Raw genomic sequence first — 288358 nt, 5'->3', positions numbered from 1 at the left:
TTTCTGATTCTGACACCATTCTAGTTGATTTTATGGCTAGAAGTAAAGCCAGCTTCCAAGACATCCACTTAAGGTCTACTTATTTAACAGGCTCAAAAGAAGGTGCAAGAATAGCTAGCTGTCAATACAAGATTTAAGTCCCTCTATAGTATGCCTATATGGTGGTTGTATGTTTAAAACAACCTGCACAAATGTCTTTCATTCCGGAATGATAGCAAACCTCTTCTGAAAGTGGATACCTGCACCTTCAAATAACCAAGCCAGAGACCTAACAAGAAGCCAGTCTATAGGAAAGAAAAATAACTCTAGACAATGAAAAAGAAGAATGCTAAACGCTCTCCATTTTACACCAATAAATATAAATTTTTCCAGACTAATTGTATGCAGAAACCTTCTTTCTGGCTTGAATCACAGTTTGAATTACGGCGTTCTCAAACCTTTTTTTTTTTTCTTTAAAATCTTTGCTTTAAGAGCCATGCCATTACATTTAGTTTCTGAATTTCCTGCTAGACAATTGGCTCCTACAACAAAAGATCCTGACACAGAGGAAGTCTAATACCCAGAAGTACTGCCATTTTCATTATATCTGTGTACCAAACTCATCTTGGCCACCACTACTAATACAGGTATTACTGGATTCTTTTCCTTTTTTATTTTCCTTAGAACCTGCAGAAGCATCCGTATCGGCGGAAATATGTATGCCATTTGAAATTTCCATGGAACTGCCTCTGCATCTATTAGGAATGCTAACAATTCCCTGGTTCTGCAACAGCACCTGTCCATCTTGTTGAGGCCATCAAATCTATCTCTGGTTGTCTTCATCTCACAACCAGACAGTGGAAAACCTCTGGGAATAGAGACCATTTCCCTGGAAGAATAGTCTACCTTTCATATCTTTATCCATGGAATAAAAATTGCTGATGTTGCTGGGACCTGCTTCTGCCAAAGACATGATTTCAACAGTTTCTTACATTGCCAAGGATCTTCTTGTTCCTCCCTGGTGATTTATGTATGCTACAGCTGTAGCATTGCCTGTCTGAATTCTTTTTGGTTTCCCTAGAAGATTTAATTTGTTCAAAACAGCTCTTCACTTCAGCACATTTTTGGTTGGGAAGCCTTGTATCCTTCTTGGACACAGTCCCCAAAAATGGTGGTTAGCCATGACCACCCACCATCCCTGAAGACTGGTAGCCATCACTATCCAGTCCAGGGAAAGGAAACCTTTGATCAGATCTGCCACATGAGTGACTGTCTTGACAGAGTAATTAATTATTTTGGTAACTGATGGGTGGACCCCTACCCAACTCTCTAGAATGTTTAATTGGAACATTCAGTAATGGAATCTTGCATATTGAATAGTTTTGAATGAAAATACTATATTCCCTAACCGCTTCATGCAAAAGAGAACCAATTGACTTCAGAGTCCCAAAATCCTTTTGACTAACTTTTAAAATTGGAGACCCTCATAGCAGAAGCTATAGACAATACAAAAGAACTAACCCAGGCTGGTTCCTCCACTGGCCACGCTGAAGTATCTATCACCTGATGTGGAACTTCGTCCCAAGCAATAAATTAAGCATGTGTGTCCTCACCTGCTAATTTAGCTTGACAACAAACAAAAATTATAAGAACTCAACTTCCGTCCTCCAGACTCAGCTTTAGAAGTATTTCCCTTATCGAAAATACACAACAGTATTTATACTGATGTATCACACTGCATATATAGTTTTGTTTTTTTACAATAACATCTGAGTAAACATAGGTTAACTGTCTGGTATGGATCTAGAATCTCAACATATTGAGTCACTGAGGAGAGAGAGGGAAGAGAAGAGCTTTGCAGTTGTGATCAGCAGATCCTCTCTTCAGCTGCTGGACTGAATCATGTGCCCATCCTTCCTTGCCGTTTTGCATCCCTGCTCAGCCAGATGCAGTACCCTTTATGCTAAACATAGGCACTGAGAACATCTAGTTAGGTAGGGTGGACTGGTCAAGGACCACTTCCTAGTTGTAGCTAGACGTCATCTGTAATGGCCGCCAGCTCCATCCTGATATTGCACCTACCATCTCCCAGGCAGCATGCTGCAGAGTTACCAGTGTGGCTGCCGGGAATTCCTCCACTCTTACATTTCCCCCCTCCACATAACCCCCATGAGTGTTTACAGTTCTACTGAAAGGCCACCCCACCACTCATCCACACACCAGACTCCAGCCACCAGATTCTGTCAGGGAGCCAGATGCTCTTTGTTTTCAGGTACAGAGATGGTTCCAAGCCGCAACACACAGTGACCAAGCCACACATCACAGGGGTGAAGATGGGGAGAAAAAAAAGTGAAGGGTAGAGCAAAAAAACAACCACCATACAAACAGTGCCTAAAGTGGTCCTGGAGAGGTGGTGAAACGTATTTTTCCTGCCCCCCTCCCCCCTTTAAATTTGCGCCCTGCCTCTCACGCTCTCAAAAAAAACAGTGCGTAACCACAAAAAAGGGGTGTGGTCTCACAAGAAACGGGTGTGTCTTCAAAGTGCCCCTTACACACAAAAGGCCCACCACAACAGTAGCGCTTCTTGCACACAATTCCTGTGACAGTAGTAGCACCCCTTACACACAATGGCCACCACAGCAGTAACACCACCAGTAATATTGGGGTATTGCCGTCGCCCCTTATAACCGTGGAGCCCTTTGAAGAGCTAGCACTGCGTACAGAGATAAGCGACAGTGTGATGGCAGCACAGACTGACATCCATTTTATTTAAGACACTGCAGCCAGAGGATGGGGAATGGAGGAGGTGAGCCACCTAGTCACAGGTGCCTTTAGTGCCGCCCACTCATCACATCTACTCATATGGTGTGCGCAGCAGTATCGGCGAACAGCGGGGCAGACAAGGAGAATAAACCAGCTTCCTGACTGATGCGGCCGGACAAGATGGCAGACAGAGTTGTAACGCTTTACACCTCCAATTACAGGTGACAGAATGCAGTTCCGCCACACTTTAACCGCTGGACAAATAAAAAAAAAACCAAACATATACAAAGCTAACTCAGTGCTGAAACTGCTCCTTACAGCAATGAATGAAAACTGAGGAAGGGGTTAGAGGGGGAAGAGCTTCTATACTAAAAAGTTAGCTCATTAAGTGCTGGCACCTCAATACCTCACTAAGGCCATGGTATGAAGTGTCTCCCAGATGAAGGAAAGAGAAACAGGACTGATGTTATCAAAAGGTCAGATTAGATGGGCCAAGTGGTTATATGCCATCAAGTTCTATGTTTCTTTGTTTACAGGATTATACCCAAGAAAAATGCAGAAGACCAAAATATATGAGAAAGCAGAAATACTCCACTAACAAGTAAAGATGCCGATGGGCACCAATTGTGAGGAACTAATTAGCAGTTGGCTTTGATTAATCTAAAGCAAATTAAATAAAATGGTCTCCATAGAAAGAAACAATATCACTATTACAAGGACCTAACTTGCTCACCTTTCTACATTCTTAAGAATATCCTGAACTTCTGATAGGCCATTTTCCCCAAAGTATACAACAGTTAGGTACGTCCTCTTATCTTGTTGAATACACACATCCCTAGAATAAAACAGGAAAGCATGTTAATACATCCACCTACGGTATATATCCCTGTCTCACTTTCTGCGCTAGGTTTGATGCAAAAAACTGTGTCGCTAAACAGTTCAAAAAATATCTGTCTGGCTGGTGCAATTCAAACAGGAATTAATATATTATTACACATTACAGCTGTGTTGTTTGTGCAACCACCACTAGGTGCCCGCTGACAGCAATTCAATTGTATTGCTGTATGGGACGCATATGCTGCTGGTGCCAACAAAACAGTTCAGAGTACACGATTATTTTGAAAGTGCAAAGACTTCAGAAAATTTCAGAGAAAATAAAAGGATAAAAACATAGTTCAAATCACCTTTTCAGAATAGAACAATGCCGCTCCTGATATAATTTCATCATCCAAGCCATGTGGCTGCCTTACGGGAATGACCCTGAATTACCTACACACACACATTTATCCTTCCAGCACTGCTCCTTGTCACACACTCCCACCATTGGGATTTAATCCTTTCAATACCAGAAGGGATTGTTTGTGGCCCATGTAGTATGATTAGCTCAGGGTTTCCCTGCCAGACCAGCAGGGTCATTTAATGACTTGCTTCATTCTGTTTGAAGCCTAAGATCTGGTATTTACCATTATACAGTACTGGGCAGTTTTACGGACTATGGGTGGTATCCTATTTGCCATGGTAAAATATCAGGTGCAACAAACAGACGTTTTTCCTGATGTTCATTTTTTTTTTACAAGCTATCCCATTAGATCACTTGTAAAAAAAAAATACCCTAGACCACCCTTCCCACAGTCTAATCCTAACCATCATGTCTCGCAGTCTAAACCACATCTTGTGGCTCAGTTGGCATTGTGACTGTTGGGAACCTGACTTTATCCCTTACAGCTGGCATTCCCAGCCACACTAACAGTGCAGGTTTTAGTGATATCCAGGCTTCAGCACAGGTCACTGAATTCGTGGCTCAGTTATTTTGATTCAACCATCTGTGCTGCAGCCTGGATATCACTAAAACCTGCACTGTTGGTGTGCCTTGAGGACCGTGGTTGGGAATGCCTGCCCTACAGTGTTATCAACCTGTTTTTAGCGTTTGCTTAAGACTTAGGTAGCCTAAGCCAGTTAATTTGATTTAATTCTAATTAAAAACAAACAAAAAAAAAACAAACAACACACACAAACTGAGAGACCTAACCAACTATTATACTTTATCTTAATTTGATGTTGGACACCTTATATCTGTGTGTAACAGTTTCTGAATCTGTATACAAAGTGCTACTTTGTAGCAGCAGCAGTTTTTTCCCAATACAAGTACTATTCTGCTCCGTATACAGACTCCGTCACACACAATGTACAAGATTCATATATCAAAGTAACCAGCACAGTCTCCTCACACATCCTAGTCACACTGCACTAGAATTAATTTCACAAAAAAAAAAAAAGAAAAGCCCAATACTAACAGAGTTTTATGGGGCCTGACAAGGTCACTCATAGCAGGCATCTCTCGCTGTGTGGCATATTGAGGACACATCAGTATAGGGCACTAGTCACCAATTACTGCTACAGAGAACAGTGCGGCAGATGTATTAAGCCTGAAGATGGCATAAGGAAGTGATAAACCAGCGATAAGTGCAAGGTGATAAACGCACCAGCCAATTAGCTCCTAACTGTTAATTTACCTATTGAAGCTGATTGGCTGGTGTGTTATCACCTTGCACTTATCACTGGTTTATCACTTCCTTATGCCTTCTCCAGGTTAATACATCTGCCCCAGTGTCTGAGGTTTTTCACAGGATCACTGAGGAAGTGGAGACCTTCTGTTTTCATAGATATCAAGAGTAAAATAAAAGGAAGTCACACAGCAACATAGTTTAACTTTCATAATGTCAATCTGTGGCCATACTGTAGGTGCATAGTAAAAGGACAGTAATGGCGGGATGTACGATTTATTTATTTATTATTTATTAACATTTTCTTATCTAGCGCAGCACACTCCGTTGCGCTTTACGATGTACCAAGCAATTGTGGCACATCCTGCCACTTACCGCATTGATGCTAATCGCATGTGTACCAACATATGCAATTAGTATCGCAAAGGGCAGCTCTTTCGATACGAGCTGCCCTTTTCGATGGCCACAGGTCCCTGAGCTTCTGGTTTATGACCCGGGAGTCCATCTGCGCATGTGCAGAAAGATGCAGAAGATACTGGGAGGTTTCTGATTAGATCCCCCTAACTGTGTGGATGCGGAAAGAAGCCCATAGGCTTACCCTAACGCATCGGAAACCTGGCGTCCGGGTCTTGGTACATACAAGAACTGCTGTAAAACCCCGAAAACAGTTCCCAACCTGTATCTGCAAGCAGTGAAAATATGGAGTTAGCAGTGGCATTTGGTACCTAAAAGTTCTCAGGAACAGTTGTAAAATATACCAAATACAAAACTTAAAACTGAGACATCATATGATATTTACAAAGTATAAGGGAAAGCTCTACATGAAAATACAGCGACTATATACAAAAGCACTACTTTTCATATATTTTCTTTTCCCATCTTCTCTAGGTTTTTCCTTTAGGCAAAAGACTGGACGATTCTCTGCATGTAAACTGCATCAGGAAAGATATCCTGAAATATTAATGGTTAATAAAATTGTACAAATCTCATCACAGACTGCATGCTTACTTGTAGTTCTGCACGAACTGTGCAAAGGCTTCCGTTCTGCCAGACAGTGGGACAATGAAGTTAACAACTGTCCTGGAGCGGTCTTGTGTTTCCACCTTGACTTTCATGAGTGGCCCAAATGGTCGGAATAAAGTGATATGATGATAATTTCCAGACTCTGGCTTCTTGTAGAACAGCTCATAATGAGACCCCTTGTCCCTCTCCGTTCGATAATAACCTAATTATTAAGATTTAAAAAAAAAAAAAAAAAAAAAAAAAAAAGCAAAATAAAAACATGAACAGTACCTTATTTCTTACATTTCAAACTTTACATTTAGCAAATAGCTTGCATTGTCATGTATTAACCCCTCCGAATCAAAGTTTGAAAATACACTTTTAAAGAGAACAATGGGATGATAGGATGATTGGACCTTTCTGGTCACATTGTCAAAGCTTAAACAGATAAAATTGTGAGAGATTAAAGTACTACCCAATCAGCTTCTGCCTTACATGTTACAGGCTGTGTTTGAAAAATGACAGGAGCTGATTCGTTGTTACTTTTCTCTCACAAATTTCTCTCTCTCAAAGCTTTCATAAACACCCCTCCCCACACACACACACTTATTATAAATAACCCGTTAATTATCTTGTACATATGTTTTTACTTGTTAAGCAAACTAGTTATGGCATCACCACCAACCACAAGTTAAACAGGAAATTTCAAGCACAGCACATACGTTTTTCTGCCCTCATACCTTCAACAAAATCAGATTCACTGAACAACAGTTTATCAGATCCTCTGTTCTCCTGTTCCTCATCGTCGTCATCAGGATTATTAATTACCTCCAGGCCAGCTTCTATAACTTCTACCAACTCATCTCTCCTGTCTTTTCTAATGGGTTTTTCCTCTGGGTGGCGTGTCAGCCCCATCTCCAACTGGTAAACCTTCATGGAATTAAAACTTTCAAAGGGAATGACTGCATATTCGCTAGGGAGTTTTGCACCCACCACAACTTCAGCCTTGTCAATCTGTGAGTGCAGAAATTCAAGTAGGTCATTAGGAGCCTGCTCTTTGGTTTCTTGGTGCCCAGCACCATTGGCAACTGTAAGTTTCTTCTCATGCGCCAATCTGAGCTTATCACTCATTTCCTGGAGCTCTTGCTTGAGCTGGGCAATCTGGCGCTTTAGGCTTGTTGCGCGACTTTTGTAATGCTCCTCTTGTTCCTGAAGAAGAGCCTGGTAGTACTCTTTGCTGTACATATCTCCGCCAATCCCAGGAAGAGAACCATTTCCTTCAGGTGGAGGTGCACACTCCAAAAAATATGAGAGCAGCATTAAACTGAAAACCAGAGCAAGCCCTACTAATAACCAACGGATCCTGCCTTGGAGATACAACCCTCTCCTGGGCATTCTCTTGGAAAATGGAGGTTGTTTTGTGCATGAAGACAACTTAACCACTTAATAAATGGAGGCTATCCTTCCTGCTCCATCTGTTGTGCCTCATGTCATTTATAGCAGATACGCATTTTTCCAACTGATTATCAGTGCTCAGTACACCCCATATTGTCCAGTTATTACGAAACTGTATACTCAATAAAAATGACACGTCACAAGTTTTAAGTCAGTCATAAGCAGCATTATCTGGAGTTTGTTTGATACACGTTGCTAATCTCTTCAATTTATTATCCGGAATCAGGTAACATCAGTATCCCGGAACTTCAACATGTGCTTAAATTATGTGCTTCTTCATTCAAAGAACTTCAAGATTTAATTCCTGTGGAAGAAACAGTTTAACATTAATCAAGGGGCAACTAATTCCAGTAAAAGGTTCACATTTTACGAGTTCTACATAATTTTAATAAAGCAGTTTTATTTATTATAGATTGTAGACAAGCAGTAGGTGGACAGCGTTGTGTTGAACTAGACATGCCGGCATGCTACTACTGCACTGTACACAGACTGATAGGTCTGCTGTACAACTTTAAACATAGTATATTTAAGCAGCTAATGCGGACACAATCACACTGCTATACAGTGCAGTTGAAGCATGCCGGCGGGATGGTTCAATATAAAGCTGTCCTACTGCTTGTCAACATTTTAAATATTGAATATCTATACCAAACCTATACTATTAGGCACATTATACCTATAATATATGATCTATACAATTCACACCACCACCATAATTAGGGGAGTATGCAAGTAGTCGCGGCTAATGTATTTGCCCCAGGCTATACAACTGTCCTCGAAAAGCCGGCACATTCCGCAGCTCATTGGGATTTTGTTTTGCCTGCCGGATTTTCTGAGATGCATAAACACGTTTCACTAAACCTGTGTTTTTGTGTAAGAATGGATTTTTTGTCATTTTTTTTCGGGCATCCTAGTAGGACTGACCGAAAAATGTATCAATGAAAATAAGCGCCTTTTTTTTGTGCTGGATGATTTTTTGACAATAATTTGATACCGCCATAAGTATTCATTCTAGCACCCTGCACCTGTCACAACCCATGCAGTTCCTTACTCCTGCTCTGGTGCTTCAAGTACACCCTGGTCACTATCTCAGCACTGAAATACAGACCAGATGTGCTAGAAGCAACAGAGCACAGCACAACATCCCAGGCATGAAAGAACTGCATGGGTTGTGACAGGTGCAGGGTGCTAGAATGAACACTACAACACTTGCATAACAAAAACGTTGATGCAAACACAACCATGGCAACTATAGCAGTCCTTTGGATAATCATGACAGAGTTGAGAGACACATTTATTTTAGTAGGTTGTCGCAACCATACATGTGAAGTCAGAACTCTGCATCCATACTGCTAGCCCCACACAAGATCTCCAGAAAGCCCAGGGACTCTGGGCTATTCTATATAATAGGTGGAATTGAGGATGTAAACACCAACTGACCAGTACATTAGTGTTCCACTTAAAGGAAGTAAGTCTTAGTATAGCTTTGCCTGGCACTCGTTATGGGCTCCCAGCGGTCAGATGACAGATAACCCAACATGGAGAATGCCAACATAGGACAAATTATTTAACCCTTCCCTCAACCCGCCGAGGGTCTCTGCTACGGCTTCCAACCCCCCTTTCCTAGTGACTAACCATAACCTTCACCCTCACGGCCCTAACACTAACAGTGACCCAAATACTTAGCTTCGGTATGTCAGGTGTCACATGACCGCCAGCATCCAGACTGCAGAGATGCTAAACGCATGCCCTTTGCCTGCACAGGTGATGTTTTCCAGAACATTTTACAATCCCTGCTACTTTACACAGAGGGCAACAGTTTGGGCATACTTTTATAAAATATTACCTTTCTCTACAGAAATCAGTACGTGTTGTAAATTAATAGGGTGCTAAGCACAGGCTGTCATTTGCAAACAAAGTAAAAATGAAAGCACGAGAATGATAAAACATTGTCAACTGCCAAATATAAAATGCATTCAATTAAATCATAATTAAGTTTGAGACTATGCCCCTCCAGGTTGGATAAGGTGTGGAACTAAAGACAAGTTCATCCGGAGTAGGAATACAATATCATTGGGCGTACCCCCACTCCTAGGAACCTTGGATCTCTCAGCATTTAATTTCCATGCTATTAACACAAAGTCATCTGTGGCTGTCATCACTGGCTGAGGATTGATTTCAATTTGAAAGCGAGAAGAATGAGCAGTTTTATGACTCTAAGGACTTCCATTGATGAAAAGAATAAAAAAAGAAAAGAGTAGAGTAGGGGGGTGGGAAGTGTCTACAATTAGCCATTAAAAGTCTTCAAACCCTGAGGCGCTTAAATGTAACAAAACACTTCTATTTATTATCGCCTATTTAGCAAATATGTAAAACACACTACAAGGAGGATTTACACATACACACATAACCGACGATTTTTCCTTTCAAAAGTATTAACATTGTTTTTTAAAATGTATTTTAATAAAGTTGAAAAAGTATTTTTTTTTTAAATATTCAATGGATCTCCTCGTCAAAAACGGGAAAACAGGGTGGGACAGCGCAGTTGCATGAAATCTGACCATGCCAGTTCAGTAGATACACTAGTGAAAGGGTAAAGTTTCTTTGTAAATCCTAAAGGTTCCCCTGTTCAATTATCTCCCTCTGTAAACATAGTCACAGAGCTATGCACAAATGAAGAAATAATAAAAATAATAAATAAATTATATAATATATATATATATATATATATATATATATATATATATATATATATATATATATATATATATATATATATATATATATATATATATATATATACACACAAACAGCAAGAGTTAGCAAATACATTTTCGGTGCATAATTCATAAGACAAGTGATGTAAGGTCTGCCCACAAATCTGTAGCCCTTGGAAAAAGTGAAAAACCTCTCCCAGACTTGAAAAACAAAAATGATGATATTGTTACACAGCGTTTTCCAAATCCCACATTCATAAAGTGTTAGGTCATGGTCTCCACAGATGGCTTGGGGGGTAAGAACATGGCATGAATACAAAATTATAGCAAGACATGCAGTACTGCAAGTTATGCAAACCCAAAGAATCACATGGGCCACAATGAAAATCACAGAAACTCCAGAAGAATAAAAGTCACACACACTAGGCTGAATGATGCTCAACAGAAATCTACATAAAACCACACCACCCACCTGTAAAGACATACAATTGTCCTTGCACAACAGACCATTAACGATAATGCTCTACACAGGAGCTGTCCAATAGCAGGACAAATAAAAAAATAATGCTGCGTTCCGTGGAGACACCTGCCCCCACAGCATGCAACATTACACACACTCACAAACAAAATACAAATCGAGCTGACTGGGACTATCTTCCAACAGAAGTATGATTGGGAAGTACACCTCACGCATACAAAAATCAATGGAAGCTACCCACCAAGGAAAAACATTGCATGCCATTGTGGACGGCATAATAGTTAACCATTATACTTCCGCAGTAGATACCAGTAGAAGACTTATTCCACTGATGCCGCTTCCAGCAATGCTGGAAAATTCCCGGATCTTATCTCCATGACCCTAGTCAGGTGCAGGATTGTGGACCTGGGGCTTAGCCCCGGGTTTTCTTTTCCCAGTTTGATGTACATTCACATGCAAATACCCAGGATATACAGATATGACTTCATACATCTTGGCACGCCAGGTCATGTGATAATATTCTAGTATCTGTTTTAACAAAATGTAGCTTAAATGCAGCTCAATGCCAGTAGGACGCAAGAGGAGACTGTGCGAATTAACTTAATATATGACACATGTACATCTGTGTGCGACTGAGGGGTAGATGTATGAAGCAGTGGGAAAATAAAGAGTGGAGAATTGTGCCAGTGGAAAAAAGTTACCCATGGCAACCAATCAGCTTTTAAGTAACATTTATCAAATGCATTCTATAAAACTATAAATAGCAACTGATTGGTTTACATGGGCAAGCTCTCCACTGGTTCACTTCTCAGCTCTTTTCACTGCTTCATGCATATGCCACACTGGGGTCGATTCAATTCGGCAACAGATGAATAGCGCCAGGAATTAGCTCCCGACGCTATTCAATTCAGCTCCAGTTAAGTCGGCGATGGCCCATTCTCGACGACTAAACAGGTTGTTTTGTCGGGAGAACGGGCATTCTCCGACTTAACTCCCCGGCACGAAGCAGATTCCCGACAGAATCAGCCTCGCGCCGGCCGCACTTTTGACGGGTTTCTTCTCTCATCCCCTGGGGATGAGAGAAGAATTCCCGACAATTGAGGGTCACTCGTTGCTGTATTGAATAGCGCCGGGAGTTTATTCAACTGTCAGTGAATTGAATAGACCCCACTGTCTCTGAATATGTATATGAAGTGCTACAATGTAGCAATCGCAGCTTTTTTTCCCAATACAAGTTCTGTTCAGCTCCGTATAAAGTTTGTCACACGCACAATATAAAAGGGTCATATCAAATTACTCAGCACAGTCTCCTCATGTCCCAGCATTTTCTGCAAACAATAAAAAAACGCCCAGCATTAGCAGAGTTGAACGTAACCTTGTGGCTCACTCACGCCAGGCAGCTAGTGCTGCATGACGTATTGAGGTTGGATGTATGAGGACACATCTGTAATAGGGATGTTTGCCATTTTTATTCACTAGAAGACGCTTCTGTTGGTACTGTGGGTAAATAAGCAGTCCCAATGTGTGTACTGTGGCTGCCACTTTTTTTTTAAATTGCTTTCTATGTATTATGCTACTTACACATATTTGTAGCCAAAAACAACACTTTAGGCCCTTACACACTGGGCGATTTTGAGCTGAAAGCAGCTCACGTTTGGTGTTTTTAGCTGCTTTCAGCTCAAAACCATACAGTGTGTATGCCCCGGCGAAGAGCGCTGATGCTCGCTCCCGTTTCATCTGCGGCGGCCGCCGTTCATCTGCTGGTATTACCAGATGAATGGCGGTGTGAACGGCTTTCCATAGCGTCCCGCTATGGAAAGCCGTTCACCCCTGCTAACATCGCTGGGCAGGGGGAAAATCACACAGGGGCAGATGTATTAACCTGTAGAAGGCATAATATGTAAATTAACAGTTAGGATCTGATTGGCTGGTGCCTTTATCACCTGCACATATCACTGGTTTATCACTGCCTTATGCCTTCTACAGGTTAATACATCTGCCCGTCAGTGTGTATGCACAGTTACATTAACAATTACAGTAGTTCATGTTGTAGCTTAAATAGTAGACTTGAGATCATTTAGAAACTGGATTTTCTAGATTAAATCTCTATAAATATCCTTACAAACACGGATGTCAAAAATCTCAAATTTCTAATGTCACTATAGAACTTTAAAATTATAATATATATATATATATATATATATATATATATATATATATATATTATAATACACACACATATATATATATATATATATATATATAATACACACATATATATATATATATATATATATATATATATATAATACACACATATACATACATACATATATATATATATATATATATATATATACACACATACATACATTATATATATATATATATATATATATATATATATATATATATATATATATATATATATATATATATATATATATATATATATATATATATAGACAAAAGTCCGGCACTCACGCTTTGTAGTAGGAACAACGGGTCCGGTGCCTAACCTCTCTAGATGAGCATATGTACAAGGACGTATGGTGGCACTCAGAAAGAACGACAGCAGAGGCAACGCTGGTGCGGTCAACGTTTCAGGGATGGTTCCCTTTTATCAAGACACAACCAGCAACCTGTGATACAAAACATTTAAATACATACCTGGTACCTAGCAGGACTCCAATCGCGCGGCTCCGGCCGTCCCTCCCGCCGAACAATGACGTCATCAGTGCACGACTGCACAGAGATACCACGTCAGGCGGGTAGGGTGTGCGGCCACACGCACGTCGGGGCATTGCTAGGCAACCAGCAACAACAGGAAATGCAGACAGACTGAAATCAACAATTAAACATACAACAACGTGAAAAATGACAGACAGTTAAAAAACACACCTAAATAAGTGTGTCAATGTACCCAGCAGTAGTGCTTAGTATCGCAGGCAGGCTAAATACTGTAAACATATGATAATACAATATAGATCATTAAACCATCACAGAAAAAGAATATACCATGGAGCAGTCATCCTGAGTATAGACTGCTATGCACCCCACAGACTAGAAAATGGTACAGTGGCCTGACCAACTAATAGGACGAACCATGAAGAGGTCTAGGAACAAAAAATAGGTGGTGATGTTCAGCAATAACCAGTGTAATGTAATAATTTATATACTGGCGATGTACTACTCAAAAACGAAAGTGCTAGCCTACAGTGCATATGAAGCACATATTAGGGGGAAGAAAGAGCAAACTGAATATGATTTAAAGGAAACAATTGAAGCTGAGGGCTTCATTAAGGCCCTGCGGGTGGACCGTTTGGAGAGTGTGGATCCACCAGGCTTCTTTTCTCAACAGCACCTGACCTCTATCACCACCTCTATAACTGGGTGGAACGTGATCGATCATCTTATAACGTATGGAAGACAGGCTGTGATTGGAATTTTTAAAGTGTCGTGCCACTGGGAGATCACTGCCTCTCCCTTCCAGCGCTGCTCGTATACTAGACCTGTGTAAGGCAATTCTCTCTTTGAACTGTCTAATACTTTTGCCGACATATAACAGCCCACACGGGCATTTAATGTAATAAATTATAAATTTACTACTACATGTCAGTGTAAACTTGATATTAAAAGGTTTACCTGATCTGGGATGATTAAAAGTACTACCAGATTCTAGGCAACTACAGGTGGTGCACCCTGTGCATCTATAGTTACCCGGTTTACGCGTCAAGAAGTGTGGCACGTTTACTTGACCAAAATTAGAGATGTCATTATGGACTACTATGTCTTTTATATTGCGACCACGTTTGTATGCTGCCATAAGTGTAGTATCTTTGAAACAAGGGAGTTCCTTGTCTCTTGCGATCACTGGCCAAATGCCTTTGGCTTGACCCTGTAATTTCTTACTGGCTGTCGTATAATCTTGAGTCCAAATCATTCTATTACATTCCCTAGTTGGATTTTTACGGACTAAAGTGTCAGGTCTAGGAGTGTTTAAAGCTTTTGACATCGCCAGCTTGAGAGAATCCAAAGAATACCCTCTAGCTGTGAATTTAGCAGCCATATTTTGCATCTGGATTTTAGCATCTGCCTCATCGCTGCAGATCCGTCTAATTCTCAGAAACTGAGAAAATGGAAGACTCCATTTCATGGGTTCTGGATGATGGCTGTTGGCCCTCAGCAAGGTGTTCCGGTCAGTGGGTTTGTAATACATACTGGTGACAATGTTACAATCAATATCTATAGAGATGGCTACATCTAGATAGTGTACCATGTCGTAGCTGCTATCAAAGGTGAATTTGATTGCTGAATCCATTTGGTTCACCTGAACCATCATTTCTTCAAATTCCTGTGGGGTACCTGACCAAATCATCAGAATATCGTCGATATAACGACGAAATAAGACAATATGTTGAGAGAATGTCACATGCTCGAAAAATAACTGCTTCTCAATTTCGCTCATAAAGATATTCGCGAAACTGGGTGCCACACATGATCCCATGGCGCACCCAGTTCGCTGGCGAAATATTTTCTTGTCAAACAAGAAATAATTGCGATCTAGGGTTAAAGCAAGCAATTTAACAAAGAAATTTATGTCAGGACCTGAATATTCAACACTGGATTCTAGAAACTCTTGTATAACTGCTAAACCCCTATCGTGGGGGATGCTAGTGTATAGATTAACTACATCAATTGTACATAGTAAATACCGAGCTGGAAGAGGTGAAACAGCTTGCAATGTTCGAATTAGAGAAGAAGTGTCAGTAAGACATAAAGATAATCCCAATATTAAGGGTTGTAAATAAAAATCAAGATATCTGGATAAATTATAATAAAGCGAATCCCTGGCAGCGATGATGGGGCGTCCAGGAGGATTGACTGCATCCTTATGTAATTTGGGGATCGTATAGAAGATGGGGGTCTTAGGCCAGATGACACTTAGAGCATCTTTGGTGGCCGCTGATATAACATTTGCAGAAACTGCTGATTGTAGAATTTGATCAAGTTCCATTTTGTACTGCACAGTGGGATCCTCAGAGAGGATTTCATAAACAGCTGTGTTGTTCAATTGTCGGTAGGCTTCATCCTTGTAGCTGGTTAAATCTTGCACTACAATCCCGCCACCTTTGTCCGCCGGGCGAATCGTGATGTCATCATATTTACCTAAATTGCTGAGTGCCACCTGCTCATTTTTAGAGAGATTATACGGTCCTTTATATGTCTGTGGAGTAGCTTCATTGATGTATGTTGCCAGGCAACTGGAAAAACTTTTAATACTTTTATTCTGTGAGGATGGATTGAAGAGTGACTTCTTGTAGATGGGGGTTTTCTCAGAGGTAGGAGTGTTCCCTTGAAAGAATTCTTTGAGTTTGATGCGTCGGTTTAATTTGAACAAGTCCACCTTATTATTGAAGACATCTGGGGTACAGGTAGGGACAAAGGACAAGCCTTTGTTCAACACATTAACTTCATCAGTGGTCAGTGGTCTAGAAGACAAATTGAATACTAGACTTTCTTTCGTGACGTTTTTGGCGGCTTCCCTCCTGTTTTGGCCGCCCCGACGGGTCCTGGCTCTTTTGTGCGCTCGTTTTTTGAGCGAGTTTTTATTCCAGAATTGGATTTCTTTGAGGATGATGCCGTAGCACATTCTGTGTCACTTGATGAAATAGCTGTACTCGATTGGTCCGTCTCCAACGGAAATTTCCTTGGTGGTCGACGCTGTCTAGAATTTCTTTGTGATCTTTGACCTTTGTTGTATACCCAACTGTAGACCTGATTCAGGTCGTAATCACGGTTCACTGTTGTGCGTTTAGCTTTCTTGAAGGCAATTAAATCAGATTGGTATTTATCAATTTGTACAGATAATTTCTCCTGCCAATCAAGCGGTGCTTCAGATTGAATCTTAGGCAGGTGAATACTTTCAAAGGCCTCGATTTTATCTTTAGTGATATCTAGTTCTCTTCTAGATTCAGCTACCACCAAAAGGATTAAATCAAAGGAACAACGATTGAGCACTGCGGCCCATTTGCGGCAGAACTCCGGATTATGGCGTCCGATTGTCGGAGTGTTCCTGATGCGAAAGCCTCTAGGAATACGCTTATCTCTAAAATAATCTGAGAGTGTCACACCGTGTAACAAAAAGTCCACTTCCTTCTTTTTTAATTTAATTAATTGTGAAATCAAAGCATCAACAGATTCCTCACTGGTTGCTGTTAATGCCGAAGATGGAAAAAGAATCAATTCTGCCTCTGTGTCAGTGTGTGTGAGGGTATCCCCCTCCGGTAACACAGGAATACAAAAGCCTGGTACATCTTCCAATGCAGACATATCAAATCACCACATGTGTAAGAAACTATATACAGTGTAAGTCCCACATTCACTGTGTCTGATTAACAACGACTTATTAGATAAGCAGCAGGTGCCTTGACTGGCAGAAACACTGAATGCAACTGCCAAAAATATATGTAGACAAAAGTCCGGCACTCACGCTTTGTAGTAGGAACAACGGGTCCGGTGCCTAACCTCTCTAGATGAGCATATGTACAAGGACGTATGGTGGCACTCAGAAAGAACGACAGCAGAGGCAACGCTGGTGCGGTCAACGTTTCAGGGATGGTTCCCTTTTATCAAGACACAACCAGCAACCTGTGATACAAAACATTTAAATACATACCTGGTACCTAGCAGGACTCCAATCGCGCGGCTCCGGCCGTCCCTCCCTCCCGCCTAACAATGACGTCATCAGTGCACGACTGCACAGAGATACCACGTCAGGCGGGTAGGGTGTGCGGCCACACGCACGTCGGGGTATTGCTAGGCAACCAGCAACAACAGGAAATGCAGACAGACTGAAATCAACAATTAAACATACAACAACGTGAAAAATGACAGACAGTTAAAAAACACACCTAAATAAGTGTGTCAATGTACCCAGCAGTAGTTCTTGACGCGTAAACCGGGTAACTATAGATGCACAGGGTGCACCACCTGTAGTTGCCTAGAACCTGGTAGTACTTTTAATCATCCCAGATCAGGTAAACCTTTTAATATCAAGTTTACACTGACATGTAGTAGTAAATTTATCATTTATTACATTAAATGCCCGTGTGGGCTGTTATATGTCGGCAAAAGTATTAGACAGTTCAAAGAGAGAATTGCCTTACACAGGTCTAGTATACGAGCAGCGCTGGAAGGGAGAGGCAGTGATCTCCCAGTGGCACGACACTTTAAAAATTCCAATCACAGCCTGTCTTCCATACGTTATAAGATGATCGATCACGTTCCACCCAGTTATAGAGGTGGTGATAGAGGTCAGGTGCTGTTGAGAAAAGAAGCCTGGTGGATCCGCACTCTCCAAACGGTCCACCCGCAGGGCCTTAATGAAGCCCTCAGCTTCAATTGTTTCCTTTAAATCATATTCAGTTTGCTCTTTCTTCCCCCTAATATGTGCTTCATATGCACTGTAGGCTAGCACTTTCGTTTTTGAGTAGTACATCGCCAGTATATAAATTATTACATTACACTGGTTATTGCTGAACATCACCACCTATTTTTTGTTCCTAGACCTCTTCATGGTTCGTCCTATTAGTTGGTCAGGCCACTGTACCATTTTCTAGTCTGTGGGGTGCATAGCAGTCTATACTCAGGATGACTGCTCCATGGTATATTCTTTTTCTGTGATGGTTTAATGATCTATATTGTATTATCATATGTTTACAGTATTTAGCCTGCCTGCGATACTAAGCACTACTGCTGGGTACATTGACACACTTATTTAGGTGTGTTTTTTAACTGTCTGTCATTTTTCACGTTGTTGTATGTTTAATTGTTGATTTCAGTCTGTCTGCATTTCCTGTTGTTGCTGGTTGCCTAGCAATGCCCCGACGTGCGTGTGGCCGCACACCCTACCCGCCTGACGTGGTATCTCTGTGCAGTCGTGCACTGATGACGTCATTGTTCGGCGGGAGGGAGGGACGGCCGGAGCCGCGCGATTGGAGTCCTGCTAGGTACCAGGTATGTATTTAAAGGTTTTGTATCACAGGTTGCTGGTTGTGTCTTGATAAAAGGGAACCATCCCTGAAACGTTGACCGCACCAGCGTTGCCTCTGCTGTCGTTCTTTCTGAGTGCCACCATACGTCCATGTATGTATGTATGTATGTATGTATGTATGTATGTATGTATGTATGTATGTATGTATGTATGTATGTATGTATGTATGTATGTATGTATGTATATATATATATATATATATATATATATATACATATACATATACATATACATACATACATATTATACATATATATTATACATATATATTATACATATATTTTATACATATATTTTATACATATATTTTATACATATATTTTATACATATATTTTATACATATATTTTATACATATATTTTATACATATATTTTATACATATATTTTATACATACATACATATATATATATATATATATACATATACACACACACACACATATATATATATACACACACACATACATATATACACACATATACATATATACACACACATATACATATATACACACACGCATACATGTCACGCACTCAATTGTTCGCAAGTGTCTTAATTGGTGCACCACATTATACTTACACACTTGGTGATATTGTGGACTTATGGCCACTCCATACAGGACCGATGTCCCGATCCGACAGCCACATCGAGGGGTTGGGAATATTAAACATGTTTAAAAATTACAGATTCCCTGATTCCAATCAAAAACAGTCAGGAGTGGCAAACAGGGCATTTTCCTAACGAATCGCTGATTGGTGAATCTGGACAGTGGGTCGCGGAATCGAGATTGCTGATGTATACTCACAAGGCAGAAGTCAACACAGATTGCGGTTTGTTGCAGGATAACAGAGCTTGGGCAATAGAGCATAAATAAGGTTTAGGTTTTATACTTTGTGGTCAGTGGTTAAGAGACCGCATAGCAGATTGTGAAAGTGATGCTATGTTCTATAGTGTGCACAAAGTCTAAGACTAGTGGATCCCAAACTTGGTCCTCAAGGCACCCTAAAATTCCAGGTTTTAAAAGGATATCCATGCTTAAGCACAGTCTGATATAACCACTTGGGCTCGAGCATGGATATCATTAAAACCTGGACTGTTAGGGTGCCTTGAGGACAGCGTTTGGGAACCTTGAGTGAGACTGTTTATATAATTTGTCTTTATTAAATCTCAGAATCTCACCACCTCATCATTCCTCTCATGGGGCAGTGCAGACAAGCTCATATAGGAAAATATGAAGCTAACCATAGACATTTCTCCCTAACCGGATACATAAAAAAGGAAATATTATACCGAATAAAAGGGCGTAAACCATTAACAGAGTAAGTCCAACATGGCAATGTAACTTGGACATCTTAGAACGTGGCACACATTGGGGTCGATTCTATTCGGCAACTAATGAATAGCGCCGGGAATTAGCTCCCGACGCTATTCAATTCAGCAACTAATTACCTGCAATTGTCGGGAATTCTTCTCTCATCCCCGGGGGATGAGAAGAGAAACCCGACAAAAGTGCTGCCTCGCGGCCGGCGCGAGGCTGATTCTGTCGGGAATCAGCCTCGCGCCGGGGAGTTAAGTCGGAGAATGCCCGTTCTCCCGACAATTCAACCTGTTTTGTCGGCGAGAACGGGCCATCGCCGACGTAACTAGTTGCTGAATTGAATAGCGTCGGGAGCTAATTCCCGGCGCTATTCATTAGTTGCCGAATAGAATCGACCCCATTGTACCAGGACTTTTGACATTTATTGATGCCAGGTACAAGCTGTCTGGTTTCCTTACCAATATGAATCATTTCAGAAGAGCCGGTCACCAATTCGTATGGAGAACCAGAAATACCATACAGGGATGCAGTGAATACATACTAATAAAGCATAGAACATGCCTTTCCACACAATTACATAGGTAAAACAAACACAGCTAAGTGCAACACTGCCTAATTTTTATAAAGTGGTGAACATTTAAATTAACGTACTGGGGTTACACTGTAGTTCAGTGGTTCCCAAACTGTGTGCCTAGGCACCCTGAGGTGCCACAGAACACTTGCAGGGGTGACTTGGATTGGTGGTCCAGGACCAATCAAAATTATTTCTGGTCAATGTAATAGGCAAAACCAGTGCTGGTGGCTGCTAATCATAACATATGTGGAGAAACAGAAGCAGATCTTGTTCCTAACCACATAATGGAACCCAAATATGACATATAAACAATTTAATATTTATTTCAAAATTTCTCGCTACTAATTTTGTGGCCTAGGGGTGCTGTGAATAAAATTCTGATACTCTAGGGGGCCGTGACTCCAAAAAGTTTGGGAACCACTGCTGTAGTTGAATGACAGATGCTGTCAGCTTGTGGGAAGAAACTCAGATACACTGACTTTCACCATCTGATAAATGGAATTCTGCAACTCACATCTATGCAGTCACTAAATGGTTAAACAAAGAAAAGATTTGCACCAGAGAAATTCAGCATTCAACTGTAATCCTCTTGGTAGCAGAGAAAGGATACACATACGTGGCCTGAATCCTATAAAAGTGAGCAGAACCATCTGTTTGTAATTACTGGCCTCATTTAACTATACAGTGGAAGGGGTGGGAATCTGAAGAGAACTCCTGGACCCATAGGAAGTGAGAGCTGAATTCCTCCTCCCTACAGGCAGAAGGAAAAAAGGGAAGATTGACAGTGTCTGTATGGAGAGCATATTATCCCAGAAGACATGGTTTGTGCAGTTACAGCACACAGGGTGGGATGGGCATGTGGAAAACTAGTTAGTGAGGAAAATTAAAGGCTGGCAGCATCAAGCTTTTAACCCGTTCAGAGCAAGGGCATTTATCTGCTTCACTTCAGATGATTAATTAGAACCCCACAGTGCTCTTGCTGCATTCAATGTTAGCATTAAACACTATGTTGAGCTATGTTCCTGCTGAAACCTATGCTTTCATAACACCTTAGTCGACAGCATGAAACACGAATGATAACTGTACCATAGTGGACACTTGGCCTGATTAGTCCAGACCTGGAGCAGTAGCAGATTCCATAAACAATCATCCCCAATCAGGAAGGTTATCTATTTATACACCTCTCTTTAGGTAAATCACCCATCTCTCCCTGATATTAAATTGTTACGAATGGAATAGTTTCCTAAGAATACAGGGAGAAATGAATCCCTCATGCTGTACATGAGGATCACTTCTGCAGTAAAATGGCTAAGGAGACCAAATAAAATGGCAATGAGAGCAGCCAGCACAGCACCACTGAATCTGCAGAGGAGTCTGACAAGGGTGGATCATCCAGAGTCTCATTATTGACAGCTGTCAAATGCCCCTATAACATGAGACTTCTATACAGGTTTCTAGAACAATGTAAAGGCTAGTCCGGCTGATCCAGGGGTCCTAAAATAAACTGTATTACGACCTAAAGACAAAAAGGAAAAAAACAAAAAAAAACACACACACACACACACACACACACACACACACCCCCCCCCCCCCCCCCCCCCCCTGTAGAAGCCCAGAACCACCCTATAAATGCAGTTTCTCTCTTCCTTTGTTTTACAACTGCATCCCAGGCTATTTGCCAACTGTAACATATTAACAAACACTGTGTAAAGTAAACTACCCTAAAGCTTCAACCATATTATTCATAAACCACAACGGAAAGCCAAAGTAAATTATTAAGAGTCAATATACATGTGTTCTAGTAACAAGCTATAGGTCAATATGCATGTGTTCTAGTAACAAGCTATAGGTCACAATCAAAATTAATGAGAACTGTAGCAACCAAAAGTTAAGGCGTCCAGATAGTAAAGACACTCAAATAAAAAAGTAAAATTTCATTACAAAAGTGGTCTCACGTAGTGTCCTAGTGGGACAGAACCTTGGCTGCTTTTCCAGTGGAGACAGACACTTGACTAAAAATCTTTAAGAGATTAATTGCAGATGAATCATGCAATATATTAGTTATACAACACCAATAAAAATCACAGCATATTGTATAAAACAGTGTGTGGAAATAAAGCTGCCAGGGGGTTTTCCACCCTCGCTCTCTGAAGTCACTTTTGTACTAGCTTGATTTATTGTGCCCACATAAATGCAATCTGTTTAGTTTAGCTGATCTATGGCTAGATTTGGGTAAACATTAAACCCTAGACAACTAACCCAGGGAACTTGCAGCACATTGGGGTGGGGTTTTTGTTTTGTTTTTACCTCCCCAGCAGAAATGGAAAACACTAGCACAAAAAAAATTAAAATAATAAGTGCTTATCAGATTAGCTGGAATAGTTATAAAGCAATAAACCTGTTGGGTTACTGGTAGTCTCTAAGTACATGTTGTAAAAGGCCCATTTACCTTTATCACTCACACCGCTCAGGCACTTCCTATCCTAGCTCTGGGTTCTGATCAGGTCACTTGCTCAGTGGTACATGCGGAGATCCCCACCGCCTGGTTTCTTTCTATAGCTCCCTCCACTCCTGTAACTTAACTCTACAGAAAACTAGGAAAAAAGTGCTGTGAGAAGCATTTCTCCTCAGACACAGACCATGACCACAGAGACCAGTGCAGGGAAAAGGGATTAACCCATTTTTGTGTTGCATGCCCTGTGCCAGTGGTGAAATAGCAGAGGATGCAATCACAAGGTAAGGCATCGCTCCTTAACCAGGCCCGTACCACTTTCCCACTGGTTAGAAGAAGGTACAAACGCCGGGGGAAGGAACACATTTTCAAATTTGTCAGGCAGCTGCAAAGTTGCAGGTACATCTCCTAAATTACCAAAATACCAAACACTTTGCCATCCTGATTCTAGGATGAAAGGACATAGGAAGGATGGATGTGTGGTCCTATGTACCCTCCAAGTGTATACTTTCATGTCCTCACTACATAGCAGGGAGAGATTTACCCCATTGCATATACTGCTGAAGTGGAGGAACAGGAAAAAGGTACACCATACAGCTGGAGAAAGGTCAGGTGCTTCAGAAGAACTACATATAAAAGTACTCAAAAAGTTCTTAAGTGATAAAAAAAAAAACAGCTCTGTATGGTGCCAAAGATTGATCCTAATATATACCAGATTGTGACCAGATGTTGACTGAGATGAATGAAAAGGGATCCGGTCTGAAGATCGACAGTGTTTAGGTCGACAATGTTTAGGTCGACCACTATAGGTCGACAGTCACTAGGTCGACATGGATGGAAGGTCGACAGGGTTTCTAGGTCGACATGTGCTAGGTCAGCAGGTCTAAGGGTCGACATGAGTTTCACATTTTTTTTTCCTTTTTTGGATTTTTTCATACTTAACGATCCACGTGGACTACGATTGGAACGGTAAAGTGTGCCGAGCAAATCGGTAGCGGAGCGAAGGCACCATGCCCGAAGCATGGCGAGCGAAGCGAGCCATGCGAGGGGACGCGGTGCACTAATTTGGGATCTCGGTCACTTTACGAAGAAAACGGCACCAAAAATAAATAAATCCTCATGTCGACCTTTAGACCTAGCACATGTCGACCTAGAAACCCTGTCGACCTAGTGACTGTCTACCTATAGTGGTCGACCTAGATACTGTCGATAAAACGAACCACACCCGAATGAAAAATCCAGTCCAGTTATAACTGCATTCATCAAATGAGGCGATCATGGTCCAATGGATCAGACTGTGTGGCCAGAGTTCACAATATCCAGTTATTTCCAATCACACACACAATCTGCCTGCCAAGTAGCCAGACCTGCTCGTGCACCTTTTGTCGCCATGTAAGGGTCAAACTCTGCATTTAAACATGCATTTTCCTTTTGCTGTAAGACTCTGAAACCAAACTTTTAACCATGTCCTGTCTCTGCATTAAATGATACATTAAAATGTGTCATGTCTTTGAAAAATACAACATCAAGGCCACGACTGAAATGTTTTTTTGGGGCGCCCATCAGAGCAATTCAACTGTTGCTCTTATCAGGCGCCCACTGCTTTATACTCAAATATTCCAGGTTTATCCGTGAATAGCAGCTGATACAATCTAATTCCCATATGGGTGCCTAAACCACAGACTTTTCGCACATTTCTTCTCGCTGCCTCAGAAGACAGAACATTCATAAAACATTTAAAATGCCCCCTAAGAAAATTGACATTTTTAACTTATTGAAATTAATCATTAGTGTAGAACAGTGGTTTCCAAATTGGGTGCCACAGGTTGGTGGTCCAGGAGCAAATTAAACTGTTTATGATCCATGCAAAAGGCAAAACCAGGGGTTGTGGACAAGCAGAAGCACAACCCTGTCCACCGCTACATAACTAGACCCAAGGAAATGTTTTTTTTCCTGCATTTCTCAATAAGAAGCTTTTGACCTAGCAGTGCCGTGAAAAAAAAAGCTGAGGCTATGATTCAAGACATTTTGGGAACCACTGCTGTAGTAGGTAGAAATTCCAGTAACAAAATGCTGGCAATCATTTAGGGCCAATGTACATAAAGTTGACAGTTTCATGGTGTCACTTACTTCAGGCATGGTTCCCCAAGACTGGTGTATAGTGAAAGTAGTGCAGATAATCAAAAAGGGAAGTAAATCTGTACTAAGTAATTATAGACCAGTAAGTCTCACATCTATAGTGGGGAAAGTATTGGAAGGTATTTTAAGAGCTATAACACAGGAGTCCCTTGAAGCCAATAAGGTTATTAATAGGAACCAACGTGGATTTGTGAAGGATAGATCATGTCAAACTAACGAAGTAGGCTTTTATGAAACAGTTACTGCAAACCTATATCAGGGTAAAGAGGCAGATTTAATTCTTTTTAGATGTTGCTAAAGCTTCCGATACAGTACCGCACATGAGACTTATCTATAAATTGCGAGAACTGGGGCCAAGAAGCACAATATGCACTTAGGATAGAGATTGGTTGTATTACAAGGAGCAGTGATTGGTGGTAAATGAAACTTTTTCAAAATGGATTGAAGTACTAAGTGGTGTGCCACAAGGGTGCACTACGGCTGGCCGGCGGTCGGGCTCCCGGCGACCAGCATCCCGGCGCCGGGAGCCCGACCGCCGGCTTACCGACAGCTTGGCGAGCGCAAATGAGCCCCTTGCGGGCTCGCCGCGCTACACTATTTTATTCTCCCTCTATGGGGGTCGTGGACCCCCACGAGGGAAAATAATTGTCGGTATGCCGGCTGTCGGGCTCCCGACGCCGGTATACTGAGCGCCGGGAGCCCGACCGCCGGCAAACAGAAGACCACCCGTGCCACAAGGGTCTGTACTTGGGTGGTCATTCCAAGTTGATCGCTCGCTAGCAGTTTTTAGCAGCCATGCAAACGCTATGCCGCCGCCCACTGGGTGTATATATTAGCTTAGCAGAAGTGCAAACTAAAGTATCGCAGAGCGGCTACAAAGTTTTTTTGTGCAGTTTCTGAGTAGCTCTAAACCTACTCAGCGCTTGCGATCACTTCAGACTGTTTAGTTCCTGTTTTGACGTCACAAACACACCCTGTGTTTGCCCAGCCACGCCTGCGTTTTTCCGAACACTCCCTGAAACCGGTCAGTTGACACCCAGAAACGCCCACTTCATGTCAATCACTGTGCGGCCAGCAGTGCGACTTAAATGCTTTGCTAGACCCTGTGCGAAACTACATAGTTCGTTGTACTAGTACGTCACGTGTGCGCATTGCGCCGAATACGCAGAAGTGCCTTTTTCGCCTCATCGCTGCACAGCGAACGAAAGCAGCTAGCGATCAACTCGGAATGACCACCTTGGACCACTATTGTGCAACATTTTCATAAATGATCTAGAAGTAGGTCTAGAGAGCATGGTGTATTTTCTGCAGACGATACCAAACTGTGTAAGATTACAAATTCGGAGGGTGATGCGGAGTCTCTTCAGAACGACATTTAAACTTCAGGCATAGGCAGCAAAATGGAGAATGAGGTTCAATATAGACAAAATGTACGGTAATGCACTTCAGTAGCATGTACAATAATACTACCTACATACTAAATGGGGAAAAACTAGGGGATTCTGTACTGGAAAAAGATTTAGGTATTCACATAGATAAACTTAGCAGTAGTACCCAAAGTAGGAATGCAGCAAAGGCAAACAAGGTATTAACATGTATAAAGCGGGGAACTGATGTAAGGGATGAGAGAGTGTTATACTCCCATTACATAAATCACTAGTGAGGCCACATCTTGAATACTGTGCACAATTATGGGCACCATACTACAAAAAGGATATCCTGGAACTAGAAAAAAGGTACAGAGACGGGCGACCAAATTGATTAAGGGGACGGAGACGCTGCTTGCTTGGCCAGGCATATTTACACTGGAAAAAAGGAGGATTAAGGGGGTACACGATTAACATTTACAAATATATAAGGGGACAATAAACAGAGCTAGTGGGGGATTTGTTCTTGGTAAAATCAACACCCGCTTAGGTTAGCGGAGAGGAGATTTCGCGCACAGAGACGGAAAGGTTTCTTCACAGTGAGGACAATACGTATTTGGAATTCACTGCCTGAGAGAGTAGTAATGGCGGACTCAGTCACTGCTTTTAAGAATGGGCTAGATAAGTTCCTATCAGATAAGGAAATACAGGGTTATGGTGGGTAATTCATGCACAATACTAAAAAAAAAAAAAATATTAATAGACATAACAGCTAAACACTCACCACAGCTAAAAGTTAAGGTGTGTACACACGGTGAGATGTTTTCTTTCGATTTTGACTATATAGTCAAAATCTCAAGAAAACTTAGTGCAGATCGCAAGGTGAAAGTCACCTTGCGATCCCGCCAGGTCGGCATCGCAAGAAAAGATAGACTGTGCAGGCAAGTCAATACTTGCTAGATCGGGGTACTATGGTCTTAAAAATATAACAGTGTAGGAGATCACTAACACGTTGAACTCGATGGACAACCTCAGAAACTATTTTAGACTATGTTACAAACATTCTCGTTGTGCAGCGAACAAGCTCCCACCAGTCCATATTATAATTCACGCTCTTAATAGCTGCAAAGAATTTACTAGAGTTTTGAGGAACACCTTGCTGTCCAGCTGATGAATCAAAGCACATACATAATACAGTCCTGAACTTTGCGTCATACAATACCCATTATGTCACCTTTACTAGATTCATTTATAATGCCTCAGATAATAATGGGTTAAAACATGCAGAAAGAGGCACTGTGTTATACAGCCTAGCGCTGTATACTGAGTTACTGAAAGTAGGACATAACCTCTTTAGTGAGTGCTATAGGTGTTATATCTCATTAAATGGGGCCCTAAGTGCTTAGCATAAATGTGATTTTGCAGGAGCATCTTCGTTCATGTATGCAATTAGCCATAGAATATTGTTTGTCCCAAAACTGACACTGAAGAACCATACGATTTCCTTGAACTATTTTCAGTATTCTATTATACCCCATCTGGGAACATTGCTCGGCTGCTAGTGTAACATGCAGGTCCCATTACTAAAAGCTGTAATTTTACACCTAGATACCACATGTCCCGGGGTGCCCACTGCACAGCAAAGAGCCCTACTGCCCGAAACACACAGGAACCATTCTTTATCCGTACTGAAATTCAAGGGGTAGCGTCTCATCTTCACAACAGTGGTGCCAATGTAAATAAATAGGTATTACGCTTCCCACTCGGCCATCTAACGTTTCAATACCAGATTATATTCTTTAATAAAAACTCTTGGATCAAATAAAGCATAAAATATGCAGGCCAAAAAAAAAAAGGGTGCACCTTACCCTTGTATGTACAGTGTATGTGACACCATAACCTACAGTATGTGGGCCATTATCAATGATGTCAAAATCTGACCTCAAGCTTACAAAATCCACAACTAAACAATTACAGTGTGTTTTGATAAATGTTAAATCAAAATTAAAAAAAAGCTAATTATGGCATAAATCTTTACACCTTATGTGTAACACATACATACACACATTACATAGAAATGCCTCCATTTATAAATTGGTGACATTGATGTAATAATCTCAGGAGCTGACGTTGCAATGATATCCTGGGGTCTCTTAAAACATATACGCTAGGCCACATAGGTCAGTAAGCATTGCACAAGATGTGGCCATCACTGAAACTCATCATCTGTCAGTGACACCCATAGAACCTGCAGTAGAGGCCTGAACCATGCCAGTGGTCAGCGCACACTGGGCCTAATTCAGAGTTGATCGCAGCAGCAAATTTGTTAGCCATCGGCAAAACCATGTGCACAGAGGGGGGGGGGGGGGGGGGGGGAGGCAGCTTTAACATATGCAGAGTTAGATTTGGGTGGGGTGTGTTCAAACTGAAATCCAAATTGCAGTGTAAAAATAAAGCAGCTAGTATTTACCCTGCTCAGAAACAATATAACCCACCCAAATCTAACTCTCTCTGCAAATGTTACATGAGCCCCCCTGCAGTGCACATGAGCCCTCATTCCGAGTTGATTGCTCGCAAGCTATTTTTTGCGGAGCAGCAATCAGATAGTCGCCACCGACGGGGGAGTGCATTTTCGCTTTGCAAGTGTGCGATCGCATGTACAGCCGAGCGGGACGTAAATGTTTTTAGCAGTTTCTGAGTAGGTCTGAACTTACTCCGCCCTTGCGATTACTTCATCCTGTCCGGTCCCGGTATTGACGTCAAACACCCGCCCTGCAAATGCTTGGACACGCCTGCGTTTTCCCTACCACTCCCAGAAAACGGTCAGTTGACACCCATAAACGCCTTCTTCCTGTCAATCTCCTTGCGATCAGTTGTGTGAATGGATTTGTCGCTAGAGGTATTGCACAGTACCTGTATGACGCGCGTGCGCATTGCAGTGCATGCACAGTAGTAACCTGATCACTGCGCTGCAAAAAACAGCAGCGAGCAATCAACTCGGAATGAGGGCCCTGGTTTTGCCCAACTGCTAACAAATTTGCTGTTGCGATCAACTCTGAATTACCCCAACTGTTCTTACATACAGCAGAGTCACGTAGTAGCTTCTATATATACACGGCCTGTATCCTGGTAGGCAGATAAAGGATTTGCACATTGTACAATATTGTCGTGGCTCCAAACAGCGATGTCACTGCATAGCAAGCTTAGAATATTTTGGAGCTGCTACTTCCAAGGTATAGTATGAGCAGAGTCATAAATCTATAATAAAAGGGCTCCCAAGTTCGCTGCTACTAGTTTGTTCCATCGAACATCCATTTCCAGGAGCCGAAGCTGAGGACCCTGGATATCACCCTACCGTCTTCTCCTTAATACTGGGTAACATGAAGGTAGGTCTGAAACCATGTACTTCTGCACACTACTGAATAATAATCTGAAGTGTGTGGCCATTCTGAACTCACAAGTAACCTAAACAAAAAAACTGGGTTAACAGTATATAGGGTTGGCCCAGCCCCGTACAAGCAAGAGAAAGTTAATAAGTATATAAAACAAAGTATCAATTTGCCATTTCATCTACTCATTATTACTCCAATTTATTGTTATTGCTTAAGATACACAAATGATTAATGTAATTGACCTTTCATCTTAAACCGGGTACACACTAGATCAGAGGTTCTCAAACTCGGTCCTCAGGACCCCACACAGTGCATGTTTTGCAGGTAACCCAGTAGGTGCACAGGTGTATTAATTACTCACTGACACATTGTAAAAGGTCCACAGGTGGAGCTAATTATTTCACTTGTGATTCTGTGAGGAGACCTGCCAAACATGCACTGTGTGGGGTCCTGAGGACCAAGTTTGAGAACCTATGCACTAGATGATATGCTCCATGGGGTCGATTCTATTCGGCAACTAATGAATAGCGCCGGGAATTAGCTCCCGACGCTATTCAATTCAGCAACTAATTACCTGCAATTGTCGGGAATTCTTCTCTCATCCCCGGGGGATGAGAAGAGAAACCCGACAAAAGTGCTGCCTTGCGGCCGGCGCGAGGCTGATTCTGTCGGGAATCAGCCTCGCGCCGGGGAGTTAAGTCGGAGAATGCCCGTTCTCCCGACAATTCAACCTGTTTTGTCGGCGAGAACGGGCCATCGCCGACGTAACTAGTTGCTGAATTGAATAGCGTCGGGAGCTAATTCCCGGCGCTATTCATTAGTTGCCGAATAGAATCGACCCCAATGAGAGATATCGCCAGTGCTTGCCTTTGTACTCTCAGGTAAACGACAGACATAGTGAATACACACTGGACGACATCGTTCAGTGACGTCATCCTGCCCACATGAGGTTTTGTTTGTGTAGTTTTCTGCGTAATGTGACCGGGAACCCCAATTAGTGCACAGTGTTTGTGCGCCATGCTTCAGGCAGGTTGCCGTACCCAATCGTAGTCCACGTGGATCATAAAGTATGACAAAGGAAAAAAAAAAAAAAAAAAAACTCAGTGTCGAACTTTTTCCCCATGTTGACCTAAGTGCTGTCGACCTAAAGACCAGATATCGTTCCTGACCATCGTCAGATTGACCTGCATGTTCAGGCAATAGGAGACACTGTTAATGACCCGCGGGAACGCACATCGTTGACAATATTGTGCGTACACACTGGACGATTATTGTAACAAGGTGTCGTTATTGTCCAGTGTTTATGGGGCTTTAGGGATGGGAAGTTACAGACAAATAGCCACATTACAGTTAGGAGTAAACACAACAGGAACATGCAGTTTTGCATCCTGGCTAAAAATAAAAACTGTTGGGAGTTTGAAACGTGTGGATAGACGGGTCTATGTACTAAGCCTTGGAGAGAGAAAGTGGAATAAGAGTGTACCAGCCAATTAGCTCCTAACTGCCATGTTACGGCTTTGTTTGAAAAATGGCAGTTAGTAGCCGATTGGCTGGTACTTTATCTCCTTCCGATTTATCTTTCCAACCAGCCCATTATTTGTACTGAGCATTCGAGAGAGATAATCTTTAGGGGTGTGGCCAGATTTAAGGGTCACAGAGGACTAGAGCTGGAAAACTATACTAGGTGCTGTAGATTGAGCAGTCCCCCATAAACGCAGTTATTCATCTTTAACAAAAGCATCCAACCAGTAACTAGCTTTTTATCAGTCTACAGCAATTAAAATAACACGTAACCTGCACATAGATGTAGGTCTTCCCCATTATTTTTTTTATAAGGCAAAGGAGAGAATCCCACTTATATACACTAGACCAGCGCTTCCTCAACTGCAGCCCTCAGGGAGTTCGGGCACCGCAGGTTTTCCCACACTCCTTGATGGTGCACACTCAGGTGTAATCATTTCTGGCTGACATTTTAAAATATCCACATGTGGTAGCAATTATTTCACTCCAGATTGTAGGTACACAATATACAATTATCTGGCAGATAATCTGCCAGATCTAGCTGGTTGGAATGAAAATCTGGTAATGCATGTCCATTTTGCAGTTTTTGGGAGCAAATGGTCGATTGCCATTTGCTCTCATCCATTACCAAATTTTCATGCCAACCAGCTAAATCTATACAATTATCTGGCAGATAATCTGCTAGTGTGTACCTAGGCTTATGGGTGCCCATACACTTGAGATAACCGATGCTAACCTTTGATTTCTCTCACAGATCCGGTCAAAATCGAAGTGTTGTATGCACATTTTAGGTACCTTGCGACGCGATGCGCGGGCACGCCGGTGAAATCTCGCGTCTCAAGATAGTATGTGCTGCACTTAATATTTATCGAATCGCAGTGCGATTGCAGCGATATATCGCACTGCGATACGCGATGGGCACCCGCAGGGGAGCAGACGGAGGCCGATTCCACTCGGTGGTGACATGCCCATCACGTGATTACCATGCGATCTATCGCATAGTAATCACGTTGGCAGTTCAGGTGCGATGAAATCTCACCTGAACTGCCGGTGCGATGCCCCGCGATGTCACGTCGGGGAGCATTGCACAAGACAGATCTGGAAAACATGAACTGTTGGTGCTCCCTGAGGACAGGAATTGGGACACACTGGCCTTAACCAGTCTCCTATTTGCAACACATCTGTTCTTTTCATTATAATGCAAGCTAGGGATGAATACACACTTCTTGCCACTAGTAACAGTTGAATTCCATACATCCTACTTGGTTACATGTATTTGCACACATGCACAAATACATACATACACGTCGCAGTACACCCTTTTGTTTTAAAAACTGTGCAGGAAACCTTAATACTCCAGTGAGGTGGGCTATCTTTTAGGATATGTACTGAACATGGGCGCCATCTTGAATCTAGGTCAGTTTTCCCATTTTCTGCACAGATTTTGAAACAAAAGGGTGTACTGCGACTTTTCAATAACCCTGCTCTTCCCACTATACAACTCAGTCTGTGGCTTCTTGCTGCCTCCATTTCTCTCCTTACATCATGTCATTGCCCCTGCAAAATGATCAATTTATTTGCATTTCTTATATAGCGCAGCACATTATGCATCTCCTGATATACTCTGTGCTGCTGGGGGACCCTGCTACTTCCACCATATTGTGTGTGGGTCCGTGCTACCTCCATTCCCCTCCTCACATCATGTCACTGCCACATGAAGCCCTGTCGTCACTGACATATCATGTATGTCCTGATATAGTATGAACTGCTAGCCCACCCCTAGGGGTGCTAGGGGTGTTACCCCCACAGTGTTTGTTGCCAGATTGTAAGTCATAGGTGTAAATTGCACCAGGCATTCCAGAGTTATGCAGTCTGCTGAAATAATCTGTGCTGCCTCACCCCTAGGGGTGCTAGGGGTGTCTAATCCACACAGTATTTGTCATATGTGTAGCAAGTTTGGTGTAAATTGGTCCAGGCATTCTGGGAGTTATGCTGGAACATACATACAGTACATACGCACATCCATTTTTGGCGATTTCCGTGGATAGGCAGCGACATTTGTAAAAACCGGTTCTTCGAAGCACCTGGGACCTAAGGAGAAGCTACCTGCCAAGTTTCAAGATTGTAGTGCGTGTGGTTTAAGAAATTGGGTATGGCGGCATATCTTAGCTGGGATGCTGGCAGCAAAATGCCGGCAGAGGGGCGCACGCAAGAAGCCCCTTGCAGGCTCGGTGTCAGTCTATGGGTGTCGTGGAATAGTCCCTGCTAGTCATCATGCCGACTGTCCGGATTCTCAGGGGGCAGGATCACATAACTACATCATGCATGCATGCATGCATATTGCGTGCGTGTGTTATCTATTAGCCAAAATGCTTGGGATCAGGAGCATTTTAGAGAACGGATTATTCCATATTTCTGAATATTCTCGTCACCCCAGTATAGTGCCAGTTACATATAATGCCTCCCAGTATAGTGCCTGATACACAATGCCCCCAATACACCTCCATCCCCTTGTGCAGCATGCCCCAGAGGCTTACATTAGCATGATGCTCTTACGTGAGCACGCTGCTTCAGGGGTCAGGGCTGCAGCTTTAAGGGCTCTGGCACTCTGTCAGGGTGCCAGTGGGCGGTGCAGGCAGCGGGGCAACATCACCGTAGGCAGAATGCCGGGGCGCAGTTCTGACCTGTTGCGACCGGTCAATGGCCTGCAAAAAGACCCCTGGCCTTCGGCCACAAAATTATGCAGCAGGGGCCGCATGTGGCCCGCAAGTTTGACAACCCTGTACTAGATGAAACATTAACATAGGTTGGTATATGGCACAAGTAACAAGATGACTTCAATAGCTGCCATACTCACTGCAAGAAAGAAAAAAAAAAGGGAAGGGGGGAGGGAGGGGTTCTAATACAACTGAAGTTTTATTAAAGAGATTCAAGCTTATTTGCCCTCATTAGTTCAACTTTTAAAGACAGAAACAATACACATTCTTACATAAATAAGAAGCCATTATAAACCATTATGTCCAACTAGAGCACGAACTTAGCGAACACCATGCCCGATGTATAATACGTCCACTGTTCTCATAACAACGACGCACTGACAGCTGCACCTGTCACACTTGCCTTTCTAATCCCAAGAATGTCCAATACGAACTGCAAACACTAATATACAAAGCTATGAAGATTTTTTTGTTATAATATGCATTTAGGGTGAAATGCAAATATCATGATAGCTACTGGTTCCCCCTCAAAGTAACCTCAAATTATTTTGATGCTATTTTTCATTTCATGGGTTGGACCCTAATAATGATATGGCAATCATCACCGACAAGCATCTAATTTTGTTCGTAAAAATAAGAATTTACTTACCGATAATTCTATTTCTCGTAGTCCGTAGTGGATGCTGGGGACTCCGTCAGGACCATGGGGAATAGCGGCTCCGCAGGAGACAGGGCACAAAAATAAAGCTTTAGGATTAGGTGGTGTGTACTGGCTCCTCCCCCTATGACCCTCCTCCAAGCCTCAGTTAGGATACTGTGCCCGGACGAGCGTACACAATAAGGAAGGATATTGAATCCCGGGTAAGACTCATACCAGCCACACCAATCACACCGTATAACTTGTGATCTGAACCCAGTTAACAGTATGACAAACGTAGGAGCCTCTGAACAGACGGCTCACAACAAGAACAACCCGAATTTGTTTGTAACAATAACTATGTACAAGTATTGCAGACAATCCGCACTTGGGATGGGCGCCCAGCACCCACTACGGACTACGAGAAATAGAATTATCGGTAAGTAAATTCTTATTTTCTCTAACGTCCTAAGTGGATGCTGGGGACTCCGTCAGGACCATGGGGATTATACCAAAGCTCCCAAACGGGCGGGAGAGTGCGGATGACTCTGCAGCACCGAATGAGAGAACTCAAGGTCCTCCTCAGCCAGGGTATCAAATTTGTAGAATTTTGTAAACGTGTTTGCCCCTGACCAAGTAGCAGCTCGGCAGAGTTGCAATGCCGAGACCCCCCGGGCAGCCGCCCAGGATGAGCCCACTTTCCTTGTGGAATGGGCCTTGACAGATTTAGGTTGTGGCAAGCCTGCCACAGAATGTGCAAGTTGAATTGTGCTACAAATCCAACGAGCAATCGTCTGCTTAGAAGCAGGAGCACCCATCTTGTTGGGTGCATACAATATAAACAGTGAGTCAGACTTTCTGACTCCCGCCGTTCTTGAAATATATATTTTCAATGCCCGGACCACGTCCAACAACTTGGAATCCTCCAAATCGTTAGTAGCCGCAGGCACCACAATAGGCTGGTTCAGGTGAAACGCTGACACCACCTTAGGCAGAAAATGAGGACGCGTCCGCAGTTCTGCCCTGTCCGTATGGAAAATCAGATATGGGCTCTTATATGATAAAGCCGCCAATTCTGATACTCTCCTGGCTGAAGCCAGGGCCAGTAGCATGGTTACTTTCCATGTAAGATACTTCAACTCCACCGATTTGAGCGGCTCAAACCAATGGGATTTGAGAAAATCCAAGACTACATTAAGATCCCACGGTGCCACTGGGGGCACAACCGGGGGCTGTATATGTAGTACTCCTTTTACAAAAGTCTGGACTTCAGGAACTGAAGCCAATTCTTTCTGGAAGAAAATCGACAGGGCCGAAATTTGAACCTTAATGGACCCCAATTTGAGGCCCATAGACAATCCTGTTTGCAGGAAATGTAGGAATCGACCCAGTTGAAATTCCTCCGTGGGGGCCTTCCTGGCCTCACACCACGCAACATATTTCCTCCAAATGCGGTGATAATGTTGTGCAGTCACCTCCTTCCTGGCTTTTACCAGTGTAGGAATGACCTCTTCCGGAATGCCTTTTTCCCTTAGAATTCGGCGTTCAACCGCCATGCCGTCAAACGCAGCCGCGGTAAGTCTTGGAATAGACACGGTCCCTGCTGAAGCAGGTCCCGTCTTAGAGGTAGAGGCCACGGATCCTCCGTGAGCATCTCTTGAAGTTTCGGGTACCAAGTTCTTCTTGGCCAATCCGGAGCCACTAGTATCGTTCTTACTCCCTTTTGCCGTATAATTCTCAGTACTTTTGGTATGAGAGGCAGAGGAGGGAACACATACACTGACTGGAACACCCACGGTGTTACCAGAGCGTCCACAGCTATTGCCTGAGGGTCTCTTGACCTGGCGCAATACCTGTCCAGTTTCTTGTTGAGGCGGGACGCCATCATATCCACCATTGGTTTTTCCCAACGGTTCACAATCATGTGGAAGACTTCTGGATGAAGTCCCCACTCTCCCGGGTGTAGATCGTGTCTGCTGAGGAAGTCTGCTTCCCAGTTGTCCACTCCCGGAATGAATACTGCTGACAGTGCTATCACATGATCTTCCGCCCAGCGAAGAATCCTTGCAGCTTCTGCCATTGCTGTCCTGCTTCTTGTGCCGCCCTGTCTGTTTACGTGGGCGACTGCCGTGATGTTGTCCGACTGGATCAACACCGGCTGACCCTGAAGCAGGGGTTTTGCCAGACTTAGAGCATTGTAAATCGCTCTTAGCTCCAGTATATTTATGTGAAGAGACATCTCCAGGCTTGACCATACTCCCTGGAAGTTTCTTCCCTGTGTGACCGCTCCCCAGCCTCTCAGACTGGCATCCGTGGTCACCAGGACCCAGTCCTGTATGCCGAATCTGCGGCCCTCTAACAGATGAGCACTCTGCAACCACCACAGAAGAGACACCCTTGTCCGTGGCGATAAGGTTATCCGCTGATGCATCTGCAGATGTGATCCGGACCATTTGTCCAGCAGATCCCACTGAAAAGTTCGTGCGTGGAATCTGCCGAATGGAATCGCTTCGTAAGAAGCCACCATCTTTCCCAGGACTCTTGTGCATTGATGCACAGACACTTTCCCTGGTTTCAGGAGGTTCCTGACAAGTTCGGATAACTCCCTGGCTTTCTCCTCCGGAAGAAACACCTTTTTCTGAACCGTGTCCAGAATCATTCCCAGGAACAGCAGACGTGTCGTCGGGGTCAACTGAGATTTTGGAAAATTCAGAATCCACCCGTGTTGTTGCAGCACTAGTCGGGTTAGTGCTACTCCGTCCTCCAGCTGTTCTCTGGACCTTGCCCTTATCAGGAGATCGTCCAAGTAAGGGATAATTAATACGCCTCTTCTTCGCAGAAGAATCATCATTTCGGCCATTACCTTGGTAAAGACCCGAGGTGCCGTGGACAATCCAAACGGCAGCGTCTGAAACTGATAATGACAGTTTTGCACCACGAACCTGAGGTACCCTTGATGTGAAGGGCAAATTGGGACATGCAGGTAAGCATCCTTTATGTCCAGGGACACCATAAAGTCCCCTTCTTCCAGATTCGCTATCACTGCTCTGAGTGACTCCATCTTGAACTTGATTTTTTGTATGTACAGGTTCAAAGATTTCAGATTTAGAATAGGTCTTACCGAGCCGTCCGGCTTCGGTACCACAAATAGCGTGGAGTAATACCCCTTTCCCTGTTGTAGGAGGGGTACCTTGACTATCACCTGCTGAGAAAACAGCTTGTGAATGGCTTCCAATACCGTCGCCCTGTCTGAGGGAGACGTTGGCAAAGCAGACTTTAGGAACCTGCGAGGGGGAGACTTCTCGAATTCCAACCTGTAACCCTGAGATACTACCTGCAGGATCCAGGGGTCCACCTGTGAGCAAGCCCACTGTGCGCTGAAATTCTTGAGTCGACCCCCCACCGCTCCTGAGTCCGCTTGTAAGGCCCCAGCGTCATGCTGAGGGCTTTGCAGAACCCTGAGAGGGCTTCTGTTCCTGGGCAGGGGCTGCTTGCTGCCCTCTCTTACCCCTTCCTCTGCCCCGAGGCAGATATGACTGTCCTTTTGTTCTTATAGGACCGAAAGGACTGCGGCTGAAAAGACGGTGTCTTTTTCTGTTGGGAGGGGGTCTGAGGTAAAAAGGTGGATTTTCCGGCAGTTGCCGTGGCCGCCAGATCCGATAGACCGACGCCAAATAATTCCTCCCCTTTATACGGCAATACTTCCATATGTCGTTTGGAATCCGCATCACCTGACCACTGTCGCGTCCATAAACTCCTTCTGGCAGATATGGACATCGCATTTACTCTCGATGCCAGAGTGCAAATATCTCTCTGAGCATCTCGCATATAAAGGAAAGCATCCTTTAATTGCTCTATAGTCAATAAAATACTGTCCCTATCCAGGGTATCAATATTTTCAGTCAGGGAATCCAACCAGACGACCCCAGCACTGCACATCCAGGCTGAGGCGATGGCTGGTCGCAGTATAACACCAGTATGTGTGTATATACTTTTTAGGGTAGTTTCCAGTCTCCTATCAGCTGGATCCCTGAGGGCGGCCGTATCAGGAGACTGTAACGCCACTTGTTTTGATAAGCGTGTGAGCGCCTTATCCACCCTAGGGGGTGTTTCCCAGCGCGCCCTAACCTCTGGCGGGAAAGGGTATAATGCTAATAACTTTTTTGAAATTAGCACTTTTCTATCTGGGTTAACCCACGCTTCATCACATACATCATTTAATTCCTCTGATTCAGGAAAAACTACAGGTAGTTTTTTCACCCCCCACATAATACCCCTTTTTGTGGTACTTGCAGTATCAGAGATATGCAAAGCCTCCTTCATTGCCGTGATCATATAACGTGTGGCCCTACTTGAAAATACGTTTGTTTCATCACCGTCGACACTAGATTCAGTGTCTGTGTCTGGGTCTGTGTCGACCGACTGAGGTAAAGGGCGCTTTACAGCCCCTGACGGTGTCTGAGACGCCTGGGCAGGTACTAACTGGTTTGCCGGCCGTCTCATGTCGTCAACTGATTTTTGTAATGTGCTGACATTATCACGTAATTCCATAAACAAAGCCATCCATTCCGGTGTCGACTCCCTGGGGGGTGACATCACCATTATCGGCAATTGCTCTGCCTCCACACTAACATCGTCCTCATACATGTCGACACACATGTACCGACACACAGCAGACACACAGGGAATGCTCTTATCGAAGACAGGACCCCAGTAGTCCTTTGGGGAGACAGAGGGAGAGTTTGCCAGCACACACCCAAGCGCTATAATATATATGGGAACAACCTTATATAAGTGTTGTTCCTTATAGCAGCTTAAATATATCAAAATATCGCCTAAAAAATGCCCCCCCTCTCTGTTTTACCCTGTTTCTGTAGTGCAGTGCAGGGGAGAGTCCTGGGAGCCTTCCTCACAGCGGAGCTGAGCAGGAAAATGGCGCTGTGTGCTGAGGAGAATAAGCCCCGCCCCCTATTTCGGCGGGCTTTTCTCCCGGAGTTTTAGATATCTGGCATGGGTTAAATACATACATATAGCCTCAATGGCTGTATGTGATGTATTCTTTTGCCATAAAGGTATTAAATATTGCTGCCCAGGGCGCCCCCAGCAGCGCCCTGCACCCTCCGTGACCGCTTGGTGTGAAGTGTGTGACAACAATGGCGCACAGCTGCAGTGCTGTGCGCTACCTTCATGAAGACTGAAGAGCCTTCTGCCGCCTGTTTCCGGACCTTCAATCTTCAGCATCTGTAAGGGGGGTCGGCGGCGCGGCTCCGGGACGAACCCCAGGGTGAGACCTGTGTTCCGACTCCCTCTGGAGCTAATGGTGTCCAGTAGCCTAAGAATCCAATCCATCCTGCACGCAGGTGAGTTCACTTCTCTCCCCTAAGTCCCTCGATGCAGTGAGCCTGTTGCCAGCAGGACTCACTTAAAATAAAAAACCTAAAAACTTTTTCTAAGCAGCTCTTTAGGAGAGCCACCTAGATTGCACCCTGCTCGGACGGGCACAAAAACCTAACTGAGGCTTGGAGGAGGGTCATAGGGGGAGGAGCCAGTACACACCACCTAATCCTAAAGCTTTATTTTTGTGCCCTGTCTCCTGCGGAGCCGCTATTCCCCATGGTCCTGACGGAGTCCCCAGCATCCACTTAGGACGTTAGAGAAAATGCATATGCATTCCCAGTTAGGGCGGATACTGAGCTCAAAGCAAATCAAGCTGAGCAGGACATCATGTGTGTTTGGTACTACTCATGCTCCCATGTACCCAAGTCAGGGCTGGTGCAACGTCTCGCTGCGCCCAAGGCAAAACTACAACCTAGCGCCCCCTAACCCCACCTCTCAGAGGGGAGATGCAGGTGGCCACTAGGTGGGCTGGGGTGAACTGTATCATTATACATATACAGAGAAGAGGGACACCACTCAAAGGGGAAGATTCAAATGTTTGAAAAGTCAGTTGGGAGTCTGTTTTTTCCTATCTAATAGACAGGAAAAAACAGACACCCAACCGACTTTTCAGACATTTGAATCTCCCCCAAAGACTTTTGAAGTGAAAAAGCATATTGTAAACAAAGGGGGTAATTCACAGTTGATCGTAGCAACAAATTTGTTAGCACTTGGGCAAAACCATGTGCACTGCAGGTGTTGCAGATATAACATTTGCAGAGAGAGTTAGATTTGCGTGGGTTATATTGTTTCTGTGCAGGGTAAATACTGGCTGCTTTATTTTTACACTGCTATTTAGATTTCAGTTTCAAAACACCCAAGTGAAATCTTACTCTCTCTGCACATGTCAAATCTGACCCCCCACCCTCCCCCTGCAGTGCACATGGTTTTGCCCAACTGCTAACAACGTTGCTGCTGCGATCAACTCGGAATTAGGCCCACAGTACATATGGAGGAGTCGGGGTCAGTAACAAACTTACAGATGTGGGCATGGAACACAATAAGGCGCATACAAATATGTATGTGTGTGTGTATATGCCTGTATACGAGAGGCAGTAAATTGACAGCCGGTCGGGATCCCGGCTGTCAGGATACCTGTGCCAGAATCCCAACACAAGGTGAAATATTGGTGGCCAGAATCCCGACTGCCATCTGGTATCCCTCCATGCCACAACCCGAGTGGGAAGCCAGGACTGAAGCATGGCGAGCAGACACGCTGCGCTCGCTGCTGGGATTCCATACTCATTCCATATTTAAACATGGAATTTAATATCTACACCAGAATCCATATGCAAAAACTGATTTGCCTGAGCCAGGAGGCGGGGATATAGTGACGGGCCAGTTGCCTTCTGGGAGGCCGAAAGCTTTGCAGGGGTGCCTTGGGTTGGTGGTCAAGGAACAAATCAAATGATTTATTTTTAAAGTGATTGGCAGTCACTAGCACTGGTTTTGCCTATCAATAAACATGCGAGACAATCAGAAGCACAACTGTACATCAGAACATAACCTATGGATGACAGGAAAACACAATCTACTTCATTTAATATTTTCTTCCAAATAGATCAATAATAAACATTTATCCTAGGGGTGCCGTGATAATGATGCTTATACTCCAGGGCGCCGTGATTCAAGAAAGTTTGAGAACCACTGCCATAAGTGCAATCAAAGTTAGCAGAAAACTATGGGTCAAGGACAGAAAATCAGCGATAGACTAGCAGTAGATTAGAGACACACCCATAGCAGAGTAATGGCTAAAAACAAGCATAGGCTTACTGGGGGGTGGGGGCTCCTGTTCTCATGTACAGTACACTGTATATACTGTGCAGTCACAGCACGCTGTACAAAGCATAGCAAGGCAAAATTATTATGCAGAGCTACTGGACCCAACTGCAAACAGAAAAGGAAGCTACAGCCAGTGTTATTGCCGTAATCACCCACAACAAAAGTACCTTCTTGTAAACTGGGCGTTTCATATTGCAGAGCCAGAGCTGTATTTTCACACTCACGCTCTATTAGGAGCATCTGTGTTTGTACAAGAACCGACTGTGTACACAGACTGCTATTTTACAGTGGTCTAGAAAGACAGCACAAGGAGACCCGTGTTATGTCTTAAGAATCTGCAAAACAAATATTGTAGTCTGGGAGCTTCTCCTGCAGCAAAGAACATTTGTAGCTGCAGTGGACACTGTACTATATTTACTAGGCTATAAAATAGATCTCCATCGATCACCGCTTCGACCATTCATTATAATGCCAATTTAATCTTCCATTAATGGCAAAATGTTAGAAACATGGAATGTTAAACACAACCTTGTGGGATTCTGTATGGACGTGTAACATGCAGTTTCCAATCTTATGTATCCAAGCTCAGGGGGATAAAAGCATGGTGTTGTCAAGTTCTCTTACAAAGAGGTGTGTTTATATACTGTAGGTTAAGTAATGCTCTATCATGTTAATATGCATTCAGTAATTGTAATATTACTATGTACCCATGTAAATTGCTAACATTTGCATAGACTTGTAACAAATACTCAATTGATGGAATTCAAATGAATTTATCAAACCCATTGTTAGAGAGATAGTATATCTGCTCTAAGAAGTACTTATCCTATCTACAATCAGTTCTCGATGTCTACACCTTGATCATTTGCAAAGGATCATAACCTTTTTTCTACAGACTGCCTATTTACATACTGTACACAATTCCATATCTAATCCACTAAAGTCAGTGCCAGACAATCTGTTATAGATAATGAGCATGTCAAGCATTAGAACTAATTTCTTTATGTCTGATGTACTGAACAATAAACACGAACAAAGTAAACCTGTCTACATTCCATTTAGTAGTCTGTATGTACCTACAATGCCCACGTGTTTTACTCAGTGCTATAATATACATACACACAGTATACTGTACATACACTACATACACACCCTACTGTATACATGTAGCTCCCCCCCCCCCCCCAAATAAAAAAAACTTTTACTGAGTTTTTCCAAGGCAGATTTGAGGTGAATACATGCTTTTGCAAATCTTATGAGTTTCATTTTTGTTCCCCATTTTAACTATGCAATGGATTGGATATGGAATGTGCAATAGGTGTGACTGACCATAGAGATTAGTCATGTCTGCTAAAGAAAAGGTCAGTAAAGTGTATTATGGCCTGTCTGTACCTCAGTCAGGAGTGATTTACAAACCCACTCCCGCCGTTAGTTATCAGCAGCAAAAACTACTGGAACATAATAAAGCAGGGTGACCAGTAACCTGAAGTTATAGTAGCATAAGGGTGTACATTGCTGGGAATTGGTACCATTACCTCAAATTTTGTGTTCTAAACATATGGAAACTCAGAGAGACTGGTCTCCTTAATACAAGGCCAAATCCACATAGTATGGAAAATAGAGATGGACATTATATTGTAAAAGCATTACTGATTTTAGTAATAACTAAAACATGTTGTTTAAATGGGATGTAGTTAAAATACCAGCTGTCTTGATACTGTTGGACGGAACCTCAACCACCCCAGGTCCCCACCGAGTGGGAATATAGCCTGTGGTGACTGAAGTGAGCCACCGCCCCCAAAGTGTGGCGAGCTAAAGGGGGGTACTCACGAAGCGATCGCTGCTTAAAATCTAAGCAATCGGACTAGATTGCTTAGCTTTTAAGCAGCGATCACTCCGTGTGTACCCCTCACAGCGATAGCGATGCGCAGACCCGCGCATCGCTATCGCTGGTGCTAGATTGGCCTGCAAGCAAATCTAGCAGGTCGCTCACTTCGCCCGCTGGGTGAAATGAGTGGCCCCCCCCCGTCTCCCCCCGCACGCTCAGCACACATCTCTCCCTACATCTGCCGGTGAGTATTGGCCTTAAGTCAATGCCTAGCTGCCATGATTCCGCTGCCTGCATACTGACAGCCAGCATCCCGTCTGCCGGTAAAACATACAGATTCATTTAAATATCTCATTGTTTCACATATTATGCATTGGTCAGAGGTGTTATTGTCAGGTGTATGACAACCCTTGTATGTGTTTAAAGATTATCCATTCATGTTTTACTAAGATATTACGCAGTTTGTTTACATGTTTGATATATACTTTACCATCAGCATTCTCTGCACAAATCCTGAAAATATATTGTGGCCTCTGTGATATAGGACTCTAGTTAGCTACACAACACTGTAAATGCCTTCCCCACGATTTGGAACCGTTTGTATATTTACCACAATATGCCCCGACTAGACTCGGGGGTCTATTTACTAAGCCTTGGATGGAAATAAAGTCGCTGGAGATAAAGTACCAGCCAATCAACTTCTAGCTGTCATTTTTCAAACACAGCCTGTGGCATGGCAGTTAGGAGCAGATTGGCTGGTTCTTTATTTATAGAGACTATGGGGTATATGCAATAGCGGGCGAATTCGCGGCAATTATCGCCGTTTTTTCAATTCGACCAAATTCGCCAGGTGAATTCCGGAAGGTGGCTTCCGGAATTCACCATATGCAATGAAAAACGGATTCGCCAGAGTCGCGGGCGAAAATCGGCCGATTTGGCGGATTTTGCCGCGATTTTAAAAACCGGGAAAAACCGGGGAAAAACCCGAAAAAAAAATGGCGTGGGGTCCCCCCTCCAAAGCATAACCAGCCTCGGGCTCATCGAGCTGGTCCTGGTTCTAAAAATGCAGGGGAAAAATCGGCCAGGGATCCCCCGTATTTTTAAAACCAGCACCGGGCTCTGCGCCTGATGCTGGTGCCAAAAATACGGGGGACAAAAAGAGTAGGGGTCCCCCGTATTTTTAACACCAGCATCGGGCTCCACTAGCTGGACAGATAATGCCACAGCCGGGGGTCACTTTTATGCCGTGCCCTGCGGCCGTGGCATCAAATATCCAACTAGTCACCCCTGGCCGGGGTACCCTGGGGGAGTGGGGACCCCTTCAATCAAGGGGTCCCCCCCCCCCAGCCACCCAAGGGCCAGGGGTGAAGCCCGAGGCTGTCCCCCCCCCATCCAATGGGCTGCGGATGGGGGGGCCGATAGCCTTTGTGATAAAAAAAAAGATATTGTTTTTTCCATTAGTACTACAAGTCCCAGCAAGCCTCCCCCGCAAGCTGGTACTTGGAGAACCACAAGTACCAGCATGCGGGAGAAAAACGGGCCCGCTGGTACCTGTAGTACTACTGGGAAAAAAATACCCAAATAAAAACAGGACACACACCGTCGACAGTAAAACTTTATTTCATACGCCGACACACACATACTTACCTGTGTTGACACGCCGACTGCAACGATCTCAGACGATCCGAGGGTACCTGTCAAAAAATTATACTCACCTTCCAGAGGTCCAGGTCCAGAGGTAAATCCACGTACTTTGTAAAAAAACAAACCGAACACGATCCACCGGACTAATGAAAGGGGTCCAATGTTTTCACATTAGACTCCTTTCCCCGAATGCCGGGACATCACGTGACTCCTGTCACTGATGTCCCTTCAGCCAATCAGGAAGCGCTACTGCCGTGGCGCTCACCTGATTGGCTGGACGCCGTCTGTACTCTGACAGCGCCTCGCAAAGCCGCTCCATTACTTTCAATGGTGGGAACTTTGCGGCTAGCGGTGGGGTCACCCGCCGGTCAGCCGCTGACCGGCGGGTGACCTCACCGCTAGCCGCTAAGTTCCCACCATTGAATATAATGGAGGGAGCTGTGCGATGCGCTGTCACAGCGATCAGCCAATCAGGTGAGCGCAACGAAGTTGCGCTTCCTGATTGGCTTAGAGACCTGTCAGTGACAGCTGTCACTGACAGGTCTCAATCGTGGAAAGGTGTCCCATGTGTCAGCATGGGACCCCTTTCAGTCCGTTCTGGAGCGGGTATTTGCGTTTTCTTTTTTTGCCAAGTACGTGGATTTATCTCTGGACCCTGAGGTGAGTATATTGAACTTTGCTTTTCAGGTATCCGTGGATTCTACATGGAGAAGAGGACCGATGTCGGCGTGTGAACATAGGTAAGTATGTGTGTGTCGGTAGTGTGAAATAAAGTTTTACTGTCGACGGTGTGTGTGTCCTGTTTTTATTTGGGTATTTTTTTCCCAGTAGTACTACATGTACCAGCGGGCCCGCTTTTCTCCCGCATGCTGGTACTTGTGGTTCTCCAAGTACCAGCTTGCGGGGGAGGCTTGCTGGGACTTGTAGTACTAATGGAAAAAACAATATCTTTTTTTTATCACAAAGGCTATCAGCCCCCCCATCCGCAGCCCATTGGATGGGGGGGGACAGCCTCGGGCTTCACCCCTGGCCCTTGGGTGGCTGGGGGGGGGGGGGGACCCCTTGATTGAAGGGGTCCCCACTCCCCCAGGGTACCCCGGCCAGGGGTGACTAGTTGGATATTTGATGCCACGGCCGCAGGGCACGGCATAAAAGTGACCCCCGGCTGTGGCATTATCTGTCCAGCTAGTGGAGCCCGATGCTGGTGTTAAAAATACGGGGGACCCCTACTCTTTTTGTCCCCCGTATTTTTGGCACCCGCACCAGGCGCAGAGCCCGGTGCTGGTTTTAAAAATACGGGGGATCCCCTGTCAATTTTTTCCCCGCATTTTTAGAACCAGGACCAGCTCAATGAGCCCGAGGCTGGTTATGCTTTGGAGGGGGGACCCCACGCCATTTTTTTTTCTGATTTTACCGTTCCAGCAATAAAAAAAAATAAAAAAAAAAAATAATATTTTAAAAAATATATAAATAATATTTGTGCCTCCCCCCCAAAAAAAAAAAAGTACCTAATCCCTTCTAATATAAATAGATCTGCTATTCCCCCAAAAAAAAACCACCAAAAAAAACATGTTTAAAATTTTTTTATTTGTTTTCACCCTCCAAAGTGTGGCGGATTGAAAATGACGAATTTGCTGTCTAAAAGCACTGCTGTCGAATTTCCAAACTTGAATTGAATATGCTTTGGTCGAATTGCAGCACTTGTATCATTGCAGAAAAGTCGAATTTGCAAAAAGTCGAATTTCAAAAAGTCGAATTTTGAAAGTCCGTTTTTTGGTCGGAAAGCACTGCATTGCATAGGCGAATTTTTTTTTTTGGTCGAAAATGACCCGAAATTCGCCAATTTCGGGAATTCGACCACAATTGCATATACCCCTTTATCTTCATCCAAGGCTTAGTGAATAGATCCCTCAGTCTATTACTGTAGCCCCAGCACATAGCACCTTGCTCCCCTGAGGTGTTGCTCACTCCCTAGGCACTCTCTCTTTAATACACAAAAACCATTCTAAGCATTTTTATGGTTGACAGTGTTCTCTTTGGCTTTAGGACTATCCCTTTGACTTTTTTAGTTGCCCCTAAAGGCCAGTACTGACGGGAGACACGTGTGCTGAGCGATCTTGGCACAGTCTGCTCAGCACACATCTCCCCCCCCTCTCCCACTCAGTACAGCGCGATGTGTGCCGAGCGATAGGAAAAGGTGCGCTCATTTCACCCCGCGATTGAGCAGGCCAATAGAGACGCGCAGGGCTGCGCATCGCTATCGCTGTGGGGGGTACACACGGAGACATCAGTGCTTAACTTCTACGCAATCTTAGAATCTGAGCACTGACCTCTCCGTGTGTACTCCCCTTAACTATGGTTAATGGTGACCCATATCTCCTTTGTTATTGGATGTTCCTAGTAACCTGTTTAATAGAATTTGAAGTCTGGGACTTAAATTCACCCAAGAAAATATATGGTTGACCATTTGTTTGTCTCAATAGTTACTGCCTCGGTCTTCCTCTGCTGTCAAAAACAACTTTAATAAAAAAACAAATAAAAAAAAAAAGGGGAAGGATTGTCACCACTTGAAATTCCAGCTGTCAAAAGTCCTGCACGGAGAATGTGAGAAACAACCACCTAGAGATAGGGTGTGAATATAATGTTCTTCCCTATATCCATACTACACATTGAAATTATGAACAAATTCCCACAATTCACTATGACATGTTGCATGCAGTTTCCAAATTCTGCTTTTCTTCTTCATCCAGTTGTCATTTTAAACAAAAACAAAAAAAAAAAAACAAAAAAAAAAAAAAAGAAGGAGTAAGTCGTGTTTGTTTCACCATGTTAAAAAAAATAAAAAAAAAATAATGGGTGATGGACAATGCAGACTATATAAAAGTGTCCCATGCAGTATGCCTTCACTTTTGTACTCAGCCCTCCACTAGGGAAGCCAATCCTGGGCCATTTTTTAAATCCCGGGTATCGGGATTGAAAAAATGGCCAATCCCGGGATTGTTTTTTTAATTCTGTGGCTGCCCCCTCGCCCACATTACTAACCGTATACCGAGGGCGGGCGGGCATCTCTTCCTGCACTCCCTCAGTGCACGGCTGACAGCGCAGCGTGACCTCACGCTGCACCAGGGGAGCCGGAAGTAGGAAGCCGTGCAGTGCGAGCGTCCTGTTGACGCTTAACACTGATCCCTCAATCCCTGGGATTGGACCTTCCAATCCCAGGATTGAATTCCGACAGTTTTTGGCCCTAAATCCCAGGAGCCCGCCGATTCCGGGATTGGCCACCATACCCTCCACCTGCCTCACCCAGCACACTAGAGGAAGTCCGCTATAAGAAAATCCTTTTGCTCTCGGGAGTGATGCTTCGATCCACACCTTCAAAGCCAGTCTGCCCAAGTCCGGGTAGACACAAGGGCCCTGAACGAGGTGGTCTGGGCGTTGAGGAAGTAGAAGGGGACGCTCGATCGATAGGCAGGTCTGAGAACCAATGCCATCTGGGCCACGCTGGAGCAACTAGAAGTAGTATTCCTCCTTCTTGCTTGAACTTCCATATTACCTTGGGCAGGAGTGACACTGCAGAGAACACGTATGGCATACGAAAGTTCCATGGAATTGCCAGTGCGTCCACGAATGCTGCTTGAGGATCCCTTGCTCCTAAGACCGGAACCTTGTGATTGTGTCTGGTAGGCCCCACTAGGAGTTGAAAGACTTCAGGATGAAGACTCCACTCTCCGGCGTGCACGACCCGACGACTAAGGAAGTCTGCTTCCCAGTTGAGGACTCCCGGAATTAACACTGCCGATATGGCAGGCAGATAGCGTTCCACCCATTGGAGGATTTTTTACACTTCCCTCATGGCCATACAGTTTTGCATGCCGCCCTGATGAATTATGTACGCCACCGTGGTGGCGTTGTCAGACTGTACTTGAACAGGCCTGTTCTGTACCAGAGGCAGGGCCAGTGTCAACGCATTGAACACTGCCTGCAATTCCAGAATGTTTATCGGGAGAAGAGATTCCTCCCTGGTCCACCGACCCGGGAGAGGGGCTCCAACACCGCGCCCCAACCTCTCAGACTGGCGTCCGTTGTCAGGAGGACCCAGTTGGAGACCCAAAAGGGACGGCCCCTGCTCAGCGGTTTGTCCTTTAGCCACCAGCTCAGTGACGACGAACCACCAGAGTCAAGAAGATCATTAGAGACCTGATCCGGTGAAGCAGGCCGTCCCACTGGGATTAACCTCTGCAGAGGGTGGGAATGAAATTGAGCGTCATGTACCATGCCGAATGCCGACACCATGAGGCCTAGTACTTGCATTGCCGAGTGTATCGACACTCTTGGACGAAAGAGGAAGCATTTGGTTCTGTCCTGAAGTTTCAGGACCTTCTCCGGAGACCAGAACAATCGTTTGTTGTGTGTGTCCAACAATGCCCCCAGGTGCACCATGCTCTAAGCAGGGACCAACGAGGACTTCTTCCAGTTGATTAGCCACCCGTGGGCTTGTAGGAATTGGACAGTCAGTTCCAGATGACTGAGGAGACCCTCTGGGGAGTTCTCCAGGATCAATAAATCGTCCAGATACTGCATGATCCCGACACCCTGACGGCGGAGAAGACTGCCATGATCTTGGTGAAGATCCGAGGAGCTGTGGTCAATCAGGTAGGCAAAGCCTGGAATTGATAATGTAGGTTTCCAATAGCAAACTGCAGATATTGCTGATGCGACATGGCAATAGGAATGTGCAGGTAAGCATCCTGTATATCCAGGGATACCATATAGTCCTTGGGTTCCATGGCCAGTACAATGGAACGCAGAGTTTCCATACAGAATCTCACAAATCTGTTCAAAGATTTGATGTGGAGTATAGGCCGGGAGGACCCATTTGGTTTATGGACTACAAACCGGGTCTAATAGTAGCCCCTGCCTCTTTGAGACAGAGGTACCGGCACAATCACTCCAGTATCTAGGAGGGATTGTACAACCAAGTGTAAAGTCTGCTTTCAGCAGATCCAAATGGATAACCGTCGAGCAGAACTGGTGAGGGGGGACGTCTCTTGAAAGATCACGTACCCATGAGAGAAAACTTCCGGCACCCAGGTGTCTGAAGTGGTCTTTAACCAGGCCTGGGTGAACTGCAGAAGTCAGCCTCCCAACCTGGGGTCCCCCAGGGGGAGGACTGCCCCGTCATGCCGCAGGCTTGTCCTGTTTGGAAGCAGGCTCACGGGCGGCCCAAGAATGCTTAGACTTGGGTTTGGTGGTTTTGGAAGTACGAGCCTGTCTCAGATACACCTGACCCTTTGCTTTACCTGGAGTGCGAAAGGAACGTTAAGTGGTACTCTTAGCTTTTGGAGCAGAAGGATTAGTACTTGAGAGAAATGCAGTCTTAGCTGTTGCCAAGACAATCACGATCTTGTTCGGACCCTCTCCAAATAGTATGTCTCCCTTAAAAGGGAGAAGCTCCAAGGTCTTTTTGGAGTCCAGGACCTTCGACACAAAATCCGGCGAGCCAGGATAGACGTAGTAGACACCTTGGCCACCATTACGCCTGCATCAGAGGCCGCCTCCTGAATATAGCGAGAGGCTGTGGTAATATATGACAGATATTGTCTGCCAGTGACAGAAAAATTTAGAGGCAGCTCCTCTTTTATTGCCTGAACCCAGGCTTCAAAAGCTTATGCAGCCCAAGAGGCTGCCATAGTGGGTCTATGCACAGCACCGGTAAGTGTGTAAATAGACTTCAGGCATCCCTTCACACACTTATCCTTCGGTTCCTTCAGTGAGGCTACGGTGGTGACAGGCAGAGTAGAAGATACCACTAGACGGGCGACACGAGAGTCCACCGGCGGCGGCATTTCCCACTTGTTACTCAACTCTGCAGGGATAGGGTAACATCTTTTTGAACAGGGAAAAAATTCTTCACTGAAGATGACCAGGATTCCTGATGTATGTCAATTAAAAGATCAGAATGCGGTAAAACTACCTTAGCAACCTTCTGACGTTTAAATTTATCAGGTTTCTTAGACGTAGCGGGGGTCTCATTATCATCATCAATCTGGAGAATCAGCTTGATAGCCTCCACTAGGTCAGGAACATTAACTTGAGTTGTAGATTACTCATCAGAAGCAACTGTATCAGTGTCTGACAGATCAGTATAATCCCCACCCTCATCTGACGAATCATCCGAAACACTAGTGGATTGTGAGGAAGAAATGTCCCGTTTAGATGATCCCTTGGCCCCAGCAGGGCGAGGGGTAGGTTTTTGTCTAACCAAAGACTGATTAAATTGTTGTAACTGAGTAGACAGAGGAGCCGCCCAAGGCGGGTTGACTACAGGGACAATATGTGGCTGCAATGGCACAGGAGGTCCCACAGGGGGCGTAAACCTCATTACAAGCGTAGACAGCAGATTTGTAAAGGCAGCCAAAAGGTGGGTTTTGATTTGCCACAGGTACTGAAAACTGACTGGAAGGTGCAGGGCACGCAGTACCTGAACCCTCAGCTGAAACCTTTTCCTCAGACAAATCCGTAGCGCCAGCACTGCATGCTGCAGGAGCATCTGCGGATTTCCCACCCTGTGTAGTAGACATTATTAGAAATGTAGCCTTAGAGCGAGTACAATATAGCCAGACAAACAATACCTGCAAAAAAAACCTGTGTTATGTGATAGCAAATGCAAAGCACAAAACAGAGGATTTAAGCGGTGTGAGGTGACTGAAACACACAGCGAAAAATACAAAACAGTATATCCTGTGGAACACTATATTTGAAATGAGACCCTGACGCACTTAGTCCCCCAGGGTACAGAACAACGAGATTTATGGTAAGAACTTACCTTTGTTAAATCTCTTTCTGCGAGGTACGCTGGGCTCCGACATTGGGGTGTAGAGTAGGATCTTGATCTGAGGCACCAACAGGCTCAAAGCTTTGACTGTTCCCAGAATGCACAGCGCCACCTCCTCTATAACCCTGCCTTCCTGCACAGGAGCTTAGTTTTTAGTTAACCAGCCCAACGCAGTAGCAGGAAAAGAGAAGACAACGGTTAGTAGCCACATACACCACACTCTCACGACAAGAGAAGTGTCAGCGGCTAATGCCATACCAACCCAAAGAAGCTAAGTGCGTCAGGGTGGGCGCCTTGTGGAGCCCAGTGTACCTCGCAGAAAGATTAAAGATTAAGACAAAGGTAAAGTTCTTACCATAAATTTTGTTTTCTGCTGCGGGGTACACTAGGCTCCACAAGGATAGACATTGGGGATGTCCTAAAGCAGTTCCTTATGGGAGGGGACGCACTGTAGCGGGCACAAGAACCCAGCGTCCAAAGGAAGCATCCTGGGAAGCGGCAGTATCGAAGGCATAGAACCTTATGAACGTGTTCACGGAGGACCACGTAGCCGCCTTGCACAATTGTTCAAGGGTCTCACCACGGCGGGCCGCCCAAGAAGGTCCAACAGACAGAGTAGAATGGGCCGTAATGTGAGTAGGAGCTGACAGACCAGCCTTCACATAAGCATGTGCAATCACCATTCTAATCTATCTGGCCAAAGTCTGCTTGTGAGCAGGCCAGCCACATTTGCGAAATCCAAACAGTACAAAGAGAATCAGATTTCTTAATAGAAGCAGTTCTCTTCACATAGATACGAAGAGCCCGTACCACATCCAAAGACCTCTTTGGGAGACAGATCAGGAGAAACAAGTGCCGGAACCACAATCTCCTGATTAAGGTGGAACGAGGAAACCACCTTAGGTAAATAATAAGATTTTACTTACCGATAAATCTATTTCTCGGAGTCCGTAGTGGATGCTGGGGTTCCTGAAAGGACCATGGGGAATAGCGGCTCCGCAGGAGACAGGGCACAAAAAGTAAAGCTTTTCCAGATCAGGTGGTGTGCACTGGCTCCTCCCCCTATGACCCTCCTCCAGACTCCAGTTAGGTACTGTGCCCGGACGAGCGTACACAATAAGGGAGGATTTTGAATCCCGGGTAAGACTCATACCAGCCACACCAATCACACCGTACAACTTGTGATCTAAACCCAGTTAACAGTATGATAACAGCGGAGCCTCTGAAAGATGGCTTCCTTCAACAATAACCCGAATTAGTTAACAATAACTATGTACAATTATTGCAGATAATCCGCACTTGGGATGGGCGCCCAGCATCCACTACGGACTCCGAGAAATAGATTTATCGGTAAGTAAAATCTTATTTTCTCTATCGTCCTAGTGGATGCTGGGGTTCCTGAAAGGACCATGGGGATTATACCAAAGCTCCCAAACGGGCGGGAGAGTGCGGATGACTCTGCAGCACCGAATGAGAGAACTCCAGGTCCTCCTTAGCCAGAGTATCAAATTTGTAAAATTTTACAAACGTGTTCTCCCCTGACCACGTAGCTGCTCGGCAGAGTTGTAATGCCGAGACCCCTCGGGCAGCCGCCCAAGATGAGCCCACCTTCCTTGTGGAGTGGGCCTTTACAGATTTAGGCTGTGGCAGGCCTGCCACAGAATGTGCAAGTTGGATTGTGCTACAGATCCAACGAGCAATCGTCTGCTTAGACGCAGGAGCACCCATCTTGTTGGGTGCATACAATATAAACAACGAGTCAGATTTTCTGACTCCAGCTGTCCTTGCAATATATATTTTTAATGCTCTGACAACGTCCAGTAACTTGGAGTCCTCCAAGTCACTTGTAGCCGCAGGCACTACAATAGGCTGGTTCAGATGAAATGCTGACACCACCTTAGGGAGAAAATGCGGACGAGTCCGCAGTTCTGCCCTGTCCGAATGGAAAATCAGATATGGGCTTTTGTAAGATAAAGCTGCCAGTTCTGACACTCTCCTGGCCGAAGCCAGGGCTAGAAGCATGGTCACTTTCCATGTGAGATATTTCAAATCCACCTTTTTTAGTGGTTCAAACCAATGAGATTTTAGGAAGTCCAAAACCACATTGAGATCCCACGGTGCCACTGGAGGCACCACAGGAGGCTGTATATGCAGCACTCCCTTAACAAAGGTCTGGACTTCAGGGACTGAAGCCAATTCTTTTTGAAAGAAAATCGACAGGGCCGAAATTTGAACCTTAATAGATCCCAATTTGAGACCCATAGACAATCCTGATTGCAGGAAATGTAGGAATCGACCCAGTTGAAATTCCTCCGTCGGAGCACTCCGATCTTCGCACCACGCAACATATTTTCGCCAAATTCGGTGATAATGTTGCACGGTTACTTCCTTCCTTGCTTTAATCAAAGTAGGAATGACTTCTTCCGGCATGCCTTTTTCCTTTAGGATCCGGCGTTCAAACGCCATGCCGTCAAACGCAGCCGCGGTAAGTCTTGAAACAGACAGGGACCCTGCTGAAGCAAGTCCCTCCTTAGAGGTAGAGGCCACGGATCTTCCGTGATCATCTCTTGAAGTTCCGGGTACCAAGTCCTTCTTGGCCAATCCGGAACCACTAGTATCGTTCTCACGCCTCTTTGCCGTATAATTCTCAATACTTTTGGTATGAGAGGCAGAGGAGGAAACACATACACCGACTGGTACACCCAAGGCGTTACCAGCGCGTCCACAGCTATTGCCTGCGGATCTCTTGACCTGGCGCAATACCTGTCCAGTTTTTTGTTGAGGCGAGACGCCATCATGTCCACCATTGGTCTTTCCCAACGGGTTACCAGCATGTGGAAGACTTCTGGATGAAGTCCCCACTCTCCCGGGTGAAGATCGTGTCTGCTGAGGAAGTCTGCTTCCCAGTTGTCCACTCCCGGGATGAACACTGCTGACAGTGCTATCACATGATTCTCTGCCCAGCGAAGAATCCTTGCAGCTTCTGCCATTGCACTCCTGCTTCTTGTGCCGCCCTGTCTGTTCACATGGGCGACTGCCGTGATGTTGTCCGACTGGATCAACACCGGTTTTCCTTGAAGCAGAGGTTCTGCCTGGCTTAGAGCATTGTATATTGCTCTTAGTTCCAGAATGTTTATGTGAAGAGACGTTTCCAGGCTCGTCCATACTCCCTGGAAGTTTCTTCCTTGTGTGACTGCTCCCCAGCCTCTCAGGCTGGCGTCCGTGGTCACCAGGATCCAATCCTGTATGCCGAATCTGCGGCCCTCCAATAGATGAGGACTCTGCAACCACCACAGAAGAGACACCCTTGTCCTTGGAGACAGGGTTATCCGTAGGTGCATCTGAAGATGCGACCCTGACCATTTGTCCAACAGATCCCTTTGGAAAATTCTTGCGTGGAATCTGCCGAATGGAATTGCTTCGTAAGAAGCCACCATTTTTCCCAGGACTCTTGTGCATTGATGTACAGACACCTTTCCTGGTTTTAGGAGGTTCCTGACAAGCTCGGATAACTCCTTGGCTTTTTCCTCCGGGAGAAAAACCTTTTTCTGAACCGTGTCCAGAATCATCCCTAGGAACAGCAGACGAGTTGTCGGCATTAACTGGGATTTTGGAATATTCAGAATCCACCCGTGCTGTTTTAGCACTTCTTGAGACAGTGCTAATCCCATCTCTAGCTGTTCTCTGGACCTTGCCCTTATTAGGAGATCGTCCAAGTATGGGATAATTAATACGCCTTTTCTTCGAAGAAGAATCATCTCGGCCATTACCTTTGTAAAGACCCGAGGTGCCGTGGACAATCCGAACGGCAGCGTCTGAAACTGATAGTGACAGTTTTGTACAACGAACCTGAGGTACCCCTGGTGTGAGGGGTAAATTGGAACGTGGAGATACGCATCCTTGATGTCCAAGGATACCATAAAGTCCCCCTCTTCCAGGTTCGCTATCACTGCTCTGAGTGACTCCATCTTGAACTTCTTTATGTACAGGTTCAAGGACTTCAGATTTAGAATAGGCCTTACCGAGCCATCCGGCTTCGGTACCACAAAAAGAGTGGAATAATACCCCTTCCCTTGTTGCAGAAGAGGTACCTTGACTATCACCTGCTGAGAGTACAGCTTGTGAATGGCTTCCAAAACCGTCTCCCTTTCGGAGGGGGACGTTGGTAAAGCAGACTTCAGGAAACGGCGAGGTGGATCTGTCTCTAATTCCAACCTGTACCCCTGAGATATTATCTGCAGGATCCAGGGATCTACTTGCGAGTGAGCCCACTGCGCGCTGTAATTTTTGAGACGACCCCCCACCGTCCCCGAGTCCGCTTGAGAAGCCCCAGCGTCATGCTGAGGCTTTTGTAGAAGCCGGGGAGGGCTTCTGATCCTGGGAAGGAGCTGCCTGTTGCTGTCTCTTCCCTCGACCTCTGCCTCGTGGCAGATATGAATAGCCCTTTGCTCTCTTATTTTTAAAGGAACGAAAGGGCTGCGGTTGAAAGGTCGGTGCCTTTTTCTGTTGGGGAGTGACTTGAGGTAGAAAGGTGGATTTCCCGGCTGTAGCCGTGGCCACCAAATCTGATAGACCGACTCCAAATAACTCCTCCCCTTTATACTGCAAAACTTCCATATGCCGTTTTGAATCCGCATCGCCTGTCCACTGTCGCGTCCATAAAGCTCTTCTGGCCGAAATGGACATAGCACTTACCCGTGATGCCAGTGTGCAGATATCCCTCTGTGCATCACGCATATAAAGAAATGCATCCTTTATTTGTTCTAACGACAGTAAAATATTGTCCCTGTCCAGGGTATCAATATTTTCAATCAGGGACTCTGACCAAACTACCCCAGCACTGCACATCCAGGCAGTCGCTATAGCTGGTCGTAGTATAACACCTGCATGTGTGTATATACTTTTTTGGATATTTTCCATCCTCCTATCTGATGGATCTTTAAGTGCGGCCGTCTCAGGAGAGGGTAACGCCACTTGTTTAGATAAGCGTGTTAGCGCCTTGTCCACCCTAGGAGGTGTTTCCCAGCGCTCCCTAACCTCTGGCGGGAAAGGGTATAATGCCAGTAATTTCTTTGAAATTATCAGCTTTTTATCAGGGGCAACCCACGCTTCATTACACACGTCATTTAGTTCTTCTGATTCAGGAAAAACTATAGGTAGTTTTTTCACACCCCACATAATACCCTGTTTAGTGGTACCTGTAGTATCAGCTAAATGTAACGCCTCCTTCATTGCCAAAATCATATAACGTGTGGCCCTACTGGAAAATACGGTTGATTCGTCACCGTCACCACTGGAGTCATCGCCTGTGTCTGGGTCTGTGTCGACCGACTGAGGCAAAGGGCGTTTCACAGCCCCTGACGGTGTTTGAGTCGCCTGGACAGGCACTAATTGATTGTCCGGCCGTCTCATGTCGTCAAACGACTGCTTTAGCGTGTTGACACTATCCCGTAGTTCCATAAATAAAGGCATCCATTCTGGTGTCGACTCCCTAGGGGGTGACATCCTCATATTTGGCAATTGCTCCGCCTCCACGCCAATATCGTCCTCATACATGTCGACACACACGTACCGACACACAGCAGACACACAGGGAATGCTCCTAACGAAGACAGGACCCACTAGCCCTTTGGGGAGACAGAGGGAGAGTTTGCCAGCACACACCAAAAGCGCTATATAGATTTTATATATATATATATATATATATATATATATATATATATATATATATATATATATATATATATATATATATATATATATATATATATATATATATATATATATATATATCTATCTATCTATCAGGGATAGCCTTATAATAAGTGCTCCCTTATAGCTGCTTTGTTATATCAAAATATCGCCATAAATTTGCCCCCCCTCTCTGTTTTACCCTGTTTCTGTAGTGCAGTGCAGGGGAGAGACTTGGGAGCCGTCCTGACCAGCGGAGCTGTGAGAGGAAATGGCGCCGTGTGCTGAGGAGATAGGCCCCGCCCCTTTTCTGGCGGGCTCGTCTCCCGCTATTTAGAGAAATCAGGCAGGGGTTAAATATCTCCATATAGCCTCTGGGGGCTATATGTGAGGTATTTTTAGCCTTTATATAGGTTACATTTGCCTCCCAGGGCGCCCCCCTCCCAGCGCCCTGCACCCTCAGTGACTGCCGTGTGAAGTGTGCTGAGAGGAAAATGGCGCACAGCTGCAGTGCTGTGCGCTACCTTTAGAAGACTGCAGGAGTCTTCAGCCGCCGATTCTGGACCTCTTCTGACTTCAGCATCTGCAAGGGGGCCGGCGGCGCGGCTCCGGTGACCATCCAGGCTGTACCTGTGATCGTCCCTCTGGAGCTTGATGTCCAGTAGCCAAGAAGCCAATCCATCCTGCACGCAGGTGAGTTGACTCCTTCTCCCCTCAGTCCCTCGCTGCAGTGATCCTGTTGCCAGCAGGAATCACTGTAAAATAAAAAAACCTAGCTAAACTTTTTCTAAGCAGCTCTTTAGGAGAGCCACCTAGATTGCACCCTTCTCGGCCGGGCACAAAAATCTAACTGGAGTCTGGAGGAGGGTCATAGGGGGAGGAGCCAGTGCACACCACCTGATCTGGAAAAGCTTTACTTTTTGTGCCCCGTCTCCTGCGGAGCCGCTATTCCCCATGGTCCTTTCAGGAACCCCAGCATCCACTAGGACGATAGAGAAATATAGTCCTAAGAACCGCCCGGTCACGGTGAAATATCAGATATGGGGAGCCACAGGACAAGGCACCCAAATCCGACACTCTTCTAGCTGAAGCAATAGCCAGCAGAAACACCACCTTAAGGGAAAGCCACTTAAGGTCAGCTGTACCAAGAGGTTCAAACGGAGACTTTTGTAATGCCTCCGAAACCACCGACAAGTCCCAAGGAGCCACAGGAGGGACATAGGGAGGTTGGATACTTAACACACCCCGAGTAAAAAGGTATGAACATCAGGTAAGGTCGCAATTTTTCTCTGAAACCACACCGACAAGGCAGAAATATGAACCTTAAGGGAGGCCAGACGCAGGCCTAAGTCCAGGCCCTGCTGAAGAAAAGCCAACAACTTGGCCGTATTCAGAGTCATAATTGTTAGATGCGCACCAGACAAAGTAAGAATGCCAGACCATATAGTAGATCCGAGCAGAAGCCGGTTTCCGGGTCCGCAACATAGTTTGAATGACCGCCTCAGAAAACCCCTTAGCCCTCAAGATGGAAGCTTCAAGAGCCACACCGTCAAAGACAGCCGAGCTAGGCCCTGGTAGACACAGGGGCCCCGAACGAGAAGGTCTGGGCGTTGAGGAAGTAGAATTGGATGCTCCGACGATAGACCCTGCAGGTCTGAGAACCAGTGCCGTCTGGGCCATGCCGGAGCTATGAGGAGCAGAATCCCTCTCTTTCTTGCTTGAACTTCCGAATTACCCTGGGCAGTAGTGACACCGGAGGGAACACGTATGGGACCCGAAACCTCCACGGCACCGCCAGCGCATCCACGAATGCTGCTTGAGGATTCTTGTCCTTGCTCCAAAGACTGGAACCTTGTGATTGTGTCGAGACGCCATCAGATCTACGTCTGGAAGGTCCCACCTTTCCACTAGGAGTCGAAACACTGCTGGATGGAGGCCCCACTCGCCGGCATGTACGTCCTGACGACTGAGAAAGTCCGCTTCCCAATTCAGGACTCCCGGAATGAAGATTGCCGATATGGCCGGTAGATGGCATTCCACCCAATGTAGAATCCGTTAGACTTCCTTCATTGCCAGACGGCTTTGAGTGCCGCCTTGATGATTTATGCAAGCCACTGTGGTGGCGTTGTCCGACTGCACTTGAACAGAATGGTTCTGAATTAAATGCTGGGCTAGGGTCAATGCATTGAAGACCGCCCGCAATTCCAGAATGTTGATCGAGAGGAGGGACTCTTCCTTGGTCCACCGACCCTGAAGGGAGTGTTGCTCCAGCACCGTGCCCCAACCTCTTAGACTGGCATCTGTCGTCAACAGAACCCAGTTGGATATCGAGAAGGGACGGCCTCTGCACAATTGTTGGTCTTGCAGCCACCAGAGCAGCGACAGACGGACCTCCGGAGTCAATGCGATCATTTGAGACCTGATCCGGTGAGGCAGGCCGTCCCACTTGGCTAGAATCAGCCTCTGGAGGGGGCGAGAATGGAATTGAGCATACTCCACCATGTCGAAAGCTGACACCATGAGGCCCAGCACCTGCATCGCCGAATATTTCGACACTTGCGGACAAAAAAGGAAGCAACGAATCCTGTCCTGAAGTTTCAAGACTTTCTCCTGAGACAAGTACAACCTCTGGTTGTGAGTGTCCAATAGCGCTCCCAGATACACCATGCACTGAGCAGGGACCAGGGAGGATTTCTTCCAGTTGATGAGCCACCCGTGGGATTGTAGAAACCGGACCATCATATCCAGATGACGTAGGAGAAGTTCTGGGGAATTTGCCAGGATGAACAAGTCGTCCAGATACGGCAGTATCCTGACCCCTTGACGGCGGAGTACCACGGTCATGACCTTGGTGAAGACTCGCGGAGCCGTTGTTAAACCAAAAGGTAACGCCCGAAACTGGTAATGGAGGTTGCCAATCGCAAACCTCAGGTATTGCTGATGTGACGCTGCTATAGGAATATGCAGGTAAGCATCCTGTATATCCAGGGAGACCATGTAGTCCCCAGGTTCCAAGGCCAGAACTATAGAGCGAAGGGTTTCCATACGGAACTTGGAAACCTTCACAAACCTGTTCAATGCCTTGGAGGTTGAGAATGGGCTGGGAGGACCCATTCGGTTTCGGGACTAGAAACAACGGAGAAGAGTACCCCCGGCCCCTCTGCGCAAGAGGCACCTGTACTACGACTCCTGTATCCAGCAGGGTCTGTACCACCTAAAGTAAAGTGTGTTTGCCTTTGTCTGGTCCAACGGGACATCTGTCTGGCAAAATCGATGAGGGTGTCTGTTTTTGAAGGCTATGGCGTAGCCTCGAGTGACGACTTCCCGTACCCAGGCATCTGAAGTGGTATTCAACCATTCCTGGGTATACCCTAGAAGCCGGCCCCCCACCCTGGGATCCCCCAAGGGGAAGCCCATCCCGTCATGCGGCAGGCTTATTGGCCTTGGAAGATGGCTGATGGGCCGCCCAAGCTCTTTTGGGCTTTGGCAGTACGTGCCTGCTTGTTGTATGCCTGACCTTTTGCTTTAGCTGAAGGACGAAAGGAAGTACCTTTAGCCTTCGACACAGAAGGAGCGGTACTTGGCAGACAGGCAGTTTTGGCATTAACCAAGTCAGCCACTATCTTATTTAAGTCCTCCCCAAACAGAATATCTCCCTTGAAAGGGAGTACTTCCAGGGTTTTTCTAGAGTCTAGATCCACAGACCAGGATCTCAGCCACAATATCCGGCGAGCCAGGACTGACGTAGTAGAGGCCTTGGCTGCTAGGATACCGGCATCAGAAGCCGGCTCTTTAATATAGCAAGAAGCAAATCCATGGACATAAGTTTTTGAAACCTTTATGATCCCTTCCCACTTCAAGAAATAACTTCTATACCCTCCAACATTTTAAACATAAAAACCGGTACAAATGCAGAGAGGGGAGCGTGGCCACAGGTAAAAAGGGGGGGGGGGCTGCAAGTTAGGAGAGCCAAGAATCAGTACAGACCATACAAAAAAAAAAAAAAAAAAAAAGTACTGTACCTGCTATAAAAAAAAAAAAAAAAAAAAAAAAAAAAAAAAAAAGGTACAGTTGGAGGGTATGAATTTCTAGCAGCTGGGTCAGCAAGACACATGTAGCCTGAACAATATTTATCCTGACTAAAAATATAGAATAGAAGCAGCTGTAAAAATAAGTGTTATCTGGCTTTTTTTTGTCAATGAGTGGACTGCAGTGCCCTAGTAAAACTTAACCTCCCCTGTGCAGCACATCTGTGCAAAATTACACCACCTATGTAAGTTTATAAGTCCCAAAACCTACATTTTAAAAGGGGCTCATTTATTAGCAATCAATGGACTATTGGGGGTGTGTGTGTGTGTGTGTGTGTGTGTGTGTGTGTGTGTGTGTGTGTGTGTGTGTGTGTGTGTGTGGGGGGGGGGGGGTGGGGGGGGTGGGGGGTGGGGGGGAGATTCAGTATTGTTGACACCCAAACGGCATTTACTGGAGCAATGCAATTGTTCCCCCCCATAAGGCACGAGTGTGTGCCCAGAAAGTACCAGGTGAGAGCTAAAACAGTTTAAAGTACTGGTCTGGGCACCCAAACTCTCATTTTGATGCCCAAAGTGCAGACTTATCGCACATTTCTGCTCGCCACCTCAGGAGGCCATGAGAAGAATTGTGTACTCCTGTTGCTATTAGCCTCCGCATGGAGCAAAATTTAATTGCTCCATTGGTTGCCCCTTAGCATTTATCTGGCTAAAGACTGGCTGTGCAAGCATGCATCTGGTTGTGGTAGTTAAATGCACTTTTTGACTGAAATGATGTTAAAGGACAAATATTTTAACACAGGAAAAAAGCATAATACACGCACAACCAGACATAATAAAGTGTGTTAATGAAAGCTGTAACCCAGGCTCCAAAATTCCTCAATTATTCAGATAGAGACGTATACTGTAGGCCTCCTAAAACATGCTGGAACACACAACATGCTAGGCACCTTTATTGCAGGATAAACACACAACTAATACAGGCACATTACACATTTACATTATTCTACAATCACCTACTCTAGCAAAGAACAAATCCCTGTATTTTAAAACTGAAAGCGGATAGTATAAAGGGCATCACCTGCAGCTCAAACAGATTCAACTCAGGAGGAGAGACAAGGGGTTGGGAGTACAGAGCAGTGAAGTGGACTATATCAACCAATCAGCTCTGAGATAGCCTTTATCAGGCGCATTCTATAAAATTATGGGTAGAAGGGTATTGGTTGCTAGGGGCAACCTCTCCACAGCTTGATACATCAACATCCAAGGTAATCACTGCTTTGTACAATCTATCAAGTAGTGCAGTGCACTGTCTCCTCATGTGTTCCCCTAATCTTTCTGCAGCTGGATGGAAAAACCATAACGCCATCTAAGCATTACACTTCCAGTGAAGGCTGGTCTGAAGTTTGCAGGAGGCCCATATTTTCTGACATAATGAAGGGTATGTACATATTAATAAATTGCAGCAGTGCTTAATATCCTGTATCACAGCATACAGCAGCGCTGCTGGAGAGTGATAATATATAGACCCCAAAGAGAAAGTGGAGTGCAATATGTATCACCAATTTATCCTTGACCTGTCACCTGCATATAAGGAAAGAATTTTGTGTGCTTTCCCAGTATACAGACCATCCGTGCTTGAATGAGAATCATTAGACCAGACATACGGTATATACATGAGGTTCTAGTCCTCATCAAATCAACTTGCTAAATTACATGAAACAGCCAAGAATAGCTCCACCTTGTGTGATACATCAATTTTAAACATTAATCTCACGCCATCCAGAACATTAGTACCCCACGGCTCCCTTTTCAATAAACAAAATCACAGGTTAGTGGATTATGAGAATCGAATTGTCGGGCTCAATCACTTCTGATTTAACTGAAGTTGGATTTCAGTCAAAATGTTACCACTCATACCAGGCTGTACACAGCGGTGTTACACCTGCAATTACTGTACTAACATAGCCAATAATGGGCTCATTGATTTCAACCAAGTATGTAGGCATTGTGATGGTTTTCCCAACAAGTTCCAGAGAATTGGCCCAAATGCCAGCTGAATTATGGCAGTATGAGAGTTGTGGGCTTATTAATAGGTTGTAATGGTAAAGTGGTTTTGTCAAGGTGATCTGGGATTTGTAGTGCCTCTCAGCAATACATTGCAGGACCTATTGAATCAAGGAGTCCGGTAAGGTACATGATCTTACTTATCATCAGAGTATCTATCACCCAAAACCCAAATCTGGGGCTATCCACTAAAATTTAATTTATTTATTTTAAAACACAACGGATCATAAGCACAGAGTAGCAAATTTCTATGGCCTTTTCTGTTACTTTCTGATAAGAAAATACAAACGTAAAGACATAGAGATATCCATCCTCTTTTTTTGTATGTAGGGGAGGAGGCCCAACATATTTTTGCAGCTGCACCCCTTCCTAATCCCCTTGTAAACCAGGCTCCATCAGCTGTGAGTACTCAGCACCAGCCACTGTAGTATACAACCAGAGCACTATATCTATGAACTGCAGCGTAATATTTGTTGCTACCTTTGCGTTAGTAAATAATGTATCTATGGAGTATAAGACCTTAATAATGATGCACATTAGTACATACACCAGCTACTGAGATCTATGGAGAGGATGTGGCTGTGCAGAGATGACACAGGGCGCTGACGTATGTACCCAGCTGCAGTCTTTGCACACAACTAGCATTACCCAGGTGTGTGATCACTAACAACATCTTACCTGGGGGCACAGCGCCTCCTCACCAGGCGGGCTGCGGGCAGTGTGTGTCCGGTACGCGGCGTCCTGGGTGCTGTGCTCTGTGCGACTCCCACTCATCGGCCGCGCTGTATGCACTGTGTGTGCGGCTACACACTGACTGCTGCGAGACCTGTACAGCGCCAACACTTCCTGTGACTGAGGAAATGAGACAGGACAGAGGAGGAGACAGCAAGAGACCGCCCACAGCTGCCATGAGACATCCTGCACACAGCCTATAGCTAGATGAGACTGACTGAGGCCGCCCATTGCCACACTAACAGCTTCAACACCTTGACACATTATTAAGCTCACTGTCAGACTCAGACACCATAGTTCCAGCTGGAAGTACAATGAAAGTAACAATCGGCCACTTGCTGACAGATGGGCAGAATGAGGAGAATCTCCAATACGCAATGCTTCATGTTAGCAATGCTTTCTGCAGCCTAACCCAGCTGCAAAATCAAATATTAATAATAATAATAATAATAAAATTATTATTATTATTATTATTATTATTATTATGCAACAGTATTTTAGAAGGCACACATTTTTTATTATTGTCATGATTATTATTATTAGCCATTACTAAGGCACCACAAAGGTCTGCAGCCCAGTGCAAAGGGGGAGAAGAACAAAGCAACAGCGAATGACACTAAGGACAACACATCAACTAATTAATGTACTTAGGAGGTCATTCCGGGTTGATCGTAGCGGTGCTATATTTAGCACATCTACGGTCATCTTCCCTGACATGCGGAGGGACGCCCAGCACAGGGCTAGTCCGCCCCACGTCAGTGCGGCCCCCCCTCCTCCCCTGCAGAAGTGCAAAAGCATTGCACAGCGGTAATGCCTTTGCACTTCAAAAGTAGCTCCCGACCAGCGCAGCTTTAGCGTGCTGGCCGGGAGCTACTCATTGCTCCCCGGCCTGCAGCAGCTGCGTGTGACATCACGCAGACGCTGCGGCCCGCCCCCCATTCGATCCAGCCACACCTGCGTTGGCCGGACCACACCCACGTAACGGTGGCCTAACGACGCCGTTCCGCCCAGCAACCGCCTCTGCCTGTCATTCAGGCAGAGGCGATCGCAGCCCTGCTACTTCGGCCGTCTGGCATGCGTCGGCGCACTACGGCGCCTGCACAGTAGGGACCCGTTCGATCGGATGCGTTATAAAGCAGCAAGCGAACGGGTCAGAATGACCCCGCTAGGACCCTATTCAGTGAGGCCACCCAGCATGGTGATCGGCGGCCAGTTAGGCTGCGTATGCAGGTGGTCGACCACAATTTTTCGGGTTGCAGTGGTCGTGCATGATGTCATGCGGGCACCCCCAAAAATGATCCAGCCACGGCTGCGTTGGTCAGCCCACTCCCCCACAACAATCAATCACCACGGCTGTCAATCAGGGATGCGATCGCATAGTGACTCCTCGTACGTTCGTACTGCCATCGCTTTGCATGTGCAGACGTCCGGAAAGCGGCCATCTTCGTTCATTCAGCAGTAGCGACGGCTGCTGAATGAGGGCCTTAGTACTGAGGACAAGCTGGAAGCAGTCTCGTCTCATGGGCACAACAAATGGCATGAGATGTTGTAGGGGACAGACTAAGGAGAAGGTGCCAAATGGGTGGTGCGCAGAAGAGGGATTGGCAGGAAAAAAAAAGAGATCCCTGGCCGTGAGAGCTTGCAATCTAGAGCAGTGCTTCTAAATCAATTTCTGCCTGGTACTCACTGGCCAATTTGCGTTATTTGTAACCACACACACACACACACACACACACACACACACACACACACACTATTTGCAAAGCAATACAATTATACTGAATATAGTTGCTATTAGATCAATGTTTAGGTGCTAACATATATCATAACAGTAAATGTGCTATAAACATGTTACAAGAATGTCATTAATTGTACTGTACATACTGTGTTCATGTCTCGTATATTGCAATCTATGTAACATTTTAAACTGTCAATAAAACTATAGCTGGCATCTGCTTTTTTTAAAGGGAATAGGTTATATTTTGTTAGCTGCATCTGAAGGTGTATACACACAGTGCTTTATTACCTTGTGATTTTGACTATATAGTCAAAATCGCAAGGAAAGTTAGGACATATTGCACCGTGTGTACACAGCTTGTGATACCGATGCGCGGTCCCGCGAGGTCGGTATCGCAAGGTTAGATAGACTGTGCAGGCAAGTCAATTTTGACTAGTACTAAAGTATAGTCATAATCACACATAGCCAATATTGCACTCAAACTCGAAGATAGCCAAAATCTCACAGTGCGTATGCACCTTGACTGTGATGCATGGAGCAGAAGTTCCATAGGACACTGCTTTCCCTATGTGTCTAATTATCACCTGGATACCTTAACCCCACCCTGACATAACAGTGAGCACGTCCACTGGTGCCAAGCTGGGGGTAGCGGGTACTAATTACCAGGGCCTAAGTTTGCTGGAGGGGGTCTGTCGGGGGCCCAGGTCCTTTCCCTACCCCCCATAATGTAATTACTTTCATCCATGAAGCAGATTCCTCCATCACAGCCGGTGCCATTTTCTCAATAATATGGAAGATGGCGCAGCACATTGAGAGCAAAGACTCTGGAGAGTCTTTGCTTACTACTGCACATGTGCCATCTTTCCAAATATCACCAGGAACATGGCGTTGGCCGAGTAGGGGTACCTAGGAGCAAGCAAGGTAGGAAGCAGTTGCCTTCTCCCCCCTCCCCCCAACCCCCCGATTTGAATGGTGTCGCCCTGCAATTAATATTTTTACATTTCCTTTATTTCTAGACCACACCCCCATGCCCGTGTGGCTCATTATAGCCCTGAGTACCCCAGGATGAGAACCACTAATCTAGAGAGGGACAGTCACAAAAAAAGGCTGACACAGCCTGGGGGGGTGGGGTTGATGAAAGAGATCTCAAGCCATGGAGAGAGATAAAAGTGGAGATATGGGAGAGATGTGTGCTCAGCAAACCGCTCAGCACACATCTCTCCCGCCACTCAGCACAGCGCGACGTGTGCTGCGTGTGCGGGGGGATACGGGGGGGTGGGGGTGGTGCTCATTTCACGACCTGCTAGATTGAGCAGGCCAACCTAGCACCAGTGACAGCGATGTGCGGGGCTGCGCACCGCTATCGCTGTGGGGGCTACACACGGAGCGATCATGCTTAAAATCTAAGCAATCTAGTTAGATTAGATTTTAAGCAGCGATCGCTCCATGAGTACCCCCCTTAACTGTAATTTTACAGGCTGTGTTAGAAAAATGACAGTTATTTTGATACATCTGCACCTGGGTGAGCACTATGAATTTTTAGGGAACATACGAAGCCTTGGATTCTGGTGGATAGTGCCAGAGTCAGAGTTATCAAGTTGGTGGTGCGGCTCACATGAAGTCTAAAGGGGCATACACACTAGACCAGTGCCTACCGGTAGCTTGCCGTAATATTTTCAGTAGCTCACAGAGCGCACAGACTTGGGCAGTCACTGGCACTCCTCCTCCCTTCATTTTTAATATGGTGCCGGCCGTCAGCCAATCAGAGCTCGTGGACCGGCAGTGGCGGCACCCGATTGGCTGCCAGACCGCGCGTTTTGATTGGCTCACTTACCGGCACCGTATTTTAAATGCCTGCCGCCGCCGGAGACTCTGTCACCCTCACCGCAGCCGCTCTCCGTACTTCACATGAGAGGCGCGTGCTGCAGCAGGAGGAGGAGCACCGGCGGCTGTAGAAGAAGCCAGCAAGGGTTAGCACTGTGTGGGGCACTGTATTGGACACTGCGCGGGGCATTTTATCTGGCGCTGTGGGGGGGAATTATATCTGGCACTGCTGGGGGGCATTATTTGTGTATCTGGCACTGCTGGGAGGCATTATTTGTATATCTGGCACTGCTGAGGGGCATTATTTGTTTATCTGGCACTACGCGGGTGGGGGTATTACTTGTAGTTGTGAGGCCACACCCACTTTTGAGTCCACACCCACTTTCGCAGAAACGCACGTGCATTGGGGAGAGGGGGTAGCTCCTTCAGAGGTTTTATTTTCCGAAAATAGCTCACACCCCAATTAAGGTTGGAGACCACTGCTCTAGACGATTTAAGTGGACAATATGCACAATAAAGATATTCTCGTGTATATCATCACATGTGTATGAACGATAACGATGGGCGCTCCTGCAGGCGATTATCGTTTATCTTTATCAACTGAACATGCATGCCAATTTAGGCTAAATATTTCATGACTGCATGTTCAGGGATGGGAGGGGTGATGTCACTGAACAATATCGTTCACTCTATATCATTCAGTGCGTATACGCTTTATCTTTCATTCTGCATCTGGGAACATTTCAAGGGAAATCTTTATCTTTATTAGATCAAAATCGTCTAGTGTGTACCAGCGTAATCGTCTAGTGAGACAGAACAGTGAAAAGGTAATCTGTGAAAAGGTGACGTGGTAATCGTTAACAAAGGGGAGAGATCAGGAAGGTGTATAGATGGAGACACGGAGGGGGGGGGGGGGGTGAGAGTGACAGGGGGCTATATTGATGATGTTACAGGAATCAGTCCACCTAGGAATTATCCACCATAAGGTTTCCATACAAAAAAGTAAACTTGGAGCTCTTTGTATTCATTCAGTAACTCATTGTATTCATGGATTTGTGTGTATTGTGTGTTCAGAGACCAGAGCGGTGACATGCCCCTCTCTGCTTGTTTTAAATTAGCCCATCATTGTCTTGTGCTCTTCCTTCAGATAAGACTCTGTATGAAGTCATTTGGAATGAGTTATATGCAATAAAACTAGAAGTAAATCACTCTGTATATATAAGTGTCTATCAAGCCTGGAGGTAATTCTCCTCCCAGAAATTGTGTCATATAGGACTTTTTGACACCAAAATCTTTCTGAAGTTGTTGTTGCGCAGAAAGACTGGACATATAGAAATAGGTGATGGTATCGGAAGCAGGGCCGTCTTAACAGCAGTTTGGGCCCCTGGGCACAGAAATGCACCGGGCCCCCTACCCGTCCTCCAGCGGTAGGGGTGGGGGTCAATGGCAGCTTTGATGTCCAACAGGCGGTAGGGAATGTTCTATCTTCCGCTCAGCATGTAGGACCTGGAGCAGTAATTTCTGCTAATTACTACTTTACTGCACAGATGGGGTCAGAGGGAGAACACTAAACTGTATAATGGGGCATTGGGCTCAATGAAGGTGCCCTGGTACATGACTTTCAGGGTGGTAGGGGGTGTTTAATACATAGTGGAGTGGTGGATAGTGGAGTGGGATTAATATTCATAATTTTCTGGTGAGAGTGCAGCTTGCTTGACAGCACATATCCCAAGTTCCTGAAAATATATTTCTTCCCTTTGAATGGTATAAAGAAAACTAGAGAGTCCCATTTTTCAGGAGGTACAGAGAATTGGGGAACAGAGTTCAGGAGCCAGAGCAATCCACCAACGAAAATGTAAAACTGCATACCAGGCGTGTGGAGCTGGAGTAGGGACCAGCTGCTTGAAGGCTGATATCTCTGGTTCTGGGCATAGCAGAAACAAGCTGTCAGTGTCCACCAAAAGGAGAGAGGCCCAGCATTTGGAGTATATACTCAGAAAAACTCTAAGTAATACAGAACCTGAGATATCTGGCTCTGAAGAGCAATTAACAGGCTTGGATGGGGTCCACTGCTTTGAAGTAGGATATCTCCGGTTCCCCAGGGCCGATTTTCAAAAATCTGGTACCAATGGAAAGAGGGGACCCTCAGCTATCATCCAAGGGCCCTTATACTCCTGAGCCCATACGAAAAGACGGCCCTGATCGGAAGCAGGTCTCCCCAGAGAAGTGCTGACACTGAAATACTGGAGAGGCAGAGAAGTAAGGCATGCACATGTGAAGTACACACATGTGATTCCTGCATGTAACCAGAGCAGCACGGTTCTTTAACCACATGTGGGTAATGCATATTACTAGTGTATCTTATTTGTGGGATTCATTTTAGTGTGTGTTGTGTATTCAAGAATTCTAATTCTATAATATAGTAACATTATGACCACCAGCTAATAGCCAGAGTAACAGCTTCACAGCAGGGTTCATTAAATTGTCATTTTAGACACAGGTCTGGTAGCCCCCAGGCAGAGCCGGCGGAACCCGCTCAGCGAAGGGATGCTGTGCAGGTAGGCGCCAGGCAGCAGAGGCGCCTTCACTGCTCTGCATCCCTTCACTGTGCGCTGTTGTTGCCGGCTGCCGCTGCGCCTATCACTGTACAAGCAGCGGCAGCCGGCAGCCTGGATCGCGGATCTTCTGTCCCCCTACTCCAGCCCCGCCGCTGATGTCACCTCCTCCCGTCCCGTGTCAGCGCTGTGACGCTTGTAAGGGGAGGTGTGTGGGCGGGACCAGCAAAGGACGGCTTCGGGAGCAGAGAGCTGCAGTCACTGCGGACTGCAGTACCGCCAGGAGCCACTAGATGCCCCCATCCCTATGGACGGAGCCATCTCATCACCTGTCAGGAGTTTTCTTTTTATGACTGACCGACCGACCGACCGACCGACCGTCCGACCATCCGATATCTATCTATGTGTCTGTCTATTATCTATCTATCTAATGTTTAAAAGGGGGGCGCTGTCTGCCGTAATGTGTAAAAAGGGGACGCTGTCTGCCGTAATGTGTAAAAAGGGGACGCTGACTGCCGTAATGTGTAAAAAGGGGCCGCGGTCTACCTAATGTGTAAAAAGGGGACGCTGTCTGCCGTAATGTGTAAAAAGGGGCCGCGGTCTACCTAATGTGTAAAAAGGGGACGCGGTCTGCCGTAATGTGTAAAAAGGGGGACTGTCTGCCGTAATGTGATAAAAAGGGGACGCTGACTGCCGTAATGTGTAAAAAGGGGACGCTGTCTGCCGTAATGTGTAAAAAGGGGACACTGTCTGCCGTAATGTGTAAAAAGGGGATGTTATCTGCCGTAATGTGTAAAAAGGGGTCGCGGTCTACCTAATGTGTAAAAAGGGGACGCTGTCTGACGTAATATGTAGAAAGGGGGACGCTGTCAGCCGTAATGTGTAAAAAGGGGGACTGGCTGCCGTAATGGGTAAAAGGGGCTCTACCTGGTGTAGTGAGCGCTACTGTGTGGCGTAATTTGAATAATGGAGACTACCGTAATATGAATTGGTATTATTTTGTGGCCACACCCCTTCCCCATGAAGCCACACCCCTATATTTTTTCTTATTATGTGTGATTGTCTGTCTGTCTATCTATCTATCTATCATCTATCTATGTGTCTGTCTATTATCTATCTATGTGTCTGCCTATTATCTATCTATCTCATATCTGTGGGGGAGTGTATTTTAGCATAGCAGGGCTGTGATAACTTGTGCAGCCCTGCTATGCTAAAAAAGTTTAAAGCAAAACAAGACCAGACCTGCAGCTACTCACCAGTGCGACTGATCCAGCAATGATGTTCCCGGCTGTGACGTCAGACATCCGCCCTCCATGCGTTGGACCCACCACGCCTGCAAAACGGTGAGTAACTGCCACGGATCGCCTCTTGCCTGTCCGTCTTCTTGCGATCGCCGATGCGATCACATTTCTCGCTGGCGGCGTCGCTTACCGGCGATGGCATGCGCAATGCGTCTGGCGTGCAAGCGCAGTTCCGACCCGCTCGCACCACAGCGAAGAACCGCTGTGTGCGAACGGGTCGGAATGACCCCCAATGTGCGGTGTAATGTGAACAAGATTGTGCTACTTTCTACAGTAATTTGAATTGGTACTATTGCGTGGCCACACCCCACCCCACCCCACCCGCTTCTTGCGGCGTGCGACTTCGGTGCGCACTGTCCCTTTATTAAGTATGGGAGGGAGGGCGCAAATTTATAGTTTGCAGGGAGGCGCTGAACACCCTTGCACTGGCCCTGCCCCCAGGTTCATTTTGTGAGCTGCTCCACTGTGGTGTGTGAGGGCTAACCGGCACACTTTCATAGCCGACATTCACCTCTCACATCAATGGCACATGGTGCTCCACAATTTCCACAATCGGTTATTCGCAATGGTGCCATTTGTCCAGTCACAATACATCTTCACCACAGCAGCATGCGAACAGTATCAGAAATACTGCCACCCTTGGCCCGAAAGCCAATAATCATCCCTTACTGCAACTCAGATAAATTTCCCCTTTTACCCATGACAGCAACGAGTGATATGTGTGCAGACAGGGCCGTCTTTTCGTATGGGCTCAATGGGCTCTTGCCCAAGGGCCCCAGGAGTAAAAGGGCCCTAGGCTTATAGCTGAGGGTCCCCTCTTTCCAGGGGTACCAGATTTTTGAAAATCGGCCTTGGGGAACCAGAGATATCTGACTTCAAAGCAGTGGTCCCTATCCAAGCCTGTTAATTGCTCTTCCCAGCCAGATATCTCAGGTTCTGTCTGACTTAGAGTTTTTCTGAGGGTATTTTCCAAAAGATTGGACTCTCCCCTTTCGGTGGACTCTCGCAGCTTGTCTCTACTATGCCCAGAACCAGAGATATCAGCCTTCAAGCAGCTGGTCCCTGCTCCAGCTACACATGCCTAATGTGCAGTTTTATATTTTTGATGGTGGATTGCTCTGGCTTCTGAAATCTGATGCCCAAGTCCCTAGTATCTCCTGAAATGTGGGACTTTCTAGTTTTTTTTTTTTTTAAATCCCATTAAAGCTAAGAAATCTATTTCCAGGAACTGGAGATATCTGCAGACAAGCAAGATGCCCTCCCACCTTAAAATTATGAATTATAAGCCCACACTACTATTGACCCCTCCCCTACGCATTAAACACCCCCTACCACCCTGGAAGTCATGTACCAGGGCCCCTTATTTCAGCCCAATGTCCACTTCTAAAGTTTAGTGTTCTCCTTCCCGCCCCATCTGTGCAGTAAAGGAGTAATTAGCAGAAATTACTGCTCCAGGTTCTACATGCTGAGCAAAAGATAGAACACCCCCTACCGCCCGCGGGACATCAAAGCTGCCGCTGAATGCACCCTCCACCCCTACCACTGATGGGTGGGTAGGGGGCCCAGTGCATTGCTGTGCCTAGGGGCCCACACTGCTGTTAAGATGGCTCTGTGTGCAGACAGCCTATTGCACTCCTTACATACCCACCAAGCCAGAACACGATACATGACATACTTCATATGCTACGCGCTGCCAACTGGTAGTGGTAGTGGTGGTGGTGGTGTGTGTATATTGTCCTTCAAAGCAATCAAACTAGTAAAACCAGGAGAAAGAGGGGGTGACATATTGAATAAATTATCCAAGAGAAATGTTTTGGATTTTCGAGCTCCAAACCATGTCGCCCCTTGGATTTAATGAAACTTTTGAAATTGTCCCTTTTTTATTGTCATCATGATCTTCAGTACCAAACATACTGGTGCATTTCTGAACAATTTTTTTAGTATTTCTTATTAATTTTTGGTACTATTCATTATTAAATATTAGCATGTTTCACCTCTCACGGATTCTCTCTTATACAGATATAATGGCTACTATATTAACACTACTTTTGATATAATTTTTATATTTGCATGTAGCACTCTTTCACCTTTACACCATACACTGACATAAGAGAAAGGTGACTATCCCCATGTTAAGTTATCTTAACCATGTATGATTATTTTAATTGCAGTTATTTAATTGAGAGACATTTTCCATGTGCACTTTGGGCATTTGAAGATCTGTGTAAAAAGGCCATTAAATATACTTTTAGACTTGGAAAAAAAAGTACTAGCAAACCTCCAAAACCTGACTCCAAAAGAGACGTTGCGTGTGATCTTGAGCTTCAACATTGCTTCCTCTATACCCGGAAGCGATGGTGCGTTCCACCGTGCGCTCCAAGGCAGGTATACACATCTACCTGTTGAAATGTGTTGTTTTTATGTATAAACCTCCAACAGAGGTTTATCATTAGTAATACATGAGTTTTTAAAGCCTTATTAAATCCCTAAAGGATGTCTTTCATTACACCAAACGTTTTACACAGGAAGTGATGTCACTAATGATCCAGCCATGTGCTGGATTTCAATTATGTGTGTTGGTATAAATATAGCTCTTCAGTTCCATTGCCCTTATGCCCATGATGAAGTCAAATCACTGACGAAACGCGTTGGACTGCTGTACCTGAACCTCTTTATGGACAGATAAGCTTTTTAAATTTTTTCATCTTGTACATTTGCATTTTTACCACTGTTTCAAGAAATATTGGAGACAGGATGTATCCGATATTTTATGTGGACAGATGAGCTAAAATTTATCTTTTATCTTGTTTTTTTTTTTAATTTAATGTGTACAACTAGTTCTTTGAGCAACAATGGAATAAAAACCGTACATGCTATGTTATATTTGATCTATTTCTTCTATGTTATACCCATAATGGTCATATGACCGAAGAAAGACTGTATCAGATAAGTAGTGTCCATTCATCAATTTTGGTTTTCACACCATATACTTGAGACACTAGAAGGCGCCCTTTTCTCTTCACTTCCTAAATAAATAAATAAATTATATATATATATATATATATATATATATATACACACACACACATACACACATATATATGCATACGTACACACACGATTTCCTTTTGCAGTCTTTGCACTAAAGTCACTTTGCAGTTCAAAGCCTCTGAGTGCTGCCTCGTTTTTTTTGTTTATATATAGCTCAGGCGCGCACAGCCAATCAGGAGCGCACTCGAGATACAATGTAGCGCATGGGCGCTCCATTATATCCAATGGTGGGAACTTTGCGGTCAGCGGTCGACCACAAGAGTGACCCTACATAACCTCGCGGTCTACCGCTGACCGCAAAGTTCCCACCATTGGATACAATGGAGCGCCTATGCGCTACATTGTATCTCGAGTGCGCCGCCTGATTGACAGATCTAAATCAGGAGATTGCCATGACGTGGAACTCCCTGATTGGCTGAAGGGACCCTCTTTGACAGCAGTCACGGGGAGTCCCGCCCGTCGGGGAAAGAGGTCCCATGTGTAAACATGAGACCCCTTTCAGTGCGTGGTCCGTGTTTTGCGTTTTTCTATTTTGCCAAGTACATGGATTACAAACAAGAAGAGTACCAATCTACACAGGATTGTTGTGAGTATAATTTTATTTACAGGTACCCCGTGGATTCTACGTGGAGAAGGGGACCGACTCGTCGTGTCAACATAGGTAAGTATGTATGTATGTTGGTGTGCATGTATGTAATAAAGTTGTACTGTCACGGGGGGGGGGGGGGGGGGGGTGGGTGTGTGTGTGTGTGTGTGTGTGTGTGTGTGTGTGTACTGTTTTTATTTGGGTATTTCTTTTGTAGTAGAACTACAGGTACCAGCGGGCCCGTTTCCCCCCGCATGCTGGTACTTGTGGTTCTCCAAGTACCAGCTTGCGGGGGAGGCTTGCTGGGACTTGTAGTTCTTCTACAAAAAACAATATTCTTTCATTTTACACTCTGGCTATCAGCCCCCCATCCGCCGCCCTTGGATGGGGGGGGGACAGCCTCGGGCTTCACCCCTGGCCCTTGGGTGGCTGGAAGGGGGGGACCCCTTGATTTAAGGGGTTCCCACTCCTCCAGGGTACCCCGGCCAGGGGTGACTAGTTGGGGATTTAATGCCACGGCCGCAGGGACCAGTATAAAAGTGTCCCCCGGCTGTGGCATTACCTCTCTGACTAGTGGAGCCCGATGCTGGTGTGAAAAATACGGGGGACCCCTACGTCTTTTATCCCCCGTATTTTTTGCACCAGGACCGGACGCAGAGCCCGGTGCTGGTTGTTAAAATATGGGGGATCACCTGTCAATCCCCCCCCCCCCCCCCCCCCCCCGTATTTTTACAACCAGGACCAGCTCAAAGAGCCCAAGGCTGGTTATGCTTAGGAGGGGGGACCCCACGCATTTTTTTCTGGGTTTTTAAAACACTTTTGTGCCGTCCATGAAGTCGAATCCAGGACGCACACTATCGTCAATTGGTCCGTTTTTCGACAGCGGGACTGTCGAATCCGTTTTTTATTGAATATGTCGAATTGGGTCCCGGCGGGAGGGGTGTCTGACTGTTGAATTGTGTCGAATTTAAAAACGGTCGAATTCCAGCCGGAATTCGACCGCAATTGCATATACCCCTATATACTTATTAAGACTCAAAACTAAGGAAAGAGTACACAGTTTGCTGAAGTTTCCCAATCTCTGCCATTACAGTAGAGGTTTTAAGGATATCCATGCTTGAGTGTAGATGGTTAAATCAAATTGACTGAGGTACTAATTAAGACACCTCTGCTCAAGCATGGATAGCCTTAAAACCTGGACTGTAATAGCAGAGTTTGGGAAACACTGCAGTAGGGTAATCATGCCATACATCTCAAAAAGAATAAGGGAGGTCATTCCGAGTTGTTCGCTCGCAAGCGGATTTTAGCAGATTTGCTCATGCTAAGCCGCCGCCTACTGGGAGTGAATCTTAGCATCTTAAAATTGCGAACGATGTATTCGCAATATTGCGATTACACAACTCGTAGCAGTTTCTGAGTAGCTTCAGACTTACTCGGCATCTGCGATCAGTTCAGTGCTTGTCGTTCCTGGTTTGACGTCACAAACACACCCAGCGTTCGCCCAGACACTCCTCCGTTCCTCCGGCCACTCCTGCGTTTTTTCCGGAAACGGTAGCGTTTTTTCCCACACGCCCATAAAACGGCCTGTTTCCGCCCAGTAACACCCATTTCCTGTCAATCACATTACGATCGCCAGAACGATGAAAAAGCCGTGAGTAAAATTCCTAACTACATAGCAAATTTACTTGGCGCAGTCGCAGTGCGGACATTGCGCATGCGCATTAAGCGGAAAATCGCTGCGATGCGAAGATTTTTACCGAGCGAACAACTCGGAATGAGAGCCAATAAGTGTATGATGACAGGAAAAGGGATTAATACAGTGGTTCTAAATCTGTGTGCAGTGTCACCCTGGGGTGCCTCGGGGCACATACAGGGGTGCCCTGGGTTGACCATAAATTATATAAATTATTTATGGTCAATGTAATAGACAATACCAGTGCTGGTGGCTGCCAATCATAAAATATTTGAACAAACAGAAGTGAATACTGCCCTCACCACATAACACACCCCAAGGATAAAAAATAACACAATTTACTTAATTTAATGTTTTTCTGAATTTCACAATAAGAAACATTTGGTTTAAGGATACTGTGACAAAAAATTTGATCCACTAGGGTGTCATGATTCAAAAAAGTGTGGGAACCACTGGATTTCTGTGTACTATAAGTGGTACAAGTAAAAGGAATTGATAGATGGCTAAATCAGACAGCAGTTGAAGCAGTTACAAAGCAGGAGTTGGAAATGGAATTAACTAGGAAACATTTAGACATTTTTGGAAACCATTGCATACCTGTCAACGTTTTAAAGCTGGGAAGAGGGATACTGGTGCATGCCCCTGAAATAAAAGGGGGTGGTCTTGTGGGAAGTGCAGTGATCGCAAGCCACACCCCTGTTTTCGCTGTTGTGGGGGGGCATGCCTAGTGCTGTGAGCTGATGGCATGCCCCTTGTCCCTCTCTGCAGCTGGTGAATGGGTCTCCCAACTTGACCCCCACCGCAAGACACTGCAACCCACGGATGGGACAGTCCCAGAAAAAACAGAACTGTCCTGCCAAAATTGGGACAGTTGGGAGGTATGCATTGTACACAATAGTAAGTGGAAGTGGCAGAGGGGGCGTGAACTAAAGCTGGACATACATTATACAATTATGTGGCAGATTATCTCCCAGATCTGGCTGGTTGGAATGAAAATCTGGTGATGGATGAGAGCAAATTACAATTGACCATTTGCTCCCAAACAGGGCCATCTTAACAGCAGTGTAGGCCCATGGGCACAGCAATGCACTGAGCCCCCTACCAATCCTCCAGCGGTAGGGGGTGCTATCAGCGGCAGCTTTCATGTCCCACAGGGGGTAAGGGGTGTTCTGTGGACCTGGAGCAGTAATTTCTGCTACAGATGGAGTGGGAGGGAGTACAGTAAACTGTGGAAGGGGGCATTGGGCTGAATGAAGGAGCCCTATTACATGACTTCCAGGGTGGTAGGGGTTGTTTAATATGTAGGGGAGGAGCTTAAATATTCATAATTTTCTGGTGGGAGGGCAGCTTGCTTGACTGCAGATATCTCAAGTACCTGAAACTATATTTCTTTGCTTTCAATGAGGTAAAACACAAGAGAGTCCAACCTTTCAGGAGGTACTGGAGACTTGGGGATCAGAGTTCAGGAGCCACAACAATCCACTAATGAATATATAAAACTGCATATTAGGTGTTTGGAGCAGGAGCAGGAGCAGGGACCAGCTACTTGAAGGCTGATATCTCTGGTTTTGGGCATAGTAGAGACAAGCGGCCAGTGTCCACCAAAAGGGGAGAGTCCAGTCTTTTTGAGTATACCCTACTCTAGGGTCAGACAGAACCTGAGATATCTGGCTGGGAAGAACAATGAACAGGCTTGGATGGGGTCCACTGCTTTGGAGTCAGATATCTCCGGTTCCCAAGAACCGATTTTTAAAATCTGGTAAAACGGCCCTGCTCCCAAACACTGGAAAATTGACATAACCTGTCATTCAGACAAATTGTTTCAATCCGTGATTTAACCAATTTTTATGAATAACAGTTTTTGTCCATATTCCAGTGTTTAGGAGCAAATGGTTGATTGTCATTTGCGCTCGTCCATCACTAGATTTTCATTAAAAAAAGCCAGATCTGGGAGATGATCTGCCACATAATTGTATAATGTATGCCAAGCTTTAGGATAAACAGGAAAATAAGTCAGGTCCTAAGAAAGACCATCAAAAATAAAAGCAAAAACCTTGTCATAAAGCAGATTTATGATATATGTGTTATAAACAGTTCATTACAGCATCTATGCAGTGAATGAGACAAAACATAACAGGAATTCAACAGGAATATGTTGGATGTTGTCGTCTTATAGCTGTGTTTCCAGTTATAATTATTTACACGTCTTGTTGAACCCCTTCCCCCTGCATAACTGTACTATAAATATTAGCATATGCACTACAGCTTGACCTGTGTACTATAGACAAATTAAACTTGTGTGGGCTGTAGCGACATGACTGGATGGGTTCCTTGTTGACCACTAACCATAAAGGTCTGAAAACAAATTCTTATATTAATAGTGAAAGGTCAGTGGGCCGCAGTAACTACAGATAGTGCACGTCTTCACAACAATAACCAGGGGCGGATTGGGAACAAAAAGCGGCCCTGGAAAAATTTGTACTAGTGGCCCCACATGGGCAGCACCAGAGGTGTAAGGTCTAGCCTTGGGCCATGGCAGCAGCACCCTCCCCCCAAGACTTTCCAGATAGTGGGGATGTCCAGCATCAAGGGGAAGTTAAAAGGAAATAAAATTAAATGTTATGAGCACATTATATGATACACCTTTAGAATTTAGGAAACCATATAATTCTTTAGAAGGATATATTTTCTTGCTTATTAAAACCAACCATATCCCAATCACTATCCACTCAATCTTATATGTCAGCCAAGCAGGCAGACAGAGCATACAGTAGATCATCTGCAATCACAGGCTAAGTGGCAAAGTCATTTTCATATATGCAAATTGTTTGGCATCTTATTCATTATGTCTATAAATAGGACCACATGTCCTCAAACAAAACAGGCCCCACGGGTGCGTCGGCCCACCGGGAATCTTCCCTGTAGACCCTGTGGCCAATCCACCTCTGTCAGTAACTGTACCTGGTGCAGAGCTGGTATTGATGGATAATTTCCACTACATTAGTAGAAGAAAAAAGCAAAATAAAAATGTATAAAGATCAACTATACAAATAGATTCTACTGTGTATAGCAGCAGGGCCGGTTCTAGCCCGTGCGGCGCCCCGGGCAAAAATAGGGGCGTGGCTTCATACAGGGGCGTGGTCAGTTACGCCCCCTGAAGAGTTGTGCCCCCACTTGTGCCACCTGTAGAGTAGCGCCGCTTAAAAAAAAAATCCCAAAAAATAAAAAATAATTAATACTTACTATCCCCGCTCCTTATTCCCAACCACTGCTGACCTCCGCCGCGCCGTGCCGCTCTTCGGATCTATGGGAGAGATGTCATGACGTCTCTCCCATAGCACAGCATAGACACTAGAGGTATTATGACCCCTAGCATCTATGTGCCAGTCCCACAATGCTGTGCGGAGCGCGATGACGTCATCGCGCACCGCACAGCAAAGGTCCTCTACACGAAGGGAAACTAGACGGGTAGCGTCTACCCATCTATTTTCCTTCACAGCGCCGCACAGCACCGGGGGGCACTGACCAACACTAGCGGATCTTGCCATGGCACGGCGCCCTTTGGAAGGCGGCACCCCGGGCAAAAGTCCCGTGTGCCCGTCGCAAGATCCGCTACTGTATAGCAGGCCTGGCCAACCTGTGGCTCACAAATCCCAGCATGCCCTGTCACAGTTTTGTTATTAGGGAATGCTAAAACTGTGGCTGGGCATGCTAGGACTTGTAGTTTCACAACAGCTGGAGAGCCACAGGTTGGCCAGGCCTGGTGTATAGTGTCCAAAATGGGCCTTCTACTATGGGAGAGCTTTATCGAGCCATGAAACCAACTAGCTCATAACTTATTTTCTCTATCGTCCTAGTGGATGCTGGGGTTCCTGAAAGGACCATGGGGAATAGCGGCTCCGCAGGAGACAGGGCACAAAAAGTAAAGCTTTACGATCAGGTGGTGTGTACTGGCTCCTCCCCCTATGACCCTCCTCCAAGCCTCAGTTAGATTTTTGTGCCCGGCCGAGAAGGGTGCAATCTAGGTGGCTCTCCTAAAGAGCTGCTTAGAAAAGTTTAGCTTAGGTTTTTTATTTTACAGTGAGTCCTGCTGGCAACAGGATCACTGCAACGAGGGACTTAGGGGAGAAGAAGTGAACTCACCTGCGTGCAGGATGGATTGGCTTCTTGGCTACTGGACATCAGCTCCAGAGGGACGATCACAGGTACAGCCTGGATGGTCACCGGAGCCTTGCCGCCGGCCCCCTTGCAGATGCTGAAGTAAGAAGAGGTCCAGAATCGGCGGCAGAAGACTCCTCAGTCTTCTAAAGGTAGCGCACAGCACTGCAGCTGTGCGCCATTTTCCTCTCAGCACACTTCACACGGCAGTCACTGAGGGTGCAGGGCGCTGGGAGGGGGGCGCCCTGGGAGGCAAATGAAAACCTATTTTGGCTAAAAATACCTCACATATAGCCTCCGGAGGCTATATGGAGATATTTAACCCCTGCCAGAATCCGTTAAGAGCGGGAGACGAGGCCGCCGAAAAAGGGGCGGGGCCTATCTCCTCAGCACACAGCGCCATTTTCCCTCACAGAAAGGCTGGAGGGAAGGCTCCCAGGCTCTCCCCTGCACTGCACTACAGAAACAGGGTTAAAACAGAGAGGGGGGGCACTAATTTGGCGTTAGAAATATATAATAAAGATGCTATAAGGGAAAACACTTATATAAGGTTGTCCCTATATAATTATAGCGTTTTTGGTGTGTGCTGGCAAACTCTCCCTCTGTCTCTCCAAAGGGCTAGTGGGTCCTGTCCTCTATCAGAGCATTCCCTGTGTGTGTGCTGTGTGTCGGTACGTGTGTGTCGACATGTATGAGGACGATGTTGGTGAGGAGGCGGAGCAATTGCCTGTAATGGTGATGTCACTCTCTAGGGAGTCGACACCGGAATGGATGGCTTATTTAGGGAATTACGTGATAATGTCAACACGCTGCAAGGTCGGTTGACGACATGAGACGGCCGACAAACAATTAGTACCGGTCCAGACGTCTCAAAAACACCGTCAGGGGTTTTAAAACGCCCGTTTACTTTAGTCGGTCGACACAGACACAGACAGGGACACTGAATCCAGTGTCGACGGTGAATAAACAAACGTATTCCTTATTAGGGCCACACGTTAAAGGCAATGAAGGAGGTGTTACATATTTCTGATACTACAAGTACCACAAAAGAGGGTATTATGTGGGATGTGAAAAAACTACCGTAGTTTTTCCTGAATCAGATAAATTAAATAAAGTGTGTGATGATGCGTGGGTTCCCCCCGATAGAAAATTAGGGGCGGTATACCCTTTCCCGCCAGAAGTTAGGGCGCGTTGGGAAACACCCCTTAGGGTGGCTAAGGCGCTCACACGCTTATCAAAACAAGTGGCGGTACCGTCTATAGATAGGGCCGTCCTCAAGGACCAGCTGACAGGAGGCTGGAAAATATCATAAAAAGTATATACACACATACTGGTGTTATACTGCGACCAGCGATCGCCTCAGCCTGGATGTGCAGAGCTGGGGTGGCTTGGTCGGATTCCCTGACTAAAAATATTGATACCCTTGACAGGGACAGTATTTTATTGACTATAGAGCATTTAAAGGATGCATTTCTATATATGCGAGATGCACAGAGGGATATTTGCACTCTGGCATCAAGAGTAAATGCGATGTCCATATCTGCCAGAAGATGTTATGGACACGACAGTGGTCAGGTGATGCAGATTCCAAACGGCACAAAGGTGTATTGCCGTATAAAGGAAGAGGAGTTATTTGGGGTCGGTCCATCGGACCTGGTGGCCACGGCAACTGCTGGAAAATCCACCGTTTTTACCCTAAGTCACATCTCTGCAGAAAAAGACACCGTCTTTTCAGCCTCAGTCCTTTCGTCCCTATAAGATCATATCTGCCCAGGGATAGAGGAAAGGGAAGAAGACTGCAGCAGGCAGCCCATTCCCAGGAACAGAAGCGTTCCACCGCTTCTGACAAGTTCTCAGCATGGCGCTGAGACCGTACAGGACCCCTGGATCCTACAAGTAGTATCCCAGGGGTACAGATTGGAATGTCGAGACGTTTCCCCTTCGCAGGCTCCTGAAGTCTGCTTTACCAAGGTCTCCCTCCGACAAGGAGGCAGTATGGGAAAAAATTCACAAGCTGTATTCCCAGCAGGTGATAATTAAATTACCTCTCCTACTACAAGAAAAGGGGTATTATTCCACACTATATTGTGGTACTGAAGCCAGAAGGCTAGGTGAGACTTATTCTAAAAATTTTTTGAACACTTACAAAGGTTCAAATCAAGATGGAGTCACTCAGAGCAGTGATAACGAACCAGGAAGAAGGGGACTATATAGTGTCCCGGGACATCAGGGATGCTTACCTCTATGTCCCAAATTTGCCCTTCTCACTAAGGGTACCTCAGGTTCGTGGTGCAGAACTGTCACTATCAGTTTCAGACGCTGCCGTTTGGATTGTCCACGGCACCCCGGGTCTTTACCAAGGTAATGGCCGAAATGATGATTCTTCTTCGAAGAAAAGGCGTCTTAATTATCCCTTACTTGGACGATCTCCTGATAAGGGCATAGTCCAGGGAACAGTTGGAGGTCGGAGTAGCACTATCTCGGATACTGCTACAACAGCACGGGTGGATTCTAAATATTCCAAAATCGCAGCTGATCCCGACGACACGTCTGCTGTGCCTAGGGATGATTCTGGACACAGTCCAGAAAAAGGTGTTTCTCCCGGAAGAGAAAGCCAGGGAGTTATCCGAGCTAGTCAGGAACCTCCTAAAAACAGTGCATCATTGCACAAGGGTCCTGGTAAAAATGGTGGCTTCCTACGAAGCAATTCCATTCGGCAGATTTCACGCAAGAACTTTTCAGTGGGATCTGCTGGACAAATGGTCCGGATCGCATCTTCAGATGCATCAGCGGATAACCCTATATCCAAGGACAAGGGTGTCTCTCCTGTGGTGGTTATAGAGTGCTCATCTTCTAGAGGGCCGCAGATTCGGCATTCAGGATTGGATGCTGGTGACCACGGAGCCCAGCCCGAGAGGCTGGGGAGCAGTCACACAAGGAAAAAATTTCCAGGGAGTGTGATCAAGTCTGGAGACTTTTCTCCACATAAATATACTGGAGCTAAGGGTAAATTTATAATGCTCTAAGCTTAGCAAGACCTCTGCTTCAAGGTCAGCCGGTATTGATCCAGTGGGAAAAACATCACGGCAGTCGCCCACGTAAACAGACAGGGCGACACAAGAAGCAGGAGGGCAATGGCAAAAACTGCAAGGACTTTTCGCTGGGCGGAAAATCATGTGATAGCACTGTCAGCAGTGTTTCATCCCGGGAATGGAAACTGGGAAGCAGACTTCCTCAGCAGGCACGACCTCAACCCGGGAGAGTGGAAACTTCATCGGGAAGTTTTTTCCACATGATTGTAAACCGTTGGGAAATACCAAAGGTGGACATGATGGCGTCCCGTCTGAACAAAAAACGGGACAGGTATTGCGCCAGGTCAAGAGACCCTCAGGCAATAGCTGTGGACGTTCTGGTAACACCGTGGGTGTACCAGTCGGTGTATGTGTTCCCTCCTCTGCTTCTCATACCTAAGGTGCTGAGAATTATAAGACGTAGAGGAGTAAGAACTATACTCATGGCTCCGGATTGGCCAAGAAGGACTTGGTACCCGGAACTTCAAGAGATGCTTACAGAGGTCTTATGGCCTCTGCTGCTAAGAAGGGATTTGCTTCAGCAAGTACCATGTCTGTTCCAAGACTTACCGCAGCTGCGTTTGTCGGCATGGCGGTGGAACGCCGGATCCTAAGGGAAAAAGGCATTCCGGAAGAGGTCATTCCTACCCTGGTCAAAGCCAGAAAGGAGGTGACCGCACAACATTATCACCACATGTGGCGAAAATATGTTGCGTGGTGTGAGGCCAGGATGGCCCCACAAAGAAATTTCAACTCGGTCGTTTCCTGCATTTCCTGCAAACAGGAGGGTCTATGGGCCGCAAATTGGGGTCCATTAAGGTTCAAATTTCGGCCCTGTCGATTTTCTTCCAGAAAGAATTGGCTTCAGTTCCTGAAGTCCAGAAGTTTGTCAAGGGAGTATTGCATATACAACCCCCTTTTGTGCCTCCAGTGGCACTGTGGGATCTCAACGTAGTTCTGGGATTCCTCAAATCACATTGGTTTAAAACCAGTCAAATCTGTGGATTTGAAGCATCTCACATGAAAAGTGACCATGCTCTTGGCCCTGGCCTGGACCAGGCGAGTGTCAAATTGGTGGTTTTTTCTCAAAAAAGCCCATATCTGTTTGTCCATTCGGACAGGGCAGAGCTGCGGACTCGTCCCCAGTTCTCTCCCTAAGGTGGTGTCAGTGTTTCACCTGAACCAGCTTATTGTGGTGCCTTGCACCTACTAGGGACTTGGAGGACTCCAAGTTGCTAGATGTTGTCAGGGCCCTGAAAATATGTTCCAGGACGGCTGGAGTCAGGAAAACTGACTTGCTGTTATCCTGTATGCACCCAACAAACTGGGTGCTCTTGCTTCTAAGCAGACTATTGCTAGTTGGATGTGTAATACAATTCAGCTTGCACATTCTGTGGCAGGCCTGCCACAGCCAAAATATGTAAATGCCCATTCCACAAGGAAGGTGGGCTCATCTTGGGCGGCTGCCCGAGGGGTCTCGGCTTTACAACTTTGCCGAGCGGTTATTTAGTCAGGGGCAAACACGTTTGTAAAATCCTACAAATTTGATACCCTGGCTAAGGAGGACCTGGAGTTCTCTCATTCGGTGCTGCAGAGTCATCCGCACTCTCCCGCCCGTTTGGGAGCTTTGGTATTATCCCCATGGTCCTTTCAGGAACCCCAGCATCCACTAGGACGATAGAGAAAATAAGAATTTACTTACCGATAATTCTATTTCTCGGAGTCCGTAGTGGATGCTGGGCGCCCATCCCAAGTGCGGATTGTCTGCAATACTTGTACATAGTTACAAAAATCGGGTTATTATTGTTGTGAGCCATCTTTTCAGAGGCTCCGCTGTTATCATACTGTTAACTGGGTTCAGATCACAGGTTGTACAGTGTGATTGGTGTGGCTGGTATGAGTCTTACCCGGGATTCAAAATCCTTCCTTATTGTGTACGCTCGTCCGGGCACAGTACCTAACTGAGGCTTGGAGGAGGGTCATAGGGGGAGGAGCCAGTACACACCACCTGATCGTAAAGCTTTACTTTTTGTGCCCTGTCTCCTGCGGAGCCGCTATTCCCCATGGTCCTTTCAGGAACCCCAGCATCCACTACGGACTCAGAGAAATAGAATTATCGGTAAGTAAATTCTTATTTTTCCAACAGCCTGTAACGAGTAAGCAGCTGGTTGGTGCTCGCTCTCTCCAAGGTTTGATACATCTCTCCCACAGAGTGATAAAATGTGCCACCTGTTAAGGGGCATACACATGGTGCAATTTTGACTCTCTGTGATTTTTGCTATGGTCAGTTTAGACGACACAATGTACTAGATTGTACACTTTATAGTCAAAATGAACCCACTTGTACAGTCTGTTTTAATTGTGATGCTGACCCCGATGGAGCGCACACCGGCATCGCAAACTGTATACACACGGTGCGATATGCACTATGTTTACTATTGATATGGACTATATAGTCCATATCTGTAGTTAAATCGCACTGTGTGTATGCTCCATTACACAGATTAAATTGTATTACACACACTATTTTTTAATGGCTTCTAATACCCCTTTCAGACATATGACCCGGGAATTACCCTGCTCAACTCCCGGGATTTTCTCTCCAACAAAAACCCGGGTTTTACTTCAGGCCCCCTTTCACACTACACCACAGGCCAGTGACGTGCGCTGAGGTCAGGGGCTGGGGAGGCACTGCAACTACCCCCCCCCCCCCCGCGCAAAAAAAAATAATGCAGTTCCCCCCCCCACCGCTAAAACCAGCACCAGGCAGAACCAGCTGGGGGGGGTAATGCCATAGCAGGGCAGACACTCAGTGTGGGGTCCCCCTGCCATGCCATTATACACCCCCCAGCCAGTCAGCCCAGTGTTGGCATTCCTCGGAAAGTGGGGCCCCCAAAAAATGAAAATGGGGTCCCCCCCTCCCGAGCAATAACCAGCACTGGGCTGATAGCCCAGTGCTATGCCCTGCAGCCCTGGTGGCGGTGGGTGCGGGGTTCATTGTATGCTCTGTTCTTTACAGGTGGCCTACAGGTCCCAGCAAGCCTGCCCCAGCATGCTGGCACTTGGAGAACCACAAGTGCCAGCATGCCCGGACATAAATGGCCTGTTGGCACCTGCAGTCCACCTGTAAAGAATAGTAATATTGTTCTTTACAGGTGACCTACAGGTCCCAGCAAGCCTGCCCCAGCATGCTGGCACTTGGAGAACCACAAGTGCCAGCATGCCCGGACATAAATGGCCTGTTGGCACCTGCAGTCCACCTGTAAAGAATAGTAATATTGTTCTTTACAGGTGACCTACAGGTCCCAGCAAGCCTGCCCCAGCATGCTGGCACTTGGAGAACCACAAGTGCCAGCATGCCCGGACATAAAGGGCCCGCTGGCACCCGTAGTCCACCTGTAAAGAAAATATAAAAAAAAAAACACAACACATACTTTAAAAAAAAACTTTATTAAACAGGGTCTTCACCTGGGGGCGGCGGCCTTTAAGCTCTTTTGCGTGGCCGCCGCCTTCTCAGGGCTTCTGGCGTCTGCACCTGGGGGGGCGCCACCTCCCCAGGGCTTCTGGCGTCTTCCTCCGGCGTCTTCACCTGGGAGGCGGCGGCCTGTAAGCTCTTTTGCATGGCCGCCGCCTTCCCAGGACTTCCAGCATCTTCACCTGGTGGGCGGCGGCTGCTAAGCTCTTTTGCATAGCCGCCGCCCATCCAGGACTTCCGGCGTCTTCGGTCTTCAGGAGCTCTTCTCAGCTCCTCCTCCGCCGTCGGACTGACAGCCGCTACCTCGCGCTGTCTTATATAAGTCAGCGGAGGGGGCGGGGCGATGACGCGGCGAGCCATGATTGGCTCGCGGCGGCCATCTTGAATTTCAAAAATGACGCTGAGGCGCCATTTTTGAAATGGGTACCGCTTCCGCTGCCAAACTCTGCTGAACTGTAGGTAATGCCGCGTCCCGCCGCCGCTACCGTCGACCGCATCACCGCCGCCAGCACCTCCGCCGCCCGGCCCGCCGCATCCCGCACCTCCGCCGCCCGCACCTCCGCCGCCACCGAGGCCCACACAGTGATTGACAGCGGATCCAGTGACGGATCCGCTGGCCAATCACTGTGGCCTCACTGACAGGGGACGTGCTTTCATAGGTTGAAAGCACGTCCCTGTAGGAAAGCGGCACCTCTAATGGTGCCGCTTTCCCATACAATTTCAATGGGCTTTTCCTGCCCATTGTTAGGCCCCACCCGCACCCGCACCCCGCTCCCATATCTTTTATCAATCGGTACGAGAGGCACCACGATCGGTGCCTCCCAAACTGATTTAATCATGAGTAAAATAATAAAGAAGATACTTATGTGTCATAAGTATCTTCTTTGTATTATTTTACTCATTAATGACAGGGGAGGCACTGCCTCCCCTGCCTCCCCTGACTGCACGTCCCTGCCACAGGCCCGGGAAATTCCCGGGTTGGCCCCTTTCAGACATAAGCTGGTTTTTCCAGTTTTGAGGGCAGTATCATCATTTAAAGGTGACAATTTGCAGGCACACAATAATGAGGTCATGCAAAGGGGAGAGCAGGCGATAAATGGACTGGGTGTGGTGCCCATAATGCATTGCTGGATTCATGGCTGACAAGCATTTGTGTAGCATGGAGAGTTTGTTTGCTGTGGTGGAGTTGCTGTGTTACACAGCAAATGATGCTCTCATGAAGATGCTCACAGGGGGGCAGATGTATTAACCTGGAGAAAGCATAAGGAAGTGATAAACCAGTGATGAGTGCAAGGTGATAAACGCACCAGCCAATCAGCTCCAATATGTAAATGAACAGTTAGGAGCTGGTTGGCTGGTGCGTTTATCACCTTGCACATATCACTGCTTTATCACCTCCTTATGCCGTCTCCAGGTTAATACATCTGCCCCCCTCTTCTTAATTGCACAGACTGAGCTGAAAAGGAGAAGGGAGATATTTTTGGAGGAGAGAGAGACCAACTGCTGACATTATTTACGCTTGAGGAGGGCCTTGATCATGACCAGCGTCTCGTCCATATTGCGGATAACCGGAGGGTCATCTCGCACACTGTGGGCTCGAGATCGCAGACATGGTGAGGTCTTTTGGGCTACGGTGGCGGCATATACAGAGAACCAGTGGAAAGCACATTTTAGGATGTCGCATGCAGGGGTTAAAGTGAGCCGGAACTGCGTTCCGTCAGTTCCACTTGGAGACGGAACGCAGTTCCGCCTCCTCTAGCTCACCTAACCCGGCGATGTGTCCCCGTCGCTGCAGGGAGATGACGGGCGCCCGCGGCGCCCGTCTTCCCGCACAGCGGCAGCCGGAGGCAGGAGCTCAGTACTGAGCTCCGCCTTCCGGCTCAGTCAGTGCGCGCTATGGGAGAGACGTCATGACGTCTCTCTCATAGTGCAGAGGAGCGGGCGACGAGAGGACTGCAGCGGCCGGACACGGAGCGGGGCTTGGTAAGTATGGTGTGTGCTGTGTTTTTTTTAGTTTTTTTATTTGTGTAGCAGCTGGGGGACAAACTACTGAGAGGTCATTACTACGGGGGCATTATTACTGGGGGGGCAAACTACTGAGGGGCATCTATTGGGGTCATTACTACTGGGGGGCATTTACTGGGGGACATTACTACTGGGAGCAAACTACAGGGGGCAAACTACAGAAGGGCATTACTACTGGGGGACAGACTACTGAGGGGCAGTACTACTGGGGGACATTACTACAAGGGGGCAAACTACAGGAGGGCATTACTACTGGGGGGCATCTACTGGGGGGCATTTACTGGGGGGCATTACTACTGGGGGACATTACTACAGGAGGGTATTACTACTGGGGGGCATTACTACTGGTGGGCAAACTACAGAGGGGCATCTACTGGGGTCATTACTACTGGGGGGCATTTACTGGGGGACATTACTACTGGGAGCAAACTACAGGGGGCAAACTACAGAAGGGCATTACTACTGGGGGACAGACTACTGAGGGGCAGTACTACTGGGGGACATTACTACAAGGGGGCAAACTACAGGAGGGCATTACTACTGGGGGGCAAGCTACTGAGGGGCATCTACTGGGGGGCATTACTACTGGGGGACATTACTACAGAAGGGCATTACTACTGGGGGACAGACTACTGAGGGGCAGTACTACTGGGGGACATTACTACAAGGGGGCAAACTACAGGAGGGCATTACTACTGAGGGGCATCTACTGGGGGGCATTAACTGGGGGGCATTACTACTGGGGGACATTACTACAGAAGGGCATTACTACTGGGGGACAGACTACTGAGGGGCAGTACTACTGGGGGACATTACTACAAGGGGGCAAACTACAGGAGGGCATTACTACAGAGGGGCATCTACTGGGGGGCATTTACTGGGGGGCATTACTACTGGGGGACATTACTACAGGAGGGTATTACTACTGGGGGGGCATTACTACTGGGGGGCAAACTACAGAGGGGCATCTACTGGGGGCATTACTACTGGGGGCATTACTACTGGGAGACATTACTACTGGGTGCAAACTACAGGAGGGCATTACTACTTGGGGCATAACTACAGTGGCATTACTACTGGGGGCGTAACTACAGGGGTTAAACTACTGGGGGCATTACTACTTGGAGGCATTACTACTGGGGGCTAAACTACAAGGGGGCATAACTACAGGGGCTAAACGACTGGGGGCATTACCATTAAGGACATTACTACTGGGGGCACTAATGAGGGCATTGTAAAGGGGGCACTTCATAAGGTGCATCAATCCTGGGGTCATAAGGGGCACTGCTATTGCGAGCATTGCATAAGGGGCACCACTACTATGGGCTCTATATAAGGGGCGCTACCACTGTGGGCATTGTATAAGAGGTGCTACTGCTGTAGGCATTATGTGTATTATGGGGTGCTACTACTGTGGGCGTTATTACTATTGTGTAACACGCCCCTTTTTTGAGACCACACCCCTTTTTGCGGCGCGCGCCTACGTCGCGCGCAATACCTTTGTTGAATTGCCACCGTGGGAAGGGGGGTGAGTTCCACCACCTCTCTAGGACCACTTTAAGCACTGGTCGCATGGCACCTTTAATTACCTCCTGGGACTCCTCACCCCGGCACTTACCAGGACCACCCGCTGGAGACAGCCCATTTCCCCAAGCAGGAGATTAGCGATCGCTTTGTGGTGGAATGCCACCCCTGGCGAGTACCGCACCATCTCCTGCTTGTTTGGTGTCGGGATCTCCACCGTGTACGTTTTTGTTCGTGAGGTGACCAAGACAATACTGGACACCTTGTATCACCGGTTTATTGCCCTACCCCAGGGGCAGCGACTGGCTGAGACTGTGTCTGTGTTTTTTTCGTCGCGGTTACCCACAGTGTGCCGGAGCAATTGATGGTACCTACATCCCTATAATAGCTCCCCCAGACAGCCCAGCTGACTACCACAACAGGAAGTGGTGGTATTTGATTATTCTACAAGCGGTCGTTGACCATAGATATTGGTAAGTCACTTTCATATTTTTAATTTGGATGGATACTATATGTGTATATTTGTAACAATATAATATCTGTATTTCCCAGCTTTACTGATGTCTTTATTGGCTGGCCTGGTCGTGCACATGACGCTTGTGTGCTAGCCAATTCGGATCTGTTCAAGATTGCGGAGAAGAGACAAAATGGGTGGCTGTTTCCTCGTGAGGTAAACATATGTACTAGTCTGATTAGCTTTTATGACAAATATATGCATATAATATTTAGTAAAACTATTTTCTTTTGTAGACGCCAAAGTTTGTGGACGGTGTGGAGGTACCCATTCATATAATTGGGGATGCCGCTTACCCATTACAGAGGTGGCTTATGAAAGGATTCAGCCAACTGGTTCAGTTTTCACCGGAAAAGATCCACTACACCCATACCCTCAGCTCTGCCCGAATGGTGGTGGAGAACACATTTGGAAGGCTGAAGGGACGATGGCGCTATTAAATCGCAATGATGTAGACATTCACTTTGTGACCGATGTTGTTGCTGCTTGCTGCGTCCTACTTAACATCTGTGAGATGCAGAGGGACCAATACCTCTCAGAGTGGGATGTCTTGGAGGAACCTGTTGGGAATGATCCTGCTCCCCTAACCACCCTCTCTTCTGGCCAAAGTACTCAGAGTTCCACAGAATTAATACGAACCAGGATTGTTAATAATTTTAATTCCATGTTAGGAACACAGTAATTTATATATATATATATATATATATATATATATATATATATATGTATAGACACACATACATACACGCACCAATTAATTTCAGACCATTTTTTCTTTTCCAAAATTGTTTATTCTAGAAAGAATAAGAGTTCTTTTGTTCAAGTTGTAAAACGTGCGTGCTCATCTGTTACATCTTTAATGAGATCCTCCGAATTCTGAGGACATATAGGTTACATATATGGTACAGTACAGAACATTTTTAGGAGTGACAGGTGCATTACACCCACTTTAGCCATAACATAAAAGTGCTGCGGTATTGCAGTGCTAAATAGTAGTTTTGCCGAAGGGCATGGTGTATCACAAGGCTCATCAACCTTTGCCCTGCAGCTGTTATGGAACTACAGTTCCCAGCATGTCCATCCACATTTTAGATCTTAGCCCATGCTAAACGGTGGCAGAAAATGCCATAACAGCTGCAGGGCAAGGGTTGAAGACCCCTGTTGTACAGGGGAAAAAAAGTGGTGCGGTATTGCAGTGCAAAATACAAACGAGACAATCATAAGAACGAGGTATATGATATACTCATAATTATGAGCGTATGCGCAATCCCTGAATTTTTTACAACAAACACACATTTTAAACATACGCATTTCACAAACACCACGTTAACCAAAAATAAAGTTATGGGCACAATACCCGCCCAATAAACAGAGAATAAACATTTATGTGCACAGTATAAATGATAGAATTTGGTACTGTGGTTTATTGCTGGGAGTACATTCCTCTGGAGTTGTATTAGGTAATGAATCTCCAAATACTGGACCTCTCTATCTATTCTTCAATGTATTCGAGGTCGAAATAAAGGAGGTTGGAAACTGTGCTTGCTGCGTATACTGGTGAGTATCTCCAATAGTGGTGGGAGACTGGGCTTGCTGCATATACTGGGATGTAGCCCTAAAAGAGGTGGGAGACTGGGCGTGCTGCGTATACTGGGGAGTCGCCCCAAAAGAGGTGGGAGACTGGTCTTGCTGCATAAACTGGGATGTAGACCCTAAATATGGGGGAGACTGGCCTTGCTGGGCATACCGTGTTTTTGGACCAAATGCGGTGTAAGAATGCGATTGTTGGCCAGAATGAGTGTTTATAAATTGTGCTGCAGAGGTCATTTTGGAAACAAGCTGACCTAGGAATTCACGGTTCTCGCTGCTGATCTTATCCTGCATAGCTACCATTTGCGTTAGCAAATTCCTCTGCAGTTCATGTTCATTGTCCATATATTTTTGCAATCTTGCATCCTCTTGACTCTGCCAATCTGAATCCATCTCACGTAGTTGGCCGCACAGGATATTTGTCATGGCTTTTGTAGCTACCTCTATTTTGGTCTTCTTTTTCCTACGAGGCGGGACTGTGTAAACTGAAAAACAAGAAGTGTAAGTTGGACAAATAGATTTATAAAAAATATGACATCTGTGCTTGCGGTTACCATACGCTAGCACAATCTGAACGCAGCAACAGGTACAGTTTAATAATAACACCCTATTACATCACATAATATAGTCATTACTGTTAGTATACTACATAAAACTATTGTCATATACTATATGTTAAATATGTCTCTGACAATGATAATGCAGGAAACTTACTGTTTGAGCGTAGGGTAGGCTTGTCTCCCTGGGTCTGTGGTAGGGAATCGTCCCCCTTGCTCTGCGACGATGCTTTCACATCTGTGGCCTTGTTTAGATCTATGATGACGGTGACATCCGAATCAACATCTGGATCATCATCAAATAGGCTCTGCGATGATGCCGGGCTCTGCTGGCTGCACTCTGGAGACGATGGAGCCGCGGCTGATGGTATAGCAGACAGCGTGCCAGCATCACTAGATGAGGATAGGGCAACAGGATTGCTAAGTGCTGCATGGCCAAACACGTTGCTGCACAGTTCATATAAGGGCCACTCCATCCTTCCCATACCACTGCGATTTCGATTGTGGTCATGGACCTTGGTATATTGTTTCTTAAGGGACTTTAGTTTGTTAAGAACTTGCTGTTGTGTCTTCGCAATACCTCAGCTGGACAGGATCTTTGCAATGTTGCCATAGATCATGGCATCCTTAACAGTGCCGGTTACTTGTGATTTTATTTCCTCCTCACCCCTCACATGTAGTAGCTCCTGGACCTCCTCCTCCTTCCAGTGAGCCATTATGAACAAAATGGCAGTCTCTTCACTGGCACCCTCTGGCATACTTCTCTGCACACTTCTGCAAACTTCTCTGCACAGCTCTGTGTTACTCTGGCACTGGCACACATACATGCACAGCTCTGTGTACCTTCTGCACTCTGGCACTGCCACACTTCACAGCAAAGCGCTCTGTTTCCTCCCATGCTGCTGTGGCGTCTGTTCCCCTCCGTCTGCCGCTGATGAGGTCACCAGCAGGCATCAGGTGGCCCTTTCTGACCATTGAAAACCTTTTTCATGCAGCCAGAGAGCAAATTCCCGGGTCGCGCCTTTCAGACTTAACCCGGGAAGCCAACCAGGGAAGAAAGAGCCGGAAAAATCCCAGGTCAATTGCAGGGTTGGCGACCCGGATCACATTCCCGGGTCAGTGCCTTTCAGACCTACCAAATTCCCAGATTGATGCGCGTTCATGTGCAATCACGGGAATTTAGAGCATGTCTGAAAGGGGTATAAGTACATAAGATCTATGGGGAGAAAAAGTCAACACGCTGTCTGCTAAACTCCTGGTCTGTTGACATCTGAGCAGATTGAAATGATAAAAAAAGAATATATAATATACTGCAAAACATGGATTCTTGACATGTCTGCATACATTTTCTGAAATACAGGTTGAGTCTCCCTTATCCAAAATGCTTGGGACCAGAGGTATTTTGGAAATGGGATTTTTCCGTATTTTGGAATAATTGCCTACCATAATGAGATATCATGGTGATGGGACCTAAATCTAAGCACAGAATGCATTTATGTTACATATACACCTTATACACACAGCCTGAAGGTCATTTTAGCCAATATTTTTTATAACTTTGTGCATTAAACAAAGTGTGTGTACATTCACAAAATTCATTTGTTTCATATACACCTTATACACACAGCCTGAAGGACATTTAATACAATATTTTAATAACTGTGTATTAAACAACGTTTTTGTACATTGAGCCATCAGAAAACAAATGTTTCACTATCTCACTCTCACTCAAAAAAGTCCGTATTTCGGAATATTCCGTATTTCGGAATATTTGGATATGGGATACTCAACCTGTACTATAATACAGAAAAGATTGTTATACACAAATAAATAATGTTGGTGTTAAACCGCATTTTATAGCATTGAAAGTGATGGTAAACACACACGCACACTATTCAAACTGTATGCACAAACAAGACCAAACGCTTTTGATGTTGCCTTTAAAACAGGAAAACTCTTCCTAACATACAGTACACTGGAGGGGAGATAATCAGGGTCCACCTTTTATAATGTGCAGAATTGTTATTTAAGCTCTCAGTGTTTATTAAAATAAACTCAGTATTTTACCGATATTCTGCTTGGCATCATGTCTGTACACACGGAGATGTCCTCTGGTGGAATCATTTCACAGGATTTTGAGAGGAAGGAGTCCAGGCTAGTCAGTAGCTTATTTACCACTATGTAACCAAAGCAGCTGCTTAGGGCCCCTGTAGGTCCCAGGGGGCCTATCAACAGTGCTAAATCATGGAGCCTGGAGGGCATTTCTAATTTTCGGCAGGCTGCAAGCTCCGCCGAAAATGTCTGAGCGCTGGGCAGACTAAATACTCTTGGCAGACTGTCAGTGATTAGGCAGCTGCCGGTTCCATCGCTCGCTTGTGTCCTATCCAGTGTGTTGTGTGTGTGGCGTTAGGACGCATGCCACATGACGTCATACGCACGGAGAGAGGAACCAGACTGGGACGCATCCAGAGAAGATTGAAGAGGTGAGGCATGTGTTCTGGCGCATCAGTTGCCTGCGCCTAGTGTCTGAGGTGTGAGTTTAAGTACACTAGTAACACCACAATCTGCCTTCTACAATCGGGGGTATATAAATTGACTGGGCAGGGTCCTGCCTGTTACAATCGGGGGGAGCCCACACTGAGGATTGTTTGAGGAAGGGGGGCCCGAGTCAGTGTCTTGGTCAGGACCCTATGAGGTCTAAATCCGCTTCTAAGGCTAGTCTGTAGTCGTGACAGTAGCCCGGATGCAGTGAATCTGCAAAAATATACTAATGATGCAGCCTGTGGGATTTGTACGGAGATGACCAAGGACTGCTTCTCTGATCCACTGCTTGTGTACAAAGACGTATCATTGGACCATTGCAAGTAAGCTGCCGGAACCTTTACAATTGCGTATGGTGACACAGCCCCAAAATGGCTGCGACTAGTGGTGCCTCCAGGCTGCAGTCCAACATTCAAATAGAGGAGCCACACCAACTGCCAGGGAGTCCCAGCCAGTGACATTTGGCAGCATTTAGAGCAGCAGTTGGTGTGTCTCCCCTGTTTGAAGTTTTGACTGTACTACAGCCCCATCTCTGGAGGCGCAATACCTGCGTTTTATTCACCATTTTATTTACCTTCCACAAACGATCCCGGCCAATCACTCAATCTGCATATGAATTTCTATTGCGATCGCCATTGCAAGACCATTAGGATGCATGCACAGTACAACAATAATCGCTCAGCTCTGCAAGCAATGGCATTGCAAACACTTTTTATCCACCTCTGAATCAGGCGCAGTGTGAGGACATCACAGTCTACAAATTTGTGGAAAACTAGGAGCATCTGCTGTTCATGTGTGTGGGAAAGTGAGTGGTGTCTATGCAGTAAGTGCTTCTCTCAGGTAGCACCAACAAGACATTTTATAGTCATAGGCAGTTTTTTTTTTATTATTTCTTCGAAAAAACAGTTATATGTACACTGTAATAATTATATCTTCTTGGTACCTTTGTTTTTAGGCAATTTGAGCGTCATTGTAGGGGAGATGTATCAAACCTTCACAAGAGATAATGGGGGTCATTCCGAGTTGATCACACGTAGCAACTTTTTGCTGCCCGTGCGATCAACTAGACACCGCCTATGAGGGAGTGTATTTCTGCATAGCAGGGCTGCAAACGCTTGTGCAGTCCTGTAAAACAAGACCAGGGTAAGAGTTACTTACCCTGCGCGATCGATCCAGGGATGCAGGTCCCGGAATTGACGTCAGACATCCGCTCTCTAAACGCCTGGACACGCCTGCGTTGGACTCACCACTTCCAGAAAACTGTGCGTATCCGCCCCAGAACGCCTCCCCGCTGCCTTCTTGCGATCGCGCTAGCGATCACTTCCTTCTTTTTTCTGGTCGTTGCCCGGCGACGGCTGTCGCTGGGCAATGACGCGTGTGCACATTGCGGCCGCCGCACAGTCCCGACCGGTTCGCACCGCTGCGACAACCAGCAGCGTGTGAACGGGTCGGAATGACCCCCAATGTGCGGAAGTTGTCATTCTCTAGCACAGTTTAAAAAATGATAGGAAAAAGCTGATTGGTTACTATAGGCAACTTTATCCACTCTTGCTCCTTTCTTTAACATTTTCTTCCTCCTTTGTACTTTATCTGTTTTTGTTTTATTGTTGTAGCTGTGACCAGATCCCTGGTGCTTATTGGTGTTTCCATAATTGGTGGAGTATCACTGAAGTTTGAGGTAATGAATCTCCCGGTCTATAGCAGTGTTGTGTGCCACCGATTAGGGTACAGAACCTTTGAAAAAAATCCAGTGCATTACAGGGGTGTCAACCAAAGAAACCCAGAGAGTGTGTGTTTGGCTTATTGTTTATTTGCAATTGTGTATAATTGTGACTCCTGCATTTTGTACATAGGAATACTAAATATACTTTCTAAAAAAATAATGAGATTCTAGCAAGGGTGTATTAACGCCCAAGAGGGCCCCGTGTGCAGCTCAAGATTCCTTTGCCCTCAGCTGCACATCTTACCTTGTGCCGGCAAGCTGGTCTCTCCTCCTCAGTGGTGCCATCTTCCTAGTGATATTCTGGAAAAAAGCTCAATCACAGTGCAAGAGCCATTGCCTTCACAGTGTGGCACCATCTTCCTGAAAATGTCACTGGGAAGATGGCGCCACGGACGAGGAGAGACCTGCTTTCTGGTGCACAAGAAAGGAATAACTAGATAAATAATAGTCCAGGGGGGGCTTCCGCACTGCACACCCTGCAGCCAGATTCTGATTTTTAGAATAAGTAGTAAGATTAACATACTTACCATCCCCAGTTGAAATTGTTGGAGGCATACATGGGAGTCTATATCAGAGGGTGGAAGAAGCTGGGGTTATAATGCTGAAGATAAAAAGGGACCAGTGGTCACTCACAGCACACATTAAAAATGCCATGTCTGTTACTGCAGTAATAAATCTAATTGCATTGAAACAAAGTTTTGTAGCACAATGAACCGGACTGATGTACAGTGCAATGGCACAATGGAGATTATCATCAATTTTTTATATTACATAAAGACCTGCGGCAGGATGTAATGGAGTCTGAGATAGCCGGAGGTGCAGGATGCTGGCCGATCTCTGATTTTTTTTTTTAAAGGGACAAACACTTACAAGGCATGGTTTTGCCAGCATATACAGTAAAAATGGAGCATTTTATAAACCATATTTTTATATTAATTATTTATTTTTATTAAAATCACCAATCATTGGCCACTGGATTTGATACTCACAGATTTGGGGTATCCTGTTTATCCTGTCACTATGTTTAAACCCCAAGTTTCATGCTCAGTCTTTAAAACAAGGACAATAATTAACCAACTTGGATTTTATTTTTTTGCTCCCACCCTCCATCTTACCTAATTTCACACCCCACCCACTGATACAAAGCACAGATGCCATCATTTTAGTTTAGTATAATGACAGGCGATTTCTATCCATGCAAGGCCTGCACCATTATGTAACCTATTAAAGGATCTCAGACACAAAGTTGCATTACCTCATAGGTCATATGAACATACGGGTGTACTATGAATGGGCGGCGGGATCCCAACAGCCGGAATGCCAGCAGCGGGGTGAGCGCAAAAGAGCCCCTTGCGGGCTCGGTTATTCTCCCTCCAGGGGTGTCCTGGACACCCCAAGAGGGAGAATAGTTGTCGGTATACCGGCGGGCGGGATCCCGGCGCCAGTATGCTGAGCACATACTGTAGTTGCCATCTGTCCTTGACATCCAGGCAAAGTCCTAACTTTTGTCCCTACAAAGAGTGTCTATATATCCAAATTGGCCAACAATGTTTTAGAACTTCATATTTATTGGATAAGAATGCAAAAAATAGGTTAATCAATTCAAGAAAATTGGCTTCCAAGCCCATAGCATAGGACATAGCTGCTGAGCCAGCATCTAGATATGTTATGTTCCCCTGGAAACTATTTTAAAATGCTGGCAACTGTGACAGAGTAGACCAATGAAGAGTGCTGATACACTGATATTTGTCTGAATGAAAAAAACTGCAGAGACGCTATGCAGCTAGTCATACTGTCATGGTTAGTGATTGTGTTCCAAATTACTCTCCAGCAAATATTTCAGGATAATAATCTCTGCCCGATTTCATCATTGTTTTACTACTTTCAGTCTGGATCTGGATCAGTTTATTTTCTCTCAGTCCATGACGCATGATTCACCAATTTGATAACACGGTTTCTTAGGCAAAACAATCGTAAGTGTATATTTGATGGAGTTGATGGCTAAAGTCTTGCAGAGCGTTAGATATAAACTAACAAAACAATTGCACTATTTGTCATAGTAAGGGGTCAGCTTTTTAATCAGGTAGCAGTATGGACTTAAAACTTGGTGTGATGGACAAATACTGGAGGTAGCTTTACTGCATCTGATATTTAAGAAAGTAAGAGGAATGCAGTAAAATATCTGCCCAGTGCCACAAATACTTAGTATGGGACTTTTAATATGTACAAGTCATAAACGTGTTGCAGGAGAAAATGAAATAATAGGATTTTGGTACCTACCGGTAAATCCTTTTCTCTTAGTCCGTAGAGGATGCTGGGGACTCCAAAAGGACCATGGGGTAAAGACGGATCCGCAGGAGCTTGGGCACACTATGAAGACTTAAACTGGGTGTGAACCGGGTCCTCCCTCTATGCCCCTCATCCAGACCTCAGTTAGAAAACTGTGCCCAGGAGAGATGGACATTTCGAGAAAAGAATTTATTGTTATAAACACGGTGAGTGTCATACCAGCTCACACCTCAAATCCACCGCAGAGCGTGGCATTCAGTAGAATACCAGCCAACGGCATGAACAAAACCCAGCCAGATGATGAGAGAATATGTAACACAAATCGTGTGTCCACATAAGCAAAAATAAGACCCCGCATACCATGGCATGAACAACTGTATCAACCGCCTGATAGAAAAAAACACCACCAGGGTGTAACCAAAAGCAATAGCTGCAGACACAGTACGCACTGGGACGGGCGCCCAGCATCCTCTACGGACTAAGAGAAAAGGATTTACCGGTAGGAACCAAAATCCTATGTTCTCATACGTCCTAGAGGATGCTGGGGACTCCAAAAGGACCATGGGGTTTATACCAAAGCTCCAAAACGGGCGGGAGAGTGCGGACGATTCTGCAGCACCGAATGAGCAACAAAGGTCCCCAAAAAACAGGGCATCAAACTTGCAGAGCATAGCAAAAGCGTTTGGTCCCGACCCAGAATCCGCTCGGCAAAGTTGAACCGCCGAAACTCCTCGAGCATCAGCCCAAGAAGAGCCCATCTTTCCACTAGAATGGGCCTCCACCGACTTCGGTAACAGCAATCCAGCCATAGAACGAACATGCCAAACCGCATCACAGATTCAGCGTGAAACAGACTGCAGAACGCAGCCTCCCAAACCATGTTGGGAACAAACCAGACAAACAGAGCCTCTGTTTCTCCAAACTGAGCCAAAATTGGCGACCTACATACTCAAAACCCTGGCTAGAACGAGGGAATTTGAATCGGCAAATGCCTAATTAACCACCGGCATCAAAAAAGGCAGATTTTTGCGAAACTCAGAAACCACTCTTGGTAGAACTACCAAGCGAGAACTCAGTTCCTCTCTATCCACCTGAAAGACCAAACAAGGCACTCGTGAGACAAAACCACCACTTCCGACACCCGCCTTGCGGACGTCAAAGCCAATAGCATGACCACCTTCCAAGAGAGAAATCTTGTAAAGAAACTTATTAGGCTTGCATCCACACCGGCTAGTAAAGCATGGAGAAGCGCGACCTAGCTGAAATTCTGCCATAGGAGCCTTCCTGGTTACGCCCAAGCCAGATAACTACTCCAACTACGGTGGTAACGCTTTACCGATAGTTCTCTCCTAGCCTGAAGAATTGAGGAAACGACCTCACTGGGAACACCCGTTCGGCTTAGGATATGGCATTCAATCGCCCCACCGTCAGACGCAGCCACGGTAAGTCATGCTACACGCTGTGATCTTGTTGTAACATAACCTCACGTAGAGGAAGAGGGCAGTAATCGTCTATGAGTAAACCGTGAAAAACTAGATAGCCAACCCTCGCTGGCTAGACTGGATTCAAGAGGATCACCGGTACCTTTGAATCTCTTACGCTTACCATCGTCCGAAAAAGAAAACGGAGAGGCCACATAGACCGACTAAAAACACCCACGGTGTCACGAGTATGGCCCCTGATATATCTTGAGTGTCCCTTGACCTGGAACAATCTCCCCGAGGCCTCTCGTTGAGACGAGACGCCAACATGTCCAATTGCTACACTCCTCAAAGGCTTGGCACATCTGGGAAAACTTCGATGACTGAATTTTTCCAGTTGGATATCGCATCAGCAGAGGAAATCTATTTCACCGCCATCCACCTCCGGAACGAAGACTGCTAACATAGCGTTTCCCAGACTTCCCACTCAACTGCAAACTGTGCATCTTCCGCCATTGCCGCTTTGCTCCTCGTTCCGCCATAGCGGATCCCTTACGCCCCTGCTGACAAGTTGTCTGGCAGAACCAACACTGGCAGAACACGAAGAATACGGTTGTCAAAAATAACTCTTAATTCAAGAAAGCTTATAACAGACAAGCTTCCCAACTTGACCTTATCCTCTGGAAATACGTCTCATGCAAAGGACCGCTCCCCAGCGTCGGAGATCTGTATGCACGGACACCAGGATCTAACCTTGGATCCCGAATCTTCATTCCTCTAGAAGGAGAGAACCGAGCCGACCCCACAGGAGCGATGTCCTGGCCGATAGGATTATATCCCGGTGCATGCGCATGTGAGACCCAGAACACACTTCCAACTGGTCCCTTGAACACCACTCTGGTATTAGACCTGCTCAACGAAGAAAAACCTCTTAGGCCGCACCCATCTGTTTTATTAATAGAACATATTGATGAGGTGTCACCTCAAAGCCGATCCACCTCTGGATCCTCAGACCTCTTTCCACAGGAAAAACGCAGAACCTTAACCGGTCAGTATCTACTCCGAAAGCCACTTTCGACCACTGCATCGTTGGGAACAACAGTCAATCCCTGTGCCGAAGAACAAGCAGAGAGAGACAATGACTTGCCCCTTTATACAGGGACAATCAGACAATGTCCTGAACCTGACGCACCTCTGTATGGCGTCGCGTACTACCTCCCCCACCAGAGGGGAACAGCAAGATCTATTAAAAAAACCAGTAAGGGGAAACAACCGTAAGTCAGAATGTTCCCGTTTGGATTCTATAAATAATTCACAGGTCCTAGTCTATTCTTGGACTAACTGAAAATTAGTATCCGAGTGCTCACCGGAGTGAGGACCAGCCCGATAGACACAGCGACCAGTGATGGATGTAGTGGAACAGAAAACGACATCCACTTCTGCTACCCTAACAAGGCAGCAGAACACTTACCTTTTCACCTTCCACTGTCTGCACAGAAAAGGAAACAAAAAAACAGTATCGAATCGGTTAAAACGACTGCATCCCACAAAAGAATGCATCACCAACCGTTGCGAAGGAGGCTAACTCACGAAGCTAGACCTACCAGAGGTATCCGCCGAGATTGACTGACCATAGGCCACACCAAACAGCTGCATACCTCCCACCAGCATCTCCCGGAGACATCCTCCGCATTTTTCCGGTCACACCTCCTGCTGTAATGTTACACGGTAGAATAAACATAGGCAAGCCTACCCACTCTGGGTGGGACAATCTTGTCGGATGCCTACCCGAACACCACACTCCCTCAAGTGTATACAGTGCGAATACGGTCAAAGTATAGGAATAAAATTTCACTTAGCTGCCTGTGTATGATCCCTTGCGACCAGGCTCTGCGTCGACCAGGAGTTGACTGTCATGATTTTCTCTCCGCGTTGTGAAGAGAAGAATATTTGGACTCCTTGAGAGGATCGAAACCAACTCTTCCCGGCCAATCTAAAGCTTAATCAACAGAGCGATCAGCACATGACAAGAATACCATTATTTCAGCATTCATGGATATACATCATGTAATACACAATAAAACACATATATCCCAACCATGCATATATAACCTATATCTACATATATATACATATAGATATAACCTATACGCAAGTGGATTGTCCCGACCTGTCAGGTCTCTAGCGACAGTAATGTGTTGCGAATGTGTATGACCATGCACGGACATGCCCCCGATGTGGCTCTACCAGGAACGGTATGGTCGACAGAAACTTAGTAAATGTCGACAGCAAGGAATAGTAAGTGGCAAAAAATACTAATAACCACGGAACCCCCGAGGGATCTGAGGGAAGCAGACAAATACAATTTTGATAACACTCCCCCCACATATACCTATAAATATACATATATATACAGGTACAAGGCAAAACCGTTGATGCCGACCGGGCATCCATAAACAACTGTATCTCCCCTATCGTGTTTACTGTTTAAGCACACAAACACACATTTGCTAATACTTCATTTCCCGAATCAAGTACCGCCATGCGCCGACGAAGCCGACAATTATCCTCACAACAGCTTATGACAAAGCCCTCACACCTGCAGACATATGTCGACTAACCAATAGTGGGTACAACAGGGAAACAGTGAATTTATGTAACAAAAGAGCGATTATGCGTCCATTATCACCCATAACGCTATATGACAACCATATAGCATTAAAACACTGTGCCCCCCCCCCCCCCCCCGACGGGGATCTAAGGAAAATGGCGCTGACTCTATGAGGGCTAAGCTCCGCCCCTTCCTGGCGCGCTTAAGCCCGCTCAAACACATATACATAACCGTAAAATTGAACTGGGGCTTATATACAGGGATTAACCCCCTGTATATACCCCTATATGTACAAAACGCAGCCCGGGGCGTCCGCGCCCCGCACCCTCGGAGATAGTTGGTGTGTGGGAGCGAGTGGAGCGCAGCGCGTATGCTGCGGTGCCCTGGCGGGGTGAAGACACCCGGTGTCCGGTGCCCGGGATGATTCCCTAAATGCTGCCCAGGGCGCTCCCACTCCAGCACCCTGCACCCATGGAGCCAGCGGCGGTGGGGAAATGGCGCCCCGTGCTCTACAACACGCTGGCGGGGGTCCGGGACACGGAGCCCCGGCACCGCCAGCTGAACTATACACCATCCACTGTAAAATGCTGCCCAGGGCGCTCCCCCCCAGCGCCCTGCACCCGCGAGAGCCGGGGAAGAAATGGCGCATAGTGCGCTACAACATGCTGGCGGGCGTCCGGGACGTGGAGCCCCGGCACCGCCAGAGTGTCACAGTAAATAATGACCACTCCAGGGCTCCATCCCAGTATTGTAACTATAAAATGTCTGCCCAGGGCGCTCCCCCCCTTGCGCCCTGCACCCGTGGGAGCCGGCGGCGGGGAAGTCAAGGCACGCAGCGCGCAGGTATATGCCGGCGGGGGAATGATACACGGTGCCCCGGCACCGAAATGCTTTTAAGCCAGCCTTAGGAAGAAATCAGCAACCTGCTGCGCAGGGTGCTCCCCCCCCCCAGCGCCCTGCACCCTGTGAGTGCCATTGGTGTGTGGGAGCATGGAGCGCAGCGCGACCGCTGTACCTCCGTTACTGAAGTCCTCTGCCGTCACTGAAGTCTTCTGTTCTTCTCATACTCACCCGACTTCTTTCTTCTGGCTTCTGTGAGGGGGGCGACGGCGTGGCTCCGGGAACAAGCAGCTAGGCGCACCAAGTGATCGAACCCTCTGGAGCTAATGGTGTCCAGTAGCCGAGAAGCAGAGCCTTTGAACTAAGAAGAAGTAGGTCCTGCTTCTCTCCCCTCACTCCCACGCTGCAGGGAGCCTGTAGCCAGCAGGTCTCCCTGAAAATAAGAAACCTAACATAAAGTCTTTCCAGAGAAACTCAGGAGAGCTCCCCTAGTGTGTGTCCCATCACTCCTGGGCACAAAGTCTAACTGAGGTCTGGAGGAGGGGCATAGAGGGAGAAGCCGGTTCACACCCAGTTTAAGTCTTTATAGTGTTCCCAAGCTCCTGCGGATCCGTCTATACCCCATGGTCCTTTTGGAGTCCCCAGCATCCTCTAGGACGTATGAGAAAATTACAGATATTTATGAGTGAACTTTACATCGCTCAGCATGACATTAAAACCACTGACTGGTGAAGTGAATAACATTGATTATCTTGTTACAATGACACCTGTCAAGGGGTGGGATATATTATTCAGCAAGTGAACAGTCTGTTCTTGAAGTTGATGTGTTGGAACTTGGAAACAGGAAAAATGGGCTACACGACTGGGTCAGAGTATCTCTGACCATGGTATGCAGCAGTTAGTACCTACCAAAAGAGGTAATGTTTAAGGAAGGACAACCGGAGAACTGGCTTTCGCCACTTCTCCAGTTGTGGTCATGGGCGCCCAAGGCTCACTGATGCAAGTGGGGAGCGAAGACTAGTCCATCTGGTCTGATTCCACATGAGAGCAGCTATAGCATAAATTGCTGAAAAAGATAATGCCGGCTATGATAGGTGTCAGAACACACAGTGCATCACAGCTTGATGCATATGGAGCTGCGTTGCTGCAGACCTGTCAGTGTCCATACTGACTCCTGTCCACTACTAATACTGCTTACAATGGGAATGTGAGTGCCAGAAATGGAGAAATTAATGTGGGTGACGTGATCTGATGAATCCATTTTCTTTTACATCTTGTATACAGACGGGCACATGTGCTTTGTTTACCTGGGGAAGAGATGGCACCAGTATACACTAAGGGAAGAAGTGAAGTCGGCAGAGACAGTGTAATGCTCTGGGCAATGTTCTGCTGGGAAAACCTGAGTCCTGACATTCATGTGGATGATACTTTGACATGTGCCACCTACAGTACCTAGACATTGTTACAGATTAAGCACACCCCTTTATGTCAACTGTATTCCCTGATGGCAGTGGCCTCTTCTGCACGATAAGGTGCTCTGCCACACTGTTCAGGAATGGTTTGAGGAGCATGGCAAAGAATTCAAGGTGTAGGCTTGGCCTCCAATTCCCCAGATCTCAATCCGATTGGAAAAAAAAAGTCCAAGTCATGGAAGCCCCACCTCGCAACTTACAGGACATAAAAGGGTCTGCTGCAAATGACTTGATGAAAGATATCACAGAACACCTTCAGAGGTCTTCTGAAGTCCATGCCTTGATGGGTCAGAGTTATTTTGGGACCTACACAGTATTAGCCAGGTGCTTTTAATGTTATGGCTGACAAATATAACTGTATTAGACAATTGGCTATGACGTGACGGCTCAAATACAACCCATCTATGAGGCAAGATAAGAACTGTAGGAATGTAAATATTTTTGAATACATCAAACTACACTTGAATTCGAGTTTCTCCAGTTAAGGTTGCTCCTTTTTACCTCAGGCAACATCATTGAACAGACAGCAGCTCACAACACATTAGCATACTTTCAAATTAGTTTACATGAATCATACAAAACACAACTTGATGATGACAATAAAATTAAGTTTAGTGAAGAAAAATAAATATAATATTAAGTAACTATAAAAGCACAACATAACATCTTTCTTTGGTACAGTTCTCTAATGGCATAGTTATTTATTTCCATTGTAATACAGCTCCTAAGTGGCATGGTTCATGGTAGAGCAGGTAAATGATAACATTTTATACTGTGCAGCGTGTTATGTGACAGTCTGACAACCATGGTTAAGAGAGGAGCGAAACACACCTGAACCTATTTATGAAAGCCCCTCACATATAAGACACAAAACCACATATACTGTAGGCTCAGGCTTGGCAGAACTTGTCAAACGTTAGCAAAGCTAAACAAATATTACAGCATTAGGAGACTCACTAGTATTTATAAAATGATGATGACAATGAACTCTATATAAGGCATCTTTCAACAGGCCATCGTGATAGACCGTCAATCCCCAAACACTTCATGTATTAAACTGAAATAATATCCAAAATATACACTTTTCTGTACTTAAAAAAATACATATAAAAGGAATATAAAACTGGGAACTCAACAATTTGAGGGGGGGGGGGGGGGGGGGGAAGGGGAGAAGGGGAACAAATCAAATATTTGGCTTTCCTAGCAAATTAAATTATCTGTGTTTTTTATTCAACATAATTGTTTTGATTCAACATCTCTCCTTTAAGACACCATATTCTGAACCAAATCCTTGTTTTTAGTAGTCAGCAACGTGTTCCGCCGCAGTGCACCTGTTAACCGCACTGAGCGTGTTTGTGTGTATGGAAATCTGTGCTATAGTATAATGGAGGTATGTTGTAAGTAGTAATAAAAATCAAAATATTTCCTGGAAACTTGCCGGAATGAGGTAAAACAGTCTTCTTTTCAAGATGTCGTAATACAATTTTCCAGGTTTACAAGTTGGGTACGGTCTTAATCCATATAGGGGAAGATTTATCAAAGAGTGAAGAGAGATAAAGTACCAACCAATCAGCTCCTGTCTGTCGTATTTTAAAACATAGCCTGTGACATGGCAGAAGCTGATTGGTACTTTATTTCTCTCCAACTTATCTCTCTCCAGGCTTTGCTGCATCTCCCCTATAGTTTCCAGAATAAAGTAAGATTTAGAAGTTTCACTTGCCAGTATGTACTTTTACATCAAAATTTCACAAACTGGTGAGAGTCAGTTCACTATTTTTCATTGAATATTGTACGTCTAAATGCTAATTTGTTATCTCCATATGCAACATGTACATACATATACACTTTTTTCTCTATAGTTATCCAGTAAACAAGGCTGGGGATATTCCACAGACCATGTTGTTGACACACACAAAAAAAAATGAAAACAATAATAATAATAAAAAAAAACTATCATTAAAGAGACAACATACATCTTAAAAATATTTTTGTTTTAAATTAATAGGATTAAAAATAAAAAAACTTGAGCTTGTTTTCACAGCAACACATACATAAGTGTACTGAATACAGACTATTGTGCAACAACAGCATATATAAAAAGGTTCTACTGAGTTTGGTTTACAGATTTGATATGTCTTGGAAAAACAAAAGAAGAAGACACAGCCCCACTTCTGCTGCTGCTGAAGGGGAGAACAACATACTATATATATATATTCAAGCGACTTGTGCAGCCCTCTCCAGCAGCCTTAGAGGTAGGTCAAGCCAAAAAAAGTTGGCGCTACTGACACACAAAAGCAACGTTGGTTTGACCAATTTTCACTGGCACAAAGAACCAGCCAACGGACTTTCCATTTATTCTTTGTGTGTTGTGTTTTTTTAAACTATTTTCTTCCCCAATCGCAATTTTTTTGTTACCTTCTAGGGGAAATAAAATTGATATTTAGCTATCAAACTTGTCCATAAATTTTGCCGATGCGGGTGGAATCATCCAATTAGAATAAACACAGTCATTGGCATATCTTGAAAAAACAGACTTATTGGCATCAAATCTCGGGATTGGAACGGGGCTCTCTTCAGGCCAGTTCGGATAAGACATGCCTAAAAATGAAAAGACATAATTTGTTCTGCACTGAAGAACCCAAAAAAAAATATATAGTAAAAAGCTTCACGTGCAGACAGTAAGGCCCTTGGCAAAACTCCCTTTATTGAGAAAAAAAAGACAAGCCGTTGGTGTTGTGACAGAGACACATAACAAAAATAATGCAGAAGAATAGCCACTAACTCAAGTGAACATTAAGAAGGGTGCTATGTAAGGGGGATATGTTTCAAAGCTTGCAGAGAAAGAAAGTGGAGAGAGACAAAGTACCAACCAATCAGCTCCTACAGTAACTGGGATTTTTCAAGAACAGTAAAGTGGCAGTTGGTAGGTACTTTATCGCCCTCTCCAAGCTTTGATCTCTTCCTTAGTTTCTATATAGCCACTTGAGTGCTAAAAACTTCCTTCCCAGTACCTTGAAACTGGGAAGTAATGATCTACTAGTACTGAAGGTAAAGCAACAGGCGTGCTACATGATCATGTCATATCAGATATAGATTTTTAGTAATAAATTGAGACAAGTCTCCCTTTTACTATATGTGTACTGATAATGTGCCTCCACTATATTATATTTGTAGGTTAACCTATAGTACTCAATGCAGGAAAATAGAGGCAATATGAACTACAATGAGATACGTGCAATGCTATTCATTTGCAATTCTATCGCGTTCGTTTTATTACATTTCACTTTAGTTCATTGAGATTTTCTTTCATCATGAATTCTTTAGCAGCAATGTTTCAAATTTAAATAAATTTGGTTTTAAAGTAAAAAAATATGACTCCTGGAGTTTCTAATGCAGTTTCCATAACAACAACAACGGCTAATGTCTGTGCGACAAGAAGAGTCTGTAAAACAGGAAGATAACCAGGATATACTAAGAGGAAGTCCACCACGTCAATTTTGCAAATTAAGACTGAGGTTTGTTGATGTTAAAGAGGCCAATGCATTTTAGTTTAGTAAAATCCAAGGTAAATCAATATTAATATTTTTTTTCCAGCATTGGTCAGACTGTTCCCCTTAATTTGTATACATTTGGAAACACAGAATAATGGAAAATCCCAAGTCTGATTCTTTCACTGTTGAAAATCAGAGACAAGAAAAAAAAATAAGGAGTTTTGGCAAGAACTATGCTTACTGTCTCAGGTCACCAACACAACAAGACATTTATACCAGAGACATATCAAGAGACAACACAAAAGAAACAATTATTCACAAAGCAAAAGTAACCTTCTTGTGTGTCATTGTCACAATAATAGTCTATATAGGCCAAAGACGCCCAACGTTGGCTCTCCACCATCAGTTGTTACAACTCCTCATCAGCAAATATAGCATGATCAACTAATGGACTGCAGATGGAGAGCAAGGTTTGATGAAGAGAATATGTGTTTCCATAAGACTGGATTAGCATAGCATGTAGAAGATCGTTTTACATTGTAATTTCATATGGAGAAAAGATGCCCCCATTAGTTTACAACTGGAAATAAAACAAGCTATTCTATTGCACTTGACATTGCAGTAGACACATTGAATCTACAGCCCGCTTCCTCCTCGTCAGCTACAGACATTGGCCCTCATTCCGAGTTGATCGCTCGCAAGGCGATTTTAGCAGAGTTACACACGCTAAGAACATGGGGAGAAGAATTGGCTGCGCTTGTAATGTGGCCAAAAAAAAACCAACCTGGTTAATGGAGAGCTGACAAACACAAAAATGATAATAAAAATTGTTTATTTAAAATATAAATATACCAATGAAATTAGCACAATATCCTGAAATATTGATTATATAGGTGTACTCTGAGCTGACCCTAAATATCAAACAACAAGTAGCAGCATTGATACAATTATTAGATGATTATGAGAGAAAGTTATAACAATAATGTAACAAACATGTGGCTTCTCACTGAGATCAATCATTCACAGAATTCATGAGATTAATATTATCTAGGAGTACAGAGGCAGCATGTACTCCGAGAAATAGGAGAGTCCCAACAGCAAATGGTTTAGCTTGAGGAAAAATGATTAGCTTATCTCTTAAGGGCTATTTGTACCGGGCGTCCCCGGTAAGATCCAGTAATGCCCTTTTGATGGATAAATGATTCTAGCAGACTGCCCTAATGGGAGCTATTCCCGTATGCTGGGAAATAGCTCTGCTTTAACCGGCTTTATTTCCAGGGATCTCCCGTGAGCTGGTAGAAATCCTTTAAAGTGCCCACTTACGTGCAGTTAGGAGTAACAGGTCCCTTGCCGTTAATTGCTTAATTAGCAGAGCAGAAAGTACTTGCCGTGCAGCGAAGTTTTTCCAGAATGGGCAGGTGTGAAGAGATGAATGAGCACACTGGAGCTGAAGTGTCCGTGCTCGGCAACCGCCGCTGGCAGCAGGGGAAAGCCGCTCAGTGAGAAGCGTTTCGTCACGATTACGTGACTTTTTCAAAGGAATATATTCCTTTGAAAAAGTCACGTAATCGTGACGAAACGCGTTAGGCTCCTCCCACCATCCCTCTGATTGCTGACCCATTGAACTCCGGCATTTCAAGCATCCACTACGGACGGCTCCGATCAGCGCTTCTCACTGAGCGGCTTTCCCCTGCTGCCAGCGGCGGTTGCCGAGCACGGACACTTCAGCTCCAGTGTGCTCATTCATCTCTTCACACCTGCCCATTCTGGAAAAACTTCGCTGCACGGCAAGTACTTTCTGCTCTGCTAATTAAGCAATTAACGGCAAGGGACCTGTTACTCCTAACTGCACGTAAGTGGGCACTTTAAAGGATTTCTACCAGCTCACGGGAGATCCCTGGAAATAAAGCCGGTTAAAGCAGAGCTATTTCCCAGCATACGGGAATAGCTCCCATTAGGGCAGTCTGCTAGAATCATTTATCCATCAAAAGGGCATTACTGGATCTTACCGGGGACGCCCGGTACAAATAGCCCTTAAGAGATAAGCTAATCATTTTTCCTCAAGCTAAACCATTTGCTGTTGGGACTCTCCTATTTCTCGGAGTACATGCTGCCTCTGTACTCCTAGATAATATTAATCTCATGAATTCTGTGAATGATTGATCTCAGTGAGAAGCCACATGTTTGTTACATTATTGTTATAACTTTCTCTCATAATCATCTAATAATTGTATCAATGCTGCTACTTGTTGTTTGATATTTAGGGTCAGCTCAGAGTACACCTATATAATCAATATTTCAGGATATTGTGCTAATTTCATTGGTATATTTATATTTTAAATAAACAATTTTTATTATCATTTTTGTGTTTGTCAGCTCTCCATTAACCAGGTTGGTTTTTTTTTGGCCACATTACAAGCGCAGCCAATTCTTCTCCCCATGTTCTCAGTAATCAATTAAGCATATACACAATGCTTTTTTGGCAGCGCTCGTGATGTTGCTTTAAAAACTATCCGATTAGGCGCTTCTAGCAGATTTTGTGTAGTTTTACACACGCTAAGCCTCCGTCTACTGGGAGTGAATCTTAGCTTCTTAAAATTGCGACCGATGTATTCGCAATATTGCGATTACAAACTACTTAGCAGTTTCTGAGTAGCTTCAGACTTACTCGGCATCTGCGATCAGTTCAGTGCTTGTCGTTCCTGGGTTGACGTCACAAACACACCCAGCGTTCGCCCAGACACTCCCCCGTTTCTCCAGCCACTACCGCGTTTTTTCCGGAAACGATAGCGTTTTTATCCACACGCCCATAAAACGCTGTATTTCCGCCCAGTAACACCCATTTCCTGTCAATCACATTACGATCGCCGGAGCGAAGAAAAAGCCGTGAGTAAAAAAACTATCTTCATAGCAAAATTACTTGGCGCAGTCGCAGTGCGAACATTGCGCATGCGTACTAAGCAGAAAAACGCTGCGATGCGAAGAAAATTACCGAGCGAACGACTCGGAATGAGGGCCATTATACGGAACCTGCTAAGTACACTGTCACAGTACTTCTCACACAAAAACCTCAGAGGACAAATTTGGCCATACATAAAATATGGCTATCACTATGACGTCATTTCTGTGCGTCATCCCAATCCTCATCATAATATGCACAGCTTTATTTATGAAATGTACTGGTAATGTAAGCTTCCTGACCTCCACAATTATGTATAATTAAATCTGGAAAACATTTAGTCGATATAGGGGATTGTGTAACTCCAGTTGTGTTTAGAATAAAATTTTATACTAATCAGTTCTGTTATTTGAAACGGCCTGGCATTAATTCATGTTATTACATTTAATAAGCTTTATTAAAATGATGGTAGCTGTCATAGACAAGGTTTATAAAATAGTGCACTAGATGATATTGAAAGAGTCAATCACATAAGTGCTGTTTGTTCCATCTCAAGCTGTCCAACTTAATACATGCCTCCAAATGTGGAGTTGTTGCTTATAACAACCAGTTTGTAGCTAGTGATTAGCTAGCAAATTCTGGAAAGTGATAGTTAGAATCTAATTGGTTGCTTTGGTAACACCTCTTTTCCTTTTTAGAGGTTTTAGCAAATCTACCCCTAAGAGTGTTTAAAAAAAAAAAAATCATCATATTTTAATGGTGCAAATAAATATAAACCTATATTAACCATTGTCTAACTTGAACTAGACAGACTTAGGAATCTTAGTAAATTTTGAGCTGCTATTTTGTAGCGTCCCTTTATCAATATATGGATTAAATTATTTCTTATCATTCAGACCCAGAAACACACCAAAAAAAAAAAAAAAGATGGAAGGAGGTACTGGTTTCCAAAACATCATAACAGTGTATTTCCACTGGGTACACAAAAACAACAACTGTGTGACACTTACCAGAATGCTTACCTAAAGTATCTAGATTTCACCCAAAATACTTCTCAAATACTAGTCGACTAGATGCACTACTAGATTAATACGCATATTTAAACAGTTGCCCTTATATAAAGAGTGCATTAAAGAACGAAAAACTCAACCTCTTCTGTTCATCTATTTTCTTTGCTTCTTCCTCTTCTATACCCTCTATTTCCACATTTAAAATTTAATTGGATGAATTTAACCATCTGCTGTATTTATTTTTCCACTGATGAAAATCTCACTATACTCTTCTATTATGCATTAGTAGTAGTTGTTGTTATTATTATGACCTTTGTTGCTTCGTATGGACCTCTGAGTAGGTTGTTTACATAATCCCTTTCATCCATTGAATAAAATTTGTATTTAAAGAACCAAAAACTCAAATGGAACCAATCACTAAATTGGTCCATTCAACTTTAAAAGGGATAACTTGTAACGAGGAAACTTTCCAGAAAGCAAAATATGGACATATATTATGTAAATTATACAAGTGAAGTGCTGCTAGTTAATGCCACAGGCTGCCGATATGAACTAGCAATTGCGCTTGTTGATGATTTCTGTAAATATTTTTCTTAGTTATACTGTTGAGATGTGTTTTAGGGCTTATAGATGTGTATACATTTTTTATACAGTATACTCTCTTATGCTTCTTTTGAACAGTGCTGCAAATATCTCTGCAACCATCGGCATATAAATTTGCAAAAGAAAAAAAAAATCCTTAAAAATAAAATTTAAACAGCTGTTCAAGCAGAGTTTGATTGGTTTCATTCAGACACAAGCCCCTGGGAGCGCTAGAGATGTTCAGAGAGATTGCACTTGTCCTATGTGATAGCGCAGCTAGAATCTAGTAAACGCATGGGAAATTCTACCATAGAGTTTGTTTTCAATCCAGGTTGAGGGAAGTGTTCGGGGGAGTGGGGCGTTATTACAGTCCACCAGGGGGGTCTCCTCTTCAGAAAGGCCATCATCATAGAGAATTGAGTCTGCAGGCGTGGAAGCAGCAAGGTCCAAATAGTCCTAAGAAAGTAGGAAGGAAACAATTTACACATTTAAAATTACTTGTAAAAAAAATGAAAAAAAATAAAATAAAATCACATATTGAAATGATTGTCAGAAAAACGGTATAGATTTTTTATGAAGATTTGGCAGACCACAGCTCTACATAGCCCATTTGTTGCAAAAATTCTATGCATGGGGCACATTGCGGTATCTCGATATTCATTCTGATATCCTCTACTCCCCCCCTCTTTCACTACTACATATGGGGGTATATGCAATTGCGGTCGATTTATATCGGTCCCTGCGGCCGTGGCATTAAATCACTAACTAGTCACCCCTGGCCGGGGTACCCTGGAGGAGTGGGGACCCCTTAAATCAAGGGGTCCCCCCTCCAGCCACCCAAGGGCCAGGGGTGAAGCTCAAGGCTGTCCCCCCCATCCATGGGCTGCGGATGGGAGGCTGATAGCCAAGTGACACAAAGAAAGAATATTGTTTTTTGTAGCAGAACTACAAGTCCCAGCAAGCCTCCCCGCAAGCTGGTACTTGGAGAACCACAAGTACCAGCATGCGGGGGGGAAACGGGCCCGCTGGTACCTGTAGTTCTACTGCAAAAAAAATACCCAAATAAAAACAGTACACGCACACCGTGAAAGTAAAAATAAGAATTTACTTACCGATAATTCTATTTCTCGGAGTCCGTAGTGGATGCTGGGGTTCCTGAAAGGACCATGGGGAATAGCGGCTCCGCAGGAGACAGGGCACAAAAAGTAAAGCTTTCCGATCAGGTGGTGTGCACTGGCTCCTCCCCCTATGACCCTCCTCCAGACTCCAGTTAGGTACTGTGCCCGGACGAGCGTACACAATAAGGGAGGAATTTTGAATCCCGGGTAAGACTCATACCAGCCACACCAATCACACTGTACAACCTGTGATCTGAACCCAGTTAACAGTATGATAACAGCGGAGCCTCTGAAAAGATGGCTCACAACAACAATAACCCGATTTAGTTAGCAATAACTATGTACAAGTATTGCAGATAATCCGCACTTGGGATGGGCGCCCAGCATCCACTACGGACTCCGAGAAATAGAATTATCGGTAAGTAAATTCTTATTTTCTCTATCGTCCTTGTGGATGCTGGGGTTCCTGAAAGGACCATGGGGATTATACCAAAGCTCCCAAACGGGCGGGAGAGTGCGGATGACTCTGCAGCACCGAATGAGAGAACTCCAGGTCCTCTTTTGCCAGGGTATCAAATTTGTAGAATTTTACAAACGTGTTCTCCCCCGACCACGTAGCTGCTCGGCAAAGTTGTAATGCCGAGACCCCTCGGGCAGCCGCCCAAGATGAGCCCACCTTCCTTGTGGAATGGGCCTTAACAGATTTAGACTGTGGCAGGCCTGCCACAGAATGTGCAAGTTGAATTGTGCTACCAATCCCACGAGCAATCGACTGCTTAGAAGCAGAAGCACCCAGCATTGTTGGGTGCATACAGGATAAACAGCAAGTCAGATTTCCTGACTCCAGCCAACCTGGAAACTATATTTTCAGGGCCCTGATAACATCCAGCAACTTGGAGTCCTCCAAGTCCCTAGTAGCCGCAGGTACCACAATAAGCTGGTTCAGGTGAAACGCTGACACCACCTTAAGGAGAAACTGGGGACGAGTCCGCAGCTTTGCTCCGTCCGAATGGACAATCAGATATGGCTTTGTGAGATAAAGCCGCCAATTCTGACACTCGCCTGGCCGAGGCCAGGACCAACAGCATGGTCATTTTCCATGTGAGATATATCAAATCCACAGATTTGAGTTGTTTAAACCAATGTGATTTTTTATGAATCCCAAAACTACGTTGAGATCGCCCAGTGCCACTGGAGACATCAAAGGGGCTGTATATGCAGTACTCCCTTAACAACTTCTGGACTTCAGGAACTGAAGCCAATTTCTTTCTGGAAGAAAATCAACAGGCCGAAAATTGAACCTTAATGAACCCAATTTGAGACCCATAGACACTCCTGTTTGCAGGAAATGTAGAAATTAACCTAGTTGAAATTCTTCCGTGGAGCCTTCCTGGACTCACACCCTGGCACATATTTTCACCTAAGTGGTGATAATGTTGTGCGGTCACCTCCTTCCTGGCTCTGACCAGGGTAGGGATGACCTCTTCCGGAATGCCTCTTTCCCTTAGGATCCGGCGTTCACCCGCCTTGGCGTCAACGCAGCTGCGGTAAGTCCCGGAACAGACACGGTTCTTGCCGAATCAAGACCCTTCTTAGTATCTCTTGAAGTTCCGGGAACCAAGTCCTTCTTGGCCAAACCGGAGCCACGAGTATAGTTCTTACTCCTCTCCTTCCTATCATTTTCAATACATTGGGTATGAAAAGCAGAGGATGGAACACATACACCGACTGGTACACCGACGGTGTTACCAGAGCGTCCCAGCTATTGCCTGAGTGTCTCTTGACCTGGCGCTTCAGGTGGGACGCCATCATAACCACCTTTGGTCTTTCCCAACGGTTTACAATCATGTGGAAACTTCCAGATTAAGTTTCCACTTTTCCGGGTGGAATTCATTTATGCTGAGGAAATCTTCCCAGTTGCCCACTCCCGGAATGAACACTGCTGACAGTGTTATCACATGATTTTCCGCCCAGCGAAGAATCCTTGCTGTCATTGCCCTCCTGCTTCTTGTGTCGCCCCGTCTGATAACGTGGGCGACCGCCATGATGATGTCCTACTGGAGCAGCACCGGTTGACTTTGAAGCAGGAGTCTTCCTAGGCTCAGAGCATTGTAAATTGCCCTTAGCTCCAGTATATTCATGTGGAGAGAAGTCTCCAGACTTGACCACACTTCCTTGGAAATTTTTTCCCTGTGTGACTACTCCCCAGCCTCTCAGGCTGGTATCCGTGGTCCCCAGAACACAGTCCTGAATGCTGAGTGTGCTGCCCTCTAAAAGATGAGCACTCTGCAGCCCCCACAGAAGAGACACCCTTGTCCTTGGAGACAGGATTATCCGCTGATGCATCTGAAAATGCGATCCGGACCATTCGTCCAGCAAATCCCCTGAGATCTGCCGAATGGAATCGCTTCGTAAGAAGCCACCATTTTTCCCAGGACTCCTGTGCATTGATGCACTGATACTTGGCCTGGTTTTAGGAGGTTTCTGACTAGGTCGAATAACTCCTTGGCTTTTTCCTCCCGGAGGAACACCTTTTTCTGGACTATGCCCAGAATCATTCCTAGGAACAGCAGACGTATCGTCGGAAAACAGCTGCGATTCTTGGAATATTTAGAATCCAGTCGTGCTGTCGTAGAACTACTTTAGATAGTGCTCTTCCGACCTCCAACTGTTCTCTGGAACTTGCCCTTTTCAGGATATCGTCCAAGTAAGGGATAATTTAGATGTCTTTTTTCTTTGAAGAAACATCTTTTCGGCCATTACCTTGGTAAAAGGCCCGGGGTGCCGTGGATAATTCAAACGGCATCGTCTGAAACTGATATTGACAGTTCTGTACCACGAACCAGAGGTACCCTTGTTGAGAAGGGCAAATTTGGACATGGAGGTAATCCTTGATGTCCAGGGACACCATATAGTCCCCTTTTTTCCGGTTCGCTATCACTGCTCTGAGTGACTCCATCTCGATTTGAACCTTTTATGTAAGTGTTCAAAGATTTCAGTTTAGACTATGTCTCACCAAGCCGTCTGGCTTCAGTACCACAATATAGTGTGGAAAAATAATACCCTTTTCCTTGTTGTAGGAGGGGTACTTTGATTATCACCTGCTGGATATACAGCTTGTGAATTGTTTCCAATGCTGCCTCCCTGTCGGAGGGAGCCGTTGGTAAAGCAGACTTCAGAAACCTGCGAGGAGAAGATGTCTCGACTCTCCAATCTGTACCCCTGGGATAATACTTGTACTATCTAGGGGTCAACTTGCGAGTGATCCCACTGCGCGCTGAGACTCTTGAGACTACCCCCCCACCTTGAGTCCGCTTGCACGGCCCCAGCGTCATGCTGAGGACTTGGCAGACGCGGTGGAGGGCTTCTTTTCCTGGGAAGGGGCTGCCTGCTGCAGTCTACTTCCCTTACCTCTATGTCTGGGCAGATATGACTGGCCTTTTGCCTGCATGCCCTCATGGGAAAGGAAGGATTGAGGCTGAAAAGACGGTGTCTTTTTCAGCTGAGATGTAACTTGGGGTAAAAAGGTTGGATTTCCCAGCTGTTGCCGTGGTCCCCAGGTCCGATGGACCGACCCCAACTAACTCCTTCCCTTTATACGGCAATACTTCCATGTGCCGTATGGGATCTGTATCACCTGACCACTGTCGTGTCCATGACATCTTCTGGGTGATATGGACAACGTACTTATCTTGATGCCAGAGAGCAAATATCCCTCTGTGCATCTCACGTACATATATATAGAATGCATCCTATTAAATGCTCTATATGAATAAAATATTTTCAGTCAGGGAATCCGACCAAGCCAACCCAGCACTGCATCTCCAGGCTGATGGCGATCGCTGGTCGCAGTATAACCACCGTATGTGTGTATATACTTTTTTGGATATCTTTCCAGCTTCCTATCAGCTGGCTCCTTGAGGGCGGCCGTATCTGGAGACGGTAACGCCACTTGATAAGCGTGTGAGCGCCTTATCACCCTAAGGGGTGTTTCCCAACGCGCCCTAATTTCTGGCGGGAAAGGGTATAACGCCAATATTTGCTATCGGGGTAACCCCACGCATCATCACACACTTCATTTTATTTTATCTGATTCAGGAAAAACTACAGGTAGTTTTTTCACTCCCACATAATACCCTTTTTTGTGGTACTTGTAGTATCAGAAATATGCAACACCTCCTTCATTGCCCTTAACGTGTGGCCCTAATGAGAAATACGTTTGTTTATTCACCGTCGACACTGGATTCAGTGTCCGTGTCTGTGTCTGTGTCGACCGACTGAGGTAAATGGGCGTTTTTAACGCCCCTGACGGTGTTTCTGAGACGCCTGGACCGGTACTAATAGTTTGTCGGCCGTCTCACGTCGTCAACCGACCTTGCAGCGTGTTGACATTCTCACGTAATTCCCTAAATAAGCCATCCATTCCGGTGTCGACTCCCTAGAGAGTGACATCACCATTACAGGCAATTTCTCCGCCTCCTCACCAACATCGTCCTCATACATGTCGACACACACGTACCGACACACAGCACACACACCGGGAATGCTCTGACAGAGGACAGGACCCACACTAGCCCTTTGGGGAGACAGAGGGAGAGTTTGCCAGCACACACCAAAACGCTATAATTATATAGGGACAACCTTATATAAGTGTTTTCCCTTATAGCATCTTTATATATATCTCAATATCGCCAAAATCAGTGCCCCCCCTCTCTGTTTTAACCCTGTTTCTGTAGTGCAGTGCAGGGGAGAGCCTGGGAGCCTTCTCTCCAGGCTTTCTGTGAGAGAAAATGGCGCTGTGTGCTGAGGAGATAGGCCCCGCCCCTTTTTCGGCGGGCTCGTCTCCCGCTATTTAGTGAATCTTGGCAGGGGTTAAATATCTCCATATAGCCTCTGGGGGCTATATGTGAGGTATTTTTCGCCAAAAAAGGTTTTCATTTGCCTCCCAGGGCGCCCCCCTCCCAGCGCCCTGCACCCTCAGTGACTGCCGTGTGAAGTGTGCTGAGAGGAAAATGGCGCACAGCTGCAGTGCTGTGCGCTACCTTTAGAAGACTGCAGGAGTCTTCAGCCGCCGATTCTGGACCTCTTCTTACTTCAGCATCTGCAAGGGGGCCGGCGGCGCGGCTCCGGTGACCATCCAGGCTGTACCTGTGATCGTCCCTCTGGAGCTGATGTCCAGTAGCCAAGAAGCCAATCCATCCTGCACGCAGGTGAGTTCACTCCTTCTCCCCTAAGTCCCTCGTTGCAGTGATCCTGTTGCCAGCAGGACTCACTGTAAAATAAAAAAACCTAAGCTAAACTTTCTCTAAGCAGCTCTTTAGGAGAGCCACCTAGATTGCACCCTTCTCGGCCGGGCACAAAAATCTAACTGGAGTCTGGAGGAGGGTCATAGGGGGAGGAGCCAGTGCACACCACCTGATCGGAAAGCTTTACTTTTTGTGCCCTGTCTCCTGCGGAGCCGCTATTCCCCATGGTCCTTTCAGGAACCCCAGCATCCACAAGGACGATAGAGAAACTTTATTACATACATGCATGCCGACACACACATACTTACCTATGTTCACACGCCGACTCTGTCCACTTCTCCAAGTAGAATCCACGGGGTACCTGAAAATAAAATTATACTCACCAAAATCCAGTGTAGATCTGTCCTCTTCTGTTTTGTAATCCACGTACTTGGCAAAATAATAAAACGCATTTACCCGGACCACGCACTGAAAGGGGTCCCATGTTTACACATGGGACCCCTTTCCCCAAATGCCAGGACCCCCCGTGACTCCTGTCACAGAGGGTCCCTTCAGCCAATCAGGGAGCGCCACGTCGTGACCGCGAGTGACCTCACCGCTGACGGCAAAGTTCCCACCATTGAAGATAATGGAGCGGCAGTGCTATGTGCCGTCTGACAGCTCAGACGCGCACAGCCAATCAGGAGAGTGCCACAACGTGGCGCTCCCTGATTGGCTGAAGGGACCCTCTGTGACAGGAGTCACGGGGGGGTCCCGGCATTCGGGGAAAGGGGTCCCATGTGTAAACATGGGACCCCTTTCAGTGCGTGGTCCGGGTAATGCGGTTTGTTTTTTTGTCAAGTATGTGGATTATAAAGAGAAGAGGACAGATGCTACACAGGATTTTTGTGAGTATAATTTAATTTTCAGGTACCCCATGGATTCTACTTGGAGAAGTGGACCGAGCCTCGTGTCAACATAGATAAGTATGTGTGTATCGGTATGCATGTATGTAATAAAGTTTTACTTTCACGGTGTCTGTGTACTGTTTTAATTTGGGTATTTTTTTTGCAGTAGAACCACAGGTACCAGCGGGCCCGTTTCCCCCTGCATGCTGGTACTTGTGGTTCTCCAAGTACCAGCTTGCGGGGGAGGCTTGCTGGGACTTGTAGTTCTGCTACAAAAAACTATATTCTTTTATTTGACACAAGGCTATCAGCCCCCCATCCGCAGCCCTTGGATGGGGGGGGGGGTACCCCGGCCAGGGGTGACTAGTTGGGGATTTAATGCCACGGCCGCAGGGACCAGTATAACAGTGTCCCCCGGCTGTGGCATTATCTCTCCAGCTAGTGGAGCCCGGTGCTGGTGTTAAAAATACGGGGGACCCCTACGCTTTTTGTCCCCCGTATTTTTTGCACCAGGACCGGACGCAGAGCCCGGTGCTGGTTGTAAAATTACGGGGGATCCCCTGTCAATTTTTTACCTGTATTTTTACAACCAGGACCGGCTCAAAGAGCCCGAGGCTGGTTATGCTTAGGAGGGGGGACCCCACGCATTTTTTTCAAGATTTTTAACCCATTCCCACCCCTTCCCAATGAAAAACATGCTCTGATCTCTTCATATTATTTTAGTCAGTAAAAAAATATATATATATTCTTTTAAAAAATATATAAATAATACTTGTGGCTCCTAATAGACAAACCAAGTAGATAATGCCTTCTAATATAAATAGATATGCTATTAGCAACAACAACAAAAAACATGTTTTTAACATTTTTTATTAGATTCCGCCACAAAATGAGGCAGACTGAAATTGACGAAATTACTGTCGAAAAGCACGGTTGTCGAATCGACATTCTTCAATTGAATATACTTTTGTCGAAAAGCCGCATTTTTACCATTGCAGACATGTCGAATTTGACAACTGTCGAATTTCAAAAAGTCGAATCTGAAACGGCCGTTTTTTTGTCGAAAAGTACTGTATTGCATTGTCGAATTTTTTTTTGTGTGTCGAAAATGCCCCGTTTTTCGACATTTGCGGCAATTCGACTGCAATTGCATATACCCCATGGTCTACTATATACCTTCGCAGAGGTGGGCACGTATATACACATATAGGTATATTGGTCTACGATAACTTGCAGTGCCAGCTCTGGGTCAAATGGACAAGTGTTGTATATATGTTTCTTATTATACGAATTTAACTTGGAAGATTGTTCTGGTCACTAATACATGTGGGCTAAATTGGTTGTCTGAGTGGCGGATGATGTAATGTAATTGTTTTTGTTCAGTGTCTGTATTGTATTGTTTTGTTTTATTTTTTCTGTACTGAAATTTTCAATAAAGAATACGCAATTTAAAAAACAAAACAAAAAAAAGGACATGCGCAGTTTAATAAACCTATAATTTCAGTGAAAGGTGGTCCCCCTGGAAAAAGCTTGCCAGGTTCTCCGAATCATAGCTAGCTACAAACATACCACCTCCATATTTGATGATTTTTCACATTATGAGAAGAGGCAAGAGGAAGAGGACAGTGTCAAGGTGATTAAAAATTAGAGAGGCACATGCAATCAGGAACAACACACAAGCTTTCACCTCCACTCCTATATTGGTGTGGAACAGAAAGGATTTCAACCAAGCAAATATATAATTACCACATTACTGGACAAACTGAAAAACTAGGGGCCAAAGCCTTCAAAATTGTACCCCCTTCTCCATTTTCAGGGATTAAGATAATCTCGGATTTATTGCTGGGATGCAAATAAACTGGTGTATACCACAGGATCAAGATTGGATATTTTCCCCTCCATGGAGTCTAGAGACTTATTTTGTGAAAATCTCTTGGATTTCTTTTTTTCCCATTTTTTTATTGCATTTTTATTTACATTATTTGTGGCAGATGCCTTATATTTGTTTTTCACAGCTCCCAGTTGCACGCATGTGAGCATACCTGTGTGTCCCAGTTACACGCATGTTAGCATACCTGTGTGTCTTATTTATTTTATTCATATTTTATTTTTAAATAAAGAAGCCCCTTAGATGTTTTAGCAGCCCCTCCTGAGCCCCCACAACAGGCCTGGATGGGGAAAGTGGAGTTCGGGTGGGTTCGGTAAAGTACTAAGCACGACTGTGCAGTCAATTTTTTTGTTATTGAGCCCATGCGCCCTAGTGGAGATTACCACTCTACAGTCCAAACTAATTTCATACTATAAGTAGGACTGTGGGAGGAAGCAATGCTACCCTCTGTGCCCACAGCATGCCTCAGCCTGGAAAGCCCGACATCTACCTGCCTGTAAGCCACCATGAAACTCCATACTGGGCCTTATTCAGTAAACTGTTTGTGCCTCACAGGAGCTCCTGGCCCATCTAGTGCTACAGTAAAATGGAAAACTAATGCAATGCAAGTTCACTGAAACTCTGTTCTTCTAACATCGCAAGGTCTTGCGAAAACCCTACGCAGCCCTTAGAGAAAGAAGATCCCCCTATACAACAAATGCGCATCTTCTAAATAAATCCCAAAATGTGGAACATCAATAATAAATCAAAATTAAGGTTGACTAATTGGAGCCATTCATTTGAGTGAGTCAACATGAAATAATGGAGAAGAACCTCTGTCGAATGCTCTGGCAGAAAATCTCACTTTTACCTCTCCAGCAGTTGTGCTGGATTATGATTCAGTCTCTTCTGAGTCACTGTCTTTGGCTACAAATGTGGTCTCTCCCCACTTTATTTAAAAACACTTTGGCAATTTCCATTTCCACCTTTGCGGCTAGTTTTCACAAATCTGTTTGTGATGTTGAAGCTAGTTTCATATCTGCTCTAGGCTTTCATTTAAAACTAGGATCAAGTACAGCAGCACCCCTGGACTTATACAGCATAGGCAGCACCCCTGGAGAATTACACAGCACAGCAGACAAGCAACAGCACCCCTGGACTTAAACGGTAGTGGGACAGCACTCCTGGACTGATAGGGCAGAGGGGCAGCACTTCATATAGGCAGCACCCCTGGAATGATGTGGCAAAGAAAAGATGTGCAAGATGGAATTGTCCTTGGGCCCTCCCACCCATCCTTATGTTGTATAAACAGGACATGCACACTTTAACAAACCAATCAATTTAGCGACAGGGTCTGCCACACGACTGTTGGATTAAATTATTGCTTTTTTTTTTGGTGGGGGGCCCAAACTAACCAATCAATCTTTCCTTGCACAAACTGGCTCTACAGTGGCAAGATGTCATCCTCTTCCTCAGATCCCCCCCCCCCTTCAGAGTTTACATCCTCATCCTTACGCTATTACCCAAAGTTTCTGAACTTGACAATGACTTACGATTAATGTGCTGCAGGTGACGTAAAAGGGAGGATGTTCCTAGGTGGTTAACTTCCTTACCCCTACTTATTATGGATTGACAAAGGCAACAGATGGCTTGACACCTGTTGTCCAGATTTGTGGAGAAATATTTCCACACCGAAGAGGTGGCTTTTTTAGTATTTTGCCCAGGCATGACAATGGGCTTTTTCATCCCATGGACAACAACCATCTCCACTGGTGCCTTATTCAAACAAACCACATCACCATCAGAATCCTCTGCAGCGCCAGCTACACCCATATCCTCCTCATCCTGGTGTACTTCTACTGTGACATCCTCAATCTCAATATCAGCAACTGGACAGGCGGTGCTCCTCCCAGCACTTGCAGGGGGCGTTCAAATGGTGGTAGGAGCCTCCTCTTCCCATACAGTGTTGTGAAGGTCAGGCCTAGACATTGCAACCACGGACAGTGCCAGCACCCCTGTATTTTCACAACACCCCTGTAATTTTACAGCATACAAGACAAGGCCAGTGAACATTTATTTTCACTGCACCCCTGTATTTTTACAGCATACAAAACAGGACCAGTGTACATTGATTTTCACTGCACCCTAGAATTATCACAGCATACAAGACAGGGCCAGTGTACATTTATTTTCACTCCACCCCTGAATTTTTACAGCATACAAGACAGGGCTAATCTACATTGATTTTCACTGCACCCTACAATTTTTACAACATATAGGGTCAGTGTAATGTTATTTTAACAGCAGCACCCCAATATTTTACAGTACACCAGAGCAGTGGGCTTTTAATTTTTAACTGCACCCCTGAATTTGTATAGCATACAGGCCCAGCAGCACCCCTATATTTTACAGTATACAGGAGCACTGTGCTTTTCATTTTTAACAACTGCGCCCCTGAATTTTCTATAGCATACAGGGATAGTGTAATGTTATTTGAGCAGCAGTATAACATACAGGGACAGTGTAATATTATTTGAACAGCAGCACCCCTATATTTTACAGCATACAGGAGTAGTGTGCTTTTAATTTTTAACAACTCCACCCCTGAATTTTTACAACATACAGGGCCAGCAGCACCCCTATATTTTACAGCATATAGGAGCAGTGTGCTATTAATTTTTAACAACTGCACCCCTGAATTTTTTTAGCATACAGGGCCAGCAGCACCCCTATATTTTACAGTATACAGGGTAACCGTGCCCCTGCACCCTGTACAACACAATGACAGCCAGGACAGCAACACCCATATACAGCTGCAGCACCCGGCCGTAACCGCACATGAAACACCAATGACAGTCAGGACAGCACCCCTAACACAGCACAGGTACACCACAGTGACTGCAGCAGCACCGCTACAGAGCACACACTAGCCCCACCCAATGCCACCACCCACAGAGAGAGAGAGAGAGAGGTCTGTCTGTCTCACTCTCCGAGTCCGGAGTGAAAATGGCGGCTACGCACGGCTGTTTTGATGGGATCCAAAACCAGCGACAATTCGACAGCGGGATGATGATGTTTTGCCTCGTTCTGGTTTCCGAGTCTGGCGGGAAGTCCCGAGCTGGACTCAGATCCAGGCTCCAAACGGGATGTTCGGGAGGGGGAAGGGGGGGGTAAAGTTCGGTTCTCAGGAAACTGAACCCGCTCATCTCTAATAAAAACAAACTCTCTCATGCAAAACCCAAGGACTTATAAAAGTTGGGATTTTTTTTTATTTTTTTTTTATAAACTAGCCATCACTACCACATAGATCTCTAAACTGGATGTCTGCCAAAACACGATGAAAGAACATCCAGTACATTAGAGGAAAAGGAAGTGCAATATAAGACCATAATTATGGACCATGAAGTTCTAGGGGCTGAAGAGATGCTGCCAAAGCACATTTTCTACCCGTGGCTGGATCCGTGTCACCAGATGACAACAGTTATCTTTCCTTTCCTTTTTTATATAAAATACTGTTTTGCATGTAAAATACTAGCTATGTCTGCTTTACTGAAACTGCTTCCAATGGGCATCTGTTTGGCATGGCCATGTTTGCCTTTCTGCATTCTAAGTAATAATGAGAAAGTCAAGAATTGATATTTTGATAAGTGACTGCAGATGAGAAGTATCTAACCTTCTAAAGAGGACAGAAGTTGCCCATAGCAACCGGCTATCACTTTATATAATGTACTTGATAAATGATTGGTTCAGATGAGTAACTTTCCCTCTTTAGGATGTCTGATACATGTCCCCATGTGTACCCTATCATACTTGCCCTGCTTTTCACCATCATTTTCTCCAGTTCTTTACTGATCTCAGCAAATGCTGGCCGCTTGTCTGGCTCCTGTTTCCAACATTTCAGCATAAGATTGTACCTGAAAGCCAGGAAACACATTACTGATATCAATTTCTTAGAAAGGCATCATCGATGTTAACAATAAATGTGGTATGAAAATTCTATGGATGCATTTGGAAGCTAGGAAGAAAAGCCTCAGTCGTATTGGACATGTTTTAATGTATACCAGCAGCTCTCATTCACTGACTATATAGTGGGGATATAGCAACTTAAGAAAGTAACAGAAAGCATATGATATTTGTTATGAGAGTTGATTCTGTTTTATGCTCAGTTCTTACACAATGAGCCAATATAATTCTAGCATACATATAAAACCAGTAAAGTGTTATCTAATGATGTGACATAACAGTATTATGCTTTACTGGCAAGATTTTTATATTAGCCTATACTGCTAATGATCTCATAGTATACATTCATTAATTAGAACCTGGGACGGAGACAGATAGGCAAATGCTAGGCTTACATTTCATCACTGCAGTTCTCCGGCTTCTCCATCCTATAACTAGTTTTTAGAAGGTTGAATAGTCGCTCTGGAGCGATGCCTGGGTATGGATTTCCACCAAGTGTAACAATCTCCCACAGGAGAACACCGAAGGACCACCTGATCACCAGACATTGCAGACATACAGTAAGGGGAAGAGGGAAGCACATTAATAATCATGTAAACATTTAAATATAAAATGTTAGAACAATCTATGCAGGCTTCCTTATTTAGGGCTTTTCATCACCAAGTAGGACTGTGTGTGTTGTCTTGAAGTCTTGTAGGTAGAGCACAGCGCTGATGTACTGCTGCTGGGTCCGTGTGGTTATGTAGGAGGATTAACAATAGGGCAGATGGGGCTACAGCCACCAAGCCGGCCATATAAGTATTACAATTCTATTTTCCTCACAAAATTATTCAGTTTTCCTCCTGCTACGTATTTACAGCCTGATCTGGATTTCTATGCAGACCCGATTGTTTACTTACAAATCTGATTGTTGGGGGACTGCGCATGAACAAGTCCAGTTCTGTGCAAAACGGGCCCTGCAAGATCGCTCACAGTCCCCTCTTAACCTCAGCATGATTGACATGCTGTGTGATGCCCTCGTTTTTTTAGGCTTGGCAGCCCATGGTGCATTTTATTTGTACAGTATTGCACTGCCACTTCCCTGCGGCTGTGCAATACAGAACAAATCAGAATTAGGCCCTTAGTGAGACACTGGGGCTGATAGGGTAGGGCTGGCCACAACCACCCATCACTGGTCACTGCTCCTCCCCTTCTAACAATAAGTCCTTGATCAATTTCAATCCCAGGCCCATGTGGCCCTTAATCCGGCCCTGGATGTAGGGGGAGCGACTTGCAAGAAGAGAGACAGTTCCTTATTTAATGGCCTTTAGGAGTGTCACAAAGCCAAAAAGCAGATCTGCTCCTATAGCCTGATCACTAAATGACATCTGTGTTTGGACCACGTCAATATGGACAATGTGTAGTTGGTTGCCACAATTTGATCAAAATGTATATATAACTCCCAACATTTAGACATATGACCCTGCACACCCTAGTACTACCCCAAAATGCCACCTTTGGGCAAAACTCTGCCCATTCCAGCACACTAAAACAGATCTATCTCCGGGGATGCAGCCCTCTTATATGCATTTTCATCTTTTGCCAAGTATACTTTCCTCACAATATTGTTCCTATTTCTGTCTTCGGCAATAAGAAAATGTGATGTTGCTCAATTGTAACCAAATTAATCTAAAATATTCATTGCCTGCTCCCAGTCAGGTTACCCCCTGGGCAGTACACCCCTCTCACACAGCCCTTGCAGATACATGCACTAAACAACAACTTACACATCGCTTTGTGTTGTGTATATGTGATCAAACAAGGATTCTATCGCCATCCACTTCACTGGTATTCTTCCCTGGAAATAAGAGAAAGAAGAAAAAAAGATTCATCTAAACAGATGCTGTTGTAAATGGGGTTAATGTCACATAGTGTAATCACATCATTTTAGCATGTTATCTATTTCTCTACACACACACACACAAACACTGGCACAACTGCACACACACAATTCAAAAATCCAATATGGCTGTAAGGTCCGTCCTAATATAAATAAATCAGCATAATCCAAATAGACCAGCAATCCATATTTATAAAAAGAAAAGTACAAAAAGCAAAATCATATATACACAAACAGTATACAGATGTGCAAGGCCGGATTAAGGTATGTGGGGGCCCCTGGGTAACAAATGTGGGCACCCATTTATATAATTGACAAAGTGACATACCCTATATATACGGATATATCAGAAGCAGGTGACAGTAAAAGCAGCAACTGGTACACAGATTGTCAGTATGTGAGGTTACTGTACAACTATGAAGTAGTTCTCAGCAGCGGATGACTGTACAAGCATGAGGCTGCCCACGCACTGTTAACACGTGTACAGTACAGGCTTCGTAAACAGGGCTGTGGTGGCTGATGTCATCTGCAGAGGAAAAAAGTGGGGCACGTATCACGGAGCTACTCCGTACAACCCCAGGATGCACCAGCCGTAAGTGTGGGGAGCTGCCTCTGAGAGACCCAGTCATCATGTCATCATCTCACGAGGCAGCAGGCAGGGCAGTGAGCTCTGTGGCGGCCGCTGTATACAGAACTGCTGAACCGCCACTAAGAAACGGAGCACAGGTAGCAAAATGCTGCTGTGCTCTCCATTAATTGTGGGGGTCACTGCCACCATCCCCTATAATCCAGCCCTGCAGATGTGTCCTCATGCACCAAGTGTCTATAGCAGGCCTGGCCAACCTGTGGGTCTCCAGCTGTTGTGAAACTACACATCCCAGCATCTCCTTCCACAGTTCTAGCATTCCCTAATAGCAAAACGGTGGCAGTGCATGCTGGGACTTGTAGTTTTACAACAGCTGGAGAGCCGCAGTTTGGCCATGTCTGGTCAACAGGACATAAAACCCCAGCACAACGGAGAAGCTCTGAGCAGAGTAGTGGGCATATTTTAAGTTCAATTTTGTTTATTAGTCGCGTTGCAGATGAAGTGAATAGCTGCTCACAATGAACCACAGATGCTAGGTTGCAACTTAAGTGCACATAAAGTGGTATAACGAGGGGCGTCACAGGGGTTACTAATGCCTGGTGGGGTAAAAAGCACCCCACACGTGCCTTTGACACATGTGCCTTTATTATGCCCCATACAGTACTACCCACAGAGCCGTCCCTAACCAATATGATGCCCTATGAGGAACCTCTCAGGGTGATATATTGCTGCTGTGTTCGATGGAGTTCATTATGATATGCTGTTTTTATGTGAAATAAATGTTTTGTAAGTGCAATCTGTAGTATTAAATGTTTTTCATTTTAAAAGACTGCTACACTATGTCTGGCTTTCTCTAGTGTCTCCACGCATCCCCAGTACATGAGGGAAGGGAGACACTTATCTTTCAGGTTTATCTAAAGCATCTGAAATAATACTGCTACGATTAATCCTAGAAAGGAGGAGTCTACTTCAATTTGTGGCTATACTTTCCAACAGGAGAAGGAGTTGGAGTGGACTTTATTTTTGGTGAATCCGTTTTTTACATACATGTCACATTGTGGTGTTTTAAAAATTAATGTGGTACTTGGAGAGCGCTCTTATGTGTGTGCTGTGCAATGCTTCTCTTTGTTTCCACTGTGTGTTTAAGTGTATGTGGGATGTACACTTAATTGTGCACTTTGTAGCTGCACCCCAAGTTTTGTTCGTGCACCATTTTAAAGGTTTTCTATTGCAATATGATGCCCTAGGCAAGATTTTGGCTGGTGACCCCTAGCATAACCGCTAGTTCCGCCTCTGACCCTGCACCTCTTTTCCAGCACCATCATCCCTCACCCATAGCAGTCCTTATATTGGTGTTCCTACCCCCTATATTTTAAAGAGGAGTAGTGTGCCCAAAAAGGGGTGTGTTTTTGCTGGGAAGGGGCATGGCCACACAATTGTACCCCCAATTCAAATTACACCACACCACACAGTAGTGCAACTTTATTCACATTTTATCATGCGATAGTGTCCCTAATTCACGTTACATCACACAGTAGTAACCACTTTACCTTATACGTTACTCCTCACATTAGTGCTCCTTATTCACATTATATCACACTACATTGCCCTTTATTCACATTACACCACAACATATAGCTCTTTATTCACATTAGACCACACAGTAGTGCTCTTTCTATACAGTACACCACACAGCAGAGCACCTTATACACAATGCCACACATTAGTAATGCATTTACACACATACTGTAATACCACACAGTAATGTCCCTTACACATGAGACACATATTTAATGTTCTTATAAACATAATGCACCTTACACATATGCCGCACATTATTAATGCCCGTATACACATAATGACACACATAGGGTGGAATTCAAATGTTTGAAAAGTCGGTTGGGTGTCTGTTTTTTCCTGTCTATTAGATAGGAAAAAACAGACTCCCAACTGACTTTTCAAACATTTGAATCTTCCCCATAATGTCCCTTACACATTTGCAGCACATTATTAATGCATTCATACATGACACACATAGTGCCTCTTACACATATGTCGAACACTACAGCACAACCAACCCACCCGCACACAGCACTCACATGGCTGCTAACACTATGACCTCTGCTTGGGTACATATGTGTCCTCATACACCTTTCTTTAAAACATCATGCAGCAGGAGATGCCCGACGTGAGTCAGCTAGCAGCTCTGCTAACGTTTTTGAAGAAAATGCATCTTATTTGCATTTCTATGTGGCTATAATGAACAAGCAGCTTCTGCTGATAAAAATTATATGTGCCATGCCTATATTCTATGTGCGACTGTGGCTGTATCTGCATACGAAATGCTACACACAGAATATAGGCATGCCGCATATAATTTTTATTTCTTTTTCTCCTAGGCATACCAATTGCCTATGCCTAGGACCGGCTCTGACTACCCAGGACAACTTAGTATGTCCCACATTATACAAATAATTATGGTGCAGGGGGAATTACTGTGTGCGGCATATTCATATTCTGGTGCAGAGGGCATTATTGTGTGGGGCATATTGTGGTGCAGGGGGCACTACTGTGTGGGGCATATTGTGGTGCAGGAGGCATTACTGTGGGGCATAATTTGATTTTTTTTTTTTTATTAGCTGCAAGACAACGCTCATTTTAGTGAGGCCACATCCACTTTAGTGAGGCACATTTTTTTACTGTTCGCGCCGGGAGACAAAATGTCTAGAAACATCTCTGTATGCAGGAGATGGTCACCACCAAGAGTTTTGGGTGTGGATGTGGGGTGTTGTATGCAGAAGATGGACGAGTGTGTGGGTGGAGGAGGGGGTGACAAGTATTCGGTATATGGTGGTAGCAGTATATGGAGGAGGGGTGTGTGCTGTATATAGGGGGCACTATATGAAGGGGTATGGTGCTATAGTGTGTATATAGGGGCAGTATATGGTGGGGACTGCAGAGTACATAGGGTGTGTATCCTTGTCCCAAACGTCGCGCTCTGTCAGGCGCCCTCCAGTGCCAGTCTGCACCATCACAGAGGTGAGCAGCAGCATTTTTATGAATATATATATATATATATATATATATATATATATATATATATGTAGATATCTCTATATATATATATATATATATATATATATATATATATATATAAAAAAAAAAATATATATATATATATATATATATATATATATATATATATATATATATATGTAGATATCTATATATCTATCTATATATCTATATCGAGAGAGAGAGAGATAGATATATATATAGTATAATGAAGAAAAAGCGGCACTCAGAGACTGTAGTAATCAGAATTATATTCCACACAAATAGTACCAACGTTTCCCCTTTGTCAAGGTGAACAATGAAATAACAAAACAATTTACATACCTTAAGTACCAAAGAAAACCCGCCATGCGAACAGCGCCCATGGGAGATCTTCGTCACCTAACTATCAACACCACCAAGCCGAACAGGCTTAACGAAAAAATTAGTTGGAATAACTTTAAATAACACTGCTTGTAGTTACAAAGTGACTGTTTGCTCTTATACTTGAGGTGACGGCTAGATACAATACATGCAGGTTAAATGTTAATACCATATTTATATAGATATATATGGCACCAACCAAAGGATGTAAGACCTTTATTTAGGAACCATGTCCACAGGGGTATCCATTGGGTGACTCCCCTTTTTTACAATACAGCTCGGCTAGCTATTAACCCCTGCATTTTTCTGATGTAGTATCATCCTCGCATGTAAAGTTTTCTCCAGCTGTCACCTTAGTAACAGCACAGTGGATCATTAGTTATGTGCATTTTTCCTTTTTTCTGGTGAGGGGCGCTTGTAATTTGTTTTCACTCTTATATTTTTGATACACAGCGCCGCAGCCCGGCCATTTAGCATCTGAAGTTGCTATGACGACCAGACGCGACCTGATGACATCATCAGCAGAGAGACGGAAGAGATGCTGGAGCGCGCGGCCGGGCAGGCGTTGTTCACATGGTGGGTTTTCTTTGGTACTTAAGGTATGTAAATTGTTTTGTTATTTCATTGTTCACCTTGACAAAGGGGGCGTAAGCACCCCGAAACGTTGGTTCTATTTGTGTGGAATATAATTCTGATTACTACAGTCTCTGAGTGCCGCTTTTTCTTCATTATACTGTACTATTTATATTGGAGGGCACCGAAGCAACATTGCCAGCAAGGGGGGAGTGCCGGTCCACAGTAACTTTTTATATATATTTATATATATATATATATATATATATATATATATTTTTATATATATATATATATATATATATATATATATATATATATATATATATATATATATATACATATACATATATACATATACATATACATATACATATATACACACACACATACATACACATATACACACACACACACACACACACACACATACAGATGTGTCCACTTACATCTTTACTATTTTATCAATTCGGCACAACTTGCAAAACACGGCTAAGCTGTTTTTAACGTGTAGCGTTAAATTTTTGTTTGCCATAATTTAATATGCATACAGTAACATATTAAGGTAGCAAATTACACACACACACACACACATATATATGTATACACACACACACACATATATATATGTATACACACACACACACACACACATATATATGTATACACACACACACATATACACTCACATATATATATATACATACATACACACACACACACACACACATATATATACATATACACTCACATACATATACACACACATTTCACTGTAAGTTAGAAAATCTAGTAAATTTTTTATATGAAAATAAGAATTTACTCACCGGTAATTCTATTTCTCGTAGTCCGTAGTGGATGCTGGGTACTCCGTAAGGACCATGGGGAATAGACAGGCTCCGCAGGAGACTGGGCACTCTTAAAAGAAAGATTAGGTACTACATCTGGTGTGCACTGGCTCCTCCCTCTATGCCCCTCCTCCAGACCTCAGTTAGGGAAACTGTGCCCGGAAGAGCTGACATTACTAGGAAAGGATTTGGAATCCAGGGTAAGACTCATACCAGCCACACCAATCACACCGTACAACTTGTGATAACTATACCCAGTTAACAGTATGAACAATAGCTGAGCCTCATTCAACAGATGGCTCAGAACAATAACCCTATAGTTAAGCAATAACTATATACAAGTATTGCAGAAGTCCGCACTTGGGACGGGCTCCCAGCATCCACTACGGACTACGAGAAATAGAATTACCGGTGAGTAAATTCTTATTTTCTCTGACGTCCTAGTGGATGCTGGGTACTCCGTAAGGACCATGGGGATTATACCAAAGCTCCCAAACGGGCGGGAGAGTGCGGATGACTCTGCAGCACCGAATGAGCAAACTCAAGGTCCTCCTCAGCCAGGGCATCAAACTTGTAGAATTTTGCAAACGTGTTTGACCCCGACCAGGTAGCAGCTCGGCAAAGTTGTAAAGCCGAGACCCCTCGGGCAGCCACCCAAGAAGAGCCCACCTTCCTCGTGGAATGGGCTTTTACTGATTTAGGATGCGGCAGTCCAGCCGCAGAATGTGCAAGTTGAATCGTGCTACAGATCCAGCGAGCAATAGTCTGCTTAGAAGCAGGAGCACCCAGCTTGTTGGGTGCATGCAGGATAAACAGCGAGTCAGTTTTTCTGACACTAGCCGTCCTGGAAACATAGATTTTCAGGGCCCGGACTACGTCCAGCAACTTGGAATCCTCCAAGTCCCGAGTAGCCGCAGGCACCACAATAGGTTGGTTCAAATGAAACGCTGATACCACCTTAGGGAGAAATTGGGGACGAGTCCTCAATTCTGCCCTGTCCATATGGAAGATCAGATAAGGGCTTTTACATGACAAAGCCGCCAATTCTGACACACGCCTAGCCGAAGCCAAGGCCAAAAGCATGACTACTTTCCACGTGAGATACTTCAACTCCACGGTCTGAAGTGGCTCAAAACCATGTGATTTTAGGAAATCCAACACTACGTTGAGATCCCAAGGTGCCACTGGAGGCACAAAAGGGGGCTGAGTATGCAGCACTCCCTTAACAACATCTGAACTTCAGGCAGCGTCTTTCCTAGCCTTTAACAGTGTAGGAATCACTTCATCTGGAACGCCCTTTTCCATTAGGATCCGGCGTTCAACCGCCAAGCCTTCAAACGCAGCCGCGGTAAGTCTTGGAACAGACAGGGCCCCTGCAGTAACAGGTCCTGTCTGAGAGACAGAGGCCATGGGTCCTCCGAGATAATTTCTTGTAGTTCTGGGTACCAAGTTCTTCTTGGCCAATCCGGAACTACGAGTATAGTTCTTACTCCTCTCTTACTTACTATCCTCAGTACCTTGGGTATGAGAGGAAGAGGAGGGAACACATAAACCGACTGGTACACCCACGGTGTCACTAGTGCGTCCACAGCTATCGCCTGAGGGTCTCTTGACCTGGCGCAATACTTTTTTTGCTTTTTGTTGAGGCGGGACGCCATCATGTCCACCCGTGGCCGTTCCCAACGGTTTACAATCTGCGTGAAGACTTCTGGATGAAGTCCCCACTCTCCCGGGTGGAGGTCGTGCCTGCTGAGGAAGTCTGCTTCCTAGTTTTCCACACCCGGAATGAACACTGCTGACAGTGTTAGCACGTGATTCTCCGCCCATCGGAGAATCCTTGTGGCTTCTGCCAACGCCATCCTGCTTCTTGTGCCGCCTTGTCGGTTTACATGGGCGACAGCCGTGATGTTGTCTGACTGAATCAGCACCGGCTGGTTTTGAAGCAGGGGTTCTGCTTGACTTAGGGCATTGTAAATGGCCCTTAGGTCCAGAACATTTATGTGTAGGGAAGTCTCCTGACTCGACCATTGTCCTTGGAAGTTTCTTCCCTGAGTGACTGCTCCCCAACCTCGGAGGCTTGCATCCGTGGTCACCAGGACCCAGTCCTGAATGCCGAATCTGCGGCCCTCGAGAAGATGAGCACTCTGCAGCCACCACAGCAGAGACACCCTGGCCCCCGGGGACAGGGTGATCAGCCGATGCATCTGAAGATGCGATCCTCACTTGTCTAACAGGTCCCACTGAAAATTCCTTGCATGGAACCTGCCGAAGGGAATTGCTTCGTAAGAAGCTACCATCTTTTCCAGGACTCGCGTGCAATGATGCACCGACACCTGTTTTGGTTTCAGGAGGTCTCTGACCAGAGATGACAACTCCTTGGCCTTCTCCTCCGGGAGAAACACCTTCTTCTGTTCTGTGTCCAGAAACATGCCCAATATCAGCAGACGCGTCGTAGGAACCAGCTGCGACTTTGGGATATTCAGAATCCAGCCGTGCTGTTGTAGCACTTCCTGAGATAGTGCTACTCCGATCAACAACTGCTCCTTGGACCTCGCCTTTATAAGGAGATCGTCCAAGTACGGGATAATTATAACTCCCTTCTTTCGAAGGAGTATCATCATTTCGGCCATTACCTTGGTATACACCCTCGGTGCCGTGGACAGACCAAACGGCAACGTCTGGAATTGGTAATGGCAGTTCTGTACCACAAACCTGAGGTACTCCTGGTGAGGTGGGTAAATGGGGACATGTAGGTAAGCATCCATGATGTCCAGTGACACCATAAAATCCCCCCTCTTCCAGGCTTGCAATAACCGCCCTGAGCGATTCTATTTTGAACTTGAACTTCCTTATATAAGTGTTCAAGGATTTCAAATTTAGAATGGGTCTCACCGAACCGTCTCGTTTCGGTATCACAAACTTTGTGGAATAGTAACCTCGTCCCTGTTGAAGGAGAGGAACTTTGATTATCACCTGCTGGAGGTACAGCTTGTGAATTGCCGCCAGTACTACCTCCCTTTCCTTGGGAGTAGCAGGCAAAGCTGATTTGAGGTAACGGCGAGGGGGAGACGTCTCGAACTCCAGCTTGTATCCCTGAGATACCTGTAGAACCCAGAGATCCACCTGTGAGCGAACCCACTGGTCGCTGAAGTTCCGGAGACGGGCCCCCACCGCACCTGGCTCCACCTGTGGAGCCCCAGCATCATGCGGTGGACTTAGTGGAAGCAGGGGAGGATATTTGTTCCTGGGAACTGGCTGTCTGGTGCTGTCTTTTTCCCTCTACCCCTGCCTCTGGGCAGAAAGGACGCGCCTCTGACCCGCTTGCCTTTCTGAGGCCGAAAGGACTGTACTTGATAATACGGTGCTTTCTTAGGCTGTGAGGGAACCGGAGGTAAAAAAGTCGACTTCCCAGCTGTTGCTGTGGACACGAGGTCCGAGAGACCGTCCCCAAACAATTCCTCACCCTTATAAGGCAAAACTTCCATGTGCCTTTTAGAATCAGCATCACCTGTCCACTGCCGAGTCCATAATACTCTCCTGGCAGAAATGGACATTGCATTAATTCTAGATGCCAGCCGGCAAATGTCCCTCTGTGCATCTCTCATATATAATACTACGTCTTTAATATGCTCTATAGTTAGCAAAATAGTATCCATGTCAAGGGAATCAATGTTATCTGACAGGGAATCAGACCATGCTGCTGCAGCACTACACATCCATGCTGAAGCAATAGCAGGTCTCAGTATAGTACCTGAGTGTGTATACACAGACTTCAGGATAGCCTCCTGCATTCTATCTGCAGGCTCCTTTAAGGCGGCCGTATCCTGAGACGGCAGTGCCACCTTTTTTGATAAGCGTGTGAGCGCCTTGTCCACCCTAGGGGATGTCTCCCAGCGTAACCTATCCGTTGGCGGGAAAGGGTACGCCATTAGTAACCGCTTAGAAATCACTAGTTTCTTATCTGGGAAACACCACGCTTCTTCACACAATTCATTTAACTCATCAGATGGGGGAAAAGTCACTGGCTGCTTTTTCTCCCCAAACATAATACCCTTTTTTGTGGTAACCGGGTTAATGTCAGAAATGTGCAACACATTTTTCATTGCCGTAATCATACATCGGATGGCCCTTGTGGACTGTACATTTGTCTCATCCTCGTCTACACTGGAGTCAGACTCCGTGTCGACATCTGTGTCTGCCATCTGAGGTAGCGGGCGTTTGAGCCCCTGATGGCCTCTGAGACGCTTGGGCAGGCGCGGGCTGAGATGCCGGCTGTCCCAAAGCGGTTACGTCATCGACCCTTTTATGCAAGGAGTTGACACTGTCGGTTAATACCTTCCACATATCCATCCACTCTGGTGTCGGCCCCGCAGGGGGCGACATCACACTTATCGGCTCCTGCTCCGCCTCCACGTAAGCGTCCTCATCAAACATGTCAACACAGCCGTACCGACACATCACACACACACACAGGGAATGCTCTGACTGAGGACAGGACCCCACAAAGTCCTTTGGGGAGACAGAGAGAGAGTATGCCAGCACACACCAGAGCGCTATATAACAGAGGGATTTACACTATATACAAAGTGAATTTTCCCCCAATAGCTGCTTATATCACAATTTGCGCCTAAATTTATGTGCCCCCCCTCTCTTTTTTACCCTTTCCGTAGTGTATACTGCAGGGGAGAGCCTGGGGAGCGTCCTTCCAGCGGAGCCGTGAAGAGAAAATGGCGCTGGCTGTGCTGAGGAAGATAGCTTCGCCCCTTCAGCGGCGGGCTTCTCCCGCTTTTTTGATAATATTTATGGCGGGGAATTAGGCACATATACAGTTTAGAACAGTATTATGTGCATTTTGCCACTTAAGGTATACTAATTGCAGCCCTGGGCGCCCGCCCCCCCCCCCCCCCCAGCGCCCTGCACCCACCAGTGACCGGAGCGTGTGGTGTGCTGTGGGAGCAATGGCGCACAGCTGCAGTGCTGTGCGCTACCTTATTGAAGACCGGAGTCTTCAGCCGCCGATTTTCTCCGGAATCTTCCATCTTCTGGCTCTGCAAGGGGGACGGCGGCGCGGCTCCGGGAACGGACGATCGAGGTCGGGCCCTGTGTTCGATCCCTCTGGAGCTAATGGTGTCCAGTAGCCTAGAAGCCCAAGCTAGCTGAAAGCAGGTAGGTTCGCTTCTCTCCCCTAAGTCCCTCGTAGCAGTGAGTCTGTTGCTAGCAGATCTCACTGAAAATAAAAAACCTAACAAATACTTTCTTTTTAGTGAACTCAGGAGAGCCCACTAGGAGCACCCAGCTCTGGCCGGGCACAGATTCTAACTGAGGTCTGGAGGAGGGGCATAGAGGGAGGAGCCAGTGCACACCAGATGTAGTACCTAATCTTTCTTTTAAGAGTGCCCAGTCTCCTGCGGAGCCCATCTATTCCCCATGGTCCTTACGGAATACCCAGCATCCACTAGGACGTCAGAGAAAGGTTGTTATAAATGGCAACTGCTACACCAAAAACCTACCCCTATCCCCACTCTCTCTCTCCCCAGCATCCTCTTTCCATATGCAGCAAGCGTGAAACAGTCAGGTCTATATTTTGAATTAGTTATCCGTAGGCTGTAACATCTCCCTGCATGATCAATGTCACTTCCATTTGGTCCATGTGGCAGCCTCTACATCTCATGTGGGAAGGGGCATCATAGCAAGTACTTTAACTGGGCTCCAGGGCTCGCCTAATGTCCCAGTTTTAAAAATATGGGGAGGCACCAAAATGTCAAGTTACGGCTCTCGTTATGCAGGAACAATTATACAAATATGGTGACGCTAATAATATGATTAAGTAACATGTGCAGGGAAAGGTAACCAGGGCATTGCCAATTCCACCTTTATGTATTGTATATTCGGTTACACAAGCACAAGAAGCAACGTGGTAGAATGTAATGGCTGTGTCGTTACCTTGCTTCTCTTTACATATGAGTCTTCTTCGTACACATCTCTGGAGAGGCCAAAGTCAGAGATTTTCATTTTGCGACCTTCTGCCACAAGGACGTTCCTTGCTGCCAGATCTCTATGGACAAGCTGGAAAATTGGAGAAAATGTATTACAGTAATGAGGAATATGCTTACCAAACACCAGGGGGGACAGTGTCTAATCTGTGATTTGTAAATTAGAGATCAAAGAAGTATAAATCATAAATACAATATGACACATCATAACAGCCAAACCTGGCCAGAACAAATACAATCTTGCGAGTTTCTTTAAACTGCATTTTAATACACCAGTTAACATGTAAATGGATTTGACCTACATGCTGACATGTACTGATTCAATGTGTAATTAAGAGAATATGGCTTGTTCCGAACCAATTAAGCGGTGACTTATTCTTTTACTGACAGCCAGTGACTTCAATAAACACAGCACCTGGCCCCTGCACTGGGTATTACATTGGTAAGAAATCTGACTCAAGTCTGAAACTATTCCCCCTCCTTGTGTATTATTTACAGTACTAACCAAGCCCCATAGAACCAAAAAGAAATAAATAAACAATATCAAGAACATTTTTTGGGGGGGATATCCAATTAACTGCGATCATTTTTTTGGGCCGATTAAAACAACCTGATAGCAGGATTTGTGGCAGAGTCCTTGGATATAGAAGGCATTAGAATGCCTGAAGAAGGTGTATGTGGGGTGGCGGAAAGACAAAGGATCCCAGTGTGATGGGATGTGCCGCACATTAGAAGTCTCCCATGAGAGGATTGAGAGGAGCGCGGCGATGAATCTGGAGTCCCCTGTATGCTGTATGATGTATTTGTTGGACTGACATGCTGTAAAACTACTGTGCCCAGCAACACCGGTTATGTGCTGTCTTTTCACTGCTGTGACACATGCATAAGGCTGTGCTGGAGGTGTTTGGAGTGGAAATTAAATTATACCTAACCTTCTGTAATCATCAAGCTTTAAATATGTAGCATTTCCATTTGCTTCAAGTATTGTGCTGGAGGAAGCTGAGCTGGTAACCGTTACGCTTACTGTGCTGGAAGATATGTAGAAGTTTAAATAAAGTTTTACAGTTGCATCATGAGATGTCTTTATTGCACTGCACTTGTTGTCCATGTGTGTTCTCTCCATTCGGTACTTTGTTCTAAGAACCCAAGGATTCGGGGACCCTACTGGTCATGGACGCCATACCCACGCCATAGTCATAGCAGAAGAGACCAGCCGCAAAGTGGTGAGACACTATATTCAGGTACCCCAAGTAAGTGTACCACAGGACCAGTAGGGTTCCACACATGCTAATAAGGTATTGGGTTATCCCTACCACGCCCAGCAATACCTATCAACTGCACTAACAAAAAAATGGCCAGCTATTGGACTGGCATGTTGTACAGGCATTGACCCCTTTCCTTGCACCAGTTGCCAGCAGCAACCAGTTGTCAGTAGTGACTATGAATCATAGCTATGCTTACCTTCATTTCTGCTAAATACAGCATTCCTCTGGATATCTGCCACGCAAAGGAGATGAGGTCTCCCATTGTTAGGGCTCTTTCATCTGGGTTATCCAGATAGCTTGAGTTACGATTCGAGTCACCACCCACAGAACTGGGCCCTACTTTGCGACTTTCCCTTAGGAAATTGCGCAAGGAACCATACTTTGCATACTCCACAATAAGGTGCAAGGGGCCTGGATGAAACAAGAAAACACAGTCAATACATAATATGCAGAAATCCACTTAAAAGAGACTATTTAAAAAAAATTTTTTTAAACAAATCTGTTTATTTAGAGTTTTCAGCAAACATATCACAAAATACAAAAAAGGAAAATCAATACAATACAGGGCAGTGTATCAGGTCTTGAAAGCAGGCACTATGTGGGCTAACAGACCAAGCAAGTAGCTCAAATTTGTCCATATAATACGTATGCCAAGAAGTCCGATGATGAGGCTAAACGAAATACTGTATAAAGGCCACATTTGAAAAATATAAACCATTCATCCCTGTAAAAAATAAAAAACAGCATACCTAATACACGAAAAGAAAGTTAGGCTGAACTTAAAATTGGAAGAATACTTTCCAATACCCTGAGAGTGTGCCAAGAAATCAAATATATAAAGACCCAACAAACAGTGAGAGGAACATACAGAGAGACTAGGGGGGAGGAAAATACAAGAGGGAGAAAAGAGGGGGAGAGGAGTGGCAAGTAAAAGACAAAATACAAACAAAGGTTCCAGAATGGAAGATGTGAGATGGGTGGGGCATCTCCAGTAGGATATACAGTAGATCAGAACAATAATAACATAGTATCTTGATATGGTAGGCAGTCAAACAAATAAGGAGAACCAGAGGATGAAGTACATGTTATACATTGCCATATATAAGACAAATCCCGTTAGAAAGCTGCCTTAGCATAAACCAGCTGGTGGAGTCAAATGCCTGTAGTATTTGAGATTGCAGTTGTGGAGGTAGGGATTCAATGAAAGGGCCCCATTTCTTGTAAAATTTAATTACCCCCCTTTTCTACATCAGGGATGGACACTCTTGTGTCATAATATAATATTTTAAGCAGAAGTTGTTGCATTGAAGATAGAAAGGGTGGGCGCTTATCAATCCAATACAAAAGGATAGTCTTTCTGGTGGCAGTTATAGTAATTACAAGTAACGGCATAATAGAGTTACGACGTGGGTAAAAGCAATTTTATACAATATAGCATCTTTATAGCACTGCATATAAAAGCCATTATGGCTTGAAAACACATAATAGGCTGATGTCTATAGAAGAATAAGTTGTACAGTGGTAATCATCTATTACTGGAATTACTCACCATCCTGTGTACAGGCCCCATAGAGTTTGATGACATGTGGATGGTTCACCTGCTTCAGGAGGTTGAATTCTGAGAGAAGATCCCGCAACTCACTCTGGGAGGCATTTTCTGTGGAGAGAGATCAGTTGGCTTCAGCTGTGTACTACGAGATGGAGACAATATCCCAACCGACAAGATGCCTGTTGTCAGGATGCCGACAGCAGCATCCCGCCAGCCATGATACCAGCAGCGAGCGTAGAGAGTCCAATCGCCAGCTCGCTGCGCACAGCACCCTTCCAGCATGGAGGCGAGCTTTCACGGGTTCTATTCTCCCTCGGTGGTGGTGTGGACCCACCACCCAAGTGGGAATACCATGGAGCGGTCGGAATTACCGGCTGTCTGGATTCCGTTATTGGGATCCTGAATGGCCGGATCCCAACAAAAAGTATATTAACTGCATCCGGTGTACTACAGGTTCTATTCGGGATATTTGGCTGCAGTAGTGGAGCACGGTACTTTTACTATCAGGATTGTACTATTTTCTGGAAAAGTACCATAATAATAGACGTGCCTGATCGGGCACTCAGCAAGTATAGTACTGTCACAGAAGCACTAGCAATGCCTGCATTTCTCCATATTGTATTATACATTGTGTTATCAAAGTGGAATGCTGATAAATATTACACATGGCCTAATACTTACACATCAAACTTAATGGAGCTTTTCACTCTAATCACCCTTGTAATTACTTATCTCCCTTTCTCACAGGGCCTAACGAAGCCTACATTTTTTGGCAAGTGAATATAGATTTAGCTCCCATATCATCCCCCCCCCCCCCCAGTCCAAAATAGGGTTAGTGCACGGCAAAGGCGTGCGTCAAAAATAAGTGCACGGCTTCATGGGGAAGGGGCGTGGTCGCAGAATAGTACCAATTCACATTACGCCTCACAGTAGTGTCCGTCAGTCACGTAACACCACACAGAGTCCCTTACACACATTACACCACTGTAGAGCAAAGGACACATTACGCCAGGTACAGCCCCACATACATATTATTAATTTTAAACATGCGCCAGCTGGCTTACAATAATAGTAGAGCACCATTGGTATTATAAGCCAGCCAGCAAGAACATGTTTACAATTAATATTAGTCCGTATGGTGCACTCCTCTCGGTATTAAAAGCCAGCAACAGGGACAATTTTAAACTCAATATTAATCAGTATGGAGCCACACTATACTAAATAATATTCATATTAAACATCTACTGCTGGCAGGTTTATACTGTACCAATAAATTACTGCAGTGAGTCAGTGTGAGTGTGACACTGACTCCAGAGTTCTGACAGTGGCAGCAGTTACAGAAGAATACCTAAATTAGAACACTCTACCCTCATCTAGGAGTCCCTGGACTGGAGCTAGAGCGCAGAGCTGGGAAGGCGGGCAGCGGCACACCCGCTCAAACATCATCACGTCTCCCCCTCTGCTCAGTCCGCTCCTCCAGGCGCGACAGTGCGTCCTGCCCCAGCAGCACTCTTTGCGCAAATTGTAATGAGCGACACAGCATCATGACATCACGCAGCTCATTACATATGCGTGATGCAGCAACAACTGCACGGGGGAGGGGGGAGGCCGCATCTGAGGCAGGCAGCAGCTGCACTGTCGTGATGCATTCACAGAGGTTGCTGGCTCTATCTATAGCAAATTGCGGCAGAGCGCCCTCTTTGTGCGGCGCCTTACTCAGTCGCGTACTTTGCTTATATGTAGGGCTGGCACTGCTTTCTCATAATATAACATCATCACCTAGCGCACTTCTCAATGCCAGATTAACAGCAGAGCGGCAAGTCAGGCGCACAGGACTCCCACACATAGTGACATCACCAGTTTGGGGCATACTGTTCCATTAAAGTGAACTAGGGTTTGTGTGAGGCATAATGTGAAATGGAGGCACTACAGTGTGTTTAGCACATCTGTGTTGCTGGGAGTATGTACTAATTATGGTTTTTAAAAACAATTCCAGTATATCATATTGACAGTTTAATTGGTAGGGGCCCCTACAAGTTTGTTGCCTTGGGTACCCCAAAACATTAATCTGGTTTTGGTAATCCTCCTCTACTGATCTCACTAAATGTTGGCCTAAAGGAGGTCTCTTCTGGTGTAGTATATATGTTACCTATGGTGTAACAGTCCCTAAGCAGTCCCTTACTGGGCTGAAGTTCATCATCGAGCACTTGGTCTCGAGACAATACGATTTTAGGTCACCCCCCCCCCCCCCTCCCCCTTCAAACCAATTCAATGTATCTTCAATTGGAACATTTTAAATTATCAGCAACAAAATATATATATTATATATATATATATATATATATATATATATATATATATATAAATATAAATGGATTTTTTTGTTTTTGTTTAATTAAAATAGAAACAGAACAAGGGAAGAACACAAATGTTATACTTTAGCATATTTGATGCAATGTAATTTCTTACCTTTTAACATTTTTACTGCCACTGTAGTGTAACCAGCTTTTCCTTTCAGTCTAAATGCTGTCGCCTTAACCACCTTCCCAAATTCCCCTTCTCCAAGAGTTTTGCCCAAGACCAGATTTTTCCGAGGAAATTCCCACTTTGGATCCTCCTTTGTAGAGACACAAAGTGAAGGATAAATCAGTTAAACTAATTCAAATGCTAACAGGGTTTGATACATCTCCGCCACAGTCTCACTTTCACAATTGCAAGCAATGAAAAGTAGCCAAGCGCCTTATTGTCTGACCATATGGTCTTTAAAACTTACTGGTATTTTAAAGTTATCCACCGAGATCTGGTTCTCCATGGAATCTAGAGACGGACGCCTAGCGTTGGTTGAGGAGTAGCTGACTGGGTAAGATTGGGCAGGCCGTCGGAAGGTCATCTCTGCAGATGCTATTGGGGGCTTTGGTGAGTTTTTATGGTAACGGTGAATAAAGTATGAAGACAGGAGCACAGAGATTATGAAGGACAGGAAGACTCCACATGCGATAACTGTTTTGCAAGTGTCATCACACAACGATACTGCAGAAGAAAAAGGACAAATGTGTAACACACTGTTCCCGTGCTTACTATTACTATTATACTACTAACACAGCACAACTTGTATTTAAATGACTGGTCATTGGGCCAAAGATTTATGACATCAGCTATAAATGATATACGGTAAGGATTGCTTACCTTCCTCAAAATTCTTCTCACAAAAGCATTTTTTTTCAGAGAGCAAGCAGTAACAAGTGGCATGACCTTCCTTGATTCCAGAGGGAAATCCTCTCTTATATCCACCAATGACTTCAAAGTCTAGATGAAAAAAAGTAAAGCGGTTTGAAAATATTTTAGATTTTGTAACTGCGCAGGACCAGGGGTCCTGATTCTTGGCATAGACCAGGTGCACAAGTTAGAAGACCAGACATGGGACCTAGGCCCTCATTCCGAGTTGTTCGCTCGCAAGCTGCTTTTAGCAGATTTACTCACGCTAAGCCGCCGCCTACTGGGAGTGAATCTTAGCTTCTTAAAATTGCGAACGACGTATTCGCAATATTGCGATTACACCTCTCGTAGCAGTTTCTGAGTAGCTCCAGACTTACTCGGCATCTGCGATCAGTTCAGTGCTTGTCGTTCCTGGTTTGACGTCACAAACACACCCAGCGTTCGCCCAGACACTCCTCCGTTTCTCCAGCCACTCCCGCGTTTTTCCCAGAAACTGTAGCGTTTTTCCGCACACACCCATAAAACGGCCAGTTTCCGCCCAGTAACACCCACTTCCTGTCAATCACACTACGATCACCAGAACGATGAAAAAGCCGTGAGTAAAATTCCTAACTGCATAGAAAATTTACTTGGCGCAGTCGCACTGCGGACATTGCGCATGCGCACTAAGCGGAAATTCGCTGCTATGCGAAAAAAATTACAGGAGCGAACAACTCGGAATGACCACCCTAATTCAGACCTGATCGTAGCAGCAAATTTGTTAGCAGATAGGCAAAACCATGTACACTACTGAATTAGGCCCATTGTATTTTAAGAGGTGATAAGAGTAGCAGTTTACACTCAAGTCGTAGCAAATAAGAAAGCAGGTAATGGGTGGCTTTATTCTAATTGAACCAAAACTATGTAATATTATATTTTGGAGAATTCAATATCTTTTAGATACTTAGGATATATTTTGCCTCTATACAACCTGCAATATTAAAATCTTCACTTTGGGAATGCCCAGTCATCAGGGTTTTCTGGGATAAAGTTTTGCATGTCTTATGCAATACTGGCATTTCCCATTTGGTTCTTACACCAGGTGTTTGTTTTCTTGGCATTATGGAGGATGGAGTTTTGGATAGATACAGTAGACAATATGTCATTACTCTATGTACTCTAGCTAAGGTGATTGTAGCTCAGTCTTGGATGGCTATATTGGGACCTGATTTTCATGCTTGGTGTCTCCGGTTTATGACTCAGCTGAACATGAGCAGTACCTCTATACTGAATATAAGTTTGATCATATTTGCAATAGGTGCAGACGTCACAGTATGCCCTTCAACATGTCCAGGTTTCATCAGATGTGGACCACCCATTTCCTGGGGGCGCACACTTTGCTCCTTTGTCCTCCATGCTGGTGGAGATTGCTACCCAAGAGCTGGTTGGGATCATCTTCGTAGCTGTCCCTGCACAGAACACGAACCATGTCCTACTATCGCCACCTGGTGTCACCATCCGAAAACCAAACAGCTAGGGAGGTAAGCTATACAGTATGTACAGTACAGGTCAGGCCATTTCAATCCCTGGAGACATTACGGCCAAAGCTAGTTATGACTTATAAAGTAGGTGGATGGGGGCTGTGATACTCAGCAAAAAAACCATGATACATTTAAGCCAGAAGCAATATTGCAAGTGACTTTTGAAAAAAAGCGGAGATTAAGTATTCTTTCATTTCTATTATGGAGTATATTTCCCCTATAACAAAATAATTATATTTACTCTGTCACCAAATAGCAAAACCCTGTTTACATATAGTTATTCAGAATAAAATCTGCAGCTTCTTTGTGTGTAAATTACATGAGACAGTAGATGACAATGTTCTAGAGTAGTACTGAGGCAGCTACTTAGGAAGTAAAGAAAGAAGACGCACTTGTGCAGTCCTGAGGGCAGATTGCAGAGTTTTTGCTCTCCACAGCATCACAGATGCCATCAGGGCAGGTGAGGACACTTGGCGTGCACGTAGAGTAATTTGTGGTGAGAACTGTCAGAGAAGAACAAAGTGAAAAATGATGTGCTATGCAAGAACAAACAATAAATAAGGTAAACAATCCATTGATATGCAGACATTTCTCATTTGTTCCCATGTGTGTGGCTGATTACAAATATACAGTATAATGTGACCAGACGTCTAACAGGCACACAGTAAAAACAGTATTGTGTTTTATTTGGTGCCACAAAGTGTCTGCAGCACCGTACAAGGGAAATTACAATAAAACACAGAAATAACACAATATATTTTAAACAGACAGTACGCTGATTTGTATACAACTGAGACACAGAAAATAAACTCCGGGAGAGTAGGTAAGTTTAATGTGTATATGGCAAACTTAAATGACAGGATATTTATTGTAAATAAACTTCATATGTTTTGCAAGTTTCAGATTTGCTTTTGCAATTTTTCCATCAATACCTTTTTGCCCCCCATCTGACCTTAATTGTAAAGTGGACAAAGCTCTTATGTGCATTGAAACTGGGAATATTCATTAAAAAGAACCACAAGATCCAACATTCAAATTGTTCTTTGGGCATTTTGGAAAATTGGTGCCTTTATCACCTTACAAAACTCCTTTGAAAATTGTCCATTGTTGTCAATGTGTCTCTTCTGTCATTACTGGTACAGTAACCATGATTATCCTGCAGAAGGACAAGGCTGCTGGTTCATCATGTATTACTTTTACATAGAGCTGCCATTATATATCCCTTTAATCTGGGACACACATAAATGACAGTACACAGGTTCTGCGGCTGGATAAAAGCAAGCCTGCATTTTACCTGGATTTAGGGGGTAATTCTGAGTTGATCGCAGCAGGAACTTTGTTAGCAGTTGGGCAAAACCATGTGCACTGCAGGGGAGGCAGATATAATATGCGCAGAGTGTGAGATTTGGGTGGGTCAATTTATTTCTGTGCAGGGTAAATACTGGCTGCTTTATTTTTACACTGCAATTTAGATTGCAGATTGAACACACCCCACCCAAATCTAACTCTCTCTGCACATGTTACATCTGCCCCCCCTGCAGTGCACATGGTTTTGCCCAACTGCTAACAAAGTTCCTGCTGCGATCAACTCAGAATTACCCCCTTAATCAGGTGTTAAAGTGAGCCAGAATGGGGCGGAACTGCGTTCCGTCAGTTCCACTTGGAGATGGAACGCAGTTCCGCCTCCTCCGGCTCACCTCATCCGATGTGTCCCGGCGCCGCAGGGAGATGGCGGGCGCCCGCTGAGATTGTGTTACCAGCGGCACCCGTCTCTCCCTGCACAGCGGAAGTCGGCAGCAGGAGCTCACTACTGAGCTCCGGCTTCCGGCTCTGTCAGTGAGCACTATGAGAGAGACGTCATGACATCTCTCTCATAGTGCTGGGGAGTCGGACGCCAAAAGGATCACAGCAGTCGGACGCGGGAACGGGGCTTGGCAAGTGTGGTGTTTTGTTTTTAAACATGTGTGACTACTACTGGGGGCTAAACTACAGGGGGGGGGGCAAACTACAGGGGGGGCAAACTACAGGGGGGGGCAAACTACAGGGGGGGGCAAACTACAGGGTGGGGGGCAAACTACGGGGCATAACTACTGGGGGGGCATAACTACTGGGGCTAAACTACTGGGGGCATTACTACTTGTGGCATACTACTGGGTGCAAACTACATGGGACTAAACTATAGGGGCGCAATACTACTGGGGGCATAACTACAGGGGTGTATTACTACAGGGGGTATAATTACTGGGGGCATTACTACGGTCCCGGTATGAATGGTCGACCATGTTATTGTCGACAGTCATTAGGTCGACCACTATTGGTCGACATTGGCATGGTCGACATGGACAAATTGTCGACACGACACGTGAAAATGGACGCCACATGAAAGGTCGACCCATGAAGAGGGTGTCTTTTTGAGTGTCTTTTTCTGCGTAAAGTGATGGAGAAACCCCAATTAGTGCACCGCGTTCGCTCGCCATGCTTCGGGCAAGGTGCCTCGCTCCGCTACTGCTGCGCTCAGCACATAGTACCGTTCCCAATCATAGTCCACATGGATCGTAAAGTATGGAAAAGTTCCACAAAAGAAAAAAAAAAAAGTGATAAACTCTTATGTCGATCTTTTCACGTTTCGACCTTTCATGTGTCAATCATGTCAATGTCGACCAATGGTGGTTGACCTAATGACTGTCGACCATAACATGGTCGACCATCCAAACGGATACCCATTACTACTGGGGGCATAACTACAGGGGCTAAACTACAGGGGCTAAACGACTGGGGGCAGTACTACAGGCGACAGTACTACTGGGGGAAATACTACACAGGGTCATTACCATTAAGGGCATTACTAATGGGGACACTACTAATGAGGGCATTGTAAAGGAGGCACTTCATAAGGGGCATCACTCCTGAGGACATAAGGGGCACTACTACTGGGGGCATTGCATAAGGGGCACCACTACTATGGGCTCTATATAAGGGGCACTACCACTGTGGGCACTACCAGTACAGTGGACATTGCATAAGAAGCATTACTACTGTGGGCATTGTATAAGGGGCGCTACTGCTGTGGACAGTATGTGTATTACGGGGTGCTACTACTGTCGGCATTATGTGTATTAGGGGTGCTACTACTGTGGACATTATTACTATTGTGTGACCACGCCCCTTTTTTGGGGGGTGCGCCTACGGCGCACTCAATACCTCTATTGCAGGGATGGGGAACCTTCGGCCCTCCAGCTGTTGTTGAACTACACAGCCCAGCATGCCTTGCTACGGTTTTGCTATTTGGCCATGCTAAAACTGTTGCAGGGCATGCTGGGATGTGTAGTTCAACAACAGCTGGAGGGCCGAAGGTTCCCCATCCCTGCTCTATTGCATGGGCGCCAGGGGGAGAAGGGGTGAGTTCTACCACCTCTCTAGGACCACTTTTAAGCACTGGATTTAATAATTCACAGAACCTGTGTAAATTATAGGACTCCCGCAGCAAAGGTATAGTTTGGCAACCCTTAAAAGCTATATCTGCTGTTCAATCGATCTGCAGCGATATATGCAGATGGAGGTTGTTCATACACACAGAAAGATGCACCAGTAGATCTGCAGATATATTGGCTTTCTGCTGTGCCCCCCCCCTGCAAATTCCCGGATCAAGTGATCCGGGAATCCTACCCGGGTAGCTTGCCGGGTTGAACACGTGTTCAACCCGGTAAGCTGTGTAGTGTAAATGGAAGCCGTATCGAGGCGACACGGCTCCCGTTCACAGTGTATGGAAGGGCGGTGCTGGGAGATCAGGTGATCCGCCCTTGCCGTGTCAGCAGCAGCGTCACCAACCCGGCAATATGCCGGGTTGGTGGGCTGTAGTATAGAAGGGGGCTGTAGTACGGGTCGCAGCCGTGTCAGGCTCCCGGCTGTGACCTGTGCTACAGGTGGAACAGGGATATAAGTGTCTACAGTACATAGAAAGTATTGAAAGAGGAGTGCGCTACTGCGCATACTCCAGTGATCCTGTTCTTCAGGGAGGCTTCATGTCCTATCCAAAGATGGCCACAAGGATCTCTACTGAGCATGTGCAAGGGCAATCTTGTTTTTTTTTCTACTGTGTAGTGTGATTTGGTGAGAGACAGAAGTCTCCTGCTTAGCTCCTATGAGACCCCTGCGATTACCTACATATAAAGCTGTTCAAGCATCCCTGCAGTATATACTTACTGGCTGGTGAGCTGTATGAAACTCCGCTCAAGCTGCGCTCCATTTACCAGTGTGCATTACAGTGAATACAGCTATACCTGCTATCAATAAACCAACACCACTGTTTAAGTGATTGGGCTGTTCATACTTTGAGTCATCCGCTGGTGTGTGTGTGCAATATCAACACCTGCAGACATATCATATCCAACAGAAAGTGCTCTCAGGTCAATCTTGTTATCACCAGCGTGTATGAGACCTTAAAACACTAGCCAGACTGAGTGCATTTTACCTTTGCTATGTCCCTGTCTCCACTGGCACTTTCCAGTCAGAGAACCCAGCCCTCCACATTCTTCACAGTCTAATCGGTGTTTGTTTTCAGAACAGCTCTCAAAGGATGAACACGTTTCCTCATATTTCATAGCTGGAAAAAGGCAGACAGGGATATGGAAAGGTCAATATTGTTTAGGCATTACACACGGTGATCCATTTTATACCATATTCCCTAGGTAATGGGACTACAATCACACCTGACAGTCACTTTAGTGAGCAAATGTTTACCCAGCTCTTGGAAACAAATATTAGCAGTATGGGGCCTACCTGATGGATAATGGTAAAACAGAGCCTAATAATGAACTTGCACTTTAAAGAAAAGAAAAAATATTTTTCTGATGTCTCCAAACAAGCTCTCAGCTATGCGTGTCTGCATCCACATGTAAATAAGATATCCAATGGGCTTATGTAAGCGAAAGCTGGTGCAAATTATCAGTAGCCGCTGCCTTAACCCAAGTCTGTGCTTTATTATACCATGTTATACACTGGGTATTCGTAATACGGATACTCACGTGTTCCCTCTATCAGGATAGTGACTTGTGTTTTGATCGTCTCCTTGACTTGCATATTGTGGACTGAAACAGTGCCCAGGATCTCCTTACTTTCGTAGTTGGCCAAAGCAAGGTAATCATTAACATAGAGAATGGCTGACATATCCCCTGCTGCCTTTTGGATTTCAATGGCGTGTGTGGAATTTGGAATCTGCAGCGTGTAGTTGACACTGACACCTTTGAACAGGGAGCAGTTTTCAATGCACACTTTTCCTATCTGAAGCAGAAAATAGAAGGCATCAGGACAGCTCAATTGCATCCATGCTGCAACACAGAGAGAATGCTGAAGACTCACGCCATAGAAATCTATGCACATTCTTTCACATGAACGCTGCTCCAGTATTAAAGATGTAAAGCTGGTTATCTGTAACCTTTGGCATACAGTACATTAGGAGGTATTTTATATCACTGCATTTTTATGCATGCATACTCCTACGTAGCCCCCAAGTACAGGCTGTACGTAACCTGTAATATTTGTATTATGTTATAAATAATAAAATCACATTTTGTCTGCATGTGATTCCCTATTTCTATATAGCCAACTTGCTATAATTAAAAAATATAGCACATACATAATAGATAAGGCATCAGAGACATCTAATTAGATATTGTGAATGTAAAGTAAACCCAGAGCAGCCTTGTGCGAAGGATACAAGGGAGTACAACTACTACTCGCTCCAGCCGCCACTCACTTAAACCTACCAAGATTTGTGCAGACATGTTCTATGTAGATCATGCTGTGCCAACATGAGTGTAGTAACTAACAAAGGTTCCTGACTACTTACAGCCGAGTTATATAAAAAAAACCCACCAAAAAACCCTTGTGATAAAAGAAATAGTCAATGCGAAAGACAATTTTCCTGTTACACAGGTGTGCTGCAGTGTGCTTCAAGTGAAAAACACTACATACAGGTGATAAACCAATTTACTGAATGTTAGTAGACCGAAGTGGATGAAGTCCTAGAGGACGAAACGCGTTGGTTTCCTGTACTGACCTCCACTGATATTAAGCCAAGTTTGATCTCCTATCCTTTTTTTAATCTGTGTACATCTGTTTTCATATGGTCTTTTATATGAAAAAAAATTTATATGGAATTTTTTTACTCTCATATGTATTAAACCTTTTTAAATATTTCAATATTTTTGGCTCCTAAATTATAATATAGTGTTTCTTTTAACAACTCCGGTCGCCGTTACCCCTATCCCTTTTCTTTCACACACGTAGCAGTTCCATACCAGTATTGCACTTTTAGGGGCTGGCTGACCCCTATAAGTTATTACGTTTGTGTTTTTTACGGTTTTCTAAGTAGACTGTCTATACATACATACATATATACACTGCTCAAAAAAATAAAGGGAACACTAAAATAACACATCCTAGATCTGAATGAATGAAATATTCTTATTAAATACTTTATTCTTTACATAGTTGAATGTGCTGACAACAAAATCACACAAAAATTATCAATGGAAATCAAATTTATTAACCCATGGAGGTCTGGATTTGGAGTCACACTCAAAATTAAAGTGGAAAAACACACTACAGGCTGATCCAACTTTGATGTAATGTCCTTAAAACAAGTCAAAATGAGGCTCAGTAGTGTGTGTGGCCTCCACGTGCCTGTATGACCTCCCTACAATGCCTGGGCATGCTCCTGATGAGGTGGCGGATGGTCTCCTGAAGGATCTCCTCCCAGACCTGGACTAAAGCATCCGCCAACTCCTGGACAGTCTGTGGTGCAACGTGGCATTGGTGGATGGAGCGAGACATGATGTCCCAGATGTGCTCAACTGGATTCAGGTCTGGGGAACGGGCGGGCCAGTCCATAGCATCAATGCCTTCGTCTTGCAGGAACTGCTGACACACTCCAGCCACATGAGGTCTAGCATTGTCTTGCATTAGGAGGAACCCATGGCCAACCGCACCAGCATATGGTCTCACAAGGGGTCTGAGGATCTCATCTCGGTACCTAATGGCAGTCAGGCTACCTCTGGCGAGCACATGGAGTGCTGTGCGGCCCCCCAAAGAAATGCCACCCCACACCATTACTGACCCACTGCCAAACCGGTCATGCTGGAGGATGTTGCAGGCAGCAGAACGTTCTCCTTGGCATCTCCAGACTCTGGCATGTCTGTCACATGTGCTTAGTGAGAACCTGCTTTCATCTGTGAAGAGCACAGGGCGCCAGTGGCGAACTTGCCAATCTTGGTGTTCTCTGGCAAATGCCAAACGTCCTGCACGGTGTTGGCCTGTAAGCACAACCCCCACCTGTGGACGCCGGGCCCTCATACCACCCTCATGGAGTCTGTTTCTGATCGTTTCAGTAGACACATGCACATTTGTGGCTTGCTGGAGGTCATTTTGCAGGGCTCTGGCAGTGCTCCTCCTGTTCCTCCTTGCACAAAGGCAGAGGTAGCGGTCCTGCTGCTGGGTTATCGCCCTCCTACAGCCTCCTCCACATCTCCTGATGTACTGGCCTGTCCCCTGGTAGCGCCTCCATGCTCTGGACACTACGCTGACAGATACAGCAAACCTTCTTGCCACAGCTCGCATTGATGTGCCATCCTGGATGAGCTGCACTACCTGAGCCACTTGTGTGGGTTGTAGGGAGGTCATACAGGTACGTGGAGGCCACACACACTACTGAGCCTCATTTTGACTTGTTTTAAGGACATTACATCAAAGTTGGATCAGCCTGTAGTGTGTTTTTCCACTTTAATTTTGAGTGTGACTCCAAATCCAGACCTCCATGGGTTAATACATTTGATTTCCATTGATAATTTTTGAGTGATTATGTTGTCAGCACATTCAATTATGTAAAGAACAAAGGGGCAGATGTATTAACCTGGAGATGGCATAAGGAAGTGATAAACCAGTGACATGTGCAAGGTGATAAAGGCACCAGCCAATCAGATCCTAACTGTTCATTTACATATTGGAGCTGATTGGCTGGTGCCTTTATCACCTTGCACACTTCACTGGTTTATCACTTCCTTATGACTTCTCCAGGTTAATACATCTGCCCCAAAGTATTTAATAAGAATATTTCATTCGTTCAGATCTAGGATGTGTTATTTTAGTGTTCCCTTTATTTTTTTGAGCAATATATATATATATATATATATATATAGTCTACCGTCGGCGGCACTCAAAAAGTATACTGCAAACACAGGTATGTGCTAGCCAACGTTTCGAGGAATTTATTACCTCGTCATCAGGATACAAAAGACAAATACAAACTTACATTTAAAGACCTGCACCTCACCACGTGACGACGGCTGGCTCCGGAAGCTGGAAGACGGCGTCCACTGATGACGACATCATCCTAACCACCGTTGCCATAACAGCCGCAATAATCAAACACTGTGACACAAGAAAATGACATCATAAGGTTACCTTCCCATAACAGTGCAGTGTGTAGTCAATCAGATTTACATAAAATGATGTCTCAATTTGACTAGAATCACTAGGGTGGAACTAACAGAGTATTGAACAAGTATTAAAAAACTCCTGAGTTCAAAAAACCGTAATATATTCCGATTAAAGATGATCAGTGTCATCCATACATCATCCAAATAATTTAAATATTTATCAAATCATATAGACTATCCAGAGAATGTTAGATATCAATCAAACATTAAAAGGAAACAGTGTAGCCCTAAGCTCTCGTTAAGCCCTTTAGGCGCCAAGGTGTTCAGTCTATGTATCCACCTGGATTCACAGCGCAATAAAGCTAGTGATCTATCGCCACCCCGATTTCTAGATGGAATATGATCGATGATCATATATCTAAGGGTTGACAAATTATGTCCGGCTTTCACGAAGTGTCTAGAGACCGGTTGATCACTGTGACCCTTCTCAAGTGCATTTCTAATGGACAGTCTGTGGGTGGCCATACGTTCCCGTAGGGTTCTGTCCGTTTTACCTACGTAACTTAAACCACAGGGACATGTAATCATATACACAATGTACTTGGTGGTACAAGTTACCAGATGTTTAATGAGATATTTTTTGCCACTATATGGGTGTCAAACTATCACCGGCTACCATATATCGACAGGTAGTGCAATTTAAACACTTAAAACACCCGTTTTTTCGGGCCAAAAAATGTGTTTCCGGGGTTGCATCTTTAGATATATTAGTCCTAACCACCCAATCAAATGTTTTTGCCTCTGGTATAACAATGCATTATCCTTTTGTCTTGAAGATTTAAATTTTTATCTGTGCCCACTATAGGCCACAGATTTTTTGTTATTGACCTAATGTCATTACTTTTGTCGTTGTAGTGGTTAACCCAAGGTAAATACGTAGTGTTAGCCTTCTTATTCCTAGGGATTAAAAGTTGCTCCCGCGGAATAGCCATTACCTTGTTTTTGGACACTGATAACAATTGTTCATCATATCCCCTTGTAATGAATTTTTGAATCATCAGGTCAATATTGTTAATGGCCATCTCATCATTGCTGCATATGCGCCTAGCGTGGAGAAACTGTGAATACGGTAATCCATACTTAAGGGGCTTATGGTGAAAACTAGCTGCATGGAGCAAAGTATTGCGATCTGTCTGTTTGCTGTATAAATTAGTAGAGATCTATTTATGATTGGGTGGTTAGGACTAATATATCTAAAGATGCAACCCCGGAAACACATTTTTTGGCCCGAAAAAACGGGTGTTTTAAGTGTTTAAATTGCACCACCTGTCGATATATGGTAGCCGGTGATAGTTTCAGACACCCATATAGTGGCAAAAAATATCTCATTAAACATCGGGTAACTTGTACCACCAAGTACATTGTGTATATGATTACATGTCCCTGTGGTTTAAGTTACGTAGGTAAAACGGACAGAACCCTACGGGAACGTATGGCCACCCACAGACTGTCCATTAGAAATGCACTTGAGAAGGGTCACAGTGATCAACCGGTCTCTAGACACTTCGTGAAAGCCGGACATAATTTGTCAACCCTTAGATATATGATCATCGATCATATTCCATCTAGAAATCGGGGTGGCGATAGATCACTAGCTTTATTGCGCTGTGAATCCAGGTGGATACATAGACTGAACACCTTGGCGCCTAAAGGGCTTAACGAGAGCTTAGGGCTACACTGTTTCCTTTAATGTTTGATTGATATCTAACATTCTCTGGATAGTCTATATGATTTGATAAATATTTAAATTATTTGGATGATGTATGGATGACACTGATCATCTTTAATCGGAATATATTACGGTTTTTTGAACTCAGGAGTTTTTTAATACTTGTTCAATACTCTGTTAGTTCCACCCTAGGATTCTAGTCAAATTGAGACATCATTTTATGTAAATCTGATTGACTACACACTGCACTGTTATGGGAAGGTAACCTTATGATGTCATTTTCTTGTGTCACAGTGTTTGATTATTGCGGCTGTTATGGCAACGGTGGTTAGGATGTCGTCATCAGTGGTCGCAGTCTTCCAGCTTCCGGAGCCAGCCGTCGTCACGTGGTGAGGTGCAGGTCTTTAAATGTAAGTTTGTATTTGTCTTTTGTATCCTGATGACGAGGTAATAAATTCCTCGAAACGTTGACTAGCACATACCTGTGTTTGCAGTATATTTTTTGAGTGCCGCCGACGGTAGACTACAAATTGGAATACCCCGCGCTGGGGACTCCTACGGAAGGCACCTACGGCTTGTGATTTTTACATTGGGAGTGCTGCCTACTTGGACTTATATATATATATATATATATATATATCGACCTCCACAAGCCGGCACCCCTTGGATTGCTTACAAATACCTTGACAGGGTGCTCTCTCTCGGCCTTCCGCCCCTTACATACAACAAGCAATGTATAGAGGCACTCCCTCTATACACATGTGTGTGTGTCCTGATGACGGGGGGGCAGTACCCCGAAACGTTGAATAAATCACCGCATTTGATTCACTAATTCTGCAGTCCGGGAGTGCCTCTATACATTGCTTGTTGTATATGTATGTATGTATATATATATATATATATATATCTATATATATATATATATATATATATCTATCTATCTCAATATATATATATATATCTATCTATCTCAATATATATATATATATATATATATATATATATATATATATATATATATATATATATAGACGTGATGGCGGCACTCTCGGATTTCTCCAGTGCGGTAACGGAGATCACTCGGTACTGCTCAGACTTAACGTTTCGGTTTTATTCAACCGTCATCAGAAGATACAAAATATCACATAAAACAATCTTACCTTTATGCTCTAAAACACCCCCACGTGCACAGTCCCCGGCTCACGCCGCCGGACTTACTTCCGGGTACGTCATCACTTGGAGACCACAGAGTCAACGTGATGACGTTTACCCGACCAGTGAACTAAACCATCACCATGGAAACAGTAAAACAAGACAGAATCGTTTGCAGAACTGGAAACTAAGTTACATTCATGCTTTATGTACTATGTATACTTCTAAATACCGCAATGTTGAAATGGTTACTGTAAACCTATCCAACAATACCAAAGTTACAATTATAATGGCTATTAAACTTTCTATTCAATACATAATGCATCTTCTATTTCACAGGAAACAAGCAAGTGACAGTGTCTCATTTAGGCCGTTAGGAGCCACCGTATTAAGCCGGTGTATCCAACGTGCCTCCTTTTGTAACAGAGTTTTCTGTCTATCTCCCCCTCGCTTAGTTAAAGGGACCTGTTCCAACATTTTATACCGTAAGGTGGCAAGACTGTGTTGATGTGCTTTAAAATGTTTAGCGACCGGTTGGTCCACTTGCTTACCCTCCAGTATTTGTTTTATTGCACTTCTGTGTTGGCCCATGCGTACTTTAAATGGGCAGGACGTTTTACCTATATAATAGAGCCCACATGGGCATTTGATGCAGTATATTACGAAATCACTTGTACAGGTGAGAACTTGTTTAATTTTGATCTTAGCGCCGGTGTGTGGATGTGTTATATAATCACCGGTTTCAAGATACTGACAAGTAACACAGCCAATGCATTTATAATTCCCTGGTTTTTTTGTTAGAAAAGTGGCCTTCTCTGTAGCAGCATATCGTGAGATGTCATTGTGTACAACAACATCTCGTATGTGTTAGGAATATTTGTTTGTTTTGCCTTGCATTACCTCATTCCTGCCTCTAGGGGTCTCACTTGTTGCCTCAGGTCTGAATGGCAGTTGCACACTGCCTCTGCAGGGTAATTACCTGATTGTGTGCACCTGGAGCCCAACACCCTGCTGCTATTTAACTCCAGCTCACAGGCACCTAGTTGCAGATCATTGCGGTTCCGTATGGAGTGAGACTGGGCTCTCTCCAGTAACCCTGTCCAGATTCTGCCTTATTTGCTTCTTGGAGACTTCCCTGCAGTTTGCTAAAACGCATGTGCCTTGCTTCTGGACTTCTTACCCTGCCGGTTCAACATCTACATTTCTGGACTATTATTTGCAGTTTGTTTCCATTCCTGCCTGATCACTTCATTTTTGGGTATGTTATTTTTCCCCTGCTTGATTTAAACCCGGATTTCTTCATGTTTATTTTGCATCTATGTTTAACCTGAAATATTCCATTTATCGTGTTTTGTTCCATGTAATCAAGCATCCAGTTTATATTTATTTTTACCACCACTTTTTTCCTGCGTCTCCTTAAAGGGAGCACTTACTGAACCTTCAGGCAGAGCAGACAGTATCTCTGAAGACAGGATTTGAATACCCTCCAGTTTCTCTCTGAAATCCACCAGCAATGCAGGACTCAAAAACGGCAAAAACTTGAGAGGCAGGGAACCTTTCTGAAGTGAAGCCATTTTATGAGATTCAGCTGAATCAAAACAAAACTCCTGCACACGTTTATTTTGGCAGATCATTCTGTAACGATTTCTAGAGTTCTCTGTGTGTGCGTGCTTGGAAAGATGTCAGCTGAAGCCAGGTGAAAATTAAGTAAAGTTTATTGTGGAAAAAAGTGGTGGTAAAAATAAATATAAACTGGATGCTTGATTACATGGAACAAAACACGATAAATGGAATATTTCAGGTTAAACATAGATGCAAAATAAACATGAAGAAATCCGGGTTTAAATCAAGCAGGGGAAAAATAACATACCCAAAAATGAAGTGATCAGGCAGGAATGGAAACAAACTGCAAATAATAGTCCAGAAATGTAGATGTTGAACCGGCAGGGTAAGAAGTCCAGAAGCAAGGCACATGCGTTTTAGCAAACTGCAGGGAAGTCTCCAAGAAGCAAATACGGCAGAATCTGGACAGGGTTACTGGAGAGAGCCCAGTCTCACTCCATACGGAACCGCAATGATCTGCAACTAGGTGCCTGTGAGCTGGAGTTAAATAGCAGCAGGGTGTTGGGCTCCAGGTGCACACAATCAGGTAATTACCCTGCAGAGGCAGTGTGCAACTGCCATTCAGACCTGAGGCAACAAGTGAGACCCCTAGAGGCAGGAATGAGGTAATGCAAGGCAAAACAAACAAATATTCCTAACAGTATGTTGCTACCCCTCCTGTAGCATGACATCAGTTTACTAGAACTAATACTAGAGAGGTCTGTGTCTCTCTGTATTATCGGCCATAATCTTTTAGCTGTTTTATTAATTATTTGACTGGATGTGGTATAATCAGTTACACAGACAATCACGTCCTTGTCCTGTTTTTTCTTTAAGGCCGTTACAGCAACTGGAATTTTTGGTTGAGACATGGCCTTTTTTCTAGCTGATCGCAACAAGTCACTATTGTACCCCCTCTCCAGGAATCTGGAAGTCATAAGTTCCATTTGTTTATATTCTTCATCCGTACTGCTACAAATCCGATGTACCCGTAGGTACTGTGAGTACGGAAGACCACTTTTCAGGGGTTTTGGGTGATGGCTGGAGGCCAATAGTAGACTGTTGACATCAGTCGGCTTTTGGTAAATGGAGGTAATAAATATGCCATTTTTTCTAATAATTTTCACATCCAGGAAATTAATGGTCTCTGCCTGTATGTCAAAAGTGAATTTAATGGAATCATCCATCAAATTTACTTGATGCATCATGTCTATAAACGTCTCACGTGTCCCTGTCCATAGCATGAACACGTCATCAATGTAGCGAGTGTACATAGCTATATTGGATTTGTACTGGGGATTGGAGAAAAATAATGCCTGTTCCACACAGAACATGAAAGCATTGGCATATGCCGGTGCGGCACAAGACCCCATCGCACAGCCTTTTATTTGTTGGAAAAATTCATTGTTGAATAAAAAGTAATTCCTGTTAAGTATAAGCTGCATTAGACTCATAAAAAATTGAATCACCGGACCTGTAAATTTGGAATTACCGTCTATGAGGTTACTCACTGCTTCCAGACCACGACTGTGTGGGATGCTGGTATATAGGCTGACAATGTCAGCCGTACATAACCAGCAAGTGTCTGGGAGATTGTCTACCTCACGTAATTTTTGTAAAAAAGTGGAGGTGTCCTTTAAATAGGTTGCCTCACTCTGTATTACAGGCTGCAAAAAATGATCAACATACTTGGATACATTAGTATACAAAGAACCCCTAGCTGATATTATCGGCCGTCCCGGAGGACGGACTGGGTCTTTATGTAGCTTGGGGATTGTATAAAAAAACTGGCACACAGGGTGCCGAAACCATGAGTGCTGAACGTGTGCTGTTGGAAATAATCCCCTCATTTACAGCTTTCTCTAACATCAAATCAAGCTCATTAATATATTTACTCGTGGGATCAGATACCAATCTTGTATAGACAGAAAGGTCATTTAACTGTCTATAAGCTTCCTCTTTATAGTCGGCAAGATCCTGTACCACTATGCCTCCCCCCTTGTCTGCAGGGCGCACAGTGATATCAGGATATGTCGAAAGATGATATAGAGCCTCCCGCTCAGCTGGTGTAATATTGGAGGTATGATTCTTACTGTTAACATCACAAGTATCAATGCAATCAGACAAAGTTTTAGTAAATACCTTAATGGCTGCATTAGTGGAATATGGATCAAAGGTTGATTTTGGCCTCACAGGACAATCATCCATCTTTGATACATCAGGCTTAGAATTGAAAAATCCACACACCGGCGCTAAGATCAAAATTAAACAAGTTCTCACCTGTACAAGTGATTTCGTAATATACTGCATCAAATGCCCATGTGGGCTCTATTATATAGGTAAAACGTCCTGCCCATTTAAAGTACGCATGGGCCAACACAGAAGTGCAATAAAACAAATACTGGAGGGTAAGCAAGTGGACCAACCGGTCGCTAAACATTTTAAAGCACATCAACACAGTCTTGCCACCTTACGGTATAAAATGTTGGAACAGGTCCCTTTAACTAAGCGAGGGGGAGATAGACAGAAAACTCTGTTACAAAAGGAGGCACGTTGGATACACCGGCTTAATACGGTGGCTCCTAACGGCCTAAATGAGACACTGTCACTTGCTTGTTTCCTGTGAAATAGAAGATGCATTATGTATTGAATAGAAAGTTTAATAGCCATTATAATTGTAACTTTGGTATTGTTGGATAGGTTTACAGTAACCATTTCAACATTGCGGTATTTAGAAGTATACATAGTACATAAAGCATGAATGTAACTTAGTTTCCAGTTCTGCAAACGATTCTGTCTTGTTTTACTGTTTCCATGGTGATGGTTTAGTTCACTGGTCGGGTAAACGTCATCACGTTGACTCTGTGGTCTCCAAGTGATGACGTACCCGGAAGTAAGTCCGGCGGCGTGAGCCGGGGACTGTGCACGTGGGGGTGTTTTAGAGCATAAAGGTAAGATTGTTTTATGTGATATTTTGTATCTTCTGATGACGGTTGAATAAAACCGAAACGTTAAGTCTGAGCAGTACCGAGTGATCTCCGTTACTGCACTGGAGAAATCCGAGAGTGCCGCCATCACGTCTACCTACATAGCTTCTTTAGCTTGGAGGGCACCCGGTGAGGTGAATTTCTCTACAAGTGTGAGTGCCGAATATTTCTCTTCTATATATATATATATATATCTCAATATATATATATATATATATATATATATCTCAATATATATATATATATTTATTCATTTTGAAGGCGAAATCAGCGGCACTCAGCAGACTGGATGTTGAAGTAAAAGAGTCTTTAATACGGTCCTACGCCGTTTCGGGGACTGCGCCCCGTCTTCAGGGAAAAATCATACACAATCATGTATGATTTGTCCCTGAAGACGGGGCGCAGTCCCCGAAATGGCGTAGGACCGTATTAAAGACACTTTTACTTCAACATCCAGTCTGCTGAGTGCCGCTGATTTCGCCTTCAATATATTGGATTCTGCCATAGATCCTCAGAGGGCACCGCATCAAGTATTTCTCTAGACCCACATTGAGTGCCGAACCTTAACCGCTGCATACATATTTTATATATATATATATATATATATATATATATATATATATATATATATATATATATATATATATATATATATATATATATATATACATATACACATACACATACATACACACACGCTAGTATTTACTGGTGCAATAGATTTTTATTACATTACTTTTATTTTATTGTGCTCTACACTGCTCCAGTGTTCAGGGGATATTAAGATCTTTTATATTACTATATTATGTAGATGTTACAGACGTGTCTTGATAGTATCACACCTAATATTTGTTGTATTATTTCCTTACAGTAGTTTTGCTGTGCAGTTTTCTAGACACTTTACACAAATAAGTCAATCTTGCAGTTCTAGAGACCACTGCTATTGCATCAATGTTTTACTTATTTAACAATCTCCGATTTTCCTTTGGGCTTGTGGGTTTTTGTTTTTTTAAATAGTCAAAAATACATGTATTTCTGTCAAAATAAATATTTTGGAAAAAGAGGAGCATTTTTCCACATCACTGTAATAGTTACCTGGGCATAACGGTAGGCATTACGGTTCACAGTAAACTGGTATGATATATTCGGGAATCGAATTTCCACAGGCCGGATGGTAACATTGAAGTAGAGTAGCAACTCTCCCTGCGGACCACGATATTCTGTATCATTCACCAACACAACAACTTGTAGGGATGTGTTTCTGGCTATGGAAATACCTTTTTTCAGCATCAGTTCTGCCACAGAAGAAAATATACCACATTATATATTGAACTGAGGCAGAGATGACAGTTTTATGAAACAACTGTAAACATTTTTTTTTTTAATTATTATTACTGCTGTGCTAAAGAGAACAAAACAAAGCTTTGGGGAAAATATAAAGGACTACTGCAGAGGTTACGTGTACCGCCATGGTAACAAGGAAACCCCTAATGCTGACATACACCTTGAGATTTCTGTCCAGCCAACCAATTTCCTGGTTGGAATGAAAAAAATGTGGTAATGGACATCAGTGAATGACAATACAAATGCCGGGAAAAAGACACAAAAATGGTCATTCAGACAAATTGGTTGAATCAAATGATTTAACTAATTTGTGTGAATGATCGTTGTTGTCTTTTTTCCGACATTTGGGAACAAACGGTTGATTGTCATTTGCTCCCATCCACTACCAGTTTTCCGTTCCAATCAGGAAATTGGTTGGTTGGATAGAAAGTCCCAAGGCATAGGCAAAAGCAGGAGGGGTTTTGAGCCCCTCCCCTTGGCAAGTGGCTCAAATTATGACAATAGCAATGACATATAATACAATTACTAGAGCTGCCGCCACATCATATAGTTTAAGGGACAGAGCAGAGCTGCTGCACATGCCCAGTGGTAGCAGCTTTTTACCAAGTTTGCTATGTGTGTGGTTCTGAGTCCTCAATCAGTGCACCAGGCCAGAGAGTAGCTGCCAGGAAGCAGAGAAAGGTGCCTTACCATGACGAGGGAGAATGTGTGCTTAGAAAGTACAATACTGGTTCTATTATGTTTGTGTATTCATTTATTATAGTATGTTTAACCTTTTCATGACTACGTAGCTTATTTATATTATTTAAAAATCTTTGATGCAGCCTATACTATAGAATATTTATAGTATTAAACATGTTCTGCAGAGTGGGAGATAGTGGATTGCATTTGGAAGCCCCGCTCTAGAAATCCTGCTGTTGCCGCTTTAGTAACAAGGAAATACACTTTTTAGAATGACTAAGAGGTAAGCACTGATGATGCATTCCATTCCTGCGCATCATAAAACTACAATGTATAGGTTTAAAGCCCATGTCAGGGCACTGGGTGGGTGTTAGTGGTTCTAAGTGGTGCGGAGCTTCATTACAATTTATATGTAACATTCTGCCTTGATTTAGCCAGTTGCCTTTTAGCACAACCACAAAAATCTTAATGGTAATATTTGATACTGATGCATAGTAAATACTGCATATTACTGAGCTGGGCATTAGGGTGGCTAATCCCGGAATTGGGATCGGCCGGATCCCGGGATTTAGGACAAAAATAGGCTGGGATTCAATCCCGGGATTGGAAGCTCCAATCCCAGGGATTGCAGGATCAGGTGGCCCTTTAATGCCGGGCAGCGTTGAGTGTCCTCAGGACACTCAACGCTGCCAGGCTCCCCATGCGCAGCGTGATCTCTAACTCTGAGGCCACACTGTGCAGTCACCAGCCCTTCACCCACCGCCGAGGCCGATGGAGAGCCAGCTGTCACCCGCCGCGAAGCTGAATGAAGATTCCCACCCTCTTGCCCCAGCAGTTAGGCGAGTTGTGTGTGCGGGCAGTGCAGAGCGTGGGGGGGATGGGCGGACACAAAGTAAAAAAGCCAATCCCGGGTATCCCGGGATTAACCATTTTTCAATCCAGATACCCGGGATTGAAAAAAATGGCCCGGGATTGGCCTCCCTACTGGGGATGCAGTCACCATGCAAAATGTTGACAGTTATAATGCTGACAACAATCTCAACAGTTATGATGTAATGTTAAGCATATAACAATATTCATAAAAGGGCAACATTTGGTAATAAAAACGGTAAATCGGTATAGTAACATATGATAGGGACACCCGGTGCAGCAGATGGTGTGTGGTGTACCCAATATAAAACCAAAAGGAAAAAAATAAAGAAATGTATAGACAAGCAAGTAAATAAGTACATACAAGCGTAAGGGATCAGGACGTAGAGGATTAATTTAAAGTAAACTATAAAGGGGAGGAATGAAGGGGGCGAGATATCAAGGCTGCTCCTTCTCCGTCAGTAATGTACTCGAGCCAGGGCATCCATTTCACAATTGGAGAGGAGGGTTTATAGGAGTATGGAATATATTCGGTTTCCATTGTAAAGTGAAATTGGATTTTCTGAAACACTTTCATCATAGAGGGGTGTAGAGGTTGTTTCCACGCTTGGGCTAGAGTGGCCCTCGCTGCAATACATATTTGTCCCAGCAAATATCTATGCTGAGATGGAACCTCAGGGGGGAAAATATGTAACAACGCTATCATTGGTGTTGGGCTGAGGGAGAGGGCTAAAACCTTATTAATCAATCGAAAAACTTCTACACAATAGGCGTGCAGCATGGGGCAGGACCAGAAAATATGGTATAGATGACCAACATCGCCACAATTCCACCAAAATGTCAGCCTATTCTTACAGTCACAGGTGTGCGCAGAAGCAGAGACAGGAGATTCCGCAATAGGACCTTCCCCTCTGCTGGGTCATGGACTACACCCCATGCCCCCCACTCCGGGACACAGGTTAATCGCCAAGGCAGCCCAGGTGATTAGTATATGTCCCAGACCGGTGGTGGAGGTGGTAGTCCATGACCCGGCGGAGGCCCTATTGTAACACCCCCTGTCTCGGCTCCTGTGCACACAGCTATGCTTCCAGCATAACCAATAATGTGACTGCCCATGCTGTTTGAAAAGATGAACTGTAACAATAGAGACTATAGCATATGGCTCAATCAGAAAATGGATGGTTCCACTTAAAAGACTGTCTGTGCCCCTTTGACTGCCAGGCTTTACACAAGGAAGCTGGAAAAACAAAGTAGTACAATGCCAATCCTGTTTAAAGTAGTCTACGGAGTTCTCACAATGTGTTACATTGGCAATCTTAATCCAAATTCTTGTAGTATATCTTAAGTTTCTTACTAAACTCATGACGTGTTCCTCGGACCTTGTTGCCGTTTGGAAAGAATGTTATCTCTTCAAAATCGCGCTTCACACAAAATTTAGTATGTACAAATTTTTCACTGTTGAGGATGGTCTCTGTATATCTGTTATGACTGCTGTCTTGAGGGATGACAGAAGTGGAGTCAAGATCATAAACCATCAGCGACCCAAGCAGGGTACCCTATTAATAAACCAAAAAAACATGTAAGTCAGATAGAAGAATAAGGGTTACCCTATTTGGAATTTCCTAGGTTTCATATGCAATTATAAAAAATATTTTACATATGGTCTCAGAACTCATACACCAGACAGGGGAGTAACCATAACTTTTTGGGCCCACAGCAACATATTGAAGGGACCCCTGTCCCAATGCTTCTTAATAGACACCTCTCTGCAGCAGTTATTATGCCCCATAATTGCACCCTAGTAATTTTCTGAAGCACGGAAGTGTTCTAAGTTAATATTATGCCCCATAGTAGTGCCCTAGTTTATTTTATGAACTGTTGTACAGTAGGTTTTTAGTTTACATGATGTAACATTGTAGGGCTGCCAGTACACATTATACCACACATTATTCCCAATTCACATTATGACATACAGTCCCCAGTACATATTATGCCACATTATCAAAGTGCTCCATCTTCGTACTGTGCCACATTACAGTGTCCCTTATCATTATAACATCCACTACACACGCATCTCACTGAGAATGTTATGTCACACAATTAGGGTGGGCAATAGAATAGAACCAATTGCTTTGCAGGCAAATCTGGAAAATTGGTATGCAACTTTATAGCCTGGGTCCAGGCCCCACTAAGCCTCTGGGACCCATAGAATTGGTACACCGTGCACACACTATAGTTACGCCCATGATACAACTACAGCTTTTTACCTACTTGCTATGCAGTTAGTTGCATGTACAATGCATGCAACTAACTGCACATGCACAATGTAATATGTTGTGAAGAAATCATTGACCTAGAAGCACCAAGTTGTCCCCACCCCTGAACATGTGACATTATGATGTTACGCTGGGTGGACAGCGCTGCTGCGGCCAGGAAGTAGCCGAGTGCTCAGAGTGGCTCTGCAGTAGCTCTCTAGGCTGTAAGGTGCCATTCCAGACACCATGAAAGCCAAATGCAGGTGTCATGTGGCAAAGACAGTACATCCTGAGTGACAGCATTGCTCATTCACCCCTAGTTACAGCCCTGTATGGACAACAGCATGTTCTGGTTTCGGTGATCTAACTGTTCACAGAGTACAAATGATTCAGGTACCATCAATCAATGATCTATACAACAACAAGCACTGTAGATATTTCCACTAACCGTGAACAAAGGGAAGTCAAAGCTGCTCTTTATCAAACATATTTAGTTTCATAAATATCTGCCAATATTAATAATAATTAAATTGGATTATAATTGAATACCTCCTGCTCTTAAATTCTTTTCATAACTCTGTGTTTAGTAATTTGCTGCACATACACTGCCCCCGCTAACAGCTACCATTGTTGTTCTGCTACCTTATGTATCCGTTGTCACACACACACACTTTGTAGGGTGGGCAGATGCAATTGCACATTTTTTGGACCAGTTACAGTAGGTTCCTCCTGCTTGCACCTCTATATAGGCTGCTAGCCGAACCACACAAATCATCGGAACAGATCACGACGGCTTCAGTGAATAATTGAATCTGCCTCTTCGACTATAAAAGTCAATTCAGCCAGGAAACACTTTACCTTCTATAGGGAAGCAGTTACAATACCGCTAGTCAGGATCCCGGACGTCACAATACAGACGCCGGAATCCTGACTAGCGCTGACATACTATCACCGGAATCCCGACACCACAGGCTTTTCTCCCTCTATGGGTGTCCACGACACCCATAGAGGTAGAATATAATCTGCGGCAAGTGCAGCCAGCCACCGTGCCCACAGCACAGAGCACACAGCAAGCCCACAAGTGGCTGGGATCCCGCTGTCGGTATACTGGCGGCCAGGATCCCAGCCACCAGTATCTCATACCGATCTCCTTCTGTATAATGTCAGTGTACATCATTTGTATAATGATCTCTTCAATATACATTGCTGTGTAAGATATGCTCTATAAATAAACTACTACTACTTAAGGTGGGAACACACTAGGCGATGTGCTCGATGAGCAACGTCACCAAGTGTTTCTCCTCCCGTGCCGGGCAACAGTGACGTCATGCCACGGCCGGCCGGAGGATGCAGTTTTGGATGATGAGTTCAAATTGAGCTTGATGCACGGCGAAACCGAGGGTTGTTAATGACCTGCGGGGCCACGCAACGCATGTCGGCGGCGGCATACACACTTAATGATAAAGTAAACAACATCATTTAGCAGGGGTCAAAATGACGTTGTTTACTTTATCGCTAAGTGTGTACCCACTTCTAGGGCCAAAGGGAATGGAGCCTGGCCCAGGTACTGGGGGTTGGGGGTGGGGGAGGGTGCAGAATAAAAAAACAAAAAAACTATGCATGTTGTTCAAGGGCTGCTGCGCATCCCAGAGCTAGAGCAGATCTGGGGTTGGGATGGCTGTTCAGTGCGATTGCTCCCCCTGCACATCATACAGGCAGAGGAGATTGCTGCTAACAGTGACTGCAGCCTCCCTGGACCCACCACAGCCCAGCACACAGCATTAGAGAATGGATTGTGCCAGGAAGGTGTAAAATCAAACATTTCATTGGGGGTTGCCTGTACTTTAGTTGGTGCTTGTGCACAGTGAAATGGTGAGGGGCACTTAGAAAACAAGTTTGTGACTTGAAACATAATAGAGGACAGATTATTTTCTCCCATCCCCCTGAGATGGAGCATGGTAAGGGACAGAATTTACAGGTAAAGCTTTTGTGCATCATGGCAGTACAGTATTTATAAAAGTAGAAATTATAGGATAACCCTGGACCTTGTATTAGGGGTGTATTCAATTATTGTCGGAAGCTGCCGACTTGTCGGAAAGACGGCAACTTCCGACAGGTTTAGGTCGGAAGGGGTTCTGACCCATTTAATGCCGGCTGATTTTTTCCGACAAGTTGGGAATTCCATTACCTATGCAACTAAATAAAAACATAATGTACAGATGTGGCTCCCTGGTCCGCGTGGCATCTACAGTCCAAGGGACCACAGGAGCTATAGCTGCACAGACCCACCCAAGATGGCGACTCCCTGCATGGGCTTTCCCGAGATGGACAGTGCTTAAACAGTAGAGGGCCAGTAGCTCCACCTGGGAGTAGTCTGGAGAAGGGTGATGTAAGTAGAAATGGAGTACATGCAGAGCAGAACCTTGTCGGAAACAGCACACCAGAAGCTATAAATGGACTGGATTGATACCAACCAGAGTTCCCAGAATAGTGGAGAAGAAGTAGAGACAGGAGGCAGATAGTGCTACCGGAGTCAGTCCTGGCTGTGCATGTGCAAAGTGTTGAGTAACACTATTCGTATCTTGAGAAATACCCCAGTTAGAGGGTCGAACCGCGTGTATTGACGGGGCATGTGTTGGCAGATTGCTCCTGGAAAGAATCCAGCATAGACTATGGACCAGTGGCAGTAAGGGACCCAGGACATGAACCGAAGGGAATATTTTATTCCACACATGCACATTTAGAACTGCTCACACATCCCAGTAGGTAATTGTTGCCTCTAGCCAAACACGGATTCCCTTATGTGTGATATATGCCTCATATCAATATGACTTTTTATGAAGTTTGATTTTAATGTTTCTTGTATTGTGAATTTGTGTTACATTAAACAACTGTACGTCACTATGTACATTTCTTTTCCTTCTGGCTGTGCATGTTATTGCTGAAGAACCACCACTGAGGAGCTGGATAACAGAAAGTACCCCCTTGTTGTGGCTGTAGAGCAGGATGTAGTACGGGGCAGGACACACTGTGGAAGTGCAGAGCGGAGAGATCCAGGTCAATACCGGAGGAGCTGAGCATTTACAAACTAGTCCTTTAACCGAGAGCGAACCCAGACCTGGATAAATAGTCACAGCGGGATTCTTCAAGCAAGAATGGGGTGACTATTGCCTATCTTACTTTATGTATAGATAAATGACTTTACCGCTTGCTTATCTCCGCTTAGTGCTGTGAGAAGTCCTGTAAAAGACATTGACATTGCCCAAGTATTCTTAAGGAGACCGGAATGTTTGCTAAGACACTGTACAGTGCGTATAGGAGCCTTCAAGTTCTATATTTCTTATTTAAAGACACTGGACCTAATTCACGTTTGTATGCAAATGTAATTGCGATGTTCTAGGCTATGGAACTACTAATATTAACAAGTGGAGTTACCACCCAGAAAAGAGGACATAGCCCACCGGAGCCATCGCCAACTCGTCCGTAAATGTGTATACATTTGCAGCTTACACACAAAAACGAGGAACATCAGATCTAAGGGTTGGCCTATAGCTACGCAGACTGGACAAGGCAGTAGCGATGCAGGCACCATGTTTTGTACATACAAGCTTGCAGCTGACAGCAGATACACGCCCTGAAAACAGCAATGACGCGTCTGCGTTTTTTGCAACCACTCTCCGTTAACACCCCCATACGATCACTTCCTGTCAATCACTTTGCCATTGAGTCTTCATTGCGCGCATGATCACTTCACCAATTTAACACATGCACAGTGAGGTCGCAGCACATGCGCAGTCTGCCAATAAGGTACGTGCCTAGGGGTGGCAATTTGCTGCTTGTGTTGGTACAGTCAGCCCAAAATGTAACAGTAAATACTAAATATTTTCACTATACTGTACCATATGCCATCTTGAATGGAGTGTAAATTGTAAGGTAGGTCATACAGTAATAAAAGATTTTTTGGTCATAGTGGCTTTTTTATTACTCTATTAAATTGTCCATCATCAAATGAGGGCTTATAACCAATCAATTAAAATAATAAAATTAAGCGTGTGGGAGAAGGGGTGGGTGGGGGAGAGAATTACTGTTGTGTCTGGGGGTGCCCTCACCCCTAAATCTGCCCCAGGGCAGAGGTTTCTTGAATTTAACTCTAGTGGACGTTGATTACCCCCTACGAACTGTACAGATTGAGGAGGAGGCACTGCCAGAAGTTAAACTGACTCAAAGGCATGTATCAAAGGGGTTTTACACAGAAATATTACAGTATATTAGGAAGGTGTGGAAAAAAATATTGTGTGTGTATATATATATATATATATATATATATATATATATATATATAAATAAAATGAGATGTGATACATATGTTGGCCTGACTAATATAGGTCAGTACTGTGATCACTTACTGCCTTTCTTTCATATTCCACCACAACATTCACAGTATCCGTTCCATTTAGAAGGAAGGGGGGGTTGTCGTCCTCATCATCTACTTTGACCAGGAATGACTGCTCAACGTCCACCTCCTTGGTGCCATCGCTCACTACGCATTTGGCTACAAGATCATACTGCTCTCTCTCTTCTCGGTCCAGGGGACTAGCCAGATACACTTCAGATGTATCACGGTTGTACTGGAAAGGGGACTGTTGGTCTGTACAGGAGGAAACAGGAAACTGCAGTAATTCATCTTTCATGTTAATCCAAGCTCAGAAATAACACATTTGGAATTGCGGAATGCAAAACCAGTTAAAAACTAGATATTGGGCCATAAAAGGTACAACCACCAAACAATAAGTACTGCAACTGACAAATAGCTGCTTAAAATGAATAAAAATAAGATTTTACTCACCGGTAAATCTATTTCTCGTAGTCCGTAGTGGATGCTGGGACTCCGTAAGGACCATGGGGAATAGCGGCTCAGACTGGGCACAACTAAAGAAAGCTTTAGGACTACCTGGTGTGCACTGGCTCCTCCCTCTATGACCCTCCTCCAGACCTCAGTTAGGATACTGTGCCCGGAAGAGCTGACACAATAAGGAAGGATTTTGAATCCCGGGTAAGACTCATACCAGCCACACCAATCACACCGTATAACTCGTGATACTATACCCAGTTAACAGTATGAAATATAACTGAGCCTCTCAACAGATGGGTCAACAATAACCCTTTAGTTAAACAATAACTATATACAAGTATTGCAGACAATCCGCACTTGGGATGGGCGCCCAGCATCCACTACGGACTACGAGAAATAGATTTACCGGTGAGTAAAATCTTATTTTCTCTGACGTCCTAAGTGGATGCTGGGACTCCGTAAGGACCATGGGGATTATACCAAAGCTCCCAAACGGGCGGGAGAGTGCGGATGACTCTGCAGCACCGAATGGGCAAACTCTAGGTCCTCCTCAGCCAGGGTATCAAACTTGTAGAATTTAGCAAATGTGTTTGACCCCGACCAAGTAGCTGCTCGGCAAAGTTGTAGAGCAGAGACCCCTCGGGCAGCCGCCCAAGAAGAGCCCACCTTCCTCGTGGAATGGGCTTTCACTGATTTAGGATGCGACAGTCCAGCCGCAGAATGTGCAAGCTGAATCGTACTACAGATCCAGCGAGCAATAATCTGCTTTGAAGCAGGAGCACCCAGCTTGTTGGGTGCATACAGGATAAACAACGAGTCAGTTTTCCGGACACTAGCTGTCCTGGAAACATAAATTCTCAGGGCCCTGACTACGTCCAACAACTTGGAAGCCTCCAAGTCTTTAGTAGCCGCAGGCACCACGATAGGTTGGTTCAAATGAAAAGCTGATACCACCTTAGGGAGAAACTGGGGACGAGTCCTCAATTCTGCCCTATCCATATGGAAAATCAGATAAGGGCTTTTACATGACAAAGCTGCCAATTCTGACACACGCCTGGCCGAAGCCAAGGCCAACAGCATGACCACTTTCCACGTGAGATATTTTAATTCCACGGTTTTAAGTGGCTCAAACCAATGTGACTTTAGGAAATCCAACACCACGTTGAGATCCCAAGGTGCCACTGGAGGCACAAAAGGGGGCTGAATATGCAGCACTCCCTTAACAAAAGTCTGAACTTCAGGTAGTGAAGCCAGTTCTCTCTGGAAGAAAATCGATAGAGCCGAAATCTGGACCTTAATGGAACCCAATTTTAGGCCCATAGTCACCCCTGACTGTAGGAAGTGCAGAAAACGGCCCAGCTGAAATTCCTCTGTTGGGGCCTTCCTGGCCTCACATCACGCAACATATTTTCGCCAAATGCGGTGATAATGGTTTGCGGTCACTTCTTTCCTAGCTTTAATCAGCGTAGGAATGACTTCCTCCGGAATGCCCTTTTCCTTCAGGATCCGGTGTTCAACCGCCATGCCGTCAACGCAGCCGCGGTAAGTCTTGGAACAGACAGGGCCCCTGCTGCAGCAGGTCCTGTCTGAGCGGCAGAGGCCATGGGTCCTCCGAGATCATTTCTTGAAGTTCCGGGTACCAAGCTCTTCTTGGCCAATCCGGAACAATGAGTATAGTTCTTACTCCTCTTTTTCTTATTATCCTCAGTACCTTGGGTATGAGAGGAAGAGGAGGGAACACACATAAACCGACTGGTACACCCACAGTGTCACCAGAGCGTCCACAGCTATCGCCTGAGGGTCCCTTGACCTGGCGCAATATCTTTTTAACTTTTTGTTGAGGCGGGACGCCATCATGTCTACCTGTGGCCTTTCCCAATGGTGTACAATCATTTGGAAGACTTCTGGATGAAATCCCCACTCTCCCGGGTGGAAGTCGTGCCAGCTGAGAAAGTCTGCTTCCCAGTTGTCCACTCCGGAAATGAACACTGCTGACAGTGCTAACACATGATTTTCCGCCCATCGGAAAATCCTTGTGGCTTCTGCCATCGCCATCCTGCTTCTTGTGCCGCCCTGTTGGTATACATGGGCGACCGCCGTGATGTTGTCTGACTGGATCAGCACCGGCTGGTGTTGAAGCAGGGGTCTAGCCTAACTTAGGGCATTGTAAATGGCCCTTAGTTCCAGAATATTTATGTGTAGGGAAGCCTCCTGACTCGACCATAGTCCTTGGAAGTTTCTTCCCTGTGTGACTGCCCCCCAGCCTCGAAGGCTGGCATCCGTGGTCACCAGGACCCAGTCCTGTATGCCGAATCTGCGGCCCTCTAGAAGATGAGCACTCTGCAGCCACCACAACAGCGACACCCTGGCCCTTGGAGACAGGGTTATCAGCCGATGCATCTGAAGATGCGACCCGGACCACTTGTCCAACAGATCCCACTGGAAGATCCTTGCATGGAACCTGCCGAATGGAATTTCTTCGTAAGAAGCTACCATCTGTCCCAGGACTCGCGTGCACTGATGCACCGACACCTGTATTTGTTTTAGGAGGTCTCTGACTAGAGATGACAACTCCTTGGCCTTCTCCTCCGGGAGAAACACTTTTTCCTGTTCTGTGTCCAGAACCATACCCAGGAACAGTAGACGCGTCGTAGGAACCAGCTGCGACTTTGGAATATTCAGAATCCAGCCGTGCTGTTGTAGCACTTTCCGAGATAGTGCTACTCCAACCAACAACTGCTCCATGGACCTCGCCTTTATAAGGAGATCGTCCAAGTAGGGATAATTATAACTCCCTTTTTTTGAAGGAGTATCATTTCGGCCATTACCTTGGTAAATGCCCTCGGTGCCGGAGACAGACCAACGGCAACGTCTGGAATTGGTAATGACAGTCCTGTACCACAATTTTGAGGTACTCCTGGTGAGGAGGGTAAATGGGGACATGCAGGTAAGCATCCCTGATGTCCAGTGATACCATGTAATCCCCTTCGTCCAGGCTTGCAATAACCGCCCTGAGCGATTCCATCTTGAACTTGAACCTTCGTATATAAGTGTTCAAGGATTTCAATTTTAGAATGGGTCTCACCGAACCGTCTGGTTTCGGTACCACAAACATTGTGGAATAGTAACCCCGGCCTTGTTGAGGAGGGGTACCTTGATTATCACCTGCTGGAAGTACAGCTTGTGAATTGCCGCCAGTACTACCTTCCCTTTCTCCGAGGGCAGCAGGCAAGGCTGATTTGAGGTAACGGCGAGGGGGAGTCGCCTCGAACTCCAGCTTGTATCCCTGTGATACTACTTGCAGAACCCAGGGATCCACCTGTGAGCAAGCCCACTGGTCGCTGAAGTTCCCGAGACGCGCCCCCACCGCACCTGGCTCCAGCGTCATGCGGTGGACTCAGAGGAAGCGGGGGAAGATTTTTGATCCTGGGAACTGGCTGTCTGGTGCAGCTTTTTCCCTCTTCCCTTGTCTCTGTGCAGAAAGGAAGCGCCTTTGACCCGCTTGCTTTTCTGAAGCCGAAAGGACTGTACCTGATAATACAGTGCTTTCTTAGGCTGTGAGGAAACCTGAGGTAAAAAAATTTCTTCCCAGCTGTTGCTGTGTATACGAGGTCCCAGAGACCATCCCCAACAGTTCCTCACCCTTATAAGGCAGATGTGCCTTTTAAAGTCAGCATCACCTGTCCACTGCCGGGTCCCTAATACCCTCCTGGCAGAATGGACATTGCATTAATTCTGGATGCCAGCCGGCAAATATCCCTCTGTGCATCCCTCATATATAAGACTACGTCTTTAATATGCTCTATGGTTAGCAAAATAGTATCCCTGTCCTGACAGGGTAACAGACCACGCTGCAGCAGCACTATCCATGCTGAGGCAATTGCAGGTCTCAGTATAGTACCTGATTGTGTATATACAGACTTCAGGATAGCCTCCTGCTTTTTATCAGCAGGCTCCTTCAAAGTGGCCGTATCCTAAGACGGCAGTGCCACCTTTTTTGACAAACGTGTGAGCGCCTTATCCACCCTAGGGGATATCTCCTAACGTGACCTATCCTCTGGCGGGAAAGGGTACGCCATCAGTAACTTTTTAGAAATTACCAGTTTCTTATCGGGGAAACCCACGCTTCTTCACACACTTCATTCACTTATCTGATGGGGGAACAAAACACTGGCTGCTTTTTCTCCCCAAACATAAAACCCCTTTTTTGTGGTACTTGGGTTAATGTCAGAAATGTGTAACACATTTTTCAGTGCCGAGATCATGCAACGGATGTTCCTAGTGGATTGTGTATATGTCTCAACCTCGTCGACACTGGAGTCAGACTCCGTGTCGACATCTGTGTCTGCCATCTGAGGTAGCGGGCGTTTTTTTGAGCCCCTGATGGCCTTTGAGACGCCTGGGCAGGCGCGGGCTGAGAAGCCGGCTGTCCCACAGCTGTTACATCATCCAGCCTTTTATATAAGGAGTTGACACTGTCGGTTAATACCTTCCACCTATCCATCTACTCTGGGGTCGGCCCCACAGGGGGCGACATCACATTTATCGGCATCTGCTCCGCCTTCCACGTAACCTTCCTCATCAAACATGTCGACACAGCCGTACCGACACACCGCACACACACAGGGAATGCTCTGACTGAGGACAGGACCCCACAAAGTCCTTTGGGGAGACAGAGAGAGAGTATGCCAGCACACACCAAAGCGCTATATAATACAGGGATTCACACTACCCACAGTGATTTTTCCCTTATAGCTGCTATAATACACAATTTTTGCGCCTAAATTTAGTGCCCCCCCCCCCCTCTCTTTTTAACCCTTTGAGCCTGAAAACTACAGGGGAGAGCCTGGGGAGCTGTCTTCCAGCTGCACTGTGAAGAGAAAATGGCGCCAGTGTGCTGAGGGAGATAGCCCCGCCCCTTTTTTGGCGGACTTTCTCCCGCTTTTTTATGGATCTCTGGCAGGGGTATTTTTCACATATATAGCCTCTAGGACTATATATTGTGATTTTTTTTGCCAGCCAAGGTGTTAATATTGCTGCTCAGGGCGCCCCCCCCCCCCCAGCGCCCTGCACCCATCAGTGACCGGAGTGTGAGGTGTGCATGAGGAGCAATGGCGCACAGCTGCAGTGCTGTGCGCTACCTTGTTGAAGACCGAAGTCTTCTGCCGCCGATTTTCAGGACCATCTTCTTGCTCTGTAAGGGGGACGGCGGCGCAGCTCCGGGACCAGACGATCGAGGTCGGGTCCTGTGTTCGATCCCTCTGGAGCTAATGGTGTCCAGTAGCCTAAGAAGCCCAAGCTAGCTGCAAGCAGGTAGGTTCGCTTCTTCTCCCCTTAGTCCCTCGTAGCAGTGAGTCTGTTGCCAGCAGATCTCACTGAAAATAAAAAAACCTAAAATATACTTTCTTTTCTAGGAGCTCAGGAGAGCCCCTAGTGTGCATCCAGCTCAGCCGGGCACAAGATTCTAACTGAGGTCTGGAGGAGGGTCATAGAGGGAGGAGCCAGTGCACAACAGGTAGTCCTAAAGCTTTCTTTAGTTGTGCCCAGTCTGAGCCGCTATTCCCCATGGTCCTTACGGAGTCCCAGCATCCACTTAGGACGTCAGAGAAATAAGGATTCAGCCACAATAGAGGTCTTAAGCTGGCCATACATCAGGACGATATCTTTCCAACCAGCCAACTAGTTGGCTGGTTGGAAAGATAAGGTGGCAGTGTGTGGGAGCAAACGATTATCAGCCGTTTGCTCCCACACGCTGAAAAACGGACAGAAACGGTCTGTCCAACTAGTTGGGAAAATCAAACCTGTTTGATTTTCCCAACCAATCGTTCAGGTGTAGGGGAAACTTTCCCCCCAACTGAACGATAAGTAGGCGGACACTGCCTGCTAGTGTCCGCCTACTGCGCCGGCAGCATGCAAAGCCCCCCCCCCTTCCCCATTACAGCGGGCTGTGCAGCGCGGGGCCTGAAAAGGGGGCGGAGCTACGGCGGCACTAGGGGCGGAGCTACACGGAATAGAGGGGCGGAGCTACACGGGACCAGACAGCTTTGCAGTGACGGCCAGCCAGACTTGGTAAGTGGAGGGTGAGAGAGAAGTGTGTGTGTGTGTGTGTGTGTGTGGGGTGTGTGTGTGTGTGTGTGTTTGTATATATGTGTGTGTGTGTGTGTTTGTATATATATGTGTGTGTGTGTGTGTGTGTGTGTGTGTGTGTGTGTGTGTGTGTGTATGGTGGGGGTGTGGGGGTGTTTGTATATATGTGTGAAGTGTGTGTGTGTGAGGTATGTCTGTGTGCGCGCTTTATGGACGCCACTGCTGGGGGGGCCATTACATGCAAGGACGCTACTACTATAGGGGGGCATTACGTATAAGGACGCTACTATTGCTGGGGGGGGGGGCATTACATATAACGATACTACTGCTGGGGGGGCATTATGTATAAGGACGCTACTATTACTGGGGGGGCATTACCTATAACAATGCTACTACTACTGGGGGGCATTATGTATAAGAACGCTACTACTACATGGGGGCAATACATATAACGATGCTACTACTACTGGGGGGGCATTATGTATAAGAACGCTACTACTACAGGGGGGGCATTACATATAAAGATGCTACTACTACGGGGGGGCATTATGTATAAGGAGGCTACTAATACTGGGGGGGCATTACATATAAGGACGCTACTACTGGGGGGGCATTATGTATAAGGACTCTTACTACTGGGGGGCATTATGTATAAGGACGGTGCTACTACTACTGGGAGGGCATTACATGTAAGGATGCTACTACTACTGGGGGGGCATTATGTATAAGGATGCTACTACTACTGGGGGGGCATTATGTATAAGGACGGTACTACTACTGGGGGCACATTACGTATAAGGATGCTACTACTACAGGGGTGGCATTACGTATAAGGACGCTGGATCAGATGAGTATAATTATCTTTTATTTTCAGGTACCCGTGGATTCTACTTGGAGAAGAGGACCGACTGCTTCGTGTCAACATAGGTAAGTATGTGTGTGTCGACATGTGTGAAATAAAGTTTTACTGTCACGGTGTGTGTCTCCTGTTTTTATTTGGGTATTTTTTTTCCATTAGAACTACAGGTACCAGCGGGCCCGTTTTTCTCCCGCATGCTGGTACTTGTGGTTCTCCAAGTACCAGCTTGCGGGGGAGGCTTGCTGGGATTTGTAGTACTACTGGAAAAAACAATATTCTTTAAATTTTCTCAAGGCTATCAGCCCCCCATCCGCAGCCTTTGGATGGGGGGGACAGCCTCGGGCTCAACCCCTGGCCCTTGGGTGGCTGGGGGGGGGGACCCCTTGATTGAAGTGGTCCCCACTCCCCCAGGGTACCCCGGCCAGGGGTGACTAGTTGGATATTTAATGCCATGGCCGCAGGGCACTGTATAAAAGTGACCCCCGGCTGTGGCGTTATCTGTCCAGCTAGTGGAGCCTGATGCTGGTGTAAAAAATATGGGGGACCCCTACTCTTTTTGTCCCCCGTATTTTTTGCACCAGCACCAGGCGCAGAGCCTGGTGCTGGTTTTAAAAATACAGGGGATCCCCTGTCCGTTTCCCCCCCGGATTTTTAGAACCAGGGCCGGCTCGAAGAGCCAGAGGCTGGTTATGCTTTGAAGGGGGGACCCCACGCAATTTTTTTCGGGTTTTTCCCATTCCATTAAAAAAAAAATTAAAAAAATAAATAAATAAATAAGTAAATACATACATACACAAATAAATAAATAAATAAATATATATATATATATATATATATATATATATATAAAAAATAATCTTTTAAAAAATATATAAATAATACTTGTGCCTCCAAAAATATATATATATATATATATATATATATATATATATATATATATATATATTTGCCTTGGCAGCCCAACCATGCTGGTATCCATAGTTCAGTATAAAAATAAGTAAATCTAATAAATGTATGGTGGTGAAAGAAAAGCCCAGTTTCACTGAAAAAAAGACACTTCTGCATGTTTTGAAATTAAAAAACAAAACTAAACTGAAGAACTGTAGGCAGGCACTGTCCGCCTACTTCGGTGACATCACAAGTTGGACAGAAGTTGGTAGGTTGGTTGGTCTGATGAAAAGTTGGTTAGATGTGTGGAGCACTGGTAAAAAGTTGGTTAGATGTGTGGGGCACTGTTTTAGTTGAACAGACAAGTTGGATGGTTGGAAGTTTGGAGTGTTGGAGAAAAGTTGGTCTGATGTATGGCTAGCATTATTCTGGTAAATGAAAACATTTTAGGCACAGTGAGTAAAGCACAGCAGCCTGAAAGTAGATACATGTGGAAGGCAGATATGTATCTACTAACTAACACCATTAGTGTCAATAAAGAGCAGACTTAACAGAATAGTTAGTCCCTTATTAGATCACAGTTATCAGTTATACCTACAGAACATGCTACACCATCTCATAAGGTCTACACCTGGGAGGTCCAAATGTACATTTAGAGATCCACACATTTGGGTGGTTTGTGTCTAATATTGGCAAAGTGTGATGTTACACTAGATTAAAGTGGATTGTCTCCCGACGTCTGTCTCCACTCTAATCCAATGATTTATCCAGCTGTACACTGCTGATCTACTTAAGGCCTGCTTTGATAGTACAATAATTACCTATAAAACCTTAATAGTTCTTTTGCCATTTCTTCACAGCTCATTCACAGGGTTGACTTGTCTCTATTCAGAAAATAGATATCCTATTTACTAATAGAGTAGGATACTAAGTGTTAAGGGGGGTACACACGGAGAGATCCGTGCTTAAAATCTAAGCAATCTTGCTAGATTGCTTAGATTTTAAGCACGGATCTGCCGTGTGTATGCCCTCCAGCGATAGCGATGCGCGGCCCCGCACATCGCTATCGCCGGTGCTAGATTGAGCCTGCATGCAGGCTCAATCTAGCGGGTCGCTCACTTCACCGTTGTGTGAAGTGAGCGGCTCCCCGTCGGCTTTCCCCCTCGCTCAGCACATCGCGCTGTGCTGAGCGGGGTGAGAGATGTGTGCTGAGCGGTCTGTGTTAAGATCGCTCAGCACACATCTCTCCCGTGAGTACCCCCCTTTATATTGAGTGTGAGCAAGTGTGTGTGTGTGTGTGTGTGTGTGTGTGTGTGTGTGTGTGTGTGTGTGTAGGTAATATACATACCCACAAACATATGTATAATATTGTGACATCATTTATGTAATTAGTATATAAAAATAATTCATATGAAAACATACCAACCCTAGCCATATCTTCTATTATACTGCCATCTTGCGCGCTCTCCCTTCCCTATATCTATGCTATCTATGCGTAGCACATATGAGAATATATAAGTGAAATGTATCTTGAAAGCACAACATATTAACAATTTAGGCCCATTGCATTCCCATTTTCCGCTAAAATACTGTAGAACTACAGTATTTATACCCAATAGGTCTTGACTTAATAAGGAGCATGACGGATCATCAGGGCTGCCTTTATTACAAGTCCCTATTTGTGTGTCTGAATGTTTGTATTATGTTTATTGATGTGTATCTAGAAATGTATTTATTGTCCACAGAAGCGCAGCTATAAAGTCCAAAACACACCCCATTAGCAGCATCAGATGAGACCCAACCTCTATCATACATTGGTGGAAATATTAAGGGGAACATGTATTAAACCTTCTAAAGAGGGCAAGTGGAGAAGTTGTCTAAGGTAACCAGTCAGCTTCTACCCATAATTTTATAGAAAATACTTTATAAATTATAGCAAGAAGTGCTATTGGTTATCATGATCAACTTCTCCAATTATCCTCTTTTGAAGGTTTGAAGCATCTCCCCTAAATCCTTTTGCGGAGAGCGAAAGGCTCTCTCAGAAAGCAGGTAATTCTCCCATAATGTCCCTTCGTCAATTTTATTTAAGAAATATTAAATAATCTGATTTAGCAACCTGAAAGTCTATTCTTACAGGTATTTGCTAACAGGGTATACTCGGGCATCCAAGTCACAATCAGCAAGGATGAGAACAATTAGACAAAATCTTGTCCCAGGATATTGCAAATTCTGCTCCCTGAACAACATGACCGGGAAACACACACGTTTCACCACAAAACTACTTGCATTTATGTAGATGCAGTAAGCCGCAAAAGAGCATTCATGCTGCTCAAGAATGAGCCTTAATGTATACAGGGAGGTGTTCCTCACAGTCTGTTCCCTTCTACAACTGTGTAACGATCCATTTCCGGGGTTAGACAGTTATTAATTTTAACTGAAGCTTTGAGAGAGTGTATGGCAGAGAAAGTTGTGAGGACTAAACTCTGTTGCATGCAAATGTTGTTTCGTGCTCCAATGTGAGTACGAGACCGGGCTGGCTGGCCAGGGAGGCAGGGTGCCATCTGCCCCCCTGGGCCAGTGCAATTTAAGTGTTCCAGGGCCATTTTTGCATTGCATTCCCTGTGAAAAGCTGGGCCACTTGCTTTAGTTTGCCCCCCAGGCTGAAAGTTGCCAGCCAGCCCCTGGTACGAGAGTAAACAGACTTGGACCTAGAATTTCACATCTTACAGAGCAAGATGCCTTAAGTATAAGATTCATTCCTTGCTGTCTGGGGTAGGTTCATGGCTATTTCTATGTTGCACAAGTGTTTTGTAATAGATCATAGTCATGGACATTGGGTCTAATTGTTTTTACATTCAACAGGATACATTTTACACCACAACATAGAAAAGCGTATCTCCACATGCAATGTGATAAAGTGCTTCAAACAGCCACAATAGTCATCACAATAGAATTATTAATAATCCATAAATTAATTAAACTGCACATTATATTAGAAGAAAGGAATGCCGGGAGAGCCTGTTAATATTTTTCTGCAGTTTTTCAGTAACTGTACACAGTAAAGTCTGTTGGACACTTTGTGGAGATGTAACAAAGCTTGGAGAGAGATAAAAGGGGGAATTCAATTAGCCGCCAAAATCTTTCCGGTGTGAAAAACAGGAGTTATTTTTTATTTTTTACTCCCTATTCAAATAAACCCCGTTTTTGGCATCTGAAAATTTTTCCATTTTCAGGGGGAAAAAACACAAACTCCATGAAAAGTTCATGGACCTATGTGTTTTCGTAATCATGGGAGTGTAAACCGGGCTGAATAGTCCCGATTATTGGGAATTTTTTTTTGCATGCCTCAGACAGGTGAACAAAAAAAATCCCTGATTACTGCCGACTTCGGGGACTATTAAATTAAAATTACACCAAAAGTTTAGATAGATAAAGTACCAACCAATAAGCTCCTGACATTTTTCAAACACAGCCTGTAAAATGGCAGTCATATGCTGATTAGTTGGTAGTTTATTTCTCTCCAAGCTTTGAGAAACCTCCCCCTTTGTGCTAAAGCATTCCTAACACCTGCCCTGATTCCCTGACCGAAAAGAAGATGGAGGTTATATGAAAATATGATGTGTGTTGCCTAAACTGGGTGTATCCAGGGCAGAGTTATTTTTCCATTTTCGCATTTTGAAATGTTGGTAAAATGATTAACAAAAAAAAAATTGTAATACAGAAATGACCAGATAATAAAAGTAACAGAGCAATAAGCATAATAGGTAAACATTCCATGTTGATGAGGTGCAGGAGGCCTTACCCAATATTAATGTGTAGATGACACTGATATTTGGGCACAGCTGTACGGACAAATGTGGGTGGAACTGGTAAAACGTGCCCTCAGGTCTGTTTTCTTTGATGTGGTCAGACCGGTCCTTCTCACTAAAGCATAAGTCTTTTGGTTGTAGCGAGGAGCAATTGGAAAATGTGACGCTGTTAAATGAAAGACTAACAGCGAAGGGGGCCTTTTCACACCCCTTATCTTGAAATGGAGCGTTGAACACCGTGATGCTGAACCACAGAGTAGACGTTGAGCTACCTTAAAAAAAATGTAAAAAGAAAAACAATTTGTCAAATACTTTTCATTTGAACTATTCTAACAAAGCAGGATCTCAAATCTGGTCCTTTACTTAGAGAGAGCTTAAAAAGCTTGTTTTCCATATCTCCTCAATCACAGATTCAATACCGACATATTGCAAAATACGTGGCATTATTTTTTCTCTTGTGATTCTATAAGGGTATCAGGAAAACATGCAATGTTAGCTGTCTGTGAGAAGCCTATGTGTGAAACTCCAATAAAAGTGCTCATATAAGAATCTTAAGCTGTATAGAAGGCTGTGGCAAAATAATACCAAACCAACCTGTTTATACTACGCGCACACCTTATATAATAAAAGGCTAACACTGCCCCTCACTTCTATGGGGGGAATTCAATTGTTTGCGTGCCGGCAGCCACTAGATGGCAACTGACAGAGCAATTCAAGTGTTGCGCCATCTGGGCATGCACAGCCGCCAGCGCTGACATTACTGTTATGTTGTTACGTCATTTTGATGGTAACTAGTGTATAATAATTCTGTGTTCTTTAATACCCCTTTCAGTCTTACAGAGCCAGGTCGCACTGAGGAATTTGTACACGGGTGCTTCCCAGCGCGACCCAGCTTGAGACCCCTTTCAGACTTGCGGCCCGACCCGGCATAGGTGAAGTCACCACCAATGCTACAGGAGGCGTCGCTTGGAGATGATAGTCATAAAGAGCCGCCGCCTCCTCCTATGCAGAGAACGGGTGCTGGGTCGCCTTGACCAAGCCTACCTATTAACAGTGCACGCATCCCGAGTCGATTCTAGGTTCAACCCAGGTCGCGACCTGGGATGAAATGGCAGGACGCTCGCCCCGGGATATTGGTTTACAAAGCTTTCAGACCAAACAAAATCCCGGGTTGATGCGCGCTCACGTGCAATGATCCGGGAAAGTTTTGCAGTCTGAAAGGGGTATCACTTAATAAAACCATTTTCATAAACAGATTTTCCTAAAGAACTTCAGACGTGTGGATAACAAAGACTCAAAAGGCTGGTTATCTTGTTAGGGCAAATATTTGCAAATTATGGGGGAGATTTATCAAAGCTTGGAGAGGTTAAGTGGAGAGAGATAGAGTACCAGCCTGACTGATTTGTACGTTATCCCTCTCTAAGCTTATATAAATCTCCCCCTATAACAGCACTTGAAGCAGGAACATGTTCTGCTGATTTCTGCAGAGGGTGTTAACAAATAATTATTAGTAAGCCCAGGATTCTTAGATTCTAACCTGTTATTATCCTTTTCCAGTACACTCAAAATGTCAGTTTCTTTTTATGTTTTATGTACCAGGGAATAACATACTTCATTTATACAGGACCTAAAATGACCTATTTTGACGGTTAGAAAGACCTAATACTCTTTTGAATTGAAACTATATAAATTTACGTGTGGAATGAGTAGTATTCATATGTAATTAATATATTCTAAAGATGTGTCCTGTTACAGTGTTGCTGAGTAGCGTACGCAGTTGCGACTGCCAGATCCCGAAATTCACTGGTGTACGCATACACCCCGTGACCCTTTCACTTATACGGGAAAGCCGGGGATGCAAATGTATTGCAGCCTCCCGTGGCATATCGCATCGAGGGAACAAATGCTGCAAGAAGTAGCACATACCTCCCAACATTGTGAGTGCCCAGATCGGGACTTGCGTGCACAAGAGGGGGATGTGGCCATTGCAAAAGGGACGTGGCTTTGCAAGAATGCCGCTGTTGCAATCCACCCCTCCCGTCATTTGTCATTGAGTGAACATGTCCAGTGTTCTGTGAGCTGCTGGCCATGCCCCCGGCCCCTTTATTTCCCGTGAATAGGCGCTGCACGCATGCACACATCAGCTGTTCACCACAGCTCTGCAGCAAGTGTCAGGAAGCCAACCAACCCCCATCCTCCCCCTACACCATGGCCTGCGGGTGGGACACATTGTGTATGAGAGACCGGCATTCGGGATCCTCGCGGTCAGCATGCAGACGCCGGGATCCCGAACGTCAGAATGTCGACAAGGAGGCGAGCGACATTGCGCTCGCCACACAGGTTCTATTCCCACTCTATAGGTGTCATGGACTCCTACAAGTGGGAATAGCCCTCAGCCCCCTGTCGCATTCTGGCGTTTGAGATCCCGGCGTTGGTATATTGACTGACGGGATCCCGAACGCTGGTCTCGTAACTACATTCCGGTGGGAAAATCCCCCCAAAAATGGGACAGTTGGGAGGTATGGTAGCAGGACACATCTGTAATAATCGCAGTGTGTTTCAAACATAATGATATGTTGCGTGGTTTTGTTTTATTTTCATACAAAGTATAAATTCCTAAACTGAGATTTTTAATACCTATAACATCCTAAAACATGGATAAAAACCTCCAACTAATTTTAGTTTTTTTAGATCCTACAAATCCTGGGCCTAATTATTAGGTTTTATTTAAGGTTTTGGATTATACAAGAATATAGGCTGACTCGTAGAAAAAAACAAAAAAACAAATCTGTGAATTTTGATTCATTTCAAAACAGACATCAGACTAGATTGAATCTTTATAAATGGAAGAACAACAATTTTAAATGATGATTGGACAAGATACTACATTTATCGGAGATAACATTAATGTGTGAAATATACAAGTTATGCGTTCGTACTATTAAATAAGATATCAGTGCGGCCACTACTACACTGTACACTACTTACTTAATTCCATGAAGTCTTTCCGTGTTAGGGTCTTGTTGAGATAGAGGACCCCTGTCTGCTCATCAATGTGAAAGAAGTGGATGAATTTCTCATTCATAAAGGTTGGGCAGAGCTTGTAGTGTGGTATCTCTCCTTCGAAGTCCCTCATTGCGTGGACTTGCATGATGATGGAGCCAGCAGGCTGGTCAGGGTATATATTTCCAAAGTAATTTTTTCTTGTAAAATACAGTGCTGAAGTTTCTGTCAAGAACAAAAAAATACAATTAAAAAAAAAAACATATCTAGTTATAATTTACAGGTCGCTGGTTGTATTAAATCAACAGTATTAAAGTCACATTGGGGTCGATTCAATTCGGCAATTTATGAATAGCGCTGGGAATTAGCTCCCGTCGCTATTCAATTCAGCTCCAGTTAAGTCGGTGATGGCCCGTTCTCGCCGACTAAACAGGTTGAATTGTCGGGAGAACGGGCATCTCCGACTTAACTCCCCGGCGCGAGGCTGATTCCCGACAGAATCAGCCTCGCACCGGCCGCGAGGCAGCACTTTTGTCGGGTTTCTTCTCTCATCCCCCGGGGATGAGAGAAGAATTCCCGACAATTGCGGGTAACTAGCAGCTGAATTGAATAGCGTCGGGAGCTAATTCCCGGCGCTATTCATAAGTTGCCGAATTGAATCGACCCCATTGGGTATGAATGATTCACTGCAGGTCAGAGTTGCCTACTCTTGCCAAAGTTTATTGTGGATTTTGATGTGCCTGTCTATTCCATTGTAGTTTATAAAAGGACTTTTAAAGTATCCCTATGGCATTGCACAGCACTAGATAGCTCTAGTTAGTTTTTTAATGCTTTATGAAAATGAAAAACATGGATCTGGGAGCTGTTTAAAGGAAAAATGGTTAAAAGATTGTTAAATTGATAAGGACTGTTAAAGACTCAAAGTTCTCTTGGTAATAGTAATGGCATTTAGGGCCTAATCGAGACCTGATTGCTGTGCTGCAAATTACACTGTCCTGTGATCAGATAGTCGCTGCCTAGGGGGAGTGAAAATTTGCCCCGTGCAAGTGTGCAATTGCATGTGTACGCCGTACGAAAAATTCCCCTCGCTCAGCGGACAGCTGCAAAACCGTTCGCATCACTCACCAATGAAAGTTTTTCCCATTCTGTGCAGTCTGTGCGTAGCTCAATACTTACTCCTCCAGTACAAAGAAATCAGGCTGATCGGGGTTGGAGCTGACGTCACACACCCTCCCTGAAAACACTTTGGAACACCTGCGTTTTTTCAGACACTCCCAGAAAACGGCCAATTACCACCCACAAACGGCCTCTTCCTGTCAATCACCTTGTGAAAAGCTGTGCGATCGAAATTTTCGCACCATCCTGTCGTTGTTTGGCGATGCACGTGCGCATTGCAGTGCATGCACAGTAGTTCGATAATCACCCGCTAAACACACAGCAGCAAGTCGGGCCCTTAAATCACCCAGTTTCTTCGTTGTGGGATCTTATGATCGCATAGATCGCTGTACTGTGCTGCACCTTTCATTCATTACTAATTTGAACAGATCATCAGTGGTTGTTATATTACCTGTTTAAAACATATTACACTATTGCAATAAACTTTGTGTTGTTCATGTAACAGAAAAGACAATTTGTTGGTGAATATATTGTGATTTAGGAAAAAGTGCTAAAAATTTTTTTTTATATATATTTAGGTTTTCAGGGTGTTACATAGTCGTCGTCATCTTTTATCTATGGTTTAACTGCAGTGTATAGGTGCCAGAGGCAGAGAAAGCTGGGCAAAAGGGTGCAAATTGCAGTGCTGCCCTGTGATCTCACCAGCCTGAGCTGGCGAGATTATCACAGGGCACACTGCAGTATTTTTTTTTGTTGTAAATTTGGCCACATCACATTTCCCATTATAAATATGGGGAATGCGATGTGGGTTACTAAAAAAGACGTGAATTAAAGGGTTTGGAGCAGTTTTTCATGAAAACTGCTCCAAATGCCCTTTCATACATTCAGGTGATACTAAAATAATGTAAAAAGGGTGTGAAAACACCCTTTTTCACATTATTTTAGTAAGAATAATGTTAATAAATAGACCTCTTAGTCTTTCCAGGTAGGTTTTGTGATATAGGCCATGCACCATTTAAGCTGCCCTTCTTCGTCTCTAATGTATTAATATCCTCCTAAAGATATGGCCTCCAGAACTATAAATAGTATTCTAGAGGAGGCTGTACCAATGACCTATACAGTGGCATTATTACTTCTTTCTGCTGCTGATTTCTCTCCCTGTGCAACAAAGCATCTGACTAGCCTTCCTCACTGCTTTGCTTCCATGCCTCTAAGTCACCTGAAATAGGGACTCTCAGATCCCTTTCCTCCTCAGTAGTTTCCAGTATAGTGCCATTAATACTATATTTAGCCATTGGATTTCTGAGACCCAAGTACATAATTTTGCATTTTTGGCATGTAACTGTAACTGCCACACTCTTGACCATTCCTCTAGTCTACCTAGATCATCAATCATTTGTTTAACCCCTCCCGGTGTGTCACCCCTGTTATATACCTTTGGGTCATCTGCAAAAAGGCATACTTTTCCCTTCAATACCTTATGCAATATCACCAATAAAAGATAATGAAAAGCACTGATCCCAGTACAGATCCGTTGAGTACTCCAGTAGTAACCTTTCCCTCCTGTGAATGCAATTTACTGTAACTCTGTTTTCTATCCTGAAACAAGCTTTTATCCATACACCATCTTAGAACCCAATATCAAGGTTTGCAGTTTCCCATATCTGATATGCATGGGATCAGAAGCTATTAGGTACTGGGGGTTTCCAGATTTTAGAGTATTTGTATATTCACTGCATGTTAAAGGAATACATTTAAAATTGTAGGGATCCCTTTAAAATGCAGTGAATATGCAAAGATTCTAGATTAGCAGTGCCGGACCTGAGGCTGCTACCAAGCCTTGTCCTTGTCTCCTGATATTCCAGGCCTCCAAGGTTCAGCTCACAGGGCTTCTTACCTGCAACCCGGCGACCTTACTGACCCTTTGACTGCCAGATCAGTGCAGGGTCTGCAAGCTGGGGACCAGTGGTGAGGAGCACCTGACAATATGGAGGGAGCCTGGCGGGGTCAGCAAGCAAGGAAAGTACACTACTATCCGACCAGTCACTATTTCCAGATAACAGAATTACGGATATGGGAGACGACCTGTATTCATTTAGTCATCCAGTCAAAAGAGAGGGGAAAAAAAGGCAATAACATTTGTTTGACATGATCACCCCCCAGTGAATCTCTGCTTGGGATCCTATAGAGATCGCTTTATTTGAGATAATCTACAACTCTTCATTTTAAGAGTGTTTCCATCAATTGCTCTACTTCTGATGTATGGCACCAGCATATTTCATTGCACTTTACAAATCGGGAATACAGTAATTAAAAGAGACTGGGTAATAACAAGTAGAGGTAAGAGGACCCTGCTGACAAATTTATAATCTATAGGTAAATGAGGTTAAGGGGGGAAGTCAATTAGCTGCAGCTAATTGATTCACCGTGGGGCTATTTAATTAGCCAGCACTTATCCAGTCAAACAGTGAAGTTGGCAGTACATTAATAAATACTTCCCACAGTGGGACAGACATGACCCCAGGCATAATACAGCCCGTATGTTGTGATAGTTGGGGAGCATGGAGGAAGCCATTTAATATTCCTTAGAATGCAGCCTATGACATCACCAGAGAGAGGTATCACCCTCATTTTTATTTGCAGTTGGAGTAGTATTTTCTATTAAGTGGATACAGTGAAGTGAAGGCAATCCTATTTTAAATGGCAATTTACTTTTCTAATGAATGTTGGTTCATCCTACAAAATGGGCACACCCACGGTGTATATGCAACATTTTAAGACAAACCTCAGAAATTAGGAGGACAGCAGTATCAAGGGAGATTACTCATGACAAAACATATCATACAAAATGTATGCTGTGAAATGCAGATGACCACTGCTTAATCAAGAAAGACAAATCAACCAAACAGTGTGCTTTGGTCACAGCTTTTGGATGGTGCATCACAGAAGATACTGTATATTGAGTTTCTATTTTCATTGCTGCCATTATTACAAATTACCACAAGAGGGCGCTGTTCACACACAAATTGTCGCATTAATTAATTTATAGTTTGAAAGAGTCACTGCCATTATAACTAGTGAGTGGAACATCCTTCTAGATTTTATCTTCACTTTAGTACAACCTTATAAGTGTGATTTACAAACAACATACATACTCCCAAATGCTCATTAATGGGAAGAAAACAAGTGATAACAATTTAAAATCTGAATTATGAATCTCAGCATGATGGCAACTGTAGATTAACAATACCCCAGAGTAGACTAAGACTAAAGTGGGAATTCAGTTATCTGCAGTAATTTACAGTGGGGTAATCGCCGGGGACTATTTAATATGCACCAAATGCAGCTGTAGGCTGTAGTTAACGAGGATTTCTTTTCAGGTCCTAGCAGACAGAGAATCAGGTGCCTGAACCCAAAGCTGCCAAGAGAAATCTCAGGCCCCGGTACAGCAATTTCCTGGGGCCCCCCCTTTGAGGATGTGTGGCCACAGCATGTTGGGGTCGTGACTGCACCTCTTTGAGGGCATGTCCAGGACAGTAGAGGGCATGGCTGGGCCTAGTTACTTTTCAGGGGGTGTAGCCTAATCCCAGGAAGCGTGACCCTGCACCATTAGAAAAAAAAAAAAAAAAAAACAGAAAAATATTTTAAGGCCTCCCCGGTCACACTGCAGCCCAGCACACAGCAGGGTGTGCTGGGCTGAGAAGACCCACAGCTGCTGCTGCCAGGTAAGTGGGGGGACCGGACCAGGCCCCTCCATCTGACCTGGGTCCGGGTAATTAGTACCTGCTCCCCCCCTCTCTCGGTGCTACTGCCTGAACCATGCTTACACATAGAATCCAGGAGAAGTTCCCGTACCTATGAATAATTGCCTAATAGCAGGGTAAATTACCGGTTAAGGAAAAAAGGCTCTAATCAAATAGCCCGGGCATTAAAGCCCAAATCCACCACCTTTTTTCATAGTCGCCAACTTTCTGGCTGTCCCCTTTGGGAGCCAGGTCGGCCCAGCTGGGCGCGGTGCATGGACTGTAGCTTGGCAAAGGGGAGTGGGGTGTTTGTGTGATGATACAAAGGAAGAAGAAGAGGTGGGGGCTGCTGTGCTATTGCATCATTGTGACCATATATTCCCCCCCCCCCCCCCCCCCCCCCCGCTATACAATGCAGATATTATAAATTATACAACAGGAAGGTGTGGCTATGATGACATGATTTGCGCTGAATCACATTATTGGCTGCCTGACCACCTGCTTCACTTGGCAAGTGGGCAGCTGGGTGGTGGTTATTGTCAGGATCCGGGAGACTTGCTCACTCTTCCAGGAGTTCCTGTAGAATAGACAAGTATGCCTTATTTCACACCTGGTAAGTTACCAGGTCTAACTGAATTCCCCTCTAAAAAGACATCTACATAAACACTTAGAGCTGCTGGGGCTGATGTAAGCTAAACATACACCCGTTTACATAGCGTACCTTGTGTCATTTCACACTGCCCATGCTCAACAAATGAACATTAGAAAATCCAGCTATGCAGAGTCACATACTATGTGGAGGCGGAACTGGGGAGGACAGGGGTGCTCTGGCATAAGATCAGTGAGGGTGTGCCCATACCGACCTGCATGTAAGCAGCAATACGCCTTGTGCACCTCCTAAAAAGGTCAATGGCAGCAAGTGCACAGTGGCGTCACTAGTGGAGTGCGGGACGCTACCGGGTGACACCAAATGCTGCCTCCTCATCAGTGACAAGGAGCCAGGTGCTGCACTGTAACATTACATGCAGCACAGTGAAGGAGCCGCAGTGCAGCCAGACATTATCCAGGGGCAGCCGAGCATCTCCCAGACACCTGAAGTGATAAAAATGGGGGTCGGGCCATGAGGCCATGCCCCTTTTAGCAGGCAGTGCCTTCAGCACACGCAGGGAGAAATTCATGTGTACCAGGTGTCACAGGGCACAGGGACGCTCCTGCCGGCGTATAGAGTATACTTTACAGTGGCAGAAATCCCAGAGCCAATGGAGACGCCTGCCTCCGTCTCCATGCCACGAAGGGGCACCTGCATGTGTAGCTGCACCTGGGTGGTTCACAGCAGGATCCAAATGTGACCGCTGCTCTTCCAACGGAGCTCTGCAAGACACCTGCTGCAGAGTTAATTGGTTTTGTCCCAGGAGCCCTGCTAACATCTGCAATAGGGGACAGGATTGCTCCCACCTGATACTGCGCAGCCCCCAAGCAAGGGTGCACCTGATGCTACTGGACTGTGAGATGAGACCAATTCTGCATGCTGCAGATGGCTGAACCCTGACCCACCGGCCACTGTCACACAGTGTTTCTGGAGCCCTGCCAATTCACGGTGGGCTCGGGTCCCTGTAGACAGGCTGAGAGCGCTATCTATACAATTCTATAAAGTATTCTAAGGGGGGACAACAAACTCAAACTTGCCTCCAGGCGACTGGGATGAACTTACGGCCCTGATACTTCCTGCTTTACTTCCAGCAGTGTATCACAGAGTGTCCCAAATTACCTCTAGCATGTAATACAGAACATGGAATGAAACTCCTGTACAGTATGCCACTTTCTCAGCTAATTTTAAACCTTCACCAGTTGGCTTCAAATCTCTTATGTATGAGAATAAGTTTTACAACCTGCTGAAATCAGTATGATCTGGTCTAGTGATGAGAAATAGCTGTAACACAATGCACTCGTACACAGCAGCCTCAATAACGGTCTCAAGGGCCACAAAGTACAGGTATGCCCTACGGTGAATTTTCAAGAAGTTAAAAATAGACTTTGCTGGACTGTGTCAGAGCAACTACATTGTGGTATCAGTCATCTGGTCATCCAACTGTGTCGTGTGAGGTGACAGTGTGCTGTAAGGATTCCAGCTAATGGGACAAATGTATTAACCCGAGATAAGTGATGAAGCAGTGATAAGTGGAAGGTGATAACGCACCAGACAATCATTACGGGTTTGAAAATGACAGTTATGAGCCGATTGGCTGGTGCGTTATCACCTTAAACTGCTTTTTCACTTTTCCAGACTTAATACATCTGCCCCTTTGTACCTTATACAATGTATTGTCTCGATAAGATGAATTTGAAGGACACACGGTGTAAGTAGAGATGTGCGTGAACCCCCATGTTTTTTATTTGGTTCTAATCTTGTTTTGGCATAACCACCCTCAAACGTTTTGGTCGGGTTCGGTTTTGGATTCCATTAAACATCGATAAACACTGATAAATAAAAATCTAAAAAAACAAAACAATAAAGCAGTTATATCATGTAATTTGGACCGGTTTACATGCAATCCAAAACCAGAGTTCTGTTTTTAAATCAGATTTCTGAACTGACAACAGACTCTGTTCCACTCAGTACCCCAAAGTTATTCTGAAATGTGTCTCAGTTCGACTCAGAACCCCTAACACACACCTCTCGTTGTAAGTACTGTTTAAACATAGTGCAGCTGATGTAGGGCTGAACGTATGTCAGTTCTGCAGAGTGATCTTGCTCGTTTTCACACTGTGCTCTGTATCCAAGTCAGTCATATCTCCACTTGCAAGTGATATACCTGGGTGTTTATAGTGCGCTTTAGCATAGGAAAATATTAGCACGGGTATGTCAACGTATCTGCAGGCTTTGCAGAGTTTTGTGTATGCCTGTTTTCACATGGATCCCTTGCACCAGACATAGGACTGCACACTATAGTGCAGGAATTCCCACACTCGGTCCACAAGGCACAATCAAATAACTAAAGTTAAATCAAATAATAAAGCCACCTGCACTAAGCATGGATAACACTAACACCTTTACTGTTAGTGTGCCTTAAAAAGGAAGGTTTGGAATGCCTGATATAGTGACTACTACTATGAAACAGAATGTACAGATAGAGGCTGTATTACCATAGAGATGCATACAACTTGCATATAGCCTAAAACACATTTTCTCCATACACACAATGCAGGAGCAATTACAACTGACTTGCATCTGCTTCTTTCCCAGTATCCGAGTCAAGGCTACAGTGAAAGATCACCTACCTGCCCACATTTATCCCGAGAAATCTGGACAAAATAAATTCTTATGTGCCCAATGACACTAATCTTCTGGAAAAGTCACACTTTTCTATAAATCCCATCCCTGTTGTAATTTAGGTACTAGGGCAGTACTGACAAAATCAGAACTGTTGGGAAGTAAATAAATAAATAAAATAATATGGCCCTGGCTGCAACTCTGCCCGTCTCCAGCCTACAACACCATAGGAGCTGAACACTGCAATGGTTAGGACCCAATGCTCTTCTGGAGATCATCCCCAGGCATGCAGGCAGTGTTTTTCTCTCTCATCTCTGTCTAGCTAAATAAATAAATACATACAATGTGTGTATAATATATATATATGATTTAAAAAGAGTAAACACAGTTGTTTGACAATAAATGGCTTCACCCAACCACTAACCATGAGTGAAAGAAAAGTTTGTGAGTTATCATTCATATTCTCTGATAAATGGCCAGAAAATCACAAATTCTGCTAGGGTATGTAAACTTATGAGCACAACTGTATGTGTGTGTGTATATATATATATATATATATATGTATGTATGTATACATATACATACATACATACATACATACATACATACACATACACATACAGGTTGAGTATCCCATATCCAAGTATTCCGAAATACGGAATATTTTGAGTGAGATAGTGAAACCTATGTTTTCTGATGGCTCAATGTATACAAACTTTGTTTAATACACAATGTTACTAAAAATATTGTATTAAATGACCTTCAGGCTGTGTGTACAAGGTGTATATGAAACATAAATTAATTGTGTGAATGTACACACACTTTGTTTAATGCACAGTTATTAAAAATATTGGCTAAAATGACCTATATATATATATATATATATATATATATATATATATATATATATATATATATACACATATACATATATACACACACACACACACACACACTGCCCAAGGACCGGCACTCCGATGATTAAATGAGCTTAGCTGGTGCCATCACATGTACCGTGGTACATACATACATATTCTGCGGTGTTTGTTTGTTTCTCTTTGTTAAACCGATGATAGTGCAATAAAAGATGCACTGAAACGTTGTTATTTACATCTTAACCCGCTGACTACTTTCTATGCTGAGTGCCGCACCGCAGAAAACATATATTTTTATATATATATATATATATATATATATATATATATATATATATATATATATATATATATATATATATATATATATATATATATCCCAAGTTGAATATTGAATTAAGTCCGATAAAGAATACATCGTTGGGACATTTACCCTACAAATTATTTATGGACCTCCGTGTCCATCTTGTTGCTATATAAAATAAAGTTGTCATTTTTGTTTGCCTGTTCTTTCCAGCATCACGCAAAAACTGCTGGATGAATTTGGATCGCATTTTCACTATTCTATAGCTTAGTGAGTACACGGAGAAACGCCTGGATGGGCTGTGTCATTTCCCAGCAGGGACAGATTGATCTATAAGAGGCATTCCCAACTTCGGTCCTCAAGGTACACTAACAGTCCAGGTTTCAGTGAGATCCATGCTTCAGCTCAGGTGACTAAATTAGTACCCTGTTTTATTCTGATCTAACCATCTGTATTGGAGCCTGGATATCACAAAATCCTGCACAGTCAAGCTGGGTATACACTAGGGCAGTGGTAGCCAACCCTGGTCCCCGAGAGCTATCAACAGTTTATGTTTTCCAGCTCACCTAGCAGGTGCACAGGTGTAGTCATTACTAACTGACACATTTTAAAAGATCCACAATTGAAGCTAATTACTTCACTTGTGATTCTGTGAGGAGACCTGGAAAACGTGAACGGTTGGTAGCTCTCGAGGACCAGGGTTGGCTACTCCTGCACTAGGGCGATCTCGGCCTGATGACTCATTCCGGTTCAGCTGGAAACGGCATATCAGCCAGGTTGTTCAGCATGTATGCCCAATGTGCATGCTCCTGCGGTCGTATGCGATATCATCTGGTCGGCTGTGCTGCATGGCTAACGTGTGTAGTGTAATGAAGAATGGAACAAGATGTTATTCCGTCATTCATTACATTGGCTGGCATATCGTCCGGGCACACATCGTTCTAGTTTGTACCCAGTCTTAATATGCCTTGAGGACCAAGGTTGGGAATGCCTGCTCTATAATAAATAAAGGAGAGCCCAGCTAACCAATCAACTAAAAGAAAACTTTTGTTTTTTTCTGCCACAACAAAACATACACAAACAGAAGAAAGAGGTGCTGTCATTCAGGGAACAGCCATGATACTGACAAACACACCACTGAACAATCAAAGAAAAAGGGGGGAGTCGTCATAACTGGTTAAGGACCACTGCTCCTACAACCTTGGGGTTCAACTGGGCTCATGCATCATTCTATGGGGTGTATTCACTAAGTGTCGGATCCATTCCGACATGCATTTGTCGGAATCGATCCGACAAGGGCTATTCAATGGACGGCCAAATCAGACTGTCTGATTTGGCCATACCCAGGGTCTTGTCCTGCAGCTGCTGTCAGCGGTTGCCAGGTACACTGACAGTGGCAGCCAGGGGAGCTGGATGGCGGCGGGCAGCGGGGGGGAACTGTACGGTGGCAGGGGTAGCTGGACGACGGCGGGGGGAGCTTCCAGCGGAGGGAAAAGTCTGCTGCAGCAGGGGAGATGTCTGCGGTGGCGGGGGGACGCCTGCTCAATCCTACTTTTTTAAAATCAGATTGAGATTGTCGGAAAGGGGGCCAAAACCTGTCGGATTTGGCCCCGTTTCCAACATAAAGCACGCGGATTGGCGCCTATTCCACTGATCCACGTGTTTTCCGACAAGTCGGGAATTCCCGACTTGTCGGAAAAAAACTGCTCTTTTTGAATAGGTCGGAACCGCTTCCGACCGAAATCTGTCAGAAGCTGCAGTCTTTCCGACTAGATGGCAGCTTCCGACAGCTATTGAATACACCCCTATGCCTTGAGCTATTATATTGCAAAACCCCAACTTTTATCTATCCAAAATGCTGCTTGAAGACTTACACATCTTATACGTTAATTACCTGTGTTCAGAGCCGCAAGTAGACATTTTGGGGACCTGTGCCAGAAAGAGAATTGGTGCCCCTCCTGACTCCATATTTATAATAGGGCCAGTGCGTGGGCCTCAAAAACATAGGGGTGTGGCTTCACGGGGAAGGTGCTTGGTCACAAAATACTACCAATTCATATTACGCTGCACAGTAGTCTACATTATTTAAATTACGATGCACAGTAGCGCCACTTAAACAAATTACACCAGGTAGAGGCACTTTTGCACATTACTCCAGGTAGAGCTCCTGGCACACATTATTCCACGTACAGCCCCGTACAGCCCCGTACACCCATTACACCAGGTAAAGCACCATTTTACTCATTACTCCAGTTAGAGCCCCGTCACACATTACGGCAGGTATAGTCACCTATCTCTTACGTCCTAGAGGATGCTGGGATCCATTTTAGTACCATGGGGAATGAACGGGTCCGCAGGAGCCTTCGGCACTTTAAGACTTTTTAACAGTGTGAACTGGCTCCTCCCTCTATGCCCCTCCTCCAGACCTCAGTTTAGAAAATGTGCCCGGGAGACTGGATACACACCAGTGGAGCACTACAGAGTTCTGCTGGAAAAGACTTTGTTAGGTTTTTCATTTTACAGGGAAGCTGCTGGCAACAGCTTCCCTGCTTCGTGGGACTTATTGGGGGGGAAAGTAGGAACCAACTTCTCAGTTAGTTTAATGGCTCTGCTTCCGCTGACAGGACACCATGAGCTCCTAAAGGGTACTGAACACAGCCCTTGCCTGGCTGCTGCTCACTCCCACAGCACTGCCGCCACCCCCTAACAGAGCCAGAAGTCAGAAGGCTGGTGAGTATTTACCGGAGACCTGCAGAGAGGGGCCGTCCGGTCATCATAAAGGTACCAGCGCAGCGTGGGACGCTGCGCAAAAACATGTCTCTCAGCACAAGGTGCAGAGCGCGCTCTGAGGGACATGATAAATCCTTACTCTCACTGGCATTAAAGTACACACAAGGGAGCCGCTGGTGTGCATACCCCTGTCAGTAAAAATATTAGGTTACTGTGGCTGAACCGCGCCATTACAGGGGGTGGGGCTTCTCCTCAGAATTGCTTGTAACACTCAATTGGCGCCATTTTCTCCTCACAGAGACACCGAAGCGCTGATCCTGCAGGCTGCTTCTACTCACACATCGCTGATACAAGTACCAGGGTGTTTTAGAGGGGAGCACATAATTTATTGAAGTCTGCGGGCTTCACATTGGACAAAAAGCGCTGTGTTGGTATATATATATGTATATTCATTGTATGCAATACATATAGGGCGCGTGGTGTGGACTGGCAATTCCCTCTTGGTCCCTCTGACAGACATTAGTGTAGGTCTGTCCCCATTAGCTCCCGTGTGTGTGTGTGTGTGTGTGTGTGTGTGTGTGTGTGTGTGTGTGTGTGTGTGTGTGTGTGTGTGTGTGGTGTGACTGTACACGTGTGTACCATGTCTAGAGAAAGCTCTTCCCCAGAGGAACCCATTTTAGAGGCACAAGAGTGTTCTAAGCCTGTGTGGGTGAGAAAGCTGCAGAGTAATATGGCTAAACTAGCAAGGAAATTCTGAGTCTGAGGAACAGACAAAGCATTGGAGACAGTCTGTGGAAGATGCTCTATTTGCTGATTGTCCCACATCATCCACCTGGGACCCCTCCAGTTCCCAGAAAAGGTCCCTGGCCCAAATTATGCAAAGGGATACTGACACAGATTCTGACACGGACGTCGACACTTGGGATTTGAGGGGGGGGGGGGGGGGGGGGGGGAAGACCCCAAACTGGCTAAGAGCATTCAATGTATGATAGTCGCTATAAAAGAGGTGTTGGAATTTCCTGACACAACACCTCCACCTGAAAAAAAAGATTATTTTAAATTAAATAAAAAAACAGGTGGTGATTTTTCCTCCGTCTAAGGACTTAAATAAATTTTTTGAGGAATCCTGGGCTAACCCGGAAAATAAATTTGCTATCCCTAAAAGGTTGCGGGTAGCGTACCCTTTCCCTGAAGAGGATAGGCGTAAGTGGGAGTCACCCCCTATGAAGACACCTCAGTCTCTAGGTTGTCAAAGAAAATAATTTTACCTGCCCCAGGGTCAGCTTCATTAAAAGAACCCGACGATCTCAAATTAGAGACGACTTTAAAGTCCATCTATGTTGCTACGGGTACATTACTCAGACCCACAATTGCCGAAAAGTGGGCAGATAACTTGATTAATATTGACACGGTCGATAAAGATGACATGCTGCAAATTCTAGGTCATATCAAAGATTCTGCAGGTTACTTGGTTGAGGCTATGAAGAACGTAGGCTTAATGGGCTCACGGGCCTCTGCTATGGAGATTTCAGCCCGTAGGGCGCTCCGGATACGCCAATGGAATGCTGAAGCAGAATCCAAAAGAAATATTGAGGCGCTCCCCTACAAGGGAGCGGAAAAGGTAGAAAACCTACAACACCCTCAGGCTCCCAGGAGCAGAAGTCAGCAACTACTTCTGCAAAAGCCACAGCATGACGCTGGGGCTCCTCTGCGGGAGTGCGAACGGGTGGGGGCACGTCTACTATTTTTCAGCCAGGTCTGGTTTCGCTCAGACCTGGATCCATGGATTCTACAAATAATATCCCAAGGTTACAAGTTGGAATTTCAAGAGACTTTCTCCATGCCGATTTTTCAAATCAGCCTTGCCAGTTTCTGCTCAAGACAGCTCATATGTCCTGAACGCAATGCACAAATTATGTCAAGACAAAGTAATTGCCTTGGTTCCTGCCGAACAAAGGAATCAAGGCTTTTATTCAAGCCTGTTTGTTGTACCGAAGCCGGATGGCTCGGTCAGACAGATTTTAAACCTAAAATCTCTGAATCTTTATTTGAAAAGATTCAAATTCAAGATGGAATCCTTGAGAGCGGTGCTTTCCAGCTTAGAGGAAAAGGAATTTCTGGTGTCAGTGGACATCAAGGATGCTTACTTGAATGTCCCCATTTACCCGCCACATCAAGCATACCTGAGGTTTGTAGTTCAGGATTGCCACTACCAATTCCAGACATTACTGTTCGGGCTCTTCACGGCTCCGAGAATATTCACCAAGGTGATGGTGGAGATGATGGTTCTCCTTCGCAAACAAGGAGTCAACATAATTCCATACTTGGACGATATCCTCATAAAAGCAAGATCCGGGGATAAGCTAATCCAGAACATAGCGTTATCCCTGACGGTACTTCAACAGCATGGTTGGATCATCAACTTTCCAAAATCTCAGTTGGAACAGACGATGAGGTTATCATTTTTGGGAATGATACTGGACACAGAGATACAGAGAGTATTTCTACCGGTAGAAAAAGCTCAGGAGATCCAGAGCATGGTCAAACAACTTTTGAGACCAAGAACAGTATCAATTCATCAGTGCATTCGCCTGTTAGGGAAAATAGTAGCGGCTTACGAGGCGCTACAATATGTCTGATTCCATGCCAGGGTCTTCCAGTGGGACCTACTGGACAAGTGGTCCGGGTCGCATCTCCACATGCATCAAAAGATAATCTTGTCAGCAAAAGCCAGAATTTCGCTCCTGTGGTGGCTACAAATGTCTCACCTCCTGGAAGGACGCAGGTTCGGGATTCAGGCCTGGATCCTGGTGACCACGAATGCAAGTCTCCGAGGATGGGGAGCAGTCAAGCAAGGCAAAAGCTTCCAGGGAACGTGGTCAAGTCAAGAAACTCGCCTTCACATAAACATTCTGGAGTTGAGAGCTGTGTACAACAGTCTTCATCATGCAGCACACCTTCTTCAAGGGCGTCCCATACAGATCCAGTCAGACAATGTAATGGCAGTAGCTTACATAAACTGTCAAGGCGGAACAAAAAGCAGAGCGGCAATGGCAGAGGTGACAAAGATACTCCTCTGGGCAGAGAGACGTGCAAAAGCTCTGTCGGCAAATTTCATTCCGGGAGTGGACAACTGGGAAGCAGACTTCATCAGCAGACACGATCTCCATCCAGGAGAATGATGCCTCCACCCAGAAGTCTTTGCGGAGGTGGCAAGTCATTGGGGTGTTCCTCAAGTGGATATGATGGCATCACGCCTCAATAAAAAGCGCCAGAAATATTGTTCCAGGGGGGGCGTGGCCTGACCTGCATCTGGTGTAGACGTGCCTGTATGAGCTCCTTCCGGCCCTGCACTCAAAATACACATTCCATTCCTGATTTCCCCCCCTGGCGAGCATCCACCGTGCCCAACATCTGAGGAGCCTGGAGAGGTGCCCCCTGGCACTACTTATCAGTTGAGGCCTCCGCTTCGTCCCGAAGCCGGGACCTCGAGTTTGGGGCCCTCCCGGGCGCGGGCTCCGGGACCGGATCGCGGCCGTGCCGGGACCTCCGGCGGCTCCCCCATACCTACAAGCCGGCTCACCCAAGTCCCCTCTCCTGCCCCAGACCATCGGGGACAGCGGCGAGGATCAGGCTCCCGCTCCCTGCCCTCCGAATCCGCGGCTTCGGCCTCCTAGTGACTGCATCCACTCCGGCGGTGGCCATCTTGGTACACCCGGCCCGCCGGTCGCCTGCACACTGCTGCCCCCACGAGCCAGCCCTGCCTCCCATGAGACCTCCTGCAATATAAATGCTCCCTCAGTAGGGATAACAAGGGGTCTGCTGCTGCTTTTGAGGCCCCAGGGAGTTGAGGCCTACACCAGTGCCGGGATCCGGGGCCTAGATTAGCTGCATACTCCCACCTGCTGAGCCCTGTCAGTGTGGAGGCCTGTTGGAGCCACTTATCTTCCCCTGCAGCTGTGGAGGGCCTGGCTCCCTCTCTGTGCTCCCTCCTCACACTCCTCGACCCTGCACAGTACAGTAGGAGCATCCCGGGAAGGGTGAGTGTCTGCCCAGGAGGGCACTGCCTGCCCGACATCTATGACGCTGTGCTACCAGTAGCTGTCTGGGTACCTGACTCCCCCTCTCCCTTGCTCGCTGGAGACCTGCCCTTCGGCACTGCTGGAGGGATATGACCGGTTGCCAGTCCTATGTTGAGGCCGTTCTTCTGATGTAGTCCAGAACGATTACACACCACCACCTTTGAACTCTCTGCTTACCTAACCTCCACCACATATTCTCCGGGATCCATCGCTTCAGAATGGCGCCGAAAAAGGTTAAAGCGGTCCTCCCTCCTAGAGTATCTTTGCCATCCCAGAAAGCAGCTTCTGCCCCCTCTACTGCACGTAAGTCCCCAATAGCCACCTCTGCGACAGACCCTCTCTGCAGATCTGCTTCTGTTCCAGGGTTCGACCCGGACTCTGATGCCCCGCTCACGGTCAAAACTCTGTATCAGGCTCTATCAGCGTTTAAAACAGAGCTGACTCAAGATCTCACAGCGGCAGTCCGAGAGGTCAAGACAGAACTGCATGCTATAGGGGAACGCACAGACCATCTGGAACGGAAAGTCGAGGAATTGGTCTCGTCCCACAATGACCTCATAGCGGCTCATGATCAACAGCAGAATGACCTGGAGGCATTCAAACTCAAGATGGCGGATATCGAGGACAGATCTCGGCGCAATAATATCAAGATCCGAGGCATTCCTGACTCCGTGCAAAACTCCGAGCTGGAAGATTATGCCACCGCGTTATTTAGGAAGCTCTTACCCAGGGCTGACCCCAGGGAGCTGCTTATAGACAGGGTCCACAGGCTACCTAAACCACGCTCTGTTCCCCCCTCGCTTCCGCGGGATACGCTCATGAGAGTGCACTTCTTCACGACGAAAGAACGCATCCTAAAGGCGGCAAGGGACTCGAATGCTGATGCGCTTGGTGGATTACAGCTCTTTCCGGATTTCTCGGCTTTGACTTTGGCTAAAAGGCGTTCGTTTCTCCCTGTTACCCTGGCGCTCCGTGACCAAGAGATCAATTATAGATGGGGTTTTCCGGTGAAGCTCATCATCTTCTATGACAATAAATCCTACACGGTTACCTCATTGGAAGCTGGAGTCAAGCTGCTATCGGAGTGGGATATTTCTGTCACGCTGCCGCCTGGATCCAAGAAACAGTCAACCCTTCAATCGGAGTGGATCGCCTCCTGAAGTCGTCACTGTAAACTTGGACTTTGAATGTGGACGTTATGCTGTTCTGTCCTAACAGATAGGTCTTAGCCTTTCGTCTAGACGCTGACACGTGAGTCACCCTGTTAGTAGTTGTAATGCTGGAGCCCCGGCTCCATACCCATGGTTTAGTTCATTAATGCATGCGTATATGTTCTCGGTTGTCTTTACATGGTTGGTAGGCATATGTGTATCTGTACATGTCTCTTTTTCTTTTTTTTCCCCTCATCTAGGTTCATAGGTGGTGGTGGCGTTAGGCCACATGTTCCCCCTCGTTAATGTACTACTGCATTTTTTTGCTTTCCTTGCAGTAGTTACTCCGACCCGATGTACTGGGTCGTTTTGGTTTGTTCTTACCCTTTTTTCCCCTGTTACTTTCCCCCCCCCCCCCCCTCCCCCCCCCTCTCACGACACTCTAACTAATGGTATGAGACAAAATAATTTCTTATATGTATACCGAAATATCTCACCACCCATGGCGTGCCTTGGATCGCCTCGATGATCCAGGTTTTATCCATGAACGTTAAGGGGTTAAACTCCCCTAATAAGCGAAGGTTAGCATTGGACTATTTTGCTAGGCACAAGGCAGATGTTATTGCGCTGCAGGAGACGCACTTTTCGTCCTTAGCGCCCCCTACGTTTAAAGACCACAGGTTCCCTATCGGTTATTTTGCAAACGGCCCCTTTAAGAGGAACGGTGTAGCTATATTGTTTAAAAACTCTGTTTCCTTCACTTTACACTCCCAAGTGGCCGATAAAAATGGCCGTTATCTCATCTTGAGTGGCCTTTTAAATGACAAACCTGTAACCTTGGTTTCAGTTTATGCCCCTAACTCAAACCAAGTGGCCTTTATACGTAAACTATGTTTGGTTATCCAGAAGAACCGTACAGGCTCGCTCCTTCTCATGGGGGACTTCAATCTGGTCCTTGACCCTAGATTGGACAGGTCTCCCAGGCCTGCCCCTTCTCCATTAGCCTCCTCTAACGCCCCATGCTTAGCCTTCCGTAATCTCATGGCTGAATTCGACCTCTACGATATTTGGCGAGTGCAAAACCCAACGGGCCGTGAGTACACATACTATTCTCCCGTTCACAACTCCTATTCCCGCATTGACTTCCTGTTTTCCGATAAATGGACCCTCCAATTCACCAAATCCGCTGATATCCTTCCAATAACCTGGTCAGACCATGCCCCGCTGGTTCTTAAATGGGATCTTAATAGTCAGCATGCCCCGCCCCGACCTTGGAGACTCCCGCCTCACTTACTGACCAACCCCGTATCTAAAAAAATTATAGTAGACAGCATCATGTCCTACTTGGAATTTAATTCTCCTTCGGACACGTCCACTCTGAATTTCTGGTGCGCATTGAAGGCTGTAGCTAGAGGCGCGGCGATACAGGCAGGAGCCCACCTTAAGAAACTACATCAACAACGCTTGAATGATTTGGAGCGTAAATTAAAGGAACTGGAGGAGAAAAACCAAGCTCGACCTTCGAGATCTCTCCAGAAAGAGTTAGCTGATATTAGGTCCCAGCTTCAGACATTGCTTATGGTACGTACCCAGGCCTCATTAAACAGGATGCGGCAGAAATTTTACCTGGCAGGGAATAGACCGGGAAAACTGCTTGCTCGTAAGCTTAGAGCGCAACAAGCGAGGAATAGAATTAAGCTCATTATGTCCCCAACAGGCACCAAAATATCTAACCCTTTGGAGATATCCAATCAGTTTGCTGACTTCTATTCCCAACTTTATAACCTCGCGACTGACCCTTCTACCCCGCAGCCCACTCTCCCCTCTATCAATACCTTCCTTGCTGATTTGAAACTTCCTTCCATTACCGACGACCAATTAGAAGTGCTGAATGCCCCCTGGTCCACAGCAGACACGTTAAGGGCGATTAAATCCCTCCCAAAAGGTAAAGCGCCAGGCCCTGATGGCTTTCTAAATGATTTTTATGTTTCACTCCAGGACCTCCTGGCTCCATCCCTGGTAACAGTTTATAATGAAATCACTTCTCAGGGCACGCTCCCAACGGAGATGCTGGATGCTCGCATTGTCACGATTCCTAAACCAGGTAAGGACTTGACTTCTTGCCAGAACTACCGCCCCATTGCGCTGTTAAATGGAGACATTAAAATCTATGCTAAATTAATAGCTCACCGACTGAACACCCTCCTCCCCTCCTTGATACACCCCGACCAGGTCGGATTTATCCCTGGTCGGCAAGCGTCTGATAATACCCGTAGAGTATTCAACCTCGTAGACTCCATAACCCGTGAACAGGGCCTCCTCCTGTTGTCCTTAGATGCGGAGAAGGCATTCGACCGCATAAACTGGACCTACATACGGGAAGTATTATTGAAATTTGGCTTCCGCGACCGTATCCTGTCATCCATACTAGCCCTGTATAGCTCGCCCTCGGCCCGGGTCTTTAGTAATGGTTTCCTCTCTTCCCCCTTCCCAATGGCACGCGTCAGGGTTGCCCCCTCTCCCCTCTCATTTTTGTCCTGGCGATTGAGCCTTTGGCTGCTAAGATTCGGGCAGACCCACAATTTCCAGGACTCCACCTCGGCACAGTCCCCCATAAACTATGTTTATTTGCAGATGATGTCCTTTTATTTGTAACTGACCCCTGCTCCTCACTCCCGCACTTACACAATATTTTAGATAAGTACTCTGCAGCGTCCTACTATAAATTAAACACAACTAAAACTGACGCCCTGCCTATAAATCTCGCCCATTCCATGGCCTCTTTGCGCACCAAATACCCTTACAATTGGCAAACAACCTCGATAAAGTATTTGGGTATTCACATACCCCCATCCTCCTCTTCTGTATTTGACGTTAACCTCCCCCCTTTACTGACTGCGCTACAACTGTCCACCAAATCGTGGCTCAATTATGAGATATCATGGCTGGGACGCCTGGCCGCTTTTAAAATGTCGTTGCTTCCCAAACTAATGTTTCTGTTTCGTACAATTCCCTTTGTCTTCCCCAAGAAATATTTAGACAAGGCTACTACTATCCTCACCAAATATGTCTGGGCTTTGCGACCGCCTAAATTGTCCCGCGCCAGGATGTCATTACCTAGGAGAGTTGGTGGCCTCGACATGCCTAACCTTTCTCTATACCAAGAAGCTTGCCTCTTGGCTCAGATTAAAGCAATTACTAGTGATACACACTCGGAGTGGACGTGTCTAGAGGGACTAGCCTGCCCCAGGTTCCCCTTGAGGGACCTCTTTTGGCTACCCAAATCCATGCGACCCACGGACCTCCGCCTTCTCCCCTCAACTCGAGCCACCCTACAGGTCTGGGATAAACTGACCATCGGCTCATCATCTCCCCTCCATACAGTCCCACGAATTTCCCTACGCACAGTAACCGCCCTAACCCCTAATCTTAATTTGTCAGGTTGGCGTTCTAGGGGGATTGGCCTACTGGGAGACCTGTTCAATGGGCCCGTGCTTAGCTCCTTCTCCACCATACAAGAACGCTTTGCTTTGCCTGAATCTGAGAGGCTCAGATTCTATCAAATACAACATTGGTGGAATAGTCTATGCACCCTACTATGTCTCAGGCCCTGGGTCGTCTTTCTGGGGACACCTCGGCAGGTGAGATCTCCTTTTGGTACAAAAGACACTACTAGCATTAGTTCCCGTTCTCAAAACTAGAGCCCAAATCAGGTGGGAGGTAGATATTGGCTGTACCCTTACCGAACCTCAATGGCAACACATTTTTATGTCATCCTTTAATATGTCCAAATGCTTAAATCATTCCGAGATGCACGTCAAGTTATTGCACAGGTTATACCTCACACCTGATAGGCTGCACACGATTTGGCCTACATGCTCGAAGTTTTGCTGGCGTCTCTGCGGTGAGGTGGGCCATCTTTTTCACATTTTTTGGACCTGCCCCTCTATCAAGTTGTACTGGGTCGAGGTGTTTGGGCTAATTAACAAAGTACTTGGACTCACTCTGTCCCCCACCCCCCTTATCGCTTTACTAAATGTCTACCCGCGCTCCGTGGGTGTTAATTTACAATACGTTTTAGGTCACATTTGCCTTGCAGCCCGTGCGGCCTTGGCTCAGAATTGGAAACAATCTATACCCCCCCCCTTAATGAAAGTCGTACATAAAATCCAGAAGCAATTCTTGATGGAGACTGAGTATATGCCTTGCTCCCTTTCTGCCAAGTCCCCTCTAATACGTTGGAAGCCTTGGCTGCTTTTTACCACGGAGGGTGAGGGAGCCAACCTGGTAAGGCGATCTTCCTCCCCGGACATTCACCCCCACACCCCTCCCCTAGATGGAGACACCCCCTCTCCCTGAGCCTGGGACCGCTCGAGGCTCTTGGTTGCAACTTGCATTATTGTGGATTCAATGTTTCTTTTTCTTTTGCCTCCATTCTGTATGCCCCACTGCATTACACCCATTGTACCCCTCCTGAACACGTCTGATCGATTTTGAAAAGTATGTATAAGTATACAAATTGTCTCTCCTATGTATTTACTGCTCCCCCTTCCCCTCCTCCCCTTTTATTCTTTCTGTACCCCTGTTTTGCATAACAAAAAATCTGAATAAAAATCATTGATGTTAAAGAAATATTGTTCCAGGTCCAAAGACCCACAAGCAATAGCAGTGGATGCACTGGTGACCCAGTGGTTGTTTCAGTCGGTGTATCTGTTCCCTCCACTTCCACTAATACCAAAAGTTCTCAAGATCATCAGAAGAACAAGGGTTCGAGCAATTCTCATTGCTCCAGACTGGCCAAGGAGGGCTTGGTATCCAGATTTTCAAGAGTTATTACTGGAAGATCCTCGGCCTCTTCCTCTTCGCGAGGACCTGCTTCAGCAGGGGCCATTAGTTTATCAAGACTTACCGCGGCTGCGTTCGTTGGCATGGCTGTTGAGCGCCAGATCCTAGCCCGTAAGGGTATTCCCAATGAAGTCATTCCCACACTTATTCTGGCCAGGAAAGGGGTAACATCCAAACATTACCATCGTATTTGGAGAAAATATGTATCTTGGTGTGAATCCAAGAAGTCTCCTGCGGTGGAGTTTCAATTAGTACGACTTCTCCTATTTCTACAGGAGGGTGTGGATGCTGGATTGAGATTAGGATCTATCAAGGTTCAGATTTCAGCCGTGTCCGTTTTCTTTCAGAAACAACTGGCTTCTCTTCCTGAGGTCCAGACATTCGTGAAGGGGGTTCCGCGCATCCAACCTCCCTTTGTGCCTCCTGCGGCGCCATGGGATCTTAATGTGGTATTGCAGTTCCTTAAATCGGACTGGTTTGAGCCTCTGCAAGAGGTGGAGTTGAAGTTTCTCACTTGGACAGTGGTCATGCTGTTGGTCTTGGCCTCAGGCAGACGAGTCTCTGAGTTAGGAGCGCTGTCACACAAGAGTCCTTACTTAATATTTCATGAAGATAGGGCTGAACTAAAAACATGTCAGCACTTTCTTCCGAAGGTTGTGTCTTCTTTTCATATCATCCAACCTGTGGTGGAGCCAGTGGTTTCTGACACCTCACCGTCTCAAAGTCCTTTGATGTCGTCAGAGCGTTGAGGACTTATGTTGCAAGAACGGCTAGGATAAGGAAAACAGAATCTTTGTTTGTCCTCTATGACCCCAACAAGATTGGGGGTCCTGCTTCTAAGTAGACTATTGCGCGCTGGATCAGGGGTACCATTCAGCACGCTCATTCCACGGCAGGATTGCCATTACCGACTTCAGTAAAAGTCCACTCTACAAGGAAAGTGGGTTCGTCCTGGGTGGCTGCCCGGGGTGTCTCGGCTTTGCAAATTTGCAGAGCTGCTACTTGGTCAGGTGCAAACACGTTTGCTAAGTTTTAGGAGTTTGACACCTTGGCTGCTGACGACCTAAAATTTGGTCAGTCAGTTCTGCAGGAACATTAGCACTTTCCCGCCCGTACTGGGAGCTTTGGTACATTCCGATGGTATGAAAATGGACCCCAGCATCCTCTAGGATGTAAGAGAAAATAAGATTTTAAACCTACCGGTAAATCTTTTTCTCCTAGTCCGTAGAGGATGCTGGGGACTCCGTAAGGACCATGGGGTATAGACGGGATCCGCAGGAGACATGGGCACTATAAAGAACTTTAGATGGGTGTGCACTGGCTCCTCCCGCTATGCCCCTCCTCCAGACCTCAGTTAGAGAAACTGTGCCCAGAGGAGACGGACAGTACGAGGAAAGGGTTTTTGTTAATCTAAGGGCAAGATTCATACCAGCCCACACCATCCACACCGTATAACCTGGAATATATGCAACCAGATAACAGTATGAAACAAAACAGCATCAGCCCGAGACTGATCAACACTGTAACATAACCCTTATGTAAGCAATAACTATATACAACTTTTGCAGAAATATGTCCACACTGGGACGGGCGCCCAGCATGCTCTACGGACTAGGAGAAAAAGATTTACCGGTAGGTTTAAAATCTTATTTTCTCTTACGTCCTAGAGGATGCTGGGGACTCCGTAAGGACCATGGGGATTATACCAAAGCTCCAGACCGGGCGGGAGAGTGCGGATGACTCTGCAGCACCGATTGAGCAAACATGAGGTCCTCATCAGCCAGGGTATCAAACTTGTAGAATTTTGCAAAAGTGTTTGAACCCGACCAAGTCGCCGCTCGGGAAAGCTGTAATGCCGAGATGCCTCGGGCAGCCGCCCAAGAAGAGCCCACCTTCCTAGTGGAATGGGCCTTTACCGAATTTGGTAACGGCAATCCAGCCGTAGAATGAGCCTGCTGAATCGTGTTACATATCCAGTGAGCAATAGTCTGCTTAGAAGCAGGCGCGCCAACCTTGTTGGCTGCATACAGGACAAACAGTGCCTCTGTTTTCCTAACCCGAGCCGTCCTGGCTACGTAAATTTTTAAGGCCCTGACTACATCCAGGGACTTGGAATCCTCCAAGTCACTCGTAGCCACCGGCACCACAATAGGTTGGTTCATATGAAACCACCTTAGGCAAAAATTGAGGACGAGTCCTCAACTCTGCTCTATCCACATGGAAAATCAGATAGGGGCTTTTGTGAGACAAAGCCGCCAATTCAGACACCCGCCTTGCAGATGCCAAGACCAACAACATTACCACCTTCCAAGTGAGAAATTTTAATTCCACTGTTTGAAGGGGCTCAAACCAGTGAGATTTTAGGAACTGTAACACCACGTTAAGGTCCCATGGTGCCACTGGGGGCACAAAAGGAGGCTGTATGTGCAGCACTTCCTTTACAAAAGTCTGGACTTCTGGGAGAGAAGCCAATTCTTTCTGAAAGAAAATTGATAGGGCCGAAATCTGTACCTTAATGGAGCCTAATTTAAGGCCCATATCCACTCCTGTCTGCAGAAAGTGGAGAAAACGGCCCAGATGGAAATCTTCCGTAGGAGCATTCTTAGATTCACACCAAGATACATACTTTCTCCAGATACGGTGATAATGTTTCGCCGTCACCTCCTTCCTAGCCCTTATCAGCGTAGGGATGACTTCTTCCGGAATGCCATTCCCAGCTAGGAGTCGGTGTTCAACCGCCATGCCGTCAAACGTAAGCGCGGTAAGTCTTGGAACACGCATGGCCCCTGTTGCAACAGGTCCTCTCTGAGAGGAAGAGGCCACGGATCTTCTGTGAGCATTTCCTGAAGATCTGAATACCAGGCCCTTCGAGGCCAATCTAGAACAATGAGAATTGACTGCACTCTTTTTCGTCTTATGATTCTCAATATCTTTGAGATGAGTGGAAGAGGAGGGAACACAGACCGACTGAAACACCCACGGTGTCACCAGGGCGTCCACTGCTACTGCCTGAGGGTTCCCTGACCTGGCACAATACCTCCGAAGCTTCTTGTTGAGGCGTGACGCCATCATGTCTATTTGAGGAAGTCCCCAACGACTTGTTATCTCTGCAAAAACTTCTTGATGAAGTCCCCACTCTCCTGGATGGAGATCGTGTCTGCTGAGGAAGTCTGCTTCCCAGTTGTCCACTCCCGGAATGAACACTGCTGCCAAAGCGCTTATGTGATTTTCCGCCCAGCGCAGAATCCTGGTGGCTTCTGCCATTGCCACTCTGCTCTTTGTTCCGCCTTGGCGGTTTACATGAGCCATAGCTGTGACATTGTCTGATTGAATCAGAACCGGTAGTTCGCGAAGAAGATTCTCCGCTTGACGTAGTCCGTTGTATATGGCCCTCAATTCCAGTATGTTGATGTGTAGACAAGCCTCCTGGCTTGACCATATCCCCTGAAAGTGTCTTCCTTGTGTGACTGCTCCCCATCCTCGGAGGCTCGCGTCCGTGGTCACCAGAACCCAGTCTTGAATGCCGAACCTGCGACCCTCTAGAAGGTGAGCACTCTGCAGCCACCACAGGAGAGACACCCTGGCCCTGGGGGACAGGCTTATTTTCTGATGAATTTGAAGATGGGACCCGGACCACTTGTCCAGAAGGTCCCACTGAAACGACCTCGCATGAAACCTGCCGAAGGGGATGGCCTCGTAGGTCGCCACCATTTTCCCCAGTATTCGAGTGCATTGATGGACTGACACTCTTTTCGGTTTTAACTGGTATCTGACCATGTTCTGGAGTTCCTGGGCTTTTTCCATTTGGAGAAAAACCTTCTTTTGTTCCGTGTCCAGAATCATGCCTAAGAAAGATAGCTGAGTCGTTGGAACCAATTGTGACTTTGGTAGATTTAGAATCCAGCCATGTTGCTGCAGCACTCTCAGGGAGAGCGACACGCTTTTCAGCAACTGATCTCTCGATTTCGCTTTTATCAGGAGATCGTCCAAGTACGGGATAATTGTGACTCCCTGCCGGCGCAGGAGCACCATCATTTCAGCCATTACCTTGGTGAAAATCCTCGGGGCCGTGGAAAGCCCAAACGGCAACGTCTGAAACTGGTAATGACAGTCCTGTACGGCGAATCTCAGGTACGCCTGATGAGGGGGGATATATGGGGACATGAAGGTATGCATCCTTTATGTCTAGTGACACCATAAAATCCCCCCCTTCCAAGCTGGAGATAACCGCCCTGAGCGATTCCATCTTGAATTTGAACTTTTTTAAGTACAGGTTTAGGGATTTTAAATTTAGAATGGGTCTGACCGAGCCATCCGGTTTCGGGACCACAAATAGGGTTGAATAGTACCCCTTCCCCTGTTGAACTAGGGGAACCTCGACAACCACTTGTTGTTGACACAGTTTTTGAATTGCAGCTAAAACTATCTCCCTTTCTGGGGGAGAAGCTGGTAAAGCCGATTTGAAAAATCGGCGAGGAGGCACGTCTACGAATTCCAGTTTGTAACCCTGGGGTACAATTTCCATTGCCCAAGGATCCACGTCTGACTGAACCCAGATGCGGCTGAAGAGTCGAAGACGTGCCCCCACCGATGCGGACTCCCTCAGTGGAGCCCCAGCGTCATGCAGTGGATTTAGTAGAAGCCGGGGAGGACTTCTGCTCCTGGGAACTAGCCGTAGCCGGCAGTTTTTTCCCTCTACCCTTACCGCTGGCGAGGAAGGAATGAAGAGCCCCAACCTCTTCTGGATTTATGCGACCGAAAGGACTGCATCTGATATTGCAGCGTTTTCTTTTGCTGTGGAGAAACATAAGGTAAAAAGGTAGATTTACTCGCGGTAGCTGTGGAAACCAGGTCTGCGAGACCTTTCCCAAATAAATCCTCACCTTTGTAAGGTAAAACTTCCATATGTTTCTTTGAGTCGGCATCACCCGTCTATTGGCGGGTCCACAGGGCTCGCCTAGCCGAAATCGCCATGGCGTTGGCTCTCGAACCTAGCAGACCAAAGTCTCTCTGAGCATCTCTCATATATAAGACTGCGTCTTTAATGTAACCTAAGGTCAATAAAATGGTATCCCTATCTAGGGTATCAATGTCAGCTGATAAGGTATCAGTCCAATCTGCTACCGCGCTACAAACCCAAGCCGACGCTATTGCCGGTCTGAGCAAGGCCCCCGTATGTGTATAAACTGATTTTAAGGTAGTTTCCTGTCTGCGATCAGCAGGATCCTTGAGGGCTGCCATGTCTGGAGACGGTAGCGCCACCTTTTTGGACAAGCGCGTTAACGCCTTGTCCACCCTGGGTGAGGATTCCCACCGTAACCTGTCCTGCGCAGGGAAAGGATACGCCATAAGAATTATTTTGGGAATCTGCAGTTTCTTGTCTGGAGTTTCCCAAGCCTTTTCAAATAACTCGTTCAGCTCATGAGATGGGGGAAAGGTTACCTCAGGTTTCTTTTCCTTAAACATGTGTACCCTCTTGTCAGGGACAGAGGGGTCATCCGTGATATGCAAAACATCTTTTATTGCAATAATCATATAATGAATACTTTTGGCCACCCTTGGGTGTAACCTTGCATCATCGTAGTCGACACTGGAGTCAGAATCTGTGTCTGCTATTTGGGATAGGGGACGTTTTTGAGACCCTGAGACACCGTCAAAGCCATTGATTGACTCCCTGTATTATCCCTGGACTCTGCTTTGTCTATTCTTTTATATAATAAAGCCACATTAGCATTTAAAACATTCCACATGTCCAACCAATTAGGCGTCGGCGTTGCCGACGGAGACACCACAATCATATGCTCCACCTCCTCCTTAGATGATCCTTCAGCTTCAGACATGCCGACACACGCGTACCGAGACCCCCACACACTCAGGGATATATCTATATGGAGACAGTCCTCCAATAAGGCCCCTTGGAGAGACAGAGAGAGTATGCCAGCACACACCCAGCGCCAACTAACACTGGAAACAAACTTCCCAAATAAACAGCGCTTTTATATAAACATATCTATACACTCACTGTGCCAAATTAACAGTGCCCCCCCCCTCTTTTTTGCCCCCTGTCACAGTGTTCAGCAGGGAAGAGTCCGGGGAACCAGCTTCTCTGCAGTGTGCTATGGAGAAAATGGCGCTGGTTAGTGGTGGAGGATCAAGCTCCACCCCCCTCAGCAGCAGGCTTTGGTCCCGCTCAATTTTCCCAATACTGGCGAGGGATTATTATATATACTGCCTCCGCAGCCTATAATATATATAGCCAGTCCCTAGAGGTTTAATATTGCTGCCCAGGGCGGCCCCCCTGCGCCCTGCACCCATCAGTGCCTGTTGTGTGTGGGAGCAATGGCGCTGCGCGTTACCTCAGAGAAGATCTGAAGTCTTCTGCCGCCTGTGAAGTCTTCTTTCTTCTAATACTCACCCGACTTTTATCTTCTGGCTCTGTGAGGAGGACGGCAGCGCGGCTCCGGGACGAACGGCGAGGATGAAACCTGCGTTCCGACCCTCTGGAGCTAATGGTGTCCAGTAGCCTAAGAAGCAGAGCCTATCATTTAAGTAGGTCTGCTTCTCTCCCCTCAGTCCCACGATGCAGGGAGCCTGTTGCCAGCAGTGCTCTCTGAAAATAAAAAACCTAACAAAATTATTTTTCAGAGAAACTCAGGAGAGCTCCCCTGTAATGCACCCAGTCTCCTCTGGGCACAGGATCTAACTGAGGTCTGGAGGAGGGGCATAGAGGGAGGAGCCAGTGCACACCCATCTAAAGTTCTTTATAGTGCCCATGTCCCCTGCGGAGCCCGTCTATACCCATGGTCCTTACGGAGTCCCCAGCATCCTCTAGGACGTAAGAGAAAATAGGATTTTAATAACCTACCGGTAAATCCTTTTCTCGTATTGTATTTTTACACATTACGGCAGGTAGAGTAACCTTTTACACATTACGCTGGGGAGGGGGGGGGGGGAGGAGGAGAAGAGAGAGGGGGAGGAGGAGAAGAGAGAGAGAGAGAGAGAGAGAGAGAGAGAGAGAGAGAGAGAGAGAGAGAGATTGATTATACTTACTTTCCACCAACCTCCTAGTGCCTAAACGCTGCAAACACAGAAGGGAAATGAGGGACAGAAAGCTGAAGTGCTACCCGGCTACTAATGACACCGTTGCAGTGCTGCGGGTAGCGGCAGACAGATGCTCGTCTAACCTAATATCTCCCATCTACATCACTTCCACCAGCTGCCCTAAACAGTAAGTTCTCCTGTGCTCCACGTCTTCTACTGAGCATTTGCTATCAAGCCACCAAACTTTAAAACATTTGCTATTAAAGCCTAAATTATTATTATTATATAGGAGAATAAAATGTCTTCATCAGACTCAGCCCACCACCCATAATACAGATATCAATTGTCCTTCGATACATTGTTAATTAAAAATATTGGGTCTCCCTTATCTAATGCTTCAATTGGGTTTCTTTACTAGAGTAGTATTATATTTAACTACTATTTACAGCTGTGTGGAAATATTGACACTACATAAATACAATGCCTAAAACCTGTATTTCCTCATTCATTATATATAATATCTTTTGCTTTCTTTCATATCTCAGGAAGGACACATTTTGCCACAGTGAAATAAAGCATGCAACTGGAGACCTCTCTGTCCATCTCGTATTAAGTATCAATCAATACATACACTTCCCCCTTATTAATTGTCAGCTGCTAGGTTTGTATTTATGACAGCCCCTCCTATTAGTTTGAGAAGAGAGAGGGAGAGCTGAAAACCGCTGCAGGGTTGTGGCCGGCTCGGACCTCTGTGCAATTGTATCTCGTCAGCATATATGTATGAGATCTGGCATATTATCAATAAACTACATCCCCAGTGGGAACAGATTGATTGAGCATAGGAATATCCTGCTGGGGATGGAAACATATACTGTGACATGGGAGAGGCAGTGGTATTAATAACTCCACACTTCAGAGCAAAGCTTTACTCTATGCACAATGTACTAAAAGGCATTATAAAGAACATTAAATGTATGCAAGGCAAAAGGTGTTAACTGATGCAAGCAAGGTAGCAACTACATTCTAATAGAATAAAGAGGACTTACATTCTTGTTTAGCACTGTCAGAAGTAGAATGATGGTAGCCCAATATTGTTAATTTTCCTCTGTAGTTATGGGGAGTACAAATTGGCAATATTGGTGTCCACGACGTGGTGGCATTCCAGCCACTTCATGGACATTGTCGCAAATTGTATTCCCCGACTGAGGTGAATGCATATACTGGCGATGTGTCATTGAACATCACCATGATGTGTGGCTGTGCAGGATACATTGGACAGTTTTCCTGTGGACCCCTATGGTGTGTGAGGTGTAACTTGTGATGTAGACGGCATGAATGTGCCTTTCCGAAAGTACATTGCAACCACCTTGTTGAATTTAATCTCCTCCAAGGAGTCAAAGCAGGGCTTAGAATGGTCCTGGAGAGGTGGTGAAACTCATTTGCCTCGCCATCTACCCTCCCCCCCTCTCATTCCCACATTAGGTGGAGCCAGGGCCAGTGGTAGGGTTTTTGGCACCCCCTTGCAAACTATACATTTGTGCCCTACCTCCCATGCTCTATAAAGGGACAGTGGTCTTACAAGGTTGGGGCGTGGTCACTCAATAGTACCCCCAATTCAAATAACGCCACACCGTAACACAATCTTATTCACATTATACCACACATCATGCCACAGATTCATACTACACCACATAGTAGTGTCCCTTATTCATGTTACGTCACTCAGTAGTGCCCTTTATTCATGTTATCTCAAGCAGTAGTGACCCTTATTCATGTTACACTGCAGTGATACACACATTATGCCACACAGTAATGCCCTTTATACACAATGCCCACAGTAGTAGTGCCCCCTTACACATAATGCCCACAGTAATAGGGCCCCTTATAATTCCCACAGTAGTGCCCCTTATACACATCCCTGCCTCTGTCACTCCAGCAGCTCACTGCCTGTGTCATTTCAGCAGCTTCCCCGTCTCTCTGTGTCCCTCCATCCCCCTCACATCTTGTCATCAGTATGCACAGAGCCGGCGCTCATCTTTGTGGTTTACTTCAGCAATGGTGACGGCAGTGCCAGAAAAGGAAGCTGCTGGGACCTGAGGAGGGGACAAACACCATCCGATAGACATAGCATGTGTGAGTACCAAGAAGAGAGGGCGGAGGAAGGGGGAGGTGGCTGCAGCTCATATGTGACACTAGCGCCGCCTGATCATCTATTGACGTGGGTGGTGGGCGGGCTTTTCTGTTGGAAATACCTTGTATGGCCATGGAGGAGGTAAAACTAGTTCTACCTACCATTATAGGTGGTGGCATTCCATACCACCTCCACACACACACACACACACACACACACACACACACTCTTTAACCCAAGTCAAAGTATTTATTTTACATATTAATTGATTTATATGGCCAGTCGTTCTGAATCATTAGAATCATGAAATATCTTCCTAATGTAAATGAGGGAACTTATAATTCATTATAATATACAAGTGTTACTGAGGATCACCACAGTGTTCACATTAGAAGGAATCAGTTATAAAGCGTGACATCACTAAGCACCAATATAAAACTATCTGACCTGAAGGAGTAAATGCAGACGTGCAAATACTTGCATTGACTCATTTGATTTGTAACTGAATACCGGCAATGTCAATTTCCCTGCATCAAATAAATGCGATCCATAAATAAATGCATGTTTTACATTGTTCACTTTTGTCCCCTTTGATACTGTTGTACAGCAAGCAATAACAGCTGTGGTATGTAAAGGATTCCAGCACTACTGGGCTGCACTATAGAGTATGCTGGCACTTGGTTGCACAGGAGTTTCAGCCTATACAATCTGGTGCCACGGTCACATAAACTGCATATAAACCATCCCAACTGTTTAACACCATTTTCTTCTACCTGTGCTATGGCTGTAATGTAGTGTCATCACTGCTATATAGTGCAGTGTACTGTAGGAAGACAGTAATGTAGTGTCATCACTGCTATATAGTGCAGAGTACTGTAGGAAGACAGTAATGTAGTGTCATCACTGCTATATAGTGCAGCGAACTGTAGGAAGACAGTAATGTAGTGTCATCACTGCTATATAGTGCAGAGTACTGTAGGAAGACAGTAATGTAGTGTCATCACTGCTATATAGTGCAGAGTACTGTAGGAAGACAGTAATTTAGTGTCATCACTGCTATATAGTGCAGTGTACTGTAGGAAGACAGTAATGTAGTGTCATCACTGCTATATAGTGCAGCGAACTGTAGGAAGACAGTAATGTAGTGTCATCACTGCTATATAGTGCAGTGTACTGTAGGAAGACAGTAATGTAGTGTCATCACTGCTATATAGTGCAGAGTACTGTAGGAAGACAGTAATTTAGTGTCATCACTGCTATATAGTGCAGTGTACTGTAGGAAGACAGTAATGTAGTGTCATCACTGCTATATAGTGCAGAGTACTGTAGGAAGACAGTAATTTAGTGTCATCACTGCTATATAGTGCAGTGTACTGTAGGAAGACAGTAATGTAGTGTCATCACTGCTATATAGTGCAGTGTACTGTAGGAAGACAGTAATGTAGTGTCATCACTGCTATATAGTGCAGTGTACTGTAGGAAGACAGTAATGTAGTGTCATCACTGCTATATAGTGCAGAGTACTGTAGGAAGACAGTAATGTAGTGTCATCACTGCTATATAGTGCAGAGTACTGTAGGAAGACAGTAATTTAGTGTCATCACTGCTATATAGTGCAGTGTACTGTAGGAAGACAGTAATGTAGTGTCATCACTGCTATATAGTGCAGCGAACTGTAGGAAGACAGTAATGTAGTGTCATCACTGCTATATAGTGCAGAGTACTGTAGGAAGACAGTAATGTAGTGTCATCACTGCTATATAGTGCAGTGTACTGTAGGAAGACAGTAATGTAGTGTCATCACTGCTATATAGTGCAGTGTACTGTAGGAAGACAGTAATGTAGTGTCATCACTGCTATATAGTGCAGCGAACTGTAGGAAGACAGTAATGTAGTGTCATCACTGCTATATAGTGCAGAGTACTGTAGGAAGACAGTAATGTAGTGTCATCACTGCTATATAGTGCAGTGTACTGTAGGAAGACAGTAATGTAGTGTCATCACTGCTATATAGTGCAGAGTACTGTAGGAAGACAGTAATGTAGTGTCATCACTGCTATATAGTGCAGTGTACTGTAGGAAGACAGTAATGTAGTGTCATCACTGCTATATAGTGCAGTGTACTGTAGGAAGACAGTAATGTAGTGTCATCACTGCTATATAGTGCAGTGTACTGTAGGAAGACAGTAATGTAGTGTCATGACTGCTATATAGTGCAGTGTACTATAGGAAGACAGTAATGTAGTGTCATCACTGCTATATAGTGCAGTGTACTGTAGGAAGACAGTAATGTAGTGTCATCACTGCTATATAGTGCAGTGTACTGTAGGAAGACAGTAATGTAGTGTCATGACTGCTATATAGTGCAGTGTACTATAGGAAGACAGTAATGTAGTGTCATCACTGCTATATAGTGCAGTGTACTGTAGGAAGACAGTAATGTAGTGTCATCACTGCTATATAGTGCAGTGTACTGTAGGAAGACAGGAGAGTTATATTTTCGGTTGTGTTCTTAAAGTGATGTCAGAGCCCACAAACGGAGAAGGATACCGTACGCCACATGAGGATTGCATGGTAACATGTTGTACAATAGGACAACAGATGTGAATTTATTCTGCATGTGGATATTTCTCATAGATGTCTTGGGTCAAGTGCTTCCCACTCCAATCCTTAACTACCCTAAACAGTAAATCCACAGAGTCTCACAGTGCAGGTGTTACAGAGGAAAGCATGGGGAAAAGCAAGGCTACAGGACCTTCAGCTTCACTGCAGAGCCCTCCAGCTGTTGGAAAACCACATTCATCTCATTCTGCTTCGGGATGACTAAGAATTGCTGGAACTGCAGTTTAGCAGAAGCTGGCTCTCTGTACAGTAAGCATTAGGTGCTGAGAGCATCTTCAAATGCTAAACACTTTCTGGAACGGGGCCAGGATGAAACAGAGCACTGATTAACCTGAGAACATGTCACTTCATTGTATAATGACTAAACATAGAAAGAGGTTTTTTTTTTTTGTTTCTACAGTTCTTAATACAGACCGTAAGGATTATACAATTCTGTCTGTAAATAAACATGCAGGGTTACAAAGGGTGGGGGGTGGATGCTGCTCTACCATTGATGGGCGAGTTCATGTAGTGATGCAGCAATGTTTTCTGGTCACAGCGCTTAGGCCCACCTTCTTTGTCTGATTGGCTCCTGGTGTCTCATGTTCATTTACTAATGTCTTAAACCACCAAGGATATTCCATTGATTCTTTCCTGCCACCAATGGGAAGTACCGGTGCCACCAATGGGAAGTACCGGTGGCACCAATGATCAGTGAACTTTTCAATGTCCATCCTTACTCCATTTATTTGACAGAATTTGAAATTGAGCAAAGGTTCTTAAGGTGTGTTTTTAACCTAATTGTAATTGCAGCCAATCAAAATCAGGTACCACATACATTGAATATAATGCATCACAACTGCTTAAATAGCTAGGAAGTGTCTAGTATGCACCTGTAAAGCACTTTGCATGGTATACAAAGCACTGGGATATTTACTGATCAACTGAATACTCAAGCATTCATAAACTAATTAGCCGACTAGCTTTGCCATTTCTATGTTATGTAAAATCCATTTATAAATGAGAAGTACACATGCCGGGTAAATCCCCACTACCTTTCAGTGGGTGTGGTTCATAGGGTCAACCACACTTAGGTCGACAGTGTCTAGGTCGACCACAATAGGTCGATAGTAACTAAGTCAACACCCAGAATAGGTCGACACACGCATTAGGTCAACCTGAGCAAGGTCGACATGACAAAATGTCGACATGAGGGTTTTTAATAAAAATATAGTGTCAATTTCTTCGTAGAGTGACCGGAAACCCCAATTAGTGCACACCATGCTTTGGGCAAGGTGCCTCGCTCCACTACCACTGCGTTTGGCAGGATATCATTCCCAATTGCAGTCCACGTGGATCGTAAAGTATGAAAAATATGGAAAAAATGAATAAAATTGTGAAAAACTCATGTCGACATTTTGTCATGTCGACCTAGAACATGTTGACCTAGTGACCATGTTGACCTAGAAACTCTGTCGACCTAATGACTGTCGACCTAGAGACCAGATACCCTTTTAGTGGTACGTGCCAGCTTTTTAAAGAGCTATCTAAGCAATTAAACGTCATCCTTCTAATATCCAGGCCCACCCCGTTCCTGTGACCAATTGCTTTACTGGCTGATACACAAAGAGTGGAGCATTTTGCTTTAGCTTTTAAAAGGAATTACCCAGAGTGCCCAGCTGCTGTGGCTCCATACACTACACACACATCAAGAGGTTCCAGATGTAAATGAGGGGAATCTGGTGATGACGGCAATATACTCTTCCTGCTGTGGGCACCAAGGTGTTGTGCACAGTTGACATTTCAAAATTATGGCTGTGAAGAGCTCGAAAAATGGTAAACCACCGGCACCTAGTTGCTCCTCCAACAACCTAATTTCACTCGCACCCCATTGAAGTGCCCAAGAAAAGGGGTACATGGCGAAAAACACATTGTAGAGAATTGAATTGCCCCTTTGCTTTTGGCAAATTGCTGGGTTTAGCTATACAACACCAGTAGGAGCAGTTAATGAAGTCAAGTCACTGACGTCAATGAAACTTAGAGTTGATCGTAGCAGCAAATATGTTAGCAGTTGGGAAAAACCATGTGCACTGCAGGGGAGGGCAGACATAACATGTGCAGAGAGTTAGGGTGTGTACACACGGTGAGATCCTTGCTATGCTCGATTTTTACTTGCGATTTCCCTTGAACTCCCTAGAGCCCAGATAGCACAAATTTTGACTAACTTTTCTTGAGATGTGGACTATGTGTGCTTAGGATTTTGGCTTATGTGAGATGTCATTGACATGTGAGATGAACTAGATAGTACACCGATCTAGCAAGGATTGACTTGCCTGCACAGTCTATCTTTTCTTGCGATGCCGACCTGGCGGGACCGCGCATCAGGATCGCAAGGTGACTTTCACCTTGCGATCTGTACTAACTTTTCTTGAGATTTTGACTATATAGTCAAAATCTCAAGAAAATATCTCACCATGTGTACACACCCTTAGATTTGGGTGGGGTGTGTTCAAACAGAAATCTAAATTGTAGTGTAAAAATAAAGCAGCCAGTATTTACCCTGCACAGGAACAATATAACCCACCCAAATCTAACTCTCTCACATGTTACATCTGCCTCCCCTGCAGTGCACATGGTTTTGCCCATTAGTGTGCTTTTTTTGGTTTGCTAACAACTCTGAATAACCCCCTAAAACAGCAATTTTCTGTCCCGGAAACTGCAACATTCTAGAGTATAGGCCGAGTTATGGGGTATACTAAAGTGAATGCAGAAAACTGTTCACAGGTCACGCCATATTTTTCAGTACTGTCCACGCGCTACATACATTTTTCAGCAGTATCACTATTGTGTGACACTATCCTTTACAACAGGGATGGGGAACATTCGGCCCTCCAGCTGTTTAACTACACATCCCAGCATGCCCTGCAACAGTTTTAGCATGGCCAAATAGCAAAACTGTAGCAAGGCATGCTGGTATGTGTAGTTCAACATCAGCTGGAGGGCCAAAGGTTCCCCACCCCTGCTTTACAACATTATAGTTTACTAGTCAGAAAATTGTGTATCCCAACTTTGATCCGGTGAGAAATACCAGCAGACGGGATTCCGCCTGTTAGTATAGCAACAGTGGCATCCCCTCTGCCGGAATCCCAACAGCAACGAGCTTCACTCGCCACAGGTTTTATTCCCACTCGGTTGGTGGCGTGGACCCACCAACCGAGTAGGAATAGCGGGAGAGTGTCGGGATTCTGGACGTCGCTAAAATGCCGGCTGTTGGGATTCCGGCATCGGTATCCAGAATTTTAACTGTATCCCCCCAACTCTACTGCCAGGATCTGCCGACCAGTCTATCAATCAGTAAGGTTTATGCACAAATGATCTTGTGCATACACACTTACCAATCCACCACCTGATATGAGGGGCAGCAGGCCCATTTGAATAGGCCCACCCACCTGTGACATCATATTCAATGTCTGCATCGGCTGATTCATGTGATGAAATTAATTATCGCAGTGCGGATTGGGTCGATTTCATCCCATCCCATCATGCACAATATTTTAAAACGATATTGCTCATTTTGACCCTATTGTTTGTAATATCGCTCAGTGTGTACTCACTATGGGCCTAATTCAGACCTGATCGCTCGCTAGGTTTTTTTGCACTGCTGCGAGCAGAGGGGGAGTGTATTTTTGCTTTGCAAGTGTGCGAACGCATGTGCAGCCGGGCGGTACAAAAAAGTTTTCTGCAGTTTCTGAGTTGCCCAGGACTTACTCAGCCACTGAGATCACTTCAGCCTGTCCGGGGACGGAATTGACGTCAGACACCCGCCCTGCAAATGCCTGGACACGCCTGTGTTTCTCCAAAACTCCCAGAAAACGGTTAATTGCCACCCACAAATGCCTTCTTCCCATCAATCTCCATGCAATCGGCTGTGCAAATGGATTCTTCGTACAATCCATCTCCCAGCAACGATCTGCTTTGTACCCGTACAACGCACCTGCGCATTGAGGTGCATGCGCAGTTCTGACCTAATTGCAGCGCAGGGGGAAATCCTAGCATGCGATCAGGTCTGAATGACCCCCTATCATTAACGAGGCACTCTCCCGTGGGTTGTTAACGATATTGTCGTCTTCTGTGCATGCAGTTCAATTTTGGCTATGTTGGGCAAAACTGCATGTTCAGGCAAGCGGCAGGGGTTACGTCACTGAACGATATCTTTAGCGATATCGTTCAGTGTATACGCACTATATCGCAGCCCAGGAGTGTATGGAAAATAAATGTACAATGTACTGCATTTTAACTTTAAATTTATTGCATCGTGCTCTATAATAGGGCTTTTATTACAAATGTTAAAAAGTAATGGAAGCATAGTCCATCATTTAGCGAAAGCAATGTTTTATATATGTAAAGACCCCATTTTAAAAACGACCTGTTTTTTGTTCAACATTATCTGGGTTAGCACAATAATGACACAATTAAAGTAGAGATGAGCGGTTCAGATTTACTTGGCTCTTAACACCAAACTAGCACAAGCTCAGATTTATATTATTGGTTCTCCAAAACATGTGACAGTAAGAAAGCCAATGAGATGTTGTTCTTGACATCCGAGCATAGGGCCTAATTCAGTAAGTACTGCTAATTAGCAGAATTTGCAATCCTTTTGTTCGCATGCTGGGGGCAGTCCATCACAGCATGCTGACCGCCGCCTCCCCCCTTGAAGAATCAGAAATTGCAATCGCATTGCAATGTGCCCACCACCATGTTTCTGATCGCAGTGGCTGCGTGTGACGTCATGCAGTAGCCATGATCCATACCATGAACCCTGTTTCAAGGACGCTGCCCCAGTTTGGCCGCCTCCGCCTCCCGCCACAATTCGCATAGGAAACTGAGCATTGCCACCCCTCCCCACCCTGCAAACGCCTTTTTGACAGGCAGAGGCAATCGCATTTTCTGCTGCCCCCCACAGAAAATGCGGGCACATGCGCAGGACGGGAGCTGCACATGCGCCCGCATCCTTTTAACAATTTTTGCGGTTGAATCGTGTTTTGCAATCCAACCTGAATTAGGCCCGTAAATCCAAACTGCTCATGTCTAAATGAAAGTAGCTCTAACCTGGAACTAACACATACTCGTTAATGGCACGTACTGCTAATTGGAAAATCTCATACCTACCTATTTTTTTTGTTTTACCCATATGGTAAAACAATTCCAATTTTATTCTTGTGAAAAAGTGGGTGCGCTTATTGAGTACTTAAAGACAAAAGCACTAGGACGAGGTGCATTTAGGCATCCCTAATATGGAACTAGTACAGTAAGTACTGAATAGAGCAGCATCTCTAGACAATGTTGTAGTTTCATTCTGCTGCAGTATAATCCTCTTTTAATGCAAAGCCTTTAAAACACAGTGTGACTATACAATGTCTAATTAAGATCTTATTAGTGTCATTAATTAACAAGTTACAGAAAATCTGTGCTGGGATAATGAGTATTTAACAGGTCTATATATCCAGTAATTATTTGGTATAGGAAAGAGGATTTATATTGTTACACATCCTGACAGCTGGGTGATACAAGGTTACCTCCCACTGGGAGCCAGATGTGGAAGATTTATTATGCTGGAGAGGAACTATGCACTTGTTTTGCTTGTTTGTGAGATTGCATTTCTTACCGGTGACATGATTGCTAAGAGAGACAAAACAACAATACAGGGAGTATTACATAGACAGGACCTCATCTACAGACAGGTGCAAATACAGCTAAGGGTGCATATATGGGGGCAGCACGGACGGTGTATTGGTTAGCATTACCTCCTCACAGCACTGAGGTCATGGGTTCCATTCCCACCATGGCCCTAACTGTGCGGAGTTTGTAATATTCTCCCTGTGCTTGTGTGGGTTTCCTCCGGGTACTCCGGTTTCCTCCCACAGCCCAATAATATATTGGTAGGTTAATTGGCTCCATACAAATTAACCTTAGCGTGAATGTGTGTGCGTGAATGTGTGTGTGTGTGTGTGTGTTTGTGTTTGTGTGTGTGTGTGTGTGTGTGTGTGTGTGGGGTAAGGAATATAGATTGAAGGGGCAGGGACTGATGTGAATGGCTCAATTTTACATATGCATGGCTGTAGTTTACCATGTGTCTCTTTGGGCAAGGTAAGTCTTGCTGGCCTAGGTAACGGAGCAGTACCATTGTGATTGGGAAGGGTAATCTTGTAGAATTTGTCATGCCCTGGCTGAATGGGGAGGAGGGTGGGCTGATCAGCATCATGCTGAGAAGGTAAACCTGCCCCTTCCAGAGAAATGTACTTCTATCATAAGGAGTCACACAGGGTTTAGGCTTTTCAACTATTTTATCTCTACAGTTGAAAAGTGACAAGGACTAAATGGTCCCATTACAGAGGATGCTTCCATCTGGAATTGTGAGCCTTAGCTAATCAACCGTCTTGAGATCACACAAAGAGGGAGATTATCAAACCCAAACCTTAGGGATAAATAAAGGGCCTTATTCAGACCTGGATGCAAATGCCATCTGTACTGTCACCGCGTATACAGCGGATCTGTGAAAATATACAAATGCAGCAGCACAGGTAAATGCAGAGTTTTTAGTGATGACGATATTGTTAAAATATTGACAGTCAAAGGGTGGGATTCAATTGTTATATTGCGCCCGACCTCCTGTCTAAACTGAATAGTTGCGGGCAAAGGAGGAGGAAATAACTGAATTCCGCCCAAAGTGTCTACTGTCTCAGAAAGTCAACATTAGGATTAGATTTGGGGCGTGAGTTTTGGGTTAGGCACTAGAGGGTGGGTTAAGAGTAGTTATCAGGGTTAGGCATAGCAGAGAAATATTTACAGGAACCACGGAGGATCAGGGATGATATGTTGACAGTCTAACATGTCGACATTTCATCACAGTCTACACAGTCTAGGAGGCAGTTAGAGGGTCACTACATGCAGACTCCAGGCACTGAAGTCCATCCCACCTTGCGGCAGGGACGTGCAGTCAGGGGAGGCAGTGCCTCCCCTGTGATTAATTATTAAAATAATATAAAGAAGATACTTATGACACATATTCTGTGTCATAAGTACGTTCTTTATTTAATTCTAATAATTTCCTGTGCTTAAATGCGTTTGGGAGGCACTGATAGCAGTGCCTCCCAAACACAATGCAGACGGGATAGAGCGGGGGGCGGGGCCAAGCACTGGGCTTTAAAAGCCCATTCAAAAAACTCCTAAAAGCGGCACTGAAAAAAGTGCCTCGCTGACAGGGACACCACCCCCATGTCAGCGAGGCACTTGTGATTGGAGAGCGGATCCAGTGCTGGATCCGCTTGTCCAATCACCCAGACGCGGCGGGTCCCGGCGGTGAGTGTCTTAGGAGGTAGCCGGGATGGCCCTGCAGTGTGTCCGGCTCTCCCCCCCCCCCGTCCTCCTCCCGCTGACAGCAGCCTCGGTGTGTGGCTCTCCCCGCCCCCCTCCTCCTCTGCCCTCCGCTGAGCGCTGACAGCAGCAGCATGTGCGGCTCTCCCCTCGTCCTCCTCCCGCTGACAGCAGCCGCGGTGTGCGGCTCTGCCCCCGTCCTCCTCCCACTGCGCAGTGTGCGGCTCTCCCCCAGTCCTCCTCCCGCTGTGCAGTGTGCGGCTCTCCCCCCGTCCTCCTCCCGCTGACAGCACCCGCGGTGTGCGGCTCTCCCATGTCCCATCCCACTGACAGGAGCAGCGGTTCGCGGCTGTCCCCCGACTATCTCCGGCTCACAGCCAGCAGCAGGTTAGTGAGAGTTTCTCTCTCTCTCTTTTCCCCCCCACCTGTGGATTGAAGTTTAATGTTCATGTTTACAGGTACAGGCCCTATTGGATTCTACTGGACAAGTGGACGTGACCGGCGTGGGATGTAGGTAAGTATGTGTGAGTGTTTCAGTGTGATATAATACATTTTTACTGTCACGGTGTGTGAGTTGTGTTTTTATTTGGGTATTTTTGTTGTTGTAGAACTACAGGTACCAGCGGGCCCATTATTTCCCCGCATGCTGGTACTTGAGGTTCTCCAAGTACCAGCAAGCGGGGGAGGCTTGCTTGGCCTTGTAGTTCCACAACAAAAAACAAAATTCTTTTTTTAACACTCTTATGGCTATCAGCCCGGCACCCACCGCTCAAGGGTGCTGGGGACAGCCTCGGGCTTCACCTCTGGCCCTTGGGTGCCTGGAGGGGGGGGGACCCCTTCATCTAAGGGGTCCCTACTCCTCCAGGGAACCCCGGCCAGGGGTGACTAGTTGGGGGGGTAATGCCACGGCCGCAGGGACCTGCATAAATGTGTCCCCCGGCTGTGGCATTATGTCCCTGGCTAGTGGAGCCCGGTGCTGGTTGTCTAAATACGGGGAACCCCTCTTCAATTTTTCCCCCAGTATTTAAACAACCAGGACCGGCTCAAAGAGCCCGAGGCTGGTTATACTTAGGAGGGGGGACCTCACGCAATTTTTTTAACATTTTTTTAACCCATTCAGACCCTTCTCCATTAACTTAATGGAAGCCCTGGACAACAGAATTGCATTCATGTCCTCCTCCCACTCCCTTCCCAGTCCCAAACACTATTTTTTTTCTATAAAAATGTACAATATATCACAAGTATGATGAGCAGGCAGGCAGCGGGCATTGGCGGCATCGGAGTGAGAGGCAAATTAGTGGCGGAGGGCTGGGTCAGTTGATTGTGGGCGAGTTTGTAAGCCGGCTTGGGCAGTAGCGGGCATTGGCTCAGCGGCAGTAGGGGTCATCGGCAGGATTCGGCGGGCATTATGGCTGTAGTGCCTCACCAGCCACTGACCTCACCGCAGGGGTTTATTAGCATCCGATATCCCAGAAGTGTGACCGTAAGAAACTAGCATCAAAGTCAGATTATACAAAACACCCTGATAAGCATAAATTATGTGGGCTTCCAGCTAACATTGCTAATAGGTCTATTTCTGGCCATCTTCAATTGCAATTGCCAGATCCTGGATGTCCTCTAGAACTGGATTAAACAAATTAGAAGAGGTCCTAGTATGCTAGGCTAGAATATATATATATTTTTTTAATCTAAGAACACATTTGCTTGAGCTAACAACAGCCTTTAGATCTATATTCTAAAAGGTAGATTTGGGACAAACTTTAACAACCCTACTTTTCCTTACGTTCACCTTTTTTTTAAAGACCATATATGTTTTTTAGGTCACCAACACTTGAACCAGTAGGATAAAATAATTGGTACCACTCTACTTAAAAACTAAACAGCCCTATAGACAAGGAGCAATCCAGCTACCAGTACTATCCTATATAATAAAAGTCTAACGCTGCTCCTCACCTCTCTGAGGGGAATTCAAGTGGTTTGCGTGCCGGTGGGTACTAGATGGCACCCGACGGAGCAATCTAAGTGTTGCTCCTTTCAGGCGTGCACAGCCGCTGGCACTGATATTACTGGTAGGTTGTTCCGTCATTTTAACGGACTGGTAACTAGTCCTGTATAACACGTATGATACACACACACACACACACACACACACATAGTGGTAGCTGGTGGTTTCACTAGAAAAGCGGAGATCATGACGTCACTTGTAAGGAAGTGAGGTTTAGTAGGAACAAAGTTACAGTATAAGGGCATATTTACAGTACTTTTACAATAGCAATTTTAACTGCAACATCTGAAGCATCTTGTGCCAATATCACTTCCAGCACATCTCGCTGTGAGATACCTTTGTTATCCTGTTTGTTGGTGGTAGGAGAAACTAAAAACATTCTTTAACACTTTTTGTAAGTGTAGTTTTCCTCTAACTGGGATTACATTGCTTTCCAAACAAAATTGTCCTTCAAAACTCTTAGCAATTAGAGTCAAAGGATAGTGTTACCGGGATGTGGAATAAAACCCATTGAACATAATTAGCAGTGTGCATTACTGGAAAAAGGAGGAAAGGAAAAAAGCAAAACAAAAATATGACCTGCATGTTATTAATGTAATTATATACCTATCACTTTCTACTGGAGAAAAAAAAATAAGAGGCGTTCATTAGTTGGAAAAATTAATGATGTGCAGACAATCATAGGAGAAAGACGCTACTATTACACCATTTGCAGCTAAGCCTCATATTTCACCAATCAATTAAGTGTCTTTTTTAGAAGAATGATACCAAAACGTACATTTTAATAACAAATTAACCTTTTCAAAGGTTAAAAATTCAGAAGCATCAAACACTATAATGCATTGATGTAGGCAATCCAATCAAAAGGTTACAACAAACGCAAATTGTACAAACATGCATAATGTACATGCATAATACTGTATGTATATTAACTAGCAAATTCTTAATTGTGCAGCAGCGACTAATACACTAATGGAAGCAAATAGTTTATTTCCCATAAATACTTAGAGTATGAATATTCATAAATTATGGATTTAATGTAACTATTTATTAGATTAAATAGATCTTTTTCATCTGAGCACAGCTAAACAGATGCCACTAGCAAATCTATAGGTTCCTCCTAGGAATTGCTGTTAGTAGTTTTAAAATCTGAAATGTCTAACTGAAAATATATGTTCTTCATATGCAACACAAAATAAGAATTTACTTACCGATAATTCTATTTCTCATAGTCCGTAGTGGATGCTGGGGACTCCGTCAGGACCATGGGGAATAGCGGCTCCGCAGGAGACAGGGCACAAAAAGTAAGCTTTTAGGATCACATGGTGTGTACTGGCTCCTCCCCCTATGACCCTCCTCCAAGCCTCAGTTAGGTACTGTGCCCGGACGAGCGTACACAATAAGGAAGGATCTTGAATCCCGGGTAAGACTCATACCAGCCACACCAATCACACCGTACAACTTGTGATTTGAACCCAGTTAACAGTATGATAACAACGAAGAAGCCTCTGAAAAGATGGCTCACAACAATAATAACCCGATTTTTGTAACAATAACTATGTACAAGTATTGCAGACAATCCGCACTTGGGATGGGCGCCCAGCATCCACTACGGACTATGAGAAATAGAATTATCGGTAAGTAAATTCTTATTTTCTCTAACGTCCTAGTGGATGCTGGGGACTCCGTCAGGACCATGGGGATTATACCAAAGCTCCCAAACGGGCGGGAGAGTGCGGATGACTCTGCAGCACCGAATGAGAGAACTCCAGGTCCTCCTTAGCCAGAGTATCAAATTTTACAAACGTGTTCTCCCCTGACCACGTAGCTGCTCGGCAAAGTTGTAATGCCGAGACCCCTCGGGCAGCCGCCCAAGATGAGCCCACCTTCCTTGTGGAGTGGGCATTTACAGATTTAGGCTGTGGCAGGCCTGCCACAGAATGTGCAAGTTGGATTGTGCTACAGATCCAACGAGCAATCGTCTGCTTAGACGCAGGAGCACCCATCTTGTTGGGTGCATACAGGATAAACAGCGAGTCAGATTTTCTGACTCCAGCAGTCCTTGAAATATATATTTTCAATGCTCTGACAACGTCCAGCAACTTGGAGTCCTCCAAGTCGCTAGTAGCCGCAGGCACCACAATAGGCTGGTTCAAGTGAAAAGCCGAAACCACCTTAGGCAGAAACTGAGGACGCGTCCGCAGTTCTACCCTGTCCGAATGGAAAATCAGATATGGGCTTTTATACGATAAAGCCGCCAACTCTGATACTCTCCTGGCTGAAGCCAGGGCCAGTAGCATGGTTACTTTCCATGTAAGATACTTCAAATCTACCGACTTGAGCGGCTCAAACCAATGGGATTTGAGAAAATCCAAAACTACGTTGAGATCCCACGGTCCCACTGGAGGCACAATCGGGGGCTGTATATGTAGTACACCTTTGACAAAGGTTTGTACTTCAGGCACTGAAGCCAATTCTTTCTGGAAGAAAATCGATAAGGCCGAAATTTGAACCTTAATAGACCCCAATTTGAGGCCCATAGACAATCCTGTCTGCAGGAAATGTAGGAATCGACCCAATTGAAATTCCTCCGTTGGGGCCTTCTTGGCCTCACACCACGCAACATATTTTCTCCAAATGCGGCGATAATGTTGTGCGGTCACTTCCTTCCTGGCTTTAATCAAGGTAGGAATAACTTCCTCTGGAATGCCCTTTTCTTTTAGAATCCGGCGTTCAACCGCCATGCCGTCAAACGCAGTCGCGGTAAGTCTTGGAACATACAAGGTCCCTGCTGAAGCAGATCCCTTCTTAACGGTAGAGGCCACGGCTCTTCCGTGAGCATCTCTTGAAGTTCCGGGTACCAAGTCCTTCTCGGCCAATCCGGAGCCACGAGTATTGTTCTTACTCCCCGTAGCCGTATAATTCTCAGTACCTTTGGTATGAGAGGCAGAGGAGGAAACACATACACGGACTGGTACACCCACGGTGTTACCAGAGCGTCCACAGCTATTGCCTGAGGGTCTCTTGACCTGGCGCAATATCTGTCCAGTTTCTTGTTGAGGCGGGACGCCATCATGTCCACCTTTGGTTTTTCCCAACGGTTCACAATCATGTGGAAGACTTCTGGATGAAGTCCCCACTCTCCCGGGTGGAGGTCGTGTCTGCTGAGGAAGTCTGCTTCCCAGTTGTCCACTCCCGGAATGAACACTGCTGACAGTGCTATGACATGATTTTCCGCCCAGCGAAGAATCCTTGCAGCTTCTGTCATTGCTCTTCTGCTTCTCGTGCCGCCCTGTCTGTTTACGTGGGCGACTGCCGTGATGTTGTCCGACTGGATCAACACCGGCTGACCCTGAAGCAGCGGTTTTGCCAGGCTTAGAGCATTGTAAATCGCTCTTAGCTCCAGTATATTTATGTGAAGAGACGTCTCCAGGTTTGACCACACGCCCTGGAAGTTTCTTCCCTGTGTGACTGCTCCCCAGCCTCGTAGGCTGGCATCCGTAGTCACCAGGACCCAGTCCTGTATGCCGAATCTGCGGCCCTCTAACAGATGGGCACTCTGCAACCACCACAGAAGAGACACCCTTGTTCTTGGTGACAGTGTTATCCGCTGATGCATGTGCAGATGCGATCCGGACCATTTGTCCAGCAGATCCCACTGAAATATTCGTGCGTGGAATCTGCCGAATGGAATTGCTTCGTAAGAAGCCACCATCTTTCCCAGGACTCTTGTGCATTGATGTACTGACACATTTCCTGGTTTTAGGAGGTTCCTGACAAGTTCGGATAACTCCCTTGCTTTCTCCTCCGGGAGAAACACCTTTTTCTGAACAGTGTCCAGAATCATTCCCAGGAACAGCAGACGTGTCGTCGGGGTCAATTGAGATTTTGGAAGATTCAGAATCCACCCGTGTTGTTGAAGCACTACTTGGGTTAGTGCTACTCCGACTTCCAGCTGTTCTCTGGACCTTGCCCTTATCAGGAGATCGTCCAAGTAAGGGATAATTAATACGCCTTTTCTTCGTAGAAGAACCATCATTTCGGCCATTACCTTGGTAAAGACCCGAGGTGCCGTGGACAAACCAAACGGCAGCGTTTGAAACTGATAATGACAGTTTTGTATCACGAACCTGAGATACCCTTGGTGTGAAGGGTAAATTGGGACATGCAGATAAGCATCTTTTATGTCCAGGGACACCATGAAGTCCCCTTCTTCCAGATTCGCTATCACTGCTCTGAGTGACTCCATCTTGAACTTGAATTTCTGTATGTACAGGTTCAAGGATTTCAGATTTAGAATAGGTCTTACCGAACCGTCCGGCTTCGGTACCACAAATAGTGTGGAATAATACCCCTTTCCCTGTTGTAGGAGGGGTACCTCGACTATCACCTGCTGAGAATACAGCTTGTGAATGGCTTCCAATACAGTCGCCCTTTCTGAGGGAGACGTTGGTAAAGCAGACTTTAGGAACCGGCGAGGGGGAGACTTTTCGAGCTCCAACTTGTAACCCTGAGATACTACCTGCAGGATCCAAGGGTCCACCTGTGAGCGCGCCCACTGTGTGCTGAAAATCTTTAGTCGACCCCCCACCGCCCCTGAGTCCGCTTGCACAGCCCCAGCGTCATGCTGAGGGCTTTGTAGAAGCCGGGGAGGGCTTCTGTTCGTGGGAAGTAGTTGCTTGCTGCACCCTCTTACCCCTTCCTTTGCCTCTGGGCAAATATGACTGTCCTTTTGCCCGCTTGTTCTTATAGGAACGAAAGGACTGCGGCTGAAAAGACGGTGTCTTTTTCTGTTGGGAGGTGACCTGAGGTAAAAAAGTGGATTTTCCGGCTGTTGCCGTGGCCACCAGATCCGATAGACCGACCCCAAATAATTCCTCTCCTTTATACGGCAATACTTCCATATGCCGTTTGGAATCCGCATCACCTGACCACTGTCGCGTCCATAAACTTCTTCTGGCAGATATGGACATCGCACTTACTCTCGATGCCAGAGTGCAAATATCCCTCTGAGCATCTCGCATATAAAGAAAAGCATCCTTTAATTGCTCTATAGTCAATAAAATACTGTCCCTATCCAGGGTATCAATATTTTCAGTCAGGGAATCCGACCACACCACCTCAGCACTGCACATCCAGGCTGAGGCTATTGCTGGTCGCAGTATAACACCAGTATGTGTGTATATACTCTTCATGGTAGTTTCCATCCTCCTATCAGCTGGATCCTTGAGGGCGGCCGTATCAGGAGACGGTAACGCCACTTGTTTTGATAAGCGTGTGAGCGCCTTATCCACCCTAGGGGGTGTTTCCCAGCGCGCCCTAACCTCTGGTGGGAAAGGGTATAATGCCAATAACTTCTTTGAAATTAGCAGTTTTCTATCGGGGTTAACCCACGCTTCATCACACACGTCATTCAATTCCTCTGATTCTGGAAAAGCTACAGGTAGTTTTTTCACACCCCACATAATACCCCCCTTTGAGGTACCTGCAGTATCAGAGATATGCAAAGCCTCCTTCATTGCCGTGATCATATAACGTGTGGCCCTATTGGAAAATACGTTTATTTCTTCACCGTCGACACTAGATTCATCTGTGTCGGTACCTGTGTCGACTGACTGAGGTAAGGGACGTTTTACAGCCCCTGACGGTGCCTGAGACGCCTGGACAGGTACTAACTGGTTTTCCGGCCGTCTCATGTCGTCAACTGACTTTTGCAGCGTGCTAACATTATCACGTAATTCCATAATTAAAGCCATCCATTCCGGTGTCGACTCCCTAGGGGGTGACATCACCATTACCGGCAATTGCTCCGCCTCCACACCAACATCGTCCTCATACATGTCGACACACACGTACCGACACACAGCAGACACACAGGGAATGCTCTTATCGAAGACAGGACCCCACTAGCCCTTTGGGGAGACAGAGGGAGAGTTTGCCAGCACACACCAAAGCGCTATAAAAATGTATATAAACAACCCTAAAAGGTGTTGTTTCTGTTATATGCGCTTAATATATAAAAATATCGCCAAAATATGCCCCCCTTCTCTGTTTTACCCTGTTTCTGTAGTGCAGTGCAGGGGAGAGTCCTGGGAGCCTTCCTCGCAGCGGAGCTGAGCAGGAAAATGGCGCTGTGTGCTGAGGAGAATAAACGGCGGGCTCTTCTCCCGGAGTTTGCGATATATGGCAGGGGTTAAATACATCCATATAGCCTCAAGGGCTATATGTGATGTATTTCAGCCATAGAAAAAGGTATTATACATTGCTGCCCAGGGCGCCCCCCCCAGCGCCCTGCACCCTCAGTGACCGCTGGTGTGAAGTGTGCCGACAACAATGGCGCACAGCTGCAGTGCTGTGCGCTACCTTATGAAGACTGAAAGTCTTCTGCCGCCTGTTTCCGGACCTCTGGACCTCTTCAACTTCGGCATCTGCAAGGGGGGTCGGCGGCACGGCTCCGGGACCGGACTCCATGGCTGGGCCTGTGTTCGATCCCTCTGGAGCTAATGGTGTCCAGTAGCCTAAGAAGCAAATCCATCCTGCACGCAGGTGAGTTCACTTCTCTCCCCTAAGTCCCTCGTAGCAGTGAGCCTGTTGCCAGCAGGACTCACTGAAAATAAGAAACCTAAAAAACTTTTTCTAAGCAGCTCTTTATGAGAGCCACCTAGATTGCACCCTGCTCGGACGGGCACAAAAACCTAACTGAGGCTTGGAGGAGGGTCATAGGGGGAGGAGCCAGTACACACCATGTGATCCTAAAAGCTTACTTTTTGTGCCCTGTCTCCTGCGGAGCCGCTATTCCCCATGGTCCTGACGGAGTCCCCAGCATCCACTAGGACGTTAGAGAAAATGTACAGTGACCACCGATACTGAAACGCGACGGTCAGTAAAACAAAATGCTGGCTTACAGTTTACAAGAAGCCCATTCGTATCCTACCATAACTTCTTCATGATGGGAACTTACAGGTGCAAGATTTAATGTACAGTAACAATCATTTTTAAGTAAAACCAACGAGGTCACTTTAAATCTTGTGGCTAAATCGACTAAAATATATTTGCACTTCCCGCAACCCGCAGGACATTATATTTAGCCCAATGTCCATAGAAAAAAAAAAAAACAGTTAAATAAGTGCTTGTATATGCTGATTTAAGTGCTTGCTAGCTTCTTTTAAAAGTCGATCAGTTTATTATAATTGATACACTTCTGCTCCCTAGCTCGGTGCCACTGGTGCACACACAGGCAGATCAATTTGACAACAAAAAATAAAAAATTATGGCTTATTTATTTGGTTGGAATTTTGTACAGAATCCCGTTACCATATCATCTGCTGAATACAAATCAGGCAATAAAAGCAAGTACAGTATGTGATTGGTGGATTTGTTTTTTTTTTGGCACCTATGTACAGTATATTACTGCATCAGAACGGTCGTTTCAGGGACCCATGCCAACTTATTTGTAAAAAGGCAGAAACATATGTGGCAACCTGTTTAATGATTTACTAAGGGAAAGATATTTATCAAACCTAAAGCGGACAAGTGGAGATGTTGCCCATAGCAACAAGACACATTCTAGCCATAGTTGGCAACCTTCTGGCTGTTCCCCCCGGATAAGGGCAGCAAGGTCGGCACAGCGGTGGACGATGTAGGGTGTGTGGCTTGGCATAGGGGTCAGAGAAGGGGTGTGCAAGGCACAAGAGGCTGTGGCTTGGGGCGTGCCTGTGTAATAGTGTCATCATACTCACACCCCCTGCTATACAATGCCGAGATTACTGCCACTGTGCAGCAGAGAGCGTGGCTGCGAAGTCACTATTCAGCTCTAATCGCGTCATCGGCCACTGGTCTGCTCACGTTACTCAGTAAATGGGTGGTGGGATGTTGACGGCTTCGGGAGACTTTCCCATATTTCCTGGGGCCGGAAGCACCATACAATTTTTGGGAGCTTCCAAGCATTTCCGGGAGAGTAGGTAAGAATGATTCTAGCACTTGTACTAGATAATGGGCCTATTTCAGACCTGATCGCTGGGCTGCTAATTTTGCTGTCCTGCAATCAGATGGTCGCCGCCCAAGGGGACTGTAAATTCGCCCATGAAAGTGTGCGATCGCATGTGTACGCCGTGCTACAAATGTCCCTCAGTCAGCGGACAGCTGCAAATCCGTTCTCACCTCACTCACCAGCTAATGTTTTTTCCACTGTGTGCAGATTGTGCGCAGCCCAGGACCTACTCCTACAGTGCGATGAGAAAAGGCTGATCGGGTCCGGAGTAGACGTCACACACCCTCCCAGAAAACCCTTGGGAATTTTTTCCCCGACACTCCCAGAAAACGGTCAGTTACCACCCACAAACGTCCTCTTCCTGTCAATCAGCATGTGTATGGCTGTGTGACTGAAATTTTCGCACCAGCCTGTTGCTGTTTGGCAATGCTTGTTGTTCGACGATGCGCGTGTAATCATCGGGCCCAATTCAAACCTGATCGCTGCGGTGATTGGTAGAATGTGATTGGTTGCCAAAGCAACATCCCCCTTAACAAGGCTAAAATGAGTGTAGCTTGCTCTGGTGGAGTGTCCAGTTACCATGTTGTGACACACTTCCATTGTAATTCAAGTTTTGTGATATACCTTTGTTAAAACAATGACATAAATAAAAACAGGATTTTGATACCTACCGGTAAATCCTTTTCTCCTAGTCTGTAGAGGATGCTGGGGTCCACTTCATGACCATGGGGGTATAGACGGTTCCGCAGGAGCCATGGGCACTCTTAAGACTTTTCAATGAGTGTGAACTGGCTCCTCCCTCTATGCCCCTCCTCCAGGCCTCAGTTATAGGAACTGTGCCCAGGGAGACGGACATTTCGAGGAAAGGATTTACTTTACTACTAGTGGTGAGATTCTTACCAGCTCACACCTTAACCATGCTGCACAACATGGCATTCAACATAACACATGCCAACAGGCATAAACCAATTGCAGCAACATGCTGAACTAAGATAACACAACTTGTGTAATTCTAATAACAAAACTGCAGGTAAAGTACGCACTGGGATGGGCGCCCAGCATCCTCTACGGATAGGAGAAAAGGATTTACCGGTAGGTATCAAAATCCTGTTTTATTATACATCCTAGAGGATGTTGGGGTCCACTTCATGACCATGGGGTTTATACCAAAGCTCCAGTACAGGCAGGAGAGTGCGGATGACCCTGCAGCACCGATTGACCGAACTTGAGGTCTTCATCAGCCAAGGTGTCAAACTTGTAGAATTTTGCAAATGTGTTTGACCCTGACCAAGTAGCTGCTAGGCAAAGTTGCAATGCCGAGACCCCCCGGGCAGCCGTCCAGGATGAGCCCACCTTCCTAGTGGAATGGGCCTTCACCGACGTCGGTAATGGCAATCCAGCCGTAGTATGAGCATGCTGAATCGTACTTCTGAACCAACGCGCAATAGTCTGCTTGGAAGCAGGACACCCAATTTTATTGGGAGCATACAGAACAAACAACGACTCTGTTTAACATATTCGAGCTGTTCTAGCGACATAAATTTTCAAAGCCCTAACCACATCTAGAGACTTTGACTCGGTGAACGTGTCAGTAACTACTGGCACCATAATAGGTTGGTTTATGTGGAAAGAAGAAACCACCTTCGAAAGAAAATGTTGACGAGTTTGCAACTCTGCCCTATCTTCATGGAAGATTAGGTAAGGGCTCTTGTGAGACAAGGCCCCCAATTCAGACACCCACCGTGCGAATGCCAATGCCAAAAGCATCACCACTTTCCAAGTGAGAAACTTCAACTCTATCTCCTGTAGAGGCTCAAACCAGTCCGATTGGAGGAACTGCAACACCACATTAAGGTCCCATGGTGCCACCGGAGGCACAAATGGAGGCTGGATGTGCAGAGCCCCTTTCACGAAGGTTTGAACCTCTGGAAGAGAGGCCAATTGTTTCTGGAAGAACACTGGCAAGGCCGAAATCTGGACCTTGATTGATCCCAATCTGAGGCCCGCCTCCACACCAGCCTGTAGAAAATGGAGAAACCGTCCCAAGTGAAACTCCTCCGTAGGAGCCGTCTTGGATTCACACCAAGACACATACTTTCTCCAAATACGGTGGTAATGTTTCGACGTTACTCCCTTCCTGGCCTGAATAAAAGAGTGGGGATGACTTCCCTGGGAATACCCTTTCGGGCTAGGATCCGGCGCTCAACAGCCATGTCGTCAAACGTAGCCGCTGTAAGTCTTGATACACGCACGACCCCTGCTGTAGCAGGTCCTCGCGAAGAGGCAGAGGATTTTCTATGAGCAACTCCTGAAGATCTGGGTACCAAGTCCTCCTTGGCCAGTCTGGAGCAATGAAGATTGCTCAAACTCTTGTTCTTCTTATGATCCTGAGCACTTTTGGGATCAGCGGAAGTGGAGGGAAGACATACACTGATGGGAAAACCCACTGGGCCACTAGCGCATCCACCGCTATCGCTTGAGGGTCTCTCGACCTGGAACAGTATCTCTGAAGCTTCTTGTTGAGACGAGATGCCATCATGTCTACTTGAGGAACTCCCCAAAGATTTGTCACCTCTGTGAAGACTTCTTGGTGGAGGCCCCACTCTCCTGGATGGAGATCGTGTCTGCTGAGGAAGTCTGCTTACCAGTTGTCTACTCCCAGAATGAATATTGCCGACAGAGCTTTTAGATGTCTTTCTGCCCAGAGGAGGATCTTCGTCACCTCTGCCATTGCCACTCTGCTTTTCGTTCCGCCCTGCCTGTTTATGTATGCGACTGCTGTTACATTGTCCGACTGGATCTGCACGGGATGATCTTGAAGATGTACCGCTTGTTGAAGGCCGTTGTAAATGGCTCTCAGTTCCAGCACGTTTATGTGAAGGCAGGCTTCCTGACTTGACCATCGTTCTTGGAAACTTTCTCCTTGAGTGACAGCTCCCCAGCCTCAGAGACTTGCATCCGTGGTTACCAGGAGCCAGTCCTGAATCCCAAATCTGCATCCCTCTAGTAGGCGAGAGCTGTGTAGCCACCACAGGAGCGAAATCCTGTTTTTTGTCGACAGGATTATCTTTCGGTGCATGTGTAGGTGGGAACCCGACCACTTGTCCAACAGGTCCCACTGGAACACTCTGGCATGGAACCTGCCAAACTATATGGCCTCGTAGGCCGCCACCATCTTACCACACAATCGAATGCACTGATGGATCGACACCTTGGATGGTTTCAATATCTGTTTTACCAGTTTCTGGATTTCCAGAACCTTTTTCACTGGAAGAAATACTCTCTGAACTTCTGTGTTCAGGATCATCCTGAGAAAAGACAACCTTGTCGTCGGTTCCAACTGTGACTTTGGATAATTTATGATCCAACCGTGTTGTTGGAGTATAGACAGGGAGTTTGTGATGTTTTGTAACAACTGCTCCCTGGATCTCGCCTTTATCAGGAGATCGTCCAGATAAGGAATTATAATGACTCCTTATTGACGCAGGAGAACCATCATCTCCGCCATCACCTTGGTGAATACCCTCGGCGCCGTGGAGAGACTGAAAGGTAACATCTGAAATTGGTAGTGGCAATCCTGAACCGCGAATCTCATATAGGCCTGGTGAGGAGGGTAAATGGGAACATGCAGGTAAGCATCCTTTATGTCTACAGACACCATGTAGTCCCCCCTCCTCCAGACTGGAAATCACTAATCTCAGCGATTCCATTTTGAACTTGAAACGTTTCAAGTAGAAATTCAGATTTTTCAGGTTTAGGATCGGTCTGACCGAGCCGTCTGGCTTCGGAACTACAAAAAGGCTTGAATAAAACCCCTCCCCTTGTTGTGACGCAGGTACCAGGACTATGACCGGATCCTGACAATTTTTGGATTGCCGCTGTTACTGCTTCTCTGTCTGGAAGAGAAGCTGGCAAGGTCGATTTGAAAAATCGGCATGGGGGAACATCTTGAAACTCCAGCTTGTATCCCTGGGACATGATTTGCAACACCCAGGGATCCAGGCCAGACAGAATCCAACCTTGGCTGAACAGTTTGAGACGTGCCCCCACCCGAGCGGCCTCCCGCAAGGGAGCCCCAGCGTCATGCTGAAGATTTGGCAGAAGTAGACTTCTGCTCCTGGGAACTTGAAGCCGCTGTGGACTTCTTTCCCCTTTCCCTTCCTGCAAAGAAGGGGGAACCTCTCGCTTTTTTGTATTTATTGGGCGGAAAGGACTGCATGTGTGGGTGATAGGTCTTTTTTGCCGGTGCAGGCGCAGAGAGCAAAAATGTCGACTTACCTGCGCTAGCCCCTGAGTCTGACGCATCCAGTCCATCACCAAATAAGACCTCACCTTTATATGGGAGAGCCTCCATGTTTCTTTTGGAATCTGCATCCGCGTTACACTGGGGAATCCACAACGCCCGCCGAGCAGATACGGCCACGGTAGTGGCTTGTGAACTCAAGAGTCCAATATCTTTCATCGCTTCTAGCATGTATGTGGCAGCGTCTTTGATATTCCCTAACTTAAGGAGTATCTCATCTTTATCAATCGTGTCAATTTCTGATGACACACTTTCCGACCATTTTTCAATAGCGCGACTCACCCACGCGCAGGCAATAGTGGGCCTGAGCAGCGTACCATTGGCTACATAAATGGATTTCAATGTAGTTTTCATCTTTCGGTCTGCCGGCTCTTTTAGCGAAGCCGTGCCAGGTGCAGGGAGAATTACCTTCTTTGTCAAGCTGGACAGTGCACTGTCTAACACAGGGGGTGATTCCCATTTTTTCCTGTCCTCTGCTGGGAAAGGATAAGCTATTTGGATCCTCTTGGGAATACGAAATTTCTTTTCAGGATTCACCCACATCCCTTCAAAGAGAGTATTTAGCTTGTGGGAAGGAGGGAAAGTGACTTTGGATTTATTTTCTTTATAGAAATACGCCTTCTCCTGAGGTGCAGGAGTGGCTTCCGTGACTTCCAAAACTTTCCTTATAGCTATAATCATATATTGTATATTTTTTGCCAATTTATGATCTATTTCTCTGGAGTCACTATCGTTGACAAGAATCAGTGTCCGTGTCGGTATCAGTAGTCACAATATTCGCAAATGGTCTCTTATGTGACCCAGAGGGGTCGCCTGCAGATGGAAGAGCAGAGCCCTGAAACATCACATCTTCCACAGATTTTCTCCAGCATTCTGCATGAGATTCAGACTTATCTAATCTCCTATTGATATGATGCATACTATCACGTATTTCTTTCATCCATGCAGGCTCTTGGTGTGTCGGCAGCGCCACCACATTACAACTCTGTGTCCCTAAAATGGCTCCCTCCGGGGAGGAACTTTTCAGAGAAACACGGTAGAGCTCCCCAGAGTGCATCCAGTCTGCCTGGGCACATTTCTAAAACTGAGGTCTGGAGGAGGGGCATAGAGGGAGGAGCCAGTTCACACCCATTGAAAGAGTGCCCATGGCTCCTGCGGAACAGTCTATACCCCATGGCCATGAAGTGGACCCCAGCATCCTCTAGGACGTATGAGAAACTGGTTTTATTGAAACATGAGAAAGCAATGTGAAAATGTAAGTAATTTTCAATGAATAAAATGCTCATAGCAAACTGCACAACCTAACAGTGGAAGCCTATTCATCAACATGAATGTGACCATTAAACATAGAAATAGTACATTCTGCAGGTTATTCTCATTTTTAAGTAATGTCACATTCAGCAATGTAGTAACACAGGAGATCTCAGAATTCTCCTGCATTCACTGAAGACCTGATGTGTATGTGCTGAGCTATAGTCCTTCCTGATCCCTTGCCTCTACCAGCCCTCTCAATGCACATGCATTACGTAAGCAGCATCTCAGAGGGTAGGGAGTCAAAAGTCAAACAACCCCTTTAAAAAAAATTTCATTTAACACTCATGGAACCTTGTACTAAAATACTCACAAGTATATCCTGACACACTGGCTATATATCATTGGAATATGATATAAGCAACGTCACATTCAGAGGACTTGCTCTAATCAAACTGAAATACCAATGAACACACACACACACACACACACACACACACACTTGTTCAAAAATGGTTGGAGAACCATGACAGAAGTCCCAAGCCCGGTAGCACAGTTTTTGCACTGCACTGAGTGAATTGGAGCAGGCACAGCTTTGGCTGCCAATTGACAGGAAAATATGGTAGTCCTGTGGGACAACAGGGGCATATCTCCCTGGCTAAGATTAGTTGCTGACTGTCTTTTGCTCTTCTCGCAGTAGTTTTTAAATATATACATCTGTAGACTGCCAAATGCATATCCAAAATTGAGCCTCCGGTAATGTAGTCAGTCTGAATCCATCTCCGGACTGAAATGGAGCATGTTTACACTCTATGGGGGGGAACATAAATGTTTGAAAAGTCGGTTGGGTATCTGGTTTTTCCTGTCTATTAGATAGGGTAGGGGGAAACAGACACCCAACTGACTTTTCAAACAATTGATTCTCCCCCTGTGTTTGGCAACCAGTAAGGTATCAGGCACTTCCTCTCCTCATAACCTGATAGTGAAAACAATGTGGGACTTCCCATGGTGTGACTGTCAGCTTGGCTATAAACCCCTCTGGGAAAGAAAGCCTGTAGTAAACTTTATGAGTCCCTATTAGTATTCTAGGCTGTCAGAGATCTATCTGCATCAATACCCATAGTGTCACTGCCCTGACTAGGCAAAATCCTGCATTCTGTACTGGGATACACTTCCTCAAGTCTGTCTTCCCACACCACTGCATGAGGTGGAGTCAATGCTAATGTTTACTTTTCAGTACTTCTGACAGGACTTGTAATCTGGTCAGTGGTTTCAGATGAGTCTCCTTTTCAGTCCAAGAATGTTGATATGGGTCACATACAAGCCTGATCCTGCCACTCTGTTAGCTCGCTCCCTGTATGCCGTCACTCTGGACAAGTGTCATTCCAACTTGAGGCTAGAGTAAAACTGCCCACCTTTCCGGAAACCATCTTCTGAACTACAATAGGGTAGAAAGGGATTATATTTATAGACTGTGTTTAGTAACCATCACCATGGATAGAGACCATAGGGCCAGGACCGGCTCTTCCATTAGGCAGCAGCTTAAGGGCACTGGGACCTGAAGCAGCGGTCCACTGAGGCTGCCCCGGAGAAAAATGGAGGAGGATGCCTCTGAAATAGACCTTGCCAGTATGTTAAAAAAAATATATAATAAAATAGTTTACGGCTTTCACCAAAATGACTTTCAGCACTACAGCTTATAGGATCCTCCAAAAATGCCGATATCAGCACTAGGCTATGATAGTCAAGGCTGGCCCCAATATAACAGGGAAACCTGCAATACTGCTATGCATTTCCATCATGTTGACAGGCTGGTTAAATAATGATCATGAGGACTTGTCCATTATGAAGCCTGCACCAGATTCTAAGTTATATTTATACTGTGGGGATTTCCCATAGTGTGTGTCCAATATGGGAAATCCTAAATGTAATACATAAGAATGATACGTCTAAAGCATATCTTAAGATAGCCATCTCTAAATATTGCGCAAAATGCTTTTTTTTTAAGATGGAAACTGTATTCATTTAGTCATATACCTGATTAGAGGGCAAAGGGAAGCTAGTGACACTTCTAAATACAATCTTATACTATATCTGTAGATAGAAAGGTTCAGCCAAGCACAACATTTGCTGGCATTATACTCCTGTTCTCACCATTCGGTATGATTTCCACCCTATGCAACATATATCCATATTAGCCAATAAACTGGAATATTATTTTAAATGTAATATACTCATCCATTTTAGGATTTCATGATTGATCATCAAGCTATTGACACCAATTCAAGCTTTTTTTTCTGAAAGACTAGTAAAAGTACTTAAGGTCAAAAGGTCAAGGAATTGAATTATCCAATTTTCTCCTATCTAGTCACTACTAACTAGAATTGATCACATGCACAATGACTAACTCACAGTACTATGGGCCTAATTCAGATCTGATGGCAGCAGCAAATTTATTAGCTAATGGGCAAAACCATGAGGGTAATTCCAAGTTGATCGCAGCAGGAAATTTTTTAGCAGTTGGGCAAAACCATGTGCACTGCAGGGGAGGCAGATATAACATGTGCAGAAAGAGTTAGATTTGGGTGTGGTGAGTTCAATCCGCAATCTAAATTGCAGTGTAAAAATAAAGCAGCCAGTATTTACCCTGCACAGAAAAAAAATAATTAACCCAAATCTAACTCTCTCTGCAAATGTTATATCTGCTCCCCCTGCAGTGCACATGGTTTTGCCCAATTGCTAACAAACTTGCTGCTGCGATCAACTCAGAATGACCCCCCATGTGCACTGCAGGTGGAGCAGATATAACATGTGCAGAGAGAGTTCGATTTGGGTGGGGTGTGTTCAAACTGAAATCTAAATTGCAGTGTAAAAATAAAGCAGCCAGTATTTACCCTGCACAGAAACAATATAACCCACTCACATGTAACTCTCTCTGCAAATGTTATATCTGCCCGCCAACCCCCTGCAGTGCACATGGTTTTGCACATTAGCTATCAAATTTGCTGCTGCGACCAGATATGAATCACCCACCATATCCATCTATATTGCATCTACTGAAGGAAAAGCATATGGCTAATGTGTTTAGCATTTTACTTCTTATGATTTAAGCTTTAATTAAATTATTGTTTTGATAAAATATTCTAAGAATTGTTTAACAACATTGTAGATTTCATAATAATTAGTACTTGTGACATGTATGCAGGCAGAGTCCCTCTTTTTACACGGTAGGCAGGGTCCCCCTTTTTTTGTTTACACATTGGACAGGCAGATTCCCCCTTTTTAAACATTACACAGGCAGAGTCCCCCTTTTTTTTTTTTTTTTTTTTACACATTAGACAGGCAAAGTCCCTCTTTTTACACATTACGCAGGCAGAATCCCCCTATTCTACAAATTAGGCAGGCAGAGTCCCCCCTTTTTTACATTAGACAGACAGTCCCCCTTTTTACATATTAGAGAGGCAGAATCCCCATTTTTACACATTAGAGATGCAGAATCCCCATTTTTACACATTAGAGATGCAGAATCCCCATTTTTACACATTAGAGATGCAGAATCCCCATTTTTACACATTAGAGATGCAGAATCCCCATTTTTACACATTAGGCAGGCCCTCTTTTTTTACCCACAGTAGACAGTCCCCCATTTTTCCACATTACACAGGCAGAGTCCCCCATTTTTGCACATTAGACAGGTAGAGTCCCCCATTTTTACACAATAGACAGGCAGAGTCCCCTATTTTTACACATTAGACAGGCAGTCCCCCGTTTTGTTTTAACACATAAGGCAGAGAGAGAGAGAGAGAGAGAGAGAGAGAGAGAGAGAGACAGACACTTACCTGCCGTCGGGGGAGCCACCACTCTTCCTGGGAGCCCACAGCACAGGGGGGACTCAACAGCGGCGGCGGGGGGGGGGGGGGGGTTGGGGGGAGCAGCTACTCTGTCTTGTAACAGCACCAGCAGGGGAGGCCACAGCATGGAGACAACAAGCTACAGCGCCCGGCAACCAATCTATATCACACGCTGACAAGGTTGCCAGGCGCTGCAGCTTGTCGGCTGCACGCTGGTTTCTTTTGTGCGGCGCGGCCCTGTGCCACAAGTGTGCGGGTCAACAGATGTGCTGTGGGCAACGCACCATTGGCCCACGCGTAGTTACAGCTATGCATGTATGAGATCATGTACCAAGCCAGGACCAAAACTAGGATTGTTGTCACCCGTAGCAAGGCAGTAATTCCCCCCTCTCGTCTCTCTACAGCATTCTGTGTCATTGTCCCCTTCCTGTATCACTGCAGCAGCCTGTGTCTCTACCCCTACATCTCTACAGCAGCAGCCTGCGTTACCCCCATCACTACTGTTCAACACGTGATGTCATGATAGAGGGGGGGGGGGGGGGGATCACGACGTTATTGTGCCTGCTGATCCCGGTCCCTCTATGACTTTGCACTGCTGATTAGTCCAGTGGGGCAGGCACAGAGCCCGGTCATAAGCCTATCCCCAACACGGCATGTGTCCGAATCATCACAGGTTTCCTGTTCTTCTCTGACCACCTCTGCGCCCCCTCAATTCCGGCTCCCGGGGCACAATGAATTTAGGTCCCTCCAGTATGGTGATTAAAAAAGGTAAGCTGGCGATATGTTCTCTCCTGTATTAACTTTATAATAAACCGTCCTCACACTTAATGTATACAAAGTAGGTGAAAATTTTACTTTTCACCTACCTTTGTACAAATAAAGTGATGCTAAATAGACCTCTAGATGTCTATGTGGGCACTTGGGGAGGGGTGGGGGATTTAGATCATATAGAGTTAGGTGGGAATTAGCCACTAAATCACAAATGTAAAAGATACCACCAATCCCCCCCACACACACACACAAAAGGCACATTTGATTAACTGGAAGAGCTGGCTGTATTGTAAGATGAGGGCAACTCCAGAATGTAGTGTAGGTATACTATGCAAACTTAGGGGTACATTTACTAAGCAGTGATAAGAGCGGAGAAGTGAGCCAGTGGAGAAATTTCCCCATCAACCAATCAGCAGCTCTGTATCATTTTATAGTATGCAAATTATAAATGTTATTTCAGTGCTGATTGGTTGCCATGGGCAACTTCTCCCACTGGCTCACTTCTCCGCTCTTATCACTGCTTAATAAATGTACCCCTTAGAACCAGATCAAAACAAAAGATGGAAGGTTAAAATAAACACAAACATCCTTTGTGTTCTCTCTTTAAAGAAATCAAATGAGAATCTAATTTTGTTGTGTGGGACAATTGCAAATATCAGTATAATAATGTGAACATACAATATCGCAACAGTCATTTTACTAATACCAAGTATCATTGGGAGGGATTCAGATACACTCAGCCAATCAGAAGCAGACACAAATAATCATCAGTTGTATATTTTGCACAAAGGGTGGAGAACCTGCAAATGATCCCCACCTGAGAGGAGCATATGTATCAGGATCGATGAGAGATTGTCCAGTCCTCGACACTAGCGGGGGGCATGGCTATATGTGGCTATGCCTTATTGGAGCAGGGACGTGCAGTCAGGGGATGCAGGGAAGGCAGTGCCTTCCCTGCCATTAATGATTAAAATAATATAAAGAAGATGCTTATTCTGTGTCAGAAGTAATCTCTTTATATTATGCTAAGCATTTTAAAACTTTTAATCACTTTGGGAGGCACAGATAGCAGTGCCTCCCGTTAACAACTGGAATGGGAGAGAAAGGGGGGGCGGGGCCAAGCACTGGGCTGTAAAAGCCCATTAAAAAACTGCGGGGTAAGCGGCACATATGCAAGTGCCTCGTTGACAGGGGAAACCCACCCCTGTCAGCGAGGCAGATGTGATTGGACAGCGGATCTAGTACTGGATCCGCTGGTCCAATCACCCATAGGCATTTAGGTGAAGCTGCGGCGGGACCCGGCGCTACAGTGGAGCTGCCACTACAGGAGCGCGGCGCGCGCGCGGGGGGGGGGGGGGGGGGGTAGCAGCGGCGGGACCCAATGTTTGGAGCTGCCTACAGCAGCAGCAGCAGCTCCGGCGACAACGGGAGCGCCAGAGCTGGGAACAGCGCGGCGGCGCCAGGCAGCGCTGGTACCTCTACTTCCTTGCCCTCGGCATCACCAGCAGCACCTGCTTCCTCCGGGACTGGGGGCCCAGGACCACCCAGGCGAGGGGGCGTGGGGGGGGAGGGAGTTGTGCCGAGTGGGAAGTGTCTGGGCAGCTCACCGCCAGATCACTTGGACTGCAGCTCACCCCCAGATGATCTGGGGGTGAGCTGCAGTCCAAGTGATCTGGGGGTGAGCTGCAGTCCAAGTGATCTGGGCAAGATCACTTGGACTGCAGCTCACCCCCAGATCACTTGGACTGCAGGGACAGGGAAAAATAAATAAATAAATGTAAAAAAAAAACATGAGATTTATGGTAAGAACTTACCGTTGTTAAATCTCTTTCTGCGAGGTACACTGGGCTCCACAAGGATTCACATCGGGGGTGTAGAGTAGGATCTTGAGCCGAGGCACCAACAGGCTCAAAGCTTTTGACTGTTCCCAAGATGCACAGTGCCGCCTCCTCTATAACCCTGCCTCCATGCACAGGAGCTCAGTTTCGTTAACCAGCCCAATGCAGTAGCAGGTACCAGAGACGACAATCGCTCGTAGCCAATTACACCACACACTCACCACAGGAGAGCGTGTCAGCGGCTATGCCATACCAACCCAAAGAAGCCAAGTGCGTCAGGGTGGGCGGCTTGTGGAGCCCAGTGTACCTCGCAGAAAGATGTAACAATGGTAAGTTCTTACCATAAATCTCGTTTTCTGCTGCGGGGTACACTGGGCTCCACAAGGATTCACATCGGGGATGTTCTAAAGAAGTTCCTTATGGGAGGGGACGCACTGTAGCGGGCACAAGAACCCGGCGTCCAAAGGAAGCATCCTGGGAGGCGGAAGTATCGAAGGCATAGAACCTAAGAAACGTGTTCCCAGAGGACCACGTAGCCGCCTTGCACAATTGTTCAAGGGTCGCACCACGGTGGGCCGCCCAAGAAGGTCCAACCGACCGAGTAGAATGGGCTTTGATGGTAGCAGGAACCGGACGACCAGCCTGTACATAAGCATGTGCAATCACCATTCTAATCCATCTGGCCAGAGTCTGCTTTGAAGCAGGCCAGACACGTTTGTGAAAACCAAACAGCACGAAAAGAGAATCGGATATCCTAATGGAGGAAGTTCTCTTCACATAGATACGTAGAGTCCATACCACATCCAAAGACCTCTCTTTGGCAGACAACTCAGGAGAAGTAAAGGCCGGAACCACAATCTCCTGGTTAGGGTGGAAGTAAAATACCACCTTCGGTAAATAACCTGGCAGCGTTTTAAGAATCGCCCGATCACGGTGAAAAATCAAATAGGGAGACTTACAGGATAAGGCACCCAAGTCCGATACCCTTCTAGCTGAAGTAATAGCCAGCAAGAACACCACCTTAAGGGAAAGCTACTTAAGGTCAGCGGAGGGAAGAGGCTCAAACGGAGACTCTTGTAAGGCCTCCAAAACCACCAACAGATCCCAAGGGGCCACAGGTGGCACATATGGAGGCTGAATTCGCAACACACCCTGAGTGAATGTATGGACATCAGGTAGGGTAACAATCTTTCTCTGAAACCAGACAAGGCAGAGATGTGAACCTTGAGGGAGGCCAGATGCAGGCCTAAGTCTAGGCACTGTTGTAGAAAGGCCAAAAGTTTGGCCGTACTAAACTTGAAAACGTCATTATTGTGAGATGCACACCAAGTAAAGTAAGCATTCCAGACCCTATGGTAGATCCGAGCAGAAGCCGGCTTATGGCCCTTCAACATAGTTTGAACGACCGCCTCAGAAAAACCCTTGGCCCTCAAGACGGAAGCTTCAAGAGCCATGCCGTCAAAGCCAGATGGGCCAAATCCTGGTAAACACAAGGGCCCTGAACGAGGAGGTCTGGTCGCTGTGGAAGTAAAAGGGGACGATCCAACGAGAGGCCTTGTAGATAGAAGAACCAGTGCCGCTTGGGCCACGCTGGAGCAACCAGAAGTAAATTACCTCCTTCTTGTTTGAAATTCCGTATTACTCTGGGCAGGAGTGACACCGGAGCGAACACATACGGCAGCAGATAGTTCCACGGGATTGACATAGCAGCCACGAACGCTGCTTGAGGATCCCTTGTCCTTGCTCCAAAAGACCGGAACCTTGTGATTGTGTCAAGATGCCATCAGGTCCACATCTGGGAAGCCCCACTCTCGCCACGAGAAGTTGAAACACTTCTGGATGTAGGCTCCATTCTCCGGTGTGCACGTCCTGCCGACTGAGATAGTCCGCTTCCCAGTTCAGAACACCCGGAATGAACACTACTGATATGGTCGGCAGATGGCGTTCTGCCCACTGAAGAATCCTTGATACTTTCCTCATCGCCATGCGGCTTCGAGTGCCGCCTTGATGATTGATACACGCCACCGTGGTGGCGTTGTCCGATTGTACTTGAACAGGTCTGTTCTGTATGAGATGCTGGGCCATTGTCAACGCATTGAACACTGCCCGCAGTTCCAGAATGTTTATCGGGAGTAGAGACTCCTCCTCGGTCCACCAACCCTGGAGAAAGTGTTGCTCCAACACCGCGCTCCCAATCTCTCAGACTGGCATCCGTTGTCAGCAGGACCCAGTTGGATATCCAGAAGGGACGGCCCCTGCTCAATCGTTGGTCCTGAAGCCACCAGCTCAGTGACAGGTGGACCTCTGGAGATAGGGAGATCATGTGAGATCTGATCCGGTGAGGCAGGCCGTTCCACTTGGACAGAATCAACTTCTGCAGAGGGTGAGAATGGAATTGAGCATACTCCACCATGTCGAAAGCCAACACCATGAGACCTAGCACTTGCATTGCCGAATGAATCGACACTTGCGGACGAGATAGGAAGCATCGAATCCTGTCCTGAAGTTTCAGGACTTTCTCCTGAGCCAGGAACAACCACCGGTTGTGAGGGTCCAATAACGCTCCCAGGTGTAACATGCTCCGAGCAGGAACCAGGGAGGATTTCTTCCAGTTGATCAGCCACCAGTGGGCTTTCATGCACTGGATCATCAGATCGCGATGACACAGGAGAAGTTTTGGGGAATTCACCAGGTTCAACAAATCGTCTAGGTACGGTAGTATCCTGACCCCTTGACGGCGAAGTGAAGCAGTCATGACCGCCATAACTTTGGTGAAAACTCAGGGAGCCGTTGTCAAACCAAAGGGTAACGCCCGAAATTGGTAAATGAAGGTTGCCCACTGCGAACCTCGGGTACTGCTGATGAGACACTGCAATGGGAATATGCAGGTAGGCATCCTGTATGTCCAGGGAGACCACATAGTCCCCAGGCTCCAAGGCCAGAACAATAGAGCGCAGAGTTTCCATACTAAACTTGGAGACCCGCACATACTTGTTAAAGGACTTCAGATTGAGAATGAGGCGCGAAGACCTGTTCGGCTTCGGGACTAGAAACAGCGGTGAATAGTACCCCTTGCCTCTGTGAGCCAGAGGCACCTGTACTACCACTCCTGTGGTCAGGAGGGAATGTACCACCGAATGCAGAGTGTTTGCTTTTGCCGGGTCCAGAGGAACATCAGTCAGGCAAAATCGATGAGGGGGATGATTCTTGAAGGGTACTGCGTAACCTCGAGTGACGACTTCCCTTACCCAGGTATCTGAAGTGGTCTTCAACCATTCCTGGGCAAAACCTAGAAGTCGTTCCCCCACCCTGGGATCCCCCGGAGGGAGACTCGCCCCATCATGCGGCAGGCTTGTCAGTTTTGGAAGCAGGCTGACGGGCAGCCCAGGCTCATTTAGGTCTGGAAGCACGAGTATGCTTTGGGTACGCCTGACCTTTTGCTTTACCTGGAGGACGAAAGGGCCGAGGGAAAGTACTTTTAGCCTTCTGTGCGGAAGGAGCCGTACTAGGTAGGCAAGCTGTTTTAGCAGTAGCCAGATCAGCCACAATCTTATTGAGGTCTTCTCCAAAGAGAATGTCTCCCTTGAAAGGAAGCACCTCCAGGGTTTTCTTGGAATCCATATCCACCGACCAGGATCTCAACCAAAGGATACATCTGGCCAAGACGGACGTAGTAGCAGCCTTGGCCGCCAGCACCTCGGCATCGGAGGCCGCCTCCTTAAGGTACAGAGAAACCGTGGTAATATAAGAGAGACATTGTCGAGCATGCCCAGAAGCGTTGGAAGGCAGTTCCGCCTCAAGCTCCTGAGCCCATGCCTCAACAGCATCAGCAGCCCATGTTGCTGCAATGGTTGGCCTATGCACAGCCCCCATTAGGGTGTAAATCGCTTTTAAACAACCCTCCACACGTCTATCAGTCGGTTCCTTCAGAGAGGTGACGGTAGTTACTGGCAGAGCAGAGGAAACTACTATGCGCGCCACATGAGAATCAATGGGCGGAGGAGTTTCCCAATTTTTACATACCTCCGCAGGATGAGGATAGCGAGCCAACAGTTTTATTCGGTGTGAATTTTGTCCCCGGATTTTCCCAGTATTCCAGACTTATGTCAACCAGGTGTTCAGGAGGAGGTAAAACTTGTTTAACCACCCTCTTACGTTTAAACCTATCCGGTTTTAGAGACAGCCTCAGGCTCATCAGACACCTGAAGAATGAGCCTAATTGCTTCAATCAAATCCGGGACATCCACCAATGACTTCCCTTCCCCATCAGAAACATCTGTGTTAGTGTCTGTGGGATCAGTATATGCACCATCTTCCTCAGAGGACGTGGCTGGGATAGCAGTGGATTGGGAGGAGGTAATGGCCCATTTAGAAGACGACTTAGTCTTCGGCGGGCGAGAGTGACACTTAGATCTAGTCAGTGACCAGTTCAAATGTTGTAACTGAGTGGAGATTTGATCTGCGCATGGCAGATTAATAGCAGGGACCATAAACTGCTGCATTGGCACAGGTGGTCCCACAGGGGGCGCGAATTTAGTTACAAGTGTGTTTAACAGCGTGGAAAACGTAGCCCAAAGTGGGTCCTGTGATGCCCAAGGTGCTACCGACCCACTGGGGGGTTAGGAACCCCCTGAACCTGAACTCTCAGCTGCCATATTTTCCTCCATCACATCTGTGGCCTCACTACCACGCAGTGTGGGAGAAGCCCCAGCATCGTTGCCACGTGTAGCAGACATAAGAATGTGCACAATATAGGGCAGCCTGGTACAAGGTGTAGCAGCAATATACCTAGCAAGAACACTCGGTGAAGTGCGACTATGACAGCACAAACCGGGAGTTAAAGAGATATATAGGGTGACTATGAATCACAAGTAAAAATACACAGCAAGTATATCTTATGATACAATCCTATATTATACAGAAAGAAACCTGATACACTTAGCCCCCTCAGGTATAGCAATATAAGTGTAGCCCACTGAGTGAAATACCCTTTAATAAGGCAACCACGCAGCAGCTACATGCACACACACAAATATAGTCACAAGCGTACCATGAAGAAATTATGCACCATAAAACTGCACTGGACTAGCAATACAAAGTAATACTCAGTATGGCTATATGTGTTAACAATAGTTATAACAAATCACAGTAACTACTGGATGTATATCACAGGGTGTTTGTACCACACAACCCTGAATGTATGCACTCTTTCTTAACTAACACTGTCCCAGTGACCTGTAGAAAACTTGTCCTGTATGAAGCACAGCACTGGCAATCAGGCGGTTCTACAGAGGATTTGCCCCAGCAGTCCCAGGAACAGCTCAGCTCTATCTGTGATGGCTGCTGGCTGGGAGTAAAGGAGAGAAATGCAGCTCCAGGGCGGGAACATTTGCAGAAATGGTGCCCTTGGGCTAAGGGGAGGGGCCACAGGTCCAACCTGCTCCCCCCCCCCCCTGCTGGCATCCCCACCGGGCGCTGCAGGCAGTGAAAAGCATACAATAAAACCCCCCAGACCTGTGCCCATTAATTGTGGCTAGTGGAGCGGCTGCCCAATAATCTGTGTCTACACATGCACGCGCGCGGCCCGCCTGATATGGCCGTGCTGGATCGCGGTAAAGTGCGGCCAAAGAGACCCCGTACCTGCGGCCCCACGATGTGGAAGGACGGCAGCGTGTGTGTGACTGATGTTTTGAATGAACCGGAGCCTCCGCTGCAGTGACCCGGCAACCAGGGCGCGGGAGTATACAGCTGGGGGTGACGGAGCTGCAGACAGAAAAGTCTATGAGACTTTGCCTGTTGCAGCCCTTGTAGTCTGTCAGAATAATCTTCAGTTCTTTCTGTCAAATAAAGCTATCAATAGGCTGCCTAATGCAGCCCTCCTGTTAAGTGCCTGCTTACGGCATGGCTCCAACTTACAAACTGAGCTCCTGTGCACCGAGGCGGGGTTATAGAGGAGGCGGGCGCTGTGCATCTTGGGAACAGTCAAAAGCTTTGAGCCTGTTGGTGCCTCGGCTCAAGATCCTACTCTACACCCCCGGTGTGAATCCTTGTGGAGCCCAGTGTACCCCGCAGCAGAAATTATATATTTATATCACAGCCGCCCTCCGCTGACCAGCGCTCACTGCCACACGCCACTAAAAGCTGACCACCGCAGACCACAACTGGCAGTGGTCAGAGGGTCATCAACGCCGCAGCAACGAAGGACAGCTTAATACCGCCGCATCCCCCGCAGACCATGGGCTCATCTGCCACCGACAACCACAGTCCCATCCGCACCTCCGCTGCACATATCAGGTAATGTTCCCCTGCTTCCCTATGTCCCTCTCTCAGTCCCTGCTGTCACTCACTCTCCCCATGTCCCTGAATTTCGGCTCATACTGTGTGCTGTAATGTGAATTTCGGCTCATACCGTGTGCTGTAATGTGCAGGTGGGGCAGGTGGGTAATATATATTTTTATTATTATTATTATTATTTTTTGTGCAGGGTAAATACTGGTTGCTTTTGCATGTAGCCCACATGTTAGCTTTATTTTGACACTGCAATTTAGATTACACTTGAACAAACCCCACCCAAATCTATCTCTCTGCACATGTTATATCTGTCCCACCCTGCAGTGCAACATGGTTAACCCATTTACTTGATAATCTGTTTTGCTTACAAACATGAATCGGTCCCATGGTACAGAACAGCACTTTGAAATAGATGTAATAGTACCTATAACAATACAATATTCAACACTGTAATGTTGTAAAAGAGTGGTTTTATTTTTTTTATTTAAGAATGAGTTATAACCTCTTTAGAATTAGCTTAATGAGTTGTGACTTCTGCTCTGTAATTAGTAAACAGTGGTAAGCTTCGCTCTGTTCTGTTTTTGTACCACTAATGCCATCTATAGTTTCCCATCCCAAGCCTCAAGGAGTCTCAGCTTGAACCGTAATGTGCACGTAGAGATGGCCGTCACACATATGCATCAGTGAACAACCTGATGCTGGCATCGGTAGGCTACCGGAAGCTAAGCAGAGAATACCACCAACAAGTAGGATGCCGCTGGACAGGTAACGCTAAATATCAGTGGCATATTCATTATTATCACTATAATACTTATTACCAGTGGCATATACCATTTAGTATCGCTAAGAAATTGAGCCCTTGGAATTTTACACAATCATTTTGACACATTTAGAGCACACTGAAGAACAACTTAGCACTCGCTAAAGAGGTTATAATAACCGTGCAGTATTTAGCAAACAATGGTAAGCTCAGAATACCAGAAATTGATGACTCTGTTGATGACACCATGTATCAATGACCGTCATATTCTAAGTGGATGAGGGTCACCTGTGAATCACACTATATTCTTTGATACCAACACATTACTATTTCCAGCAGAGATGGTACCTGCTTATAGCAAATAGGAGGACCCATATGTATTAAGTTAAATTCTATAAATTTGAAATAATGGTTTTGTTAAAATTCTGCTGACATTTAGAAATGAGAATTTGCCTTACAAGTTATACTGTCACATTCTTAAATACCTTCTCAGCTTCAATTCTCATAAGTTTGGCAAGTGCATAAGATACAAAATGTTGCAATGTAGGACTGGAATGTGGCTGTGTGTTCTTTTTCAAGGATGGCATCAGTGTGTTCAAAGGCTAGAAAATCAGTAATTATTTGCTTATTAATAATTTGGACAGTGCTGCCCTCTGCGGTTAATACAAAATTGACCTACAAGTGTATACGTTACATTATCTTGATTGGAAATAATTGGCACATGCTCAGAATGAGAGGACTCCTACTTATAAAAGCTGTAAAAACCCATCCATGTCAATAAACTTCAGACTAACTGATACACAATTGTCTGTGTATTTTCATTCACTCCAGCTGTAATTTACACTTTGTTTTACATATACACTGGCTGATTGAATCCTGCCATTATCATCATGAATCAAAGAGTGGAGTTCCAAGGGGCCTCACCTATATTATCGAATAGGGGAAAGAGGCTTCAAGGATAAACATCCAACATTATAAGGGCTTTAGATCACATGGTCCTGCAAAATGAAGCCTGTTCCAGTACCTTCACTGTAGGTCCTGCAAAATGAAGCCTGTGCCAGTAGTAGTCGACACTGGAGAACAAGAGCTTTTCTTCATATTATAAGCAGCCCATTCAGGCAGAGATATCCTGTAAACCTAACATATATGTCAAAAGTTTAAAACCCCAGTTACAGTATAATCCTAAATTCTAAAATAGGGTTTTAAAAGTGAAGTAGAGTTATCCGGGCAGCGGTCTCAAAGTGCTCCATCAGCGTGGCCATCCGCGAAAACTCGTTTAAAATCTATACAAGATGGTATTTGGTTCCAGACCGCCTGCATAGAATGTTTCCTGGCACTTCTAACCTTTGCTGGAGAAACTGTGGTCAGGTGGGCACGTTCTTCCACACATGGTGGTCTTGTCCAGTGATCACCCGTTACTGGACCATGGTCCGTGCCCTCCTTGCCCAGCTGCTAGACCTGACGCAGCCTCTTTCACCTGTCAACCTACTCCTCTGTGCCCCCCTGGACCAGGTACCCAAAGACTCAAATAGACTGATCCTCCATATTTCCTGTGCGGCCAAATAGCGCGTAACTGGAAAGCACCAGACGCACCCAACCGTCAGGCACTAACAAACAGGATTTGCTTCATTACACAAATGGAATACATCACTAGCCTCCAACACAACACAGTACAAAAATTCCACTCCACTTGGCTTCCCTGGTACAGATATCAAAATTCACCCCTTCCAGGACTTAACTAGATTGTAACTCAAATTGGGCGCAATTGATGTTCCGTCCCGTCCCCCCCTACCATTTTTTTTTCTCTTCTCTCTCATACTTCTCTTATCCCTCTTTCCTTTTCCCTGCTCCCTATCACCTGGGCTCCTAGCTTGTCGGAGATCTCTCTCCTATTCGTCTCTCCTTCCTTCCCTTCATCTCCCCACCCGCCACCCCTACTCACTCTGACTAGATCTCCTACTACGACTTGATGATTGTACTTATTGGATTCACACTCTCCTGATGTTTTCTCTCCTGGTCACTCGTGAATTTCTATTGTTATACTCTACATGACGATTCTCGTGAAATTTAACTCACAACACATTTACTGTACTGTTATTCCCTCTGTTACCGAATGTTGTTAACTCTGTTTATTTCTCCTAATAAAATTCTATGATTCAAAAAAAAAAAAAGTGAAGTAGAGTATGATCCTCTGGACTGGTCTACACCAGGTTCTCATTTGTAGGGACCCTATCCCTTATGGAACATAAGAAGGCAGTCTTAAAATTAGGACTTATTTATTTTTGTAACTACAATTTATAAAAGAAAATTTGCTTTAACCAGTTCACTGCCAGCCACTGTCCTCAGTCATCAGCCGGACAAACACAAAATGCAAAAGAGAATTGTAATTCTACTATACACGTGATAACCCATTCTTGGGGTATCCCTTTTCCTAGGTTACACCAGCTGCCGCCAGACACTGTAAAGGTTAAAACCCTTTTAATCTGGTTGCTAAGCAACCATGGCACCCAGGAGAAAAATGTGTATAGCACTAGGACCCTGGGCTTTCTAGCAGGATCCCTGGCAGAGCGGGATCCCTGCACATGTTATATCTGCCTCCCCTGCAGTGCACATGGTTTTGCCCAATTGCTAACAAAAATCCTGCTGCCATCAACTCAGAATTACCCCCATGATAAGTAAACTGCTCTGCTATATAGTGACTGTGTATGCTCCACAGCGCCCTCTATTGGAAACTTGTGCTATACATTACAAGTAGCCGCTCCACAGCACCACCCATTGGATTACAAATACTGTGCACAGTGCGAACTTACTTTACAGCACCCCCTGCAGGACATTAACCACTTGCCTGGCATGGTCGCATCAGATGCGACTATGCCTGCAAGTGCTCTATCTGACCTGGTCGCACAGGATGCGACCAGTCAGATAGAGAGTGTTAGCAGCGGCAGGGAAGATAAACTTCCCTCCGCTGCTGCTGTCAGAGGGACCAGAAGGTTCCTCTGCCTCCCTGCACTCTCCCCTACTGATTGCCATGCTGCCGATCACTGCTGATCGGTCAGCACGGCAGGATCCCCCCCCTCCAGCGGCTGCAGACAATGGCAGCCGCTGGGGAGTGTAACTGAACCCTCCCAAGCCACCCCCTGACCCCCCCCCCCCCCCCCCCTGCATACCTGCAGGCTTTCCCGGCTTTCAAAATGAAAGCCCCGATAGTCGCAATGTTCCGATGGTCACAATGTTCCTGATCGATGATTCGATGTTTGAAAAATATATATTAAAAATATTTTTTTCCCTTTTTTTAAACTAAAATCATTTGGGATAGGGTTAAAGTCATGTTCTTCACTTAATTCACTCATCAAAAAACCCGACAATTTCGGAGCGGTTTTCGGCGAAATAAATCGTCAGTTAAGTGGTTAATATAGTTGGAACATTTTGCCAATAGCATAAACTGAACATAACTAATCTGGCGGACACTTTAGTGATCACGGAGTTGACAGAAAAGCAAGTTCACTCTTATATTGTACCTTTGTTAGGGTAAATGTCTAATTGTATTACAGCATTATTTCAGACTAACGCAGCGGATTGTCAAAGTTAGTCTTGTGTGCTAATTGCAACGTTATGTATTTATACTGTACCTGATGTTACATGTCGCTTCAACCTACAGGTCGTGTAGTTATGTAATTGTACTTGGCTGGTAATACCCAAATTTCAATTGCAGTGGCGACAAAAATTGTTGTCACCACGATTCTGTGTTCTATCTATATGTGTGGGGCTCTATTGTGGTGTCCATCCTTCTGCCACAGGCTTCCGTATTGGAGAGGGCTCTAGAGTTGTCGAGTTCACCCATCAGCTGGAAGATACAGGTACGACACTACACCATCACAGGGGCTGATACTACACATGTTCTAAAGTGTATGGATCTATTCAATCATGCTGATGACGTGGTGGCGCTAGATTGGAGGGCCTGCTTATGTCACTTCCCTGCCCCAAGTACACGGCCAGGATTGGTGTCTGTTGATCCCGTGCTACTCAGATTTTTCGGGGTGCGCACCCCTGAACATTCCCATAACTCACCTACCTCTTCTTGTATGCGTTTGCATTGTTGCAACCCAGAAACATCTATTTAGTATCCAGAGAGAAACACCTGAGATCCATATATGACACAGAATTGCATGTACACAGCCTGCAACACATGCGTAGTAGTATTCCAACTCAGAAAAGTTACATATGCAGCCCTGTAATCAAACCTTTACTAAAAGTGTATATGTGTATGACTGTGTATAAATATATACACAAACATTCACCCAACAATATCAGTGTTCTTGTTAATTCAATTGTATAAGGCACCATGCTTTTTAGGTTGTTATTCTTTGAATTCAGACTTTAAACCGCTTGGGGACAGATGCTTAGAGAATACAGAGTGATCCAAAGTAATAGCAGACACCGATTAAGAAGCATCATGTAGACTGCCACCTAACATTTAACGTACTAGTGACTGTAGGCTGTGTACAGGAGACATATATCCCCATTACCTAAATACTTCCTAGATTTGTTTACATAAAGCTCCCTGCACCTGCTTCCCACCTGCCTGCTTTGTACCTAGCTGGCTGCAAGCACAATGAGACGCTTGTTGTTCCTGGAAGTTTGCCAATTAAAAAGAGATTTAAGTCCTGGACACCACAGGTCCCATTGGAAGCTAATAAAAGCAACAAAGGAATCAAGATCTTATCACTCTATGCATTCACCATTTGTGTGTGGTTTCTGGAGCAGAAATTTGAATATTAATTTGAATAGTCACACCCCATTGCAGCCCATTCCCTGGCACGTTCACTGATATTGACCCCAGAAGCAGTGAATATTGTGCAATTACCTGGATATTGAAGTGTTTGGCCTAAAATGATTCCAATAGATAAAGAAATATTCAGAAGACGTTATTAAATCTTTATTCAGAGTTGCATGCAAGTCCGTCTTGTGCAAAGATCCTGCTATTTTTTTTCCATTGCACATGCTCCATAGCCAAACACATGCAACTTGCTGAGTGGGTGTTACAGGGCGGAGACTACGTTCTTACATGTAAGGCAACTGTTTCAAGCGGGTCGGGTGTGTGGGCATGTAGGCAGATTTGTGGGCTATTTAGGAGTGAGCGCACATAGAAATCCATCTGATCCAAGAATAATCTTCTGCACAAAGGATAGGTTCGTGTAAATGCGCACAGATAGAGATGATGGCTACTTATGCAATGGAGATGTGTGCTGCTCAGAATATCTGCATTTATATCTGAGCATGCAAATCAGCTGCATCTGCCCACTGTTCTTAACCTATGTCAGGCCTGGCCAGCCTGTGGCTCTCTAGCTGTCATGAAACTACAAGTCCCAGCATACTCTGCAACAGTTTTGCTATTAGGGAATGCTGAAACTGTGGCTGGGCATGCTGGGATGTGCAGTTTCACAATAGCTGGAGAGCCACAGGCTGGCCAGGCCTGACCTATGTTATGGCTTCATTAGCTACATATTTAAGATTAGATAATTGATCAACCTTGAACTATGGGAATGTGAGGAAGTTCTGCCTTAATCAAGACACTTACTTGAAGTGTCCCGGGAAGAAAAAAGAAAAAACGCAGATGAACAATTATAAGGCTATATGACAGAAACAACAATTGAAAGGTTTTAAACTCTACACAGCTGTGAATGGTCAATAAAGCCTATTAATCACAGAGGGTCAAGCTTATATGAGGTGTAACAGTACTGTAACTTGTATTACTACTGTAATATGAAACCATTTAATCTGACTACCCTGTCCACTTCTGTATAGTATAGTAACGTATCTACTACTTCAAAGCATGTTATCAAGGTATACTTTAATTACCATATATATTAAGTAATTGTTGGCAATATGTCCATTGATGTTAAGATCGAAATGGGCTTCACTGGCATCAGCATCCACATACAAAGCCTATTTAACAAGTATTGCCTCATCACATGTATCGGCACAATACTTGGTCTGGGATCACTCTCTCAGGATGGTGGTAGCCAGAGCCGTCTTAACAGCGGTGTAGGCCCCTGGGCACAGCAATTCACTGGGCCCCCTACCCATGCTCCAGTGGTAGGGGTGGGAGGAGCTATCAGCAGCAGCTTTGATGTCCCGCGGGCAGTAGGGGGTGTTCTATCTTCTGCTCAGCATGTAGGACCTGAAGCAGTAATTTCTGCTAATTATTCCTTTACTGCACAGATGGGGCTAAACTGTAGAAGGGGGCATTGGGCTGAATGAAGAAGCCCTGGTACATGACATCCAGGGTGGTAGGGGCAGGGCCGTCTTAACGGCAGTGTAGGCCCCTGGGCACAGCAATGCATTGGGCCCCCTACCCATCCTCCAGCGGTAGGGGTGGGGGGTGCTATTAGCGGCAGCTTTGATGTCACGTGGGTGGTAGGGGGTGTTCTATCTTCCACTCAGCATGTAGGACCTGGAGCAGTAATTTCTGCTAATTGCTCCTTTACTGCACAGATGGGGTGGGAGGGAGAACACTAAACTGTAGAAGAGGGCATTGGGCTGAATGAAGGGGCCCCGGTACATGACTTTTGGGGTGGTAGGGGGTTTTTAATACGCAGGGGAGGGGTGGATAGTGGAGTGGGCTTAATATTCATCATTTTCTGGTGGGAGGGCAGCTTGCTGCTTGACTGCAGATATCTCAAATTCCTGAAAATATATTTCTAAGTTTTGAATGGGATAAAAAAAACTAGAGATTCCCACCTTTCAGAAGGTTCTAGGGACTTGGGGATCAGAGTTCAGGAGCCAGAGCAATCCTCCAATGAATATATAAAACTGTATACCAGGCGCGTGGAACTGGAGCAGGGACCAGCTGCTGGAAGGCTGATATCTCTGGTTCTGGGCACAGTAGAGACAAGCTACCAGTGTCCAGCAAAAGGGGAGAGTCCCAGCTTTTGGATTATAAAAAAGCTTCCACCCCACACCGCTCAAGCAAGGCTTGCCTTTTTCCCAGTTACTCAGAGTCCGACGGATCACTTCTGACCCTGCACTAGCTGAGATTCAAATGAACAGCATGATTAATAAATTTTTGGCCAGGGGATATCCAAGAGTGTTACTTGAACAGGCCAAAGCCAAGGCTCTGGCAGTCGATAGGTCATGTCTACTACAGGTAAAACCCCAAAATACTGCATCCACTAATATTTTGCCTTGGGTGGGCCAATTTAGCCCTGCTAGCAGTGGCATTAACCAAATTTCCAAGAAACTTTGGCACATTGTTCAGTCTGACAAAGAACTGAATTTAGGACTGACTAGACTTTATGCCTTGCTACACTAGACGATGGAACATTAGGGACATGCTTGTCAAAGCTGACATTTCCCCTAATCCTAATGTCTCTATGCAGGCTAATCCAAAGGGTTGTATTAGATGCACTTGCATTACATGCCAATTTATGATAAGTGGTAAAAATTTCCCTCATCCACTCACTGGCAGAATGTTGACCATTAACTATACCCTGACTTGCTCATCCAAGTTTGTAATTTACCAGCTTTTATGCCCATGCGGTATGTCATATATAGGCAAAACTGTTAGAATGTTCAAAGAAAGGATGGCAGCTCACCGTTCGGCCATCAAAGCAGCCATTGTCAAAGGCTCTAGCGACCAACCAGTTGCCCGGCACTTTGCCGTAGCCCGACATCCATTGGCATCCTTACGCTACCGCATGGTTGACCATGTTCCCCCCCTGACCCGGGGTGGCGATAGGGGTATGAAACTTCTTCAACTCGAAACAAGATGGATCCACCGTCTGGGGACATTACACCCCAGAGGTTTGAACGAACATCTTGGTTTAAACGCACTTTTATGAATGTAATGTTCATTCTTCCCCCGGTGGGGTACTAGCCACAGTATACAGATTAACCGCAGGGCAGTTACACTGACATAATGGCACTGGTCTGTACATTCACTCTGTTCTGGTCTTTCTATGACTATATACCTGGAGACTATATATTTAGCCCTAATTAGTAGTATATATGATAATACGACATTGTGCTTTTTAGCTGACACTCGTTCTAGATATGTGATACGCTGACTAACTGCATACTGGATTGTTTATATATAGCCCTAGACTCTAACTGATTATATCTATGTACAGCCTGAGCATCAGTATCTTGACTTTATATGCATGCATCATGTATATACTACTATGTTTGGTTTGTTGATGTTTCTATGACTACCGGCAGTGGGTAGTGACGTCATTGGTGAGCGCCGACGGACCAGACGCGTGTCTGGGATCCGGAAGTGCGGTCATGGCGTGTAGCACACACAGTATATAGGTAAGCACTTTTTCTTCCTTTTGTTATCTGACCTGATGAAAATGCACTAATAAACCGCATTGAAACGTTGTCACCACTTCTGAAGTAAGTGTCCTGTTGATCTCGTCGCATGGAGTGCCGCACCTGTTGTTGGTTGTGTATATATATATATATATATATATATATATATACACACATACATACATACATACACACATATATATATATATATATATATAGTATGAGGCAGCACTCAAGAGACTGGTATAAATAGTTCAAGTGTTTATTAAAACACAATCATGACACCAACATTTCGGAGCCGCTCGTGCCCCTTTGTCAAAGCAAGTCCTCACCTTGACAAAGGGGCACGAGCAGCCGCCTCATTCTTCACCTAGTATGCATGCACACTTTATATACATACACAGAAAAAAAAAATACCCTTTTCGCACTAGATAAAGCAGAACAACTGGAAGCACCGCAGTTGTTCTATAGGCATAGACAAAAACAATAAAAGTCCAGAGTGCGCTGTTCAGTCTGTGTTTGCTGATTGTGAGATAGCCAATCCAGACTTTTCATTCAGAAACTTCCTCTAATTCTTTAACCTTTTTGATCTCCCCAACTGGGGTCTGTGAATAAACCCTCTCACCAAGACATAGGACACCCAACAATAATGGAGACAGATTAATAATTTTAATTGGTAATTTCAAAAATATAGGACACAACAGAAGTCCTCTAAAATTGCCAAAGATATATACAGATACATTAAAAAAAAAAAAAAAAAAAATGTTCTTGTACACAACCCAAATGTTAGTTAACAAATGGAATGCCATCCTCACCTTAAAAAGGTGTAAGTTCTTAGGATGGATATTCTCACAAATGGGTAGTGGACGAATATTGATAAATACAACGCGTTTCGTCCAAATGGACTTCTTCAGGGGTAGGTGGCTTCTAGAATATTTGAAAATTTCTTATGCTCCGCGTACCAATAGGTCCCGTGAATTGAGATTAACTCAACAAGAATAAAATCACAAGTGTATAAACAATAGAATAGGCGAATGACAAATGGGTTGTTTAGACAAATGCTAGGGGTCCAAACGCATATACTAGTAAAGATCCTCCACGTCAACTGACCATGTATTCTGTGGCTCACAGAATATATATTTTTTAACCTGTTTTGCACATAGTATGGCATGTCAGTTTCTGCATGTCGGCCACCAGAGACTGACCTCATAAAGCGGCACACTCAGCCAGCTGCTGGGAGCGGTAAGGGTATCTCTAAATTGCGGCAACACCACATGTTTTTACTGCCATGATAAATAAATCATCATTGTCGCTTGTTAATAAATAAGCCCTAACAATCTATCAGCAGTTCTCACATAACCTACTACAAAGGAGATCTCCCCTGTGCTCTGTACGTACTTTTTGAGCAGGGCGATTATCATATACCTGAAACACTGGGTCACTTATCAGCACCAGATGTATCAGTCAATAAGAGGCCTATATTTGTAGCGAGACTTGTCTGTTTTACACAGAACTGTTATTCCCTCTGGTAATAACCAACCACGTGCTTACAGCAATAAGGAGAGCAAGGCGGTCATTTCTAAAAAGGTACTTTCTGAGCAGTTTCCATTCCATTCTCTCTAATAACTAATACCCCTGGATATTGCCAGGGCAACCTGGGTCCTCTCTCTGTGTGAAAGGGTTTATATTGCCGGGGCCTCCAACTTGGTCACCACCAGGGTTATTACCTGGTCAGACCTGGATTGCCTGTGGTGTGAAAGGTGTGACTCGGGTATTGCAAACGGGGTTAACCGGTGTATCTGGAAGCATGCAGGGCAGACATGCGCGCAGACAATGGTTCAGTGTGGAAGGCGCCAACCCAGGAATAACCTGGGGCCAAGGTGCAGTGTGAAAGTGGTATAGTAGCTGTGACTGGGGTCCAACCTGTTTTCAATAAACCAGGAAAAAACAGCCCTGGCTTTGGTCTGAAAGTGGTATTACTGTCCAAATATTTGTATGTGAATTAACCACTTGCCTGGCATCGTCTCATCATTTGCAACCATACCAGGCAGTGTGCGGTCTGATCTGGTCGCAAACGATGCAAACAGTTAGGTACAGAGCGGCCAGCTGCCCGGAAGATGAGCAGCCACTGGGGAAATTAGTGTTGTATTGGTTTCCAATGTTCCAACGGCGGTGAGTCAATGTTCCGATGTTTGAAAACTGGTATTTTACAAATATTTTAAAAAATAATAATTCTCTAATAAAATCATCTTGTATAAGGTTAAATACATATCCTTTGCCTAATTCACTTGTACAAAACAACAACAACAACAACAACAACAATTTGTGAGCTTTTAGAAAACAAATTTTGCCAGTTAAGTGGTTAATTTGGATTATCATATCAAAATACAACTTCCAATGATGTCAGTTATGAAACAAGGGTAAGTTTACTAAAGTGAAGATGTTGCCAATAGCAACCAATCAAACTCTGGCTATCATTTATCTACTATAATTTAGAAAACCACAGCTAAGATTTGCATAGTCGCAATGGGACACCTCCATTTTCGTTAACCTGCACTTTAGTAAATGTACACCAAGGTAATGTGTTGTGAGATAATGAAAAAGAGTAGCTTAGGATAAGCTGTTCTCTGTCACAAAACCGCGCTGAGTCCCTATTGGCTGGAAGTGGGAGAGGATCCTTCAGGGAAATGACCTGATTTGTGCATTCAGTCCCACTTGTGACATTATTTCTGGTTTTAAAAATAAATATCAGTTGAAAAAGAAAAGCTTTCACCAATGACACCTGTCAGAAGCTATTGCTGGTGAAAGATTAAAGGTAGCACGTATCCCTGGAGGTAAGGTTAATAAATTGACCTATGATACCCCTTCAAACAAGCCAAAACCCCATTTTTCCTCCCTCATGGTGCATGCACATGGACATTGATCAGACCTGGGGTTGACAGTCCCGAGTCCGCAATCCTGCAACTGACCAGGGTTATTCCCGGGACTTTCAACCCGGGTCAGTGCCCCGTCTTGTGTGTAAAAAGGGATGACCTGGGTCATTCCTAGAACAAATTAATTGGCAGGGGACAGCAACACCTAGAGAGGACACCATCTCCAAGAGCCCCACTGTAAGCCAGGTCGTCACATATGTGTGAACGAGGGTAAGTACAGAAAACCCCGGCTTCAACCTGAGATAAGTGTCCTGGGTCCAAGCCGAGTTAAAACCAGGGGGTTTAAGTGTTGTAAGCATTTAGTTATTACCAGTTATTTATATAGCACACACTTATTCCGCAGCGCTTTACCGATAATATTTGACCATTCGTATCAATCCCTGCCCCAGTGGAGCTTCCAATCTATATTCCCTACCACATGTACACAAACTTACAAAGTAGGGTTATTTTTATTTTTTTGGTCAGCAGCCAAGTAACCTACCAGTATATTTTTGAGTTGTGGGAGAAAATCCATGCAAGCACGGGGGGAATATATAAACTCCACACAGATGGGGCCATGGTAGGAATTGAATTCAAAACCTTAGTTCTGTGAGGCAGTAATGCTTACCACTATGCCAACCGTACTGCACCAACTGTTATCTTATATAGTTAACATTTCAAAGAGGTTGAGCTCCAGCTCCACAGTTCTGCGTCACTGACTTCAACTTCGCTCCAGCATCACTCTGCATATAGCGAGTCAGTATGAAAGCTAATCATCCCTGTTGTGGCTCCAGGTTCAGGAGCTGGCTCCCAGTTCTAAGGCACCAACCATCCCTACTCACATCTCCATGGTTGTGTCTTTAAATGAACAAAACAAAACAAAACTGGCTGCAACAGGCCTATTAATAAGGGATAAAAAGAGTGGCCAATTGGACCATGAAGTCTAGCCCTTACCCTCAATAACGGTATAAATCAAAGCAATTGGAGAAATTACTGCCATGGCAAGTACATGAGCTTACATGGTTTACACAAAAAAAAAAGAAAAAAAAAAAGTGCTTTTTCTGAGACTTCTGTAACTTGCTTTTGTTTTCATTACTTTCAGACGAATGCTTGGCTAGCTGAGCTGCTCACTCAGGGGAGGACTAATTACCCCCCATTGTGTTCTTGTTTCCCCAAGACGTAACATTTCCATCCTCCGCTCTGGAGAAGGACACATTACTAAGAAACCAAACTACAAAATACGTAGAACAGCTTCCGTCCAGACATCCCATGTGTATAATACCTGCACCACGAATACCCCTTTCAGACAGAAACAGAATTTACCAGGTGAACCAGTTCCACCCGGTAATTTCATGAAACACACAGGTCCTTTTTCTGTGTGAAAGGGTCGACCCGGGTTGAAATTCCCAGGACTTCGACCCTATAATTTACCAGGGTCGGAGACACAGGAATTTTGACCCAGGTTGACCCTTTCACACAGACAAAATACCAGTGTTGATCTGCAAATTACCGGGTTGAAATTCTCGAGCCGGTAATTTGCTGGTCTGTGTGAAAGGGGGGTCAGGCAAGTCCCGGCAAAACTACCTGGCATTTCAATTGCCAGGACTTTCAGACTTTTCTGTCTGAAAGCGGTAGTACAGAGTATTATAACCTTCCATTCACATTGACAATATGCAGATAAACAACAGAGACTTTCAAGCAAAAATAATGGAAGAACTCAAAGCAGTAGTTAGAAGCATTACTAAAGATCTCTATTTATATGTATAGTCAAAGCTTGATGTAAACAATTAGCAAATACAGCAGCAGAAAAGATACACACTGGTAAGTAGAGCCCTACACAGATTTCAGAGGTTTTCCTACAAATGATTTGACCAAACACTTCCACACACCCCTTAAACTGCCAATGCCTGGTAAATACCAATCATTCTCCTGAGGCATACAACCGTGCCCATGATTCGTTCATAGCTTATAATAGCCAATTCATATATTGGCAAGATGACACTATGGTTTCCACAGAAATGCAGTAACATAACAATTACCAATATTGGCTTTGGGAAATTGGACAGAATGGGATTTGCTGTAGACCTCCTGCATAGTGAGGAAGGTTTGGCAATAGCAGAGCAAATTAAATTAACCTTTCTATTGCAGAACACACTGACTTGGCTACATTTAGGAAACGCAAGCTAATATTCAACAGTTGAAAGACTTAAAGCATGTGGATTATAACACTAGCCACTTGTAAACCCAGAAAAGTTCTTGGGGCATACAAGACTACAGATATAGGGCTTATATTGATGTATACTATGATCAGGCTGTATCACTCATTTCCATTGCCTGTATGACACCCATCCAGGATACTGCTACAAAACAATGCTCAATGTGATACCAACCAACAGCTGATCATGTGACATAGGGGTCTCCGCAGAGGACAAAGCAGGGGTCTACTCGTAAACTATAAAATCCTACAGATAGATTATTTTATGCGATAATCAGAAATATAGAAACAAAGTCATGATATTCTAATAAAAAGTATGTCAAGAAAATATTTAATAGTAATAAAAATTAAATAAATCCAGATGATGTGAACCTTTTTTTACTATAAGCACGCCCTTATGCTGATAGTGTACCAGGCTGTGTACATATGGTACATAATACAGTGTAGAAAGGATTTATTTTCCTAATATGTTTGTGTTTTATATAAAAACTTGGGAAAGTTATTTACATACATTACAGTTATTTGGTATAAATGTACAATAGGTCAGTAATGGGGGTCTCCTGGGGTACGGGGCCTCCTGGACTGCCGTGGCTGGGTGACAACAGGGCATCGCAGCATTACATTTAATTTGGCACTTTCACTGTTTGTTCATTATACATGTCACACCTTTTTCACTTATATTAATTCACCCCATAACACTTTTATTCTCACCTATTCCTTAATCCTTCTCACTACACATAATCATTCCCTGTGATGCCCTGGGGTCGCTTGGCTGTGGGGGTTTGGGGGGTCCCGTGCCCTAGGTTTGAACCCCTATAGTGTTAGGTACTGCAGCAGAGTGGGGTCCCTTGCCGCGGGGCTGCAGATACATGCATTGATCAATACATAACCAAACTCCATTATTTATTATATGCTAAGCTGTATGATATCAGTAGAGACAGTGCACCTACAACACCACCTTTTTTCCGTTGGTATAAATGTAGATTGTTCCCCTCCCCACTAGATTGTTAGCTCTTCAGAGCAGGGCCCTCTTTCCTCTTGTCTAAACCCTCTTCTTGACACATTTCACTCAGCGACCATCTTTACCTGCTTTCTCTCCTGCTGGTAAAGGCTCATCTCTATCTATGGCCGCCAGCCCCAAGTAGTACAATGATTACTCCTTCGCTACTTACATCTTAGCTGTATTATGTTTTGAGAACTGTGTTGCTCTTTGTTACCTGCACTCCATTTTTGTTATTTATTTACTGTTATGCTAAGTTTTGTCTCCCTGTACGGCGCTATGAAACACTTGTGGCGCCCTATAAATAAAATGTAATGATAATAATAATAATAATAATAATAATAATAATTAGTTGGTATAGTAAAAAGCAGTTCTGTACTGTACCTGTGACTAACACTATTATTTCAGCATATACTGTACAACAGGCAGTCACAGCACACAGTAGAATCTATATGCACAAGATGAGAAACATTTTTAAAGTAAAATGACCCGAAACAGAACATGCATTTACCCCTCCAATAATATATGCCCATATCTTACCATTATCACTACCTGTATGGCAGAACTTAATCACCAAGACTGATAAATAAACAAGAAGCCTCTAGTTTATTTTGACTGACTAGTACTTGATACAATTATATCATGGAGTGTGAGCAGATAGATTAGTCAGAATTACTGTATGCAACCACTTCTCTGGGCACAAATCCACATATCTAGTATTGGATTGAGATAATGTAATGTGTGTACAAGACCAATTGAAATCTTAATTAACATGCATACTATAATTATGTTTGTGGGCAGCTCTTCATTCATACAAGAATAATGTGAACTTGGAGAAACGCATGTTGAGAGAAGCTAGAAACCTATGTACAGCACAATTTTATATTTGATGAAAGTTTACACTTTTTATGCCCAAACTGACCAACTTAAAATTCTATGCCCGTTTACTACAATTGAAAAAAACTTGGAAAATCACATTGGCAGGAATGCCAGAGATCCTATTTTGCCTGATAAGTCTCAGCAGGACACTGTATTTGACTAACCAGCTACTGACTTTCACAATTCTTTATTCACCAATTTCACAATATTTATAGAGTATTTTAGAGACAAATGTGCATTTTCAGAAATACTCATGTGACAATGGCCTCATACAAATTACCCTTTAAATTGACTGCAGCACATTAAAGCACCTCTATAATGAAATCACTGGTGCCATATACATTTGCGACAGGAAGACAAATCTCTTTCCAGGGAGCATAAATTTAATATAAAACCATAAAAATGACTAATGACACAGGGTAAAAGGAAAGTCAACGGAGAAAAACCAAGACTGGACTGATTTTCAGTCATTTTAACACACAACGCCCACAATGCAATGTCCTGTGTTACCCTGTTCTGTCTTACGGTTTGCCTTTTTACAGCGCTGCGGACCGCTTGTGGCGCCATATAAATAACGTATAATTATAATTCACTAAACAGTGCTTAGGCTAAACACTTTTATGCCAAGGAGAGAACTAGTTAACTTTCCCAGCAAATGGTCAGTTATATACTGTAAAAAACTGCATTGTATTTACGATTAGAGTACATACGAATACAAAAGTGCGGAAGATTTATTGCTGTGAACAACTTGTGCCACAACTTGTGCCACTCTCTATAGTTAATATTTTTTTTTAACAGCATTTGTTAATGAGTCACAATGCCAAGTGGCTTTCATCTAGTATATACTGGAGCCAAAAACATCAAAATCGTTAGCACAAAGTGTGTTGTGTTTTCATGACATAGAGGCAAACAGGATAAAACATGAAACAAACAAAAACAGGAAGATGGTTTACAAACATTCTGAAGATAACCAAGCCACTAGTACTGTACATTGCTGGGCTAGGGGCACTTGTTAGTTACAAAGTTGCAGGCAGTGTCCTCACTTGTGTAACTTTGCATTACAGAGCTGTGATTTGCATCCCCGTGCTGCTGTACCGTATGAGCAAACACTGCCATATGGAGATAAGGATTATACAGCAAGACTCTGTTTACCTTCCAGAGAGAATGGCAGCTGCTCGGATCTTTATCGCACTCCTTCTCGCGCAGCAGCTCACCTGCTGCACACTGGTTGGTGTACCTACTGTACATGTTAGCGCTCACCTGTATAATACCCCGGTACTGCTACACCATGGGCGTTTATAGAGAACAGGATAACTTCCCAACTGCAGTATTAAAAGCTTTGAAAACTGGGAGGGAACGTCATTATTTTCTATTTTATTCTAGAGTGTATATAATGTAAATCTATATGTTATCTAGAAAAACCTACTACCCTATTTGCTGTACATACAGTATAAAGGAGTTTGTAGAGGGCTCTGCTAATAAGTAGTCTGGTTAATATCGATTTATCACTAAACACCACATACAGTATATGATTTATTATTATTTTTTCAAAAGGTAAACTATTCTGGATAGTCTGCAGATCAGTCTCATCGTTGCTATAACCTTGCAGGGCAGGGTTGGTATAGTAAACCCCCAAACTGTAATAGTATACTGGTTATCAATGGAAAAAGACTGAGGAAGAAAGAACATGCTGTTTGTGTGATCATCGGGAGTGGCTATAAAGACATCTGCCACTGAGACACGCCAGCACTTACCTTGAGCCAGGCAAAGGAGGTATAGTGCCCACCTGAGCCATGCCATGGCGCTGCCAGTGGGCTCACTCGCTGCTGGAGGTAGAAAGAAAGTTGATTCTCTGCAATAATCCCCTTCTCCTGTCTCCAGGGCGTGTCTGGCAGGAGATTCAGCAAATGTCTCGTGGGTTTTTGGTGCTTGTAATTCCTCAGCCAGACTGACCCATAGTGTCCGGACCCTTCCCCAGCTATGGGAGGGGGTGCCCAGTGCAGAAACAGGGGGTGTCAGTAGATGTCTCAGGGCAGATGGCAGCGCAGTCGTGGAGGTGTCTATCTCATCTCAGCCCGCAATCTGGAGTGTGCTCAGCATGCAGCATGGAGGATGCGCCTTGTATGGGGTCATTGATCATACTGCGTGCCCCCTGCCTATCTGATTTGGGGAAATTGATTTGGAGGAGATGATAAAAATCCACGGCTGGCAATAATCAGTAAGACAATGAAATCCAGACAGGTAAAAGTTGCTGCAGAGGAGGAGAAGCGCTCACTGCCCCATCACTCACATTCTCCCAGAATCTCGGGAACAGAATGTCACATTAATCCCCACACGGCCGGACCTTACGTTAATAGCGCCCTTCTTGTTAGGGTAGGGGATTCTAGGATAGATGGAGCCCTCCGCTATATTGCCCTGTGTTTCTGCACTTTGTAAATAGGAAAGTGTCTGCAGGGAGTGCCGAGCTACAGTAACAATGACATTGAGGAGATCCTCTACGTCTCCCTCTCCGGATTAGTATCCTGCAAAGTGGAGACGGGTCTGGGGATGCTGCTGTCTCCCAGCTAATAACTAAGCTGAAACCTCTGGGTGGAACCTTGAGCACTAATGAAGGCAGCAGCAAATAGGCAGCACTCAGCTACTCCCAGTTTAATTAATAAACTGCAGCCAGGAGCAAAGCGGGGAGGGGAACATTCACATGTGTACTGTGCTGAAGTGAAAAGGGCAAAAGGAAGGAGCAGACAGAGCCATCAAATGCAATCAGCCAGAAAATACATAGACCCGTAGGCTGCATGGGCTCGCTGTGTTAATTAACCCTCTGCCTGCCTGCAACACCTGCAGAGAAGTGGGGGGTGGGGGACAGCCAGTCAAAGTGGTTTCTGGGGCACAAACTAAATACTATGGAACTTGTGCTGATGCTTATCTATCAGCATGTACTCTTGTGGTTTTTTTATTATATGTATGGACAAGCTTTGCTTTACCAATGTTTAAGGAAACCACTTTCTCCTGGTGGAAAGCTGATGATATACAGTGCACTAATATGTTGGTATTTGATGTAAACAAGTCTTTACAGTTTATATATACAGTATAATACCTGGGTTTATGTACAGATATACTTTTATGCGCATTAGAAGTTGAAATGTATAAAATGCATACTGTACCTTCCTGTTACTTCTCTTTTGGGCACTAATCCTTCATTCCTTTCTAAATTGTCCCACTCCTAGATAAATTCTACTATTGACTGTAATCACTGCTGCAGTCAGTCAGATACATTCTGAATAAGCGATGGGACACAATGGTTATAGTGGGTTAAGCTTTTCATACAGCCAGCAACATGCAGTAAAATAACCAGGGACTCTTTTTTGTTATCACTATATGTTTAAATGCTGTACATTAAACAGCTAATGTATTTAGGCCAGGGTATCAGTATCCCCATGACATACACTATATGGACATAAGTATTTGGTAACACTAATTATGGAATTCAGGTGTTTCAATCAGACCCGTTGCTACAGGTGTATAAAATCAAGCGCCTAGCCACGCAATTTCTATTTACAAACATTTGTGATATAAAATGGGTCTTCTGAAGAGCTCAGTGGCTTCAAGCGAGGGGCTGTGATACCTTTGGAATAAGACAGTTCATGAAATTTTATCCCTGCTGGATATTCCAAGGTCAACCGTAAGTGTTATTAGAAAGTGGAAGCGTATAGGAACAGCAGCAACTCAGCCACGAAGCGGAAGACTACATAAAATCAAATAGCGGAGTCAACGACTGCTAAAGCGCGTGGTGCGTAAAAGTCGCCAACGCTCTGCTGATTCCATAGCTGAATAGTTCCAAACTTCCACTGGTATTAATGTAAGCACAAAAACTGTGCAGCGGGAGCTTAATGAAATGGGTTACCATGGCCGAGCAGCTGCATGCAAGCCTCATATCATCCAAGCGTTGAATGGACATGTGTAAAGCATACCGACATTGGACTGTGGAGCAGTGGAAACGTGTACTGTGGAGTGACAACTCACGCTTCTCTGTTTGGCAGTCAGATGGACAAGTCTGGGTTTGGCGGATACTGTTAGAACATTGCCTGCCTGACTGCATTATGCCAACTGTGAAGTTTGGTGGAGGAAGGATAATTGTATGGGGCTGTTTTTCAGGGTTTGCGTTAGGCTCATTCTCTCCAATTAAGGGTAATCTTAATGCTTCAACATACCAAGACATTTTGGACAATGCTATGCTTCCAACTTTGGGGAAGGCCCTTTTCTATTCCAGTGCACAAAGCAAGGACTATAAAGACATTGTTTGTTGAGTTCAGTGTGGAAGAACTTGACTGGCCCGCACAGAGCTCTGACCTCAACCCCATCAGGCACCTTTGGAATGAACTGGAATGGAGATTACGAGCCAGGCCTTATCATCCAACATCAGTGCCTGACCTCATAAATGCTCTACAGCGTGAATAGGTACAAAATCCCACAGAAACACTCTAAGACAGGCATTCCAAACCGCGGTCCTCAAGGCACACCAACAGTGCAGGTTTTAGTGATATCCAGGCTTCAGCACAGATGGTTAAATCAAAATAACTGAGGTACTAATTAAGTCACCTGTGTTCAAGTCTGGATATCACTAAAACCAGGACTGTTAGTGTGCCTTGAGGACCGAGGCTGGGAAACACTGCTCTAAGATATTGTGGAAAGCCTTTCAAGAAGAAAGGAAGCAGTTCTAGCTGCAAAAGGGGGACCAACTCCAAATTAAAGTATATGTATTTGAATACAATGTCATTACAGTCCCTGTTGGTGTAATGGTCAGGCGTCCAAATATTTTTGTCTATAAAGTGTATGTGGTGTACCTTACTCTTGTCTGCAGTCTAGTATGCAAAGTGGAGAGAGATAATGTACCAGACAATAAGCTACTAAGGTTGTTTTGAAAAATGTCAGTAGCTGGTTGGTACTTTATCTCTCTCCAAGGCTTAGTACATCTATATGAGAATTCAGGTAAGCTGAGGTATCTGCAAAGGCAACTAATACCCCGCTCACACTGCACAAAAAAACCCGGTATGGACCCGGTATTTTGCCAGGTTGACACGAGTCACTGACGAATTCCCGGGTCCCCTGACCCGGTAATTCAACCCAGGAATAAAGAAGCGTTATTGCCTGGTCAGGTGCAGTGTGGAAGGGTTACCTGGGCACCCGTTCACAGCACAGGGAGAGGCGGTGCGAAGATGATCTTATCTCCGCCCCCGCCCCGATGCAGCCCCGTCCCTGCCCCGGATGGCAACCCGACCCGGCATATTATATCGGAAAGCCACCCCGTTCACACTGCACAGGTCCAATGCCGGGTCACACCCGGAAATGACCCGTTTGCAATTGTCGGGTCCCACCTGGAAATTGCAATGTGAACGGGGTAAAAATTGGAAACATTTATTAAACCTGCTTCCAAAATGTATTTATTAACTTCTAATATTAACCCAGTCAAAGTCACATTCTCTCCCCCTATTCTTCACTGTGGATATCCCCTCCCACTCCTCTGTTCCCCAAGTATGATGTATGGGTGCCATCCTTAACTCTACACTCCCCCTCCAATGTTCAGCCTCCCTCCTCATCCACTTTTACAATATTTCCAGGAACAGACCCTTTCTCACATACAAGCTAACAAACTGTTATCCATGAACCATATTCTACTCCTCTCTAACCTTCTAATCCTCTATTTTGCCACTCTTTGCTGGCACCTTTCTCTCTTCTTATCCCTGCTGCTTCCCATCCCATACATACTACTTTTGGGGACTAACCCCATAGGAAATTCCCATCCCATACAGAATCAAGCTCCAGCGTTCCACTCTCATCCACAGAGCCCTGAATCACTTCTCCTCCCAATGGCCTTATTTAGAGTCAGACTAAAACACAATATCGGATTTTTTTGGTCTCCAGTTGTGATCTCGCATATTGCGCATACACGGCTTTTGCCAATCTGCTTCTTTTATAAGTCTCCATTGTAATTTTATACCGTGTATAACTGGGGGTCTGAGACCAGGACAGAATCATTAAGGGCATGATGTGGCATGTAGTCATGAAGTATGGCTTAAATGGCTGCCTCAATCTCTGCCTCCTGAAAGGGTCTGACCTGCGTGTGCTCTGAAACTGGTGTAAAGTTGAGTATGACGACGGTGTGCAATTGATGGCACACTCATTCATGCAATCCCTTGAACCACTGCAGCAGCGCGTTACGTGATTTTGCTGTCCTAAATCATTTTACAAAATACAACTGCTTCACACTCAGCAAGCCTACGTATACAGGAGCGGATAGTAAGTTGGGCGCAAGGGGCGATTTGCTGGCATTCGCAGAACCTGGCTTACTACCTTATGCAAGATTCCGTTCAGCTAATGTAAGTCTGCAAGTGGAAACCTGTGCTGCCCACTTATGTCACGCTACACAACACAACCATTATCATTAATACTGGTACTTGCACCAAACAAATGCTAGCAACAAGGCATCCGTCAGAAAGAAGCTTCCCTCCCCTATACAGTAGACTCAGAATCGAAGCCGGGATCAGTACGAGATACCGCTGGACGGGATCCCGACCGGAACAATCCCGACAGGGGGGAGAGCGCAACGCAGCCCCTTGCGGGCTCGCTGCACTCGCCACGCTGTGGGCATGGTGCCTCGCTACGCTCTGCACATAGTTATTCTACCTCTGTGGGTGTCATGGACACCCACAGAGGGAGAATATGTTGGGATTGAGCTGGTCGGGATCCCGGTGTCGGTATTCCGACCGCCGGGATCCTGTCCAGCGGTATCTTGACTGCATCTCTCGGAGCTGCAGATACAATACTCCTATGACACTCCCACAGGTCAAGGTGGCTCAGTGTGCTCACACTGTCACCGCCAGATCTTGCCCCAGAATGCCGTTTCATAGACAGACACATCAGGCCAAGTTGCATCTGATTAAGAATACGACGTACACAGATACGCATCTTACATGCGCTGTATGCAAGCACTCTCCATTTGCACCCATGCACAGAGAGCCGTCTGCATAGGAATCAGCCCCATATTCTGAAGTGTTGTGAATAAAATGAATATAAAAAATTAAACTTGCAACTGCTTCACTAAGCCCTGCAGATGCAACAATCCACCTCTGTACTTATTATGTGCGCTATCTGTAATGTTATGTAGGATTATAGCACACTGAAAAGGGGCGTGGTTTTGTTGGGATGGGCGTGGTTTCTCATAAAGGGGCGTGGTATTGCAGGAAAAGACTACCTTATACCCCAGTTTTGCAACCTGCACGCCCAGACGTTAGCCACCACAGGAAAGAAAAATAATCCTGATTCATGCCCCTTACATTATTTGTCATTTTTCCTCCTTATAGTAATGCCCAGTATACATTATGCCACATACTGCAATGGCCCTTAGACATTATGCCACACACAATAATGCACATGACACAGTATGCACACACTGTAATGCCCCCGACACATTATGCCACACACCGTAATGCCTGTGACACATTATGCCACACACCGTAATGCCTGTGACACATTATGCCACACACCGTAATGCCCCCGACACATTATGACAGGAATCGCAATGCCCGTTATACATTATGCTATACACTGCAATGCCCCTGATACATTATAGCACATACAATGCCTGTGACACATTATGACACACACCGCAATGACCTTGAGACATTATACCACAATGCCCGTGATATAGTATACCATACACCGTAATGCCTGTGACACATACCGCAATGCCCTGCCCGTTATACCCTATGCCACACACCGCAATGCCCGTTATGTATTATGCCACACTGCAATGACCCTGAGACATTATACCACATACCACAATGCCCGTGATATAGTATACCACACACCGTAATGCCTGACACATTATGACACACACCGCAATGTCCGTGATACATTATGCCACACACTGCAATGACCCTGAGACATTATACCACATATCACAATGCCCGCGATATAGTATACCATACACCGTAATGCCTGTGACACATTATGACACACACCGCAATGTCCGTGATACATTATGCCACACACCGTAATGCCCATTACACATTAAGTCCTACAGTAAGGCTTCTAATTACTTTTCAATTACCTTCTCGTTGTCAGGGGTTTCATGCACTGGGTGTCATGCTCGTTGCCAGGTGTTTCATGCACTGGGTGTCATGCTCGTTGTCAGGTGTTTCATGCACTGGGTGTCATGCTCGTTGCTAGGAGGTAGTCCTTGTTGCTAGGGCTGTGCTCCCAGTGCCACATATGACCCCAGTGCCAGATATTCCCCCACGGTGCCAGGTACTCACATGCCCCCGGTGCCAAATATAGCCCCCCCCCCATGTGCCAGGTACACATATACCCCCCCCCCAGTGCCACATATGCCCCCAGTGCCAGATATTCCCCCCCAGTGCCACATATGCCCCCAGTGACAGATATTCCCCCCGTGCCAGATATGCCGCCAGTGCCATATATTCCCCCCCAGTGCCACATATGCCCCCAGTGCCAGATATTCCCCCAGTGCCAGATATCCCCCCTAGTGCCAGACATCCCCCCCCCAGTGCCAGACACCCCCCCCCAGTGCCATATATGCCCCAGTGCCAGACATCCCCCCCCAGTGCCAGATATCCCCCCCAGTGCCAGACATCCCCCCCCCAGTGCCATATATGCCCCAGTGACAGACATCCCCCCCAGTGCCATATATGCCCCAGTGCCAGACATCCCCCCCCAGTGCCAGATATCCCCCCCAGTGCCAGACATCCCCCCCCCAGTGCCAGATATCCCCCCCCCAGTGCCATATATGCCCCAGTGCCAGATATCCCCCCTAGTGCCAGACATCTCCCCCCCCAGTGCCATATATGCCCCAGTGCCAGACATCCCCCCCCCAGTGCCAGATATCCCCCCCAGTGCCAGACATCCCCCCCCAGTGCCATATATGCCCCAGTGCCAGATATCCCCCCTAGTGCCAGACATCCCCCCCCCCAGTGCCAGATATCCCCCCCAGTGCCAGACATCCCCCCCCCAGTGCCATATATGCCCCAGTGCCAGATATCCCCCCTAGTGCCAGACATCTCCCCCCCAGTGCCATATATGCCCCCCCCCCAGTACCAGATATTCCCCCCAGTGCCGCCGTCGCCGCTTATTGGAGGGACACGGAGGGCACAGCGTCTCCTGTGTCCCTCCTGCTGCATTATCTCCGGCGGCCGCGGGTCTAATAGGGGGAAGTGCCGTCCGTGAGCCAATTAGAGCTCACGGACGGCACTTCCCCCTATTAGACCCGCGGCCGCCGGAGATGATGCAGGAGGGACACAGGAGAGGCACAAGCTGTGCCGTCCGTGTCCCTCCAACAAGCGGCGGCGGGAAGGAGAAAGCAGACTGACATGCGGGCGCTCGTCCGCATGTCAGTCTGCTGTAATCAGTGGCGCCCCCGCAGCCCCTCGCCCCCAAGCCACCGCGAGGACTGCGGGGGCAGTAGTTACGCCACTGCATCTACGACCTAGGGAGGTACAAGGGGAGAGGGTTGCAGCCTGAGATTTGCAGATGTGTGAAACTAAAGATCAATGTCTTCTCCCATAAGACTTTAAGTCTAGGGGATTTTGTCTAGCCTCATTTTTTAAATACTAGCTTACCACCGCTCCGCGTAACTCTCCACAGCTTCAGATGTCCATAATTCCCTTTCTATTGTGGCCCCCCCCATATTCCTTTTAGAATGTAAACTCTTGCAAACATGGACCTCTCCTGTTTGTATTCTCTACATAATTATGCCATTGCACAATGAAATTATGTTATTATGCAAACTCGCCAAATTTAATAATCTCTCTGGGAGAAGCCAAGAGGGTAAATGGAGATGGCAGCTGATAAGGGCAGGTCCAGAATACTCGCGTCATTCGGTCCCATCACCTCACTGCATAAATCTTTGCTCTATGACAAGGGAGAGGAACTAAAATGATGCAATTATCATAGAATGACAGCGCAGAGCTCCATTGGAAGAACAGCGGTCACACTTGGATACCGTTGTAAAGCACACAGGTGCTGCTGCACATGCAGGTGTCCCTTCAGAGCTTAGAGCCCGGAGGCAGGGATCTCCATTGCCTCTAGGATTTCAAACCCTGGTGTGAATGGCGAGAATGATGGACAGCTGCACACATTACACGTATTAGTGGCCTTAACTAGAATAACACTGGAAAAGGCCCTAATACTACCTGAGCTTCAGTGCAGGTAAGAGTTATCAGAAGGTTACAATGTCTGCATTAGGAGTCGGCCATATAAATCTGCACAGACTGAAAAGATCCAGTATTCTGCAACTCTCTCTTTACTTACAGTATAACCCGCTTTCCAGGCCTGTCTTGTTGTGTGGATGAGATGGGCTACAATGTCCCCTGTCCCCAGTGAATGATTGTGTTTTACTTTACTTATGTAGGAACCATGTATTTTAATTGGTATTATGTATCCAGAGACAGACAGTGGCTAATTTGCCTTAATTCTGTTGTGGATGTTTGGCCAAATGTATATGAGAATACTGTAAATGTGAGTTCTGGAATGAACTTGCCCAAGTAGAGGTAATCTACATTTGTGAAGGGACAGGAGGTAAAATCAATGAGTTATCCTAGAACAGGGAGGATTAAGAAAGTGGCAAACCACAAGAGGAAATGAGCACTTAAGGAAAACAGATAAGAGAGGATGCCAAAAATATTGGCTTCAGTGAAGCTGACTAAAAGAACACATTTCAAAAGTAGGCAGCTGATTGACTATAGATAAGAGTATTCCTCTGATCACACACATGGAACCAGGTAACGAGCCAGGAAGAGAGAGAACTCATTTCCTACGGTCTTCACTGCTGTTCTGTAACCAAATGTCTGGTGGAATTCTTTTATTTCTTTTTGACACTAGAAACAACATCTATTTTGTATCAGGTGTAGAAAGTGAACAGGTTGCGGCTTTCTCAAAAACAAATACGTTGCAATAATTCAAACTCCAATGGTTCAAAATCCAACCAGATTCGTCCAATTTGAGATAGAGAACAGTACAATAAAATTCTCTAATCTGGATTACTGCAGCTACTGTGCTGCCCTCAAACAGAGAGCCTCAAATTTTGTGTATGCAGATTCTTATATAGCACAGCAAATTCCATTGCGCTTTACAATTGGAAACAACAGTGATAAAACAAAACTGTATAATAACAGACACAGGGCCTAATTCAGATTCAGGGGTATATTCAATTGAAGTCGGATCCATTCCGACATGCATTTGTCGGAATGAATCCGACAAGGGCTATTCAATGGCCATCTCAATTTGACTTTAAAAAAAGTCGAATTGAGATGGGAGAGCCGTGGGGAGACGGGGGAGAGCAGCGGCTACAGCAGCCTTGTAGAACGATGTGGCACAGCCGCCAGACCTCACGACAGCGTCCACCCGGCTCCAGCAAGCGAGACCTTGCCCAGCACAGGGCAAGGCCGCCCCGCAGGCCGGGTCCTTCCCCCACACTAATATGTGAGTGCTTCGATATACAGCGATGCACTCGCAAGATTAGGGTAGGCAGTCATCTTTTGGGTCACAGCGGTTGCGTGTGTCGTCATGGAGCCGCTGCGGCCTGCCCCTCCAACAGTCTGGACACACCTCCGTTGTCCAGACCGTGCCCCTAAAATGTAGCATAGACATCCACAAAATCTGACATCGACGCCCCTCTCCAACTTTTCGACCGCAATCGGCCTGCATATGCAGTTTAGGACTTAGCACATGTGCACACGGGGGTGCGTGCACGCCCAGAAGTGCTGAAACTTACTTCTGTGTCTGACCCTGAATCGGCCTATAGATGTGTGTAGTTATTTCATACAGAAATTTCAGATACATTTCAAAATGTTGCCTGTTTGAGGCTGAATGGCTAAATTGTACTGTTGGGTTTTTTTTTGGTGTATTTTTAATTTGAAAAGCAAAAATGGCCATGCATGATATTAAAGTTGTTTGAATCAGAATGAACATAGTTAAACCTATCTAACTTACACTGTTTTTGGTTAATAATCTACATTTTGAAAATTTAGCAGAACATTTAGAATTTCAGAACCTGTCTGGTGAAATTATTTGAGAATTTGGTTTAAATATTGTACTTTCAAGCATCTTTACTAGATTACTCAGTCACCTGCTAAAAACATAATATTCTCTGGTGACCACAAACATAAAATGTAAATATCCTTTATAATAAAAGGCTAACGCTGCTCTTCACCTCTATGGGGGAATTCAAGTGTTCTGTGCACCGGCGGCCACTAGATGGCGTCTGACGGAGCAATTCATGTTGCGCTTGTAGTTAAATGAATATACAGGCAATGGTAGCACCGTAAATAAATTAAATGAAAAATTCTTATAAAATAAATATTAAAAATAACACTAATGAAAATCAAATGAAACATGAAAAAAATTATATTGGTGGGATAAATATACACCTGCCCGTTCAACTGTAGGAACCATAGATCACATAAGATAGACACATACAATATGTAAACAGCTCTTTTCAGTATATGTAGCTCCTTCAGATGGTAACCGCAGCCTCATCAACACTTTGGCCC

At 45.3% G+C, this 288358-nt stretch overlaps 2 protein-coding genes across 3 annotated transcripts in view; both read right to left on the bottom strand.

Moving 5' to 3' along the window:
* CSGALNACT2 (chondroitin sulfate N-acetylgalactosaminyltransferase 2) overlaps positions 1 to 65278 on the bottom strand; it is an 86187-nt gene extending 20909 nt beyond the window's left edge. Inside the window, exons 1-4 of one of the 2 annotated variants that reach the window (XM_063958744.1) lie at positions 65060 to 65278; positions 6989 to 8007; positions 6255 to 6471; positions 3476 to 3577 (exon numbers count right to left, since the gene is read on the bottom strand). In XM_063958744.1, coding sequence (XP_063814814.1) covers positions 3476 to 3577; positions 6255 to 6471; positions 6989 to 7643 — 974 coding nt within the window. In that variant the 5' untranslated portion in view covers positions 7644 to 8007; positions 65060 to 65278. The remainder of the gene's footprint in view (positions 1 to 3475; positions 3578 to 6254; positions 6472 to 6988; positions 8008 to 65059) is intronic. The other variant, XM_063958743.1, reaches the window with a different exon arrangement.
* A 42981-nt stretch (positions 65279 to 108259) lies between these two features.
* RET (ret proto-oncogene) lies at positions 108260 to 278425 on the bottom strand. The gene is made up of 20 exons (XM_063958742.1): positions 277550 to 278425; positions 190141 to 190380; positions 187146 to 187424; positions 175064 to 175305; positions 169757 to 169958; positions 166603 to 166802; positions 154627 to 154882; positions 154074 to 154205; positions 149995 to 150105; positions 148053 to 148172; positions 147640 to 147896; positions 147336 to 147483; positions 144867 to 144974; positions 143514 to 143728; positions 142003 to 142125; positions 130502 to 130572; positions 129131 to 129268; positions 128587 to 128686; positions 115963 to 116110; positions 108260 to 110270 (listed from the first exon to the last, which is right to left on the bottom strand). Exons 1-20 carry the CDS (start codon positions 277593 to 277595, stop codon positions 110113 to 110115), a joined length of 3294 nt encoding a protein of 1097 aa, XP_063814812.1. The 5' UTR covers positions 277596 to 278425; the 3' UTR covers positions 108260 to 110112.
* Positions 278426 to 288358: the final 9933 nt, after the last annotated feature.

This window comes from Pseudophryne corroboree, chromosome 3, assembly GCF_028390025.1.
Source record: "Pseudophryne corroboree isolate aPseCor3 chromosome 3, aPseCor3.hap2, whole genome shotgun sequence".
NCBI classification, from domain to species: Eukaryota; Metazoa; Chordata; class Amphibia; order Anura; family Myobatrachidae; genus Pseudophryne; species Pseudophryne corroboree.
The sequence above is the reverse complement of the archived record's forward strand: the minus strand, read 5'-3'. Positions and strand labels throughout refer to the sequence as shown.

Coding starts and splice junctions, on each gene's coding strand:
- RET (XM_063958742.1), bottom strand. CDS start 277,595: ATGGCATGGCTCAGGTGGGCACTATACCTCCTTTGCCTGGCTCAAG. Junction 147,484..147,639: donor TGGATAACTTTAAAATACCA/GTAAGTTTTAAA, acceptor GTCTCTACAAAG/GAGGATCCAAAGTGGGAATT. Junction 116,111..128,586: donor AAATGATGGTGAAAAGCAGG/GCAAGTATGATA, acceptor CTACTTTCTTAG/GACTATTTGGACCTTGCTGC.